At 28.0% G+C, this 288,358-nt stretch overlaps 4 protein-coding genes across 16 annotated transcripts; 2 read left to right on the top strand and 2 right to left on the bottom strand.

The window, feature by feature from the left end:
- Window positions 1-66,696: 66,696 nt before the first annotated feature.
- LOC129981742 (uncharacterized) lies at window positions 66,697-86,371 on the bottom strand. Of its 3 annotated transcripts, XM_056092712.1 has the most exons (17): window positions 86,009-86,371; window positions 85,804-85,928; window positions 84,576-84,663; window positions 80,802-80,888; window positions 78,236-78,344; window positions 77,572-77,719; window positions 77,059-77,125; window positions 76,709-76,740; window positions 74,379-74,469; window positions 73,844-74,033; window positions 72,875-72,953; window positions 71,094-71,257; window positions 70,110-70,319; window positions 68,937-69,034; window positions 68,536-68,717; window positions 67,317-67,449; window positions 66,697-67,005 (listed from the first exon to the last, which is right to left on the bottom strand). In XM_056092712.1, exons 1-17 carry the CDS (start codon window positions 86,012-86,014, stop codon window positions 66,823-66,825), a joined length of 1,992 nt encoding a protein of 663 aa, XP_055948687.1. In that variant the 5' UTR covers window positions 86,015-86,371; the 3' UTR covers window positions 66,697-66,822. The 3 variants fall into 3 exon arrangements, 2 of the variants coding, with proteins under 2 accessions (XP_055948687.1, XP_055948688.1); XR_008785353.1 differs by lacking the exon at window positions 66,697-67,005 and having other exon boundaries at window positions 68,536-68,704; XM_056092713.1 differs by lacking the exons at window positions 66,697-67,005; window positions 67,317-67,449 and having other exon boundaries at window positions 68,564-68,685.
- A 274-nt stretch (window positions 86,372-86,645) lies between these two features.
- LOC129981104 (general transcription and DNA repair factor IIH helicase subunit XPB-like) lies at window positions 86,646-104,840 on the top strand. Its single transcript, XM_056091778.1, has 20 exons — window positions 86,646-86,808; window positions 86,983-87,057; window positions 87,862-87,986; window positions 88,504-88,584; window positions 89,713-89,868; window positions 89,967-90,041; window positions 91,246-91,362; window positions 92,132-92,304; window positions 93,149-93,220; window positions 93,573-93,679; window positions 95,669-95,772; window positions 95,876-95,948; window positions 96,798-96,917; window positions 97,685-97,887; window positions 98,595-98,660; window positions 100,530-100,666; window positions 101,737-101,951; window positions 103,007-103,155; window positions 103,401-103,526; window positions 104,680-104,840. The coding sequence occupies exons 1-20, from the start codon at window positions 86,790-86,792 to the stop codon at window positions 104,797-104,799; spliced, it is 2,313 nt and encodes a 770-aa protein (XP_055947753.1). The 5' UTR covers window positions 86,646-86,789; the 3' UTR covers window positions 104,800-104,840.
- A 1,101-nt stretch (window positions 104,841-105,941) lies between these two features.
- Window positions 105,942-111,217, bottom strand: LOC129981105 (acyl-CoA-binding protein homolog). The gene is made up of 4 exons (XM_056091780.1): window positions 110,925-111,217; window positions 110,708-110,822; window positions 109,647-109,709; window positions 105,942-106,194 (listed from the first exon to the last, which is right to left on the bottom strand). Exons 1-4 carry the CDS (start codon window positions 110,937-110,939, stop codon window positions 106,118-106,120), a joined length of 270 nt encoding a protein of 89 aa, XP_055947755.1. The 5' UTR covers window positions 110,940-111,217; the 3' UTR covers window positions 105,942-106,117.
- Window positions 111,218-112,612: 1,395 nt separating this feature from the next.
- LOC129980952 (ecotropic viral integration site 5 ortholog-like) lies at window positions 112,613-286,358 on the top strand. 11 transcript variants are annotated; one of them, XM_056091470.1, is made up of 18 exons: window positions 112,613-112,919; window positions 140,101-140,151; window positions 217,861-218,223; window positions 270,136-270,346; window positions 271,610-271,909; window positions 273,152-273,277; window positions 273,841-273,984; window positions 274,282-274,371; window positions 275,037-275,134; window positions 276,422-276,482; window positions 277,169-277,222; window positions 277,713-277,880; window positions 278,321-278,467; window positions 279,654-279,803; window positions 280,803-280,922; window positions 281,157-281,252; window positions 281,877-281,972; window positions 283,926-286,358. In XM_056091470.1, exons 2-18 carry the CDS (start codon window positions 140,141-140,143, stop codon window positions 284,175-284,177), a joined length of 2,487 nt encoding a protein of 828 aa, XP_055947445.1. In that variant the 5' UTR covers window positions 112,613-112,919; window positions 140,101-140,140; the 3' UTR covers window positions 284,178-286,358. The 11 variants fall into 11 exon arrangements, with proteins under 11 accessions (XP_055947445.1, XP_055947447.1, XP_055947444.1 ...); XM_056091472.1 differs by lacking the exon at window positions 140,101-140,151 and having other exon boundaries at window positions 112,816-112,919; XM_056091469.1 differs by lacking the exons at window positions 112,613-112,919; window positions 140,101-140,151 and adding an exon at window positions 150,834-151,128.
- The last annotated feature ends 2,000 nt before the right edge of the window (window positions 286,359-288,358 follow it).

The raw sequence follows: 288,358 nt of genomic DNA, 5'->3' as shown, positions 1-288,358 counted from the left end.
TCTTTCTAATTTTGGTAACTAAATTGATTAAACATTGCGTTTTAATATTTTCATGAATGAACATTCTAAATGTATACTATCATTATAATAAATCTCATCCCGGTCACAGATTTTTATTCCTTTCCCTCCCCTTGTTAAACTTGTCCATGTTACCTTATTCTAAAATGTTCTCTGATTTCCTGATCCACCAACTCACCAATCCAAATCCATTTCTTACACATTTCCTAAAAAATTGCAGACATTACACTCGTCGTTCTCTCACAACAAGTGAAGCGATTCTTAACACCTACGCATTCCTTTCAACGATACTTAAGATTCTCTTTCCTTAATCGAAGCGTGTCAAAGAAATTCACGTATTCGTGGAAGAGTCTGACTCAAGTATCAGACTCTTCCTACCCCCCCCCCCTCCCTCAGTTACCATAGAGGAGAAAACTTCACACACTTTGCTCTTGTGATTGGATGAAAATATACGTATTTTGCTTTTGCCCCTGTATATGAATCTTAACTTCCCATTGAAACACACACACATATAAGTTTTTAAATTTTAAAAGTAAATGAACCTTTTGTGGAATGAAAATTCGTCAACAATCTTGAAATAACAGCTTCAAAAAATAATTTTCATCAAAAGTTTAATTAATAAGCCGAATAAAATGAACGATTCTCTGTCGCTAAATTAAATAAGAGATCACGAGTATATGAAATGAATGTTGTTAGCAAAAGTCTTCTAAGCTATTAATTAAAAAGAAATATTTTGTGTAAAATGTAAATTTGTTGTTATTCTACCATGGAACTGAGAATGCACAAAATTACCGACAGCTTCTAAGATGTTAAATAATACTCCGCTGATCTAAAATATCAATAACTTAAAACCAAATATATAAAGAAACAAAGATGATATAATTTGCATTATTTTATAGAAACTGATAGGATTTGCAGCTGCTTGTATGAGTACTGAACAACAGTTAGGCAATACACAATGAAATGTCGATAACGATTTACCTTAAACGAGTTTGTATTTTTAACAACTTGATACGTAAAGGTTTTTCATTTGATTTATATAACAATTGTCAGCAATAAAATGTTATTTATCTTAACATTAATTACAAATCGCATTAGCATGGTGCAAAATTGTTAAAGCATTAAATAAGAAAATTTATTCATTTGTAATAATAATAACTAAACATTGATAGAATTCACCGAAGCGGCTAAATGTTTACATTTAACAAATTATAAGTACTTCATTGATTTTAAGATAATACTTACCTGAAACTATTTGAACTTCAAATAATTTTCGCTTCCTATAATATTTAAAGAATATTAATTTTAATAGCACTTTAAATACTTGCATATGAAAATTGAAGAAATGTGAATACTCATTTTATGCAACATAATATGCAATTTATGTTATCATTAGTTTTTACATAACACATTTAGAAATTACATGTAAACACTTGGCTTCTAATAAGTATATAATAAATGTTAAACGTAGAAATAAAGATTTAACACAAGTTTGACATTATGTAAACGAAATTGGGGGAAAAAAACAGTATTTAAAAAATAAGTGTCATTTACAATTGCCTTATTAATATGTGCATTCTAAACAACAGCATAAGGTTTTGAATTCTTTGAAATATTGTAGAACTTTTTCTGTTACTTAACTTGATGACATAATAAATTATCATCTTTATATGAGGACTCTTAATAAAAAACATTTAATAATCAAATTTTTTTTCACATTTATTATAAAATATATTTTTGATGTTAATAAATTTTTAGATTTTATTTTCATTATCAAGTTATGAATAAAAACGTTTTTCAATTTTGTCTCTTAGCTTTGATCTTGGGGTTTTTTGTGAACTTTTAAGCCATTTTTAATATCAAAAAGTGCAGACTATTCTACCGATTCATCGGTATTTTTGCTGCGGTGTCCATCCCTACAGAAAATGATGTGCACAGAAACGAACCCGACGGACAAGTAACACCACCTGCCAGCGCCGCTGAGTTAAACGCTCCGTGCGAACGCGACCAACGCGCTTCTTGCTATCTGCCGCCGCCAATTATTTTTATAAATTTTATTTTTCTTACACATTCTGTTTCATTATTTCAAAATAAAAATCATTTTCGGTTTATATATTTGTTAATTTTATCTTTCAAGTGCTTATCCATATACTTCCATTTCTATCCCTATTGATAATGAAGCTGAATGTGTGTGTGCGTGCGTGTGTTGACGCACAACAGGCCAGACTGTCTAATTCCAACTTCGAAATTTGGAACATTTATACCTTGGAAGGTGGGAATGTGTACTTCAAAACGATTTTATAAAAAATTAAATTGGAATATTGATTAATTAAAATTTGAGCTGAAATTTGGCGTTTTCCACAATAGTTTTCGAAAATATTATTGCATAGAAAAAATTTTTACACTATTTAAATTTTTTTTTTAAATTCTTCTTTTTATTATACTTTTTTATTGTACCAGATGCACACAGTTTTTCCTGAATTTAGGTAACATTTTAAAATTATTTTTTAACTAATTTTCAACAATTGATTACATTTTTTTTTGTCATGAAATCCAAACCATTTTCGTCGTTTCACGAAGTATGTAATTGAGAAATATCGTATTCTAAATATGTAATTTTCTTCCATTCTTGGAAGCTGAAGAAAAAAGATTCTGTTTCTGTGTAGATTACAAGACCAATAAAAAAAGAAAGAAGGCAAACAGGGTTTTCTTTTTAACCCTATGTGCCCTGTCCGCCCGATATCGCCCCGTTCGACAGGGGCCTGACTCAGGCGCTGTGAGGCAGTTAAATGAGTTGAAATGAGTTTAAATGAGCGCTCGTCGAGAAGTACCTTTCACCTCTTAAACTCATTTAACCACCCCAAAGAGCCTCTCGAACGGGGCGATATGGCGGTTAGGGCTCATAGGGTTAATATCACTATGATGTTATGGGATTAGTCTCCATTAAAAAGGTTCATGTACACAATGAACATAAGCTTTAAACACAAGAACCTGAAATAATTAAAATAACACAGCTTTCATGGCTGATATGAAAGCTGTGTTATCTTGAACAAGAAGTTTTATCGAAGCAATTCAAATAAGTCTAAACATAACAAAACACCCTGGGTGAACCAGCTGATCGACAAAGGCGACTAGTTAAAAATGATTAGCAAAAATAAAGGAGCAATCATTGTGTACAGACTGTGTCAATTTTTATTTCATTGATAAAGCTCATGACTTTTAGGTACCTCATTACCAATCACTAGTCTCTTCCCTTCATTTTAAACTAATATAAAAAAATAAAGGATTAACAGATTCTCCAGATTCAGACAGATTTCTTCCATTTTATATATCCATTGTTCTTGCCACTCTCATGTTTAGATAACGAATCAGAACACTCTATGCTTATCGTACAAACACGATTTAAAACAGAAATTTCGTTTTGTATGATAAAATATAATTAAAGTTGATTGACATTGCTAAAAATAATATGATAGGAAAACAACTGGTCGTCGAAAGCGGTTGGCTAATTAGATCTTTCAAAAGCAAGGCGAATTTTATTTATAAGAAACCTAAATAAGCTTAACAAAATTCACCATAATTTTTTAAATATTCCTTAAACAAAGATAGTATGTTAAATATGATAACTATCTATTAATAACTAAGCAATAGAATGACTAGTAATAATCAATAACTCCTTTATGATTTCCACTGTTATCATGGAATTTTTATCATTTTCACTGTTAAAATTTCTTCTATGATTAAGGATTTTTTTTATTTAACCCTTTCTAGGGCCGTGGGAAGTATGCTTCCCACCAAATTTATCAATCTTTGTATGAATTTGTGTAGGTTGGTATCAGTTCTGACAAATATTTTTAGAAAGACAGGACGATGCTTCAGTTCTTTATCTCACACAAAATGATTAGTCTTGATTTGTTACTTAATTATTAATTAACCAAATTAATTAATGAATCAAATTAAATTTATCTAATAAGTTAAATGAATCCCTTTTCTTATTCTAATTTCAAGCCTAAAAATATTTTAACATAATATGACTAGAAAAAAATGGCCCTTTCAAGGCTTAAATGTGCGTTGCTTATTCACAAATAATGTGTGTGCATTTTACTATTATTATTAATTGAACTCAAACATTATAAACAGTAAACTCACACATGTATGGCCAAAATTTTTTATTAATAATTCCCACAGTGTTTAAAAAAAACTGTATTAAATAGTGTTAAAATATTTAATTATAAGATGTAACTTAAAAATATTCTAGCATTCAAAACTTCAAGAAAGTGTTTTTAATTTATTAAAATCAGTAATTAATTAACAATTACTCTAAATTTTTAAAATTTAAAGTAATTAATTATTGATTTTCAATTTTAATCAACAATTTAGTAATTGTTATTAGAGTGCATAAAAAACTAATTTTTAATTATTTTTATTATTATATATCAATTATTGATAAATAGTAATAAAAATTGGATATTAAGTAAAGATTAATTTTATATTAAGAAAAATCAATTGCTTAGTTATAATTCTTAGAATAATTTTTATAATGTTGATTCATTTGTAATAATTAACGAAATTATTTTAAGCAATATTGTGGATATATTAGTTACATGTGTTAACAGAAGTAATATAAAACATTTATTTGAATAAATTTCATTGACTTCACATAACCGCAAACGATATTAAATAATTAAAAAAATTCCTAATCTAACAACATTCAAAATATGAAAGAAAATAAATATTCACAGTGACTTTTTAAAATTTTTCTTTTTGAGAGGGGAAATTATTTTCATATAATTTAAACAAACAAAATGAGTTCATATATATATTTCCTTATATATATTTTTTGTAATACTTATTTTGTAATAATTTGTATTTTTTTTGTATTTTTGTATTTTTTTGTAATAATAATATAATGTTTCTACAATATATTGTTTTATTATTATTATTTTTGTGGAAAAAAAAGAAAAAAATATTCAATATTTATTAAATAGCTTTCGATTTCAAAGGAAACATTATCTTTAAAAAAAATAGAAATATTCATGTTTATTAAATATTTTCGATTTTACAGAAAATTTTGTCCTTAAAATGATTTGAAATGTTTAAATTATTTTTAAAAAGATAAAAACCTAGTCATTGAGTTACCATTCATAACATTGTTTTCAGAAGTAAAGAGAGTTTAGTTTCCCCTACAGATCGATACAAGGAAGAAACCATTTTGAATAAATTAAAATTTTAAAAAAATCAGAATTCCAGTTGTATAGATCTGACTTATGGTACTTCAAATTAATTATTAATTACCGTATTTTATAATACTTATCATGTTTGTTTTTAATACAGAATTGATGAACTAGTAAACAATCGTATTATTAATTAATTTTTTTTTTTTTGTTATTCTTATTAAAGCTGTAACGATTCTTAAATTTCAATAAATTGTAACCGAATCTCTTTATCATCAACTCTTCAAAACCTGACACTCAATTAAAGTTTAAAGTTGATATTTTCTATCACTTTAGTTATATTTATTTTGCTCAGATGTTCGGCTTTTATTCCTCCCACACAGATTTTCTTATTTTTCTGGAGCTTGGTTTTTTTCATCGCAACCATGAATGAAACCTTCAGTAAATTCCTCCAGAGGTCGCCACAAGTCCGCAAGATAAAATAACGATCGGTAGAGAGAGCTGAATGGATGACGTCACATCGAAACAGCTATTCCTTTATTGTACGTGTTTATCGTGTAAAATAAAAAAAGCACCACAAAAATTATTCAGCAAATTAGAAAGATAATTTTCATGGCTCCAGATAGAGAAACTAAAGATATCCTTTAAATGGTGTTAGAAGGAAAAATCTGGAAAAAATTAATCTAGAATTCCACAGTCTTAAAATAGTATCATCCTCAATGAATCAGAAGTAGAAAACATTCTGAATGGTGGAATAAAACCATTGAGTTTTCCGCTATTTTTCGTTCTTAGTAATTTAAAAATTCACTATAAATCCAATTTTCTATCAAAGGGAAATACCGTTTCTTTTTCTGAGAATAAAATTGAAATTTATCTTAAAAGATATTCTAAAATACCTTCAAAAGATTCTTGGATTTAATAGAAAACAAATTATAGAAATTCATTTCATGAAAAGGGGAAACCATTCTTATTTTCATTCTCAGATTTTAGAGTAATATCTTTTGGAAATATATGAAAATATTATTTTTCTTTTTCTATTTCTTCTATGTTTTTATATCTAAATTCCATTATAACATTTTTTCTTCGAGGAGAAAAAAAAAAAAAAAAAAAAAAAAAAAAGACTCCATGTTTTAGAAAAAAAAAAAAAAAAATACCAATAAGCTTAAAATTTTGCAAATGATTTCTGTTAATTTACTCCGAACATTATATTATGTTTATCTCTTTTACTTGAACATCAATTTTCACTCAGAAATTAAAATTTTCTTAATATATATATAAATTTTGGAAATTAATGTATTTACTTTTTCAAAAATCTACGGCGTATTTCTACAAGTAATTAAAAAAATTTAACGAATTCAATTAAAATATAAATTACATTGGAAACTATTACTGCGTAAAAGTTTTATTAAAATTTAATTAAAGTATTTAAAATTAGAATTTTATTATAAATAATTAGAAAGCATAATATTTTTTTGAAAATATTTCGCTTTCAAATCTATATATTTGAAAGAATATATAAACGGAAAGCATTTGAATCTTATCTATAAATTTATTTTTGTGTTTAATGTTCATTCGTAATAGAAATAATGCTTTAAATTTATACTTTTTCATATATTTTAAAATATGTGATTTGTTAATTTTTTGATTCTAAATGCAATAGCATCAGATATTTAATTTATCTTCTTAATCTTTTTCATGCATCTGCCTTTTGAGGATTTTCTTATTTCATATTTTCTTTAAGAACATTTATCCTTACAACAATATATAGTAACAAATTCTGTAGATTCTACGAATAACCATCAATAATGATTGGTTTCATTAGTTACATTTTCAAAAAAAAAAAAAAAATGTTTCATAAAAAATATTATACATGGTGTTTTGAGTAAATTGATTAGAGAATTAAGACATTTTCATAATATGTTTCCGAATTTAAACTTTAATACTTTATAAAATTTTAGATTAAACTGAATCTTTAATTATTCTATTATTTAATAGACAATTTCCACTATGTATCGTTACATTTTTTGTGTGAATTTGTATGAATTATTCATTTTTGATACTAAGTACATAAGAAATAGGAATTACTGTCTTTAGATGTGCATAAATTATGATATATCTACTAATGATAAATTACGTCGTGATTTGTATGTTATTTAAACATCATTTTTGACTTTTTTTCTTTATATTATTACTAAATTCAAAATAAACGGAACAAATCTATGTATACAATGCAATTGTTAACATTAGAGCTGTGTTACGTTGAATTAATACTTTCATGTACAATTATTACTGCTTTAAAATAATGAAATGTTCAATGTGAAAATATAGTTGAAGATTATTTATAGCTAATTATTTTGGAAGAAGCATTAGTAGCAATGAAATGTGTGTATATTATTTATTCTCTTTCGTTAACTAAACATAAAGGTAAAACTCTTTAAAATGTAAAGGTATAATTATTTTAGTTTCCAAATACCTAAAATTTTTTAATCTTATATTTTGTTTTTTATGTTTTCTTCATGTTCAGAAGCTATAGTATTGAACAGCGTAATGCAAAATAAAAATATTATCTAAAATAAGGCTGATGAACATGTTCATGCTTTTGAAATAATCTGAATATGGGTGAAAATTAAAATGAACAATTAGTTATTCAAAATATGTAAGCACGTACGCTAATACTTATAAAACGTCAGAGATATTATTAATTTATCCTTGTTCACTGCACTCAAATATCAAATCTATTAATGATAATAATAATAAAATTAAAAAAAAATGGAAACATTTTAACTAATTAGAATCAATTGCTTCAAATTTTATAAAATGTCTGTTTAGCATAATCCAAGTTTAATCTATCCTGTTTGTGTTTTTCTAACATTAGAAAACAATCAAGTAATCTATAATATAAATACTATTTCTGTAGAGTAGTGTGGTTTAATGTTGTTCTGTGTCGGTTTGAAATTTACGACATGAATTTAAATACAAAAAAAAAGATAAGTAGATCTTAAAAAATGTCTTGTTACAATTTACAAACTATCGAAATAATTAATAATTATAATTTATATTTTAAAATCAGATTCTATTAATAACTAGACTACTTTAAAAAATCAAAAAGATTTTAATTATTTCAATTGTTTAAAATTCCTAGAAATTTTTTTAACCCATTATTGAAATTCCAAGAACTGCGACAATTAAAACGCTAACTCCCACTAAATTCTGCCATGGTAACAAGACGCCGCAATTTATTCGACTGAAAATTCACCCACCCTCCTTCCCCACCTCCATTTTGCCACCCGATCTGCATGGAAGTAAACAAGCTGACGTACTCTTGACGTCAAACGCTGTTTCCAGCCAATCGGAATTCGCCTCTGCCTTCCCCAACCCTCCCTTCTCCTCTCCTTTCTCTCCGCAATTCACAACTCTGCTGAAAAGATAGCTGCCGTAAACCCAAAGATAAAAGGGCGGGAACGAAAAAGAACAAAAATAATTCTCTCCTCTTGAAGCTAAAAATAGCAGGAAGCCCCTGGAACAGACTCGAGTTCGATCTGAGGGCGGTTTGGCGGGGCCAATCAGATGCATCAGGAATGGAGGTCAGCTGTACTGTGAAATGTCGTCACTCTGACCTGGATTGACCTAATTCCGCCATTCATAAACGGAAGGTCTCCGATTCTCGTCTGCCCCCGCATCGTTTGGAGGGATGCCCTTAGTTTAGAATGGGATGTAGTCGCTTCGAGACAAATTCGAAGCGAATTAAAAGAAACCAGCTAAAAATCGATGTTTTGCAACTGAATGAATCCCAGTTCAAGAGACCTTGAAACTAAATCACTTTGGAACAAATTCGAAATAATTTCGTTAATCAGAATGTATTCGTTTTTTGTTTCCAGGTCCAGGGTGGTTGATGGCCAATGGTACTGAAGTTCTTAGATATGGAACTCTCTATTTAAAGATATGACCTTATTTAGTATCTTCAATAATAACGCCATTTTTGATAGCGTACAAATAAATAAAATATTTTTTTTTCTCATTTAACAATGTTGACATAACATGATGGTTTATTTATAAATTTTGAAAACATATATTTAAGAATATGGCATTAGCATATGATGTTATGTTTTAAAAATCCTTTCTACAAAAGCATTTCAATTCATATTTTATGCTCAGACTAGAATGTTTAGTAATGAACAAAATCCATTCGCATCTTTACCTTGCATACATAGAAGCTGAAGTGTGATGTTATGATATTAAAAGCTTAGAAATCTGAAATGATAATTATGGTTAAAAATAAAAATAATAAAGTTTAAATAGATTAAATCAATGCAACGAATAATATTAATGTATATTCGAAGACAAGATTAATTAATTACAAATTATATCTTTAGATATCATTATAATTTTATTCGAATACTTGAAACTGTTGATATACATTTATAAATACAACTTAGATACCATTACATATTCTAAATGATATAAAACACATCCTTTTCTTGATCACCCTCTCCTAAAAATTAGTGGCAAATAGCACCAATAATTAGCAAAAGTTTATGATTTTAATTTTAAAAGGTTGCTAATTGTAAAGAATTATAAAAACGAAACAAATTTTTTTTCAGGTTTATGAAATCTGTGCATAAATCTAAATATTATTTTATGGATATGTTATTTAGTTCATATAAAAAAAATTCCCTTTTAAGCAAATCAATATGCCTTATTAAAGAGAATCGACAATGGGTAATCAATAATACATTATTATTAAATGAATTGGTTCTTTTAACATTAAAACTATTTTTTTAATGTATTTTGTATACTCAGCTAACTAAAAGTGCAATACGATGTTGTAGAATATCATGTGATGTGATAACCTTTCTTTTTCACACCGTAAAATATATAGGATATTTTGCTTTTATTAATTTTAAAATATCTTTTTCCAAGATCAGCTTCGTTTGTCTCTTAAAAGCCCTGACTTTTATATAAATACTTGGAATTTTGTAGAATAATACATTATGTAAATTCTCTTAAGTACGTTTATAAAAAAGTGATGAGTGATGGCATTTTTTAAATCCTTCTGTTGTAAAAGAGTGTCTAAATTTCAAAGAATGAACTTCGTTTTGTGTGAAAGAGAATGTCGCTTCTCTATGAAATCCCTAATGGAAGCGATTGAAGCGCCCTCATGACCTACATTCAGGCAGCTGGTTTCATTCAGAAAAACAACTCTCTGTCTGCAACCAATTCACTTCAAAGATTGCTTTTAAAAATTGTCTGCATAGAACTTTTAGAAATAGCATTTAAGAAGGATTTGTTTATGTTAAGAAGTAATTTTCGCTGTTATTTAAAAATATACTTTAACGGTGCAGATAAATAAATAAAAATAATATACACAAAAAGAATGTACATATACAATAATAATAATAACGATAAAAATTGCACATATTTTAGCTTAAAGTTTTTTTTTTATTTTAATAATTTTAAAGGCCAGAATTTCAATTTTTATTCATTGCTAGAATAGTTCACTATCTAGAATAGTTTAAAATAAATTAAAAATTGCATTAATTATTAATTTAGCATTTTTACTTTTATTTAAAACAAACTATTTATTTGCTCGTAATATGCATGATTTGCTATTTTTTCCAAACACTATACATATTTATTTAAGTTTTCAAACTATTTATGATATCATTTAGCCTTTTATTTAAATATCGTTTTAATTTATTATTTTCAAACTTTCCATAGTAGTTGAAGGAGAAAAAATTGCACTTGCTGTGTTGCTCGTGAAATAAAAAAAACATGTGATTTTATTTTTCATATCATAAAAACAATAATCTGCAAGCGATTATCTTATTTGATTTCGTTCTGTTGCAGATGTCCGACTTCCGTTTGAAGGATAAAAGTTTTACATTTTAAAATATTGTTTAAAAATTAATTTTATGAGCAGTTTTGATGCATAAAGTAATGTAGAAGTTTGGCGAGTGAAATGCCACTTGTAGTATTCTTCTTGCACTGCAATCGCGAGTTCCATCCTGGTAATCGTACATTATAAAATACAATTAAAAATAGGGCGTTAATCTATATACTGTATAAATCAATTTTAGCGTAAGAATCAATAAAATGAAATTTTTAAACATGAATTTATCTATATCATATTTATTAGAGACATTAGGAAATCTAATTGGAAGATTTTCTTTATTGGCCAAATTAAGATTATAAACAATAATGTATAAACAAAAAATGAACACTTTTAGGAAAATGCTTCAGTTGCATTCACTTCGTATTACAGTGATACCTTTAATTTTATAGCATTTCGCCAGATGAAGTATAAAAAGTAAAAACTGTAAATCGAAATTGGCGAATAAATTGAAGGAAAAAAAAAAAAACATTTGTATTCCTTGTCATCGAATGATCTTTTTAAAGTTGAAGGAACCATCAATGAAATGCTATCAGAAATACAATCTAAATTCTAAATTTATTTTTCTACTTCAATATTGCGAGTAAAGAATAGTTATTTTTAATCATTAAAATTGTTTGTGAAATTGTTAATTTTTTTTTTATAATTTTGAGTTTAAAATAGTTAATAGAGAATGCATCTAAAAAATTCGACCGCTTCTCAATAATGGGTAAAAAGAATGCAATTTTGTGCATTTGTTTAAATTTCTATTTCCTTATTATTTTTCAAAAATTTTCTGTGGCATTTCTAACATAGCTAAAGAGAAAAAATGTAAGCCTATTGTATTTCCAGAGCTATGGATTCCTATACAGATTGAAAATTCTCAAGAAAATAGTGGACTTAAGATATAATTCATTTTAGCATGTGGCGGGGGGGGGGGGAAGAAAGAAACAAAATGGAGACTGTTGGAAAACACAATGTGATGTGGAACACTTGGAAACAAACATTTTCTTGAATGAATCCTCCATTTGATCACTGAATCATGGCGCCATCTAGGTGCACATTTTTGAAGCGTAAACTTCCAATATTTTTTCTTTTTGATTATTTGAAACGGTTTGATTAAATTTTAGAAAAGACTTATTCTAATAATTATTAAAAAAAACTATTTATAGGCATTCAGTCATCTTAAGAAAAATGCTTTAGTCTATTTTTAAAAATCTAAATCTCATACTGCAAATACAATAAACAACATACAGTTAGAAAATATTTACGAGTGGGTTCTTATCTATTATTGTGAAAGCAAAAATTTTTAACTTTAAAAATATTGTTTTAATGCAGAAATTTTCGTTTGGACATTTAAGTTCCATAAAAAATTGAAACATATGAAAGATAATTTTTTTGAATTAAAATTGAATTAATAAAAGGAAAATAGTTATGAAAAATTGAAAAATAATAAAATTATTGAAGTGCATAAAAATATAAGTAAAAGTAAACTTAAAATTTAAAAAAAATATTTCATTCAATAAGTAAAATATTATTAAGAATATATTAAAGATCAACTTTTATTTTGAATGAGTTTTGTGTGAAGTACTTTTATCTGTAAAAATTAGTTTATTGAAATAAGATTTTTATTAGGAAATAAATTTTAATCAAAAATTTTCTCTAATTAAAATTTTTATTTTCTTAGAAAATAAAAATTAAAAACATAAAATAGATTTTAAAAAATATAGATACTTTCCCCGACAAAAAAAGAAAAGAAAAAGAAAGGAAAACGCGCCTATAGCCTTGCTTTGCCTAATTCGAACTACTATAGCAAAGAAGATACATTTACAGAGTTTGAAGGCAAAAGCAACTTTGGAGTTTGAATGTCGGGCAGTGCTTATGCTAAAGAAACAACAGCAGACAACAACAAAAAAGGTGAATTTCGAAAATTATTAGATTATGTTATACATAATCATTATATATATAAGGGGAGGGATATGCGTTCAGAACTTAATCTTATATTGCACTGTGATTGATTCTGAATCATTATCATTTATATTTTGTTTGTACAAATGTTATTGAATAATTTTAATTGATTAATAAAATGTTTTATTTTTTTATTGGAAGAGCAAAAAGGACGTTTTTTCATAAGAGTAATTCAAATGAAATCAAACTTAAATTTAAGCCCAAAATAATTTTTCTGAATTTTCTCTCTGCATTTTTCATATTAATGTATAATGATAAGCATAATTTTTCTTGGAAAAATAATTGCAATGAAAAATGTAATTAAATGTTTGTAGTATTTTTTTTCACTCGGGATAATATTTAATAAATAACTTTCTGAAATTTCATTTTTATCACGATCTTTTTGTTGTTGTTTCATCAATATAAATAGATTTACAAACTCATAACAAACCAGTTTGAATATTATTAAATTTATCATCTTAAAAAAAAGAAATTTAGCCTTTTTATAGATTTTCAATAATAGATTACTGAATGGAATAAATGAATATTACTAAGTATTTAAATACATATATTCATTTCTGTATTAAGTAAATTAATAAGTTAAAAAATGCAAGATAGCTTCCTTTTGGATAAATTATTAGTTTAAATCGTCAAAAAGAAACTCACTGTAACGAACATCCATGAATCTATCTATGATATAAATAATTAAAATCAAGAAATCCGTCACTGTAAAATATTTATAAGGATTTTTAAGTTAAAAGTACAATTCATAAATACTTTTTATTATAAATGAATTATTATAAAATAATCTTACAGCAGCAGTATTTTTACAAAACATTGATCTTTAGTATAAGTATAATGCTGCGACTTCATAAGAAATCGCAGCATTAACTTGAGGGTACATAAGAATCTAGCTGCAACTGTTACTCATTTATTAGTTGACTAAAACCTTATAAACTGAATCGCATAGATTATATTTCTCCAATATTTAATTATTCTAAGCTAAATATTATTTTATGTTCATATACTCTAAAAATTAAAACGTTTGATACGTTTCTCCTCACTGTTACTTTTCGAACATATGAGACGCATAATCATAAATAATCTCTGAAACTGAAATACCGTGCAATTTTCATATACAATATATAAAGAAATATCATTAGTTCTAGCTGCCTTTGGCGACCAGATTTACCCCTGGGAATATTTGTTGTGTTCAAATTGAAATAAATCTGCTATGTGTAACTTGACGCCCATTATTTCCTCAGCAAAGAACTTTTAATCATTAAATTGTGCATGATATTTCAATGATCTTACACTTTTTCTGTTTATTGAGTACATGAGCCTCCTTCATGAAGTCAAATTTCACTATTTCAATCTCCATAAAAACTTAAGGACTCGGGTAATTTATCTTCTAATTGATTGCTGTGGTACATAGTATCGCAACTCTACTTTCTTAATCCTCATATAAAATGTGTATACAATGTGCAGATTCTTTCTTCCTTAACAATGAAAAAAAAAATCAGTGTCAGTGAAAATTATTAGATTTTCATTATAACAATGAAAACCATAATTCAACATTATATAAAAACTATTTTTAAAAAGTTGTCGTAACTCTAAAAAGAATCTGCAAGATAGTTAAATTGAACTGGTTAAAAAGACAATCTTAAATTTTTTTGAAGTAGTGTAGAAATCCGGTTTCTGAAATAACATTTCATTGAGTTATCGTAGAGGAATGACAAAATTTTATTTTTTAAATTGATCAAAATAAAAAAAAAATGTTTCGAGTTCCAAATTTTTATTTTTCAAAGAATTTTATAATAGATGTGGTTGCTTCAGAGCAAATAATATGTGTGCTTTACCGAGCGTACACAGGCATGCATTCTTTATTATTAGCAATCAGAGTTTATCGTTCATTAAATAATTTTAAACATTTTCTTCATTATCATACCAAAATAAATTAAATGTAAGAAGTTAAATAATTTAAATATTTAATGCAATTTCAGAAATATCTAAAGTTTATTATCTAAATTGCATAAATGTTGGGTGGTATTACCCTTAGTTCACAGTTAAATGCTTTCTTTGTTAATCAATAAATTTATATAATTTTTTCAATAAATGCAACGTTGCAAAAATATATCACTTCACACTTTTAGAAGATGCAATTACAGAATTTTTTGAATAAAAGACAGAGAAATGTATTCCAATAAAAATCAAGCCTTACATTGAAAAAAAAATCCTTTTTTTACGTTAGACAGAATTTGGAAAAGAAATTCCTTTTTTAGAATAACCAAAAGAACCTTTAGTATCATTTAGAAACAGAGTAATCGCGAAATTTTATGACACGAAAAATTGGAGACATTCTCAACTTCATGTTTCCCTCTTCGTACAATACAGAAAAGAATATAAGAGCAAAATTTCAGTCTTGTACAAATAATATCATAAGGTTATAAAAAATAACATCATAAGGTTATTAAAAAAAATCCGAAATAAATTTCAGTATTTTTCGAATTTAAATATGTAAAGTTTTTTTTAGGATGGAATAATTCTTACCTGCCCATTCGAACTTTTCATGATAATAGGTAAAAGAGAAAAGGAGGGTGCCAAAATTACATTCCAAGTTCACAGACAGCTTTCTAAAAACAACGCATTTTATTACTTCTTCGAATTCGGTGAATCCTCTCAAAGTTCAACAGGCGGTTGTCAAAGTTCCAGCCACACCATACGTCGAAACTTAAACTCACCTGATCACCCCTGCACATTCGATGCTCTTCCCGGGACACGCACCACCTATCCAGTTCACACTAGAGATCTGACAGTCCGGGTACCTTGCCGGATACCCCGGATGGGTCCTTTTAAACAACGTCTCGGTAGTTACTACCTCTGACCTTTCGCAACGAATTCCTCGCCCAAAAGGCGGGAAACGGACTTTCACTGCCTCTGTCGAAAGACTTCGCAGTTCTCACCAAACGATACAGAGCTAAACTCATCTACTAGATTTTTTTGAGGAGAAATGAGTATTTTTTTTCCTTTTTCTGTTAAAATTTTGATTGAAAGCCACCAATTAATCCAATTTATAAAGAGGAGTTTCAGAAAACAAATATTATTCTGTGGTTTGGACCACCCACCTGTGGATTTGTTACTTAAGATCGCATAGTGAGCGATTCGAAATAACACACTGGGAAAGTTTTGAAAACATTCGGATGAGAAAAACGGTAAGAGACGATCGATTGATTCAGTTACAATTTTCTTTTTTTAATTTTTCTTTCTATCAGACGATTCTTAAAAAGGAATTGGTAAATTTTTTTTACTTTATGTTAATCGAAAATGGTGTTGAGAATCGTTTGGTGAATCTTGTGAAACATTTTTGTGTTTGTTTATGATTTATTTATTGTTATGACTGATTTAATCTTTCGCATCATTAGAGTATCATCTTTTTTATATAAAAAGTTTATTCAAGTATAATAATTATTTAATATGATTTTTATGTATGCGTTTCCAGATACAAACATATGTTATTAAGTATTATTTAACTTAAATCATTTACTTAATGAATCTGCTATTTGTTTATTCTTCTATTGAATAATTATTAGTAACTTATTTTTATTTTATGTTGGGAAAAGACTCCAGAAAGATTCTTTCGGAGAAAATAATTAAACATAATTGACTGATTTATCTATATCAATTAAAAAAAAATTTCTGCCAGCAATTTTTTGACAATAGTGTAAAAATATTATATTCTGTATGAATTTATCAATCTGGTAATACTTTACAATTCCAATAAACCGCTTGAAAACTTATTAAACGAAATATTTTTGGATTTCAAGAAATAATCTTTGATTGTAACTCAGAAACATTGCATAAAATATAGATCAATATCTCAATCTATGAAAATTAAATCAATTGAAGGGAGTAAAACGCAATTCTATTGACGAGTTATTATGTACGATTTTTAAATAATAAAAATTTGATTATTTGTTGTTTATCTTTATGAAAACGTTGAAATTCATGATGAAGCGCAGTCCATTCAAATTATAAAATTCTTTAAAATACAAGTAGAATTTTTTTATAACTCTTATATTTTTCAATGTGAATTACATTATCATCAATTTGTCATATAAATAATTATCAGATTGTAATATTATCAATTTATAGTTTATAATATCTTCCTCAATCTTCAATTTAAAAATAAATCGCTGTGACGAATCTGAAATTTTCTTTTAAGAACTACAGCAAAAAAGGCACAGGCTAAGAATAATTAAGCCTGATTTTGAAACAAAAGAGCATTTTACTTGTCATAAACTACAGCAAAAAAGTCAAATGTTATGTTTAACAATTGAATAACTCTTTCAGGTGATATAAAAATTATTCGTTTTCAGTTTTTAAAATGCTTATTGTTTATGTCTCTATAAATTATTATCGAAACCACAGTCTATATATTTAAATATTTTCTGATGAAAAAAGGTTCAGATCATGTTTGCGAAGTTTGCAACGTTCTCACTCCAATACAGCATTTCATTTAAAACACTTTGTGAGGCAGTTTTCAAATGTAAAATAAACTAAAAAATTCCACCGTACAATGAAAATGCAGAGAAAAAATGGTAGCTTCATGAATTTTTTTACATAATTCATATACTAACTATATCATTAAAAAATCATTGAAAGTACCACCAAAAATGTAAATATTGCCAAAAAATCTTGGTTATTTTGTGCAAAAAATAAAGTGATTGGAATCAAATTTCAAAATTTTTAAAACTTGTGTCTTTGGCTTCAACTGGCATTTTTTTTTTTTTTTTTGAAATCGTAATAGTTCTAAACAAAATAATTTACTTTTATAATTTTCTTAAATTTTATAACACGTATTAGTCCACTTTTATCTATTTAATCTAATTTCTATATCTAATTTTTATCTAATTTCTTTGATCTAAAACATGAAATATTTAAAAGAATCTTTTTAGCCAAATAAAAAATAAAGTTTTATTTTTATCCTAATCGGAATTTCACTGTTGTTTTTTTCGATTAGTAAAAATACAACTTGAATAAATTCAAACAATTTCAAACGATTTTCACCAACTTATTTAAATATTTCCTTATTATTTTTTTATTGTTCATTGCAACTATTCCAGAACCGGTTTTTTTTTAAATAAAAAAGCTGTTATCCTCAATGTTCAGTTCTCTACAAAGGAGGGGGGGGGATTAGAATATTTAAAAAAAAGTCTTTTTTATTACTTTTATTGTTTGTTTATAGCGTAAACAAAAGTTTTTGTTTATGATTCTTACGATCTTTCATGTTCAAATCTTTTTTAGATGGTTGGTTGGTTTGATTTTTCTGGCACAAGAGCCCTGTTTGGCTATGCTGCGCCTTTAATTAGGTTCTTCTTTAGAAGAACCTAATTAAAGAAAGTCTCCTCTAATTGCATTCGTTTCAAATGAAGGGAGATCTATTTTCGCTGCCCAGTGAAGGATGATACTGACTGAGAAGTAATTCCAAACAAACATTGCCAGATTGAATTAGTCTATTACAACAACATGACTCAATTGAAGTTAAAAATTAATTTTCTTAATTACGTCTCATGCTTTTGTAACCGTAATTTGAGCTATTCAATTTTACATTTTTTGTATTTTTGGGACATTAAGCTTTTGAATTAAGTTAGTATCCATAATAAGTTTCGATTACAGCATAAATATATTAGTATTTATTACATTTAAGCAAAAATTTATCTAAAACTAATGAGTAAGAGGATAATGGAATATCTAAATATATGGGTCCTCTTTTTCTTATTTACACAAAGCCATTAAAAAGTACGCTGCAATATTCAATTTTGGAGCTATCAATTTTTGTATTTTTGCAACTTTAAGCTTTTGTATTTTGTAATTGACTCTAATATATTTCAATCATCGCATAAATATCATGATATAATATTTACTTGAAAATTTAATTAGGCTTTCTGGATAAAGGCTAATGGAAAATGTAAAAATAAAATTTTTTCTTTTATTTATAAATTTTGTTTACAAAAATCCATAAAATGCGTTTCTAATATTTTGCAAACAAACTATTTGACCAACAAAAATCCATAAATGGGCGCAATAATAATTTTGACAGCAATTCATTAAACCAAAGATTGTTGCACTTTTTGCTATCGTGATCTCTTTTGATTCGATGCACCTTCTTTGCGCCGAGTGCATTTGTATTACAGAAACAAAATATGTAAATTAGATATTAATTAAAGAGGAATAAAAAAAATTGCATTTCCTACAATCCTTTAGTATAATTAGTTGAAATTTTTTGAATTAAAATAATTTTTAATTACTTTAAATTCGTAATATTAATGCCTTTGATAAAAATTTGTTTATTAGTAGGGGGATTTTGTGCCATAAAAATTCATTTTTTTTAATTAGTTGAGATTAAAATAGAAAAAAATCTAAGAAATTGCTTTATAATAAGATATTTTTGACTTCCAATTTATATGAAGTTACATAGTAAAATGTTTTAATTAGAAAATAAACCCTACGGAGTAGAGCTTCTATCAAATTGTCTGGTATTAATGAAAGCAATTAAAAAAGTAAAAAAAAATAACTTAAAAAAAAGCGTAACCGAAGTCGCCAATCTTTTACATAAAGCTCGGATCACACAGTGCACACAAATCCAAGAATCTTTATGGTGATTTGTAAGAGATTATTTTCTGTGAATTTCATATTGCATGCTCTTCTTTTACAACTCTGACGGTAATGAAATTTTGTATAGTTCGGTTTTAGCGGATTAGAAAAAAATGTAAAGTTATTGACCCTTTTTCGTTCTGAAAGCTTCAAAATCCTATTTCTCCTATCCGTATTTTTTCTTGCTAAACAATTTTTTTGTGTAAGATTTATATTCCAATGAGTTTTATAGTCTATATTACAAGAAGTTTGATTTTAGTAATTCTGTTTACGACGCATTCAAATTAGAAAGTTAATTTATGGTCAGTTTATACAAAAAGCGATATACAAAGAGTAACGTTAAAATGCCTTTTCGTGAAGCCTGTCAAGTAGCAACGTTCTATTGGTAAGCAATAAAACTCCTTGCATGTTCTGACATGTAATTGTGACCCTATTAAAGTATCGAAATAGCTTTTCAAAACATTTCTTTTTTTATGCACTCAAATCTTCATTCTCAGTTGCTTCATTTCCACGCATGTGTTACAACTGATTGACAGAAATGCTCCTGTTACTTCACTTTGTTCTAAAAGGTTTTGATATTAATTTTGGAAAATATTTTTTAAAAAAAGAAATTGATAGGGAAGAAAATTCACATTAAATGGGTTGAAGATGGGCAATGTTTTGAAGAAGCATTTCTTTAAGTGCACTTCAAGTAATGTGCCATGAAAAGTATTTGAGTGAAGTTAAATCAAACCTTTAGTTTATCGGAAACAATGCAACTATAATTAATAAGGGAATGTTGAAAATATACCCTTTTTCTTTATCTATAATTAGAATGTATCATTTTTATTTATCTATAATTAGTCTATCTGATATATATTTTTTTCGCACCTGTACTTCCGCTCGAAGTAAGATTAGTCAAGAACGAAAAGAGGAAGTGTGAAAATATTTTGCGATTCTACCAAGAGAATAAGCGATTAACTGCAAAAAATTTCAATTCCTGCCTTAGTTAAACTTATGCATCTTATAATGGTCTTATATGAAACCCTGCATTTTAGTTAATGATCGCTCTTGCAAAGGTTATTTTGGAAAAGCCAAATAAATCTTTAGATTTAACTATAAATATATAGTATTTCAAAACTGCAAAATATGATTTTTCTCCCCAGAAAATTAGTCCTTTATTCCACGCGCCGTCTTCGATACTTAAATGTGACCTACTTTATAAATCCAGACTGCTTCAAGACGCATGCGCTTTAAGATATTACTCCATCCCTTCATCTTCCAGTTATCTTTTCCCCGAATAACAATGGTTGCGATAAAAGAAATGCGCGCCTTCACTGTGCAATTCAAACGCAGGTGAGGCGAACCGACTGGTTAGAGTGAACCGGTGACGTAAGAGAACCGATCGATTCGGAGTGCCCTTTGATATTTGCCTCAGCTTCACTGTGACCGTGCTAAAAATAGCATTCCGTTGCGCGGGTGGAGGGGGTAGGAAAATTTGAACTCCTGCATCCCCCTCGTACCTTGATGAACTCGTGTTTTCTCAATGGAGGTTGCAAAGATATGAATGCGAGGTAAAATTCATTCACGCAGTTCTGGGAGGGTGCAGCGCTCTTTTTTCTTTGCAAAATCTTCTAGGTTTCATCGGTTTTTTTCAATAGAATTTTGTTTTTCAGGTTTAAAATCTCTATTTAATATTAATTTGTTGCAGATTATTTTATAGTTTATTTATTTGTTTGACTGAAAAAGAAACTGCATGAATTTTAGTTTGCAAAGAATTTATGAAAGTATCTATGTTGGGTTATTACGAATCATAACAGGAATTTTAAAAGCATTTTCGTATTTTTGAGTGAAATCTTACAAATTGATGGATTTTGCTCATTTTTCGCTTATAGAGAATTTTTTTCTTTGCATAATAATTCATATTTATATGCACATTCAGAAATTATCTCAAAATCTAATTTTTAATCTCCTTCATGCCTAATTTTTCATTTTAATGCTATAGTAAGATATTTTAGTTTATTTTAATCATTTTTTTATGCCCAAAAGTAGTCAGTGCATCACAAGGCATGATTAATTTCATAAGATTGTGATTCGAATTAAAAAAAATAATCTTCTATTAAAATAGTAACCATGATTTGAAAAAAAAATAAGGAACTTTTAAGCACGCAGAAAACATTTTTTTTTTTTTTTTTCATTCTACAAAATTAATATTGCGATATAACTGATCAATGTTTTATAAGAATACTTATTTTGTATTTTATTTGGTGAACTATTAATTAACATTATTATGTGGGGGAGAAAAAATATCAGTTTCTACAATTTCTTTTTGTATTTATTAATTTTTTTCTTTTTCTGTTGGTGAATGAAAATGTTCTACATGAGAAAAAAAATACCTAAAACAAGGCAGTAAAAAATATATACAAGAAGTGCATGAAAGTAGTTTTCATTTTTTCAAGCACATTTCTAATGCATTCAATGTATCAATAAGCAGAGTATTCTTACACTATTAGATTATCCTGACGATCCGGTTGCGTTGCTGATAATCTTTTTAAAAAATATAAGAACTAATAAATTTCGTTTTTATTTTTTAACTGCATAAATTGTAATTAAATCAGAAAAATAATGATTCATTACTTCAGAAATTTTGAGCGAATATATAGTTATTTGCAAGTAATAGAGGCACTCTATGAAAAAAGGAAATTTCGAGTTGGTGTTGTCTGCGCATGTGCATTATGTTCCTTTAACTTGTATAACAAAACAAATGAGCATTAGTATACCAAATGTTACTTATGAAGATCTTGAGATTTTTAAAATTCACTTAACAAGTAATAAATGTATCTAAGGAAGATAAAGAAATTTATTGCATTAATGAATTAATTTTAAATGCATTCAAAGAGAGCCAGATTTAAACGAAATATAGTAATAAATAGGTAGTAAACAATTCAAACAAAATATGCGATGTTGTTTTGGATATAGTTTACTTCTTAGAGTGTTTTTTTAAACGAAATAATGTCTACTGGAATTTTGGCCTATTGCTTCCTTTTCTATTTTACTTATTTTAGCAAAGCATTTTCATATCAGCAGAATAACATCTTTACATCTGTGGCCAAACTGATCGCATTATTTTTTTCTTATCTAACAAGACAATGTGTATTGCTAAATACCTATACAGGTTTTATATGGAATATATCACCCATTAACAAGAATTTTACAATCAATTCGAAATCTTCATTTTCTCTTTAAATTAATATTGAAGATAATACAAGGAATCGAAAGCAAGTTTTATTTTTTGATATTCCAATACTTAAAAAAAGCCTTTTAACATACATCTGTAAAAAGTTTTTTTTTAAATGTTTCTACAATTGAGTGCCTGTAAAGAGGATAATGCATATAAATTTTTTTTCTTTAAAACTTTTAAATGCATAGAAATTTTTGTCTATGAATCATTTTGTCTAAAGAATTCAATGAATGCAAAGTAATAAATAAAATTAAGTAAAACTAAATTCCGGAAAAATTCTTATTGCTTTTTCCTTTTGTTAATGATAAAAAATCGGAAAATCATTAATAAAAAATATTAAAATTAGATTTTTTGCATTTCATATAAATATTTCTTTCGTGAAGCTCCCAAAATCACGATATTTAGTTACAGGACATGGCAGCATCTACATCAATTGATGGATTGCATTATTTCATTGCTGGATTCTGGTTTAAGTTAAAGGTTTGAAATTATTTCAATAAAGTTCAAACATAATTTTTTCGCATAATAATTGTGATCAGACATCCAATATTTCAATTTTTGCGAGTAAATCAAGCAAGAATTCATAGCAAACATGAGAGGATTGTTAAGCAATCCTCTTGTAATTTATTAATATTAGAGAGCAGAAGTCACAGCCTCTTAATATAAAATAATTTACTATTAATACGTATACCTACTCAAAATGAAGTTTTTCTGCTGGTTATTTTGCTAAAATAATCCTTCATAATCCAAAGCAGTAAAGCCATTTACATTTCAAAACTGTTTACAAAAGTATATAATATTTTGCACATCAGTTAACTGCAAATTGATTTCGCAGTTTTCATTCAATTCTGAAGCTAAATTTCCCCCCCCCCCCCTCATTTTATGGAATTATAATAAAAACTGGTAACAAATGTTAAATAAAAAAACTTATTTATTTGAAGAAGAATTTTCTAGATAATTTTCTAAAAACGTAAGAATTTTTTCTAGAAATTTTATGCAATTTTTCATGAAATATTGTCGAACGGATTCTGATTTTAGAATCCATGCGACAATATTTCATGTCGCATGGATTTTTTTTGGTTGAGGGATTATTCAGCATTTTATTTTGGAGCCTCTTTTAAGCAGAATTTTTTTCACTGCACCATAATTAAAATGAAGCATGAAAATGAATCGTTCATTAATTCAATTCAATTCAATTTCAACTGATTACTAAACTTGATTGAAATTTTTAATACCAAGAAGATTTCTTTATCATTTTGATTTACAGAAAGTGACGAACTGAAAGAAAAACACAAAAGTACTCATTACTGCAGAAAATGTCGCTTGCAGTTTTCGACCACAGTTTCATATTCTATTATAAATTAATACAAAGACATAAGACAAAGATTTGTTTTGAAAATTATTGAAATTTTAAACATGATATGAAAGAAAAAATTCATTCGAAAATAAAAATAAAAATTATGTGCATATATTTCTATCATTTTGAATTTCTTATTATTATGTGTGAGTCAATACCCACAGTTTCTAAAACATAGTTCTCTTCCATTTTAAATTAAAATTTTTTGCTACTTCTCGCTTAAAAGTTCGAAAAACAAAACCTCTGACATTAAATGTCAAAATACATTTTTTTGTCATTTCTATTTTTTATTTTTTTATCTTTTATGTTCTTTACGCTAATTTTCAATTCAAGGCCCAGCCTATGATGTTTTCAAAAAAGTCCGGGAATGGAGGGCGTTTCCTGTAAGTCGACGTCATTGCTCGGGGAGCTGACGTCATAGAAGAAATTTACCAAATAGAGACGGATCAAAACAAATTCTGTGTTTCAATGGCATTTCGGAATTACCAAAGGGCCATTGCCTATGAAAAATAAATATAATTCGCAAGGCTTCCACAGAAATTAAACTATTATAGACATTGCTCTTTAAATTATGCTCGAAAATATCTTGTTTTCCAGTAATAGCAAGTTACAAATTACTTTGCAAAAATCATTTCAGAAATTTTATGTGAATAATAAAATTATACATAGTAAAGCATTGCAAATAATAAAAAAATTTCAAAAAATCTATTATTAAAATATATGAAATAGTAGTGTCTAAATTAAACGAAATGCAATTTACTTTAGGATATTAGAAAAAAAATTTACAAGATCTTATAAAATATAAAATTATTGTAATTTTATTTTAAAATAATATGAACGATTGCTGATTTAATAATTTTCTTTTTTTTTTCCTTCTAAAAATAGTAATGCAAAGCAATATTTTTTCATTTTTTTTTTATTTTTTATAATTCCGCTTTTTTCAAAATTTGATTTTATTGTAAAATTAACTTTTTAAGAGAGAAATATCACGTAAGTCATGCAATTCATATTTCTTCAAATATTTTCTTCTTTTTTTTTTCTTTGAGCAAGATTAGCGTAAAAACAAAAATCTAAAAAAATCCATTTATTTTTGTAACGTATTTTTGCGACTTTCAAGCAATATTTGAAGTTGGAAATTTCCTTTCCAGTAAATATTTGTACCCCCAAAATTAGCTTTCTCCAGGAATAAGAAGAAATACATGTATTATGAAGCTAAATATATTTTTAAAGTTCGATAACATTCATGTTACATATTCAAATTATTATAAAAATAAGTAAAGACAATAATTTTTAAATTATAATCTTTGTGCCCAAGTCTTTGCAGCGGAAGCATGTAAAAGTGTACGCTATTAAAATTGTTTATAAAAATATAAATAATTACCACTATTTTTTAAGCTCATTAAAATATAAATAGGCACTGAAATCCAAACAAAACTCACATTATTTATAATTTATGCACAAAAATAACAAATGCACTAGCAATTTATGTGGACCTTATTTTATTTGTCGGGAATTATGCAGATTTCACAATACAAAGATTCAAGAAATGTATTTAATATGCACATCATTTTGATAAATTAGGAAAAAAAAGTAACTGTACAAAAAAAAAAAAAAATAACTTAATGCAAAAACTTTAAAATGCATCTTAGTTCATATTATATTTACTGTTACAACTTACCATTTCAAATCAACATTTGCAGAAATTACATCTAAGTGAAATCAATTTAAAGAAATGCAAACTTCATTTAAACATTAAAAAAGATCGGATACTATTTATTGCAAGTAAAATCAAGCAAGCACTACAAAATAATCATTCAAAAAATTACATAACAAAATGCAAAATATTTCATAAAAATTGGTAATTCTTTTTTTATCCTCACCTCTCATCCTGTGGTATATCCTCTTCGATAGTGCTTTGCTCTTGCGTTTTCTCCCCATCTTCTTTGCTGCAGTGGGGATAAGGCCACGTGGCCCCGGGGACCCCTTCCGGTTCGCCCGTCTTGAGGGGCCCTTTCTCTGGAACAACACCCCTCGCCCCCTCGCTCCCCCTCACCCCTCACGCCCCCACCTGCACTTTCACCAGTAGAAGGGCATGCATGTATTTCCCGATACTGCAAAAAATACGGCTCCTTGTGCATTCATGCTGGTGATGCCAAAAACAAGTGCACAGCCACTTGCAGGGCGGAGTATCCTTTGCTAGCAGGGCTCCCTCAATTTACAGGGTGTTCCGAACTTGAATTAGCTTTGGTCCGCTTAGAGCCTACAGGAGATGCAAACAACTGTTGGCCGGACCCGGACACATGGATATGAGCGCTCTGTGAATGACGTCAGTGTCGCCATGGCAACGGAGAGACGCAAGCTCCGTTCACCAAAAGATGGGTTTTGCAATGGAATAGTGAAGCTGGATTCTTCCTGCCTGCCTTTTCTGTAAATGCCGCCACCCGAAAAAAGTTTTATCAATGGCCGCTCACCTTCGCGTGTGGCTTCCGAAATTCCGCCGCACGTCATTGTTTAATGGCGCTTTTTTTTTGTCACCTTTCGGCATTCTTTATTTTGCCATAACGGGTTGCAATTGTATTAGGAGAAATTTTAAAAATTGTGCATTCAAGCAGATAAAAGCATCTTTTAGTAGAAAAATTTTTAAAAATAAAACTTTTTCATAATTTAAAGCAAAGGGATCAAATTTCAAAGATTTTTTTTCTTTCGTGAAATATTATTGCATTTGCAGTAAATTGCTGGCGATTTTAAAAATTTTGCTTCACGCAGGTAAAAACATCTTTTTATAGAAAAATTTTTAAGAATAAAATTATTTCACAATTTAGAGCAAAGGAATCATCATATAAATTCAGACGTTTTTTTTTTCTTCCGTTAAATATTATTGCATTTACAGTAAATTGAGGGAGATTTTAAAAATTTTGCGTTCATGCAGATAAAAACATTTTTTTGTAGAAAAATTTTTAAGAATAAAATTCTCTCACAATTTAGAACAAAGGAATCACCATATAAATTCAAACGGTTTTCTTTTTCTTTCGTTAAATATTATTGCATTTGCAGTAAATTCCGGGAGATTTTAAATATTTTGCGTTCACGCAGATAAAACATCTTTTTGTAGAAAATTTTTTAAGAATAAAATTCTTTTACAATTTAGAGCAAATGACTCAATCACCATGTAAATTCAAACGTTTTTTTCTTCCGTTAAATATTTCAGCATTTGCAGTAAATTGTAGGTCCACAATTAAAGACTTTTTATTATCAAGAAACATTAAGGCTGTAGGATGTTTTTTTAAACGATGTATATATATATCATTATTTAGATATCCATCGAAATATAGATAGATGCTTTATAGATTAGCGCATATTGCAATAAAAAGCTTATGAGCGGAGCAAAATGATGGTGAATAAAGATGTGTTATTTTTCCATGCAATGCATAATCATGTAAATTTATTCTTCTTTTAAATCAGGTTTTTATATTTATATAACTTTAATAGTCAGAGCCGGATTATTAAATCGGCAAAGTTTGCAATTGCTTACGGACCTCTCAATTTTAATGCGAGTACGATTCCCAAGAAATTTGTTTGCAGCATTTTCAGAGTAATTAAATTGTACTTTCATTGAATTTGTATTAATTACATTCATATAACTTTAATAGCAAATTCAAATTGTCTAATAGGTAAACTGTGCAATTGCCAGCGGTCCTCTCTTTTTTTTAAGGGGAACATGAGACTCAAGATATTTTTTTGAGACATTTTCACGAGTAATTTAATTTTGTACTTTCATTGAATTGATATTACTTATATTTATATAACATCTTTAAGCAGAGTCCAATTATCAAATACCAAAGTTTACAATTGCCTGCGGACTTCTCAGTTTTAAAGGGAACATGAACCTCAAGATTTTTTTGAGGTAATTTCGCGAGTAATTTAATTTTGTACTTTCATTGAATTTATAACCGTCCTTAATCCGAATTTATTTAAATTAAAATGAAGCATCGTTTAAATTTTGGGTCACTATTCAAATGAAAATTCTAATTTATTTTTATAAGTTTTATATAACATTGATTTATAGTTCAAAAACAAACATGAATGGTTTCCCCAAAACTTTAACGTGTTAACTCATCTCCAATCCTCAAATCGCATAAAATTGTGGGCCTTCGACAAGAATATAAGTGCCAGAAGTGCTCATATTTTTATTTTCAAATTTACACACATGCGAGTTATGGGCTTCTCAGTGCGAGTGTGTACGTAGAGAAAATTGCTACTTGTGAAATAAATGCATGGCGCTGGCAGACAATAATTATGAAATATCGATAGCTTGAATCTAACATTTCTGCTGAATGCAGAGAGGGATCTTTGGCCATATTTTTTTTCTAATTATTCATTGGCATGTGGTTAAAATACAAGCGTCATAAAAGAATATTTGCCTTTTGAATACCCTTTTTCATACAAACCGAAACCACAATTTGACATAAAACTATAGCTGTTATTTCAAGACTATACACCAAATTTTATATCAAATTCATTCATTCAGAGCATTGTATTTTCTAGATTTTGCTCTTGCATGTATGCGAAATTAGAGACCGACAGATGGTCAACCCTTTGAATGCTGATGAAAGTTTAATAAGAATAGACAATTTGGATGCTAAAACTATTGATCAAATTTTATTCTCCTTAATTATTATATTCATAAAGAAGTATACACATTCCAGATGCTGTAAAACAGTAACAAAGACATGAAATACGTTAGGGAATCTTAAGATAAATGTACTCTTAAAGTTTGTGTCTCGCCCTTGACAGATGTTATAAAGGTAATAGCATGTTTATCATGTGACTAGTGAGTCGAAATGGCGACGTCTGCAGTGGAGAAGACGTTTTTTAGCAAAACGGAAGTCTGCAATTTAGCAAAGCGGAATCCATAACTATTATGCAATGGCATTTTCTATCACAATTCGGAAAAGAAGTTCTAATTAGAAAATCTATCTATCAATTGCATGAAAAATTTAAAACTACGGGCTGTTTGTGCCCGAGGTAGACGACTGACTATGTCGCAAGAAGTTGTCATTCAATTAAACCCGGAAAAATTAACGCAGAGAGTGAAACGTGAAGTGCAGATTTCTCAACCCACCGTCTGGAGAATTTCGAGAAAGAAGCTGAAAATGATTCCATACAAACTGCAAGTATTGCAAAATCTGAATGATTTTGACAAACAAAGCGTTTTAAATTTTGTGCCATGTGCATTTTCATTTTGAAAATAATGATTTTGCAGATCACTTAGTTTTCATTCATGAAGCGACATTTCATGTCAATAAGAAGGTACGCAAGTACAAAATTCCCCTTTTGGGGAAGAGAGAATCAGAAATTTACAGTGCAACACATGCGAGATTCCATATAGGTAAATTTGTTCTTTTCAGTGTCTAGAAAGAAAGCATACGGGCTCTTCTAAGAGGTCACATATAGAACATAAGCGACTGTTACTAAAAAAAAAAGTGAAATATCCCCATAGAATTCTGTTACAGGCGACATATTATATCTTATTCTGTTCTTTATTTATAGGCATAGAAACGGTATACTTCTTCATGAATCACCCTGTATTCTTTGGTTTATCGGCTTTACATGCATTCAGGAGTTCAGATCGATCGACTGTCAGCCTTTCAAGGATTTAGTATCCAAACTGATGCAAATTTAGATGATAAATATATGTGTTAATTTTTATTTAATTAGTTCCTTTCGTTTTGAAGTAATCGTGTTACTTTGTATCCAAGCGGCCAGACAGATACACTTCTACAGAATGGATATCATTCAAGCTATAATAGAAATTTGCAAATTTTCACGACTCTATATAACAAATTTCATCAACCTAGTTCACAGACTGACATAAATAATTCCAAAAATGGGATGAAACAAGATTCATCAAAATCTCGAGTTTGAATTTTTTGACGATTACAATATTTTCTCTTTTATAATTCAAATACGAGAAGTAAAACTGTGGAAATTTGAAAATACTCAGTTTTATAACTACATAATATTTATATTGTACTAAAATTTAAATATTAATTTTAAATTAATTTTTTTTGTATTGCGATATACTGAAACCAAGTCTGTTAGAAGTGATCCACAATTTAATGTTCTAATATTTCATTTTATCAAAATTTACTACTTAAAACTGATTATGTAGAAATTAAATTAAGACCAATTATAAATAGAATCCAGAGACTTGCTTTAAAAGCCTCTTATGGGCCTAATACAGCACAGTCAATCGATTTACTTTTGTCTAATACAAGAATTACTCTTTTTATCATATTTACTAGAGGTTTTTGTTTGTTGAATTTATGATCTTTAAATAAAATTCCTTTTGTCCAGTTAAATGAATTTCAGAAAGAATTATGAACAACAGCAAATGAAATTGCTTATTGAGTTAAAAATCTTTGAATCATATGTGAATGTATTCAAAATTATAATTAACTCATTTAGAGTACTATTTTTATTATGATGTGAAGAAAATTTTTAAAAATGAATAGTTTTATTCAAAAATTATGATGATAAAAGATACAGAAAAAAGCATAATTTTATTTAATTATTACGTAGATAATTCGCTTTTATAGTGTCAATGCATTAATATCGTTAAAATACAGATTTAGAAATAATTAAAAACTTCTCTTTTGAAATTTACTTGAATACAGATCTATTCACAGGATGCAATCGATGGAAAACATTTTCTCTTCTTCCATTTCTATGCAAATGTGCTGATTATTCGAATCCTACTTGGTCTAGCATAGCATGCCAAGGATATTTGATAAAGAATGGCATTTATTAGGAAAAACAACCTTGAAATACCAAGTTATCACTTGATGAGCATTTTACCTTCCAAGAGAACTTTCAAGGGAAGTTGACCCAATTTTGAATTTCGCTAGGTGTGGAAAAGAAAATACCCAATCTGATAGCAGCTAGCAATTCTTTGCTAAATCACATAACATTTTAATTTTTGAATCAGGATTTGAACCGGTGGATAGAATACATAATGTTCTTCAGCCATCTTCCTGAACCAAGCCATTTCAAGCTTTCATCCCCATGATCATTGATCGACATGCAAATATAAATAGCTTTTGCCTTTTGCAATTCTTAAATCTTCAGCTTGCCACTTAACAATTTAAAAAATTCTGGTTTTGCATGGTTTATCCCTAATTAACAATAGAATTAACAGTACATTACAAAATTGAGCAAAAAATATTTAAAACATCAATACTTTTTAGTATAAAAATACTTTTTTTTTATAATTGCGAACTTTCCCAACTTTGAAAAATTGCTTATGGAAAAAGAAAGTTGAGGCAAAAAATTTAGTTATCGAATAATGCAAAGGGAAGAACTAGCTGTCCTATCTCTACCATTATAGAAGAGTCACTATTGGCAGATTCTTTCGTTAGTTGCTACACAATAGAGTATTTTCCCCCCCATCTCACAGGTCTTAAGATGTGTCAAAATACTGAAGACTTGATTTGAATCAGCATTAAAATAAGAACGCGAGATAAGAGGTATTTCCCATTTCGAATATCTTTCCTTCTTCAATATTATTTTGTTCCATTCCATTCATGAATTCTTCATTTACAATTATTTTTTCTGACATTCGATATACTTACCTAATCCTTTTTCTCTTACAATAGTTTGCAGAAATAAAAATTCTATCTAACTACATTTTGTTAATTTGTATTAAATTATTGGTGTACAAATCCTACTCTTATATATATATATATATATATAAAACTCTAAGAAGAAGACTTTTGATAAAAGCCAATTATTAAAAAATAAAGTTCATAAAATAAATAAATGATGCAGTCGGGTGGAGAGACGCGCGCTCCCCTCTTTTTTGATGGACATCAGACTGGTGCAGGGAAGTGCGCTTCATATTATAAAAATCAGGATTAGTTTAGTTTAGTTATATTAACGTCCCGTTGTAAAGCAACACTAGGGCTATTTTGGGACGGTCCTCGTCATTTTGAACCGCGGTCAGATGACGAGGCTGACACCTGTGCTGGCATCCCCCTCTCCACACCAGCGGGAGTGCGTTTGGCATGACGGATTTAACGTGCAACAGACCCCCTTACACGACGGTTCTTCAATGTAATCGGGTCTCGAACCTGAAACCCTACGGCTCACTAGCCGAGACCTTACCACCAGGCCACCGCGGCCTTATAACAACCACGAATGGATTTTTTTTTTTTTTTTAAATTTCCTCGTTTACTCACTAATAAATGTTTTTGTTTATTATTAACCAATGCTATTGGTGAACAATAGCTACAAAAACATATTTAAGGATTTAGATCTATCTATCTATGTATATGATAACTAAATCTTTGAATAGAATTTGGAATATGATTTGAATGAATTTTGGTTCTTTCATTAAATTTGTCGATTTCTATCGAATTTTGAACGAAGTCCATTAAAAGATGGCCTATCTGTACAGCTATCAGAATGCGAGTTAAAACAGCCGGTGTGATTATGATCCTTCCAAATTTTTTTTGACGATTAATCGCCCGGATGCGATTAATGCATAAGCAGCAGAACACAGAATACGTATTTCGACATCTTTTTCCAGACTAATTGAAAATAAAATTTGACAGAGAACTACATTCGTAGTCACTAAATCCCATGTAAAATTCCGTATGTTTAAGTCAATGCGTTTTAAAATAATCACGTTTATATAATTGTGAAAATGCGTGCCCGACAGATGGTCAGCTTCTTGTCATGCTTAATTCTAAATTTGTTAAGTGTTTCCGATTTAGATGTTAAATCTGTGTACCAAATTTTTTCCATCTAATTCTCGTTGTTTTGTTATTATCGTGTTAACTTACATCAGACAGATCATCTTTGAATAGACTTCGCTCAAAATTCGATAGAAACTTACAAATTTAATGAAAGGACCACATACCAAATTCCATCCGTCTATTCAAAGCGTTTTTAAGCTATTTTATTCACAGACAGACAGATATAAAAACATAAAGGCATTTTTCGGACTCATGCAGTAATGATTCGTCAAAGGGCATGGTTGGTGGGGCGTTGGATTTGCGTCCCTAGGGTTACGAGATCGAATCCCGTTGATCGAAGACTCCTCGTGTGTGGGGTGGCTGGCGCAAGTATAAAACTGTCGTGGTCACCAAATCCTCCAAAGAGTAATACCACTGAGGGTACTGGATCAGGGGTGATCGTTCTCTGATTCAGGTCTAAATTACTATCTGTGGATGAGTGAAATGCATGAATGAAGTCCGCCATGTAAAAAGGGTTTTGACATGTGTTGCTAAATTGTACTCTTGGCCCTAGATAGCGCTACTAAAAAAACAAGAGACGCACGCTTGGGGCTTAAAATCACTGACTTCTAAAGTCAGTGGGCTGTCTTTGAAAAGTGCCATTAGAAACAACAACAACAAGATTCGTCAAAATCTTGAGTTTGAATATTTTAATAAATATAATACTTTATCTTTGTTTGTTATTACTTCGAACAAAAAAAAAGTTTATTGAGAACAAAATTATCTTTTCCAGTAATGAATTTCTTTTCCTTTGTCTATCTTAAGTTCTACAAATAAGGGGAAAATATATCTAAATATTGAATCACTTTGCGTCTTATTGTAAACTAAAATTACAATAGATAAAACACAAGTTTATTAATGACAATTATCCCCAAAAATAAAAGCGGTAAACATCCTTAATATAATTGGTGCAATCTGAGCTCAAGCGCTGAGCGAAAGTTGTTCCGATAATATATTTCATCCAGGAATTATTTTGAAGCTTTCATACTGATGAGCTGAATCCTGCTTCATTAAACACTCAATTTAAGATTGTTTTTTTAGTAATGCTAAATTTTCCTACCATTAATGAGTTTCTATTTATTGGATGAACTTAAATGAGTTCCTCATCTTGTTGCATTTTCGTTTATTTAAACTTTTATCATACTATGGAAGAAGAGGTTACAGGAAATCTGGAAATAATCTCACCATCCTAATTATGGAAGTAATTCAGTTCTAAAAATGTATAGCTTCTAAAATTGTTTGGATTTTTTTAATTGAAAACTTCTAAATTTAATCAAATGTTTTGCTTTCATATTTACTTGCAGAAATATATACACATTTGGTTGTATGTTGAATTAGAGTTGTTGATAAAACTACAGATCTTTTTGCGCTCACTCAAAGTAAGAGATGAACATTTTTCAAAACTGTTATAAAATACTTATTTTTCTGAATGTTTTCATAAAATGTATTGGAAAATCAAGTTCCAATAAAATAAAAATGTATCAGTTAAAAGCCAAAAGTATCTTACAAATTTTGAGATATGCGGAGTTTTTTTTTTTTTTTTTTTTTTTTTTTTAAATCTAAAAAGAGAAATGAATCAAAATTCTTTTAGTTTTAATGTTTATTAAATAATTTAATGAAAATCTTGCGGATAACTAAGAAATGTACTACATAATTTCAGAGCCAAAAAAGCTGCACTTTATGAAGCATTAATACACATTCTTCACATTATGTAGCATTAAGAGCACTAAAGGACTTTTTAATGAACAGATTGCATTTTTATATTAGATATTGCAAATATCGATTCAGATATCGAGAAATTATTATACCAAATTTGAACAAAAAACATGCGTCAGTTTTTTTTCGTAAGGAGACTTTACCGACATTTAAAATTTGAAAGAATAGCGATTAAAGAGGCATTATACAAATATAAAATTGAATATAATTTCCCAAAGAATAAACTTAGTAACAATTTCAAAGAGTTTTAATACTTAAAAGAAGCGATCAGAAATTAAGAATAATGAATAAGAAAATATTCGATGTTTTTTCTCAAAAAATCGGTTTTTCAACGTAGTCACATATTTTAAATGCACTCTAATAATTAATTAGGTAAAATTCAGTTGAGAATATATCGTTTGAGAATTCTAAATTATCCACGTCAGTCCACGTAACTAGGGATTGCAATACCGGACCAAAATATCAATACCGGTATTCGGTATTTTTTAAATCTTAATACCGGGATACCGGTTTTAATACCGGTATTAGAAATTTTAGAAAAAGAAAAAAAAAAACAGGTGATTCTTTGTTTTATTTGCCAGTTTTGTTATAGAGTGTAAATGTCCCAAAAAATAATTTGTAACTTATAAATTATAACAGTATATAATCACAAAAAAGTAAAGAAACATCTTATTTATTTAAATCACAAAAAAAGTGTAAATATCACTATTCAGTCTGTGGTACTATTACAAAGTTTTGAAATGTGATCTTAAAAAACATAATGCATCAATTGTACTGTCATTAAGCCTGAAAAGTAATTTTATGTAAAAATTACCAGCTGTCGAAACCGCTCTTTCGGCATCTACGCTAGTTGGTGGTACTGTTAGCAATGCGCGATATACCTTTTCCAAGTATTTATCTTTAAATACCTTATCTTCAAATAAAATAAATCGATTTCTCGTCGGATGATTTTGGATATAGCTGATTTCTGTATTGTATTTTGGTTCGTTAAAATTTTTTTTACTTATCGCTAATTCTAATTTTTGTTCAAGAGACAATTCCTTTACAATATTTTCTTTCAGGGATAATCCATGTTTCGCTAATTTAGATTTAAGCAATTAATTAAGCCATTAATTAGCTAATTAATTTCGCCCATTAGGGAGACATAAAAACAAAAACATATACTATTTTGCTATGTTTCGCGATACCTGAACATATAGAGGAGACAATTTTAAAAATTTCTAGTAAATACCGAAAAACCGGTATTTAAACTTGTGAATACCGGTATTGGTAAAATTGTACAAATGGCTCGAAATACCGGTATTCGGTATCCCGGTATTGCAATCCCTACACGTAACTCAAAAACCAAGTAGCAAAAGTAAATGCATGTATTAATTTACCATGTCACTGGGGCAAGCACAGCATACTGGGTAAGCTACTGCCATCTAATATCTTATACGTCACTGTGCTGTGCTTATATACTCTCTAGTTTTCAAATTTTGGCTATTAAATTCGAAAAAAGAAGGACTATGGATTGTCATACAAAAAAGTTCTTTCAAATTTAATTTAGTTCTCTCTAGCTATAGAAAGCATGATTTATTTTTGGGACAAAAATTTATTTTTTGCCCTCCAGTGGTCATCAATGCTTAGTAAATGTAAATGGTGCTGAAAGCTGGTGCCATTTTTATTACTCCTGTATCAGTTTTGTCTTTAATTAATGGCATAAATGTACTCATGTCTCTATGGAACCTTATGGAGTCTCTGAGATTGGCGTTCAAGACAGCATCTATAAAGCACTACCCTCCCCCATCTTTTAACCACAAACGTTTCTCCATCACAGTGGCTAATATTATATATATATATATATATATGGGATAATCGGGAGTCTACTGTATATATATATACATATATACAGTAGACTCCCGATTATCAGCGGGAGGGTTATCATAGCCTGCCGCACAAAGTTTTTTTTTTTTTTTTTTGCTTCCAAGCAAAGAGAAAATGCTTCTAAAGCAAGAAGCAAACACAAATGACTGATTTCTTCAAAAAGGTGTAGTTTTACAGTTATGCTTTTGTAATTACATAATATATTACAGTATTAAAACAGTACATATGTATTAATTTTTTTGTTTATCCTTGACGCCTCTCGTAAGTACAAAGCACTTTTCTGTTTTCATTAACAAAATGCATTTTAGGTTAGTTTTGAGTGATATACTAAAATATTAAGCGTTAGTTAAACATTTCCTGCTCTTTATTTTACGTTTTATTATACATAAAACGATTTTTCAAAGTTGGAAGGACTGTTTTCTCTTTGCTATACCCGTTTTTAGCTTTTTTCGGATTATCCGCGATTTTTGTTATCCGCGGCGACCGCGCCACCCAATTCCGCGGATAATCGGGAGTGTACTGTATATATATATATATATATATATATATATATATATATATATATATATATATATATATATATATATATATGTGTGTGTGTGTGTGTGTGTGTGTGTGTGTGAGTTACATAAAAAAGTTCCGTAAACATTCAGTTTTATTCACTTTTTTATTAGTGGATAGCGAATCACTTGACCCCTGACGTTTCTTTCGCCATAATTATTCGAAATATTTAATGAAAATTATTATTATGTCGTAGTAAATACTTATATTACACTTGACGATGAAATGGTGACAAAAAAAGGAAGAATAAGCCTTTAATTGACATTAAAAGAACAGCAAATCAGTTTAAAAGAATATTATGTGTTAATTCTATTTTTAGATACACTGTGGCAACACACTAATGTATAGCATTCCGGCTTGGTTACCTTTTTTGAACCTTTCTTAATATTTTACCTTTTTATCTTTACACACACACACACACACACACACACACACACACACACACACACACACACACACACACACACACACATATATATATATATATATATATGTAATGATATTTTAAACTCTTGACTTCAATTTAATTAATTTCCAAGATTTTATCTTAATTTAGCTCATAGTAAGTTCATTCTAAAAATATTCTCTTATTTCGTGATCCAATTCCACTTTCTCTACTTAATTAATTCAAGATAAGCTTTATAAAATTGCTTAGTCAGCTAAACGCCGATACTTTCACACGCTCGGCGTGAAGGGGTAAAAATGTCCAGTAAGCACATTCTTTCTTAAAAGATCCCTGTGTTTCCCTTACATGTGATTGACATGTATCAGAAATCCCTATTAGACTCTTAATAATATATTAGCACTGTGAAGAAATATTTTCCCTATCAAAATCTAAGGTTATATAAGGCGAGGGATAATTTATTTCGCCCTTTTTTCCCCACTCTGGCTTTTGTCTGCGCTGTGGCGGACGTCTTGTCCGCGTTTCTGCTTGTAAATAATTATGCTTTCCGGATGGATTAAAAAGAATTTAAAAATGTAAAAAATCTCTTCACTGTCTTCAAACTGCATCCTGCTTTACCACAAATAATATTACACACACACACACACACACACACACACATATATATATATATATATATATATATATATATATATATATATATATATATATATATATATATATATATATATATATATATATATATATATATATATATATATATATATATATATATATATATATATATATATATATATATATATATATATATATATATATATATATATATATATATATTATGTGTGTATGAGAGAGGGGGGGGGTGAAGTAAGAAATTTATTTCACCATTAATCATTAAATCTGAAGACAGATATAGGTGCGAAATATGAATAAATTACCTTTCTTCTGTATTGTTATAATCGAGATGAATACATTTTTGCTTAAAGGATTTCATAGATGTGGATATTTATCAATTTTGTTTAATCATATCTGTCACAGAATGTGCCGTCTATCGGTCTGCACTACTACAAACACGTTGACACGAAAACTCAAAAATGCAACGACTTAAATATATGAAATTTGGTATATAATTTTGTCCTTAAAATAACAGATTTGTATCAAATTTTGATTTTTATCAGGGAATTCTCCTTGATTTCAATCAAAGATACCAAAAAACGCATATTATATATTTTCTTAATTTCATTACAAAACACGAAATGCCTTATAAATAGGACTTAGTCATTGTTTGTGAGGATCAGGAGGGATGCGTTGGGTGACTCGCTTACGTAATCAACCTTCCGCCTTGGTCCATTTTCATATTTTGAAAGTCTTAAGGAATCGAAACAATACTCATGGCCTTGATCAAACTTCGCTCATTTTAATGCGAGGAGGGCGAATAATATTTTTATTAGAAAGTATAACCCCTCCTCATGGGTAGACAAGAAATGGGAATAACCACCCTCTTCTGGAAAACAGGGTCATCTCTTTGGTTAGGTACAGCGAATGACTATCAATACCATGCCATTTTTTTCTATCACTTGTAACAGCAACAAACCTTAACACTTTAACTGTTTTATTTTCTTTACTATCTAATAGAATGACATCTATTTTGAGAATATTTTCTTATTTTGATTCAAATGGAAATCCATTGAATACTTGACTTATCTATGCATTCAAAGTAATTTTAATATTGAATTATAGTCGTTATGAATGGTTTATTTTTTGCTTACAACTATCAAAATTCGATAAATCGATGCACATATGGCACTCGGGCAAACAGTTAAACGGTTAATAATGTAACACATCTTATCCTGCTATTGCAGTTTTAACTTTATTTTATGACAATAGAAAAAGGTTCCCCTATTGCTAAATACTGAGACAGTGAGGAAAAAAATTAGTTTTCAAGCTTATTTAAAAACAAATAAAAAAAAAAGAATATATTTCTTAAAGTGTCATTGCAGTAGGTTCGATTATTTTTTCAAAATGAGTCGACTGATATTTGTGAAATGCAGACTTCTGAAAAGTCTGGAGCTAGGGACATCACATCTCTTTACCTTCACCCTTCGTTATTCGTTTACCTTCACCCTCTCTCTCTCTCTCTCTCTCTCTCTCTCTCTCTCTCTCTCTATATATATATATATATATATATATATATATATATATATATATATATATATATATATATATATATATGTAGAGAGTAAAGTGCGCAATTAGGAGAGATTTAAAAAAAAAAAATTAGTGAGAATTTAAATTATTCAAAAGTAAGCGAAATTTTGATGTTATGCTGCTATTACTTCAGCAATATTAGAACTTCAAAATTATTTTTATATCATCTAATATTTCAAAAAGATAGATAATCACCGGATATAATACCACTTTTCAGATAGCATCAATTTTTTTTTGCCTTACATTTTTTTCTAATTAATTAAAAAATATTTGAAGATGATTATATAGCATTATGTTTTATTACTGAAGTGAATCTCAAATCGTTTTCATTTTTGCTACAATATTTCATTCTGGCATTTTCCATTGTTGAAGATCAAAATGGGAATACTTGGGTTATTTTTTTCATTTGAATAAATTTTGTTATAATGCATGCATTCATTAAAACATACTTAGTATTCAAGTTTAATTTTACAATGAAGAAATGGCGAGAAATTTTTAAAGTAAACATCCAGTTTACATCCTTCGATACGATTGGATGTATTAAGATATAGACAGAAAGTTTGGGAATGAACAGAGAAATATAAAATTTATGAAGCAATATTATAATATCTGTTATGTAATATTAGCTCAATAATTTAGTCAATAGGGATTTAAATTTCTTATTAAAACAAAAATAACTCCATTCAACATGGAAATTTAGTAAGCTAGTTTTAATGCAGCATTTTGGTTAGTATTATGCTTATAAGAACCCAATTAAATTAAAACAATGTATCTTAGAGTGTATTTTTTCAATGTAAATGTTACTGCTTCGAAATATATTATAAGCTAATTATATGTATTTCAAAATTTTAAATTCAAGGAAATTTTTAAGCTGCAATTTAAAAAAAAATATTTTAATGCATCCAGTTGTTAAAAATATTTAATTTTGAATAACTATTTATTAATTTATTTGCTCCCACTTGGGGGCACCTCACAGATGAGAATGAAAAGCTTCCGGTATGGTGGTTGATTTTCACCACTCGGGTGAGGGTCGGCTACCTCCAATAGATGACGGGACTACTTCCCACGGGAGGGTTTGTACCGTGGCCGGTGATGGCCCTTAAGATTCCCTCTAGTGTTGCTCTCGTGGCGGTCCGGTCATTCATATATTTCCATGTCCGTTCTGGAGGGCCAGAGTAGCCGGTAACAGTTAAGATTATTTATTTGAAATAAGTACACTACAGATATTGATTCCATTTATAGAGTGCATTAATCAAAAACATACAAGGAACAAAAAAAATTAAAACACATATAAAAAAGGAACAGCAAAAAAATTAAAAATAACTAAGTTATAAACCATACATAAATAAAAATCCAAACAGCAGCAAGGGTCAGAAAGTAAACACACAAAAGCACAATACCAACACAGAAGCACGAATATATAAAATATAAAAAAAGTTGAGAAAAAATCGCCTTAAAAACACCTGGAATCCTTTGATGAATGTCAAGTTTCCAGAATCTTAGTATTAAAAGTCATAAAACTTATGCAATAATATAGTTATAATATACTTTTAATATAGTTAAATTTAGTATAAGCATTTGAAAAAGTACTCTGATTCCTAAAATATCTTACAGGCACAGCGAAGTTTATAAAATTCAAAATATCAATGCAATTAATAACTTTATATAAAAAAAGTACAAAGAAATATCTCGTCTACATCACAGACTAGACAAATTAAGCATATCATGTAGACAAGACGAACATATATCATGAGAGTAAAATAAATTTTTCTTTTAAAAAAAAGAAGGGGATTTATCCCGGCGAGTCAACTGGTTGCCAAAGACGGATAGTTAAATATAAATTAATACTTCTATATCATTTCGAAGCTAAATTAGAGAAATTTTGTTTGTCACTCATGGAAAAATTTCTTCTGCCACCTATAGTACTACATTTCATCTTTCCCCAATACAATGAGTAACATTTTTGTGTTATCATGATTTCGGGTTGGCATATTATAATTCTAAAAATGGTTTTTAAAGCCATTAACAGAAAATCGATAATTTAGGTTTATTAAAATCTAGAAATTGAATCTTTGGACAGTTACTATACTTCTTATTAACTTAAGACAAAGGAAAAAAAACACATTACTTTTATTAAACTAATTTTTTTTTTAATTCAGTGAAAGAGGTTACGTTTTATTAATATTTTAGCAGAATTAAATAATTAGTGTTTAAATATTCAGATTCTGCCAAATCCCAATGGAAAATAGAAGAGTTGCTGCGGGAAAAAAACATCCCATCCAGTTAAAAAATACCGAGAAAACCACAGATCACCAAGGAGCCCAGAACCGATAGTTAGCTCATTTATACTTAGACTGGCCGAGATTTCAAGCTCGGTTTCAGACTAAGACTTGGTTTCAGAGTGCCATCCATTTTAACCCCCTTTCCCCGAAGCTATTATCTTCATTCGTTTCTAAATTAGGGCTTTTAAGAAACAATTTTTTGCTATTCCTTAAAGTTGAAAAAAATTAAAATTTCTTCCTTGGTAAAAGAAAATTTATATGCGGGATTTCATGCGTTAGTGAGTGCTTTAATTGATAAATTAGATTACAAACATAAATTCTAGACATTCTGGATAATTTAGAATAGACATTATAAATAAATATACATTCTAGATAATTTTCTTAAAAAAGAATTCACTTCATATTTTCTTGAATACAATATTTAGCATAGTTCAATTTTTAAGTATCCCGACTGTGAAAGATATTTATAGGAAACTGAGATATAAATTGGTGCATTTTGAGAAATAAGTGTTTGTTATTAAATTATCTGTGATGGCATTAATCCACTAAATGAAATGTTAAACTAAAATTGAGTTATCCATGCTTTCTGATTTGCAAGTTCATCAATAATGCTATTTAAGTTAATTTCTAGAGATAAATTTTTCTCTATTGAAATTAAACCTAAATAATTCAATCTTATTTTTAAAGTCTTGAAATTTTTTAAGTAGTACTTAATTATTTTTATATAAGATAAATTTCTTTCGCCAGCTACACCTGCAAGATTAAATATATTCTTAAAATGACTTAAAGTTGGGAAAAAGTGAAATTAAATTATTCGCTTTAATAAATTTTAAAGTATTTAAAGATTAATAGTATCATTGTTAATGGTTTTGTATATCTTTAATTCATTATGAAAATCATCACCATCAAAAATTAAATGGACATTAGAAGCTTGTAAGAAAATATCCAAATCGAAAAAATATTTTTAAAAATCACTTTTGGATGTATATATTAATTTAGTGAGAAATTTAAATAATGTATTGTTTTCGTTTAAGAGATTAAACGTTTCTCAGAAGTAATTCAACATTTATAACTGTTAAGTAAACTTTAAATAATAATTTAAAATCTTGGGTCTGCTCACCAGCGCATTCCTAATAAAAAAGAAGAACCTTCTTACTGTGTTCTTTAAAATCATATTCTATGTTAACATCAAGATTAGATTGCGAATTATAGCATTTTATTTGATCACGTCCGGGTCACCAATGTGGCGAATTGGTAGGAGCGATGATAGAACCTGGGACCTTGTGTTTGCAGCCCAGTAACATGACCACGATACAAAAGCAATTGATCGGCTGTTAACTGGCTTATAAGCTTTCAGCACAAGACCTTAAAATTTGAGAAGGATATCATTCCATATTGTTACGGGAATCCAACATATATGTGTGTGAGATGCAAGAGACGTTTTATTCTCAGACAAAACAGGAAGCACATATAGCAAACACAGCTGAAACCTGAACAGAAATCAGCAATAACCGCACAATAAATCCTTGATTAAATAATATCTATAGCACAATAGCGCTCTGTGCATCCACTCACAACGCTAAAAATTTGAGAGACAATTGACCTCCTATAAGGCATTTTATAGCCTTCCAGCAATTTATGGAATTTTGGTGAAGGAACTCTGGATCTCGGCTACTAATATCGCCATACATTTTTCAGAATTCATTCTTCATTTTTATTGCTAAATTGTTCTCAAGATCGAAAGTCGTAGACCAGGAACCCATTTAGAATATCTGTAAATCACTCTTTTTTAACGCTGATACTAATGTTGCTGGAAAAGCAGTATTAAAAATTCATAACAATAACAAATTTAACAAATAAATGTAAAAGCGGATATGTTGCCAAGTAAAAAAATTGCCGCAACCTTTTATATCACTGGAATAATTTTTTATTAGTATGTTTAAACATTTTGTAATGGCCTTTAATTTCAAGCTTAGAGGCCTTTCACTGTACACTTCTACTTGGGTTTGCTAATAAGTTGTAAAATTTATTTTCTTTCTTTAGTTTTCAAGATATCTTAAAAAGAGTTGCAAAAAAGATTTCAATTTTTGGAAAATAGTAAAGTACTCCCACAAAAGTAATAACACTTGGTATAATAATTTCGAATGTGGTCGTAGCTGCATCATTGACCATGAAATTTAATGAATGAGATGCACAATAGTGTGGGCCGAAAATAAAATCCTTATGTGTCTTTTTTATTTTTTTTCCATGTCTCTATACCACGGAAAACTTGCAAATTGTTGAGAAATATAAAAAAGAAAATCAGTGGGAGTGGTTTTCCCAAAGCTTTCCCGCATACTCTGTAGTGAATAGCTTATAAGCCAATTAACAGCTACGCTACCCGAGCAATTGCTATTGTATCATGGTCATGTTACTGGGCTGTGAACCACAAGGTCCCAGGTTCTATCCTCGCTCGTTGTAAATCCCCCCAACTCTTTGATAAAAGTGTTCTCCTGAAGAGCATCTTGCATGGCATTGAAGTATAATAATAAAGGAAATATTGACCATTGTTCTGAATTTAGTATTTTTACTGAATTTATTATGTCATTCTTGGCGAGTTATTTGGCGATTAATCCCTGAAATGCAATTAAAAGTATCCGAAAACAGAATTTGGGTTTTAGAAGCGCTCTTCCCAACCAATTGAAATAAAAATTTGGCGCAAAACTACACTTGTAATCCCAAAACTTTGAACTAAATTTGATCCATTTGAATCATTGTGTTTACATATTTCTGAAAATGCAGAAATATATAAGCTCCTTGTTGGATTTGGCACAAAATTTGGTAGTCGCCTGTAATTAGGTATTCAATTTGTGTACCGAATTTTATTTATCTAGCTCTCTTCATTTTCTAGTTATCTTCTAACTTATATTTGAACAGCCAGACAAACAGACGGCTCTGAATGATATTTAGTCAAAATTTGATAGTAATCTACAAATTTGGTTTTAAACCTGTATACCAAATTTCGTCTGTCTAGCTCAAGGGTTTTTTGAGTTATCTTTGTCACAGACAGACAGGCGGACATTTTCCGAAAATGAATTTTTCGAACTGAGGGAGATATAAAATGTGGAGATTCGTCAAAATTTCGAGTTCGAAGCTTTTGACGATTTGTAATTCTTTCTCTATGCTTCGTATGTGAGAATGTAAAAATATATAAAATTGATAGTAATCTTCCGATTAGGACTAAAAAATGTAACAACTGCCAAAATAAACCTTTTTTTTTCATTAATTTTTAAAATTTTAAAAGTTTTTCTCCTCTGTTTATTATTGGCATTAAGAACTCAACTTTGTAACAGGAAAAAAAATTTTTTTTTCATTAAAATCGATTTACAATATCCGGTCACATATTCCTTTCAACGTAACCAAAAATTTATGAAATTACTTAAAATGCAAATTTTAATTTTTAATCAGTTTATAACTTTTATGCATCATTTTGTCGATTAATTATAATAATTAGATGTATATATTTAGCCTGCAGTTTACTTACTTTCTATTTAAATCTTACAAAAAATATGGAACTTCAATTATTGTTTTATTATTCGTATCATATTGCAAAATTAAGTTTCAAAATTAAAATATCATTTGTTGGCGAAGAATGAATAAAAAACATAGAATGATATATCGTTAAGAAATATTAAGATGCCATTAAGAAAACGCTATTAAAATACCTTTATGTGTTTTTAATTTTTTGTGTGATATTTTATCTCTTTTCCCACCCTTTTTTTACCCAATAATATTTCGAAATTAAAATTGCAGGCAATACCATCTTTCCCAACTCAACTCACATAAACTTTTTGCGATACTTTTGACCAGTGTTAACCTTTGGAATGTGAGACTTTGGGCACAAATATGTTGATAAAGACTCTTAAACAAATAAAAAAAATTACAATTTGAAGACAATTATATTTCATGGAAGGTGAAAGATCAAAATATCAATGTACGGATCGATTTTCCATTCAGAGAAAATTATGCATTTAACTGACTTTCAGCAAGCAAAAATTCTTGTAAAAAGATAAAAATGGTTCAGCATCATTCGGGTGTTGCAATATTAAAAATAATTATGATATGAAATTTCCGATTATTTTTCTCTTTATGACTAATTTACTTGTCATTAGAATTTTCTTACACTCAGTTCTCTTAAAAGTTCTCCAGTTGCTCTGGTCACACATCGTATTTTAAGTATGGGAGGAGGGACTGAATTGTATTTGTCTATAATTTGCAGTAATGTTTCAAGAAGGTAATGATTCTTTTTCCATATTTTAAGCATATGTTATGAGCTCCATGAAATATTTCCTGGTTTTAAAATTTAACAACGAGGATGTATATAATTTCAAAACAGGCTTTTGAAAAAAATCCTACTATTTATTTAAAAAAATTGAGATAAAATTTTGTATTTGAGCAGCAAACTTCAAAATGAACGCATATAATGAAAATTTCCGAATCTTTGATATGGAAATAAATCTATACATCTTAAAATCTAAATAGCTTCTGTATATATCCAGAAATCTACTTTGCATTTACATTACTATTTTCATTATATTACAACCTTTCTTAAACTAAAAATTTTACCGAATGCCCTGGTCAACATTGTGTTTTCAGTATGGGGGGGGGATTGAATTATATTTCCTCACAAAGTTTAAAATTTCCAATAATTTCTCGGGAATATTTGTTTCAATATTTTAAATACGTGTTTTTGTCTCTATGAAGTATTTCCTGGTTTTAATATTTATAAACAAGAGCGTAGACAATTTCAAAGGAGGCTTTAAAAAAATTTCCTCTATAAGCTTTTGTCAAGAAAAAAAGTTGTTAATATTTTGTAATTGAGAAAGGAAGTTCAAAATGAACGTATATAATAAAATGTCCCCGCTTTTTGACATGAAAAGAAATCTATACACCTTCAAATCTAAATAGTTTCAACACGTATCAGAATTTTACATTTACATTGCAATTTGCATTACCTTATAATTTTCCTTATACCCACGTCTCTTAAAAGTTTTCCAGTTTCCCTGATCAACATCGTATTTCAGTGGGGGAGGGGGGAGTGAAGGAATTATATTTGCTCACAAAGTCTATAATTTCCAATAACTTTTCAGGAAGGTAACGATTTGATTCAATATTTTAAATACGCTTTTTCGTTTCTGTGAAATATTTCCTGGGTATAATATTTAAGAACAAGGGCATAGACAATTTCAAAATAGGCTTTTCAAAACATTTTAATATCATATGATTTATTATTTATAATTTCTAACAATCTAGAGTGTGACAAAGTGTCGGATCGGGGATATGCAATTCTTCAAAACATATTTCAATTTAAATATTGAAATTATATTTTTGATTCATACCTGAGTGATTTTTAGCCGACAAAATTAGTTAAGTAAGTAATGATCGAATTATTTCTCGAGTGTCCATATATGAAAATTTCAAATATCATCTGGTGGAACATAGGAGCCATGCAAAGAAACATGGAAGTATTTGAACAGTTGAAATGTTTTCTTATTTCTTCTAAACACTTTATGGGTTTCAATTTTTTTAAACTTCTTGAAATGTTGTATAATTATATAAAAAATCACGGAAAAGAGATTTCTGAATACATATATAAGCTATTTAGATTTTAAGATGCATATATTTCTTTTCATATCAAAAATTGGAAAAAATTTATTATATGTTTACAAATTTATATATATTATATTTATATTTATATATATTATTATATTTCGAAGTTTCCTTCTTAAATACAAAATTTAATATCAATTTTAAAAAATGGTTAGAGTAACTAATACAAAATTAGAATGCTTTCGAGTTATTTTAAAACATATCGAACATTTAAATTATTAATTTTTATACAATTTATACCTATAATGCAGAAATAAATAAACATATTGCATTGAAATTTTACATTCTATATTTTATGATATTCTTCTTAAAACCTGCAAAATTTCAAACTGAGAAGTTGAAAACATTAAAAAATATTTTGTAGATCCATGGTCCTTGATACAAATAATTTTTTTTTTTTTTGACAAGGATTTCCAATAAGCGATTGTTAATTTTCTCTAGCCAAATAAAAGGACCGCTCTTACGTCATCATTTACTGACATGTTCTTTCAATTTTTTTTTCCTTTCTATGTTTTGTTCAAATTCAAAAGACCTGTCCGATCCAAAACTTTCACTGCTGACGAATTTTTAAAAGAACCAATTATATAGGATTGCGCTTCAGGGGAAGTTGAAACCATCTTTCAGAAAGAGCAAGTAGTTTTGAAGATTATCTTGAATCAGTTTTTAAAACATTTCAACATAGAATTTTGAAATACTCTTTTGAAATACTCTTTTTAAATACTCTTTTTTTTTCATCATGCATTTCCTACAAAAAGCGTTAATGTGTCATTCCCCTTTCAGAGGTATCCCACTGTAGTAAAGAAAATAATTACATTTCAACTTATATTGATAACGCGCATTATTTTGAGGTTTCTTCATTCCGCCAACTAATCCTTTGTATAATTATTCACCTAATACAAAGATTTGTTTATTGCTCTGAAAAATAAATATACAGAATTGTTTTAAGCCTAATTCCTTTGAAAAATTAATCTACATCTTTTTACCATTCTGTAGGCGTTTTAAACAATCAAAATTGAAAAATAAATAAATAAAACGTGAAAATGGTGCACCTTTTTGAATGGTGAGTGAGAAGCACCATCCGCGTGCAAAGGGTTAAAAAAAATTCCATTGAAGTCGTCATGAGATGAAAGTACTATTTCAAAATAAAAATTCTTATTTTGTACTGCTCGAAAAAAAATGAGTTGTTGTTTTTAATAAATCATTTAATTCGAAAATGAATTCATTCAATTTCAAAATTACTTTCCCGAGGTCGGGGGATTGAAAAAATATGAAACCCACTATATGTTGACACACACAAACACACACACAAAACCCGGTTTCATAAGTTTTGGAATAAGAATATTTTTAGCATTTCAAAATCTAGAGGAATAGAAAATTAAGATACAAACAGAAATTATGCTTGTGCAATAATTGCATGCCACTGCCGAACTTTAGGTTTAACAGTATGCCAATGGCGATCTTAGTCAATATACCATTTGATATCGTTGCCGATTAATTGCTGGCATGCGGTTAATATAAAAGTAACGAAATATTTCTAATGGGTATATTTTAATTCATTACTTTTTTCTCAATTCTTCAGAGTGAAACTATCATTACTTAATCAGTGCATGATTAAAAATGGAACATATTAGTAAAAGAATAGACTTACCAAATAGTCAGTGTTTAGAGCAACAAGGCAATTGCTTCCAAATGATGATCAAATTACAAAAATAGAGAAATTCAGAGCTTGAAACCATTTGATCACAAATATGAATCTGCGAGAAAAATAAAGATTTATCATAATTTTCCGAACAATATTTAGATTTTTCGCAGATTAAAACACACATTCCGTTTAAGCGCTCTTAATGATAATATTGCAATAACAAACATTTGAGATTGCAAAAACTTCTGATTCATGTACTGCGAGCTTGAGCTGCTATATTTCACAAGTTGTTAAGGTCTAATTTTTTGAAGCACGTCATCGACATTCAACAGGAAAAGACGAGTCCCGCGCAGGGCGGAAGGGGAGAAAAATTGTTGAGGGCGGAAGCCGCCGCCTTCGTATATGCATGCTCTGCAAGCCCGGCAGAACTGTGGCTGCAAGCAGTAGAAACACAAACAACAGAAGGATCTTCTTAAATCCACCCAACTATCAAAGGGACATTATTTCACCGGCAATTTTTTATTAAATGCTAATAAATTTAGGAAAGGAACTAATTTAAACAAAATGCAAGCCTTGGTGAAATACAAAGGAACTAATTTAACCCTTAGAATCCTGATTTTCCAAATTAATCCTTAACTGGAGACACGAATTACCTCACGTGGACGGTTGGTTGGTTGGCTGATTTATATTTTTTTGGCACAAGAGCCATCTTTGGTCAAACTGGGCCATCCATGTGGTAAAGCAGAGGTTAAATTTTCTTTAAAAATTGAGAATATGAATGATTGCATGAAAACAAAATAAAACAGTTAAATTACGGTGGAAATAGTAGCAAATGATTAAGTATTTAAAATTAAAAAAAATTAAAAGGTTTAAACACTTGAAGAATTTAAATGCATGGTAAAAATTTAATAACGTATAAAAATTTAAAAAGTTCTAAATTGTTTAATAATTTATAAAAAATTATGTAATATTCTCCCAATAAATCAATGAGAGTTAAGGGTGATGAGTGAAAAAACTGGTTACGATAAACATTAAAAGTAGGGCATTCGATTAAAATGTGATGAACTGTAAAATCTGTGCGACATGCAGGGCACATACGCGCTCTGTCACCGAAAGGAAGTTCACTGTCACCGAACAAAGTATGTCCTATACGAAGGCGAGTTAATATAAAGCCATTCCTACGCACAAGGAAAATTGGCCACAAGCTTATAAAAGGTTTAACGGAATGTAATTTATTGTTGGTGCGTAAATCCCATGTTTCTTGCCAGAGAGAAAATACTCGATAAACAACAGACTTCTTTGCATCACAATATGGCGTTCTGCGATTCGAGAAAGAAGTGGCAGAGACATGGAGTCAAAATGACTCTATTTTTATTTTTATTTTTCGTCTTTTGTAAACACTATACATTCTGGAAATGAAGTAGTTGCCGAAAATATTAATATAAAAAGTGTTAAATGTTAAAATATTAAATGTTGGAAAGATGTTATACGTAAAACCTAAACAATCTTTTGATGAGTATTTACTTTGCTTAGATATTATGGAATTACATTAATTTTAATAACTGTTAGAATTTAACAAACAAAAATGAAGAATACGATATTTTCAAATATTATTTTAAGAATATTTCTTTATTCTTCTTGCATTCTTCAAATTAAAAGCAGTTTCAAAGACATGGACTCAATGACTCCATAAATAACAACAAAAACTTTGAAAAAGAATAACTCGGTTATACGCACGTGTTCATACTTAGACTTTTGCCAATAAATCGATGAAAGAACAACTTGAAGGTACTGAGGAGATGATAATATTCAAGGACAAAATACCACTGATAATCAGAGCTAATGAACATAATTATGTTATAGTAAAAATAAGATATTCACTTACCTCAAAAGTATTTTTATTTTCTAGAAAAAAGAAAAGTGTCGAAGATTTATTCTGCTAAACTTTATCTAAAAATATGCCCCTCATTCAGTAAGGTGGGAAAAAAATGTCATATTAATGATTTTGGCAGCTGACATTTATTTTTTTTAATTTTGTTCAAAAGAACATTATACAGTGATAACGTATATACAACTAAATATTAAAAAAAAAAAAAACCCAATTGCAAGTGTACAATTTGATTTAAAAGTCCGGAATCAAATTTGAAACTAACGGCATTTGAAAGGGGGAAAAAATACAAACCGTAATATATGTGTGTGTGCGTGTAACAATATCTCTTAATATAATTTAAGAATTAATTAATTTCCTAATTTTTATCTTAATTTAACCCATATTTCCATTCCAAATGTTCTCTTATTTACTGATCCAAATCCACTTTTTATTTAATTACTTTTAACAAGCGCTCTAGAAAACTGTAAATTCAACAGATTCTCACGCTCCGAGTGAAGGGATAAATATTCTTAATGCTTTCATCATTCTTTTAAAGATATATAAATTTCCCTATCCTAAATCGACACGTGTCAAAGAAATCCCTATACAAATCTCATTACAAAAACCACCGAAAATTTCGGTCTCTTTTACTCTTGTATCGCGATGTAGACTGACGTATTTCTTGCCACTTATTCTTGTACATAAATTATGCCACCCGGGATGGCATAAAGCAAAATTTTCAAATTTTCAAAACCTTCTTTTATTTGACCACGCAGTTATTCAAAAATATATTTATATATATATATGTATATATATAAAACCTTATTAAAATTCTGATTTTCCAGAATTCCTGAAAAATCAGGCTTCAAAGAGGTTTTTAGTCAATAGGTCACAATTCACAATCCTGTCGATACCACCTCGTTTAGTGGTGACGGTGTGGTCGGCTGTACACAACAACAAGACAACTGTTGACGTTGATTATTCCAAAGCTCACACACTCTTTGGTAATGCGCGGAAACGTACCCATTGCTTTTTCACAAGAATACTTGTCATCTTTACCAAAAAAATCTTATCTGAATGAAACTTAAAAGCCCTCTGACCAGTGGGAATTTGGTAAAGTAAAATTGTATTCTTGTCTAGTATTGACATTTTCAAAGAAATGGTTCATCCATCTCCTTTAGTGAATTCTTGTCACATATAAATTCATTACTTCCATCTTGCCTTCAGTTTTAATTTGAGCGCACGATTCATTGAAATTAATGCCCAAATCATTTTTTTTTTTGCAGTTGTTGCTAGGTTGCTAATTCTTTCATTTCCAGGAAATTTTTGATCCAAAACAGTTCATTTTATATTAACATATTTCAAGTATTTGTTTGGAATAATTAATATGTTTCCTTTTCCCAGAATGATCTAACGAACATTCGTTCAAAGTCATGAATTATCAGAAATGAAAAGTTGATACTTGTAGCACAATAAGCTAACAAATTAAGTTTTGAAATAATAAAAATAATAATGCTTTGGTATTCAGTTATATTAACGTCCCGTTTTAAAGCAACACGAGAACTATTTCAAGGGTGACCTCGTGATTTTGAACCATTGTCAGACAACGAGAACGACACTTGAGCAGGCACCCCCTCTCCAAGATTCCACACCACATCAGTGAGAGGACGTTTGACCCCGATTTATTTAACGTGTATCATACCCACTTACACGACGCTTCTTCTGTGGAATCGTGTTTCGAGCCCTAAACACTCTGGTTCCGAAGCCGAGACTTTGCCACCAAGTCACCAGGGCTCTGAAAAATAGTGCTGCAGTCCTAATGAGAGAGATATGAATAGTATGAATTCTGGAATAGTAAATAGTGGATTTCTAGGTATTTTACTATTTCAATAATATTCATTCAGAGATAATTGATAAAAGTCGATCAATTCAGAGATAATTGATAAAAGTAGATCAATTCAGAGATAATTGATAAAGTTCCTATTGCCATTCTTCCCGCATAAAATTGTAGGCCTTGAATAAGGCCGCGAAAGCTTTGTATGGCATTGGCATGCAACAGTTACGAAATATAGTACCATATTAATACGTGAATTTAACACTATTACTGAATTTATCATACGAATTAGTTTTGAATGCCTTTTTTCAGACTGACTGCTACCAGAATTTTTCACGAATTACATTTGCAGTGATACGATCCCATATCAACTTTCATTGATTTAAATCATTGTGTTTATATGCATGCAAAAGTATACAGACGTCAATTCTTTGATAAATTTAGTTCAACATTTTTGAAGTATTTATATTTTAGGTACCAAACCTGTGGATTAAACTTTATCTATCTAGCTTTTTAGTTTTATAGTTATTGAAACTTACTTGTACTTGAACAGTTGAACTGACGTAATTCAAGATGGTTTTCGATCAAAATTCGATAGAATTTTACAAATGTGGTTTAAAGACTATACATCAAATTTCATTCATCAAATTCAAAGCATTTTTGAGTTTCATATTCACAGACGGATAGACAGAAATAATATCAAAAATGTAGAGATATTTTTCAACTCATGATGGTCTAAAATGTGGGGATTCGTCAAAAATCTCGAGTTAAAATTTTTGGGCTCTTACAATACATCTGTCTATTGGCATTTTACAAGACAAATCATTGTATGTGAAATTGCGAAGTCTAGTACAAATACACTAAAGAACAAAAAATGTATCACTGACAGCGAATTTTTGAAAATTTTGATTAAAATTTTAATTAATTTAAAATTAAGTAAATTTTGGAATTTTTTTTAGAAATAACTGAAAATATAAAAGCACACACAAAAAAAGATTTTCACGCTATCTTAAAATTTAAAAAAAAAAATCATTAATTTTATCGTTTCAACTGTCTTTAAATTACATTTCATTCTTTGTTAAAAAATGATTAAATCTCTGATTCGTTTTTCGGCCAAGATCATCTGTTCCTAATCATAAATGAGAAGTTTGTGTTTTCATAGCTAGTGAAGTAAGATTTGAAGTATTTTTACATTTATATTAATTTTGTTAACTGGCATATTTTTTTTGTGTATAAATAAATTACTTATTTAATCGTCAGAAATTCTAAACCTGTAAATATATATAGCTAGTCTTTTAATAAGAAAATAGCACTTTTATTATTTCAAGAGTAAAAATATTTTAGCTATTAAATTCTATTATTTATTTACATATTATTAATTTAAATTAAGAATACAGCTGAATGATGCAGTGCCCTTGATGCCATTAAAATCGTCTGTAATATGTTAGTGAAGTTCAGATATATCTTTTAGCCAAGAATTTCAATGTTTCATATTTCTTTTTAAAAATGATTGATGTGAAGATTTTTTTTCACGTATGTTACTATCGAGAAATTTTAGTTTTCGTTGTTTTTAGAATTATACTTAACATGCGATGTATTTCAACCCCGAATGAAGGATTTTGCAGCTATGCTATAACTCATAAATTTCAGGATATATTTAGCCATGCGTTAGAAGAAAAAAAAAATTGCTAAATTTAAGGTAAAATTATTTGCAGAAATCAATTTAATTCATGCTTAATTTATAATAGCAGAATTTATATTTATTAATTCTTCTTCTAAATTTAATATACGAAAAACATTTAACTCATTTTTATTATGTCTACGCATTAAAATTTATAGCAATCAATTTCATTCATGTATGCATAATGATCAGCAAAATTTCATTTTACAAATTTTTCTTTTTAATTTTATTACATGTAAAGACTTACATGTACTTTCAGAGTATTTTCATTCCTTATTACACAAAATGCACAACAACATTGTTACAATATCTTTATGGCATTCAAAAAATCGAAACAAAATTGTGGATATATCACACAATATCTTGTTCTGATGTAGAGTTAAGTATAAAAATTTAATTCAAATACAAAATCATTTTCTCTCTATAATGGAAGAAAATCATGCTCTAAATATTTGATGAAATACTAAAAAAGATTTGAATTTCATGATAACGACCTAATCTGTTGTTGAAAAATTAGGTAAAAAATATTTTTTTTTAAAAATTGATACAATTTAAAAAAATGCCGACTCTTAAGTTGGTAAAAAAAAAGTTTTTAAAATGGTATAAAAATCAATTTTAGGCAATTATATTTGTGGGGGTTATCGCGAAATAGCCAAACTTTTGCTTAATTTTTCATTAATTTGGCGATTTTGGAATTTTATGTATATCACTTAGCGTCAAAAATATATTTAATACGCTTGACAGTTTAGTTTCATTCTATATATATATATATATATATATATATATATATATATATATATATATATATATATATATATATATATATATATATATATATATATATATATATATATATATATATATATATATATATTAGTCAATACTGTGTGTCCTAGAAAGTGTGAATTCAATGCTTCTTTTCTTTACAACAAGCGCACAAATTTGAAATTCGTCTGTAAGTTGAAAGGAACATATTTCAAGCATTATATTTTTGTATCATAAGTATATATATAGTATAAGTATGTATATATATTTAGTATACATCAAGTATTATATTATTTCAAGCATTATATTTTTGCTTTGGTTTTCATATTATAATGAAATACCGAACAAATATATATAATTTAGTAGTAACCATTTATCACTTATTCAATCTTTAGTTTTTTATTGAAATGCTTTTTGTTGATCATTTTTATTGCTATACCCTTTTCTAAAAATATCAAATATTTTCAAAACAAAACATAATTTTAGTATAATTATACTGTTACACAATATTTGTGCATGTATACATAATTTATATAAATTTCAATAAAAATATTTGGCCATTAATGGGTTAAAAGTTTTAAAAAAAATCACTCCGAGTTGCCTATCTCCACCTTTCAAAATATATTTGTGACACATTAATATCTGCCGATTAAACTGTCAGTCATTCCTAAACAACATTTCCCGCCTCTATTATTAGTGGAGATAAACATTTTGTTTAATTTACATTTCAGATGCAAGTTTATTTTCGAAGTTGCTTATCCTTTTTGATAAAAGAATATAGAGTGAGTGCATTTTAATTCAGGATTTATTGTTCTCTTTCTAATTCTTTTGATAATTTTATTTTAAGATCAGTATTAGACCATTATTCTTTGAATTCCATAATACATCCTAATTTTTTGAAAGCAATCAGAATGCTGTATTGTTGATTGAAGATAAAATTTAAACCATGAATTTAAAATACCTCTGTGTAGGAAAGTTGTCTATGACTTTTTTCTAAAGTTCATACTATAAACTATGACAAAGTTTATTTGTAATATGACATCCTAATTAAATCAAATTTAATTCTTGGCAAACTAAAATAATTATTCAGTTATTTCACCTATTTTGCAATAAAACTGACATAAATGGATTAAAAAATCATAATAGTTTTGATTTAAAAGCATTAGTGGTTGGGAGCGAGAGCCGAGTGCATCGACTTTTAGCTCTTGCTGGCCATATATGGACGTTGTCTGATGATTTCTTCCTTTCTAGCTTGAGTAGAACTGCATAACCCAAGTATGCATATATAATAAGATATTATTTATATATATATACAATAATTTTTAAGACATAGCAAACAAGAAAGAGTTTGGTTATATATTTGCCAATTTCATACATTCGTGGAAGAAAAATTACCATAGTAATAAATCAACAGATGCTTATACTTATTTTTTTATGGCTTTTTATGTATGCGTGTGTATGCTCTATAGAGCAGGCAATTTGCCCTAGAGTTACGAAACTTGGCACATATGTACTTTTGAGGGTGGAAATGTGCACCTTAGAGAGATCATTTTGAAATTTAAATTTAAATTTTGATTAACTAAAAATCAAATGATATTTTGGACGCTTTTCGACAATCACTCCTGAAAATATTACAGTACAGCACAGATTTTATGCCTCATTTCAAAATTAAAAACTTGATAATACTATTAAAATAAAAATAATTAATTCTTTAAAATAATAAAACTTTCCTTTCTAATTTAATAGTCATGCAAGCTTTTCCTGAATTTTTGCATTTAAAAAAAATAAATATTTTGCTTAGTTTTCGATAGTCAATTACATTGTTGCATTGAAATTCAAACCGATTTCATAGTTTTATCAAATGCTTAATAGCATATTTTCTCCCATTGTTGAAAGCGAAGAAAGAAGGATTCTGCTCATTATCTGTGCAGTTTAAATGAAGAATATGACAATTACGTTTTGGGAGGCTTGAGATTAATAGGATGGTTCATGTACACGATAAATAGATAATTTATAAGGTTTTAAAATAACACACCTTTTATTTCCATCACAAATCGATGCTTAAAAATGTTTTCATGATAGATGAAGGAAACTATGTTCAAGGGATTTAATTGAAAGTAAATACAACCAGTATTCCCAGTGAAACAGCTGGTCTCCAAAGGCGGCTAGTATTACATAAGACAAAATAATATCATAAAATTCATAAGAAGTCTTTGAATAAGAGAAGTTAAGATATATTCTTCAAAAAAAAAAAAAAATGTTGTTTCTTTTGCAAAACAAGCGCAGGAAAATCTGTTTGATATTTTCTTACAAAACAAAATTACTACTAATTGAAAGTACTTTTTATCGAATCAAAAGTTCTTTCAAAAAATTACTGACATTAAAACAAGCAAAGTGCTTGAAAAAAAAGATTACAAACTATAAAGAAATCAAAATGTATTTTGAAAGACAATTAAGAGATTTTATTAAAACTTCAAATTATCTGATGAATATGAAGGTATTAATTAATGAGAAACAAAAATACAATTATAAATATTCAACTTCACTTTCAAATGCACAAGAGGTTTGCAATAGACAATAATGGTTTTCCAAGACAGATTAGATAGATGGACTGAATAAATGGCAGATTGATTAAAAAATCTTATTAGACTAATTTTTAAATAAATAATTTAAAAAATATAAAATTTTTGAATTATAAAATATTATGACTATAATTTATACACATACTGAATGAAATTTTCTGATTATGATATATCAAAAATCCTGTAAAATAATAATTTTTAATGTTATTTTTCATTTGAGATTCATTATTTCTTCAGAAGTTTTTTTTATATGTTCATATTTGTAACTAATAAAAAAAAATCATTGACTTATGGCTGATTTTCCAAAACTTTCATCACTTTAGTTACTTTATCTGATATACATTCAAAAAATTAAAAGCATATATTTTCATGAAATCATAAAAGCACAAAAATAAATCATCAATATGTTGATCGATTTATAAATGTGTTGAAATGTTAAATCACATCGATCAGTTATTAAAAAAAGGAAGCTCACGCAGTGGCACTTTTCCGCACAGGTGGTGGAGGCAGTCACTTCGTACTTGAAATTTGTTGGACCTCAAATTCTACTTCAACATATATCCAGAGCTGGCATTTTTTATGAAGTTCCCGAGTTCAAGAAACCATGCATGGTCCTAAATTTTGTTGCAAAGTAAAAATAAAAATAAAAAAATACAAATACGAACACATATTATTATTGCAATTTTATTTAATGCGTGGTTTCGTTTTGGCTATTAATTACTTCAAGAAAATTACAATTGTTTGCAATTTCTTTTTCGATGCTTAGTATAGTAAGAGCATTTAAGCGTTTTTCACACATGCTTGACCGAAAACAATTCTTTATTAATTTTAATTAGATGAAAGAGCGCTCAGCACTTACTATAATTACTGGCAATGTAAAGGAAAGCTTTAACACAATTAATACATTCAGAAATAAATCATTATAATTATTAATTAGTATTTACTTAAATACGTGTTAAGCCTTATTTACATCCCTTTTAAACCAAATCAAATCCCGTAGCAAAACAATTATTAGAATTAGGTTTACATCTACATTGTTATTATAAAACGTTGCAGAGTTTTTGGAATATTTTTCTAATTTACGTATTTCTAAAGATTTTACATCAGTGATTAATTTGAATTTTTAAAAAAATCTATCTTCTATCTGTACAATAACAGTTTCAGTTACAGAATTAAAAAATAACATCTAAATTCTTCATCCGGGTTTATAATTTCATCTTCTTCTGTTTCGAAATATAATTTTTCTTTTCGAATTCGTTTTTCAGGAAAATGTTCTGAAAGATTCAAATTATGTGCTATCGCTTTTGTTTCGTCTAACCCCCCCCCCCCCGAGTTAAATTTTGTTCTTAAATTTTGGATTTCAGTTTTAATTTTACAGACTAAATTAAAAGCCCAGTCGAGAACAATTGTTTTTGCTTGAAATAGTTTATTGATAATGCTAATTTTGGATAATATTGTAAGCCATGCTATTAAACATAAAATAAATTTCATTTCTTGTATTGAATACAACGCACTTTTAGTTTTGGATACCGCTGTATTATTCTCATTTGCCTCCATAAATTCTTCAAGGATATCATTACAAGTTAATTCAAACTGTATATGCACAGCTTTAACCGTATCTATTTTGGCTCTCAACGAGTGTCGTATAATAGTTGAAGAGTAATGTTTAAATGCTTTGTAGAATTCCCCCATCATTTTGTAGATACAGAAAATAAACAATAAAAACGTTGCAATATCCAAAACAAATTACAACATATATTGCTGGAAATGACATCACAAATTAATAAATTAAAAGAGTGTCATAGGCAAGCCATATAAATTGCATGAGGTTTTAGAGCAATTGTTCTAGGTTGTACACCTTTATATTTAACTTTCATGTTGCTACCGTTGTTGTATGCCTGACCACTACAATCCATAATACCTAAATCAAGCTCGCTTAAAATTTTCAATACAGATTTTTCTAGTCCTTCTCCAGTTACATCAGTTACTTCAATAAACCCTATAAATGACTCATTTATATTTAATCTTTTATCTTCAAAATTTACATACCTAATAAAAACTGAAGTTTGTTTTTCATGGGAAATATCAGAAGTAGAATCCATTTGGATACTGTAATATGTGGTTACTTTTGTATCGTCTTTAATTTTTTTAAAAACTTCATTTCCGAAAGCAGGAATAATTTGTTCTTGTGATGTATGAGCTAAATCATCCACAATTCTATTTTTGGAATTTTAGTAAGCACAGAGTCTTATTTACTTAATAATTCGATTGAACTAAAAAAAATGTCATTATTAGGCGTGCCTATTATTTCATGGTTTCCTTGAAGTGGAAAATTATTACATGCTGAAAATAGTATCACATTTGCAATTCTTTGAAATAATAATTAAAATTGTTCCGTTTCCTTATTTATATTAACGATTTGTTTTATCAATAGTCGAACTTAAATTGAGTCGTTTCAGTAATTCTTTCCAAGCAATAAATGAATTAAGTAACAAATAGAACACTCATGATCTTGAATTACAGTTGATAACTTTCTCCAGTGATTATAGACACTTATAAATCGTGTAGATTTTTCATTCCCCCTGGAAAATAATGTGTAGTAAAAACTAAATACTGCATCGCATTTTTGAATAAATCAACCGGCTATGAAGCTGCATTTCGCCATTTAGCACTTAAAAAAAAGTATTAAGTAATGGAAAATGATCTACCTTCAGCGTTCTTAGAAAAATCTCCTTTGTGTTGTGCAGGCCTGTTTTTACCACAAAACATTTTAAACTTATCAGTTATAATGTTTGTTCATAAACGTGAATCAGTTATATGCACTTGAGTTTGTTATTGTTATTTTCGACGTTATTTTCTGATTCAATCACATTTCTATAAACATATAGTTCTTCAAAGATTTTCACACTTTCTACACTTTTATTGCAAGATTATGTAGTTTGTAGGGAACTTACTTCGCCAGTTGTAGCTTGAATTGCAACTTCTGAAGTCGAAGCAATTTAATTGCCAGAATTACTTCGTAGACAAGAAAGCAGATATGCTTAGGATTTTTTGAAATTTAGCTTTTCTTCTTTTTTATTTTCTGCTAATTTTGTTTTGAAACCGAATCTTGATACCCAGAGGGATACTTCGGTGGTATGGACATGATTAGATCTAACAATATTAAACTTTTATAGTATGGATGATCAAAGTAGTAAATGCGATTTAACCTAAATGTAAATTTTATAGTATGGATTTTATAGTAAATGACCATACTTTATAACATGTTGCGCACTTGAATTGTAATATTCTGTAAACTTCCTATATTTCAAAATCCATCGATTGTTCCAGTTAAATTTCTTCTTTCCATCCCGTTTTTACTGTTCAGAACATTATTTAAGTTCTTGATCATGTTGGGGCAACCTCAATCGCGGGGTCCCGGTGCATAGTATCCGCCGCACCCCCCCCCCCCTCCCTCCCAGATGGCCGGCCATGCATCTATCGTAGTGCTATATCAACGGCAAATTTTTTTGATCATTACCTCCCCTTCGGTCTGATTCACAGAATTTTTTCCTTTTACTTTTTCTTAAATAAAGAAACAAAATGAATGAAAAAAAAAAAAGCCAAATGAAACTTGGCAGGAATAAGCCCCGACGGAAACACAGAGTAAACAAAGAACTTATTATTTCGTAAGCCATGGTATTCAGGTATATTCTAAGATATAAATATGACAAAAATACCCGATATTATTAAATCATCAATCTATAATTTAAAAAAATAAGGAAACAAATTAACCAGTCACCTGACTTCAACCACTGGTTCGATTTCATCAATTTCTATTTCATATAAAAGCTCATGATCCTAAAATAAGTCATCAATGATCGCCTATCTTCCCTACTGCCTCCTTTCAAAAATTAGTGCAAAACATTTTAAGGTCCCAGACCGATTACCTCAGGTTTTTTTCTCAACTTTGCAGGCATAACTATTGAATTCTTTGTTTCTAATGAAAGAATGCTTTAAAATGTTATTTTCATTCATTATAGTAAAATGTAGTTGATCGAGGTGACTGATGTGGTTAAATTAATTCTATTAATAACGTGGACGAACAGCTAGTGGCTGAAGGCGGCTAGCATCTTTTAAGTTAAAAAACATAAAGCAATATCTATCTTTAGTCTATCCATTGAAAGAAATTAATTTTGACTAATAATCATTTACATTAATCATTGAATTCTGGTGCTTTAGTTGCTTTTGTCAACATTTTTTTTTGTGCACTAGAAAAAAGTTGCTAAAATTGAGAATATTGTTTTTTATTTCTCCGAAAGTGTCATCGTCGCTCAAGCCGGGTACTTTTCGTTCTTATAACGTTAGATCAATTACATTAATAAAAATAGTATCGCAACATTCATTTTAATTTGTGAAAATATTCTGAATGCTGTAAATTACAAATGAAAACTAATTTTTTAAGTAAAAATTATATGGTTGCTTTTCATTTAGTTTTTTTCCAAATTAAAATCCAGCATGACGAATTTGTAACGCAAATTGATAGAAGTCGTTTTCTGTTCTAAAATAATCGAAAACTATTTGTGGAATATTGTGAGTCAATTGATCCGTTTATTTATTGAAACTAATGTTATCAAAATATTATATACAATTTCTCCCAATTAAAAGCAAGAAGTATTTGGATGCCTTTCAATGTTTGTAAAATTTTATTCTCATTTTTAAAAAAAAAAAAAATTTCTACCATATCAAACGCATAAATTTAATGCAATTCGATATGCACTTTTGTACCTCTCCCTAAGGTTGAATTTCTTATTTGGCATAGATATTTCTATTCTTTTCTTTTAAAAATGTATTCTTAGTTTTACTTTCTTTATCAGAAAATATGCTAGAATATGAAATATGGCATTTAATCTTTGGGTTATAAAGAAAATTGACAATGTTTATTTCAGCTCGAAGTTCAGAAAAAAATACAACATTTTCTCTTAGTAGTTCTCTGCTTGTAATAAAATTTATTATAATTCACAAAAAAAAATTCAGTTATTTATGAATTCAAACCATTTTTATTTCTTGTTTAACGATATATACAAAGAAAAAGTTTTGTAATCGTCAAAAAATGCGAACTCGAGCTTCTGACAAATCTCAATATTTCAGACTTCCCTGCGTCCATAAACTACAGTTTGGGAATTATTTCTGTTTATGTGAACTACAAGAGCTATAAGAATGAAATTTGGTACACAAATTTTGTGCAGATACTTATCGAATCTTGAATTAAATCCATTAAATAACTGGCCATCTCTTGGTCAGAACTTTTGCACCATGTTAACGTGATAACTTAAGAAAACACAACAATGTAAATAAATAAATATAATATGTGATTTTGATATTAAAATTGCAGATCTGTGTTGTTACATTTTAATTTCAATCGATTGAAAAAAAAAGAATTCATAATGCATATTTGATATTCTTCATTATGCAACGAAGCTGAAAACTCTCTTATGGGAGCGACTGAAAATAAAAATCTGAACACTTGTGGCGTTCACCATAAGTTCTTTTTTTTATATATATTTAAATAAAGGAAAAAAAAATGATATATTTATTAAGAATATTTTTTTTAAATTTTTGCTCTTATTTAATATAAAATTCAAATACTTGAAGTTTGTTATGTCCGTCCAATTGCAAAGGACGCGAAGAGCGGAAGAAATTATAATCACTTCATTCTTTTACGTTATTTATTTTAAGTTCAGAGTAAAACATAAAAATGGAGAGCAGCAAAATTTTGTATCTTATTTTTTATTTATTCGAAATCTGATCAATCCATGGCAAATAATGGGTGTGTGTGTGCACATGTATGTAATAATTTTTAATTAATCTATGTTCTTTCTAGTTCGGTTGTGCTGTGACTTCACTGCGTTGTTAATTTCTGAATTGTGTGGACTTTATTTTTTCAATATTATCAAAACAGTCTGCCGGCAAATTCCTTTCTAAAACTACATAAAATCAGAAAACTTTCTTATGGCCTCTCTTTTCTATTTTTTGCCTTCCCGTACATTATGACATGTCCACTAGGGGTTGGTTAAAAAATCTTGATAATGTATGAAAATTTAACTACTTCCTGGAATTTATGAAAAATAAAAATCTCTAGGAAACTAACTCCGCGACTGTTGCTTCTATTAATGCACCTATAGAATAATTCAATGGTGTACAGCCATTTAAAAAAGTGATGCAGTATTAAAATTGTGTGGATAAAAAGCATAATCTTTGTACAAATGAGGATAAATAAAAATTATAGATGTATTAAATAACCCATAGGAAGTGCCTTCAAATTATATAATACTAGAAAATAAGCGTGAAAAGGAAGTTAAAAACACAAATAAGTTTAGTTCATGTTGTTTTCTTGATATCAACAAAATTTACTAAGGAGGGACCTCAAAATATTTCAACGCCTGTGGAATCATTGTCAAAATCATCCCCTGTATAAAGTATAATGCACAGGATAGCAAGATGCCTAAATCTCTCACTCGAAACAAACTGGAGTTTCTCACAGCTCAGGTACAGTTCTCAATAAATTCTGCTTTAAAAGATATGAGAATAATTAATAGAAGGGAAGGAATAAAAATAGAATGACTTAAAAAGAAAAACAATTGAAAGAAAAATTCTTTATCAGAATGTATTTTGATGGCCAAGAATACAATTCCGGTTAAGGAGAAATAGGTAACCAAAAAATTATATCAGAAAAGTATATTTTTCAACATTCAGAACCAAAATCTATATATCTTAATAATTTCATTGCTATATTTGTAATTATAATATTTTTCAAAAATATTTTGATTTTTTCAAAGAAAAACCTCAGTTTTTCACAGTTATAATTTGTTGCTTATGGTGAAATAGGTTCTAAAAATAGCATCACAAGACATATTGTACTTTCAATGGGACAGGTAATAGCATTTATTTATTTTCTTATACAAATATATTAGAAGGATATTGTGGAGAAATTGGAAAAAAGGTAAGAATCTTACAAAATAATGCTTGTAAGGAGCTTTTAATAATTTTTTAAAAATATTGACCTATATAAACTTAATAAAATTCAAAGTTTTTTTTTTTTTTTTTTTTTTTTGTAAAATGCTCATAGGATCAATGGAAATGGAAATATTTCATGAAGCTTGTTATAATAGGTTCTTGGAAAAAGACATTCCAGATGGGTAAAGATAACAACAACAACAAAAATGAAATTATATGTTTCAACAAAATAACTTGTAATAGCATTTATTTATGTAAAAAAAAAAAAAAAAAAGATCCTTTGGAAAATGTTAGTTGACAGCCAAAAGTATGTGAGAAGCCTGAGCCTTTAAAGATTTTAAAATGTAGATAAATAAAAAAAATAATCTTTCCGAATTAATGATTCTTAATTTAAATTTCAATTAAATTAATTGCATTCTTAATTTGCATTCAGTTACATTTATTTACTTCGGCCTTCACTTACTGTCACTATTCAGAGTATCCTCTGATAATAAGCTTAAGCCAATAACTTTTGATGTTCTAATTGAAAGTGATAGTTTAATATTTCCACAAGATCACCAAATGGTTTTATTCACAGAAAATACTAAATTAAAATGCGAAAAATTAATGCTGGAAAAACAATATTCACCTTGATTTTTAAAGAAACAAAATTAATCTTTACCGACTAGTGTTATTCTAGATTTTTTTAAAAATCCATCTCCTACACTAATGACCCACGTTGCTACTTCAGCAATTAATTTGTCTCAAAACTTAAATTGATTATATTTGAATTTTCTATTTGATGTGAAAAACGCCATTTCATGATTGAAAATTATACATTTTTTTAATGCAGTTTGTATTTTAACATTGATTATATATATATATATCGAGTTTCAACGAAATACGACCACTGTAACGAGTTCCAATTAAGTCAGGCTAACAGCATCACTTGAATCATAACCATTTTCTATAAGAAATTTAGTAGTGGATTTTCTGTAGGACAGACCAAGAAACTGACTAAGGCTAAAAGGCTGGATAGGAATCGTAAGCAAATAAGATTAAATGTTTTTATTTTCCTAAGATTGTAAAAAAAATACAAATTCTTTGAACAATAAAATATTAGGATAATATTAACACTGTATCAATTGATCATACTCCTATATTTCATTACATTAGCTATTAGAACATTTGCTTCAATAATATTATATATAAGTATAAATATTCCCCATGGGATGGTATAAATAAAAACTACATATTCATAAAATTAAAAAAATTATTAACCTAAAATAAATCATTAATATGAAAAAATTTTGAACCTTAATTGCCTATTTTATTAAAAGAAGTATTTCATAATGTGCACTGCCTGGGGTTGAAAAATACCTGAACTCACTACAGAAGAGGCTATTATTTTTTTCTTCCAATCTTAAATCTAAAAATTTAAGAATTCTTAAATACATGCTCTTTCATGCATTTAATAGTTCAATCAATCTATCCTAAGACAAAATGTGCACACTTTCTCAAAGATAATTATAACTAGCCAGAACAGTGCCATGAACTGTGATGAACTCTAACTGGCCTGAGACTTGTGTTAAGTGTTTGTGAATATTTTAAGTTAAAGAAAGGCACAATAACAATGGAATTAAAAGTTTATTTTTCAAAGGCATTATAAAAATAATAGCAAATGAATAAACATTTTAATAAATAATGTAATATTAATAATTGTAAAAAATATATGTATGAGAAAAATAGATACATTATTGGTCTCTTAAATCAGTGCCATTACATGCTAGTAGTGGAAATTCAATAAAAATGTCCACTTCATTAAAATGTGTACCAAATGAAAAGCAGTTTCCACCTCCTCCGGTTACAATGAGTCTATTCTCGTAAACATAACAACAATGATTGCTCAGTATAAGAGGATATTCTGGAGAATCAATCTAAAAAACAAATAAAAGGTAAGAATGATATTAAAAACCTATGTAAATTGTGAAGTATTAATTAATAATTATCACTTAAACAAATACCATTTAAATGCACGTTATTTAATACTACGCAGTCATGCCATATGTGTTTTAATTTATCAAGATATATATTATATTTTAAAATTATATTATCAGGGAAGAAACAAATTTTATTTTGAAAAAATTTTGAAGTGTACATGACAAAGTTATTGATTTCTAATGCAGATAATTTTTTTTTAAATGTTTAATCTCATTTTCAAATTGAGATTTTAATAACAAAATATTACCTTAAGTTGAAATTCATAAGCAGTGTTGGTACATAAGTCTATCATTCCCACACTATGAGGACCATAAGAAAAACCACTTATTCCTCCAACTAAGAAAATGGCATTATTATGATAAACTGAAGAATGAGAATATCTGTAAAATACAAAGAAAATAGATAAAAATAATGATTTTAGATTGCTTAAGTAGCCTATTACAAAGGGTCTATCGAAATAAACACTATTAAGATATTCAGAATGCAGACCAAATTTGAATATTATAATGAATTATTAAAAAAATATATATCTATCTTAATAAATAGATTTTACATCATTTATACAATTAACTAAGCAATTTTTTACTATTAGAGAATAAGTTTTATGCTTTCTGTTCTAAAATAGACATAAGAGATCCTTACCTAATAAATATTAACTTAAACTAATGTTAATATATTAAATGTTTATTTTACAGCATTAAAATTTGTAGATTTTTTTCCAGGTATAATATATAAAGGAAAACCAACATCATCAAAAAAAGAAAATTATTTAAGTTTTCATCAATTTATTTAGACACTATTAAAGATAGAATTTTAGATATGGTTCAATATAATTGAAAATGATATTTTTATCATTTTGACATACATGCTCCTTTTAAAAACATATAACTAAAAATTAAATGAAATAATTTTTCTACTTTTTTAAAATTACTATTTATTACTTTTTGCCATAATTTCAATGTTTTTATTACACTTAATTATTTTATGGCTTTCATCCAAGAAAACTTTTTGATATTTCAATCATTGTATTTTCATTCTTTCAAGAAACTTAAATTTTTCAATGCTATATCTGAATATTCAACAACTATATCTTTTACTATAATTTTCTTTCTAAGTCTTTGTCTGAAATTTCTTGAAATCACTTTCAATTTATACATTCGGTTTCAAATCAGAATTTAAATTAAATAAAACTAATGAATTACTAGTAGAAGTTTTAAAATATTTTCCAACATTAAATTTAAATCTTCTGATGAAAATCATTTCATTTAAAAATTTCTTGATAGTAAATATTGATAGCTTATTTATCAATAAAATGGAAAATATGTAGCATAAATGAAATAAATAAAAAATAAATAAATGATTTCATTTATTCATTACTGAATGAAAAATATGAGTCATATTCATGATTAAAATGCAAATAGATATTGCACAATAATGGATATTTATAGAATAAAATATTATCTTACCTTGGTAATAATCCAGGCATATTTAATTGAGACCATGAGTAAGTTGCCACATCAAATACATGGACAGAATTAAGGATTCTTTCATCTTTTGATAATCCACCTGTTACAAAAACTTTCCTCTTATCTAAGCAAACAGCACTATGTGAATGCCTAGGAGATGGAATAATCCCTAAATGTGGAGACTAAGTGATGAAATAAAATAATTTCTTGATGTAAAACATGTAAATTATAGTTAATAAAAATATCAAAATAAAGGTGCCACAACAGAGATTTAAAAAAAAAAAATCAAAATTCTAAAGCGAACAAAATTTTACTTCAAATAAATAAATATTAACAATTATTATTCAGAACAATAAAATATTTTTTAAAGATAGTGCGAGAATGAAGAAGATAACACTAACTTCAGAAAAAGTCCAAGTCTTTGTATTTAGTATAAAGGATTCATTTGTAACAGCATTAGAACTTGTACGTCCACCAAAAACGAAAATGTGTTCTACTCCTGTAAATAAATAAATAAATAAATGTATACAAAACTTGGAATTTAATATCAAAGTTAACTAATATAAGCTAATGATTTTATCCATATCGAAAGGACTAAACTATGTGAAATTATATATGATAACTACACAACACTACAAGGAAATTAGATATTTAAAAAAATCATAAATTGTTTTAATATACTTCTTTGCATACAACATGCATACATCAGCTCTTTAATATAAAAAAATATTGACAGATGAAAATATATATCATTATAGATATATGAACTTTGATTGTGTCCATGAAATTATTACATATCTTCACCCTCCTCATTTCATTTATTCTTCAAAAAATGGCATAAGAACACTAATGCTATGTCTCTATTATATATCCTAAAAGTGGAACCCATGGAATCAATACCCTATTTGCCTCTTCCCATATTCATTATGTCATGGGAAACTAACAAACCAAGAAATAGTATGTATTATAATCTTCATGGATGAAGTACATGCATGGTTTTATAGATTTTGTCACCAACTTATTACTCATGACAGAATGTTTCCAGTCCACATAGATTAAACAGAAAATTTTCAAAAGTTAATTTGTTAATTTAAAAATCCATCCAAATAAAGATATTAGCTCCAACACGTTCTGTGACAGAAAGGGAACTGAGTCTATTTATATGGAAACATCATTAATATTTTTAATAGGCAATAAATAAATAAATGTGAAGTATTTATATATATATGTACAGTTAAAGTGAACATTAAAAAAGCATTCACAATGGGTCTAACTTGTAGAGAAATACATAAAGCATATATAACATTCCTAGCTCTTTTTACAGGTATTTAATACAAATCAAATGTTTGATATCATCTAAATTTTTTATTATTAGATAACTGAAAATAATTCCATTCAGAAATCATATTTAGCTGTTACAACACATATAAATTTTCATGGATGATGGTGAATAAATATAATAATTTACATAAAGGAAAACAATTGCGGCATCATAAAACATTAAGATATCAGTTGAACAGAATAAAAAAAGAATTATCCAGAAATTAATATAAATATTATCAAAGTAAACAAACCATCAATATCAATAACAGATTCAGAATGTCTCCATGTTGGTAATGGCATAAGAGCAACTGTTTCTGCTGAATATGATGCAGATTCTGGTTCTAGATTATCACAATGAATAGAAACAATGGAGTTAAAAATGCTAGCAGGTGAAGAACGACCTCCAATAACAACCAAAGTTCCATTACTTAATTTAGTCATGGAATGAAACATTCTTTTCCCTAAAAATAAAAATTCAACTGCTCTTTAAATATATATAAAAAAAATTACAGATCAATCATAAAATATCATTATTTTAAAGAGTTGCATTTTCTTTTATTTTGCACTGATGAAATATAAAATAATTTTTATTTCCAAAATTTAAAAAGTATTTTTCATTTACAAAGCATTTAAAAAAGTTATAACACTAAACAAACAAAAAATATTATGTTATATAATCTATGTTAAAAATATTATAGTGGCATTTAAATTAAAAATATTAAAAATATGTTATTGCAGGTAATAATATAAGGGTTTGAATAGATATATTAAACTACAAATATTTCATAATTAATCAACAAATATAAAAAAGTTTTTAAATCATTGAAAACGAAAAAAAAAAAAAAAAAGCATATACATATTATTAGTGTTTCCTGCTTTCTTTCATATGGTGTTTAATGTATTGATAAGCTATATACAAAATAACAATTAATAATAAAGAAATAATATTATGATTTAATTACAATGAAATTTTATTAAATTTTCAAAGAAGAGTTTCTAATAGAAGATTTTAATACCATGTGTATATTATTCCTTTCATGAAATTAAAACAACACATATAAAGAGCTTTTAAGTAATAGAATTGAAGTAGAAGTATAGTACGCCAAATATTCATTTTAAATTTAAACTAGAAAAAAAAAAAACATTACAAACTTTTTCCACTAAAATTTGAAACATAACTTGAACAGACTACCTTTTTCTTTAAAAATGTATGAAGTTATATTTTAGAACAATACCAAGTGTGTCTTGAGAACTTGAAGATTGTGCAGGGTAACTTCTTTTAGAAACAGTGTCATAGCAGGTTAAACCTTCTAATCTCTCATGCCTTTTCTTTAACTGTCCAAAACCACCTGATACTATTAGGTAACGAGACGACAATAAAGCAACCTGGTGACCAAATCTATGCAAAATTTATAAAAACAGAACTGATATTATAATTTGCAGATAATAATTAACAACTAACTATGACAATATTACTATTATTTTAGAAATATGGTGGCCACCAAGAGGTTATTACGTAGTCATAAACTTCATTAGTAGGAAATTAGACATTTACTTAAAGATGTAATTGCAGAATAAATAAATAAATAAAATCACTTCCAATAATATTGCTGTATATGAGTGAAGAATAATATATATTTCACAAAAATGGGTGAAAATTTAAATGCTTTAAAAGCACTTTCAAAATTTCTGATGCATGATCTTGTTTTGAAGTTTTTGGTGTTTGATCTAGATGACAGAATAAGTAAACAAAATTTTAACACTTGGATGAGGATTATGATATATTATTTACAAGCACATGTTCTATTTTTTTTCTATAGTTGTTTAAAAGCATTTCTTAAATTGTGATAAAACTATCTGCAGACAACTGAATTTTAACATTTCATTTTAAATTGCCGTAAATACCTCAAACAATCGTTCAAGCAATTATATTACGGTAAAATACTTATTTGTATGAATTGCTACCTGCATTCTTCTTTCACACATGCACACACAGAAAAAGAATGGTTTATCACACCAGTATGTACCATGATATCAATCATACTTGCAGAAAATTTGAACTACCATTTTGTTGAATTTTATCAATTTGCAGTGCATTAAACAGAATCAATTATATATGAATATGGTATTTACTTTTCATATTGAAAGTCAAAATCAACATTGCCTGTATGGGTATCAAAACATAACCTTTATGTTTATTATGAATATGCCTCATGCTTTGCATAAAAAGCACGAGATTCCAATTCTGAAGGCACATTTAAAAGAATTGTTTAATACTAAATTTTTAAGATGCTTTCTTAAATTTTAAGGTTATGGAAAGAAAAATCAACAACTTTTCATTGAATTGTAAAATTTTTAAGAAACTGCAGCTTTTTAATACTAATTTAATATATTTAAATCTCAATAATCAAAACATTCTATAAATGCATTTTGGAATTGAGAAAGTCAGCAGTTCTACTAAATTATTATAAAACAGATTCCACAAAAACAAATACAATAACTAATCTTTAAAGTAAAAAAACATATATTTTACATGTAAAATATTTATTTTATATTTAAAATATTAATTAATAATAATATTAATAATAATATAATAATATTATATAAATAATAATAATATAAAATTATATAATTATAATATATAATAATAATTATATTATATTAATAAATAATAATAATAATAATATTAAAATATTAAATTTTATATTGAAAATATTTATTTAAAAATATATTTTTTATATGTAAAGTATAAAAATATATATTTTATATAAAAGCTTTGAAAAAAATTAGAGAATATAAATTTATAAATACTCATACATCAAAAACATTGAAGAAAAGCTATCTAATCATTACACAAAAATAACATATTGGCACACTTTAAAATGACTAATCATTTCATACAAATATTCTGAAATAATACTAATTCATTGACAGAAAATTATTTCACAGTATTTGTGTTTTCAAATATTAAAAAAAAAAAGAAATAAAAATATTAAAAAGAAAAGTAGGAAATCACCTGTGCAATAAATGAGGAGACAATTCATATTTACAATTTATGGTGCCACAATTCATATCATCAAATATAAATGATGGACCTGGTTGAAAATAAGCATGCATTCAGAAGCATTAGTTATACAATACTTATAAAATGAAATAGTAAACTATTTTCTCTAAAATATCTTTGTTCAATGTGAGCATCTTATTATTTAGTTATAATTTATTATATAAAAACATCAACAAAATGATTTCTTACAAAATAGTATTTCATAGAATTTATAAAGAAAAAAGTTTCATGCATTAAGCTATATGCATCCTTACATAAAAATTAATTTGACATTTTCAATATAATATATAATTTTATAAATTTCTTGAGCTTACAAAATTTCAATATTTAAGACCTATTCAATTCATTTTGGTCATATTAATGTGACAATTAAATGAGGATTGGCTTGTTTATATTTCCTAACAATCTTATCTTGCTTTGAAACTATACAATGGATAACTCCATATAAATCTTTTAATTTTCAGCACAATTTATTAACCAAATATTTTATCCATTAGTATTTTTAATGATGCAAATATAACTAAGAAAATTTTTCAATTCTAAAATAATTTTTTTTAATGCAAGATGTACTGTTAACATTATTTCTCAAATAAAGAATTACAAACAACAAGATTGATGTATATAATCATACATAAATTCAGCTTATCTTACAGCAACTTATTTTTTTAAAAAAAAATCTGAATTATGATATGATGTCAAATGCATTTTAAAACTTAAAATCTTTCCAATTAAAAAAAAAAAATCTTTACAACAGCTTTATGAATCATACTCACCCCCCCCCATGAATTATTATGGAATATCTCAAAAATTGTTCATGGGAGACTCCCATATAATTGTTAATAATTGAATGACAAACAGTAGCTTGTTTTACATTTCTTCAGTTGCACTTAAATATTTATAGATAAAAAGGCTATTACTTACTTGTATTGCTTAAAACTTCAGGAATTGAAATAATGCCTTGGCAAGCCCATGTTAACACATAATGTCGACACTTTTCATGCCACATTTCAAATTCATCAAACAAATCTAAGGACTGAATTCTTAGCTTTTCTTCTTCAGAAAAATTCATATAGAAATCAAACATTGAAACAGTGGAGCATAATGGCCATCCCTATCAGTTTTAAAAATCAATAATTGAAATAATGTGAAACAGCAAAACCAATCTTTTATAATTAAATATTACTCATGCATTTATACTTAAATAAACTAAAATGCTTTTCTAAATTGCAAAATTTTAAAATATAATTCTATGAACTGATTTTCATAACTCCTGTCATCTGAAATAAATCTAAAAAATGCTTGAATATCAATCAAATAACAAGAGGCAGACTTTTGAATATTTTGAGAACAATATAAAATATATTTTAAAATTACTTTGTAAAAAAGTTTCTTCTACATTTGGATTTAGAAATAAAACATCCAGCAACATTTACCATTTAACTGACCAAATACATACCTGATCTTTAAATCTAGAACATATAACAGATGCATCCATTTTGGGATTAATGGATTTTAAAGGGCAACCAAGAGATTTAAAATGGTTTTTCCTGAAAGAGATAAAAACAAATTATCTAAGCAAAAAGTAATGGTATAACAAAAAAAAATTAATATTTTCAAGTAATTTTTAATTTCTAATTAAGACAGCATTTTAGAAATATACTGCAGTTATAATAGACATATTAAAGATGTTGTAGTAAATATATTGTGAAAGATATATTATGCAAAAGATAATCATGGAAAAAGATTATTTCTGAATAGCAAATCAACATACATATTATAGTTTAAAAATCATTGTATTTTTACAGTACAGAAGATGCAATGATAGCTTAAGAATTATTAGCACAGAAAATTGATAAGGAATTCCATTATTTACAAAAACTTATATGGATTATTTAATGACAAATAATCTCCACAACAAATAAAATTATTTTGTGATTTGGAATTCTAGTTACAAGAAGTACAAAGCATCTTTATCACAATTTTAAAATTATCCTTCTAATGGGAAAGAAAAAAATATGAAAGAATCTAAAACATTAGTGCAATAAAAAACAATACAATTTATTTTTTTAAGTGATATGAATTTAAAATAATTTTCATCAAAGATACAATTCACAGAATGAAAGAAATTATGACATAAATAACAGTAATAATATATTTAAGGGGGAAAAGCTAACCAAATGAAATAATAAATGGATCATAAAATCTCAAAGAAATATCTTGAAAATATATTGTGAGAAGATTTTGAAAGTTCATTGTTAAATTCATAATACTTTTGGGATCAAAACTCAACTTATCTCCATTCCAGCAATTGAATTTCTAAAGGACCAAATAAATGCAGACTTTTTTAACCATCATGAAATTTTATTTATACATTTTTCATACTTTAATATAATTACTGTTACTACCATAAATTTATCTAATTAAGCTTAGACATTTCAACTAACAAAATTATAATGTTGAAACATATATTATTAAGATCATAATCGCAAATTAAAAAAGAAACACAATTTTTCACACATTTCTGCTACCAAAGTACCAAGTTCTCAATTATTCAAGTATCTATAATATAACATACTTTTTAGACTATATATCTATAATATAACATACTTTTTAGACTATATATCTATAATATAACATACTTTTTACGAATATTTCAATACTATCAATCAATTTTTTTACAGAAAAGAATTAAATATATTATAAATTTATTTAATCATGATTGGAGAATTCTCCTATCAAAAATACCATTTTAAAATAATATTATTCCAATCACATTTAAAAATTTGAAACAAAGCTAATGTTTGTGAATGGTTTAACCATTATTATGAAATGCAATGTAAGGATTTTTTTTTTTAACATAAAAATATTGAAAAGAATACAATTAAATCAAAGAAATCTTTCTTTTCAGCTTTAAGATTGCTTGGGCCTCTATCAAATATCTATATATAGATATATTAAAAGCATTCTTGTTCAGATTTAAATATATATATACAAGAAAGTCTTTTAAAACTTCATCATAATTAAGTGAAATGTCATTTGACTCAAACATAAAACAATTTGAAATTTATATAGAAGAAAAAATAATAAAGAATAAAGTTTTGATAAATATTATCTATGATTAAATTATAGCAAGCTTTATTAAGAAATCATAATTAGGAAGATTTCTTTCAACAATTGTATCTATCAATGGTTCTCATGATATGATTTAAAAAAAATTTCAGTACATTATCGTATGAGCACAATAACCAGAGAAATTAATGTTGGATTTGAACTGGCAAGGGACATGCTATAAAAGTAAAATCTGATATGAGTCCACAGATGGTTTCACTAGCTTAAACAAGAAAGAAAAAGTTGAAAGAAATTGAAATGTTTCTTTCCTATAACTTACAAGTATACAGAAAGATAATTAAAATTAAAAGAATAATTGTCTCATAATAACAAACTTAAAAGTCTTTTTTAGATCTGTCATTTCATAGAAGCAATGTGTAAATAACTAAACTTGAATATAAAATCATTGCAATATACTTTTAAAATTTGTAATTATTTTATTAAAATTAATAAACTTTAATAAACTTTTTTTTAAATATTATAGTATCATATTATTAAAGATTATTAATTTTTATAATATAGTATCAGCTTCAAGATCCAAGTATGCATATTTAAATAGTATACCAGTCTTTAACAGAAACAAAAAGGAATTAGATTTTGCTTCTTATAATATATATATATAAGCACATTAAATTTTTTTTATTTATTTAAAATTTTGCAATATTAAAAACTACTTACATAACAATACTAAATCCAAGATCTTCATCAACCTATAAAAATAAATATTTCAATTCAAATAAGAAATATAGCTATTCATAAAACTGATATTAATAATACTTTTATGTAGAAAATGATAATAACATAACAATGCATACATTAGCTTTAAAAAATATGAAGGAGACAATTGCTCCTTATAAAAATCCATTACAAACTATTTATGCTTTTCATTAAAAAAACACTAAATTAATACACATTAGGAAATCTTTTTAAAAAATCTTTAATGAAATGATATAAGCAAGACTTTAATAAAAACAATTTCATAAGAAATAAAGAACAGGTAATTGAACGTATAAGGGTTTTCTAATCACCTGCTCATAGACTACAAACACAGAATTGGGAAAATTCACTTGAACCCATTCAATGAGAGCATTTGAGCTAAAATTAAAAGACAAAATTTACGAATGAATAAAAGAAATTATTTAATCAGCATAAAACTTTAACTGGAAAGACTATTTCTTAATAATTAATTTTAAAAATTTAAATATCTATATTTTCTTACTAATTCTTTTATTTATATATCCATTAAAGATGAGTAATTTCTACCTTTTTAAGAATTATTTCTATATTGTAATATTCTAATATTCTTTTACATGACTACAAGCTCAGATTAAATAAAAGTGAATATTTTAATAAAGGGGGGAAAAAGAGGGGGGACTTCAATTATTTAAAAAAAATAATCATAATAGAAATTAAACATAGAAAAAATCAGCTAACATTTAAAAAGCAAAACAGTTATGAAGTAAAGAAATATTTCTAAAAATCATAAAAACAATTGATTTTTACAATAATATCTTTCATTAAAACAGAAAATTCAAACAAACCTTTTAGGCTCCATGTATGTAACAGCACATTCAGAAAGAAATAAAGTAGGAACATTAAAATTTATTTCCAAGTCTTGAAAACAAAGTTTCAGTTCTTTACAATCTTGAAGATCTACACCTAGCATAATATAATCTTCACTTTTTGCCACTGGAAAAAAAAAAATCAAAAGTTTTATTTAGAGAATGGAACTTTAAATATTTTTAGAAATTTAAATAGAAAACAAAATTTACATAGTTTATTAAGGGAACATTAATTTCAGCTACAAAAAAATGAATTGTTTAATTCACAATTTTTATATATTAAAAAATATATAAAGATTTTATCCCTCTTTTAAGGGAGCCAAATAATAATGAATAGTTACAGCCAAAAGACATTTGTTACTTACAAATAAATTGTTCTGTTAAATTAATTAGATTGATACCATTTCATTCTGAGTTTTACAGCTTTTTGTGTGGAATTTAAATATAATTCCAAAACCAATGAATTTAAACACATACTTAAAATACTACAAATTCTATGCCATAAATGATTGGAACAAAAGTAATAACCCTTTATCGTATTTATTAAACAAAATGGAAGAAATAGTAATGAATCATAAATATAAATAAAATAATTAAAACTTGCATTAACTGTAATCTACAAATAATTCAAATTCACTCTCACCTATATTTTTATTTTTAAACACTTCATTGCTTTGAATATCTAAAGACTTTGAAAATTCTGAATTTTGAATATATTCCAATTTTCTTCGCATCACAGCTGGATAATCTATCTAAAATACAATTTTTAAAAAAACCCATAGTAATTAATCATTGTAGACATTTTTATGAATCTAATTCAAATTACTTATACATCTTAAAACAAAAATTAAGTAATAATATTAAAGAAGAAAATCAATCAATTTATGCAAAAAATTTTCATGTTTACAAAATGATAAATTTATTCAAGATAGTAATCTATGTTCTATTATGTGATCATAAAATATTAATATAAAATAAATATATTTTATATTTGTTATAACATCTACACTTTTGGAGAAGGTATATATTACCATATATTGCAATAATAATAATAAATAAGAGCAATTGTTTGTGTAAAATGTAAGACAGTAGTCATAAAGTTAAAATTGCATTTAATGCACATAAAAATAGAAAAAAAAATAAGCATCTCAAAGACAATACCTCCAAATTAATATAATATAATGATGTAAAAATAGAATAAATGGAAACAAAGCATACAATAAATTGAATTTTAAAGTTGAATAAAATAAATTAAAACATATTTTAAAATGTTATAATATTTTAATAATCACTTAATAAAAAAGATTCATATACATAAAATGTATACAACTTCATATAAATATTAAGATTTGCAATAAAGAAAAACATATTTTCAAAGTTCTCATATCCATTATATTAATAATTCTTTTTATTTGAAGAATTCTATTAAAAAAAAAACACAAATTATTTTTAGAGTTTCTCTTTCTTTTCTTTTTTTTTAATAAAATAATTTAGTTTCAGGTACCTAAGAAAACAAATTAATAAGAATATTCAACAATTATCTTTAAGTTATTACAATAACAGCTTATTCTGAAAACCTACGTATCTCTTTTGGACAATTGTACTCTGCAAAGAGATGAAGCAGTGAAAAGGAAAAGTACTTTCCTAGAATTTCTTGTTAAGCATATTTTCCTTTTAGCCATTCTTTTTTTATGTTAATCTTCAGTTAATCATGCAAATATATTTTAATTTCAAATCTGTATAATGTTTCAATATATAACAAGTAAAAAAATTTTTAAAAAATATTTCTATCATCATTTTTATTTTGGTAAAATAAAAGTCAAGTTCACTAGTGCACTTGCAATAAATTTCTCTATTTGCAAACACATAATATCTTTGTTAAATTAGCATTGCAAAATCGAATTTCTAGCTTAACCTATATTACTCTGAATAAAAAGTTAAGAACAAATAAACACAGTATATATATTAAAAAAAAAAAGTTTTTTTTTTTTAAATATTTTTGTCTTGATTATCAAATTTTTATACAGATTTTGTTTAGTAACATTTCCTTTAATATCATGTAAAAATAAGCATCTACACAATTTAAACTAGTATATATGATTTTCAATGTGCAAAAGAAGTAGGACATCTGCTAAAATTTTTTATTTGGTTGATTGTGCACAAGTAAAAGAATAATTAAAGTCAAGAAAAGTTATAAAAAATTATTTGTTAAAAATTGTGTTATGTTTTCCTTTCCAAAATGCTTAAAGGATCACCCTTAAATGATTTTCAAAAAAGCTAAATGTTTGTATATAAAAGTGATGGTAAAAATGTTAGAGAGATTGCTTGTATTCTGCATGTAATTTCAAATGTAATTTCTAAATTCATAAGAAATCAAGATAGAAATGAGAAGAGAAAGAAAACAGGTAGGCCTAAAAAATTAATGCCTCGTGATGAAAGAAAACTTGATAATCAGCTTAAAATGAGCAGTGGAAGTGTTGTCAAGGGTCGAAATCAAGAAGAATTCATTCATGTGTTAAAGCAAAGAATTTGCAAGTACATAAAAAGATTTGAAAAAATCACTGCAACAAAGACCAAAATAAATCTCATAACAAGCTAGTCTTGACTTAAAAATTTAATTCTCATTAAGCACGATAATATCAGAAAGGACTATTGTGTCAGAGTGGAGCCAATTAGAATATCTCACGGAACATTCAAAAGACCAGTATCAAAGCTTTGTAACTACCATTTGAACAAGACTAATTAAAGAACTATTCAGAATTTCACAATTTTTCTTTATATTTGTGCATTTGCACTTTGCAATACACTTCAATATTTATATTACAATTTCTTAAACATATGTAAATTTTGTTTGCATATTTTATGTCCTAAGTTTTTCATAACCTGTATATCAGTTGAAATATGTTATCACAAGATAGGCAGCATGTTTAGTAAGAAAACTATATCTTGATAGCAATTACCATTAGCACAAGATACAGATAAAAACTTGCAAACTTTTAGGAGAATGGCACACATGAAAACCAGAAAATATAACACCATTTTTATTAATATATAATATATTATGTATATAGTCCATTGAAAAAAAAAGAGGTCATGTTGTTAATGTATAATATGTCAATCCATCACAAACATTTATTAAATTGCATAATAAATAATTGTTTTATAAATGTTAAAAAGCAACTCATTTTTTAAATATTTTTATAAGTTACCTCAATATATTTACTATTTGCAGGGAATTGTTTTAGCTTTTTAAGCCTAAAGTAGGAAGAATCAAATCCAGCTCCCAGGGATACTATCTAAAAAAAAGAAAAATATGTAAACAATGTTTGAAATGATGAAAAATACATAATGTGCCTTTTTAAGTAACTCTTCCTTTAAAGAGCATTTTACTTAACTTCTGAAGAATTCTTCAAATTTTAAAATTTAAATATAGCTCCTTATATGTTTAAAAATATTCATCTCTAGTTTATACAGTGGGTAAAAAAAAATCTTTGCATAATGATAGTTTTTGAATAAATCCTTATAATATTTACAGAATTTCAGAATCGATAAAATAATTCATCCTAAAAATTATCAAGCTTTTTAATTAAAGAATAAATTTAAGAAACTGAAACACAGAGCATTATAAAATTAAATCACCATAAAAAAAATCTTTGTATGTTAATTTTTTTTTATATTATACCTATTCAAACGTTACACAGTAAAACAGTTTTTGATATTATATAAAACAACTACAAACTGCAGGCAATTATCAGTTATTTCAAATTTTTAAAGCATAATTCTGTAAAAATTCTAATAAGTAATTGCTTCAATTTTAATAAACTGGAAATTTGTAAATTAATACAGCAATTAATAATTTAGTGACACTGAATAATCAGGGCAGAAATTTGCAAATATTATCAAAAACAGATGTCACTTGTTCAGTAATCCATTATAAATAATTATAAAAGTTGGAAAAAAATTCAAAAATAAAACATAATTTTGAGTAGCTGGCTGTAAAATTTAAATACATCTATTTAAAATTTTATTTTACAGAAACATATATCATCAAAATATATAATAAAACAAAATATGTATGTATTTTTGCGTATCAAAAGGTGTTCATGAAAGCAAGATAATCATAATAAACAACCTCATTATCTTAACAAAAGTCTTTAAGAAAGATTTTAACAAATAATAAGGACAAATGCCTATGCTGCAAGTTTGAAATAAGTACTATATGCAATAAGAAAACAATCTTCTCTCCTTTCATCTTTCAAAAATGCAAATATTACTTCTTTGCACATTAAAATTAAGGAATAAATCATATAAACCATATGCATGCCTATAGCTTTTAATTTAAAATAAAAATCAAATGAAATATTCTTTAAAATGTCTTTGAAGGCACAGTTACTAATTACCTATAGCTTTTTATTTAAAATAACAATCAAATGAAATATTCTTTAGAATGTCTTTGAAGCACAATTACAATACTAAAAATGAGCACTTTTTATTGCTGGCTGATGTATGCAACTTATAAAAAATATACACTGGTGTGCAAAACTTAAGCAACAGGTGCTTTTATTACCATAACTCCATGAGAAATCATCTGAGAGACATGAAATTCAGAAATGAGAGACAGCATTTTGTACTTAAATGGTGGCGAAAGCATGGTTGCGCAAAAATGAATACAATGCATATAGTATGGAATCAAACAAAAAAGGCTTTATTGAATTCATAGTACCACTACACATGATTGTCTGTCCAAGAGGAAGAACAACAAGCAGATGTTCCTTAGTATGGAATATGCCCTCCCCTTACTGCAATGGTTGCTTCTCACCGTTTCTTCCTACTCAGCAGCAGAATGTCCAACAGTTTTTGAGGTAGGAGTGCCCATCAGCATTTGTTTCAGTTGTTGGGTGTTCCCTGGAGGAATAAATCATGCAGAAAGGTGTCGCCCCAAAGCATCCCACACATGTTCTATGGGATTTAAATCAGGGGAGAACGTTGACCAGTCCATTCGAGCAATATCTTCTCTTTCTAGTCACTTCTGAATGTCGGCAGTCCGGTGTGGCCGTGCATTGTCATCCATAAAAATGAAGTCTGATCCTATAGCACCTCGGAACAGACGCACATGGTGAAGGATCACCTCCTTACAATAGCGATCTCCAGTTACAGATTTTCTGTCAAAAATGTGGAGTTCAGTCCACCCGCTAAGTATAATGCCTCTCCAATGAACTCCAGGATCACTCTAGCGGTCTCTTTCCATGATGTTACTGGGTTGAAACCAGGTCCCGACATTTTTCTAAATCAAATGGCGTTGAGAATCACTTGTGGCACTGATACGATTCTCATCCGTAAAGAGAACACAACGCGATTGATGAGATGTCCAGTTATTGTGCTCCTTACACCATTCAAAACGATGCCACCAATGGTGAACTTTCAAAGGGATGCAGCGTTCAGGACGGTGGGCGAATAGGCCACCTTTGTGAAGGCGTTTGGCCACTGTAAACCGCAACACTTATCACCCTCCTTCTGTATACAGTTACGGAGCAGTAGAGCTTGCTGACTGCTATCGGTCTCTTTTCGCCTGCAGGATGATATATTGGTCATCCACTGCAGTTGTTTTCCTAGGGCTGCCACTACTAACCTTTCTAACAAATATACCTATGGTTTGGAAGACTTTAAAAGAGCGCGAAACAACAGTTTTGTTGATTCCGAACTCTTCTGTTACACTGGTCAAACTGCGCCCTTCTTCCAGCTTTCCGATCATTCTTCCACAAATGAAGCCATCCAGCTGATTTCTTCTAGCCCTATTTCACGCAAAAATTCACTTGCACTTACAGCGAATGTCTTTAATTGCGTTTCCGTCTTTCCGTTCTTTGTAGTCTTGAGCTGCGCGCCCCGACTGTACGCGCTTTGCGTACACTCACGTAGCCTATGTTGTTTTGTTCCTGACATTTTCATACGAATTACCTTTCTACTAAATTGTGTGTTCATTACTGATCGCAATAACCCTTTTTCTGAAATTGCTTGGTTACTTGCTTAAAATTTACATAGTTGCTTAAGTTTTGCACAACAGTGTATTTAATTTACTCCTGCCATTTTTTTTAAAAAAAGGAAATTTTGTTATGCACGAATATAATAATACTTGAATTTGTAGATGAAAAATGTGGCATGCAGAATGTAAAATGCACATTAGTCCAATGTTCTCAGTATTTCAGTTATGTAAATTATTATGAATCATTTTGATTACTTATAAGATAATGCTACAACTACTCTAACCATCTCTCATACTTAAGAATGAATATTCAAAAAGAAAAAGGCATATTCTGTATATGACAAAAATGTTAGACATCAGAAAAAAATAAAAAATAGCCTCCAGTTCTTTTTTTCTTTTTTTAAAGTTTACGTGACTTACATTTACAAAATTTAACATTCATAAATATTATCATCACAATTTTTAATACAAAAGTGAGCAGATGGGACTATACAAGAACTTATTATATAGTTCATTTCTTTTTTTTTTTCTTGCACAAAACATACCTTTCTTGCATTCATATAAAGTACTTTTCTGTATTTAAGTTATGTGTCGTTAAGTTCTGAGTATAGTTCTATGCATTAATTGATACAGATTAGAGCACAAATAATCAATTCCTTTTTCTTTTTTTCCTTGTTGGATTTATCATCTCTATTAAACATGATAAAACATACTGTTTAATATGCTCAAACTAGTTAAGTAAGTTATTGTTTTATATGCCATCTTATCATATTATAACACATTTTAATAAGAATCTGCATTTCAAGAATGTAAATAATTTTCTGAAATATCAATTATTGAAATATCAAAAGAAAAAATTCTATTTCACCTTTATCTTATTAATTATTGACATAAATTAATTGTCCGTTACAACACATCAAAACACTCTTTTGGTGTTTTCAAAAAGATTTATAGTATCTATACAATAAATAAATATGAATTAAAAAAAATAAATGAAATGAACCTGGGACTTTCCACAAGACAAGGAAGATACAGTAGCAAACCAAGAATTGAAAGCTGTTTCAATAGCTTTAAATCTGATGTAATAACCTCTAAACATTAAAAAAAAAAGTATTATTTTTAGAAATGCATTCTACTAAAAATCATCAATTAAAACAATGATAAAATGATGATTTACAATAATAATTATTATTTTTATTAATGAAGAGTTTGAGTAAGCAACTTTTCTGGATTCTTCTGATTTCAAATTTTATTCAGTATTTTTTCATTAACAACCATTTATATTTTCATTAATCATAACCCACAGGATAGTTAAAGTAGCCTTTGGGGAATGTCAAAGAATTCTAGATGGAAAAGCATACAAAATGTTTCAGAATATTTTCTTTTAGCTTTAAATTTAGAGCACATTTTCTTCTCTGTACTTTTATAATACAAAGTTCATTTTTCATTACAGCTACGGCTTTTTTGAAACATGGTGTAAGGTCTGATTCTTATCAATATGATTAAGCAAAAATTTATACTAAAGTTACGAGATATTCTTTCCTTTCATAAATGTAATTGATAAAATGATATTTAACAAAATTTTTCAGTGTCCAATGTGAAATGCTTGAAAGTATAGAAGGATAGGTTTATTTATCCCTAAATTGTGTTTATAATTTCCAATTTCAGATATTAAAGACATTAAAATATAAATGAGTGTAGGTATAATAAACAATATACAGGTATAATAAATAATACATGAAATAAAATATAGTGACATTTTAAGGAAACTTAGCATTTTTAGAGTTACTTCTAAAAAAACAAACCTCAAAATGAAGACTTTTACTACATAATTTATGCAGTGATTACATATAAGAGGTCAAATATTGAAATGACAACTATTTCAAATGATTGATTTAATTATAAAGAAAATTATTCAGCTTGAAAACTGTTTGATATCCGATTATTTCACTAAATTGAAGAAGAAATAATATAAATGAAAATACTTTTCAGATCAACCATTCTTTTATTTTTAAAATTATATGATACTTTTTTAAGGTAGTTTAATGAAAAGCCACTGCATGTTTAATTTAATCTAAATGTCCCATATATAAAATAGGAACAGATTTTAGATCAAATTAATTTTTTCATAATTATCAATTATTTTAGTACATTCAAGGTATAAAAATTAACAGCTTCTTTTAAAACACTTCCAGAAATCTTTAGAATGATCTATAAAATTTTAAACAAACCTATTAATAATAGGTGATCGTTTTTGTTCTTTGTCGACAAACATTTTTAACCATTTATCCTGGAAATAGCCTTTGTTTGCAGCTGATAATTTGCTAACTATACTACTATCATTAGTATTTTGTACCTGTAACAGAAATAAAAGTTATTTACATGCATTCTATATAATTAATTTATATCTGAAACATAAACTGTCAATTTACGAACCTGCATTTTAAATAGTGTAGAAGTACAATAGCAGAAAAGATAAACTATATTCAATTATTATATTTGTATATGAAAAGATGTAATTTCAAAGATTACATTTCAACTCGTTTAATCTTATATAAATAAGAAATTGCGCCATTGACACAGAATTAATATTTGTTAAAATGAAACGAAATGAAGGTGGCTATATTTAGGTAATTAAATTTAAAATTAAACTTTGCAGAAAAATTTTGATGAGTTTCCTAAGATTATAGATTACGGCATAAAATATGCTTTTGTTTTCTGCATTCGATATAATCTGTTGTCCGAATTTATTATAGCATCAACACATTTTCGCTCTCCACGATCCGCTTCTGCTCTTTATTTATTTACATTACAAAACTGTTGCCATATAGAAGAAAGCATTAATCATATCCACAAAGTTGCAAGACTTTTTCCTTTTTTTTAAAAAAAAATTTCAATTAAAGTATAAATTGATAAATGTAAATAAATAAAGTCTATGAGATTAATGAAAATTTTATTTTTTTCTTTTTAAACCATACATTCCGATAAAACTCATTAACAATTACATTGAGACGGAAATTAAATGCTAAGGATTAGAAGAACACTAGCTGTAAAATTTTAACTGTCATAAATTTTTGTTTTGAAACACACGATACAGCTTGCAGCTCACCGACAGATGAAAAGAGTAGTGTAAATTGTTAGCTCTGCTCTCCTCGTTTCTTCATGAATTTCATGCTTATTTAGAGAAAATAAACAGTTGTTAATTTTTTCTTAAAAAATGGGAAAGACTAGTAAAGGTATATATTAATAAGATTTGATTTTTAAATCGTTTCTTTTTGTAAAATTATTATTGAACTTGATTTTTAAGTGTTTGCATTGCTTGTGTTTTTTTAAAATTAAATATTGTTTTAGGTAGTATAAATTTTTACATATTATTCATTATATTTTGCATTCTTAATTTTGATTAACAGATTGGAAAAAAGGTAAAAAGAAATTTTCAAAAAGAGGATTTGAAGAAGAATTTGTGGATGAAGATACTGAAACTGGTAAATTGTTTTCATTTCCTTTAATTTGTTTTATGCATTTGATTTTTCCCCTCTTCTTCCCCTTCCCACTTATTTTTAGTGGAAGTTTCAAATGTTGCTTTTTATACATGTCAATATATCTAAATATAGTTTTAACTTTCTGAAGCATAAAGAGAACATTATTCAAATAAAAATTTTAAATTGGGTTTACAAAAAAAAAAAAAAAAAATGAAATTCAAATTATCGAATTTCTGATGATCAAATTAATATATTGCATTCATTTTTTGTGAGTATTCAATTTTACATTTAAAATTCTACTAAAATATATCAATCGCAGAAGTAACTCACCTCTCGTCCCACCCACCCCTAAAAAAAGAACGTTAATTTTTCAATATAAATCATTTTTAAGCACAAAAATTAGATTCAAAAAGGGGTAAAAAGGATGAAAAAAAATTATATTTTTCACTTATTAATGTCCTCAAAAATATAAACTTTGTTTAATGGTTTATTAAAGTAGGACACAAAATTACATAATGGTTTAGCATTAATGCTTATAGTTAGAGAAAGAATTAAAATGCCTGTGTCATTGGTACTTCATTTGTGCACTTTACTCTCTAAACATATGCCTTAGTAACCATTTAAACATTCTGATAACTACCTCTGGGATGTATTGTTTAAAAGTTAAAGAAACATTATTGACATTATAATTTATCGAGCACATAATAATTTTCATACATTTGAAATTTTTCCTGTGTTTTTCTTGCACGTAAAATTACCTAATATTTATTATTGTATTTCCTAACTATATATTTTACATATTGTTAGATATTATTCCTGCTGCTGCTGCACAACAAATTTCTGATGGAACTCAGGAAGATGAATTTGGAGCTAAAGATTATCGAAAACTTATGGAGCTTCGTCTTGATCATGAATCTCGACCAATTTGGGTGGTACGTTTCCTTTTATAACAAAACTAATTAATGTTATAATTATTTTAAAAAGTGAGTTTTTTAATATTTTATATTATAGAAGATAATTGAAATATATAACGGTTTTCCCCCCCTTTCAGTTCTGGTTTTTTAAAAAGAAAAATTGTCCAAGTTGAGTTTTGAAAGAAAAGTTGAAGTTTTAATAAATTAATCAGATATAGAAAATGAAAAAAGCCATTCTATAATTTCCTTTTATTCAATTATTAAGTTCATTTATATATTTTAGTTTGCGTTGTTTACTTTCAATGAACTAAAAATAGTTTTTAAATAAGTTTTAATATCATCTAATATTCTATTATAAAATGCATTTTTATAACATAATTTTTATTATTAATCTTCTGTATGTAAAAAAATTCAGATTATCCTTTAATGTCAGTTGTATGCGAAATTCCAAAGTTATCTAGGTCAAGTAATTATTTAGTTTCCTGTAAAAAATAACACAAACTTATGCTTAAGAATATTTGTTTTTTTTGTATAGGCACCAGATGGTCATATTTTCTTAGAAGCATTTTCACCTGTTTACAAACATGCTCATGATTTTCTCATTGCCATTTCTGAAGTAAGTCATACTTATAATTCAGTAATAAAATTCATATTATATTGCAAATACATTCTACAATTTTCCAGTAAATTCCATAAAAAAATTTTTGAAATGTTATATGAAATATTTTAATTACATTTCTTTGAGATCTAAATACAGTTATTTAATCTGATGAATATTTATGTGATTATAATTTGTACATGATTATATTTCCTTTGATTTCTGATTATGGTTATGATTTTTGATTTAAACATTAAACATTTATTAATGGTATGCTCGTTTTTTATTAGAAAGTAATTATTTGTCAAATTAATGATTCTCATTGTAAATTTTAACTTGTTTATTTTGATGTAAATGTTTTTTTAATACAAAATTATAAATTAAATTGTAACTTAAATGAGTGACAGCTCTTTTAGAGGTAATAGTTAAAAGCTATGTAGCATAGTAGTATCATCAGCAAATATTTTAACATATTGTGTTAGTTTCCAGCTCGCTGGTTCCTATGAGATGATGCTGAATATGCAGCGACTAACAAATCTCGTATAGAAATATTGATTGTGAAATGTTACTGCAATTACTTCTTGCCACATGGTTGAAATTTAGACTTTTCTTTTGTGGTTTGAAGCATGCAAAGTCAATTAATTTGTAGTTTTATGTAAACAAAATTATAAATAAATATTTAATAATAATAATAAATATTTAAATAAAATTTTTAAAATGTGCTGTTTTCAAAACATCTTTCTTAATTAAATTTGATTCTTTGATAAAAGAAAAATCTGATAATAAATTCATGTTATTCTTCATTACTTCAGTTTAATAAATAAAGATAAACCATAATATGGTTGATGAAATTTTGACCAAGACATATTTTGGAACCTTAAAGCTATGATAAGAGCTTCCAAAAATCAAATTTTCATCTGAAATATATATTTTTTTTCACAGAATATTAAATGCAATATTATCAGCATTAAAAATTGATATCTGTTTAAATCTATATTATACTGTTAAATACATAGATACATTCAGTGTTATTTCTGTGTGTACATAATGATACTCCATGCAATTTTCTATTTTTTGCAAACTTGTTATTCTTAATGTTAATATGAAAATTAAACAATTTATGCACATTTTGTTTTCTTCCTATAGCCTGTTTGCCGACCTGAACATATACATGAATACCGGTTAACTGCATATTCATTGTATGCTGCTGTTTCTGTAGGCCTGCAGACAAATGACATAATTGAATATTTAAAGCGATTAAGTAAAACTAGCATTCCTGATGGGATTGTTGAATTTATTAAGGTAATTTATTATTATATGATTCTCTAAATGAAATAGTTGTAAATATTTTTTGTTTTATTACATACTAATTAAAAATTTCTTCAAAATTTACTTTCTAGCTTTGTACTGTAAGTTATGGAAAGATCAAGCTTGTTTTAAAGCATAATCGATATTTTATTGAGAGTCCTTTTCCTGTAAGTATATGTCTTTTTTTTTAAGCCTCTATTACATCATATTTATAAAAGGTTTACTATAAGTATGTAAAACTAAATATTGAATAGTCAATAAACTGTTTGATATTGAACAGTAAAATAGTTTAATAACATAAATTTTTTTTTAGCAATGTTTAAAATGAGAATGCATTGATAAAAAATGCTTGAAATTTTTTCTATAGAATATTATCTGACTAAGTTATTATTTAGTGGATATAGGATATTAAGGTATTACTTGTTGTTTTAAGTACTGCATTATTATTTTTTATATTTTTGCATTAAGAAATTAATAACTTTTGAGTGTTAAACAATAAAATTGATTCAAAGCACCTAAAATTTTGAATTAAAAGCAAGTAAATATAACCAATATTTTGGTAATTTGTGCAATTTTTTAAAAGTGGACTGTTGAGCTTATTCTGTATTTTAAATCCTGTTTAACTGATGCAATGAATTTATATGTGTGATAGTTTTTTTTTTTTCTTCCTTCTATGAAAATTTTATTCTTAAATATTTGTAATATTTTATTTCCCTAATTAGAATAAGAAATGCACATTTTATTTATTTTTATTTAACTTTAAAAAAATGTACTGTAGGTATTGCAATAAGTAATATATTACTACAACTTATAATACATTCTGAAATTTTTTACCTACCATATAATTCTGAAATTTACTACTTTATTTCAACCAATATTTTGTTAGAAGCAGAAGCTGACAAAAAAAAAAAAAAAAAAAAACTTTTTAAAAATGTTTAATTTATATTTTAATTTGTTAATATTATTTTTTTATTAATTAAGTTAATATAGATTTTCCTTTATTTTTGATATTTGATTTTGTAAGATGAACAAAAAATCACAAATGAAATTAAAATAACTCAAGTGACACAAGGGAAGGAAGTTTAGGTTTCATTTATAAGCATAAAAAAAACTTAAATGTATATTTAAAACTACTTGTCACTAGAATTGTAGATTTTAAAAAATTTTGCCTTTATACTATGAGTAAAATTTATTTGTTGGAATTGCATAGAAATATTGTGACATTATATAATAAATTAAGCATTATTAAAAGAAATTGTAGAAACTTTCTAAGGAAATTGGTGATTTTTTAAATTTTATTTATGATATTAGAATTGCTCTTTTTTCTATTGCTGCTTTTAATTTTTTTTTTTTTTTGGCTTAATTTTCTAGGAGGTTTTACAAAAACTTCTAAAAGATCCTGTCATACAAGAATGTCGCTTAAAGCGAGATGCTGATGATGTTGGAAATTTAATAACAGGAAAAGACTCAACAAAAAATGCTCTTCAGGTATTATACATTTATTAATTAAGAAAGGGTTTATAGATTATTTTTGTTCCAAGAATGTAATCAAATACATTAATTTATTCATTCTTAGTTAATCCTTATAATAATAATAATAATAAAAAAAGAACATAGTAAGATTTTGATTAGTAATTTAAGAATTGTGTGTAGTATTTTCATTGTTAAATATTGATCATAAATATCTCGTCTATTTCTGCTTTATTAATATATTATATATGTATTCCTACAGAGCTTATCATTATATTTTTTTTAACCATTGAGTTATTTTTTAAATTCAGTTTAATAAATAGAAAATTTGATCTAATAAATTACAAGCAGAAATTTTTTGTACTATTTTCTAAAGATATGAATTGCAGCAATTATATGGTTATTCAGACTTGTATTTTGCCATAATTATTAAATAAAATGTTTTTTAGTTATTTAATTTAGCCTTAATTTCTTTCTGAATGTTTGCTTGGATTGTACATGATGGCTGTTTTAACAAGATAGTGAAAATTTTGAGGATGCTCAATTAAAAAACAGAGTAGCTTATGTAAACTATTATTAATTGGGCTCATAATGAATTTTATTAGCACAATAAATAGGAAAGCATATTTTTACACTTTATTACATACACACACACATATATATAATAAAAATTAGTATTTAATAAAATTTCTTATAATAATTTTTTTATATTTGAAACATGTATGAAAGCTTTATTTATGAATTTAATTTCTAATAAGTCTTTTTAATTATATGCTTGTTTTTAAAGTTGAATGGTAGTGCTAGTACCAGTGCAGATAAAACTCCTGAGAAAAGTGATACTGTTCCTGATGATATTGCTAATTTTTATGAGAAGTTAGAACATGAAGATGAAGAAAAGGAAGATATGCAAACTGTTGCTGTTGAAATAAATCAAGAAAAGATTGAAGTACTTCAAAAGAGGTTAAGATTATGTATTTATTTCAGTTTTAAAATCAAATATGTTGATTTTTTTTAATGTTTAAAGTTATTTAAATATTTGAGAAGCAATTCTCATTTATTCAAAAGTAATCAGATAATTATGCTTTTCTATTATAAATAATTTTTTTATCTGTATTGTAAATTTATCAGTTATGAGTACTTATCTTAATTACATAAATTAAAATGTAATAGAAAGCTTAATTTTTGTCTATTTATATTTGAAATAAATTCAAAATGATATATGCAGTGTCTTTCAGTTCATTATATGAATTTCAAAAAAAAGTAATTTTATGGATTTAATATAGTTTTTATTAAAATATTTCTAATATTATTATGATTTTTCTTTTTGCACATTTCAATCAAGTTATTCAGCTTAAAAAAATCTTGATATATAGCTGCAATAGATTTTTTTTATGCATATATCTATAAAAGTTTTTGCGATTGATGTTGTAGTTATTTTTCCCTCCCCCTTCTAATTTTGGGATCAAGAAATTGAAATCTAAATTTATAATATGATTTTTGATTTGCATTTCTTATGGAGTATGATAAATTTATTCTATACAGCTGTCTTTATACTTAGATTATTTCAATGTCATATAAGTTAAAATAATAAATTAAGATTTTATGGTATTACCAGCTAATACTGTTTAAGACAATGAAATTTTAATGCCAGTGCCCAGAATGGTAATACAAGAATATTCTTAATCACTTTATGGTAAGCAAAATTTGTGGGGAAAAAAATCCAAATATAAAGTTATCTATGTTTAAATAATTTATTTTAGTATCTCTGTCAATTGCTGAAATAATTGTGTAATTCTTTTCAAAGGTGCATTGAGTTGGAGTACCCTCTACTTGCAGAATATGATTTTAAAAATGATACAGTGAATCCTGATATTAAGTAAGCTTTGTTGTTAATTTGAATATTTGCATCTTCAACATATTTTTTTGTAACCATTTTCCTGTAGAATTTTAAATTCTGTTTTGTCATTTTATTATCAAAATTTACTAACAAAAATTATACTGTTAAAAAAAGCCTTATAATTCAGGAATTTTTTTCATAGGTGCTTGTTTTTCACATTGAGACAACATGCAGATAAATAACACATTATTTTGTATTTTCTCTGTCTTTGTAATTATCTTCCATTGAAATTTACTACACCATGCAAAATCATTTTAATATTATGTAAATAATTTGCTTAAAAAATTTTATTGGATGGAAATTTAATTTATTTCTGTTCATTTATTTAAAGCATGGATTTAAGACCACTGGCAATTTTAAGACCTTACCAGGAAAAGAGTTTAAGAAAAATGTTTGGAAATGGGAGAGCAAGATCAGGAATAATTGTCTTGCCGTGTGGTATTTAAAATAATTTTATTTTTTCTTAAACTTTATTAAAACCTTATATAATTTTGATAGATTAGATAATGATAGATTAATTTACAGAATGCTGAATGAATTTCATATTTCCTAATGAACAATTAAAATTTTTATTGATGAAGATTTTTTTTAGTAGAAATATTGTATTTAAAATGCTTTGTCAAAATTATTTTTTATGAACAATTTACATTTTATCAAAAATTAAATAGAATTAAAATTATTGTTACTTGTATTGGTTTAACTTGGCTTTTTGGCATAGGAATAAATATTATATTTGACTTATTTTAATTATTTAACCTGAAGCTGTGCTTAATTAGTAAAGTTGCAAGTAAGTAATTGCTTTTTATCTTATATATGTATTTATCAAGTCAAATCTGATTTCTTTAATTATTTTTTAATAGATTTTGGATATAATTTTGATCCAAATTATAATATAATATACTGTTACAAACCTGTAATGTTGCTTCCCAACACGGTTAGTTCTATCACCAGAAAGACCTATTTACAATAATCTGTATTGGATTATTGTAAATAGGTATCTAGGCCAGTAATCCCAGAGCTTGGCAATGATTTTAATGAATGAATTTAATGATCCATCTAACAAGAACCGAGATATGCCTGATTGACAAAGGAAGTTCTCTGCTTGCCTCCCGGGAACTACAAACGTCTCAATCGTAATCAGTCATCAACGGAATCATTGGAGTTGGAATCATGTAAAGAGCCTACGGCGATTAGTTGGATCAGTCTAGCAAAGAGCTCAAAGATTGCTTAATTGAGCTGTGTGCCGAGTCCTGTTGTTTATTGTAGAAGCAGCTTCGTGTCATGTGTGGAGTAGCCAATCATGTAGTGGTGAGATGAAGAGTTGGATACAGCTAAAGTGAGGAGACATTGGAGATTTGCAGATGTTTGGAGAGAACTTAAGTGTGTGAATTCTCTCCTTTTGCTGAATTCTGTCTGGCCACTTTGTGTGCTGTGGTTTCTACTGCTACTGATTACTACTTGTGGACTACTGTTTCTTTTAGTATGCTGCTATGTATTTCCTGTGTTCGTCTCAGCTGTATATTTGTCATCTTCGTGTTAATAAAAGTTATTATCTGTCACTGAAGGACTAGCAAATAAAAAAGAACCCCGACGGGAAAAGTAAATCCTTAAAATACAGAATATGATATATATTTAATTTTATTAAAACCAAAATTATATAATATTCAGTAAATTTAAACAAAATTTTGGAGAATTTATTTAGTCCAGGAATAGCATCACTACTTTGTTCTAGTAGTTAAATTGTAAATTAATTTTGCCAACCAAGATAATATAATGTCCCAATAAGGCAAAATTAATTCAAGATTAGATTTTGAATAATGAAGATAAAAAGTATGTAAGTGAGAGTACTTCTTACTGCCGATTATCTTTTTCCTTAATTTGCTTTAAGGAAATCATTAAGCAAAAGTTCTAAAAAAATAATAATTTTTTTAAAATAAAAATTGAATAATCTATTGAAGAACATTTGTGTAGTAAGATATATATATATATATAATAATTATTATTACTTTGGTAAGCACCAACTAATTATCAAAAAAAAAAAAAATTCTATCATTTATTAGGAAATTCTTAAAAAAAAAAAAAAAAATATTATTTAATCTGAAAATTTAAAAAGTAGGGAAAAAATTTATCCAAAAGTTAATATGTAAATGAATTATTTTGTGCCATTCAAAATAAGTAAGTCATTGGGATAAAAAAAATCTGACTAATTCATATTATAATTCATGCACTTCTTCCTCTTTACTTATTTTCATGTTATTCATGAATTGGGTTTGGGGGGGGGGAGTGAATATTAAAGCATGTTTTGAAATAAATTTAAAATATTTTATAGAAAAGTTAAAAATTTCAAAGAATTAGAATTGGATTTTTAAAACTTTCAGAAATTATGTTTCCTTTTGTTTTAATTATTTAAATGTTCTAATTATTTAGGTGCTGGAAAGTCTTTAGTTGGCGTGACTGCATGTTGTACAGTCAGAAAACGTTGTTTGGTTTTATGTAATTCTGGTGTTTCTGTAGAACAGTGGAAGACACAAGTAAGATAACATCATATTCTCTTTTAAAAATCGTGTATAAGCTTAAACTAAAATATTTGTTGTAAATTTTGAATTTAATAAATTTTTCACTTCTGTTTTTCAGTTTAAAATGTGGTCAACTGCAGATGATAGTATGATTTGTCGTTTTACTTCAGATGCTAAGGATAAACCAATGGGTATGCATTTAATTAAATATTTTGCAGTAAAATATTTCTTTACATATACATAAATGTTGTTTAAACTATGCTTATTAAGCCATTCAGCATTTCCAGTGAACTAGTTGATCACTTTAATATAATAATAGAACATAATATAATAGAAATATTTAAAAATGTTTTTGATCTGACATATTAATAATATTTATATTCCTGGTATAATTATGAATTGATATTTTAATTTTTTTCTGTTAACAGAAAAACATCTATTTCTCTGAATTTTAGTTGTTAATAATATTTTGACATAGTAGAAGTTAAAACTCTAATCCATTCATGGATTATTGCTTTGATCCTAATCAAAATTTATTTTATATTTGAAACCATAAGTTTAAATCATTTTTCAGCTATAAAGTTTGTGTTCTTGATCCTGCCATATAAGCTTTGATCCTCTTTGTTTTGTAAAATCAGCTGGTTTTTTTAAACTCGAAATTTTTCTAAAAATTTAAAAATCTATCCTTTGTATTCTAAGACCTCCCAGTCTAAAATCTCTTGTTCATCTGGAGTAATTGCAGAGAATAGATGAAAATATGTCTTCATCTCTGTATTATTTTACAAATATATTGTTTTAAAAAGGAATTAAAATTTTTTTTATCTCTGCTTAAATTTAGCTGATCTCTGAGCGTTTATTGATATTAATAAAGGCTATACTTGGTCAGAATATGTCTTTATTAAAACTAACAAAAACCTATAATTTTGCTAGATAAAAAAAACAAAAGAAGTACCCAATTGAAATTTAGTGATAGTTTTGTTAAGTGACCAAATTTTGTTTGATTTTGTAACATATTTTGTTAAACACTTCTTTTAATTTAGGTTGTGGCATTTGTATTACTACCTATTCTATGATAACCCATACTCAGAAAAGGTCTTGGGAAGCAGATCAAGTGATGAATTGGTTGAAAGAACAAGAGTGGGGTCTAATGCTTCTTGATGGTGAATTTAACCTCATTTCTGTATTTAATTAATTTCATTTTTGGTGATTCTTTTATTATTATTTTGTGCTTAACTTATGGAAATGATTATTTGCAATAAAATATTCTATATTCTACAACAATTCATAGTATGAAAATCCAACTCATGTTTCAAAATGAAAGTTTATAGTTTAAGTCACATAAGCAGAAAACTTTTTGTTTCATGGGATTTCTATCATTTCTGAAACTTTTAAATTTAAAGTGAAACATTTTAGATATTGAATTGCAGTAATAAAAAATATTTTGTATATTTCAAGTTGATTTAGTGAGACTGTTTATCAATATTCAGACTGTTCTTAATTTTAGTTTTCATTAACAATTGAAAAAATATGAATATAAGTTTTATACAGTTTGGTTTTTAATAGTTTATGGTAAAAGTTCAGGGAAAAAAACAAACCCTTTTATGAAATTTAAGAATCACATTTGAAATACAATTTGGTTAATACAATCGTATTTATACATCTGGAATGCAATATATTGTGAAAGATGATGGGGAAAAAATAGAAAATATTTCATTGCTAACTGATTCCAAAAGTGACTATTGTGCTTAAGATTACAATGAAAATTGATTTTCTTGATAATTCTTGTATATCTAGTAAGGCATCCTTTTCAAATGCAAAATATGATTTTTTAAAATAACATGATGCATTTATTTAATGAAGCTGTGTTTTATATTTGTTTGTTTGCAAGTTAGTTTCTTTAATGACTAATTTTTCTTTTGAATTTTAGAGGTACACACTATTCCAGCTAAGATGTTTAGACGTGTTTTAACTATTGTTCAAGCTCATTGTAAATTAGGACTTACTGCAACTTTGGTAAGAGAGGATGATAAAATTCAAGATCTGAATTTCTTAATTGGACCAAAATTATATGAAGCCAACTGGTTAGAACTTCAAAATGGTGGCTATATTGCAAAAGTGCAGTGTGCTGAGGTAAGCTTATTGATTTTTCAATGAATAAAAAAATAATAAAATTTCTTTATTATTTCTTTATCTTTATTCTTTCTTATTATAAAATTTTTTTATATAAAGAAACAAATTGTTCATTACATAATTCTTATTTTACAGTACCATTTTTTATATATATATAATAATTATATATTTAATTATGTGAATTGATTTTTTTAAATTCATGATATTGTTATTGAAAATTTTTTAATTAAATATCTAATCTTGCATTTCAGCTAGAATTCAGTATCTTTTGAAAAGTTATTAATGCCTTTGAAAGTTGAAAGTTAGCTGTGCTGATTGTTAATCCTTGTCATAATTGAAATTGATTACATTAATACAGTTAAAATAAATAAAGTAAAAATTGAAATTATCTTTGAGAATGTTTGTATGACTTTATGGTTTTTGTGCTGCTGTTAAACAATTAGTTTCATTTAGATTATTGAAATATGGGGTTTGCTCAGTTTTATATGTTATAGTTTTATATATTATATGAAGCCAACTGGTTAGAACTTCCCATTCAAAACCTTTATATGAATGGGAAATTCTTAATTTTTAGTTTTAGTGTAGAAATTTGATGCATTCTTATAAAGTATATATTGTGTTTGCACTTCTTGTACATCATAAATTACAGAATTTTGAAATTTTAATTTGAATTATTAAACAAGTGAATTTTGTTTTCTTTTATTCAGGTGTGGTGTCCAATGACACCAGAATTTTATCGGGAATATCTTATTGCGAAGGCAGCAAAGAAACTGGTATGTAAAGGATTATATTTTATTTCATATACTTGTTCTTTCTCACAAAGTAAAATTCTTAAGGAATGTTGAATATCTATGCAGTTAACATTCTTTTGCCACTTTTTTTAAATAATATTTTATAAAATTCTTTTCTCACCCCCCCCCCTCTTATCCATTTGAAAATATTGAATAAGCTATGTTGCTGAGGCTAGGTTGAATCAGACCTACATTTAAAATTTATAGAAAGGCATGTACACTAATTAATTGTAAAATGTATTTTCATATGAAAACTAATGTAAATGATGAATAAAGTGCAATGGAATTATATGTCTTAGGAAAGTACTATTTATTTTTCTTACAAGAATTTTTATTTTTCTGACTAAGGGCAGATCATACATTGCATTCTAATGTGACATTAAACAAGGATGGATCCCAATAGAATACACTATTGTTGCTGGGAAATACAGTAAATTTTTAAACATCTGAAAGAAGAAAAGTGTTTATTTGATGGTATGTAAGAAGAGAAATAATAATAATAATTTTAAAAAAAATAGCTTTGAAAGGACATAGGCAAGTATGTGAAAGGTGTCAATATGGGGTATGTCCATCATGGAATATGATGATACATTCTGTTTTCCATGCTATTATTTGCATTATATTATCCAACAGCTGGTTATGGCTTTATTTCCCATTCTTCTGTCAGTGCATTGATGGGATGATATCCCAAATATTTTCAGGGGGGGGGGGTGTAGAGAAGGTACAATAAATATAAAGCATTGTCTTAGAAAGAAAGGATATTCAACAATATGTTGTGTTATTTTCTATAAAATAAATTTGTTGACAGCAGCCAGAAAAGGCAAATATTAGGCAGTGGAACTTTATCAATATATCATTGGTCAGTCATAGTTTCAGTTATAATCATATATAGGAGTATATAGTCATTGATCATGATGCTGACCATGATATTGTAAATTGTCCACATATATTGTAAATATATCCATACCATAGTATTGTAAATTGGTCTCTTTTCTGGTTATTTCCTAGTTGATAAGCTGTATCATTCACATGCAAAGTCATTTGATATCTACAATCCAAATGACAAATCTATTTTCATTTGAGAATGGTATGCAAATGCAATATTGTCCCGTCCTGTGGCAGCTTTTATAACAGCATTGTAAGTGTAAGATATGGTACAGTCTGTTCCATGGAATACTCGCAACAGATCTGCAGTCCTCTTTCTCCCTATCTTCTTGCTATAGCTTTTTGAGAAATCCAGTGTTCTGTCGCATCAAGAAACTTATTTACCATTTTGAGAGGATAATGTACTAATAGGATAACTCTTGCAGACAAATATTTCGAATATGACTCCTCCCTCACTTGATGCTACACATTTACACTACTTTTAAATGTTTTCCTCGTATGTAAAACAATGCTATGTGTGATGTTAAGCAAAGTATCAACTTTCATGCCCCCCCCCTATCAAATAGTTAAATGCAAACTATGCAAATCATTGAAAAGATAGGCCAACAATTTCTACTTTATCATTTAAATCTTTCCTATAAAACTTTTACTTGGAACAGCATCTCTCCATTAGCATGGGATCCTTTAAATGTCAACACTATCTTGCAACAAATGAGCATAAATAAATTAAAGTTTACATCTCTTACCATATTCCATACTCATTCAAAAACATTTTGCTTTTCTTAATTTTGTGGTTGCTATATAAAATTTATTCATAACAAATTTAAAGAAATTTATTCATAACAATTTTCCAGCAGTATGTGTATTATATAAGATGAATAGAATTTTATCTTGTATTTGAATATAATTATTTACTTTATTAAAGATTTGATTATTTGTAAAATTTATATACTTTTACTATTTCAGCTTCTATTTGTAATGAATCCTAATAAATTCAGAGCTTGCCAATTTCTTATTCGATATCATGAAATAAGGAGTGATAAAGTCATTGTATTCTCAGACAATGTTTTTGCTTTGAAGCATTATGCTATTAAAATGAACAGGTAATTTTTATTAATTTATTTCTTTTTTATCAAAAAATAACTGTTTAAAAAGGTTGTTAATTTGTTGAATAGTTATATATAAAAAGCTTTTTGGAAATGATGTTCACTCCATTTTATATATTTTTTGAAAGAAAAGTACTAATAATGAAGCACACACTCTCTTTTTGAATGTCTTTGAATGACAAGTGTTGAAATTAATTGTATAATTTTAACATTTGTCTGCACATATAATAATTGTGTCTTTTGTTGTAACACTGATCAGCACATATAATGTATAATTTTGTCTTTTAATACTTGTATGTAGTTTCATTTTTTTTCAGAATTTTAAAGTTTTTTAAAAACAGATATGCTTAATAAATGATATGGAAATACATGTGATTTTCTTTAACTTCTATTGCCGTGTTTTTTAGTTACAATTGTATTTGTTAATGAGAAAAATACAAGTGGATTTTCTGTTCTAAAGCAATCATTGTTCTTTAAGTTTTAATCTTTGTGTTGGAGTGCAGGATATATGAAATTTGTCACTTTACTTGACAGTTATTGGGAATGTACAGTTTTTGCTTCTTAGTCTCATTCTAATTGTGCATTTTTTTAAAAAAAAATTATAATAATCATAGCAATTCTGAAAAATTTAATTTATTTTGTTATCTAATTTAATCATGCCTTAAAGCACATTGATTCTATTCTTTTATTTCAGTTACAATATTTTCCATTTTATACAGTAATTTTATTTGCATTTTTATTGTACTGAAAAATTCAAGTACTCAGTTAGTGATAAATATTGCTCACACGTGAAATAAAAATTAAAATATTTCTGTTTGGAAATTTTGTTATCATTTTTACTATATTTTCAGTTAAATTTTTAGAAGTATTTTTTTTTGGTTAATTTTAATATTTACGCCTATTTATACATGCCAATTAAATTTGTTTATTATATTTGTCAAGTTAAGTTTTAATACATTAAAAGTACAAATAGTTAATATTTATTTTTATATTCCTTGTTTTATTTCATTTCTACGAAATTATGAGCAAAAGGTTTTTAATGATAATTTGTCCATTTATTTTAATAGACCTTATATTTATGGCCCAACCTCTCAAGCTGAGAGAATGCAAATTCTTCAGAACTTCAAGTATAATCCCAAAGTCAATACCATATTTGTGTCTAAAGTTGCAGATACTTCCTTTGACTTGCCTGAAGCTAATGTTTTAATTCAAATATCCAGTCATGGTGGTTCAAGAAGACAAGAAGCTCAAAGACTTGGAAGAATTTTGAGAGCTAAAAAAGGTTTGCTATTTAGCAAAAAAAATTTTGAAACCCCATTGGACTCAAGTGATTAGAAAACATGAATGTAGAACTTGAAATCAGTGCAAGTTTCATTATTCTGATTATTAATTAATGTAATAATTTATCACTTTTTTATAATTAAGCTTTTTTATTAAAACTATATAAATTATTTAATAATCATTTGTCATAATTACAACTACTCATCAACTGATAATTTTCATTTAATAGTAGCATACCATATGAAATGAAGTGGAAATGAATGTAAATTTAATATTAAATGAATTATAAATATTTATCCATGTGAATAAAATGGTGATTTATTTTTCATCTATTAAAAATGTTATATGTTTCAAATGAAGAATATTTAGTAAAAGAATGAAAGACAGATAACGGGTTAACAAATAATAGGTTGACATCAGGAAAACACATAAGTTAAAGTCAAAGTATATCAACTATAAGCACACAAAAAATTACATTTTTGTCGACATTTATTTTATTGTTACTTTTCAATAGACCTTATATTTAAAACCTGTAAGCATATTTGAGCCATAAATTTTAAAAATTATTATAATTACGTGCATGATTTGGTTAAAACAAGATGATAATGTAACTATTTTTAATGGATAAGTTCTACATCGAGTGCTTCTAGTTAATTAAGTCATTTTAGTTTGTATCAGTTGATTGTATTTCTAAATTAGTTTTTGTTCTCAGTTTAACTTGTCTTTAACTGTATCCCTCTTTATGGCTATTCTTTATATTTCACAGAAATTTTTAAATATATATGTGAATTAGTATTATTTTAAACATATATTCTATCGAATTCTAAGTTTGATATTCTGTTTCTTATCGAATAACAATTTTAAAATTGCTTTGTATAAAAATTAGAAATTTACAAAATATTCTGGATTGAAGTATTAGTATTTTTTATAAAATCAATAGAAAGATACTACATATTTTAAAGTAAATTATTTCTGGATAATTTATCTATATATTTGCTCTATATTTTTTGTTATATTTATTTAAATTGAATATTCTTGCATAATTATCTGTTTTAGGTGCATTTTGTGAAGAGTACAATGCATTCTTCTATACTTTGGTTTCTCAAGATACAATGGAAATGCATTATTCAAGAAAGAGACAGCGATTTCTTGTTAATCAAGGTTATAGCTATAAAGTTATAACTAAACTGATGGGAATGGAAGAGGTAAAATTTCAAAATAAAGTATTGTATGCTTTTTGACTCATTATTAAGAAAATCATATTACTACAATATTTAAAGAAATTAATTTAATATAATCTTTAATGCCTAGACTTATTCATACATTTATAATTTCATAATACTTGAAAAAGAGATACAAATTTCAGACAAAAATATGGTATAGATCTGTAGAGCATTTATTGTTCTAATATTCATGCCTTAGTTTTTAATTTTAAACTTAATAATTGCAGCAAACAGATTTACTTTATAAAACTAAAGAGGAGCAAACTCAGCTGCTACAACAAGTACTAGCTGCAAATGATGCTGATGCTGAAGATGAAAAGATCCCAGCTGAATTTTCTGGTGGTAATCAAAAGGTAAGTTACAGAAGCTTGTCTAACCATAATATAATATTTACTTTAATTTTATAGATTTGGGTAGTATTATGATTTTTATTGCTATAACAATCTTTTTAATTATTAATTAAGCAAAAGTATTCTAATATAAACATACAATGTTATAAAATCCATAAAATTGCATTGAGCATTATATTGGTTAGCTTTTTATATTAATACATGCTTTAATCTCCATTTTTATAAGGAAAAAAAAAAGAGAGAGAATGTGTGTGTTGTTGATGTTCTTTAGGCTAAATTGTTTTGTCCAAATCTACCAAATGTGATCTAGATAAATTTTGAAGTGGTCAGTTGAATCATAAATCTGCTACTATGAACTAAAAAATTAACTATTGCTGTTTATTATTAAATTAACTATGCTTATTTTAGTAAAATTATAAATTTAGGATTTGTCTAGTTATTTTAGTGTAATATGATAATTATCATTCTAAGAATGTGTGAATAACAGGTTAAGAGTAATAGAAATAACCAATATTTAAAAAAAGTTCTGACAACCACCTATAAGTCTTTACAGTATTACTAACAAGCATTCATCATATTTAATGTCAAAACAATTTTTCCCCCATCAATTTTAGAATTATGACTTTTTAATATAAAGTAGAATTTCAAACTAAGACAAAATAAATGCCTCTACTATGCAATATTTTTTAAATTAAAGTAAAACATTATTATATGACATCTAATTTTTGCTTTATAAAATGCATTTTATCTATGCATTTTATAAAAAATTAATATTAAGCTATAGTATAAGGGCAGACCTTTGCTTTGGCGATCTTTGACACAAAATAAATAAATAGAACTATTTATCAGTTTTGAATACTGCTTTCATGGAAAGTAAATTTTCTTTCATACAAAATATCATTTATGAGACTTTGATATTATTACCAATTAGTATGCAGTTTTAGAAAATAGAAATTTATCATTGAGGTTATTAATTAAAAAAAGTTAATATAATTACCTTTACATTAACTTCAATGCAATACACTTAAAGTGCATAATTTATGTATGTCGAATTATAAAATATTATTCATAAGTTTTTTTTTTTTTTCCTATTTAGTGTCATTGCCATAACATAAAAAAAAAATGCATAATGTTAAGATAAATTTTGTATTTATAGGTATCGCGTCGTGTTGGCAGTATGAGTTCTTTGTCTGGTGCAGATGATGCTGTTTATATGGAATATAAATTGAAAAGAGAAGCTAACAGGCATCCATTATTTAAACGATTTCGAAAGTAATTGCTTATGTATATAACTGTAAATAAATTTTTTATTATGAACTTTTACAATGTTAATCAAAATTAGTTTAATACAAAAGGTCATTGAAATCAGAGAAATATTTTTATTTCTGAAGAAAAAAATAATGCAATTTAATAAACAAAATATAGATAAACGCATGCCTCTGTAAAATAGATTTCCTGTTTTTATATCCATGTCATTTATTAATAATCAACCGAGCAATTTTGTCGAATGCATTCAACTCTTTTCCTTAAATTTTAGAAATAATTCTTTCGAAACAACAAAAAGCAATTTTTACCTGATAAAATAAGGGTCCATTTCTCTAAGGAATGATCTAAAACAGATTCTGAATATCCTTTAAATGTAATCAGCAGCTATGCAGTTCATCATTCCTCTTACTATCAATTAAAATACCAATTATACTGTAACATTAGTATTTTTTCCCTTCAGATGTTGTTATCCAGAATTGAATAATAGAAATTCTTATTATCTCAAAATATTTTTTTAAAGTTATGAGTAGATTTTGAAAAAATATATTGTGTATGTATGGAAGGGGAAGCATAAGTTTTTTTTAATAGTTTCCATACTATCATGAAACTGCAACAAGCCTGACAAAATGAAGCACTCAATTCTTTATATAGTAGAATATTCGAATTAGGCATATACTAAAATAAGTTTCTTCAAAATTAAGAGAAAATTAATATTTCCTGCTCACTTATTTTACAACATACTTATAACAATATTTTTCGTTGTTTTAAAGATTGGACTTATACTTGCAAGTTTTTTGACAACATTTAATGTTTTTTATGCATATACTCCTGCTGTTATATAATTTATAAAATAAAGACAAATTGAATTTAAAATAACATGCTACAATATTTTAAACTGGAAGTGTGAATTATTAGTGCTTTATCAAGTCTTATTTTTGAGAATAGTTAAAAAAAAATAGCTTATTATTTTTGATATTTGTAGTTTTACTGATATGAATTATGATGTTTTAGAGATCTTAGTAACAATGGGCTCATAAATTTTTTTACCAAGAAATAAAACTGCAGAAATTGATTTGTTTAACTAGCATAAATATCAGTAAATATCAGCTATATGTAACTATGAATATTAAGAATAATTCTTGAACAAAAAAATAAGACTCAAAAGTTTTATCATAATTTAATTAACAAATGTGAAATACAGGAATAAATGAAATTTGAAAATGTAAAAAAATATGAAAATTTATTAAATTGTAAAAAGTGATTTAATCAACAACTATTTTAAATTAAAAAGAAAAACAACAGCTGAAAATTACAATAGAAAAATTTAACTAAGCCAATCCATAGATTTCAATAAGATGGCTCACTTTAGTAACATAAGCTTCTTTAGCTTCAGTTTGATCCATGCCTGCAAAATAAAAGGCCAATAAATTATTCAATCAACTTGAACAAGTTTCTATTAATTATATTATTTAAAAATTCCAATGGATTTAAAAGTAGAGTTTATGAAAAATAAAGTTTCTACTAACTTGCAGTTTAAGTTATTTCAAAGATAATATGCAACAGAATTAAAATCAAAAAAAGTACATATCACCAAATTAGGATTTAAAAATACAAATTTATGGTGACGAAGTAATATAATTAATGTTCACCCTATACTCAAAATTAAAATTGTTCTCAGTTTTGATGAAAGCATACAATTTTTAACTGCCAGATATATATATATATATATAATTTTTTAAAAAAAATTAACATTTGTTATTTTACAAAACAGTTTTCATACATTTTTTCCAACATTGGATAAAATTGAAAGATAAGAATTATATATTTTTTGAACTTTTAAATGCCTTGGAATTTAAGAACATGAGAGTAAATTATTATTTATAATAAAGGAATATACACAGTTTTATATTCATCTCAAAAAAGAGATTATCATTCATTCAGCTAAAACCATTTAAATTTTAACCAGCTACATATATTTTATCTTAAACAGAATACTATACAAATCACAACATTAATAGTTTATTTTAATCAAATTTTACAGACAATGCAGAGATTTCAAATATAATTGTGTTTTATTCTATATTTATAAAAATATAAGTTTTTAAAATCCAGCATTAGCTAATATATTGAAAATAAATATTAGTTATTTATATTAACAACTTTTAATATTATGCATCATGTTGATTTAACAAATTTTTCAATAAAGTTTAAATTCTTAAAACCCCAGATTGTTTTTCCTACTTGAACAATAATATATTTATAAAGGTGTAAATTTCTGTATATTGCTTCTTTTTATTTTATTCAACATTCCTTTTCTAACAAGAATTATAACATTTTAAATTTAATAGTTATATATGGGGTAGATTTCAATACTGTTGAAATATGCCTCCACATATTACAGAAGTATTAATTTCCTTTGAGTGAGACAATTAGCTTATTCAAGTATTAATTTCAGTTTATTCAAGTATTAATTTCCTTTGAGTGAGACAATTAGCTTATTCAAAGAAGTAACAAACCAGAAATAAGAAAACACGAGAACAAAAATCATGCAAGTAAGTAAAGATGGCGTACCTTTAAGAACAATTGTAAATTTTTATAGAATATATTATTCTGTATTATATTATAGATTAAAAGAAAATAAAACAGTTAATCTTGATGATCTCAGTAGGTATTTTAAACTGCTTTAACTCCAAGTATACAAGTTTCCATCACAGACAAAGAAAGTATGCTTTGCAATTACATGATTAAAAGTTCAAATATGAACAATGAACTGAGTAATAATCAAGTATAACAGCTTGCATATAATTATATAAAGTATCTGGAATGTACTGTTCCAAGTAGTTAGATGAACAAGAATAAATTGGGTAAGTGATTTTTTATAACTTCAAACAGTTTATCTCACAAATATCAGAAAACATTATCAAGAGCTACAATTTTTAAGACCAATTCATTTTTATGGTTTCAATGCAGATCATATAGATAAGCTTAACAAGACAGGGCTATTTTTTATATTTCAGTTACTGAAATGCACTAATGACTGCTATTACTAATGACTGCTTTTAGTAAGCATGACATTATGATAACTACTACATCATTATCAATGCAGTCCCTTCAGTATTTTCATTTTCTAGTTCAAAATTCCATGGTACACTGATGTTTGAGATACCAAAAGGAAACCGAGGCTTGAAAAAGTAGATGAAAAAAAAGAAGGGGGGGGGGGGAAGATAAATAATTGGTTCTCTATTTTAAAAGTTTTAAGACATATAAAAGAAGCACAAGGCATTCGAAAGAGAACAAGACAACTACTAATAGATAATCAAGAAAATCCTTTTACTCCTGATAACAGAAAAAAATTTCTCCATTCGCAGTGAAAAATCATGTTCATGCTTTTAAAACACTCTTTAGTCGGTCATTTTTTAATCTTATTTTTAAGATGAAAATTTTGTAAAGTCTAATGTTAAACTTGCTCATACACCCCATCAGTACTATAAGGTATCCTCTAGAATTGATTCACCTCTTGTTAGAAAAATGATAATTGCATGTCACTCTACAACAAGCAATGAAAATGATACTAACTTATTCAGCTGTACACCAGAACTAATATATAAATAAATATTAGCATAATATATAAGCTTATATATATATAAAATATAATAATAAATATTTAAGCATTTACATATATAAAATAGCAAATTAAAATTTTTAAATGAAATTCAAGAAAATCTAGCTATTGGAAGAAAATATAATAAGAAAATAATATAAAGATTTTAGAATTGAGATATTCATATTAGAAAAAAAAAATGATTTTGAATTTACATTTTAGTGAAAAGAATAAAGTTGTTTTTGCAGAATAAATGAAAAAAAAAAAAAAAAAAATTACTCAGTAAAACTCATGCAAAGGAAAGGAGATAATTGGATTTTTTCATTCCTCAATTTAATAGTTGTGTTAAAATATTATTTATAAATGAAAATGTCATCAGTTGAGTCAAAAGGGGTGACACTAAAATGAAACTTCCTCAACTATATGTAAATGTATCTATGTATATATATTTGTTTGCTCGCATTTCCCGGAAATTTTCCTTGCTTAATGATAAAATAATGAAGTTGGTTAATGATAAAATAATGAATTCCTCCCAATTTCTTCAAATTTTTAATGAATAAAGTTAACAAATAACATTTTGTTAGGTCATTCTATACATTCATTATATTTCAATAAAATTTCTGCCAATTTGATTTAAATATATATTCTTCATGGTTAGAGTAAATTTAAAAAAAAAAATCAGGTTTCATTTATAACACATAATCTGATCCCTTTTATTTGGTCAGAAACTTTATAAACTGGTTAGCTGTCTAAGATTATGTTATAACTAATGCAACTCCATATTAAAGTAATATATAAAAACACTCGGGATTATAAAAATAAAAAAAATGTTGAAATATCCTTTCATCTATGTCAATTGTTTTTAGAATTATGAATAAAGTCTGTAAAATTACTCTTTTATCTTATTTAACAAAAATTAAATAATTTGAAACTATCTCAAATATTAAGTGATATGGGCTGAGTAGTAAATTTTATGAGAGATGTAGTTCATATATCTATATAGTCTGCCTAATGTTGCGATTTAATTCCTTTGAATTTTCTAAAATTATGATTGCAATAACATAATTCTGCAAAATTATTTTAACATTTTCAAAAACTTAACATTCAATTTTAATTGTAAATTAAATATTAAAAGAATTATGTATACTATAATATATTGTAAATTTTCAATCAATATTTCTTTTTACCAAATTTAATTTTTAATTGCCTGAATATTCTAACATCTGTAAAAAAGTAAATAAAACAATATGTGTCACCTTTCTTTGCATTCCATGCATCCCACTTTGCTTTGCCCTTCAAATCAAACATTCCTGGACGTGCTAGAGTAAGAAGAAAAAGAAAAAAAATTCAGAATTGGAATGCTATTCATATATATATATATATACAAAATTTCACATTATTATAAAAATTAAATAGCAAAAATACAATAAAAGTTAATTTTTTAAAATAAATCATTAAGATCCGATGTATAAAGCAAAGTATTTGTTACCTCTTCAGATACAGGTTTTAAATAAAATTTCAAGCTTTTTATCAAAAAAGGCTCAAGAAATGAAAAAACACCAATTGAAAGGTATTTTAATAAAATCAAAATCAAGAAAAATAAATACATACTGAATAGCATGTAATCCAGATAAAAAAAACCTCCTCAAAATCTATTAACTAATAAATTTTAAAATTAATAAAATTTTAACATAGAAAATGCCTAATAATAATCTTGTAGGACAAATTTAATCTATAAAACTTTTAATAACTGACAACCAGGATATTGTTTTTAAAATTCAGGTTATTATAAGTAGAAAAAGAAAAGAGGAAATATATACAGAAAGTTATAGGTCTTTAAAAGGTTTTCCTTGTTTGTTCAGGCATTATTTCGAAATGTTGCCTAACATTTGCTTATTGAATCCCCTTAGATACAGATACCTGAAAGAGGCACTATTCTTTAAATATCATATCACACAGATACTCAAAACATGCACTATTAATTAAGTATAACAAAAATTTTAAGCAAAACACCTCTATGAGAAAAATTTACATTTTTGTATATTTATTCAAATATATCATTAAAATATTAAGCAAAAGACTACAAACAGAAAACTTCATATTTTGTATATTTATAGTCTTGCACATAAAGTTAATTCAAATTTTATCAGTTCAGCATATTTGAATATAAAAAATAGTTTATATTAATGTGATCTTTCATACTTTCAACTTTTTAAGTAGCACAAAAGTTTGAGAATCTTTTTAAACTAAAGATTTGCTAATCAGTAAAGAATAAATTCATTAAAAAAAAATAATAAATAAAGCACGCCTCACATACCGGTATTGCAGTCTCCCACAGTTGCTTGTTTGAAAAGAGCATATAATTCCAATAATTCTTCATCTGTAGGTTTAGACTTCAGTTTTTTGACATCTTCCGCAGCTTTGTCAAATTTCTGAAAGTAAAATTTCGAAATTTAAGACATAAAATACACTGGAATTTTGTAATATAATAATGTTTGTTATTACACAATGCTGTTGTTTCAATATAAATTTACCTCATCCAACGACATTTTAATGGAATATAAGCAGAATATCCAATTCACCGTAAATACCCTCTTCACAATTTAGGTAAACGTTGCAAATTTCAGAAATGCGACTAGGCCCTAGGCAAATTCTTCGATTTCAAAACTTCCTCAACGGTTGCCAAATTTTCCTTTACCGTAAATTTTCCTTATGACTTTATCAACACCCATGTTCAAGGTTCATTATACTGGTAAAGTTTTGCGATAATTTTTGATCAAACTACAATTATATTTCAAATTAATTTATCGAAATAATCAAATATCGAATATCAGGCTATAATAAACATAATAAAATTGCAAAGAGTGTTATATAAGAGATATTTTAAGGGGGGGGGGGATATCAATGCTTGAATAAAATTTAAGACAAAGTACATGAAGGACTTCACATAGCTATTTAAATGTTGTATAAAGTTTATATAAGAATACATTAAATTATGAACCATAATAGAAAGGAAATACATTAAAATAAATTAATGTCGCTCTGGAGCAGAAGAGATATTTTCCTGTATGACATTAAAGTCTTAACCTAAACTGCTTGATTAAAGAAATCAGGTTGTGTCATTTTATGAGCCAATATGACAAAAATGTACGTAAATTCTTTATTCTAATTATATATGAAAAGAGAGAGATATAGAGAGAAATTTTATCACAAAAAACGTCTGATTGTTATAAACAATCGGCTTTTTGTCTCCTTTGAAATCCTATACTTGCTTTCAACAGTTTATCCTTCTTTCTTTCTTTTTTTTTAAATGTTATTCATCTACAGGTATATGAAATTATTATTTATTTGTTTTCTTTTATTTTTCCGTATCAAAGCGAGAATATTTCCATTCAACTGACAAAAATGTTCATGAACAAGGTTCGAATCCTGGTTGTAACTCTTCTAAGTCTGTATTAACAATAAAACTTGTAAAAAGTCCTTTAATAGAAATAAATATGAAAGAAATCAAAAGAAAAAACTTTTTAGCAATCTTCTTTTCATGAGCAAAATATTCTTTTCTTGTTTATTAAATATTCTGTCTTTCTTCTTTTTCTTCAAACAAAAACCGAAACTAAAATCTGGAATTACACGAGTCATACTTTTAAGATTTATCAAACCTTCAAAACTTCTAATTTTAATTTATTGCAAGGCAAATTTAAAGGAAAAGTAGAACAAGATTTTAAATGAAATTTATATAAAAATTATAAAAATGCACGGTGAAAATGTTTTTAGAATTTTAAGCTTTTCTGAAAATGAATGAACTACATTCATATTATGCAGAAAAAAAATGAATGTAATTTCATCGAATCCACTTCAAAAAAAAAAAGATAATTTTAAGAGAAAAATTTACTTTTTTTTCTGTATTTTTATAAGATTAAAGATATTTCTTTTTAATGATCCTTACAACTTTTCACAAATTTTCAGTGCTTTTAATTTGTTTCAAATATGTCCACTAGATGGCAGATTAGTATGAACTAGTTGAATATGAAAAATGAATCGAATTCCATTAATTCAAATTTCATTTTTGGGGTGTTAAAAGAATTTTTAAAAATATATAATTTTTAAATTATTTTTGTTATATTTTATTTAAATCCGAAATGCAGTAGTTATTTTATTTTCCGTTTTTTTTTTTTTTTTTTACTTAACAATCTTCCTAAACCGATCGTTGGGTTGGAAGGGGTCATCGGAATTTGTGTCATTTTCGAATTTAAATCCAAAGATGACATTTCTTATAAAAACCTTTTCTTCTTGGAAAAATAAAGATTTCGTCATTTGTTTTCTTTAAAAATATTCCTTATGACACTTGGAAGAATGTTTGATAATTGTATGAACTATTAACTTAGTGAAAAGCTAGAAATGTGATTTTTTTTTTTTTTTTTGATTTGTGCATGTGTTTGTTTTTGTTGATACTGATATGTGAAGGAACTCGCCGTTGTTTGTTTACTTTCTATTATTAGCGATATAAATAAGAATTTGAATATTAGAAGGTAAGTACATGAAAAAATTGTTTTTTTTTTTTCAGATATTTTTCTATGAATGTTTAAGTAAAAACATAAATATATATTTAAAATTGAGTTATGAAGATTAATTTATTTTATTTAGAATTGTTTCATATCCTTTTTAAAATTAATCTTGTTTTATCCATTTTAATTTTCTTGGAGAGACCTCTACTATATCTGATTTTAGTGTTTAATTCCATATCAGAAAGGATATATGTGTGACAATGTCATTGAATATTATTAATTTCATATTTTCATACTCTTTTATTTTTGTTCTAATGGTTATCATTGGTAAATTGCATATATTTGCTTGTTTTTGAAAACTTGATTTCATATATTAATATGTGAAAGTGCATGTAGAAATTTTCATCTTCATATTGTTTCTAAGTAAATTGTAGTTAAATTCAACTAATATTAAATAATTCTCTGTTATATAACTTCAGTGGAGATTACACTAATAATTACTAAAAATTTCATATATGACTGAATTTTTTTGGTTATTATATACCTACTTATTTTCAGAAAATGCAAATTGTTCTTTGTCTTGTTTACTTATTAGATAAAAAAATTTTTGATAACATTGTAAACTAAAAATCAAAGAGACTTGTAGCTTAATCAAAATTTAGAATGTTAAGTAATAGAAAAAGATTTTTTAATGTTGCTTAGCTAAGTCTGAGGCTTACTAGTTTAGTATTATATTGATACTTTTGGCAGAGTATAAAATTTAAAGAATTGCCTTTTCTGATATTAAATTGTTAAATATATTTATTACAGATTTAGGATCTAATTGGTAACATTTCATTTATTGAAACTCTTCCTATTTACCACAATTTTTTTCAAAATCCAAAATAAGTTAAACAGTTATGCTTTTTTAAATCAAGAAAGTCAAGTGTTTATATGTGAAATGAATGTGAAATTACTAATTATTCTTGAGTTAATGCATTACTGAAATTTACTCTTGTTTGTTAATTTTCATTCAAATTTTGTAGATTGCATGAATTTTACATGCAACTTTATTATTTTTAATTAACTATGTTAACTTTATTACTTTTTTCTTTCATTTTGAAGTTTTTGAATTTTATATTAAGTTCTGTAATATTTTTAGCTCTATGCAAGCATAATTTTTACCATTTATATTTTATGTGCTATCAAACGAATTTTATATTAAAGTTGTAATATAAATATTCTTGTTGAGTCAAAATGAAGAAGTCTATAATATCAATATTTTTGTTTTTTGATGCAGTTTGAGTTAAGTTTTTTACATGCATTTTTCTCTTAGTCAATATTAAAAATACTGATTAAATTATGAATTTTTAAGCCATTTATTTTGATGAATCTTTATAGTTGTTATTAGTATATATTTATCTTCCAGTCATTTCAAAAAGTTACCATATAAAAGTTTACATCCTTCTCTACTTAATTACACTGTTGAATAGTCTATCATAAGTGGAGTTTAGTATACACTTTAGACACTAAATTTTAATTAAAATTTAGAAGAGCCTTCTAAAAGAGAATATAGAGGAATATTATCAGCATTTTTTTAATAAGAGCTATTCTGTGTAGAGTACGCTAATTATTTTCTTCAGCAAACATTTGGTATTATTTTTTTAAAATAAAATGAAGCAATATAAATTAACAAAACCAAAACATTAATTTGTTTTTAACTGAATTAATAATAAAAATTAAAATGTTCCTTTCATGATTTTAATAAACATATTAGAAATAGAGATTTTAAAATAAATTTTAACATTTAAAGCATTGTGTCATTCCATTATTATGAAGGATATACTGGTAATCTTATATAATCTTTGCTGATGTTATTCTTAATAATTTAGCATTGATATTTTAATATTATTACCCTATTTTTGCAATGTTTGTTTAATTTCCTTCAATGAAATAAAATTAGATCTTGCAAGTCAAGATGCTTATAACTTTTTGTTGATATTCAAATTTAAATTACATCTTCAAACTATTTCCAGGTCTTGTAATTTTTTTAGTGTTTCTGAAAGATTTATATACAATATAAATTTTTTAAGGAAGTGTTTATATATTCAGCAGTTTTTCTTAACATTTTAAAAAATTAATTTATATATACTTCTTTTCATATAATATTTCTTATAAACTACACAAAGTATACTTATATATATACATTAGTAATTTTCTCACTTTAATTAAATAATGGATTTTTTTAATTAGTTTTTGTTTAATAAATGCCATTATATTCATAGTGTTTATTATAATTTAAAAAAAGCTTGACTGAAGCCTACATGTTATATTTATTTCTTATTCTATATAGATCTTCCTTAAATTTTCTGTGCCATTCTAAATATGTTAAAGTAAAAGAGTTCTTTCTTTCTCAAATTCAACTTTTTTATAGACTGAAAGCATATTATGAACTGCTTTCAAAAATTAAAGAAATCGGTATTTTAAGACAGACTTTTGATACAGCTATTAGAATTTATGGACTTTTATAGCATTCTTCCTATAAAAACCATTATAATTGTACGAAAATAACTGTATGCTTTCATCATAACTGTAGAAAAATTATTATTATGTAGAAACAACATTGTATGTTTTTTTTTTTTTTTCCTTTTTATATTTCCTTATATCGTTTCCATGTTGAAAAGATGTGGGAGGAATATTGTTGAAAATTTTAGTATATTTATTGAAGTATTAAGGCAAATATTTCTATTTTCAGATATATCACTTTTTTAGTGATCCAATGTAATAAATAATATTAATAAGATGTATTTTTTTAATATATAATGACTATCTCAACTCCACACTTAAAAAATGTTATAGTCGCAAAAATTCGAATAGAATTTTTTTTTTTTTTTCAGATTTCACACGATTTGTAAACAAAAATAATTGAAAATATCGCTGTTTATTAGTTTCATTAAAATAATGAGTGTAATATAAATAACAAGATTTCATTGAATTTGGTTTCAGACGTCAAAATGTTTTTTATTCGTTTTTTTTATTATTATTTATTTCGTTCTATGACAGCAACATTTTTCTGATCTAAATAGAGTCATAGTTAGAAGATATTTAAGAGCGCTTTTATTTATTTATTGCTTTGCTTTTTATTGCTAATATGACTCTTATTTAGAAGAATAAGAGTGCGGAGATCTGTAGCAAATTAAAGTACATAATGATATCATTTTTGTGCGTTCATGATTTCTTCAATTCCTTTAAATTTTAATGCTTTCAAATTATGAATATATATAATTATTAATAGAAAAAAAGTTATTTATAGGTGTAGCGTAACAGATTTAAAATGTTTAAAGTATCCAAGATAACATTTTATTTGCGGTTGATCCAAAATTAAATTGAACAGTCAACAATCTTTAGGAATAGGAAACAATCTTTAATCAGTGCAGATAAAACTCGCGCGATTATTTTGCAGAAATGCCACACTATCAAAAATCTCCACCTTTTCAAAGAACTCTCCAAGGGTAAAGTAGTAAAGTATGTAAGCTTTTACTTGGATAGTGAACTTGTTTTTCATAGTCATGTCAAATACAAAATTTGGGAAGTTTTTGGACAAGGTGTACTAGTCATCCTTTTCACTGTAAGAAATTTTCCATTCTCCTTTCATAATAACGTGATCTTATACAATTAAGTTATCCGTTCCGTATTAACATATGCAGTCCACATCTTGAGACCAAAAATAAAAACACAGAAGAAAAAAAAAAAAAAAGATTAAAATTAGTCAAAATAAATTTCGCAGAATTGCCTTATTTTACTTTGTTGTTCACAACAAAATTATACACTAAAATCCGAAAATTAAAAAAAAAAAAAAAAGTTGTGCATCCAAAAAGTCTCAATAAAATCCTTTGTGTGTGTGTGTGTGTGTGTGTGTGTGTGTGTGTGTGTGTGTGTGTGTGTGTGTGTGTGTGTGTGTGTGTGTGTGTGTGTGTGTGTGTGTGTGTGTGTGTGTGTGTGTGTGTGTGTGTGTGTGTGTGTGTAAACTATGCTCAAAGTAGGATTATCATTATCATTATTTTTACCCTTTTTATTTTTCTTTAGGAAGTGACGTATAGGTATTAACCTTTTGTCACCATGCGCCCTCTAAACCTGGCGCTCAGGCTATCTATTCCCTTCACCCTTTGACCCTTCTGCTTGGCATCCTTTATTCTAAACGACCAATTGTTCAAGCCAACGCTTCGTATTAGCATTTGTCAAGTTTTTTTGTGCTTAGGTTTCTGAATCGAAGTTCTATACGCGTTGGTATTCGTTAAATATCAATCATTGCAAAATTAATAAAAAATTTTTTTCATTATACAAGATAATTTTGTATATCTGAAAGGCTGGCTTCTTAAAATTCTTTTTCATTTTAAAATTGATATGATGCATTATTTGCTAAATTTAGATTCACGAATCATTTTGCTGATATCATTTGAGTTATTGAAAAAGCGATGCGTAATTTAGAAGCACGATCAAAGTTATACGGTCTAAATAGGAAATTTAATATTTTGGTATGTTTATTTTGTTTAATTGTAATGATTTTTTTAATTAAATGGCATTTCGGTAATGAGACCTTATTTTTTAAAAATCTAGATTTTATTAAAAACTTAATTTAAAAGAACGAATTCATATTTCGCTGTTTTACGACTATAAAAAGTTTCATTTAACAGAATAATCATTATTTATCAATTAATACAGTATAGTAGAAAAGAAAATTTAAAAGAGATTCGAATTTTTAGTCTGATACAACATAGTACGAAAAGGCTTTAGAATTTGATTCGTCTAACATTATTTTGCTCTTAAAGTTGATCGTTAATCAGATAGCAGCGATAATAAGCACAAAAGAATGCATATAATATCCTTGCAACGTACACGCTGTAATTGAAACGATTAATAGCACTATCGTAAAATGTACTTGAAATATGTTTAAAACTTTATTAAATTCAGAGAAAAAATATTACTACTACTAATTGTAAATAAAATTAGTACAAATGAAAAGTTAATGCTTTTTAATTTTAAAATAGCATATCTCTTTCCTGTAATAATGTGCTTCGAAAATATTGAGAAAAAAAGTTAACATTTTGATTAATTTTTCATTAATGATTGAGCTAAAATTCTGTGAAACTATTTCTTAATGAATATTTACTACTCAAGGAATATCTACGTGCTAAATTTGGTAGCTCTAAGTCCATTCGCCTGCTTCATAAAGCGTTTTGAACCATCTTTGTGTCTTGTATGTCGCATGAAGGAATTTACAGATATTATGTCAGCTTTTAAACATTTTCATGTAATTAACAGAATTAAATTTTAGGGTTTTCTAGAACCAATACTTCTTCGTGAGCAGGTTATCTGGGTAATTTAAACTGTGTTTGACTTTTTGTTACTTTCAAAAATCATATGAGTTCTTAGATAAATTCATTGATTCAGCCACTAAATTGATATGTTCTCATTCCTTTTCTGTGTTTCTATAAATATAATTTGTTATGCTTCTTACGTGTCTTGAAAAATTCTCTGGATTAAAGTGGATTCATATGCATTAAAAGGAATTGCAATTTTACGATTTAAAAAATTACCATAAATCGATAGAATTAGATCAGGACAGTTTTGGATTAAATTTGAATGATGTTTAAGATTTTTTAATGTATTTATTTGAATAGCTTTTATATCTTGCTTCTCATCTTCGTGTCTCTGTGGTTAGTCAATACAACTTGACATATACTGTACTAAATATTTAAATATATTGATACACTTGAGCATAATTTAGTTCTAAACAAAAATCGATATTCCATTATAAAACTCTACTTCCTAAACGAAAGCATATATACATACATATATATTAACCTACCCCCCCCATCAGTAATATAAGCAATTTAGCTTCACATTTCAAATGCTTTGAGCTTAATCAACGTCTTATTTATTTTAGATGAATTTTATATTTTAGTAACTTTATGAAAAAGTGTATTTATTTATTACGAATCATGATTGCGCTGTATTCATATTTGTAAACAAAATTATTTAAGCACACACTACTGTAATCGCAAAGTAAATGAAATAGGAACAGATGAAAAGCAGGCCAATTATACTGGACAAAGTGGTTTTAATTTAATATTTTATAATTTATAGAATTAAAATTTTCTTATAAATTTAATTATTTACCAAATAGTTTAATAATATTTTTTTTCTTCGACTTCACTACAGCTTTTCACAGCTTAATGGGCCTAGGCAGTCAGAAATCTGCCATTTGATTGGATCTGCCATTCTATAACAGCTGCTTGAATTATCACCTCGTATATCCTAAGCTGGAATTAAAGTATTACAGACTGTGGAAATATGACATCTTTATGATAACGTTAACCGGAGAGCAATAAATTTCACTTTTTTTTTATCCTATCGGAACTGTGGACAGAAAATAGGTACTTTTTAAAAACAAATTTTATATTTTTGTCTTTTATTTTGGGGTTTTTAGATCAGAAAAATCAAAGGATGAAATCATGAACTCTTAAATTGGATGTTAAATCCTTATTATTAAAATTAAAATAGCTTTTTGAGTACATTGATCACATTTTCTCATTTTAAATTATTTAACGAATGAAATAAGACTAACTTTAGTATAACTGCAACATATAATTTTAAAAAAATCTGGTATTTTTAAAACATTATTTCTTTTTAGACTTAAATTTGCTGAATAAAAAGCACAACATTTAAAATATGATACCATGTATTTATCTCGGCTGTTTTGTTTGTAGGGATAACATATATGTACATTTTTGAACTTGAAATATCAATAATATTTGCTGTAAAATTATTTGCCTGTATAATCTCTTATACTTCGGTTTTTAAATTTCAGTAAATGCCCATAATCATTTCTTCCATAATCTGTTCTGTTATGAATAATTAGCTTTTATTAAGTTGTTTTGGTAAAAACGCGAACTTATATATAATAATTAAAGTACGGTAGTATGCTTCAGCAGTGATATATATACCTGGATTATTTGCTTGCTGAAATTTATTTAAATTTTAACTCTTTTCGGTTACTGAAATGCATTTTTTAATAAATACTAACAACAATTTAGTTTTTTTGTGTGTGTACCGTTGTTTTTAATAAAAAACAATGCTGCTATTTATCTGCACGTGAACAATAAATTGAGGGCAAGTGCCAAATCATTCTTAATGAATATTTCCCATTTCGAAGGAATCTAATATTTATGTATAAAAACATAGAAGAATTTTGATTCGTATCAGCTGTATCTGTGCCCCAAAATTGACGAGTCGTCATAAGTTTGTGTAATCTTTTATTAGCATGGCTTTTCGTTTTTTCTAAATCAACCAAAAGTATCAAATTAATTGCTCGATACGTAGGCTCTTTTTTTCTTTTTCTATCAATTATATTCTTATAATTCAAACGTGGTTTAAAATTCTCTTTTACATATCAGTTGCCCTTATGCGTCATGATAATATTCTGGAAAACATCAACTATGCATTGACTATATTGCCTTATCCTGCAATTTTTTTTAATCATGAAACGATCGAAAGTGATATTTAGACATTTCGAAATTCTACAATCATTTCATCAACTCTAAAATCATTAAAAGGGAATTCGTTTAAATTTATACTGCCTGTTACACTATAAGCATTTGAAAGCTCAGCAGTTGTTTGTCATTCTTTTTTGACATCTTCAAATAAAATCATTAACGTCAAAAGATTTTACCCAAAAAATTTCTTCCTATTAGATATGAATAAGACTGAATTTTAAACAAAAATATACGTAAAATAAAATTAGTTTTAAAAAATGAAGGAGCCAAAATAATTATCAAATTATGGATTTGGCTGAATTTTAAGAAAAAGCAGATACAAAATAATTGTTCTGTATCTTATTTATTTGATAAAATATAACTTTTAAAAGAAAAAAAAAATGAGCAGAAAGATTGATGGAAATTGGGAAAAATAGAAATACAATAACTTTCACTGGATGAAATATAAAACGTCTTCCTTTTCTTCGTAGCAAATATAATGCTTTTTAAAACACTTTATCTGCATGAAAAATTGCTTTTTTTTTTTTTTTTTTTGCATCTGGTGTTCCTCGAAGTCGATGAAATTGCTGCGTTGAAATGGAAAATGAACGGGAAAAGGATATGAACGAAAATATATTTTTTTTTTCTATCAGTCTTCCCCCATTTTTTTTTTTTTTTTTTTTTTTTTTTTTACGGTTCGAATAAATGATAGCTGTAGGATTTAAGAGAAAAGCTTTCTTTTTTATACATGTATTTGTTGCCAACGCATCGTGGGATGAATGCTAACGATTTCTTGCGCCAGGGATCTCATAAAACACTTTATAGTTTTTACTTTCATGTAGGGAAGGGGAAAAAAAACTGCTTAAAGTTATATAAACCACTTTTATTGTCACTGGATAATTTTTTTTTCTGGAGGGGATTTTCTTGAACTTCCATTTAGTGTTTTGAGTTAGCTTCTAAAAATTTCAAAGGGTCTTAATTTTTGTTTTTTTTTTTTTTGTTTTTGAATATTATTTCTGTGAATCAACTTGAATTTAAAGACTTAGAACTGTCTAAACACTAAATTTCTTTATTGATGTTAAGAGAAAATAAATCTAAAGATGATAAAAATAAGGATTTAAGAGAAAATAATCTTTAATAACTAATATATATTAAGTATTTAATAAATAACTTATCGAAATTTCAGATTTGTTTATGGTCAAATTTAATTCCTAAAAAAAAAAAAATGTTTATTAGTATAATTGCATGTTTGAGTAGTAAGTGTATCTATTGAGTAGATGTATTATTCGCGAACTTCTAATTTCATCGAGATCCTGCAATTGAAAATTTGTTCTTAATTTTGGTTTGAATATCATAATGTAACATCGTTTTATATCCTTTATCTAACAGCCCGATTAAATTTAAAGCAGCTTTATTTTCTGGCATAAATATTCAGTATTAAATCAAAATTTTCTGAATTAACCTTTTCAGTTAAGTGTTTTAACTTCGTGCTTGTTACTTTGGTGGTGATGGGGATTTTTTTCGATGTGATAAATTAGTAATTATAGAGAGTATTCAAGAGTTAATTCAGTTGAAGAAAAAAAGCCTGTTCAAAACCTGCCTAAGAATTTTTTTTTTTTTTCTTCCGTGGTGTTACAATACAGCGCTAATACGAGCAACTAGTATTTCAAATTATTTGATGAATTATGTAAATTTTGCGGACAGAGTATTAATTTCTATCGCAGTAAAACCATATTTCAATCAATGCAAACGAATTTCTAACATTCCTCGAACTTAAAACGATTATTATCGCAATTGCAACTAAAGCGAGGAGAAATGAATCCAAAGAATTATGATTAAAATTTTAATTTAGATAAGTGAACCGTTTCCTAGATGTGATAAATGTGAATAGATTTTCCCTTTGTTGTACATTAACAATTTCTAAATTAAAATAATGAATTTCGCAACAAATTTATTCTGGTTATACAAGGAAGGAATATTAAATCTGTTCGTTATTTCGATTGCTGTTGCCAATGCTTTAGGAAAAATATATGATGCGAAAGGCAGGAAAATGGAAGTTCCATTTATTGAAGTGATTAATTTGTTTGTATTTGTATTCCTAGATATATTGCCATTGAATACATTCGTTCTTTCGGAAAACGAATGCATTTGCTAAGAGGAAGAAAAGTATGAGACGGAAAGCGCGTCTCCGAGAAATCATAAGGTTGTATTTAATACAATTGAGTGAAAGGTGTTTTTTGTTGTTGTTGTTGTTATTGTTGCTTCCATTGCGGATACATTTTCGGTCGTATATTGCGAAGGAACCAATGACAGATTTTCAACTAGGCAGAGTATATAAATGCCTAGGGCTGCTAGAAAGAAAGGGGCTGTAATCAGGTCCATTAAATAACTTTATTTTTCTAATTTCTCAAATAAATAATTAAGAAAAAAACATATTCTATAAATTATAAAATATTAGAATAATATTTACATTTTAAGAAATATAATTTATCAAGTCTTTGTATGTTTCAGTGCTTTCATTTATTTGTTAAATATTTATAAACTTGAGTATCTGCTTCAATAATATAGTGTATAAACGAGGATGTTAGGTTGTTTGAAGTCATCACAGATAAATAAAAACAAATACATATTCACGAAGTTAATAAAATAAATCATTAACACGTTAAAAATGTGCTGAAAAGAGAAACTAAACTGACTTCTTATTAAAGAGCTGGTCTCTTAATGTGCACCTAAATCCACTCTGGATGGAGCGAAATGGAATTTAATCTACCACACTTTGATTCACTTTTGTCTTATTTGATAATAATTCATAATGACTTAACAGAAAAGACTCGTTGAATAACTCACGTCATGCCCGCCAACGCGTCAAAGTCAAACTATAACTTGAAGGAGTAAGCTACTCTACATTTTCCCACTTAATGATTTGTTATTAAAGAAAAAGAAGTTTTAATGCATTTTAAAAATAGAACTACTTGAGATATTTCATGCTAATTGTTTCCTGACCTAGGCCAATAAATGTAAAACGATTGTCTGATTTCCTTTCAATGTAAAATCTTTCTGGTGCAACCAAAAAGATTTTGTTTTATTGATTTTCATTAATAGTGGAAATATGTATCTATCCCGAACTTTAAAATACGAAAAAACGAAAGATCGCTGGAAGCAAAACAGAAAAAAGCTTTAAAAAAAAAAAAACAACTAAATTTTGAATATTGCTAATGAATGAATGGCTTTCAAATATAACAATTTTTATTTTAGTAACAAGAAAAATCCATCTTGTATATAAATATAAAAATGAATTTTCTCGATATAGATTTATTTTATCCTCACATTATTGTGTCTTTTTATTGTTGAAATGCAATTTTATAAATCATTATAAATGAGGGTATACGGAAAATAAAAAGGTTAAATTTCAAAATAAATTTAATGTTAAAATCATTACCTATTTCCTATTAAAATGCATTACTTATTATTCATTTTATAAGCTAAGTATTAGGTTATTCTGAATTAATTACGAAAGACAGAAATATAAGTAATATAAAAATGCATCACTTCACAATATAGTACTTAACATTCTATACGAATATAGCGGACGAGCAGTCACGAATTGAGATTGTATGTAAAACGGAAGTTTTTCTTAGATAAGCATTTTATATATTTTATTATTTACTTATATATATACACAATACTTACTTTTATTTACTTATATTTTTTATTTACTAATCTTTTATATAGCTTATTATATACTTATTTATTAAGAAAAAGAAATAATCATATACAAAAAAATTGATTTCTTTCTGCACCTTTTACTTGTTATTCTTCCACTTTTACTTTCGCCAATACAAAGAAAGAAGTATCGTATTCATTAAAAAAATACGAACTCGATTTTGATGAATTTTTCACGTTTCAAATACAGTCAACTCTCCTATAACGCGGTACTCTCAGAACGCGGTTTACATATAACGCGGAGCTGAAATTGCGACAGCCCTCCTATAACGCGGTACTCTTACAGCGCGGTTTCCGTTCAACAACGTCCCATCGGCTCTTTCCGTGCACCCAATGAAGGGTTTTAACTGGATATGTTTATATAAACATTCAAGCTTATCTCTTAGCCGTTTACGGCATCGGTTTTAGTCGTCTCAGAGCTCTTTCACAGTACGTCTCGTTGGTGACCCATTCTTTCTAAAATTTTGTCTGCACCGTCCATTCGTTTAGCTTTTTGCTGCTTAATTTGTGGTTTATAATTGGACAGCATTACACAATACTGTAAGTAATATTCTTCAATTGTTCTAATATAATAATAATAAAGTAATTATTCTTCAATTGTTCTAATATAATAATAATAAAGTAATTATTAACCCTAGATTTGCATCATGTCAAACACAAAAGAAACAAGGAAAGGATTAAAAAGAAAGTTTATATCGCTTTTCTTTTGTATTTATTGGTCTCCATATAACGCGGTACGAATGATGTGATTTGTACTCATTCTGAGTTTCTTATAGCGCGGTTTCCATACAACGCGGTAGACGGTTTCCATAGAACGTGCTACGAATTAGCCTGCTTTGTACGGTTAAATCCGAGTTTTCTTATAGCGCGGTTTCCATATAACGCGGTATACGCACTTACCGCGTTATAGGAGGATTGACTGTACCCCTGAGTCCGAAAAACACATTTTTGGAATTATACCTTCTTATATATTAGCGAGCATGATGAGGTAGGTAGACAGAACGATTCCAGTTTAAGCTAGATGGAATAGGGTGTCTAATCTTCAAACTTTGAACGAAATCCTTCCACACGGAAATATTTGTCTAAAAACAAGTGAAAACGAAATCTACAAAACTTAAAGAACTTTTCGGAGAGACCTCACTCTCTCTGATTTATTACTGTAAGCATGTTCAGATTGTTTGTACGGTTTGAAATTTTCCCCGTGTGCTCCGAGTTTTTGAATATAAATATTAAAATCTGTAATGATCATATTATAAATATGAAATTCCCGCGATTTTAAAGATCCAGCTGATGTTGGCTTTGCGTGCTTTCTTTTTTTATTCGGATGCACATTTGTGAAAATTCGCTTAAAATAAATCGTAAGCAATTGCTTGTTCATTGTATGATCTTCTTATCTCCAAGGAAGTGATGGTCGGGAATAAAGAGGAATGTGGTGACTCAGTAAAGAAGGGAGAAAAAAAAAAAAAAATAAGACAAACATGCCGAAGTCGTTCAACTTCCGTAATGAAATCCCAGGCTACCTGGGATTCCTAGTAGATTATGAACTTTTAAAACAGATTGAATTTTCGTGTGCTGATTTAAATCCAGAAAAATGTTTGTTTTTTCGATTCAATTTTACGGCCCCATCTGATGCCAGAATTTTTATTATAAATGACGGTTTTAATTTGTTACAGAGTGAACATTTTGAACTTCCTAATGTTTTATTCAAAAATCGGAAATTCCAGAAAAATATTTCCACGGAATTTCTCCTTAGCATATTGAATAAATATGTCTAGGAGATACTAATGATGTAAATTGTGTATTGCATATTTATTGAAAAGATGAATTATACCTTAGCATTTTTAAAATCGCAGAATTCTGAGTTCATTAACTTTATGTTTAAAAGCACCTTCTATCCTTATTTCAAATAATTAAAATTTGCTAAAAGTTCTGTCTTTTGTAAGGTGAATTGGATTTTGATTAATTATACTGATTGACTTTGGTGTTTAGATAACATGCTGTTAATTAAAGAAGTTTGGCTGGAAAGAGCTCTAACTAAAATTCTTTTTTTTTTTTAATTCATATATAGCGAATTCTTACTGAAATAATCATCAAATCTGTATGGTAAAACGTACATTACGGCATTCTAGTATTTTTGTATTGATTGTTGATTTAAATTGAGATCTGCAGTAGTCTAGTTTTAGAGTCTCGGCTTCAGGGCCTTAGGGCTCCATGTTCGAAATCCGATTAAGTTAGAGATCAAGGAAATCCGATTTAATTGTTGCGCTTCATTTCTGACTTTGTTGGTCAAATGTCATCTTACTTTTGGAGAAATTTCGTCGATGTGGGGTCTTACCAGCTCAGGTGTCGTCCTCGTTATCTGATAACGACTCAAAATTACGAAGTCCGTCCTAGAATGACCTTTATGTTGTTTTAAAACTGGATGCTCATATAATTAAATTGGACTGTTGTTTTAAATTGCAAAAGAAAAGTAATTTTCAGCAGGTGAGGAAACCCGTTAATGTTTTCTTTTCATTTAGTTTCATTAACTTTAATCATGAAATCATCTACTAAAGGAGGATAAGGTTTTAAAACAATGAAAATTGTTCCAATATTGTATCTACAGAATGCATTAATAGGGAAATTGATTAGATACGCATTAATAATTGATCACGCATCTTTGATATATTTGAAATAATTCATATGAAAGCACAGTCACCTGCTAAATGTAACTGCATCTATCTGTTCTTGTGTTATTCTGTGCCGTGCTATGTATGCTACAAGATAAGTTGCGATATCAAAATTTAATTGCCGCTGTGTATTAGATTTTGTATAACGTGATAAAAAGCAGACTTCATTTAATTAGATAATTTAATTAAGGTAATTTCATTTAAAATTATTTTTTAATCTTCTGTCATTTATGATTTGCGTGTATTTTTTGATGCTAAGCTATTACTTTATTTATGTCTCTTTATATTTTTCAGTGATGTCCTCTATTGTCGAATCGTTCTCTAATCATACCATTTTATAGGGATGTCTAAGGTCTTATAAATAAAATATTATTAGAAACTTGCTTTGTCTTTATGAATAAAATTCTCACTTGCAAGATTTGTCATGAAATTATTGATCTGATAATCATGTATATTGTTATGAATTTGAAGTATTGCTTCACTGAGCTTTAAGTTTCCTGGTAAGGAAGAAAATTTTACAGATATGATAATGGCATCTGAATGGATACCAATTCAATGACTTCCGGGCTTGATACAATTTTGGCGATAAAAATGAAGGATCCAAAATATTCGAGATCTTAGTAATTTTTCTATTAGGTGCGAAGATACGGTATCTTTCTAGAAGCTTCTTTGACTTGGCACAGAAAATATAAATAGCAAAATACAAAGCTGTTGTCGGTTAATCGCCTTAACAAGTCGGAAGACGTGAGCAGTTGAATTTAGCTCTAGTCTGAGCGCTTTGTGCTGTTACGGTTTTTATTACCGATTTGCTGCTTGTATATTGCTGTTTGCCACCTGTTATTACCTAGAAGAATAATTTCTTTATTTCCTATGTATTGTGTTTTTGTACAGAATAAAGCGTCTTTATCCTTTATTGAGCCTATTACACTTCTTCGCCATGTAACTCACGAATAAACTTTTACATTTTTTTATAACAATATTAAAAGAGACCATTAAATAACTGAAAAACATTTATCATAAAATTTTCTTTCACTCAGTTCTTTCTTATGATATTGTTCATGGTGATAGATATTTTTACATTCTAAATAAAAGCAATAATTTGATTTTTCAAAAACCTAAAAATCCGCTAATCTAAACTAGTCATTTCAAGAAAACCTACATAAAGTTTTGAATTTGAATTCATCTCATTATTTCGAATAAAACTTGGTCAGTTTCTCAGGTCGTTATCATCCGTATTTCTAAAATTCCTCGAAGAGCAATTGTCGCATATTAAGATGCATGGTCTGACATGATTGTTTATGCTCCACCTATTTCGAATTGGACTTAATAATTCTGGGAACTGTACCTCTTGTCGGTCGAGACGGTGAAGCATTTGAATGTCCTTATTGCATTTATACATATAATTATTATACGAAAATACTGGAGAGAGCTTTTAAAACTTAATGTTTGGTATTGTAAAGAGCGGGGGAAAAGAAACCCCATTGACTCATCATAAAATATTTTTTTTTCAAAAGATTGCACATTTTTTTTCCCGCATGAATTTTACGTCAAGATGCCTGGTGTAGGATAAAGAAGAGATTCAAACCTCTATTCCAAAACATTGGAGCATGGTTAATGTTTTAGCTTGATTCGTCTATCTTTTAATTTTAAAATTTACTTTTAGTAATTTAGCACTTTAGTATGGCATACAAAAATGTAATTAATATGGGGACAATGGTAACAATTAATACTAAACCAATAACCAATACTGAAACAATAAAAAGTAATATTATATAATATAAAAATATTTTTAAAAATTAGAGAAAAAAATTGTAAAATTGTAAATTATATTTTTTTAAATTGTTCTCACGGAAAAGCACATTTTTTTAATTTTAGAGTGGTATAAAATGATTGTTTTGTAATAATAAGCTTCATTATATGTTATTGAGAAAAAGCGTAACGATTTCGATTGTTTTTAAAAATTAAATTCTAATTAAAATTTCGAAACATTCTTTCATAATAATTTACTAATTCCCCTAAAAAAACTATGCGTTATATTTGATAGTTTTGTTGTGCATTTTGAATGATTTTTTGCTAGATATATGTTGCCGTATAACTTAATTTGCAATTAGTATATTGGTCTTTAAGCTTTATTATGTTTGCATTCCATCATTTATTTAATTCTCGTCTTTATGAATTTAAATATTAACGCATGAAGATCTTTAATATCTTTATGAAAATAATGATATTAATGAGGAATTTTTCAGAAAATAACGAATTTATGTTTGTGAAATCTAGTTATTAACACAAATCATGACTTGATTCAGTTAATCGAAACTCTTAAATATTCATCGATTAACTGAAGGTCGTTAATCGATGAATCTTTAAGAGTTTGATTAATGACATAACGCAACTTTTTCATTTAGAAAATCCAAAACACAATCGGCATCTCTGTTCCATAAGAATGTCTAAGTACTAGTAAATGTGATTTATGTTGTAGAAACCTGTTTCTTTCACTTTCTGAGAAGACTATTTTTTTATTTTACAAATGTTCATTATAAAAATATATTGTGACTTCTAAAATGTTATAAATAATATTGAATAGTGTTAGAAACATTAGGATACGATTAAATCTAATATTCTTTCAGTTCCTGTTTTTCTTTCGGTGCTTTGACCTTGAAAAGTGTCTATGAATGATGTTTAAATAATGTATTTTGACTCTTATTACTCATTCTTAAACCCTTCCTTGCATGTATACCACCTTTGCGTCGAACCGATGACATGCATCTGTTTAACTTGTCGTTGACCCTCTTATTAATGACCTTTCTTACTAAACTTTGCGTGTCTTTGGCTCTTCCATTTTGCTTCAGTGTGACGAGCTAATGTCAGTTTTGTTTTACACGTGAAAAAGTTATGCTACTTGAATATCAATTTGATTCTTAAGATGTTTTACATCTACTTTCTCTGTAATATTTGCTGACATTCTGTGTGCAGTTCATATTTGTCGACAAATGACATGCGCGAAAAGTTTTTATTTTATTCTCAATCGATTGTAAATCCTTCTGAAATAGGAATATTGTGCTGAAAGAATTTTTTTCTACCATTACAAACTATAGAAGATTAAATTTTGTATAATATGCCTTTATGATGACTATATTTAAAAGCAATGTTTATTTCATCTATAAATGCTGTATCGTTAAATTACCTTTAAGTTAAAATTCCGATTAATTTTTCCATGTAAGTAATTTTATTTGTGTTGTTAATTTTTCTTGTCTATTAAGCGGAATTTAAAATCTTTGCAATGGAGTCAGTTCAGCTTACATGACGTGAAGTGTTATCTCTTAACAGTTTAATTTCATGATCCATTGAACGTCTTGAAAAAGGAAATGCAATGACAGTGACAACTAATGTGTATTAAATTATTATAACTTAGATTTATCACTGACTTCATTAAAAAATATGCAAAATCTTCTGTCTTCCTTAACAGCTAAGCACAGAAGGTTATGACTTTACAATGAAATAAATATCCATGCAAATTGTGTGTAAAACACATTTTTATATCATTGTATAGGCGGTGTGACTGGGGGCTTGCTGGTTTGAGACCCGACTCCTGAAAAACCACCATCTAAATCTAAATCATCCTTTTAAATCTAAAAATTATTCTTGCATGTCTTCATAATAGAGTGTTAATATATGTAAATTACTTTATACCATTTTGAATTACATAATCAAATTGTAAAATCAGCAATTCAAGCTGTTCAATTAATTGGACTTTGTTGGTCTTTCGTTTTTTTCTGGAATTACAAGAGAGTAAGTCTTTTTCGAGTAATTTGTTTTTCCTCTATAATTGTTCCTAAATTGAAAAAGGAAAAAATATGTTTAAATTCTTCATTTTTAGCAGCAATTTTTATTATTAATTTACGAATTGCAATTTCAGTTATAATCATGACTTATTTGGTTGATTTTTTTATATTTTAAATTGATTAATTAAGGAAATCATTATATTTCTTCTTCTTTGATTAAAATGTATTCTCCTTGTTTGGTTTTCAAATGGTTTATTTTTAAAAATGATAATGTTGTAGTTTAGATTAATTGGAAAGATTAGGTATATGGATGAAAAATATAAAACATTTTTTGAGTATTGTGGTAATATAAAATGAGATATAATATGAAAAATTACAGTAATAGAACAGTGACTATTTTCTGGAATATGATTGTATCGTGTGGTCATTTCCATTTTTCAAAATATCTTTTTATAAAAGTTTTTAGACCATTTGTTCCTTTCATATCTCTCCACCATAAACTGCATACGAAACATACTGCCGAAATATTTCAAACTCTATAAACACTTTTTGTTTTGTTTTTAAATCTAATTTTGACAAGATATGACAGAAAATTCACTTTTTCCGAAGCTTTTTCTTTTTTGGAAATGACATTTCTTGCAGATATTTGACGCAATTATCGCCTTTAATTTTATTGGTATTTTTAATTAATTCTGCAGACGGTAATAAATAGAAGGTTAAGAGAAAAATCTGAATAATCTATTTTAATTAATCAATTTTCAAGCTTTTGAATAAAAGCGACTTTTTTTTCTATAAAAGGATTTCATTTCCTTTCGTCAAATATTCAATCAAATGATAAACAAAGAAAAGTGTGGGACGCAGTTTAATTGCAAGTCAAATATTTAAGTATAGAATAATCCTAAAGCAATCTATATCTTTGTTTTCTTTTTTTCATTTTGTGTGGTACTACAATTTTTATTTCTATTTAAACAAATTTTTCTTTGCTTTTGATTTATTTTTGATAGTTTTTTATGATATTTGTTGGCGTAGAAAGGGTTCAAGTTTTGGTGGGACTATTCATTATTTTTGAATTTATAAAATTAGTTGTAATTTGAAAATGAAGCTATTAGCCAAATATTAGAATGAGGCATTTCGTTAAAAAAATTATGGTGTACTAGAAAAAGGAAATATTTGGGTATATTTTTTGTTTTGATAATACTATTAATATATATAATTTATTACGGATACATGTAATAGATTTGAAAATAGGGTATTATATTTATGTGTCATATTATACTTTAATAGCAAATAAATGTTTTATTTGTGTAGATGTTCATTTAACCACTTAATATATTCTGAAATTGTCAAGAAAATCTCGGTGTGGTATGGAAGTTTGGAGAAGGGGGGGGGGGCAGTTCAGGTGTCATCCTCGTTATCTGACCGCGATTCAAAATTACGAGGTCCTTCCCAAAATAGCCCTAGTGTTGATCTAAAAAGAGACGTTCATAACACTAAAACTAAAAAGTGAAGAAAATCTTTTTACATCTGAAATACAGTTAATAATTTATTATTACATTTAATTGTTTTCTCATCACATGAGATATTCGTGCTCAATGACGTCTCGTCCAACCCCTGAATTTATTTTAAAAGCTTTATTTCCTCATTTTTAGCTTTATTTTATCTTTGTTCTTCATTTGGATATTTGGATATTTTTTCCACATTACTAGTCCGATAAACAAAACAAAAAAAAAAAAAAAATGGAAATAAGTACATTAATCAATGAATCAATAAATAGGCGATGTGCAAATTGAGGCTGCATGGAGACCAGGCCCAGAAAACATCAAAATTCGCTTACCACGCGATAGGTCTATAATAGTTGAAGACATTCGTCGAAAAAAAGACACGGCCATAATTTTCTTAAAATAAAATTAAAAATTTTGTTTTATTTAATGGTAAAACTGTTTTTAAGATTTGCTTTTTTTTTTTTTTTTTTGCGAAATTTTTTTTACATTTTTTATTTCTTTGTGAACTGTTAAGTGCCACTGTTCACATCTGATAAGGAAAACTGAGAAATAACTTCTAAAAATAGATAGGAATTTCGCATCTTTAATTCATACCGGCGCAATGAAATTAATAGAAGTTTTATATCATTAATGTTTTTTAGTAATAATCTATTCTAGCATATCATAAATGCCGCGAAGAAGATATGAAATAATTTTCTATCGGTTCACGTACAAAGTAATCGCATTTTCAATGAAGTACATTAGAACATGAAATCGTGCAACTTCAGATATCTTTCAGTTCATTGTTCACTTGTGAGTTAGTCTAAGTGACTTCTTTTGTCTGTCTTTTCTTTTTTCTTTAGATTTTTTTTTTTATTGCTTCATTGTCTTCTGAACATGGCACTTTCACTGGACTTTTGACTTGGGAAAGTTATAAAGTAAAGATTCTCTTTTTCCACTTAGTTTTTTTTCCTTCCTGTGTTCGTAATGCTTAATGTGACTTCCGTGGTCTTTTGGGGATCATGTGAAAGTCCATCAAATAATAAAAGGATTATTTGTCCACCAAAGGCATTGTCTGTCGGTGATCGACAAAAAGAAATTGATACTTTTTTTTTTCTTTTAGAGGTTTGATGGGTCAATAATGAAAGCAATGGAATTGACTCTGAGGTGAAAGTATGACTAAATCTTGAGTATTAAGTGAATAAATAAATATGGTCCACCCCCGACTGATTTTGGCATGGTTTGCCTTATTATGTATTGAATAGTAGATATATTTCATTATATTTAAAAATAACGAGCCAACTTCGGAAACCAAGAACATGATTTGCTTCTGACTTTAAAAAAAAAAGAAAATTTAATTGTAAAGTTTGAAGCCACAAATCTAATTGTTTTCACGTGTTTCTAAAAATGAGGCCAATGGTGATGTTATTAGGGCAATATCATTGAAAAAATGGAACTTATAAATAAAAATCTAAATTTTAACGTTTTTGAGAAAAAAACGTTAAAATTTCGATCAGTTTGTTGTTAAAAATAAATTTATTTAACTCCTTTTTTAGTGAGAAAGTACTCATTATTCAAGAAGCAACTATTTGTCAGAATTCAGTGACTCTAGATTCAACAGCCTGCTTTGTATAATGTTTTGCATCAAGCATATCGCAGTTTATAGATATATGCAGACTGTTAAAGTTATTATTCTAAAATAAATGTCTATTGTAATCAGATAAGCACCTGAAGTTCTGAGTAAGCATTTTAGCTTGTAACCAAGTAAATGGTATAATAGATTCTCACTTTTTAACTATTAGCATTTAATTTAAGAAAAATATATTTTTGTTTTTTTGTTTTTCCTTTCAAAATTGTTTAACTAGAAACAAACAGATTGAATTATTTGTGTTAGGTGTTGGTAACCTTGCCCCAAATAAATTTAACAGCTTATTATTTCTGCTTTAATTATCAACATTTTTCAATGTAAATTTTTATACTTTGTTCTAGTTGATTAATTTTTAGTATTTTATTTACCTATTGGAATTTTGCTTTGAATAAATGGTAGAATTTTATGTTAAAATGTAAGAATTTCGTACAGGTTTTTAATGTACTTGGCTCGTAGCAGTTTTTCTAAAAAGAGTAAGATTCTTTTCATCGCTTTGTGAATGTTAATAAATAAATAAGAAGAAAGAACTGATATTTGGCACCTTAATTTAACGTTGATGTCGACTGAATACATTTTTGGCACGGAATTTTCAGTGATTATGCATAAAAAAATTTGCTCTTTATTGACTGAGCTTTCATAGCTAATATTTGCTTGTACTTATTCATGGCCATCTACAATTTAATTTTGCTGCAGTGATTAGTAAATCAATGTACTTTATATTGTTAAAACGATCATCGCAAACTCTAAACCATTCGTTCTTGAAAAGGGACACATTTCCACGAAGTAAAGAAAAAATAAACTTACGGATTCTTTTAACTTGGAAATCTATTCAAGAGTGTGGGCGTAAATATTTAAATCAAAAGAAAGTTTATGTGATAATATTTATAGACTCGCTTATTTTGATTTTTGAGTTCGGTGAGATTTGTAAAATATTAATTAGATTTTAACTTATTAGATTGCAAAATATTAATTAGATTAGATTAAAAATCAGTCAAAATTTTGAAGTTTTTTTTATAGTTAATTCGGAGCATATAATCACTCTGGAAGATATTTTGCATTATTTTAAATTTAAAAAAAAAAAATGTTTTTCAGTGATAGTGTAGTTTTTTGAACGATTTTTTTTTCTCTATTTTAATTATTTTTCTAGAATATTTTTTGATCTATTTTACAGCTGTGCATTTTATAATAGATCAGTGTTTATACTAACCATTTAATATATGCACAATATATAATAATATCGTGCACATTGTAACGGCATTAGATAGATGCATTTGCATGTATATGTGTGAGCATATTATCATTGTTATAATAAAGAGTAAATTTTTAGAAAAATATAAAAGGTAAGAATCAATTCTAAATCAATATTATACTCGATGTTTCAGGCAAGTAGTTCCTGTTTATTTATTTAAATATATATTTAAGACCGAGTTCGCAAACATTTAAAGATCGTTTTATTGTTTTTATTTTTAGTAGTGTTGGTAATGTTATTTTAAAATAAGTGTGTGTGTTCTTTTGCTGGGATTTCTAATTAAATATAGTTCAGTATAGTTTGACGCTTAACAAAAATGGATTGGTGATAGCGAAATATTATCTCACGAATTCTTGACGTATTTAGATACTTTGCAGCCATTGTCAGTGCGTATTTTAAAATTCCTCTTTTAATAAGATGGTGAATTTAGTTTCAATTTTAGCATATTTTTAACATGCGCTAAAAATTGCAAATATTAAAACTGCTATGATTTACTTTGGATTAATATTTTTGATTTCGTTGAATTTGTGTTTGTTTTTATTTATTTATCATGACTCTAGATTGCATTCTCGTTTGCGCACAATATTATTTATTGAAGCAGATGTTCTGTTTTATGAATTTTATAATAACAAAGTAAATATAATGAAACATATAGAAAACTGACTAATTATATTTCATAAAATGTTAATATTATCCTTATATTTCATCATTTTTGGAATGCATTTTTTTAAATAAATATATTTATTTGCCAAGTGGGAAAATAAAGTTTTTAAATCGAGCTGCCTAGCGACCCTAGGCAGCTGCTTAAATGGAAACCTACCACTGTCTCAAATGCTGTAAATTAGTGACACGCCTATAACGCTTTGATTGTGTGAGCTAGTAACGCTAACCACACCTTATAATGTTACTGTAGGATGGTGCGCTGCCTGGGCCTCTCAGGTAAACCCACTATTGTGGATGACGTCAGGCAATTTGGTGACCTCGCATGATGCGTGAAATATAACTAGTTTTACAGCATATCCGCAGGAAATGCTTTCGTTTGTCCCGTCCGGACCTCTGGGATGGGTGAATGAATGAATGAAGTGGGTTTGCCAGTTTCGCACAGTATTTACTTTCTTTGTAAATAAATCGAATGTGGCATTCTGTGTGATTTTCAGGGACTAATGCTGAACATAATGCTTATGTTGCTGATCATAGTATGTCATTTAATTAACTTCCATCTGTTGCATGAGATTTATTCGTTGACTTTTTTTTTATTTATTTTTTTTTAATTCTTTTTTAACTCGCAGGTAATATTTCTAGAAATCTTCTTTCCTGTATACATCTGCATAATGGATTGGGATCCATCGATTTTTGCTTAAGAAGAAATTGCAATATAGCGAATTTTCATGCATTAGCTGTGATAAGTGAGATTCAGTAGGTTTATTCTATGAAAATGAAAAGCCCTTTTTAAATTCATTTTTTTTCCTTTGCTTTGGAATATGTAAATTAGTTTTAGTTAAACTGTGATAGTTAAATATTCATCCTTAAAAATTAAAATTTGGAGTTTGCGAATGCTGACGAAATATCGAAATTTTGCTAGCTGAAGATAATTAAAATCGATTTTGCTAGAATGTGCTGTTGTGAGTGAGTAACACATTCCTTCAAAAAAAAAAAAAAAGAAAGAAAGAAAAAAAGAAGAATTCGAATCTCTAATCTGATAATGTTTTAAGCATGATTCGTGTTTTTTATATATTATTTTTTTTATATTTTATCAGCATAAATTTTTGTTTGATTGTTGAAATATTCCAAGAGAGCATTTAATGCTTCATTTCTTAAATAAAATCTGTTGTTTTCGAAATTATTAAACGTGCTCATGCAAATCTTTCGTTGCAAGAAAAAAATTTAGAATGCATAAAACATTTAAATTATTCCAGAATCTTAAATTCCAATGATTCTTTAAATTGTTTTCCTCCTCCTTGCCCTCACTCTCTTCTCTACTTTTTCAAGATGAATAAAAGTGATTGAAAAGTCTTAAAAAAAGTAAAAATGTGCTAATACCTCATTTCCCATTTAAGATTTTCTTTTTCTTTTTTTCCCCTGCCTTAAGGAAAGTTCCTCGTGCGTTCTGCACGTTTACTGTTCATACTTCTATCTTTCCATCATGTTCTAATTTTAGAAGCCATTGAATTGCATTTACGAAACCGTAAAATGTTACGAGGATGAAATTACTGTTTAATGTTGCAATTTAAAAAGAAAAGTAAATGAATGATTTATGGATGGCATTTAGTGGAAAGGCAATTATTAGTTCCTGTGTGCATTAATTTAAAGCTGTTTACTTTTAAAAGAGGTTTAGAAAATTGTTTGAATAAAAAAAAATTAAGTATATATACATTTTGTATCCATGTATTTATCTAAATCTCTTTAAATTTCATTCTTAGATAAAAGTAATTTTAATGATGGTAATTTCCACACAGTTCAATATAGTTTAATTTTTAATGCCGATTATCATGCAAGAAAAATTTCGAAAGTGGTTAAAACTTTGTGTCAACTAACTCTATTTAAACTCCTATGTATTATTGTTTCATTTGTAAATTTTGCATAATATATGTATTGTTTGCCAACGTATTTTAAAACCCTCCGCGCTTTTGCGTATGTGTTAGGATGGGTTTAATTTATCAAAATAGGGATAACAGGATAGAGGAAAGGAGGGGAAGCTTACATCCATACTTATAATAAAGCTCGCGCGCGTGTGTGTGTGTGTTTTACCAGCTTTTCATAAACACAGAAATTTTATATTAAAGATTTTTCTTGCATTGAAAAGATTTTCGCAGACTGGCGACTGAAAATAAAATTTGAAACACATTCAAGAAATCCAGAAATCCCGACTTTTTTTAAAGCTATGAGAAATATGGATAATGCTTACGAGAAACCGACGATTCTTATCTTACAGAAATACTTAAGGCAGATTAAATAGCCCTAGTGTTGCTTCAAACGGGACGTTAATATAACCAAACCAAAACCAAACCAACTTAAGGCAGATTAGTGAAATCTTCCGCACAGATCCTGAAGTCTTTACCTACCTAACGGTCTATAAGCTCAAAACTCTCTAAAATGGCTAATGGACATACTGGGTCAATGGATTGAAACTTGAATAAATAATATAACTTTTTTTTTCCCCTGTTCTCGACATTTCTAAACTAAATTTTGCTGCATGCCAATTGATTAGTAATTTTATGTTTCAAAATTTTATGCGCGATATTTTGTTTTGTTACTAACTATTATTTTCAGCTGAGTTGAAGATGAAAGACTCCCTCATCTGGCTGTTTCCAAAGCCCTCCCCTCCCCCCCCCCCCTTCACATCAGCCAGTCAGTTTTCTCTCTATTTTACTTTCTCGTGTATGAAGAAAGTATTGTAATAGTCGGATTGTAACGAATCTCCTCTAGATTGTAACGAATCTCCTCGTTTCAAACCTCGCCGAGTCTGAGAAACATAGTTTTGGAGTCATACCTGTCTGTGTGTGAACATGATAATTCAGAAAATTCAAATGTAAAACGTCATAAGCATTAAACAGGCATGTTAGTATGGTCAATTGACTTTGGGAGGAAGAGTAGAAAAAGGTTTTGTTTATAAAAATTAACATCGTCTTCTGTTTTCTGAGATTTGATTCAGTAGCAATTGTACAAGTTGCGATTCTGGTTTTCCTCATTCCCTTTTACATCCTGTTAGATTCTATTATTATTTTCTCATGTGATGGGAAATTCCTGTTCTGGTATATATGTTTCGCAATTTTCCTACCTACATATACTCTGGATGCTTTTCTCAAAAAGTTCTCCAGGATAGAAATGTGGGCGAATCGACAGATAAAAAATTTTCTGTTTTATAACCAGAGGTTAGACTATTTCATTTGGTAATACAATAATTATATATAGTTCCTCTAATTTTGCAGAAAGATAAGTAAAAAATTGAAAACCGTTTCAAATTTCGTTCTCATGTAGACTGTAGAAAATAATTCCTGGAAACTTAAAACCAAAGCTTAATTAATGCAAGTTATTGAATGAAGAAATTACGATTTCTGCATGTTATAGGATGAAAGTTATTTTAATTTGCTAAAATTAATGTATACGAATTTTAAATTATACGAGGATTGTTTGGGGGATTGAACTCGTAACTTAAGTTTGCAATTAGATAGAGGCCACACCTGTGCAGGAATTCCACTCTTCCTACATCCTTACTGCATATGGAGGGGATAAAAATAATTTTACATATTATTTATTCACTAGCGGCTTTTTATAGCTATTTATTCGCCGAACATATTAATGTTATTTAATTTCACTGATATCTTTGATGCTTAATTTAATGTTCATAATTACCCAGTGTAGTATTTTTTAAGAATCAATTACGACATACATTAAAATAATATTATTTTAATAGCCTTACACTTGTATTGTTTATTGTGTTTATGAACCTTTGTTATGGAATTAAGTTTCGGGCAAAGCGGTATCAAAAATGTTAGTGTCCGGGTAATTTATCTCCTAATTGCCCGTTAGATTTTAGGTACTATATCTTTATCCCCCCCCCCCCTTTTATGCAGTTGAGGAGATAAAGAATAATATTTTTCTTCTTTAACTTTCAAGTTTGGAAGAACATCATCCTGTCAAATATTTGATGAAACAAAGAAATCTGTTTAATTTTTATTGCGTTAATGAAATGTATGATTGAAAATTATATATATAAAGAAACTTTTTTTAAAAAAATTTATCAAAATTCGGGGGGGGGGGGGCTGCTCAGCGTCTTAGAAGATAATGTTTGTGAAATTTTAAAATGGTTAAAAATTATCATGATTTCTTATAATATTTTTGAAATTTATTGTGATGAACATTATTTTCACTTCAGTTTTAATTTGTTAAAATTTTTTAAAAAAATGCTTCGAGTGGCACATTTTTATTCTCTCAGGTATATCATATCAAATTTGGTAATTCTAAGTCTGCCTAATCTTTAGAGGGGCAGTATATACGCACGATATCTCTTTTATTATTAGTAGAGATTGTGTGCAATATTTTGTTATTATTATTATTCGTATTTCGTAATTATAAAAAATGGTATATGTGCTCCTTTCCCCGTCAAAGGTTTCACTAATAGAAAATTATTTCCTTTAGTTTGTGACTACACAATTTGAGATTTCTGTGGAAGGTATGAATGATCAAAAGGTATGTTTTTACATCTTCTTTCACAAAGCTACAGGAAGAGCTTCATAAAATTAAACAATTTTCACTATAATTATAAAACATTACCATACAAAATACCAATTTTATATTTTTAAAATTAAATTTTGTTAAAATATGTCACTTTAATTTTTAGTACATTAATAGCGTGTTCAGGACAATTGATTGTAATGATACACGTCGTAACTTTCGCCTTGGTGTCCAATGCAATTGTTTTCTGTCAAAAAGAATTTTATTACTATTTATTAAAGAGAAATGTAAATGAAGTGAAATAGAGTAATACTGGCATTCAGTTCTGGAAATCTTCGTTTTTAATTTTTAGAGTTTTTAAATCTTAGAAATCTTTCGGTGAGTTGGTTTTCTCTCATTAAACTTTCTAACCATAGCAGCGGAGAAAAACTAATAAAACATTATTTAAGGTTTCAGTGTATTATAGGTTGCAATATTTCTTATAATATATAACGGAAATTGAAAACTATTGGCAATTTCTAATGAATAACAGATAATCGTTAGGTCAGCCCCTCCGCACTCTTTTTTAATGCGATGCCAACACCCTTTCTCTCCATTTTTGATTCTACGATTAGTAATTTCTTTGCTTAATCCACATCCATCCACTTATGACTATAAATATGAATAAGTTAATGAAAAATTTCTTTCTTCATTTTTAAAGCTGAAGGAAAGTTTCTTAGGATTTTTTTTTCATTACGTGAAGACATATTAATTTGATATTTCGAAAATTAAATAAACGATATCATTGATTGTTTTTTTAAATGTTTAACAATTGTTTTTTGTTATTTATATATATGTGGGAAAAGGCAACGACCAGCATTAATATTTGAAATATATTTATTAAGATTAAAGTACAAAGGACAAAACATTACTACATAGAACATAAAAGATACATGAGCGTGAGCTACACGTCTTGCAGTCTCACTGCCTAACTCTCGTCTGCCAATAATGGCGGGAAAGCATCACGTGATTAATGACGTGACGCAACATGGCCAGCATGGCGCCATACAGGATACGGGATCTGTCAGCGCTTCCCACATCGGCCATCATGACAGGATAGGCGACCTCGCCTTATGGTATACAGTACAATGAAGTAAATATATAAAACAAACAGCAAATACAGGAAAATAATTTGTAAAATTGAAATATTCACAAGATAAAACAAATAAAATAGTCATACCATCCGTGACAGCATAAGTATATAGCAATACAATAGCGTGCACTGGAAATATCGAATAACTAACTAAAAATAAAAATAATATTAGTGTTGAACATATAAAAATATAAAAACACAAAATAAACACAGAAAAAAAAATCAAAGTCTATATCGTCCAAATATACGCACACAAAAAGAAGGAAAATAGTTCTCTTTTTTCTTTAAGTAATGTTCAGTGTTTTCTTTTGAAACAAAATTTAAGTGATATGTTCTATATTGCTGGACCATGGTTTCATATATTCTGCACAAGTTGAAGTTTTTGATGGTCCATCGAAGAAATCACACTTTTCAACATCGTATGTGTCGTTTGCTTTAATTTTGATCACTTTATATGGTCCGAGAAATTTTTGTTTCAATTTCAGACCAGGGCCAAATTGAGTGCGCTTGATTGCGACGAGATCATTCAATTGAAATTTTTGAGCATGTTTCCTACGCAAATTGTAGGTACGGCGATTTTCTTCTTGGATTTTGAGGATTTGTGGTTTTGCATCTTTACGGAGTTCATCACGCTGTTGGAGAAATGCAGACTGGATCTCTTCGTTGACGATTTCGAGGATTTTTATATCATGCTCAGATTTCATTTTAGTTCCAAACAGAATTTCGAATGGAGTAGAATTGATACTTCGTTGAAATGTGAAATTAATAATTTGCTGAACGGAAGCAACATGGCTATACCATTTCTCAGGGTTTTCTATGGATAGCTTGGAGAGTACAGATATGATAGTAGAATTAAGTCTTTCTACCTGACCGTTTGATCTAGGAAGTCCAGCTGTAATAGCAATGTGGGTGATATGCTGATGTTCACAATATTCTTTGAATGACGTAGATGTGAAAGCGGTACCTCTGTCCGTAATAATCCTTGAAGGATTACCGAAAACTGATCTTTGGCATTCGAGCTTATTGAGAACTTCAGCGGTGTCGGTGGACTTGGTCGGGTAAAGCCACACAAACTTCGTAAAGGAATCGATGATCGCCAGAATATGCTTATATTTCTTAGAAGTGCTGGGAAGAGGACCCAAATGATCAATATGATATGTATGAAAGGGAGTATCGTCTTTGTCAAGTGGATGCAAAGTGCCATCTAATTTGCCACGTTTTCTGTTATTTAGAATGCATGTTACACAGTTGCGTATGCATCGTTCAATTTTCTCTTTCAAGTTCGGAATAAAGAATTCTTTGTTTAACATTTCCTGCGTGCGTTTTACTGCAAAATGGCCTCGTTCATGACAGGATTTAATAATGTTGGCCTGCATATCATCAGGTACGACAAATAAATCGATTCCGTCTAAGTTCTTATATAAAATGTTGTTTTTGACTATGTAGTTCTCGTAAGGTGCATTTTGAAGTAATGCTTTTATAGCTGTAATATGCTCATCTGTCTGTTGAGCTTTGAAAATTTGAAGATTGACACAGTCTTGAATGATCATGCAGCATGGGCTTCGGCTAAGAGCGTCGACATGAGTCATCTTTGAACCGGTTCGATGCTCTATTTCGTAGTCAAAATCCTGAAGGTATAATGCCCATCGCGAAATGCGGGAATTCATTTCTTTTTTATTTAACGTTTTGACGAATGCATTACAGTCAGTGATAATTTTAAAGTGTGATCCGAGGATGTAAATTCGGAATTTTTTAAGAGCTTCTACAATGGCGAGTACCTCCAGTTCATAGCTGGTGTATTTTCTTTCGCTGTCAGACGTTTTCTTGGACATATAATACACTGGATGGAATTTGTTATCATCTTTGGATTTTTGTAGTAGGACTGCCTTGATTAAAAATAGTTAAAACGGGTTTATCAGAAAGTAACTGTTTTAAGCGTAAAAACGCAATTTTTTGCTGAGCTTGAAATAGAAAGGGGCTGTCCTTACGAAGAAGATCACTAAGTGGTTTTGCTATAGTAGAGTATGAGGGAATAAATTTTCTAAAGTATCCCGTAAGACCTAGAAAACGTTGTACGTCTTTTGCATTTTTTAACTCAGGATAATTAAGAACGGCTTTAGTTTTGGAGGGTGAAGGGAGCAATTTGCCGTGTTCTACTACGTGACCCAAAAATTCAATCTGACTATGCAAAAATTGACATTTTTTAAAGTTTATATCTAGTCCATAATCGCGAGCTACTTTTAGAACAGTGTTAAGGCGTTCGAGAGCCTCAGATTCATTATTTGCTGGAATGACGATGTCATCCATATACGGGAGGACAATGCCTTTTGCAATAAGATCACGAAAAACGGCATTTATGTATCGCATAAAGACAGGAGGACATGAACTTAAACCGAATGGCATATAACGGAATTGAAATTGACCTGTATTTGTGACGAAACTGGTGTAACAACGACTTTTTTCTTTTACCGGCACATGAAAAAATCCGTTACGCAAATCGAGAGTACTGAAAATTTTAGCGTTTTGAAGACGATCTAAAATGTCATCAATTAATGGTAGTGGATAATGGTCTTTAACTAATTTACGATTTAATTTTCTATAATCTATACAGACTCTATGTTTTCCATCTTTCTTACGAACTACGACAACTTGACTAGCATAGGGTGAAGAACATGGTTCTATAATTCCATTTTTTAACCACTCGTCTATCTGCGCATTTACTATATCACGTTCGGCAAAGGGTAAACGTCGAGGAGAGTGGAAAATTGGCTCATCGTCAGTAAGCGTTATATCAAGTGCGATGTTCGTGGTTTTAGTTTTGTTAGGTTTATAGGCTAACAAAATCTGTTCAACCTCATTGCGAGTTTGTTTAGAAATATTCGGACCTATATCAAACGTGGGAGTTTCGGCAGAAATAGCCATTATAAAACTGTCAGTTTCAACAGGATCATCAGATTTAGAAATTTTGGAAAATACAACACCGTCAGGTTTAATTGTCAAATTAGCCTGATTTATTACGTCGCAACCTATTATTAGGTCATAAGTAGTACAATTATTAGGTACCACAGAAATAAAAACAGGAAAACTTTGTTTGTCAATAATAATTTCAGATTCAAAGGGACCTATTATTTTAGTTTGGGAAAAACCGAATCCAGTTAGTGTCATCTTGTTATTCGTCAACGGCGGCGATCCTAGTTTAATCCATGCAGAATGTTTGAGAAGTGTCGAAAAACTACCAGTATCGACTAATCCGGAAAGTGTATTATTAAGAATAACAACCTCTTTATGCATATTCGACGGAGAATGCAATAAATGTAAAGTGTTGACATTATCCCGTGGGGTAGAACTGTCATTCCGAGTAGTACGATGACAATCGGAAGATTTATGTCCGAAAAAATTACAAGAAAGACATTTAGGACCACGATTACGATTAGGGCAAGACTTTGCGATATGTCCAAAATCGTTACAGTTAAAACAACGCGTCTTACTGTTAGTCGGATTACTAAGATTCAATTTTGATTCTCTTTGTTGGACAGGGATTTTATGTATTGTATCACGTCTTTGGCCGTCATTAGCATATCTAGAATACGACATCTTTGAATTATTTGCGTTCATTGCACTTACGATAGTTTCGAAAATTCGTAATTTTTCTTTAAACTCAGAATAACATTGTGCACCGTAAAGAATAATTTTATCAGAAGGAAAACCCTGTATCCCATTTATTGTGTATTGAATAACAGAACATTCATCAATAAGGGTTTCAGACTGATTCGCAATTTCACGCATGGCAATAAAATATTGCATAAAAGTTTCATTCGAGCGCATTTTACGTCTTTCTAGTTGTTTATGTATTTCAATCGAAGTTACTTTATCGGAAAATTCATTAATGAATGCACTTTTAAAAGCATGATAGGAATTTAGATTTCTTTGAGAGAATAAAAAAGATTTAGCTGCGCCGGAAACTAATCTCTTTACAAAGATTAATTTTTGTTGTTCGCTTAAAGAAGGAAAAAGAGAAAAATTCTCTTCAACATCATAAAAAAAACTTTTAATCGAATAGGAATCATTTCTTGTGAAGTTTCTGCTACTACCACAGAGATCGCGTAATAAAAAACAAAACTGAAGGTTTATTTCATTCATCGTTTGTTTATTCGAGGGATAATTTTCGAGTGATTCCCTTTTGGCGCCAGTAATTAATGCCTGACTGTTATTTATTAATGTTTCGTCTGAAGTTACGGGGATGGGGAAGGAAGAATTATTACCCGTATTACTCATAGAGCTGTTATTAATAGATGAAGTTTCGGTTTGAGAAACCTTTTGAGGAGACAAAGGTTTTTCTTCTGTTTCCGATAAAAAACTAATATCTAGCGAGTTCTGAAATTCATTTAAATTTGTTAGGGCTTTAAAAATATTTTCACACAAATCATCTTTGTTACTTTCGTTTACTTCTAAATGTAATAAATCAGAAACGGAGATAAAATCAGATAAAGAAAAATTATTCAACAACTCTTGTTTATGTTTTTCTACATCTAAATTTTCAAATCTTTCAAAATTTCTCATTCTTTTTCGAGAAGAATGGTCAAAATTACTGTAACCTAACACAGAGTTAAGCAATTTTACTGAATTAGTTTTTGCATATTTAAGGGAGTTAGCGATTAATTGAATATCGCCTAGTTTTAAAGACATTGTAATGAATTAAAACAGAACTAATGCACATTCACTCGGGATTAAAATTTAAAGGGAGAATTAAATAAAGGGAGAATGAAAAATGTACTATAAATTACAAACTTGGGAAAAAATTGCGCCTACCTGGTTGGGAGCAGTCGAATTATTCACTCTTAAAAGTTCCTTTTTTTTAAAGCAGCCAGTATATGTCAGCACAGTTGCACAAGAACACGAAGTAATTGAACCTTTAACGTTTCCACTTGAATCATATCCATCCAAAACGTGCACTAACGTCCATTAAAATATCCACGGCAAAAATCCACTCTTATCAAAATTCTTAGCATCAATTTAACGTCTTAAATTGTACTAACGTCCACAGCTTTTCAACAATTTGGCGGGATTTGCTAGGGGTATTCACGAGAAAGGCCGAGCCCCCAAAAATGTGGGAAAAGGCAACGACCAGCATTAATATTTGAAATATATTTATTAAGATTAAAGTACAAAGGACAAAACATTACTACATAGAACATAAAAGATACATGAGCGTGAGCTACACGTCTTGCAGTCTCACTGCCTAACTCTCGTCTGCCAATAATGGCGGGAAAGCATCACGTGATTAATGACGTGACGCAACATGGCCAGCATGGCGCCATACAGGATACGGGATCTGTCAGCGCTTCCCACATATATATAATTTAAACTCAAACGTATATGGCACGGAAATCGAGCTTATTACTAATTGTCAAATTGCAACTGCCAAATATAAACAACACATTATATGAATTTCAGACTGCTTCATTCATTGAAAATTTTTATAGCTGTACTGAATCAAAGCCTTCACTTAGTTAATCAGTGGAGTTACAAAATTATTAGAAGTTAAAATATTATTAAATAATATTGGAAATGTTCTGGAGATAGTTCGTTTTGCCACCAAAGAGGACATTCATTCAGAGGTAAAAAGATATAAAATAAATCAATAGGCTTCAAACAAAAAGTTCAATCAAGTACAAAAATAGGCTTAGTCGCTGCCAGATAAGTAATCGTGGTAAAAGCTAAGATTAATGTACCGTTTCTCTCCAATCATGTTAAAATCGTGCCAATCATCCAAAAACTCTCTAAAAGTCTTCAATCGTGCGTTATATACCAGAAATGCTAACAAAAGGTTTTAAAACTTACAACAAAAAATTGTTGCGAATATATTTGGCGTGAAATCTCTTTAAAACGTTTCAGTTTTGGCGTCCGTATATTAAATCTAGCCCTAATTGCTAGGATTTGCCTACCGGAATAGGATACTCATATTTTTAAAGACAGTTATCTTATAAAAATGCTTTTTGTATTATCTTAAGACTAAAAAAATTACCTTTTTAATTATATCAATTTCATTTTCGTACAATTTTTCATTTAATTTTAATAATATATTTAATTCAATTTGATACACTATCTGAAATAATGTTTATATGGGATTCAAACTCTCGGTCAAAACATTCAAGCACATACTTTTGCCAATCATTCAATCCGAAGTAGGATTTTCCTTTCTGCTTTTATTTAATATTACACTTTGTTATTTGCCGTAAACTTCTTAAATTTAATTCGTGTGTTTTAGTCGTAACAAATTACAAAGTGAAATGTTTTTTTTTAAAGAAATGTATCCATAATTAAATTCATCTATAATTTAACAGCTTAGAGAGTCAGTAATCTAGGCGAACAAATGGGTCGACAAAGGCAGATAATATATAGATAAATCTGAGATAAAAAAAAATCATGTGATTTCTCTTTTGGAATTACCATTTGTTGCATTAATATATCAATGCACATTATATAGATACTACAATACACTTCTCCTTCTGTAAACATTACTAGAATTGCAAAAATATCTTTGTGTTCTTTGTCTGTCCCTTACTTTAATTATATTCTTCCAGATATTTCCATCCCAAATGCTCTTGCAAATAAATTACTGTGAAGCAGCGTTCATGTGGACAGAGTTTTTCCGGAAAAGAAACGCCACCCCATGATCATAGCCTCCCTAATTTTCATCCATTCTTCCGAATTTTCTGTATTTCATTATTCACTTATTCTCAATCCGGCGTTCCACTGGCCCTTTTCTCCGTCTTTACACTTCGTGGCTGTAATAAATTATTCATGCATCGAGCTCAAACTCACTGTTTATTTTATTCGTTTTTTCTCCATTCCCCATCCAATTTAGTCCAACGCCTTTTTCATCTCGCCCTTTGGTCAGCGGAGAAGATTTTCTTCTTTTATTAAAGCAGACTCTTCTTTCCGAAGTTTGCGATTTTTATGAGGACACCTATTTCCGAAGGAAATAAAGTGGCTAGGAGAGTGATAACGACGAGCCATCGTGAAATTGCTAGTGATTTTTTTTTATAAGTGTATTTTTATCATATGAACTTGATTGGGAACTTGATGTCTGAGGCTTTTAATGTGATGTGTTGTTTTAAGTATGTTATATAGCAATGGACCACTGAACTTAATGTCTTTTTTGTAAACAAAAACCAGTTATTTTTGAACTACCTAAAGATAGAGTGAAATAATCTTTTGATATGATATCCTGATATCAATTTGAAAGTGTTTGAATGGCGGTTCGAAGCGTTTGCACTCGTAATCAACTTATCCATTAACACTTTATTATTGCAAAAAAAATGCAATTAAAAAATTTGATACAATTTGCCTTTAATCAAATCCACATTTTTTTCTCCTTAAGATTTTTTAAAAAAAGGATAATGTTTATAGGTTGAAATACTGTCTGCAATTAGGAACATACATGATAAAAAAAATCGCACAAAAGGCTCTACATGCTAACTAAATTTGACTGAATTAATTTTTAAAAATTTATTTGTTTGCAGTTTGGTAGTGCGAAAATTTTAATCATATGATTAACTAAAAATTAATCATATTTTATCCTTTTTCCTTAGTATCTGTAAGGCTTATTTTTTTTATAAAAAATCATTTATATATCATTTTAAAATTTAAAAAGTTTTCAGTGATATTAATTTTATTTCCATACAATTTAATTGCACAATTTTAATTAATTTTTAAAGATATTTTTAAGTATATTTTACAACAATGCTTTTCGTTGTTTTGGCAACTGCATTTTAAAGCACGAGTGTTGCAACGATTAAATATGCTTTACGGGTGCATTTTATTGTTGCTACAGTTAAATTTAAAAAAATTAGCGAATCAGTTTTAAAACAAGATCATTTGAAATGCTTCATATTCGGCACTTCTTTAATTTATTTGCTTTTAGCATTTTAATAACGTAATTTACTATTATGATTTTCATGTGTTTTGGAATTGAATTATTCTAATTAATATGAATTGCTAACTGTTTGAAAGAAAAAAATTGTTTTCTAATTAAAAAATAACTAATTTCCTCACAAACGTGAATTTCGTAGAAGTTTAAAAATAAAAGATGCACGGCTAATTAAATTTGGATCGTATATATTTAATTTAATTAAGCACGTATTTGTTTAATTAAATTGAGAATGTATTTATTTAATCTATTTTGTACTTGGAAATTTACTAATTGCAGAATCTTGTTAAATAAAAAAAAAATTCTGATTCATGCTACTAGTAGAGAATTTTTATAATTTCATTAAGGAGAATAAAATGAATGTTTTATATACAATAAAAATTGCTAATGAATTTTTTTTTTGAAGTTTTCGTATTTTTTACCTTTTTTTTCTGCTAATAACATTATTTCATTTTATTTTATTTATTATCATTGTGCTTCACATTCTATAGAGTAATTTCATATGATTATTTGACTCCGCGAGGTCCTGTAACGTCCTTTCTGGAAGCTATACAAAAGTATTTAATTTCGTAAATCTAAATTTGAACCATTTTCAAATGACGAGAGCGATACTTAAGCAGGTAATCCCCTCCTCAAATTCCGCACCACAACAGCTGGAGAGCGATTTTACGACCGACGGATATTTAATTTAAAACTGACCACGTGCACAGTGAATGTTCGTTAAATAGAATCTCGTATCCGTGGGAATTGATTTAAATATTCATTATGATTAATTTTGTTGAAGCGATTTGATAATATTTGGATGATTTTTATATAGGTTGTCGCTGAAGTAAATTCTTTCAAGTATCATCTAATGTTTCTTATATTGTTTCCTAAGTGTCGTTAATCTAAAAGTAAATAATCAAATATCACCTACGGAAAAATGAACTTATTCTTGCGATAGCAAAGAAATACAGAATAATAAACACGCCAACAATTTTAAATGTAAATATAAATTTTCTAATCATAAAAATTAACTACTATTAAACATATATTATTAAAATCAAAATAGTTATTTGTTTTGGATCGCATTTTAGGAAAAGAATATCTCATACTTTATTCGTTCAAGCACTATTTAATTTTGATTACAATTTCGCATGCAGAAGTGAAAATATAATCAGTGGATGTCACTTCGATGAAAAAGTTTTTTGATCTTTTACTTCAAATACTGAGCTTGGTAGTCGGCACTGTAGCGTCTTAGGGTATAAAGCGTTCGATTATAAAGTCTTAAAACATATACTTTATTTATTTAATTCGAAAACTGCAGTTAAAAGTTAAACATTTTTCTGTTTATTTAATTTCTTATATAACTTAATGCTCATATCTTCCAGATGTCGCGAGCAAGTCTAGATGTGTCTCACGCTGTCTGTTTCACTTTGACTCGACCAGATGTCACGAGTCTTTAAAAATCTTATGAACCGGATGTGCTTTCTAACGCATAATTTCCGTTTTTATGCACACACTAAATGGATAAATATGCCTTCCAACCCAAGGCACCGTTATTAACGGACACTTTAAAGTGGGAGGTCCACTATTTGGCGACAATACCTGCTTTTGCTGCTGATCTGGCATCCGCTTTTATCGCCAAGCGGTGAAAGCAACCCTTTGCTCTCGATGCTGAGAACCGCATCCGCGTTGCCCTAAAAGATCTCCTACCTCCGCCAGTGGCATGTTTTGTGATGAAAACGAGACGAGGATGGCTTCTCAGATGTGAATGATGGGAGTGTAGGATAGGTTTAAATGCGTGTGTGCTCGTGATATGAATCTGGAACTTGGGGGTCGGCTATTTTTTTGCTTCCGCCAGCAAGCGCAAAAGTATTGGAATTTGTGGGACGAGAATTTTGAATAGTGTTTGATTACAGCATTGGATGGGATTAAGAGGACAGAGGTGAGATATGGTCGCATTATTTGTTTATAACTTTTATTTAAATAATTTAAGTGAAAAATCTATAATTAGAACTAGTAAGCTATAGTTAGAAGTAGTGAGTTGTAATTGCAACTACTACTAGATTTTATAGTGAGTAAACTATAGAGTTCTAGAAATGTAGATTGTAAAAGTAATGCAAAAAAAAAAAAAATCTATTATTTATATATATTGTAAAACTAGTTTATGTTTTTGTATATTAACTTACATAATAGAAAACATGCTTCATGTACATTGAGTATATATAGCTTTATTTAATGTTTTCAATTATGTTTGCCCGTTTGTAGGAAAACTTTAGATTTCTAGATTAGTGATGTAGATTTTTACTTTTCTCCATAATTATAAAAAAATGTTTTCTTATGGCAGATTTTGGAATAATTTGAGTTTTTAAATGTAGCTATTTTTTTAATATTTTGCTTAAAAAATTCTAATACTGGTTATAGATTAATCTTACCTCACTTAAAAATAACAAAATTGGATTGAGAATAGAATTTAAGAATTATAGAATTTAATTTATTTTACAGTAATTAAAATAGATTCGAAAAAGTTGCAAACATGTATCATGAGATTATGCTAATTAATGAACTTTAAGTTAAATCATTATTAGAGATTCAGAATTAAAAATAAATTTTGACGCTAGAGGTGTGTCATATTAACTTGTAATCTGTTTGTCTGTGGTTTTTAAATATTGCACTAAGAACTACTCCGAAAGTATTAAAAGGATAGTTGTTTAACTTCCTTAAAATTATTGCAGATTTCTAGAATTTAAAAAAAAAAAATCGTTTTTGCAACCTAATCTTATTTATGAGGAAAATTTTTTGAGCGAGATATTAATTCAAATACAAATTAATCTTGAAGTAGGTAATAAGAAAGAAAAAAAGAATTAATCCTTAAAAACTAAACCTTTATATAATATGCATGTTTTGAGTATACAAAAAATAGTTTCTACAAAAGTTCGTAGATTATATTTTAAAAATTTATTCTGAATTAAATATTTAGTTCAGAGTGCAATTTCTTATATTTTTTTAATTTAATAGGAGGACCTGTTTTAAAAAAAAAGTGTAATTCAGTACTATTTATGGAAATTCCTTATTCCATTATGTATATTGAAACAGCGACCTTGAATGAGGTAATCATAACACAAGACATCACGATTATGCATATAACCTTGATTATATGATTTTAACTGAGATTGAATTGTTTTCACTAGAAGCTATATGAGAATTATTGTGGATTCATCTCTCAGTTTTGCTTTGATAAGGCATTTGTTTACTGAAAAATAAATGTCAAAAAGAATTTTTATTGACAGAGAATTATATTTTATTATTAGCATAAATGTGCAAATAGAGGTCTGTTTAAATTAGCTCAAAATTAATTTATATTTTTTTTAACACAAAGCAATCAGAATAATAGGAAGTATGATTGTATGCGAAATTAGGAATTTACCAAGAATATTTATTTGAAAAAAATCTATGGTAACAATAGAAATTGAAATGTCAAATCTAAGTTGCTCTTTGCATTTTTTTTTTCAGGCTTTTCGATTTATAAGGTTTTATAATCATTTACAAATTGAGTAGAAATGCGCATGCACTAGTATTCAATTAAACATTTAAAATCAGTCAAAAATAAAAATTAGATTTTATGGGAGATTTTTAAGAAATTATACATTTTAATTTCTGCTAACTTTAAATTGTAGCTTCCATTGGAAGAGTTAGGGAGATGTCGATAAATGAAGTTTGAAGGTATTATAATAGGCATTTATTGGAAACAAATAAAAGAAAAAGTAGTGCATGGAAAATTTGAATTGATTTGAATTTTTTTCAATTATATATTTTCTCTATTGATTTTCTTTTTCTATATCGTATATCGCATTTCTTTAAATCAAAAAATTTGTTTAGTAGCATTCTTTCGTGATTACCGTGAAAAAGAAATCTCAGTTTCTTTCCTTTTCTTTTTTTTAAGTTAAAACTTAAATATTTAAGTTTTTTTTTTTCTGAATTCCTCCCTCCCCCCCCCCCCTATTTTAATCTTATTCCAATATACATTGTTGAATAAGCTGAATTATTTAATTCTAAACATTCCTTTGTGCATGAATTGCTGTCATTTTTTAGATAAGAAACTTACAATGCTTTACTTATTTATTTACTACAACGGATATCCCGCTGTGGTATGCTAACATAAGTCATCATTTGTTCTCGTTCTACACTATGAGTTCGGTTAATCTCTTCTTAATTGTAATGATAAGGCTTAGAGGTTTATATTGAAATAAACGGGAAGGCACATTTAATAGAAATATTGAATCAGGAAATGCTGACTTTGGCTTATGTCAGCATTTTATTAAACTGTATTACATCAAACAACCTTTGTAAGAATTTTAAAATTATACACTGTCATCCTGTTCTTTGAGGAGATAAGATGGTATCTTCTTCGAAGATTATCGATGTTCGATAAGATGCATTTATAGATTACATTTAATGTGACATTTTTCCATGTTTTTTTTTTTTGTTGTTGTTGTTGTTGTTGAAGTATTGAGATCTATTATGCTTATTATTGACTTTAATAATCGGAAGTCAACCATTATAGACTATTTCTTTTTAAATATTACATTAAAATAGCCAAGATCATTATATAAATCTGTAGTAATTTGTGTTTAAAGTAAAGCATTCAAGACTTATCCAAAAAAAATTAATTAATGTTTTAAAAGTGCACTTTTTTTTTTAACAAGTAATTCTTTAAAAGTGCTTCTTTAAAATGACCAGGTATTTGCTAATCGTAGCGAGAGAAAAAAATGATTGCATTAAAAATTTTTAATTTAATCAACAGCTTTGGAAATGAAGTAAAAAAAATAATAAGAGTAATTATAAAAGTATTATAATGTTTGTTGAAGCAATCTGTTTGATTTATCCTTATTTTTGTACATTATTTTAAATTATTATTTTAATTCAAGCTTAACTGAGAGAAAGCAATGCAAATAATGACATCGCATTGCTTCATTTTGGTACTGAATTATTTTTGCACTTTTATTAACTAGAAATTAGATTTAAATTGAATTTTATATTTTGTTTGCGGCTTTAACTCTCCGCATTTACGGCTTGATATCTTATTGACTGGACGAATTATTTATTTCAATATTTACTTTATGATAAATTTGCTCCCAAAAATAATGCGAATAACTAATAAATATACGACTAGCATCTGGTTTCTAAAGAAAGATTACGAATATATGTTAAACACCGACAATCATTAAAAAAACAAACAAGATATATGAGTTAAATTAATTTTTAGATTTCAAGAAACAAAAATAGGGAAAGAAATTTATTTATATTTTCTAAATACATATAATTTAAAAAAAAACGGGATTATCTGTTATAGCAAACTTAAAGAATAAACACGCTTTATAATTAACTTTTTTTTATCTTTTTAGACAAATTCTGAAATTCGATTATTTCTAGAAGAGTACATATTTCAATCTCCTTTCTGAATACCTTAATCAACAGAAGTCATGTTTATTTTTCGTTGAAAATTCACTTTTGTGAATAATTACATCTCAGAATAATTACATTTAATTCCCATTTCAGAGTTTAGAATTGATACATTTCGTTCTTTTACTAAAGGAAATTCTCAAGTAGGACTTCCTTTAAATATTCGAAATCTGATTATAATTACTGCCTTACTATCTGAAATATCTATTTGAATTTAATTCCTTTGAGATAGAACGTATTCTGATTGTACTGTTTAAGACTGTGTTATTATCTGAATATTTATTACTAACTAGCCGCTTTTGATGAATAGTTGATTCCTCAGAATATTTGTTGTTCTTAATTTTAATTTAATCTATTTTGTATGACTGGATGTTTATAATTTGATTTCAACAAAATATTTTTAAGCCTTAAATTATGATTCGCATTAAAGCCGTGCTTTAATAAACTTGTATATGTTCTCTTTATTGTGCAAATGAACTTTTCTATTGTAGTTATGTCCCATGACGTCGTAATGCCATTAAACATAGAATTTTTCAGATATTGTATTATCTAATTACACGTTATCTATCAACTTCTACTGCAACTACATGTAATCTCACGTAAATCATGTAATTAATAATCAGAATTGTTCTTTAGTTTTCAACAATGGAATAAAATCACGCGATCGGTTAAATATTTGAGGAAACAATGAAAGTGACTTCAATGTCTCATAAAAGCTTATTTCATTGCCACATAGAAATATATTGTCAAAAACTATGTACAAAATTATTATTTTTTAATTATCAAAATTCAAAAACGAATCAATGGATAACTAAATTATTGTCATTAAAATTAATTTTTTTGACTCTTAAGATGATACAAAAATCATTTTTATGCCATTTTCGGAAGTTATCGTGGAAGAACGACAAAATCCTGCATAATTTTTAATTATAGTAAATGCTATTTAAAACTTGTAAAAAATCATTCCGAGGTACACATTCCCTTCCTCTAAAATATTATGACGCCAGATTTGATAGCACCATGTTAAACAATCTGCTCTGTAAAACTCAACATATAAACAGATACACGCTCACACATACTTTGCTCTTTATTCTTCTTGAAGAAATGTTCCTTTTATAACTGCTCTTCCTTTTCCTGTCTTATCTTTGTCTTACTATTTGATATTTTCACCATAAAACCTATAAACATCTTTCTTTGAAATTTGCTGTGTATCATAATCTCTACCAATTTCATAAACATGGGAATTGCTATTTGTTTGCTTTGTTACGCCTTTCTCTTTGTTTAATAATTTTTAGACTGTTGTTTAGATTTTTGTTCATTTTCATTCACTTTAGTTGCCCTTAATTTCTAATGCTTACGAGACTTTTAGTTGAAAAACGAATGAAGGTGGAAGATTGTATCGTTAACCTCTTTATTCTTGTGGATTCATTATTTCTCTACCTACTTTGACATCGTGCCTTTTGTTAAAACCATAATATTTAGGCTTATTTTAAATTATCTGCAATTATATGGTACCACCTGTTATTATTTATGAAAGAAAAAGGATATGAGTAAATAAAAGAATTGTTTTTTATTTCTTAATGAACTATGTTTTTTAATATTGTAAAACTGATGACAGTTATAAAATTTTCTTTTAACTGTTACACACACACACACATGTAAAATATTTTCGTAGTTGCATGGCCGAATAGAAGAAACTTTTGAAATTTTTAACAAATTTATTTCATCACAAGAAGCATATTATGTACAAGGAAAGATACGTCAGTCCACATCGTTATATAAGAGTAGAAGAGACCGAAATTTGTTCCTTCACTTGTTTTACTGTGAGATTTTGATAGGGATTACTTTGACACCTGTCGTCTTAGAAAAGGGAAATTTAGGTATCTTTAAAAGGATATGCTAAGCATTAAGGATTTTTATCCCTTCACTCTGAGTGTGAGAACCTGCTGAATTTATAGTTTTCTAGAGCGCGTATTAAAAGTAAAAGAATAAAAAAAGTGGTACTGGAAATAGAACATTTTAGAATGAAGTTAATATGGGCTAAATTGGGATAAAAACTAGGAAATTAATTGCGATTCAAATTAGATTAAGAGATATCACCATACACACACACATACAAGAAAAAGACTCGTCAAAATATCTATCGCACATTTTAGAATTGATTTCATAATCTTCGCGGAAGACTAGCAGAATTATTAGATTATTATTTCTTAATGTATCTGTAAGGTGGTCTTACTTCATCGGAAAGTTTTATCCGAGAGAGTTTATCAAATATTTTCGTAATTAATATAGGAAAATGTGACAAACCACATTTTCTTTTTTTCTTTGCAATAAGATTTTCCATCTTTGGTTTTATTTAATTTTGCCTCAATCCTAACCGAGATCGCTAGTCATGCACATAACAAAAACCTTTTAAAAAATTTTATGCTGATATTTTTAACTAACTATGAAATGCCTCTTTTTCTGATGCAAATTATATCGTTACTTTTGCATGAAGAAGTAATGCGGCAAGTGTGTCGTAATTGAATGAATTTTAATGAATACTAATATCTTTCTTCTTTAAAGCTTGTTTTTCTTAGTAGAAATCAGGTCAAATTCAACTTTGCATGCATATTTCAGAATCGAGTTCAAAGAAAGTCAAGAATTTCTGAAATAATTAATAAGTTTCTTACACTAGCAAATCTGTTTCAATCTTTCCTTAATGTTTTGTAAGAAGAACTTGACTTTCGTTTGTTATTAAAATTTAATTTCATATGCTTCTGTCAAAAAAAAAAAAATGTTTCTTTCTTTCTTGCAAAAGTTTATGATTTTGTCTGGAAGTTATCATCTAAAATATAAATTTTTGCTTAAGAGATCATATTTTCAAGACTCGGGCCCAAAATAGAATTATTATTAATCTGAAGTATTAAATAATAATAATAATAAAAAAAACCCCAGATGTTTGACCCATTGTCGAACAATGGGCACTTTGAAGTTGATAATATTTAAAGAAATCAGAATCTATTTCAATGAATAATCTCAATTATGAATAACTATAATTGCTTTCATTATAAAAATTGAGAATGAAAATTCTTCGGATGTTCAAATGAAGCAAAGTTTATATTTCAAAATTTTTGATGTCACAATTTTAATTATATGTACTAAACTGGACTGTTTTATTCTCAAGTGCTATAAATTCGAGACATTTCATCGTTCAGGGAGAAAGAGCCTAGAATCGAAATTGCTCTGCTTATTTTATTAATGCTCATTTTCACTTTTAAGCGTACTGCTCTGGAAAGAGTCACTAAGCATAAGCATTTCCGACTTGTTTATTCTGTATAGCAAATACCGGAACGAGCGTTCCGGTCCATTTCGGAACTCAAAATTTGGTATTTCCGTTTTACTTCTTAATCGCTGCCCAACTAGAAGAATGTCTGCCAAGTTTTACTTTTATTAATTCCCATTCTGTATTAGCAATTTTTCCACTCCGGCGACAACTTCTCGTTAGAGTTTGTTGAACTCTTAACAACCTAGTAGCTGCGCGTTCTAAATCATTGCGGGAACGTCGCCCATTTCTTAAATCTTCCACACTTCGCTAATATTCTCATCTGCATATAACCTCTAAAATATGACCGACACTAGGTTATGCTGTTTAACCGAGAAAACTGACGACAAGTACTTGTCTGAATGAACTCTTTTTCGCTCTTTTCGTTAATTCAATTTGCATGAGAATAATGTCTTGTTGGTAGCTGGGTGTGACCAGACATTTTCCCCCTAGAGTCGTTAATATAATTAAATTCTTTTGAGGAGCGGTCGTAATATAATGGAACTTACTTAAGTTAAATTCTAGTTATTAAGTTAGGGGACAGAATTTTTTCATTGGTTATTTGATTTGGTTCAGTTTTAAATGATTCTCATATCTAAGTCATTATCGAAGGATTATTGGTTCAAATCCTGATATCGCTAAAGTTATTTGCACTGTACTTATGACTTTAATGTATATTGAATCTCATCTGATGTATCTTTTAACGATATCTTTCTACGATTTTCTTAAATGGATTATACACCGTCATTTTGACTCTAAAGCAAAGTGAATCTCATCTTATGTATTTTCAAACAATATTCTTGCACGGTTTCCTTGTATGAATCATGCACCATGTTTACGACCCTGTGCCTATCGAATCTCATCTGATGTATATTTTAACGATATTTTTGAATGGTTTCTTTATATGGATAGTGCACCTTCCTTTTGACTCTAAAGCAAATTTAATCTCTTCTTATGTATGTTTCAACGATATCTTTGCACGGTTTCCTTGTTTGAATCATACAGTTTGTTTTGACTCTGTGCCTATTAAATCTCATCTTATGTATATTTTAACGATATTTTTGAATGGTTTCTTTATATGGATAGTGCACCTTCCTTTTGACTCTAAAGCAAATTTAATCTCTTCTTATGTATGTTTCAACGATATCTTTGCACGGTTTCCTTGTTTGAATCATACAGTTTGTTTTGACTCTGTGCCTATTAAATCTCATCTTATGTATATTTTAACGATATTTTTGAATGGTTTCTTTATATGGATAGTGCACCTTCCTTTTGACTCTAAAGCAAATTTAATCTCTTCTTATGTATGTTTCAACGATATCTTTGCACGGTTTCCTTGTTTGAATCATACAGTTTGTTTTGACTCTGTGCCTATTAAATCTCATCTTATGTATATTTTAACGATATTTTTGAATGGTTTCTTTATATGGATAGTGCACCTTCCTTTTGACTCTAAAGCAAATTTAATCTCTTCTTATGTATGTTTCAACGATATCTTTGCACGGTTTCCTTGTTTGAATCATACAGTTTGTTTTGACTCTGTGCCTATTAAATCTCATCTTATGTATATTTTAACGATATTTTTGAATGGTTTCTTTATATGGATAGTGCACCTTCCTTTTGACTCTAAAGCAAATTTAATCTCTTCTTATGTATGTTTCAACGATATCTTTGCACGGTTTCCTTGTTTGAATCATACAGTTTGTTTTGACTCTGTGCCTATCGAATCTCATCTGATGTATATTTTAACGATATTTTTGAATGGTTTCTTTATATGGATAGTGCACCTTCCTTTTGACTCTAAAGCAAATTTAATCTCTTCTTATGTATGTTTCAACGATATCTTTGCACGGTTTCCTTGTTTGAATCATACAGTTTGTTTTGACTCTGTGCCTATTAAATCTCATCTTATGTATATTTTAACGATATTTTTGAATGGTTTCTTTATATGGATAGTGCACCTTCCTTTTGACTCTAAAGCAAATTTAATCTCTTCTTATGTATGTTTCAACGATATCTTTGCACGGTTTCCTTGTTTGAATCATGCAGTTTGTTTTGACTCTGTGCCTATTAAATCTCATCTTATGTATATTTCAAAGATATCTTTGAGCAGTTTCTTTATATGAATCATGCATAATACTTATGACTCTGCGCCTATAGAATCTCATCTTATGTATGTTTCAATGATATTTTTTCACGGTTTCTTTATATGGACTGTGTACCTTCCTTTTGACTCTAAAGCAAATTTAATCTCTTCTTATACATGTGTCAACGATATCTTTATACGGTTTCCTTAAATGACATTAAATTAATTATTAAATAATATCTCAGAACTGTTGAATTATATGACACCATAAATATAGTCTTTGCGATAAAATCTGATTTAAGAAATTGGGAAAATATAATCAGATTATAATTTTTTAAAATTATCATGTTGTTGCTATGAAGAAGGTGTTTGTGTGTATTACGATTTTTGAAGTAACCTTTATACAAATCACGTAGTATTGCTTTCATGATATACATATATAAAACGATTTATTTATGCTTTGTGGTTAATCTCATTGTGTACAGTAATTGGAACTGGTGAGGTATGGATTCCTGCGAATTTGAATAATAGTTTATGTATTGCAATATCAATTGACAATCATAATGTTAATAGTTCTTTCATAGTAAAAAAAAAAAAAAAGGCATTGAATTCGAGCTTTGGCCAACGATTTATTTGGTGAATTTACGGGTTCTTGCGAATTTGAATAATAGTTCATGCATCGCAATATCAATTGATCGTAATTGAAAATCAATACTACAATCAATCGGTAATAAATCATGGTGTATTCTCAAAGTAGGATGTTATCGCATAAATCAAGTTAAACAGTTTCCTCTTCCGAAATATCAATAATTCAAATAGACTAATTACTTCCGCCTGAATACGGATGTTTAGTATTAGAAACTCACCGTTTACATCTTTTGAATGGAAAACGCCACCACTCAAACATTCATATTCTAAAAAGACGTAAATACCCAGACTTCCGTTTTCAAACAAAACGTTTCACAAAAGTATTGTGAAAAATTTGGGTTTGCGATTAATTTAATTTTATATGTTTATACTTGCATAATATTATATGCGCGTTATTTAGAAATCAATGCATTGATCTACTTATTATTTTATTTTGTCATAGCTATGAATTATAAGCGTTTAAAAATAACAATAATTTGAAAGTAATGCCTGATGATCTTATATTTTAATACCAAGTAACAAAATGTGTCGCACATTGAAATTAAAAATAAATTGATAGTAAGTTTATCACTAAATCCAGTTTACATTAACTGAATAATTTATTGATAATTTTTTATTCGGAAACATTTGCTTATTTCCTTATTTTCAATAACATTCATCGTTTTACTTTACTGTTATTTAGAAACAAACCCAGTGTCGGATTTTCAATTAGGCAAACTAGGCAATTAAGTAGAGTAGCTAGGCTGATGAGGGGCCCCTGGCAAATGGATTAACCTTGTTACCAAATAAATAAATTTTAAATAAAAAGACTCTACAATTCCTTGAAATTATAATATATTAGAATCGGATCAGCACTTTGTCAAATATATTTAATTAGATACAGTCTGCTGCATTCTGTTCACTTAGCTTAATATTTAATATTCAGTAACACATGGTTTAATCCTTTAAAGGGCCATTTTTTTCTAGTCATGGTATGTTAAAATATTTTTTGATTGAGATTGATTTAAGTAGAGTTATTCATTTAGTTTATTAAATAAATTTATTTTGATTAATTAATTCATTTGGTTAATAAATAATTAAGTAACAAATCAAGACACTATAAATAATTAATATTAAAATCAAGATAATAAATAATTAAGATTTTGTGCGATATATGGAACTCAAACATCTAAATTTTAGTCTTATTGAAAAATTTTCAGAACCATAAATTTGTAAACCTGCATAAATTCATGCAAAGATTGATGAATTTGACGGGAAGCATATTTCCCATGGCTTTAGAAAAGGTTAATAATGCCTAATACAAACTTGGACGCCAAGCAGTCATAAGTCATAGTAAATAAATAAAAATATATAGATTTTTACAAAATTACTGAAATGAAAAAAAATAATAAGCATATTATTTAGGTTTAAAATGTGTTCAAAGATAAACCTAAATTAATAATAAAAAAAAAGCATCAGAATTTTCATTGCTTAGGGTCGCACAATATCTAAACCACCTCTGATCAAATTTTGTCTAATCTCAAAATAATCCATCTTATCAAATCTCCAAAGATGAACAAATTCATCTTTTTAGGAGGAATCTTTTTTCAGCCTTAGAAATTTATTTTATTTTTTTTTAAAAACAAAGGGGAGGTATATAAAGTAAGACGTATGTATATCATTATCTCTTTTAGCAATATTTTTTCCACAGTTCATTTTTACTCTTTAAAAGCTTCTCTATTAAATAAATAAATATTAATATGTTTAATTCATTACGCAAAGAGATTTTAAAAATTTAATACGTTTATTAATATTTTAGCAGTTTAATAACTACTTATTATTGACTCTTGCTGTTTTTGCACGCCGTGAGGCAATATATCATGCTACGGCGAGTAAAAAAAAAACAACAACAGCGCTTTTGAAAATAAAATAAATGTTTTGTTGATGATTTTAGCAATTAAAAATCAAAGAGATTATTGGAGTACAAAGTGCATTTTACTAACAAATCGATTTGAAGAAGAGAATAATCTAAAATATTCTTTTAAAAAAGGATTAGGAATGTTCCCCTTTTCAATTATGAGCGATAAAATCGTGAATAAAATGAATTTTTTTTTATTGTTATTGCGAATAGTTGGAATATAATTAACACGGCCGGATTCGTTGATCATAATTAAATATTTGCTTTGTCTCTGCTTAAATAAAAATCTCAAATTACTAGCTCCAAATAAATTTTTTTTAGCGGAGGAAAATGTAATTACTCCCTTTTTTTGAGCGATTGCTTGAAGCCATCCCTTTCGGTAATTTCTAGTTTGAATGACACGAAATGAAAATTTCTGATTATTTAACAATTTTATACTCAATAGAATGAGATGGAAGTTATAAACCTAAATGATTTTTTTGTTAATTTTTACACTGTTTATTGCGCTTTTATTTCAAGCTATCATAAACTATCAAAAAGTATTTTCTTTGAATAACGAAAAAAATTCTTTGGAAAAAATGTTGTTCTTTTTAATTTATTTTTATCTTTCGGCTTAAAACACTTTTGGGTGAAAATTAAAAATTATCAATAGTATTAAATATTCATAATTGGATTTTGATAATCCATTAATTTAATATTTATTCGATTTAAATTAACTTTTTTCATACACTTCGCAATCTTTCAAAACTCTTTCTTATACATGAATACCTTAGTCAGTTAAAAGTGCCAATGAAAATTATTATTTGAAAATTAATTTTTCTTGATTATTATGCTATAACTGCATAACTGGTATGTTTTTTTAACAATAATAATTAAAGATACTTCTTGCACGTCATTCATTTAATGTTTGCGCTGATGCATAATGTTAAAAGTTATGTAAGAAATCGCAAAATATTGTAAAGTTGTTTGCAAGCTTAAATGTTTAAAATATCCCTTATATTTTTTACAAAAACTGGGATATTTGAAATATTCCATTATTTTTTTATTAGAATGTGAGAAAATATTTTATTGAACATTTTTGCAATTTATTTTTATTTTTCTCTATTATAAAGCCATAGAATTGGGAAGTATTCTTTTATTTTATTTCCTTTTTTATAAGAAATACTTTATTTCTCTGAATGTCTGTATTCACAATAGTTGATGATTTAGAAAAAGGCTGTCAACAGAATTAGCGTTAAAAAGAATGTTTTTATACTCTTTCCAGTCTCTTAACCACCTCAATTATTTTTACTTTTTTTTTTTTTTTTTTGCTTTGTTTTTTGTTTTTTTGCTATGAATTTCATTTGGAAAAAAATTTCGAAATGTCGAGATTTTTGCATAAAAAAATATATCGATATTTTTTTTTTTTTTTTTTTTTTTTGTATAAGCTCATTTATTTGTAAAAGCAATAATAGGTAGTCAGAATATATTATGTTGCATTATACAAAGTATTTGCACATTTATGAATAATATTCATTATCTTTCGCGTTATCTTTAACTATGGTAATTTCTAAAGCTTAAATTATAAATGATCATGAATTATTTTTGCATAAAATGATCGTCTGTCAAGATCACTGCCTTCTCACAATGCAGACATTTTTTACTGGAATAAACATTTATAGTCTTCCTTCCACTTCTTAGCATTTTAAGGAAAAAAGTTTTGGTTTTGATGGCTAATAATACATATCATTTAACAATATTGTGCAATCAGCACATGGTCTAAAAACAAATTTGAAGATTGACCGTAATATTGATAAACTCTCCATTTTCTCCTGCAAAGCTTTAAAAATGTCTCCAAGCTCATTTGGGAATTTATACAACAAGGGAATAAATAATATTTCTAAGATATCTAATCATCTGTGAATCGGCAAATGATCTGAAGAAATTTGTGGCAATCTCTAAATAACGGGCAATATTGCAAATTCTGATGATTTTGTTTTTAGTTCCTACAATTATGCCTTTTGCATTTCATATACCTTTAATTATTTTTGTAATTCTTGAAATTCGTTTGCTTGGTTCTTTGTTTTTTGTTTTGAAAATTACTGCCCCTTCATCATTTCGGTTGATCTGCTATTCGCGAACTTGAACAAGTTTTTTCCGTAGTTGCTGATGTCTTTCGATCATAATATTACAACCATAATACGTATTTTGCATTTAAAAATAATTTTTCTTGCAAAATTTTGATCATGTGTCTTTAGACATGAAAATGTTTTCGATTTACTTTCACAATTAAAATTAATTCTGCTTCCCATTAGGAATATTTTCTTGGATGAAATTGGCGAACATAATTTTTTTCGTTGTTCATTTCAACTTTTTAAATAAAAGTTTACATTTTTATTTAAAAATATAGAAATTAACACTGCTAAATAATTGCTTTTTCGTGCTGAAGCTGTTTTAATTCGATTGAATTGATAGGAGACCAGTGAAAATGTTGCATGACGAACATGATAGCACTTTAAACATCCTAAAATTTTGATAACTCTTTAACAGATAACATTCAGAAATAAGAAATTTAAATAAGCCATGTACCTTGATTCGATTATAATTAATATTCTGTTATAAAGCAATTAAATGATTTTTCACGTGAAAATTGCCTAATTCCATTACCTTTATTATTCGTTTTTTACATAATTGCATCACTGTATTAAATAATTGAGATTTGACTGTAATTATTGTTATTAAAAAAATAAGATATAACGTTTAACATTTAAAATTTTACTTAATTTAATTGTAGAAGTTTTTATAATGTCTTTTTTCATTTTTATTTTATTTTTCGATGGTATTTCTCATTGATGCTTCCATTCTTAATTGCAGTTAACGTTATTTCTTTACTGATAATTTGTGAAAAGATCGAAAAACTTAACTTCCTATTTAAGAAAGGGGGAAAAAATAAGGTCATTTACTGTGTGTACTCGCTTAGTCCAAAATATTGTGTTACCCGATCCCATTCTGTAAGACAAGCGAGACCCTAGTAATATCATACGTAACATATGTAGGAAGAAAGAAAAGAAATGAAAAGACAAACCGGTCAGTGAATCAACCTGACGAACAAAGCGGTTAACCTGTCTGAGTCACCTGCATGCCAAGGATTTCGCCAAGTTCTTGCATGACTCATCAACCTTCGATCTCTTTTGAGGGTGAAAGTGTACGAAACAAAAGCAATATCCGAATGCGCTGAAGCTTTAAAAATCTATGCAATTGCTACATGTATCACGAAGAGGTATACTGTCAGAGGAAAAGAATTTCCATTTAATTAATATAACGATTCGTTTTTAGTTTTGGTAAATAATTGGCTATTAGCAAAAATAGTGAAACTTGGTTTCTGATTCAGGAAAAAGATTTATAGAGCTTATTATTCTTTTTATTGTATGTTAAAATGTTATTGGTGGAGAAATGTTTATCATACGTTTACATTTAATTTTGGAGAGTAATGAGGATTTGGAAATACTGTTTACACTGTTATGCGAAAATGTGATTGAAATGAAATGGGTTTGGTATTTAATTTTCATATATATTTTAGATTTTTCAGAAGTCCAACAAAAGCTTATTCAAATTTTTTTTAATAACATATATCTGCAATATTGCAAGATCATCTAATTATAAAAAAATTATACTAATGATAAATATTACAAATTATAATCCAGGAGCCTATTGTTTACCTCTTACCAAACTCACTGAAATTTATATACTGTGACTTGTTTCCCTTGTTCCTACTCGTTCTTCTGAACACGCTAGACTGGAAGAGTTGTCAGATTATTGATAGCTTATTATTGCTTCAATTTTATAGTAAATTTATTTAATAAAGATAAAATGGATAGAAAAAATAATATCGATTTTTTTTTTCGAAAATTTTAGGATTTTATATAACCTAGAAGAAAAATTCATTCATTCAGCTAAATTAATTAATCATCTTCCATAAAAGATCTGTCTTGCATATAGGCCTGACTGATATTTTTAGATAGGCATTTGAAGAAGAATGTATCATTTCAGGTTCCGTCCTTATCATCTGATCTTCTTTCAAAATTATGAGATATTTTTCAAAATTATTCGCATGTAGTTTTAAAACAGGACATTCACTTGATTAAATGGTTTTAAAAAAACCATGCAGTGTATTTGTGACTAAATGTAGTTCCAAAATCTAGTATTATTTTACATGTACAATATGTACCTTTTAATTGTGGCCACTGCAGTTAATTTCTAAACGGTTAGAAATATGCATGTGCTTTCAGTAGGGAAAAAAAAATCCTTTAAATGGCATAATTATATTTCATTTTCTTTGAATCTATAAATATAGCTGAAAAAAAATAATGAAGTATCAAATTTTAGATGATTTTCCATCTTATTAGAAAATTAATAAAGTATTCCTGATACTAACATTTTAGACAGAAAAAAAAATCATTGTTTTTGACGATTTTAGACAATATCAATGATTGCTTTGAAGAAAATTCGTCAGACAGCGGGTAACTCGTGTTGGAAATCGTCGTTGATTGGCTGAAAATAATGAGATTCGAAGCTTCATAACTCGGCTAATTTAAATAGTTTAGTTAAAAGTCATATTAGTTTAAATATGACTTTTGAACTGTCTAAAAATTTAGACTTCTTATATTTTTTTTAACATTTTATTTGTTAAGTTATGCGTACTTCCAATTGAGAAACTAGTCTAATCTTGATCGGCTTTGAAATTAAATATTGGAATGTGATTTGAGTGGATATTTTTGTAAAATGTTTTAAATATTGCATTACATCTAGTAATATAGAATTTTGCTCTGAAAATGAGTCACAAATATTCCATGTACTGTATGTAGTGCATGTTCAATATACGAATTAAAAATTGATGTATATGTCTTCATTTCATTGTGGCGTTATTACCTTAGAACTTCAGATTAAGGGAGAGAGGCCATAACTTTGTAAATTACAATACTTTCAAATTAAAATCTTGATCCAGACCTTAAAACATATTGCCTGTGTGGCATGTACTTTAAATTTGCTCTGAAACTAGAGTATTGAAGGAATTACTTTTATACTCATCCTTAATTTAGACTTCAAAAGATTCGAGAATTTCATTCCTTGATCTCTTAATCGTTAACTGATTCCCTTTTTCCAGCCCTTACATCTCATTATTGGGGATGGGTCTTCTGAAAGAGGACGATTTTATTTTTCGGCTTTTGCTGATGAAAGAACTTTTGTGTTGCTGCGGGGAGCGAAAATGACTTTACAATCAGGATAATTCTATCAAGTTTCTTTCAGAATCATTTTCTTTTCTTTGCTTCAAACTTTTGGAATGGAATTAGGGGCCATCTTCAATATGCATTCACCAAATTAATTTTTTCCTTCCCTTTTTTAGTAAAGAAAATATTCTTAAATCGTAAAACGTTTTACGTTTATTTAATGCCCACTGAGTGTGATTTTAAAGAAAGTAAGCCACTGTAATTTTTTAAAAATAGATTTTCAATTTTTAGAGTTTTTTTCTTCTTCTGTTTTAACAACAAGAAAGATAAAGGGTAAATGAAACGTTGAAACAGGTATTAGAAAAAGGGGGTGAAAGAAGGAGAATCTTGTTCATTTATTCGAAACATCATAGGATAATTTTTGAGGATTGATTCTCTTATTCTAGTTATTTTAAAATGTTCTCTTACTTATATTACAAAAAAAAAAAAAAAAAATCATTAAATATTTTTGTAACGCGCGTCTATATAAATGCCGTTATCATAACAATGAAAAATAATGTTATAAAATATATTTAAAATATTTTTAATAAAATTGCAGGGGAAAAAAATCAGAAATAAAATTATCACTTGAAAGGGGATTTTTTTAAATCTTAAAGTAATATAAATAAAGTTTTCGTACGGTAATATATACTGATGTTCAAGAGAGAAAACGTCAGGATGTTGATTAATTTTTACCTAAAAATCTAATTAAAATTTTGAAAACTCCTTTCTGCTTGAACTCCTACCCAAAGAGTAACCACCTGTCAAATTTGGTAAGTCCAATCTAGATCCCTTTAGAGCATTTCGCACGATTTTTAATCATGCATGACGCAATTTGCAGTTGTTTATCAATTTGTAAACATTATGTTAGTAAAATTAATAATGTGTGCTAAACTGAAAAGTTTGACTATACAATTTAAAGTTTTAAATATAAGCCTCTGTCTAGCAATCTTTCATAAGTCTAGTAAATTTGCCATTCTTTCTAACATCTAAAGCTTCGTTCAACACCAAAACAGTTAACGCATGAAAGGGAACGAATTTTCTTAATTGGCCGTGACAAAAACGCATTTAGAGTTAAAGCCTTTATCGATGTCGATTTCAACCTTGGATGCTTTAAAGCAAAAACCATCCATTTTCCTTAAGATGTGTAATTGGACAAAATGTTTTTATTTTATTATTATTATATAAAAAATAGAAAATTGAGAATTTATATAAAACTCTCATAAATGTGAAAATGAAAATATCTGTTGTTTTAATGTAACGTTTAAACTCGTATTTAAGTGTGAAAAGATAGTGGACGAACAGCGAGTTTGCAAAGATGGCTAGCTAATATATATTTTTAGAGATTTGTTGAAAAAAGCTTTGACATTTTACATGAAGTATTGATTCAAAGTGCGTTTTTTATGTATGAAGATAAAGTAAAAAATCATGAATGTTTTCACATAGTGTTATAATCATGTATTGATCTTAAATGTACTGTCATCTAGCATCTTATTTGATATTTGTTTTGCAGTAAGCTGTGATATCTTGTGCTTTTCTCACTATAGGATGTACGGTGTATTCGAAATGTAAATAGGCGCATTGTATTTTATCTCAGGTCTATGAGTAGACCCTATTCATTGGAGTTCAAACGTCATCATACTTATTTGTTAAATACATTAATTGATCAATTTTTTTTACTGTTTTTGTATTTATTCAAATAGGTAATTTATAAATTTAAGGAGTTTGAATAAATATGAAGTGTATCTAAATAGTGGACATCACATATCAAAATTCCATGATAGAAAATCTATATGTATCGAACTTTTTAGAGGGAATTTTAGATTTAGAAAAAAAAAAAAAAGCTTCTTGGTATCTAATAAAATTTTAATATATTTCGTATCCACAAAAATTCTCATATGAAAGAAAAAACTGTAAATAATGCAGTAAAAAAACATTCAATTATTTAATTCATGTCAAAAAATATACTATATTAAATAGGGGGAAAATTCTTTTGTTGATTTTTACTGCACTAGAAAACCTCGAAAGACCGGGATCGCTTACGAAAAGGAAATAAACACCTCTTAGTGATTCCTATATTATTATTAGATCTGTATAACGATTTTTTTTTCCTAAATTGGAGCGAAATTTTTACTTTAAATACTGTATAAATTTAGATTTCTTATAGTGAGTATTGCACTTAATTTGAAAACTTTAAAGTGTGAAAGGGGAATTCAGCTTAAAAAAAGACGTAAAAATCGGAATGAAAAATGAAGATGCAACATGAAAGTGTGAAGTTTCAACAAATGTTATATCTAGATTTTTAAAAAATATCTGTAATTTGTATATTACTTTAAGTAAATATTTTTGGTAATTCTTTTCAATTCTAAATTCTAAAAATCATCTATGCATACTTATTTTAATCAGAAAATGATGTAAAATTTGCGTTATATAGTTATGTATATTAATTGATAAAACAAACGATATATCTATATAACGATTTTTTTTCCATTAATCTTTAAATTCGATATAATATAAAGGTTATAGATTTGGTAGCATTCTATTTTAGAATGCTGCCAAATCTATATTTAGCTTAACCACTGATTTTTTTTCCTTTTTGCATTTACCAAATATATGTGGTAAATCTGTCTTCTGGTTTTATTTATTCCATGAAGTCGAAAAAATAGAGACCATTTTGATTTCAGTATGCTTCTTTGGGCTGGGCTGCTGAATATTTCACCCGTCCCTTCTACGAATGCATTTAAATAGCCACATTTCACAGTGGAAAAAAAATATCACTCTTTTCCTTTGCCTCAGGATATAGTTCTCATATATTTCAAATCGAATGCTTTCGTGGCATATTTTTTTTTATCAGAATCCATAATTCAGATTTGATTTCTTAAAGATATTTGAATCTAGTTCTTTCAATCTCTTTTGCTTGCTCCTTATCCTGGCTTTGGATAAGATGTGTTATTATTATAAACTAGCTGCCTTTGGCGACCAAATAGATTTTTTTCAGCAAAGTATTTTTAAACTTCAAAATGTGAGAAATTTTATTTTTGTTGTGTAGTTCTTTGTTTGCATGAATAATGGAATCGGGTTAAATTTTAAATTTGTGACTCTATCAAATTTTAATTGCACGCTATACAATGCTGTAACTTCTATTTCTTATGCTGTTATGTTTCTTATTTCTTGTTATGTTCTGTTGATTCTAATATTAAATTTGTGCACACATGTGGCATGTTTTATGTATTTCCAACTGCATGTTAACTTGATTGAAAAAAAAATGAACTAATAAAAAAAGTCAGTTAATACAATCATTTAGCATACCAGCCGTTTCCCGTAGCTTATTTAATATCTTAGTGAACTATATTTATAAATTTCTCAAAAAATTATGAGAAATGAAATCGGGAAACGTTAAATTTCCTGTAACATGAAAATTTTAGCTGAATTAATGCCATTAACAAGTCTGAATTTTTAAATAATAAGACTTATTAATTGTGCAATAATCTTTCAAATTTTTTACAGATAAATGCTAAAATTTCAGTTACTTTTAATCAATTAAAATTTCAAAATAAATAAATAAAATGCACGCCACGATGCACATTTTTATTCTCCAAAATATATTTGTATATGGTAGCTCTTAGTGAGATAGTCTGCCCTTTCAGTGACAATACATGAACGTATTTTCATTATAATTATTAGAGTCATGTAATGTATTCCACTTTGAGGCGTTTTTACTCATTTTAAAGCATCTTAAAAACAGACATCAAAATTGTCAGTTATTTTAATAGCATGTCACTTCATTATAATAACTGCATTCAGAATGTTGCGTCCTTTTTTCTGATCTTTTTATTGTTTGAGATTAAATAAATTGATGACATCACTGTGTTTTAGCTTCAGGGTCGAGTGAGCAACTACTTAAAATGCAAATACAGTGGGGTTCCTCACTTTCGTGCAATAACAATGTCAGATTTATATGCATTGGATTTTTATTCCATAAATATTTAATAGTGATAGAAATTTTATCAACAAAAAATTTTTTTATTGATATTAAACACAATCTTATTTTCCAATCGAAATTGACTTAAAAAATTTTTGATGTTTACATTTTTGCATGCCCATTTCAAATATTATTATTTCTCTGAATTATGTCTTGGAAAGGATTGAAATATCATATTTTTTTTTTTTTTTATGTAAATTACGTTGTTCCAAAAACAATTACCTTTCGACTTTTCATATTGTTTTTGTTAAAATTATTGCTCACTTTTTCTTACACTTTTGAAAGTATCTCTTTTCTTTTTGTAGTGTTCATAAAGATTTATTTAATAAAATGCCTAAATTTCAAGCCAAAAGCATCTTTAAAATTATTGATATATCTTTCCATTTAAAAACTAGCAATATTTTCTGTGCCAATTTCTCAAAAAGTCGAAATACAATAATATCGCCTCTCTTATGCTTTTCAAAATACCGGAGGAATAATGGTATGAAGGTTGGGAAAATATAAAGTTTCTTTGTTAAAAGAGTGTAAAAGTCTCACAAATTTACATTTTTTATGTCGTAGAGTGTTTAATTCATATTCTCGGTGCTTATTCCAAGTAAATACCCATTTCAAATGAACTGTAGATATTCTAGTAGCTTTGGACTAAAAGACGAGAGTTCTTGCACATTCAGCAGTTTATTTTCACATTTAAGATGAGGACGGCACATAAATAAAAGATAGAAAAATATGCCTGCAGTACAGTGCGACCATGAATACAGAATTCCTTTCTACAGCACAGTTGCCATTTACAATGAGACTAACCCAATGGCATCAGAAATAAAACTTGGCTGCTAGTTATAATAGTATAATATAAAATAATAACAAAATACACTGGGACAATACATAAAATATGATAACAGAAATTATTATTATATACAAATATTATCAAAACACAAACATATTCTATTTTGCTCAGTGGCAGATTTTAATATTTTACTGCCCTAGGCACCTCATTTAATGCCGGGTTTACATTCGGCCATTTATAAGATGGCCAGTAGGCAACGCATGCGTAGAAAGGCTGAAAAATGTTCTTCGGTCGATGGCAAGTACTTTTTCCTTATTGCGCATGCGTCTGTAGAATTTGGCGTGAAAAATTTTATCATTTATAGATTAATTTGACATTTTTTGCTCTTTGTTCTTTCTGATGCGTGTTTTTTTTTTCCTTCATTTTTTTTTCATATCTTTACTATAGTTTTCCAAATTTAGGTTTGCTGACCTTTTTTATTTTTTATTTTACCATGTTTCTTTGGGTGAATATTCATCTTTTAATACGATACGCATGCGGTAAAAAAGAAAAATTCAGGAACACCAAAATGGCAATTTATAGTCCACATGGTATACCTGAGTCTATCAAATGAAATTGTTGCAAACATAAATCCATCCCTTTCTGCGCATGCGTTGACTACTGGCCGTCTTATAACTAACTGGCCGACTGTAAACCCGCTATAGCTTTAACTTTTTTTGTATTAACTTTTTTTTTTTTTTTTTTTTTTTTGCGCAGTCATACCTTGTATATTTATTCAATTCCCGAAAGGAGAACCAAAATATATCAAGTCTTAACTCCGTGAACTGAAATGGCCAATCCAACTTGCCATGAACTATCTTAAACAAACTGACAATGACAAGCTGCACGACCAGAAATTATTGAGAATTGATGTTTTTTTATGAAAAAGAAACTTGTATGTTTTGACATCAATACCTCCTCTTAAAACTAAGGAAATTAAATTTCATGAGTAATATTGACTGAAAACAAATTGCAGTTCAACTTTACTTTCTACTTTGACAGAAAATCCTTTTCCCACCTTTTTAAAGTTCTCTCATTTTTATCGAAGGTTCATTCATGGTTACATTAAGGTAATGTAGTGAGTGTCCCTTGTCCCGTTAACCGCTAATTACGACATTTGTGGTTTTTGGTAATGATTACCCCCTCTTCCCTGGCTAATGGGGTGAAGCTGCCCTCTGGACCCAAATTGATCTCAGCCTTCCACTATCGATTTGTTTTTCGGTTGATAAGACACAATGGAGTCACCAGGGCTTTAATTACGCAATTAATTAATTCCTTTCGGCATTAGTGCGTCAGAAGTTTTCGTCAGGTGCCTCTGACATCTGTCTTCATTAGTCTTGTCTGGCGTCTGGACTTAAGGTTGCCGTTGAAAGAAAAGAAATCATATCCGGATATTGCGCCTTTATCCAGGTGACGTGTTTTAATTAAATTGCATATCCTGAAAAATTTGTTCCGAGTTTTATTAAGATTATTAATTTTAAAAAGGTGCTCTTTCTTAATAATGCCCCTGGAATTTCTAATATTATGATAACAGGAAAAAGTCTTATATTCATTGCCTGGCTATATATATATATGTATATATATAATAACAATGCAATCATATTTTAGCAGTTGTGTGGCCGAATAGGAGAAACTTGAAATTTTGAAACTCTTCGATTTATTTCATCATGGGAGGCATAAAATAAGTTGTAAGAAATACGTCTGTCTGCATCTCGACACAAGAACAGAAGAAACCAAAATTTTTCCTTCCGTAATTTTAGTATGAAATTTTGATAGGGATTTCTTTAACACGTGTTGATTTAGGATAGGAAATCTTAGGTATCTTTGAAAAAATGTTATTAGAATTAAGGAATTTTATCTACTCGGAGAGGGAGAAAATAATGAAATGAGCAGTTTTATAGAACGTGTAGAATCAATTTTTTTAAAAAAAGTAGGAATTGGATCAGGAAATAAGGATACATTTTAGAATGAAGTTAATATTGACTAAAATAAAATAAAAATTAAGAAATTAATTAGAATTTAAATTAGATTAAGTGATATCATTACATATATATAATATATTTACTTTCTCGTATATAAAAGAGGAAGTATTCTAATCGTCAAAATAATTTGATCTCAAAATTTTGGGTAATTTTTACGTTTTAGATCTCCTTGAGTCTGAACACCTCTTTTTTGGAATTTATCTATTTATATATCCTACAACTTAAACGCAAAAAGCTGAACGCTTGAAATTTGGTACGTTGACTTAATACTAAAATTTTATATTTTCATCACATTTTGAAAGAAATCCAGCAACGGAAAGTCTGACTGTCTCAATGTTCATGTGCATATGAAGACGATAACTTGGAAATGCAAAATTTAGATATATTAAATTTAGCATATGACTTCATAACCAAAGTTGTAGTTTCATATCAAATTTTGGATCATACTATCTACATAAGGATCTGCCGACCGGTCTGTTCTCGTGTATATAATTACGATAACTCACCAACACGTCACATATGAATGAAATTTGGTCTTTACGACTAAATATGTATACATGTTCAAAATTTAGACCTAATCGCTTGAAAAATAGATCCCCATAATATGTACTCGATTTCCTTCACTATATTCAGAATCACAAAATGCGACTTATTGTGTCAATGTACTTTAAATATGTGCTATGTCATCAGGACACGTGATTCATTGGCTGGCTTTGGTATTTTCTCTGTGATTCATTTCAGAGATACAAATCGTTAGAAGGAGAAATGAACAGAATTCGTTTCTTTGTGGATAGCATTTGAGAAAGTCGATGGAAAAACATCCTCCTTATTTCGGTCATTCCAATTCCGGTCTTTTTCTATTTTATATTAACTTTCACTATTTTATTATTTATATTAACTATTATTTAACTATTTTGTACTGCTTCTGTTATTCGCAGTTCTTCAGCAGTGAAAAAATAATTCTTTAAAAAATATTTTATCAAAAATAGTAAAGCGTTATCTATTAACATTTCACTTCTTTATCCGTTGTGCCCAATTTATTTGGATTCAGAAAATGAATATTTCGTTTGTATTCAAATCGCGTTGGAGCAAAATGCATTTCTTACAAAAGAAAACCCATGAAAATAGTTTTTTACTGGTGCATTTCTGACAGTAATGTTTAAAAAAATTGGTGAATATAGGATTCTCAATTTGATTTTCATTTTATTTGAGAAACCATTTTTTAATTTTTCGATCCAGTTCATTTTTTCCCCATTACAAGCATGAAGGAAAAAGAAGAAAAAAGAACAGGTTTGTGGAATATTTCATTTTTTTTTCACTGTAATTAAAAAAAAATTCATTGTAAGCAAAATGTATATAAAGTTTTAATAGGAAAAATAAGAAAGAAATGCAAACGAGCTCTAAAAGAAAAATGCGCGTTCATAAATAGATTGCTAGATTTTATGCTAAATTTTAGATTTTGATCCGATTTCTGCTCCGGTCTTGTTAAAATTAGAGTAATTACAATCAATTACTCACCTCTTTGTTATGCTATTCAATTTCAGATTAGAAGAATTTCTAATAAAAGAAATATATGTAAATAACGTTCCATCTCGATGAGAAGATGATATTTTTTTTTATTGGTACATATATTTTCTGCATTATAAATATCGACTACTGAACTGCTTTAGGGTAACAAATTAACAGAATATTTTAGCTTCAACTTAAAATATTTGTTCCTTCTATCACTTTGAAATCTTTAGATCAGGATTAACGTTTCAAGTGGACAAGAATTTCGGAGTTTGAATCTAACTCATATATTTGTCCTTTGCTTTGATCTAGCTTGAAACTGCCCCTGTCCTGTTTGGTGTTGGTGTTATTTGTTTCATTCTTCCAGAATTTCGGATTCAGGAAAGTGCATGATTTTGACAATTTTGTATGTTTTTGAATTAGAAACAACAGCTTTTACAAAGAATTGTAAAGAGTCGTATTAAATTTAATTAGCTTATCATTTAACGATATAGATAGTCATAAATGGATTAATGAAAGGTAAGGATAATCATATATTCATAATAGTCTGATAATTTTAATGCATTGCAGAAGAATTGTTTTTATTTTTAATTCGGTTTTAATCTACGTTGAGTCGTTTTTTGTACCAATGGTTGGTATTTCTTAAACTGCCTATTCGCTGCAATGATGCCAAATAAATCTTAGTACTCGACACTCAAACAGATCATTAATATGAAAACCTGTAAAATTGGCAAGATGTCGAAGGGAAAATTAGATATGCAGTCTGTTTTAGTTTCTATCTTTCCATTTGGAATGGACGTTCAATGAATGAGGGTGTGAAGAGAGAGACTTGGTTTGCATGAAGGAGTGAGTGGTGGGCTTGCAATGTTCTCTCTAGCAAGTTGTTCATTGGAGGCATTGAGATGCCAGCACTCCACTGATGTAGCTAGAGAAATCATGAATGTTTAAGTTTTTAAAAAATTAATGAGGTTGTTCCGGAATTAAATTCTGCGAACCATCTAATACATATATCAAAATATTATCAGTGAGTTCAAAAGAACATGTCTATGATGATACTCTTATTTGCTGTACTACCATGAATGTTATCGACTCCTCAGTATTCAATAAGCATCCTGCCAATTCAGTTGCCCTTAACCCCAATAAAATGTTTATTCGAAAGAAAGCTATCTTCGCCATTGATTAGAGGCTGTTCCAGTTCCTCTTAACTAGATGGGTAATTTCCTTTCCCCTTGCCTTAATCTGAATGCTGTGAGTTCTGATTATCAGCTCTTTACCGACCATTGTTTTTCCCTTTGCTTCATCCGGAACGGAAATTCTAAGTAATATAATTCGTCAATCGGAACTACGTATTACTGCATTGGGGTTGTCATTCGCCACTCATCCGTGTGGGAGGTGCTTTCTATTTCCTTTATTTGGCGTTTATTGTTGTTGTTTTTCTCATGAAATGCTGCGGATGGTATGATTTGTATATTTGATTGTTCCGTATGATGAGTCATTGGTTCCGTATGATGAGGAGTTGTTATTTCCTTCCAAATGTTTTGAGTGGAAGCTATTTATAAATGGAGAAAGAAAAACAAGTAAATATATATGTTTTTATTTAGTAATCTGTATGATTTAAAAATTTATTTCTAGCTGCTCGGATTATAGCATGACCTTGATGAATTGAACTAAATTGGTTGAGAAATACGTTTGCTGAGGGTGGAAAATATATGAAATGGAGAACCTGGCGCGGAAAATGATAGGTGTTGTAAAAAAAATGATTGATTTAAACTCAGCTCAGTTTTTCCTATATCCATAATTGGTATATCTTCAATCTCATGTTATGAAGGAGCGAAACTCGGCCAAATCTGTCCAACTTCTCAAAATATATTCGTCTAATACTATATAGTTTTAACGTTTCATTCCATCAACTCATCAAATTCAGGATATACACCAGTGATTGCTGGAATATAATATCCTTCATCCCAAAAACTGAAAAGAAAATCTCATTTATCTATAAAAAAATTAAAAGATGTATTTATTATTGTTCTGCTGTTTGTTTACCATTTTGAAATTTGAACTTCTAATCTAATTGGCTTCAATGCCGTCATATTTCAAATGAAATTTTTTTTTAATTATAATTTTTAAACGAATGAAGTTATATAATTATTTTTAGAATTTTATAAACTTCATCTTAACAGTCTGGTGCACGTTAAGTTTGGAGAGGGGGTGCCAGCTCAGGTGCGTCTTCGTCCTATGAATATGGTTCAAAATTACGAGGTCCGTCCCAAAACTGCCCTGGTGTTGTTTTAAAAAACGAGACATTAACTGATTTGAACACGCTTTATCATCTTAACATTTTTTAATACTTGTCTTCATAATAATAATTCCAGACTTGTATAATTATTATTACTTATCTAAAATTATTATTATCATTTATTTTAAAGGAAATTTAAATATTTTCTTTGTGAATAGTTAGATCAGTTTATAAAATTAACAGCTTTTCATAAACACATAAATTTTATATTAAATATTTTTCTTGCATTGAAGACATTTTAAAGATCTTCGCAGCTACTTTTAAAGATCTTCAACTATCACGGAAAGATGCGCGAAATACTTTTTTTTTATTATTATTATTAAGACAGAATTTGACTAAAATATGCTAATAAGATCTTTAAATAATGGCTGAATTTTAGAATTAGAATAATTATTATATAAATTTAATAAGCAATTGTTGCTTCGATTGAAAAGCACGTTTTTTATTCCAATGTAAATGAAACTTACTTAAGAATTGACGCTACGCATTTAAAAAAAAATTCCTTAATGCATAAAAACGTTAAAAAAGAATTCTGTAAGGGAATTGGGCCGAAAACAAAGTATTCTACTTTTATACTAAACGCTTCCCTTAAAACAGAAAAGAAATCGCTTTTTAATTATTTGAACTCTGGGAAATCGTAAAACCATGTCGCTGCTTGGGGTGATTAAGATCGGTCTTTAATAGTCATTTCTGTCTTTTAGTGAAAAGTTGTCTAGCAAAGCATGTGCTTTAGTCACCCAATTTCCTCGATATCTGCAAATAAAAGGGCTTAGTGTGCAGTTCATTGAAACGATCTGGAAGTACCGCGGCCAGGGAGCTTCCTTTTAACGAGAATGGTTTTTGTTATTGAGTTTTCTGACTTCTTTTTTACTCCGTTGTCTCTACTCCTTTCTCCAATATTGGTAAATGTCCGCCATTCCATTTCATCCACAGTATGGAGACTTTTCCTTTGACCGTAGTGAGTTCAGAAAACTTTCTTGATTAAGAAATTCTTTTCGCTCTCAATAGGGTCTTCGACCAGACTGGTTTTTATTGAGGCGGAATTGGCGTTCTGTTTTGAAGACAGCCCACACTCTCAGAAATCTTCGACCTTATTGTAAGACGTGGGTTTTGAATGTAGGTGTCCATATCCGAAACCTGCTTGATTTCTTTTTTTGAAAATTTCATGAACTGCCTGTTAACTAAATACAATTTAATGCTCATGTACTTGTTCAGATTGTTTATTAGAATGTTATTCAATGTCGCTTCTGTAGATAAACAATATAAGTCCGGTAAGATGTTTGTTTCTTAAGATTTGAGAGTAAAAGGACTTTGCGCGGAATTTGTAGATTTTTATTAGCGAAATCGAGAAAGTCCGGTGTCCCAATATAATATTATAATTACAAAGAGAAGAGAGTTAAATGAATAAAATTTAGTATTTTGCATCTAAAATTAGTCTAGGCGTTCACCATCTGTCGGTCTGTACTTTCATAAGCAGATATTCATAATCTTTAAATATACACATGATATGAATAACTTAAATTAATAATTAATTAATAATTAATACACACAAAAATGAAATAACTTAAAAATGCGAAATATAATATGTGATTTTGTGACTACAATTGTAATTCTGTATCAAAATTTGGTTTCAACTAGTAAAAAAAAAACGCATTTAAAAAATTAGATTTTCATTTACCATTAACCGCATATCAGAAATTATTTGCCCAAAAAATTCGCTAAGGATCTCATGATAGATTCATTAAAACTGTAAAATTCATCCAAAAGTATATATTTTATAACTATTTTTCGTCAACGCTATGCAAGGTAGTCGCGGTCTTATCTAAGATCCGTAATTTTATGTGGGAGGCATGAAGATAACGCTTTCATTAGAGAGTATGCGACAAAGTTTTAGAAGACCGCTCCTTCTGGTTTTTGCATACATTCGTTTGCGAATATGTTTAGGCTAATTTTCTTCTTTTTTTATTACTTATAATAATAATTCTATGCAATTTCAGAAAAGTACGCGTTTTCTTAGCAGTCTGGAATAAGTTCGATAATTATCTAATTTTAGATCCAATATTAGTTGAATAAATAATCAGTATGTTTGTGATAGGCATACCATAAGGTCATAATCGTTTAAGTCAATGTTTCATTAATTTACCCTCAAGATTTAAGCAGAATTTGTTCAACACACGTGGCAAACATGCACGTAAAGTAAAATAATATTTTTTTCTCGAATTTACAAAACTTGTTCTCCTTTTTTTTTTGGTGAGAAACATGCATTTGTGCTTTAACCCCATTTTAGTAAATCACAACCTTTATTTAATGCTGCTGGGTTTTTTTTTTTTTTTCCGTCCCTTTGGAAAATAAGATAACATTTTTCTGACATGACGTAACCTAAAAGAGAAAAACACGTAATGCTCGGTTGATTGTCATAGCAACCGTATTGAATTTTCGCTTTGTTTCTGGAAATGTGTTTGCGATTTTCTTGTTGCTAAATGGTAATCACATGTTTGTATAATCCTTGAATTTGCTGTGAAGCTGCAATCCTTGAAAAAAAATTCCAAATATTTATGAAGTACGCTGTTTGTAAGACTTAGATGTATTCAACTGTATAAAAATTGATCCATTCCTTTTAGAATGAAAAACTACTCTCCTTCGTGCATTAATGCTTGCCAGCCGTGATATTGTTTCAGTAATGTTATCATCGTTTGCCATTCGAAATACTCATTGAAAATATTATTACGAACTTGTTCGCGCGAAATATTGGCTTTCCTAGTGGTTAAAACTATTGATACGGAGTGCATTTATTTAAAATTGTACTTTGTTATTCTTTCAACTTAAGAAAGAAAGAAAGAGAGAGAGAGAGAGAAAAAGGTAATGAAAAGATAATTGGAATGAAATCAATCTACTGCAAATTACTGCCCGTGCTAATTAAAGAGAGATATATATATAACATATTCTTCCAGGTATTAAGCTAACAAAAAAAAAACGATTTTAGAATTAATTTCAATTTATTTTTCCACGGATGGGCATGATTTGCACGCGGTGATAACCGGTGGTTAAAATGTGGCTGTTTACAGTGGGACATAAGATAAAAAATGTGAGTTTTTCCCTCAGTACTTTTTACTGAGAGATTCTTATAGGGATTTCTTTGACATGTCGATTCAGAAAAGGGTATCTTTAGAAGGAATACCGTTGGTGTTAGGGATTTTTAAAGCACATATTAAAAGAAATTAAATGAAAAAAGGGGGTATGTGTCTTGAAATAAGAGACAACTTTACAGTAAAGTAGTATAAGCTAATTTAAGATTAAAAAAATTAGTGATTAATTAGGATTCAAATTAAATTAAGAGATTTCATATCCTAAAAACGCAGTTTTTCACCGGAATCGCAATCATAAACATTAAACTAATTCTTAAGAAGTTAAATGCAATCAATATTTTCAGTGAATCGCCAAAGGCGTCAAATGTTATATATTTCGAAAAAGTATTTTGTATGAAGTCTGGCTGCATTACAGGATTGTCGCAATATTTTTGTAATTAGTTATTTTCTTAATGCGAATTTATTTTGGCTGTGATCTATGTATTTACATTCTTGGTAGTAATGATGTGCTTGATGTTAAAATTTTATGTTTAGTAAAATTCTCAAAAAAAAAAAAAAATGTACTTGTATTTCTTTATTATTTTAAATTATGTCCAAATACAGTAATAATTTTTGAAGTTTGATTTGTGTTTTTTTTAACCAAAAATCATTAAATCAATATTATACTTCTTTTTCTTCAGATGAAGAAACATAATTTATAAAATGCTTGCTTTCGAGTCATCAGCAAAAAATTGTTTTGAAAACGAATGAATAATGGCTTTATCAATATATAAGAACTATGTTTTTTCAACTGTTATGATTCTGATGCACCTATAATTATTTTCTGAAATCGATAATATTTTCTTTATGTTGTGTACGATAATAAAACTTCACAAAAAATAGTCACTAAATATTTGTATGCAATTAATAATACTGAGTTGTATTAAATTCAAATTTCAAAATTATTTTCCGAACTTCGAAGAAAGAAAATAATTAGTTATTAGTGATTTGTATGCAATCGATACTGCTGAATTGTGCTAAACTCAAATTCCTGCCTTAATTAACTGAATTGCCTTAATGAACTGAAATTAACAATTAGGTTTTTACGAACTATTACTTAACTTGATTATTCTTTGTTTCTGAAATTGGAATTTTATAATCGATTTTTGATTATCTGAAATACTGCATACTCATGCATTCTCAATGACGGTACACTGTTTTAATATTTTTAGATTTTACTTATCATTTAATAGATTAATTTAATTTTTATTTTATATGTACTTAGCGCCACCTGGTAATGGATTTTTGGGGAATCGATTTTAAGAATCCATACCATTTATAATTATAGAGTACAAATTTAGAATTAAAGAGACAAATAATTAGAATAAAAATTTTCTATTTTGTGTATTTATAAAAAATCATTTTTACTATCTTGCAATTAGTAATTATTTGCTTTCATTTCTCGCTTCTTTGAATAATTGCTATATAGTGATATCGCTTTATTTTCTTGAATGAATCGTTACATGCTTACGTGAATAATTTGAAATGCCTTATGGAATATGAGATAAGCAAACAGGTCTCCTTTTTGAGATACCGTCACCACTAATCGGGTCAAGGCTAGATACCTCCTACGGCACTTTGTTTCATTTATGATTTCATCTTTGCGCGTGAAGACTGATTTTGCATCTTTTTTTCAGGGTCAATTATCTCGATCCCGTTAGCTCTTACAGTTCGCAGTTACCTTACCACTTCCCATAATCGATAATAATGTTTATCGATGACATACTTTCACACTAGCACGATCTTACTTACCGATTCATCGTTTGTGTTTTATTGATCCCATTTTTAAGAGTCACTCTGTTCTCCACCTGTGTGACATTTGATGTAGGTTTCTCTCTGTGCCAATCCAAAATTTTCACTCGCCGTTTTTAGCTGTGATGTCGCATGCTCTCGAATTGGGAACGAAGAGAGCAACAGCCATCGCTTTCTTTCTTTCTTATTCTTTTTACTGTACGAGAAGTATTTTGCTTTTAAATTGGATATGGAAAATCATCGAAAGAATTAGATGTGGTTATAGTTAGCAATTCTTGTCAAAATGGAATAAAACTTGATTAAAATTGATATAATTTTCACCTTATTTCAGTTGCAATCCTACGAGAGTGTTTGGAAAGGAATATATATTTGCGCATGCGATATAAATCAAATTTGTTACACAGATACAATTTTAGAATTATATCATCTTGAAGAGAATATTAAAATGTGATATCGCAACGACAGCGTACACTTTAATAACTTGCAATTAGATATTGGAAAACATGCAATGACGGATTTCAAAATAGGTAGACTAGGCTTTGAGCCGCTAGGCTGAAATGTGGCCTCAAGTAGATCGATTAAAAAGCTTTATTTTCTTAGTTGCGAAATAAGTTAATAAATAAAATACCAATTCTAAGAATGGTAAAATATTAAGATAAATTTAACACTTTATCAAATATAATTAGTGAAGCTCATACACCGAACATCGGATTCAATAATATTTGTATTCATGTATGGATGCTGGAATCATAATAGATAAATAAAAAGTGTACTCACAAAATTAATAAAGTAAAAAAAAGTATTAATCTAAAATATATTATTAATGTATTAAAAATATGCCGAAATATGAAACTCATTTCATCATCATATTAAAAGTGGGACCTCATTATGTTTACTGTCTAAGGCCGTAAAATACCTTAGTCCACCAGTGATATTTATCATGTGACTATGACGTCATGTGAAATATTGTATTAAAATTATGAATTTCTTGGTTCCTACCACGTTTTTTGACAAATCATTCAAATAGGGGTATGATAAAAACTGAAATAACGATAATACTTACCTGTTCAGGCTGCAGTTATGTATTTATTATTTGACAATTTTATTTTTATAAAATAAATTATCTAATTTTGTAGTACATTTTTATTAAAATTAGAAGCTAATTGAGATTATTAAGAATATAAAATGAGCTGGTAATCAGTATTTTAGTGGATTTATTTAACTGAAATTATAGGTTTCCGTTCAAAGTTTTTATCCTTGAAATATTATTTCGATTCTTTATCTCTCTGTAAAAATCTCTGTAACTAAAAAATTTTTATTGTTTAAAATCCTTGGCCAATATTCAAGAATATTCATGATTTTAAAATTTTTAAGTTGCAGTGTAAGCAATTATGTAAAGATATGCTATGATATTGAGTTACATAATTTCGTATTAGTAAATGATTTGAATTATTATAATAATTAAATAAATTGAATTAGATTATAATTTCGATTTTATCAATATGTTTTAATTTTTATCAGTTGCTTATAAAAATAAAAACGTCTTTATCAACAACGCAATCAAATGATGCAGACATGAAAGCCTAAAAGACTTTACTGGCATCAATTTATGTTATCGAAAATGTTGATAAATGCTTTAACTCTTTCTAAAATGTATGCGTGCGCTTTAATGACTTTGGTTCGAAAAGTCCGGCCTTTCCATAATAATGTGTGTAATTTAATTTGGCCTTTAATTCCACCTCACACAATTCTGTCTCACTGGCGTTCATTGTCTGCTTCCCTGGAATAAATCTGCCGCTTTGGCTGCTTACGGAATTAAAGGGTAGTGACAAGGAATTAACTTTGCTGTACTTAACAGTTTTATCACATTATGTGGAACGAAGTCAAGAAAAATAAATTTCTGTTCTGGTTAAAAATAGCGTCTGATGGTGATGAAGTTCTTCTGGTGAAAGAGGAAAGCAACAGTCATATTAATAGTTTTGCTAATAAAAATAATAATAACTTCCTTCCTGTTGAATGTATGAAAAGATGACATCTGTAACTATGGCATTCTCCAAAACCAGGAAGAAATAACATAACGATATTTTATTTATTATAGTGACAGGGTAACAAATGAGTTTTAATTGAAATAATCTTGAGATTTTCACTAATCTCCATTTTTAGATCTCTTCGTGTCCGAAAAACACATTTTTGAAATTATGTGTCACTGTCTGTGAGCACCAGAACTTAAAAATGCTTTAAATTAGATAATGTGTTTTTAATGCCTAATTTGTAGATTATTTTTATCAGATTTCAAACGAAATCCATCGAAATAAAATCTGTTTGTTTGTTGTATGCATGTGATATCTCAAAAACTCTGATAACTAGATGGATAAAATTTGGGACATAGTGTTGTGTTATCATCAAAAATTTAGTAGTATATAAAATTTTGGGCTAAATACATTAAAGGTGTAACTGTCAGTATATATATATTCACGTGTATGTGAATACGATAATTTTACATTTAAAATGACATAATAAATTTTATTGATCTAAAGATGCTGCGTCAAAAACGCAGTGCCTTAGGTTAATAAACTATGTGATTCTTTTTTACATTGAAATTGTATATCTGTATCACATGTTGGACCCAACTGGACAAATGGAAGGTTTCCATAAGGCGTATTCAATTCATTTGTTATATAAAGCTCCATACTGCTCTGCATGCAAAAATCTTGAGGAAAGCGGGCTTTATGTCTTGCGGATGTCGCCATGAGCTTCGAAAGTTTGTGGTTTCTCTTTCCATCCCTTGCAATATGTTCTGGGGGGGGGATGCAGAGGAGGGTAGAAAGAAAGTTGGAATAAAGGTGCTGTATTTAAACATAACCGAAAGTCGAGATGGAGACATTCTGGCTGCTTTTTATAAACAGCATACTAATGAAAATATTATTTAAGGCATTGTTGACAACCCTGTTAAATTACTATGAAAGTTTAAAATAGTCGATAAGAATACTATCTATGTTATACAGTATCCCAAATAAAAAATTTCTTAATAAGCATTCATTGTTTAAAATGTAATGCTCTCACTCACATTATTTATGTAAAAATCTCAAAATGAAGCACGTGCTGTCTTGATCATATCGATGAATAGGGTTTATTTCATAAATTTATTAAAGAATAGTTTACATTCTTGTTAAATTGAAGTCTCAAAAGTCAATAAAGGTTCTGTATAGATAGCATAATATTTCAGTATAGTGGTTTTTCATAATAGATATTTATTATTGTTCCTTTATTATCATCATATCGACTTGCCACCTTTCAGTCTTTTACGAAATATAGGCATCTTTCTGTTGTAGAAATTTTTTTTGTTGGTGTTTATAAATTAAACTTTTTTTAATTGGTTTGCCATTAAAAGAAATCATAAATTTTTAGATAAAATTTATCCGTTATTGAATGTGATTCAACTATTTATAATTGGGGCATCAACCTAAACCTTTGTATCACCATCATGCAAAAATTGGAGTATAATTTCCATATATTATATTATTTCGAGTGAATTTTTTGTTTAAAATGTCTGTATATTATTATAAGAAAGGTAATAGTTTTTTTTTTTTTTTTTTTTTTTTACTATTTTGATGTTTCTAACCATGTAGGAGAATCATCTTATTCTTGCTTGAAGCATAAATATCTAACTTTATCAAGATAAAGTGTAAGCCGTTATCGAATTTGATACTTTAAACGTTTTCGTGAGTTCAAGATTTTTAAATTTTCAAACTCAATAGGGGATTTAAAGATCTCACCATTTTTCTTCAGACGTCCGGAACAGCTGTTTCATCCATCTTTATCATAAATTTTCCCAAGATTCATTTTGATGCTGCCCTTTTATCTCTCTGTACTGAGATTGCGAATGACTGTAATACCCTACCTTCTTATTCATTCTCTTGAAAAGCACGAAATCTGTTTAGATTTATTGCGATTGTGATCCGAATGGTTTCAGCCCATAACAATAACCTTTAACTTGACTATCTCTAACACCGTTTATTAAAATTTCGTGAAGCAGTACCGGGTTGCATCTAGACTGATATTGTATTACCAGTCCTAGATAACGCTCACAATATAGCTGCACGTTCCGATCTATTTCTTTACTGTAACGGTCGGTCTAGTTAGATTGTTAGGTTAATAACGTTAGTCTTGTAACTATTTATATATTTTTCGATAGCATGTCAAGTGAAATAAGGCAATAGCATTCAAATATTTGTTTCAAGATTCCAACAGATTTATAGGGCATTCGAGCCTCATTCTTTCTGATTATATATGTGATGAAATACTGTGAACTGAATGTATATTGTATAATTTTAAAGGATTAAACTAATTTCCAATGTCTTTGACTAAAGCACGGAAGTTGCAGCTGTTTATGTATAATAACTAACTGATAGTTTAAATTAAATAGTTTAAATTCTTGAAGCATGAGATGATCTTTTTATTTTAATGAAGTGTAAATAAAATAAAACGAGTTAAGTTGGATTCTAAGCAACTTTTAATCTGTTTCTTCAAACTGATGGACCTGACTGGAGACTATATCGTTCTAAAGATAGCCGCCAATCAGACAAGCTAATCTGTTTTTGCAAAAATAAACTAAATAAACTACCAAAACAATTTTAAAGTTGCACTTTTGTGATGTAAACGTTAACAAAGTACACTATGAAATGTGATTTTATAATGTTAATTCATTACTTGCATGCAATCCTTCTCCTTATTCTTTTATCCTTAGTAATATCCTTATAGCTTATCCATTCTTGAATTTTATCCTCGACAAAATTACGGTTAAACTAACTCTATTTTTATTGGTCTTTTATGATTCTTGGCTTTTTTTATGATTTTATTTCTGAATTATTTCTGGGTCTTATCTGATTTGTTTTTTAAATTGGGGATTTTAATATCAGAATATCTATGCATATTATTTTATCGTCTTATGCTCCTATATGTAATGCATCTCTATATGAAGTCTCGATTCTACCATACTTTCTGGTTTTATTCATTCGATATCTTAACTTAGTGAACCTGCACAGAATGGCTCTTTTTTCTGTCATTTTCTTCTTTCCTAATGTTATTTCTTCTTAATTTTATTTCATTTTTGAACAAAAAGAAATGTTTTTCCTCTTCCTAAGCATATTTCATTCTTTCGTAGTTTTTGTTACTCATGATGCATCCACCATTCCTTTCCTTTTTATAGTAGGCTGCGTTAGGATTGTAAAATAAGCCGGTTTTTTCGAATTTGTCAAAAAAATAAAATAAATGCAGTACCTTTCTTAATCTGATTGGTGTTAGCCGATCTGTTCGTTGTGCCGTTTCATATTAAATTCTTTTGTAGCAAACCTTTTTAACGTCCGGTTTAAATCATTTTGCTATTTTTTTCTCTTAAAAATTCCTTATCATAAAGCATAATTTATGCCTCGAAATGAAAGTGAACTTAAAGCTAAAATACTTGTACACATAAAGAACAGTATACTAAGTAAGGAGTAAAAATATATGTAACGAAAAAAAAAAAAAGGTTTTAAATTGATACCTGCCGGCAAGTGTTTATTTCTTACTCTCATTTGTTTGTGAAAACGATGTTTGTTTTGTAAAATTGCTCACCGTATTATCTCAATATACTATGATTATTTGTATGCCATTTGCTAATGAATCCCTTCTTGAAATAGTTCTCTTACCTTCTAATTAATTAGACGATACATTGGATATTGCATATTGATAATTAGGCATACTATTATTCTGTTTCATGTTCAGAGTTGAAAATTCTTTAGATTGTCTAATATGTTCACTCATTTTAATCAAACTAGTTACCATCAATGACTTAATGACAGCTTTCTTTTCCAAATAGTCGAACTTACCTGTAAGAGGATACTAATATTTAAATCGAAGTAAACCTACTACTACCCTACTAAGTAGATTTATTCTAATGATTAGCCTATAGTTTTCATATAAAAAGCGATTATTAAAAAAAAACAAGCATTAAACTGCAACATTCTATTTGCTATTGCCTTTCCAAACGCTATTCTTCCAAAATTTCGCATCATCATCTAACAAAAAGAAACGCTTCTCCCCTGAAAAGCGGATTTCATCCTTTTTATTCGTGGCTTTTGTGGATTTCTCGAGATACACACACACACACCATCATCATCTCCGGTCATACAGCACGCGCCACGTATCCCCATTAGGGCAGTAAAGTGAGCCTTTGGTGCATCAGTAAAAGGGAACAAATGGTTTCGTACCTGTACATCACCCGAGTGCCGGTCATTCTTTGTCATGCAACCTATATGTTGTTTTAAAAGTTCCTGTTCAGCCCTTTACTCCTTCCTCGAAAACCTTTTTTCCTCGTTATTTATTCATGATTCACTGCGTCCTTTCTTCAACCCAAAGGAAATTCGGAAAAAGTTCTTTTATCAAAGAACTATCAGTTTTCTGGGGCGGATTCTTTTCAATTTATGCGCAAAATCAAACTGCGAATCCATCTTATTCTTCCTATTTGAGAATCCTAGAGCGTTGAATTTAAGGTAGGATGCTCTTTGAAATGAAAATGCGTGCTATGCTGATTTGTCTGCATTTTCTGTCCTCTACTTGGAATTTTAGTGTGCCTTTAAATTTATTTTTGTTACAGTGGGTTTATACATGATTCTTGTGATTATTCAATATAAAATGAGTTCATTTATTCTTGATATTATTTTGCAGTAGATTATTGCCCCAAAGCATTTTATAATTTATTATAGTCTTTAATTTTTTATTCGTAAATTCGAACAATAATCCCCATGTTCTTTTATATCGATTTCTCTTACGGTATTGATTTTGGACTTGCTGACAATTAACTATTTGCCTTCGCATTGTATTTAATTATTTAAAATATTTTTTATAAATATAGCCGTAATATCTCTTTATATATTCAAGAAAGCAGTGAATTTGTGTGAAAACATTCAATTAAAAAAAAAACTTTAAAAAATGCATCTTTATCCAGCTTTGCAGTCTAGAATTATTAATATTTTTTTATTTTCAGATATAGATAATTCGCTTATAATTTCCTTTATATAATTACTCATATCATATAGTATTTTTCTTAAATTTTAATAATAATGTTTACAATATTTAAGAGGAAAGAGGTGATCTTTCCTTTGATTGATGTCATGAATAGTGTTAGCGCCTCGAAATTATTTTTACATTTCTAACATACAGATATATGTCTTACTTTGAATACGGGTATATAATTGTTAAAAATTTGCTTTCTTAGGAATATTAATAATTAAAACAACAGCTGTGAAAGAAATTATTTATATGATTTTTGAACCTTTATTTTTTTATTATCTTGTATAAGATAAATCTTTATTAAATATTAAAATCTGCAAATAATTATAATTTTTCATCGAAGTTTTTAAATTCTTCTATTTCTGATTAGAAATGTTTTGTATACGGAATTTGTATCATTATTTCGAAACCTTTTTCAATTTCATCCGAAGATAGTGGTATTCACTAAATAATGGCAAAAAAAAAATGACGTTAGAGTAATCAATTGTTCGAAATTTTATATTAAGATCATTATTTTGTACGTTATTGAAAATTCATTAGCATAAAAAAAGACATATTGGAAGTTCGGAAGAATATATCTAATTGATTTTTTTATAATAATTGTTTTTGATAAATACTAATATATCATGCTTTTTTTTAGAGGGGAAATATTTTTGAAAGGTAGAACTATCGGATCATTATTGTTGACTAAGTTGAAATTATCCGGGCTTTAAAAATTTAAATGATTTCAAAAATATTTTTTTTTATTAATTTTGTTTCGAATCTATTTTAATTTTGTACAGAGTGTATTATAGTATCTAATGTAAATCAATTATTTGTAATTTATATGTAAATCAATTTTTTATGACATTTGATATTCATAATGAAAAGAAGATTCTTTTGATAAAGAATCTTCTTTTTTTTAATGTTTTGTGTATTTTTTTATTTAAAAAAATTTTCAATTATTTTTTTTTATTGTGAGCGGGAGAGGTAATACTAATGAACATTTATGTTTGTTTTTTTTATATTGTAAAAAATAATCTGCTTCATAATTTCAGTTTTCTAATTTCTGTTATTTTTATCCTTCCCTTTTTTAACTGTAAGGCACTTAGTCTATTTTTTGTGTACAAAGATTTTAAAAAAGTTACAATGTAATTCATTGTAGAATTATAATAAGCATTTAATGCTAGAGATGTCAGTTGTAATAGCGTGATAAAGTAATTTGCTCTACATCAAATTACATTTTCCTCAAGCCTTCTGACAACAAAATGAATAATTTTTCACTTGTATTTTAAGCTGCTCATTGTGCAAAATTTATTTTTGAACTCTTATAATTCAGGTCTATCCCAAACCAAACGTGAATATCGCGAATCTGATTTGTCAAATGATGCCAGAGCTCAAAATTGCAGATTTTATTTCATTTGGCTTCCACAAAAGCAAGCCGGAAATGAACGAACTAGGTTACTTCGCATACGTTTTTGAAGCATCGTGTATTTCTACGTTCAGTGACTACTCAAAGCAACATAACGTGCAAGCGATGGCGTTACTGATGGAATGTCGTAATAAACGCTTTTAGCGCGTCTTAGCAGCGCAGGGAAAAGTTGCACGAAATTAAGCAACTCTAGTTTTAAATAAGAAGCATCATGCCAATCACCGTTCTTTAAGAAGTTTAATATCTGGGAAACCGAGCTTCGCTTGGCAGTTTTTTCGGGGAAAACATTTAGATACGAATCATATACTGACTACATATGAATATTTTTCAATCTTACGTACATATGAACAGGTTATTAAAATAAAAAATATATATATGAATGTACTTTGTTTAACATGTTATTCGAAACAATCTACTGTATTCATTTTATAGTTTATCTATCATTAATTATATTTTAGAATTTACACTCAGTTTCACCATGGTGAAATTGGGTCCGAGATGGCGCTATATGACATTGTCAGCATTAGAGCAGATAGAAAACTTTTCTAATAGTTATGTATAAATTTTTTTTTAATGTGTCTTTTTGTAAAATTGCGGGGTTTTTCAGGATATACATAAACTCAAAAAGCAAAACCTTATCTAAATATAGAATTTGATCCGACTCATTAGAGCCGTTTCCAAGTTAAACGAAATAAACATATATACAATAACTAATCGTTTACAATTATAAGATTTATATATATAATTTGCTTTTAAATACATTGTTACTAAGTATATTAGGGTCTATTTCATGCGGCTTATTGATGAGTCACATATTGTTTGTCAACGGATTCTAAAACCTTCCACGCTTTCGCGCATGCGTTAGGATGGGTTTAATTCGTCAAAATAGGGATGAGAGGAATGATGTTTACATTTAAAATGATGAAAGGAAATGATGTTTACATTTAAAAATAAAGTAAACTCGGATTAAACGTGGAAATAAAATAAATAAATTTTGAATTAAAATAAAGCAATACGACCAAAAGCGACATGACACTCACATATATGTGAAAAAAAAATTTAACGAAGTAGTATCTAATAGGCCGAAAATCAAGGTCAAATAATCCTGGAAATGCGCTCATCATTCCGAATCTCACCCCTTAGTGAGATAGAATCATCAAAAAGTGGTAGTCTCATGATATTGAAACGAGCAGTAGTTGTCTCTGTAATTCAGATATCAATGAGTATTTATAATTGTGCCCATTTGCACTATTCACGAGATTTTTTTATCCCTAAGCATTCATCCCTTTTTTTTATGTCTATATAATCCAGCAACAAGTGCATAATTAACTTCCTAATTGTTTAATTTTCCGAATGCGCGAAAATATTTAAAAATAAATTTCATAATTTAATGCTATAATTTCCTATTTTGTTTTTATGCAAGTTTTTATAAGAATTCAATGATTTCTTTCCCTATAGTATCTACTTCGCATTATTATGAGCTGATTTTATTTGAATACACTCATTAAGTTCTTGTCAGATGACAAATTAATGATGTCCGGAAACAATCAGTTCAAAGAAAAGAGAATGGAATCTAACAAAACTTGAGATAAAATTTTCATTTCCAAAGTTTGTTTGTATGTACGTCTATCTGGCTGTTCTTTGTAAACTTTTAAGATATTTCAATCCATTGTTTGTGGCTTTTTCAAATCGTTCAGTTGGCCTGAAGCCAAATAGGGTGAGAGTCACTGCGTGTCATTTACAGAAATAGCTTGTCAGTTTTAACTGAGCTTTGCATGCTTTTAGTTTGCTGTTTTGGGTTTTTTGTATACATTGTTAAATAGTCGCAATTGCGACATTGTTATGAATGAGGTTGTTATTAATGGAGGTATTTTCCTCTGTAGTTATTAATGAGTTGCTGTTGAATTGAATTGCATTGGTTAATTGAAATAGAAGGACAGTGAAAGGATCAATTGTGTCTTATCAGGTAAAAAGACTTCATAAATTACTTTTTAAAGTGATTAAACGTGTCTGCATATATCATTGAATACATTTAATGATGAATATTTATTAAGCATGCTCTGATACAATTCTTTTGCAGTTATCTGCTATATTATATTTTGAAATATTTTATTTTTACATCCGCTTTTCTATTACTTGCTTCAATTATTAACTACAAAAACAAAGTTTCAGAAAAGTTTTTTTTAATAATTGATATTTATTCTGTTATTTTATGATGCCTTTAAAGTATATTTTTAATTATTTAACCCTTTCTAGGGCCGTGGGAAGTATGCTTCCCACCAAATTCATCAATCTTTGTATGAAATTATGTAGGTTGGCATAAGTTCTGACAGATTTTTTTTAATAAGTCAGAAACTTAGATGCTTCAGTTCTTTATCTCAGACAAAATGATGCGTCTTGATTTGTTACTTAATTATTAATTAACCAAATTAATTTTATCTAATAAGCTAAATGAATCCCTTTTCTTATTCTAATGTCAAGCCTAAAAATATTTTAACATAATATGACTAGAAAAAAATGGCCCTTTAATGGGTTAACATTAAAATAATTAACTATGTTTTGTCTGTACTATGTAGGTGTTAGTTTAATGACTTTGAAAAGAGAACCAGCAGGTTTTCATGTGATGTAATGTCTTTTTAAATTCATTTATGAGCATTTGGGAGTGTCTCGCTTTATCGGCCTTTTAATCTTTTCTGAGAAAGACTTAATCACGGGGTGAAATCATAATGTCTCATTATTCAGTGTCATAATACTTTAAATATTCAGTCTTTTGTTCATTACGATATTTTGATATTTTATTTTAATATTTTAATGATCGATCATTTGAAAATCGCGAATAAATCGAAATTGTAATACTCCAATCTGTATTTCATTGCAAATAGATAGATAGTAACTATAATAAATCTTTACGAATCAGTATCATGTACTTTTTTTCAAGTAAGGTTTAATTTTTTAATTAAAAGAATTCTTCTTATATGGCAAGTTTATTTGTTAATAACTCTTTAATGGCTGTTACATGATCATCATTTACTCTCTGTTTTAGTATATTGTATGCTATTTTGTTCTTGTTTGGAAGTAGATCTATTTCTTTCAATCCGAAACAAATACTTTTTTTTCTTTTTTTTTTACCATTTCATCGATTTTTTTATTTTATTGAAATTCTTTAAGAATATAATGAATTATTTAATGAATTATATAAATTGATATATGTAAACATATTTTAGCAGATGTGCGTCCGAATAAAAGAAACTTTTGAAATTTTAAAACTTTGAATTATTTCACCTCAGGAGGTATAGTATACGTACAAAGAGTAAGTGGTAAGAGATACGTCAGTCTACATCGCGGCATAAGAGCAGGAGAGACAGAAATTTTTCCCTTCGATTATTTTACTATGAAATTTCGATAGGGATTTCTGTGGCACATGTCGATTTAGGTAAGGGAATTTTATGTATCTTTAAAAGAATGTTGTAAGCATTAAGGATTTTTATCCCTCCACTCGGAGTCTGGGAAATGCTGAGACTAGCAAACTTATAGAATGCATGTAAAATTAATTAAATAAAAGGTGGTGAAACAGGAAATAAGAGAATATTTTAAAGTTAATATGGGCTAAATTAGGATAAAAATTAAAGATAATATTAAGAAATGAATTAAGATTTAAATTAGAGTAAGAGATGTCAATTACACATATATAATTTACTCAAGAATTCACCTAGTTACATCCTGAAATATTAAAAATTGGTTATAATGGTTATATAATTTCAATTCTTGCAAATTTTCAACTTTGCAAAATTTTCCTGGTATGTTCACGGCCTGATGTTATCTGATCGTGTAAAACTAAAATTCAAATCCACGTGTTTGGAGATTCTTCCCCATTTCTTGATTTCGTGCTGATTGAATGCTTTGTAAAATGAAGGTTAGCCATCTTTTCTGTTTTCCGTTTAGAAAATTTTTTGGACCAAAAAAACTGAACAAAAAGTAAAAAAATAATGATAAATAAACTTATAGAAAAAAAAAAAGATCACATCTTTTAATATTCTGAATGAAGATGAGTGTAAAAAAAATTCCAAACGATTATGTCCTGCTGCCACAACCTATAGACAAAATACTCATACTCTTTCGAGTTAATCGGTTCGATGAACAAGTCTACCAAATTCTTTTATTCTATCTTCCAAATGAAACGTCACCTTTTGTATGAAACCAACCGAGCGCTTAACCAAGCGTGGGGTATTTTCTGTTTCTTTTAGAGCATAACTGACGGTGCAGGAAAAAACAAGTTCCACTGTGAAAGCATGGGGAAACTTTCACTTGGGTTTTGTGCTGGTTATTTTGCGCTGTGCTGGCGCAAAACGATTGATTACCTCAAATGCTATCTGTGAAAGAACCTATTCTGTCGGTCATCTCATGCTTTATTTTTGAATCCCTGTGGTCTTCTTTATCGTCAGTCGTGTTTTCTATCTTGATGTTCGTCTGACGAAAATGACGTGGAATATTTTCATCTGTAAACACCATCTTTCGGTGATGTGGTATTTTTGAACAGCGAAAGTTCGATGAGTGCCAAAACACGAGGGATTTTGGATTATTTTAAGGTTGGCACAATAGGGAACTCTATAAAAGTTAGGTAAGAAAAAAATATACTCATAAAAAAAGAGTCTTATTTAAGATGAAATGTAATTTGTGTTTTGTGAAGAAAAATTATATCCTAATTATCTTCTTTTGTTTTTATCTGGGTAATGTTTTCAAAATCTGTAAACAGCATTTAGACAATAGGTAGATAAAAATAGAAGTGATATCGGATTCGTGTATACTTTGATTTCTTCCGACGTAGTTCATTTCATCAAGTATAGTCTAATAATTGCTGGTGTATTTGAAGAATGTAACGAATATTCATTGAAAGGAATGATCAGTTATTTATGTATAAATATATATATTATAATCCTTGAATGATATAGCATTATAAAATTTAATTGTCGATTTTAAATAAAATTTCTGGTAAGTACATTAAAAGTCTCTTTAATATTATCTTATTATTATACCTCCAGTCACATATCAACAAAATTTTCACATTAAGGAATTTCTAATTTTAATCCAAGTGTTCATTTCTCATTGAAGTAAATGATGTATATTATGAGAATATAGCTGTTATTTGTAATATTGATGTATTTTTATATTACTGTTGAACTTTTTTGTTGTTGTTGCTACTTTTGAAATACTTTGGACTCGTTTTTGAACTCTACAGAAATTGTCAGATTTAATTATTTATCTTTCAAATATTTTAATTTTATTTTCGGTTACAGTTAAAAAATAATCTGATAAATGATTCTCTACTTTAAATTGAATTCGATAAGAGTGATCTTCTGAATATTAAATCCTTAGAAAGGAATTTTATAAATTTATTTCTCCCTTAGAGTACTTTAAAAAAAATTTCAATCAAATTTCTAAGAGGTATGATAATAAATATTTTAAAATCTTACATAGCAGTGCTTATAGGTTATGAAGCATTGACCTATTTTGACCTATTTCGATCAATATTTCGACCTAAATTTATAGTAAAATCAATGACTATAGTGGAGTCAATTCATGTGATGACACAGTCACATGTTAAACATAACTGCAAATCGTCTTATATACTTTTGAAACATTTCTTTCTGCTGGATGTGCAATGGATTTCAAAGTTAAGTTTAGAATGAACATTTGCCAAGTGCGTTGTGAGCATTAATTGATTTACAATTCTCTTGTATTCTTTAGCAAACTAAGAGTTTTATCAAAGTAGCACAGATTTTTACAAATTGTCCTAAAAATATTTTCATTGTTTTATTTTTTTCTGTTGGAGGTGTGTGTGTGTGGGGGGGGGGAGAGACGATTACGGATGTGAAATTTTTTAAGTGTAAAATAGTAGGAACATCTAACTCAAGTTATGAAGGTTTACAACTATTTTACAGGGAGTAGATTTAATCTCTCGTAATATATATTACAAAATAATATATGTTATATTTAATATAAATATTTATAAATATACTTATAGTTGTAAGTTATAAATTGAGTTATTGTTTTCTGTGCTCAAATTTCTATCAACAAGGATCTTTTCATTACAAAATTCATTCGGTGTCTTAAATTGTGATTGCATTATATTTAACTAAATATTTTATTGCTTCTACGATTGGTCTCTTTTTCCAATTTTGTTTTAATGTCTGGGTTTTTTTTTTTTTTTGGTTTTTTTTATTCTTAATAATTTTAATAATGTATGTGCGAATATATTATTTCAAGCGTCTAATTTTATAAGTAAAAGTTCGAAAGAAAATCGTATTAGGTGAAATGAACAATTACTGTTTCGGAACATTATTCTCTGTAAATCTAATGATTAACTGTCATCACTGAAAATAAACTCTCACATTTTATTTAATGTGTTTCCTTATTTGTTCCCAGAAAATCGTTTTGTTCCGTTTCAGTGGAACGAAAATAGGCCTATCAGGAAGTTTTTTACGACTAAGGATAACATAAATTTTCACTTAAATTGGCAGATATTTTCTTTCTTTTACTGGTTATTTGCTGACCATATATAGTTTTAGAGATAAAATTTCAATTCCTGGTTTTGTCTGCATGTCCGATGTGATTGTGAATATTAGCATCGTATTTAGATTATAATTTTTGTATTCTTATATATGTGCGCTGAAAAAAAGTTATAAATTAATTTTTTGTTATTGTTTTTGTTGCGCATCATTTTGTAATCTTTCTAATGCACAATCCATCCTTTTCCCACTAATACTTTGACAACTAAATTAAATATAATGTCAAGACATTGACAAAGACATGATATTGTTGAATAATATATTTTATTATTTGTTAAGGAAAAACTTCATTACTGGTTTAAACTAGTTTGTAATTCAATACTAAATTATACTATTTTATAATTGTCTTCTGGATACATGATTGAATTCTGAAGCAAAAACAAATTTAAAGTATTTTGCATATGTTTTATTACTAGTATTAGGAATGTTTTTTTTTAATATTAACTTTTGTTTGATTAAATTGAAAACGACTTTTTGCCAATGTCGTAACTTAAAATTAATTTATGCAACTATTATATACAAAATACAACTATTTATATTTGCTATTATACTATTTTATAATTGTCTTCTGGATTATATTGCTATTTATATTTGCTAAATTATACTATTTTATAATTGTCTTCTGGATACATGATTGAATTCTGAAGCAAAAACAAATTTAAAGTATTTTGCATATGTTTTATTACTAGTATTAGGAATGTTTTTTTTAATATTAACTTTTGTTTGATTAAATTGAAAACGACTTTTTGCCAATGTCGTAACTTAAAATTAATTTATGCAACTATTATATACAAAATACAACTATTTATATTTGCGTCTTAACTTTATTTTGTAATATATTTTTAGGATTTATAATTTTTTTTCTGTGCTCAAAATGCTCAGATTCTTTTAAATAAATGTTATAAATGTTTAGATTTTTTAAAATTTTTTATTCATTTATTATATATTTGTGGACGTATTTCTTATTACCAGATTAAAAGTTTCATTTTAGTCTCTTAAAAAAAGCTTTTAATGTTTATCTAAAAATCTTCATTTTCACTTCAGATAATACATTAACAAAATTATTTTAATCCATTATGATAGTAGAGAAAATTCAAATATTTGAATTACTCCATGCTTTCATTTTGAAAGTGATATCACAGATCAAAATACCTTAACTTCTCTTCTTTTTCAAAATTTATGATTTTTAAACTAAGATATCGATATAATTTGCACTTTTAAAATGATTTTGCAATAAATAAATAAATGATCAAAACTGATTTTAAATTATGATCATACTTTTGTTGTTATTCTATCAGCGTCTGATAGTCTTATTTAAAATAGAAAATCGAAATTCAAGTTTCTCTTCCTGATACCTGAAACTTCAGTTTATATAATTATATTTTTTGACCATGGAATGCTTTTGAAGATTTTAAAGCAGCGCCGTCATTTCGAATTTGAAAAAACTTACTCCTTAACTGTCATATGGCTTGAAAGTAATTTATTTATAGTCGCTCATGAATGGCAGGCTTTCTTGGAGAATGCCTTTAAAACAGGTTAGAAAAACAGTCTATTGTTCATATCCAAAGTCAAGGGGTTAGTAAACTAGTAAAACTTACGACGCCCCATTTCATTAAGTTCGTCCTCGTTTTATATTTCCTCGTCGTAGTGTGAAGTGTACTTGGCTGTTGATCATGACCCAGTAAAGAGCTATTAGGAACTTGAACCCTCATCGGAAAGATGCCTTTGATTAAGAGTGTCATCAGAAGGGCTATTTCTTTCCTCTCTCTGCCTTATGTTCTTGCCAGTACATTACTGTGTAACGAGCAACTCTGTTATTTAATATAAAAATAGTACAGCGATCAAACGCGATAATCCTTTTTATTAGGCGTTGATATTTGGAGCTATCTTGCTTATTATAAATTATTCTTCACGTGATGCTGTGGCAGAGGATTGTATTTTGTGTTGCAGTGGAAAATGGACTTGACGTCCCACCGTAGTCTAAAATAAGTTAATTTTGGAGTTGATACTATATTATGCAATAGGAATAAGAAAATCTTGAGAGATATTTTTTCTGGCTTAACCTTTTGCTCTTCCTTTAATACATGATTTTATGTAACATGATCTTTTAATGAGGCTTCGGTCAATTCAGTAAACTAAATAGTCTATAGTTTACTAGCGATAAAAATTTTGCTGCATTGCCTTTGTTTAATTTTTAGTAAAAATTATTTAATTATAAAGGTGTAAATGTTAAATGAAGTATAAAGTATTGCCATGTTTTATTATATTAATTTATGTATTAAATATGTGATTGCATTTTTGTATTAAATAAATATATAGAATACAATATAAAGGTCTTTTTATAATAAAAGGCTTGATATTAATCATGTATTTGATTAGAGCTAGTGAAAGCTGATTTGCAAATTCTTATTTAAAAAAGCATCGATTTGCAAAATTGCAAAGCTTTTATCAGAAAATCGTTTTTGATTCCTCCGTGATTCTTTTATTAGTCCGTCTCTCTTATTTTATAGTTAGGTATAAAATATGCTAGCTCATATTTCTAGTTACGATTTTCATAGTGCGCCAAATTACTCAAGGCTTAATAATGGCACAGCGATGAAGGAAAGGGAAGGGGGGGGGCAAGGAAGCTATTGATGCCTCAGGAGCCAATCTTCGGGAATGGCATGGGGTCAAAAAAAATTTTGCGTTTATATGATTTATTAAAGTGATATATCATAGAAGGATGGAAATACAGTGGCATGCCCCGAGCATATATTTACTGAGCACGTATTCATTTGTTAAACCACTGCTAGCGATTTGGGGCGAAAGTATATTTCGCTTTGGGCCTCACAAAATCTCGTTACGTCATCAAACCCTGGGAGTTTAAATTCTTTTTAAGATGACTCTGACAATCGGAAATTCATATTTCGTTATTCTAAATTTAAAGCCCAATTGCTCTTTAGATTCGCCGAGTATATGTACCCAGTACACATTAAATCGCGTTAAGGGTCAAATAACTTGCATTTAGTGTAGTATCAAAATTTGAAGTGGGATGGTTGCTCAGGTGTTGTTCTCTTCACCTTTTCATTGTTTAAAATTTCGAAGGCATCCTAAAATAGATAACATATTAGCACAGAAAGGGCAATTAATGTGAAAGAGTTAACTGAAATTAGTCTCACCTAAAAAATTATTTTATTAAATAAACCCAGCGAGTTGGCCTTGAAAATCATTTTGAAGGATGTCGGATTCAATAATTTGAAATATAGTTTTAAGATTTATCGAATTTTATTAAAACTATTTTACATCAAACTTTAATTAATATATCAAATTTTGCTGATCTGTGCAAAAAGTAAATAAGCATTGAAATTCATATGTTTATCTTAATGCTTCAAATATTTCGCGAAAGCTCTATTTATCTAAAATTGTTTATTTTGTTAGAATTTCGTGGTTTGAAAAAAAAAGGCGTCATGACCTAGTAGATAATTATTTTCCTAATTGGTTGTGCTTATTGAATAATTTTCACATTTTTATATATCATCCATTCAATACTGCAGTCTGTGCATGATAGTTCTGATAGCCTTACTGTTTAAACTGAGAAACATCATTTGGCATGGATACTTGATCTTCATCAGAATTCCGATATTTTTTCGCCAAGTATGCAGCTGAAATAATTTAATACCACGATAGATAAATGAAGTTATAACAGTTCTTGAGGAAATAACATTACAACGCTCATTCAACGTGAAAACCGCAGTTCCTGTTCATGCTACAGTTATTTCAGTCATCAATTCAAATTCCGCAATAAGCGAGAGTTTAATGTGCGCATTGCTAGAATTCATTAAATGCATCATGATCTCAATATTTTTTTCATTTAATTGTTGTAAAAGATTGTAAAAATGATGTCAGCTGCTTCTCAGAGGTCACTCCTGTCAGATAATGGCTTCAGAGCGGTGATGTTTCTACAAATTTAAATATACATTTATTGTGTGAAAATTTCCCATTTACTTCGTTCTAGAACCTGCAGTGATTTTAAAATAAATTTATTTGAAGATTTAAAAAAAAAAAACAAAAAAACACTGCTCATATTTATGTACTTCTGACGAAATTTTTTTATATCACTTGATGAAGTAATTCGTTGTAACTTCTCATTATTCTGCATTGATGGAATTAATTTATGTGATGCCGTATTCTTGTGACTATCATAATTGTGTATTGAGTAACATTAAATTAATATCTTCGCTGTGATGTGTCGTCACATTAGTTTTTATCTTAAAAGATGTGCAGCCAATTTAGATATTAAATTGACGTAGCGCATTTTACTGTTCGTTTCAATATCCTGAGACGACTAGTTTTCGACGATTCTATCTGATTAAGGGGTGAGACGCGGAAGGATGAGCACATTTCCGGAATTCTTCGTCATTCTTTGACCTTGCTTTCCTCCAAGTTAGATACTTTTTCCTTCACATTTTTTTTCACGTATATATAAGTATCGTGCCGATTCTGACTATGTTATTTTATTTTAATTTAGTTCGCGAATAATTCGAGTTTATTTTTTGTTAATTGTAAATGTCTCCTCGTTTCATTTTTCCTATATATATATATATATACTACTTGTGTATGAATCGATTCTGTTGTATTTTACTGGGGTTTCCCACCCCCACCCCCCATCTTTTTTACTATGAGATTCTTAGAAAGTTCTTGTTTCATACTTAAGCATTGACCATCTTGTACATATGCGGAGAAACCTTGCTGGAAGAAATATTCTTTTCTGCCAAATAGTTAGCAAAGAAACCAGCAGGAATAGTCTACTCAATATTTTCTCACACAGACTCTAATAAATTTGTCGTGTCAGAGAACGCCTTACATGGATGGCACTGACTTACAATATTAAAGAGATGCTAACTTTTGGCGTTATATTAGCATTTTTATGAAATCTATCATGTGATACTTGGCGAGTTATTTGGCGATTAATCCCTAGCATACGATTAATAATATCCAAAAATCGAATTTGCATTTTAGATATGTTTTTCTCAACTGATTGAAACAAAAAATTTGACACAGAACTACACTTGTAGTCACAAAATAACGTAACAAATTTGTTATGTTTAAGTCATTGCGTTTTTCAATTATCGCGTTTACTTATTTCTAGAAGTATAGACCGACAGACAGTCAAATACTAGTTGGATTTGGCTCAAAATTCCACAGGTGTCTACACTAAAGATGTTAAATCTATATACCGAATCTTATCTATCTAGCTCTCGTCATTTGTAGTATCGTGCTAACTTATATTCGAACAGCCGGACAGACAAACTTTCGCTGAACGGGTTTTACTCAAAATGGATAGAAATCTGCAAATTTGGTATAAAGACCGTATATCTAATTTCAACCGTCTAGCTCAAAACGTTTTTAAGTTATCTTTGTCACAGAAAGAATGATATAAGAAAGTAATAAGTCATACAAGAAAGAAAGAATTAGTAAATAAAAGACTTCGGGGCTGATGTTTTCCACTGTTATTAACTAAATTAATTATTTTGTTAGATTTACTCCTTAGGAGAAGCCGCTTTTGCTTTTTATAGAAATAATACAATATCGTATTTTTGACCTAACATAATTTATCATTGAAAATTTATATATATATGCCATTTCTTTTATCGGCTGTCTGACTACAATATGGCAGCAAACAGATATAACGAATTACATTGTCGTTTCAAAGGGGTCATTTTTTGCTGCTTATGTCCCCCGTCATTCGATAATGAACTTCTATTTACAGGGGAATTATACTGTGCTTGTAACTTTGACCTCCTAAGACGCCTGAATTTTTTCCCCGCTTTTGAAGATTAAAGAAAAGTCATCGCGTTTCATTCTTTTTGGTGAAAGCGTTTTTTAATTAAAAAATGTTGGCTGACATCCAAGAAATATTTTATCATCGCCCTAGAAAATGTCATCGTAATCCTTTAAAGAATATGTTTTTGCTTTTATCTATTTCATTTCCACGGCGTGTTAATGGTTTCACATTGTTGGAGGTCTGTTTTTAACTTTTTTTTAACGTAGTTTATTTGAGGAATGTTGAACAAAATCTATTTTTTCCCCTCTTCGTTGATAATGTTCACGAGATTTTTTTTTTTTTAAATTTAAGTAGTCGAATTTTAAAGATCCCAGAAAATAGTATTATTCCCAGGGACATAATAACAAGGGATTAAGGGGACCCAGAGCAACAAATGATGATGGGTTAAATTTCTGTGTTGTTTCTTTCAACTTTCAACTATATATTTTGTTATGATTGATCAGTTTCTAAATAATTAAAATAGCTTTATACATTTTAAACAAATGAGGAAAAAAATTGATAAATGTGTCGTCGATGTGTGCTTCTAAGCAATATTTTTATTTCTTATAATTCTGATAGGGCCAAAAAGAATATGATATAACTAGCCTGTAAAAAGAAAAAGTACTTTTTGAAAGTTATTTTAAACTTGACTGATTTTTACTTTCTCGTATACGTTGCATAGAGAAAATATAACAATCGTCAAAACAATTCCAAATCGAGATTTTTATGAATCTTCATGTTTTAGACCCCCATCCCCTGAGTTCGAAAAGCACATTTTTAGTGAATTTTCGTCTATTTATCTGTGACAAAGATGATTCAAAAACGCTTTGAACTAAACGGTTGAAATTTGGTATACGGTCTCTGCTGTCACATTTCTATCAAATTTAGTGTAAAAATATATTCAGTGGAGGTCCGTCTTTCCAAATGTTCAAATATAAGTTAACACAATAACCACAGAACGAAGAGAGCCAGTAGATAAGATTCGATATGTAGATTTAACTCTGTAATGTAAGCACTTGTCGAATATTAAGCTTAAATCTATTAAGTGATTGACAGTCTGTCGGTCTGTACTTTCAGAAAAACATGTAAACGCGATAACCCAAAAAGGCCTGTGACTTAGATGTGTCGAATTTGGTATTTGATTTTGTGACTACAAGTGCAGCTTTGTGTCAGATTGTTGTTTTAATCGTTTGAGAAAAAAGTGTCTAAAGCACTCATTCGATTTTTGGATGCTATTAAGCGAATGCCAGGGATTAATCGCTAAACATCTCGCCAAGGATCATGCAATAGATTCAGTAAAATTGCTAAATTCACGCCAAAAGTTATATTGTACGCCAATGCCCTGCAAAGCCTTCTCTGGCATGACAAGTGTATTAAAGAAAGTTTAGGGAAGACCACTGTCAACTGGCTTAAAATGACATGACAGGTATACAAGGGCCCATGTGGTAGTTACAGCCTTGATTTCATGAACACATGCATATTCATTTATTATTGTTGTTGTTGTTGTTATTATTTGCATTTTCAATCATAATGTAAACATTTTTTTATCCTTGATGAATTCTCAAAAAATGAGAAATTATTAGTGATAAATAGTCATTTTTAAATATCATTAATGAAGTAATGAGATGAAATAAAATATTATCCTTGTGATTTTAAATTTTAACTTGAAAATAGTACAAGGAAACAAACTGTTGATTTTTTTAAGGATTTTTTTAAATTTGTATTCTAAAATTCAATTCAATTTAAATTTTTGTAATAATTAGTAGTATAATATTTAAATAGTTTTTAGAAATTGAATGCCAATGCCGTATAAGAAATAATATAATAAAATGAAATCCGTTCATTTGTAAACTGTTTTGTTTGTTATTGGTAACTGGAATCTGCTGCTGTTTTCCGCAGTCAAACTTTATTTGATTTCATAACTAATAGAATAAATAATGCAGCATCAAGAAATTAGTTTTTAGAAGATACTGAATTAAACATTCCATAAATGTATTGTAAATATGAACAAGAAAGTTATATATGTACTTTGAGGTACATATACAATTACATATAATGGGCTTTTAGAACTTTTAAACGTAAGATTGGTTTGGTAATAATTACGCTATTTAATTCTTGAAAAATTGATTTTATACTCTGGTTTATTTTTATTTGATATTTAATCTAATTCCATGTCCTGCCGCGCATAAATGATACTGCATTATAATAGATGATAATGCACTGTTAGCTAATTACATTAGCTTCTTAGTTAAAAGGAAGAAAGAAAATCCTTTGTATGTACTATATAGAATTATACTTTTTTTATTTCTGAATAAAAATTTATAATCATTCAAATCAGACGAATTTCAAATTATTTTTTTAAGAAAGTAGTTTTATTTGAACGGAAGTGGTCCGATATCGTATTAGCCTTTAACTGCCACTACTTCTATTTGGGGATTTTGGAATTTTACCTGAACTGTTCGGTGCCAAAAATAGATTTAATACCTCTGACAGTTTAGTTTCATTCTATATATATATCAGTAAATATTGTGTGTAACAGAAAGTATATACTCTGTGTTTCGTTTCTTTATAACAAGTGAAAAAATTTGAAATTCGTCAGTACGTTGAAGGGAGCAGAATTCTCATATTACAGGCATTATATTTTTGCTTTGGTTTTCATATTATAATGAAATATCATGCATAAATATGTAATTTAAAGATTGTAGTAATTTATTGGGTATTTTTACTTAATTGGTATTTTCTTTTTAACTGAAATAATTTTATTCATTATTTTAAAACGATACTTTTTTTAAAATATCAAATATTTTCAAAGCAAAAGATAATTTGAATGTAATTATACTGTTACATAACTTTTTGTGCATATATATAATTTTACTTCCAAAATTTTTAAAGGAATTTGGTAATCAATGTGCAGTGTAGACATATTATTGAAAAATTTTGAAAGGGCACAACATTTTTGCATATTGTTACGTAATTTCAATATTTGAATTCAAATGAAACGTATCATTTTGTTACTGATTCAAATCAGCAAATTCTTTGAACGTTCAAAACAAAGAAGAGATATTGGAAATTATAGGTCAAAAGAATAATTCAATTCTTTGCATTCACCGTTCTATTAGAATTTCAAATAGATCTGATATCTTTTGAGGATGTATTTTCCGAAGCATATCTAATTTAATGGGATTTAAATATTATGTGTAATAAATACATTTCCATCAGACTTTTATTACTTGGTTTTTGTTTAAAATTTTTTCTGATATTAGAATTACAAAATAGGGAAAGTGCTGTGTTTAATCTTTTTATGTACTTATTATTTTGAAAAGATTTTGTTACTTCCTATTTTTTCATTACTTGAATTTTTATTTATGGATCAAGATTAGAACGCGATTGTTCAATACATAATTGAACGATTAGGATATATTGATAGGAGGCATTTAAATGTATCATAGCAGTTATTCTATTAATTTTCCTTGTATTTTTTAGCATTAAAATGATTGATTACAATCTGTAATGGCTATGATGTTTTAACACCAGGTATTCATTTGTTAAAAAACACTTCTTGACGGAAACATTTCAAAATTGCATTGATATTCGAAGCGATTTTTCTGCTTTCTGAAATATCCAAATTTCTTGCTGCCAATATTAATTTATTTCTTAGATATCATTTATATTTTTTTCTATTTATATATGTCACCTTTGTAGATAGTATTTGAATTTGGATATTATTTTAATTTTGATTAAGGAATTCTTTTTTACTTTCTCGTAATGATGCATAGAGAAAATACTCAAATAATTAAAAACGAAGAAGGTTCAGACCTCTCTGAGTTCAAAAAACATATTTTTGGCCTTATGTTTTTTTAATACGATTAATACAAAATCGTATTGAGTTATATGCATGAAATTTAGTATATAGACTTTATAGAACAAATCTTGAAGGAAATCTGGCTCTGTACTTTTGTATGCGTGTAGATACAATAACTCATAAATGCAAGGACTTAAATCAATGAAATTTGGTATGTGATCATTTATTTGACTGTTGGGTCAAATTTTGGTTTCAAATGATAAAAAAAGCGTTCAAAATGCATTTTAGACGATATATTTAGTTAAAATGCTAATTTCATAATAAAGGTCTGTGTTTTATAGCTTAAGTTCGTCAATTCATGCAAGAGATTTGTTCATCTTATCCATGTCCATATTTTTATCTAAGGGGTGGGTGAGGCGGATAACACCTTTATTGGAGATTATGCAAGAAAGTTTCGAAGAGACTACTTCAACTAGATTGAATTACAAGTATTAATTCATTAAATGAGGCGATAGCATGTCAGATTTTTGAGTTTCTTTGCAAAATTTGTAAATTTAAATTGTATATATGTAGCTATTAATTTTAGACAAGAATCGTTTGGACATGTTCAAATATCTGAGGTTCCTTTCCCTTTCTTGTGCAATTGGAAACAGTGTCTGAAATAAAATGTGTTATCTAATTAAGTCATTAAATAAACTCATAACATAGGGGATTAAATATGATTAGTTTCACTAGTTGAAGGTAATGAAAATTTTTTGCTCTTTTCGATCGTTTTTTAATTAATTTAATCTTAATTGAATTATTATCTCATTATTTCAGTTTCAATTTGTCGAAAAATAAATATGATAATTCAATTTTCTTAATTTAAAAGCTTTTATTTTTTTGAAAAGACTTATTCTACAGAATGAAAGAAATTAGACTTAGGAATAAAATCGGACTGATTTTCTTAATTTAATTATAGGTGCATTATCTATTTTCTTTCTGAAGTGGAAAAACTTATTTAGTAGTGATACCGTGATTGTTTTTCTTTTTTACATGAAAATGTTTGTAGGCTAGAATATTATACCTGAATGTGACGTGTACCATAAATAAAATAATAAATAAATTATTCATTGAGCGCATAGCTACCAAATTTGACACGTAGTCACTTTTTGGCCAGCAGATACTTCATAAAGCAGAGTTCTCTTTTTTTCCCCTTCAAAGTTTAGACTTTCAATTTAAAAATAATCTAAATGCTGAATTTTTTTTCCTTCAATAACTTTGAAGCATGTTATCACACAAAGATAATTTCTACATTGTTTTAAAATTTTTTTAAAAAAAGTTTTAGTCATTTTTTTTCACTTTTAATAAATTAAAAAAAAATATTTTGAAGTATATTTTGCAGTATGTTATAATGATTTAGTCACTGCATTTTATATACGCGTGTGTAGTGACGATATCAAATACATTTTCTCTGTATATGTTATCGCTATTATATATATAAAAAAAGTAAATTGCAAAATTTACTAAAAGTAAATTTTTAAAATGAACTGAAGAATTGACGAATCAAGCCTAAAACATTGTATCATGCTACGAAGGTTTCGACAAATGGTTGAAATCTCGTTTTTTCTTCTAATTTTCGAAACTGGCACCTAACCTGCTTCGTTTAGCATAACGCAAAGTATACAAACGCAAACGCCCCCCCCCCTTTCCTTTGGCTCTAATTCAGCTTACTCAGTATGGTTTAAAATGAGGTAAAAGCGATTCCTCCCCCCCCCTCCTCTGTTTTAATCAGCGTCTGCGCTCTATATGTCTAAAACAGCTGTTCGGCTCTTGTTTGTTGATATTTTTTTTAAGTTACTCGTCTGGAAGATTAAAACGAAATAATTTGATCGCTAAACAGTATAGTTTAACTGATTTTTCACAATAAGCAAATATTTAACTTGATATCGTGCGTTCAGATGCATGTTGTAGGCTATTTATATACCGCTGAAATGTCATTTCTTTGTTTATGTATGTAGAAATATCTCAGATTACTTATTACTTTGGAATTTTGTATCACTTGTTTATAATATAGAATGCATATTTTTGTTATTTGAGAAACTTACGTATTATTTTGATGAATATAAGTAGCAACCGTATGCGTAATGGTTGCTAAGCGGTGCTTATTGAAATCTTGATGCCTCTTTTCTTTTATTTTATTTAAATATTTATTAAGTGGATTTTTATTAATTATAAAAAAAAATTCGAATTTTTAAAAAAATTTCATTTTTTATAATTTGATTTTTTTTTTTTTTTTTTTTTTTTTTTGTTTAGTATTGATGGTAAAATTTAAATTATGCTTCAACCTTAAATTACGGTTTGCTCTCTTTTTATTCTTTTGTCTGCATAAAATTTTTTTTTAATGTCTCTCTTTTTCTCTCTCGTTTTCTGTGTTGAAATTTCGAAATTATTATATACTTGTATGCATATAATATTTTCTAATTAATCTACCCTGTAAAAATAATTTTGTATTGCAAATTTTTTTTTTCAAAAATTATATACATTCAGAATATTTTTTTCACGTCCTTTCTCTTTACTGCTTTCTACCTTCCTAGTCGATTCACTACGCCGCTCTCATCATGGCTTGGGCAAAGAAATCGTGACAAAAGATCAAAATTGGACTATTTTCTTGAAATTTTGAAGAATAAAAATCCTTGAAGAACTTCAGGATCCTATTACATATAATTCATATACTGATGGGAAAAGTTGCCCGAGAATCATCACCATATTTATTTGTGATGAATTATGAGTGATACAAATGGGCCTATATCTAAGCCCTGACGATTTCCCAAAATCTTTCTGCTAAACATTATCTACAAGTAATAGCATTTTTAAATTCTAACATAATCATGGAAAAAAATAGCTTTAAAGTATTGTAAATGTTATGATAAAATTATGAATTATGTCTTCCAATTTATTAAGAAAACATACTTGCTAAATAATATATATAATAAAATAAAATTTCATAGTAATAACTGACATTTCTATTTAATAAACTTTACGAAATGTCTTTTGGCAAAATTCTAGTTACGGTTACATTTGCTGAGATTGCATTGAATATTAAACACAGAATTGCTGAATTTATTTCGTTAAGAACTATATGCCACCTTTCGCCTTTTTTCTTTATGCTATAAATACATAAAACATCATCTTTTTTACTTCCTTTCTTCCAGGCATTAAATGATAAGAAATAATAAATAGAAACTTCACTGCAACGGCATTCATAAGTAGGGAATTGCTGGAGGCTGAGAAATGTTTCATTATTTACTACCTTTTCCAATTTTCGTAAATCTGCTTACTAATGCTCGTTTTCTGCACTCTTCTCGGATTTTCCAGAATACTTTATATTCTGCGAAAAGACGTTTCCATTTGCTTTTATTTTCTAACTGCCTCATTTCAAATAAATTCCAAATCTTTGGAAATAATGCTCAAAAAATGGAAGATAAGGGATAAAAAATTTGGTCATTTTCGGAACTGTTTCAGTAAGAAAATACATATATTACTGAATAGAAAGTGGTATTGCTTTCGTTGTTGATTAAATTCGGTTTTGGTGGTATAAATATCATATATATAAAAATAAATACGAGCGATAACTATATACATTTATCAAATATTTTTTAAATGTTTAATGCACGAAGATAGGAATAAAATTTTACACAAAAAAAGGAGCCCGTTCCCTTTATTGAATTTACTTGAATAATATTCAATAAAAATAGATTGTTTACATTGGATTTGTATTTTTATTTTATCTGTTCAGTACATTTTTTTTTAGTTCTTGACGTCGAAAATGTAGGTCGTTTGGACCATTTCCGAAATATTTTTTTATCCGTATTTTCTTTATCGAATTGTATCGTTTCTATTAGTTTAAGATTGTTACATTGTAACTAATGCTCATAAATTTTAATTTAATGTGCTTCCTTTGTCTTCAATAAATGAGGATTGGAATGTTATTTTTACTGTGTACTGTATTTATTTTTCGTTGCTATTTTTCTTCTTCTCTCCATCCTCCTTCCAAAAATGAATAGTATAGGTTTAATTTTTTCTCTCTCTCTCTATCTCTCTTATAATTTAACTATTTTGCTTTTCCGATTTTTTTTTCTCTTTCATTATTGTACAATCTGCATTTTTAAATTTCTGAATTAGTCAGGTTTAGACTGTGAATTGCAGTTTTTATAATAGCATTTCAAATCCTTGTATAAAAACTTATAGAAAAATGCATTTCAAATCCTTGTATCATGTAAATAACTCGATTTTGAAATCGGTACCTATTTTCTGATTGATAATGATCATTGCTCCTTGTACCTAATGTCTTTAATTCTTTCACTGATATTATATTAATTTTAATTCAGGTATTTATCTAACGAATTTTAGATGTCTACTTTCCTTCTAAATTTAACATATTATCATTTAATATATCTTTTACGATCGTTAAAATGTATATTAAATCAGTTAAATAATATTATTATTCGATTCATTTGAAATTCTTCTTCGATATTGATTTGAAGATAAATGAGTTGTTCTTTCGTCTTCTAATTGTATTAAAAATCTCAATAATGTCATGGTAACATGTTAAATAATTTACATCCACTTAAATTTCATTTATTGTTCTTAAAAGAAATTCCGCACATGTGAAATTAAATTTTGCTGCATTCTCTTGTCTTTCCAAAAGAATCCATTAAGATATTTGATTAGCTGTTTGTCTCAGATTTTCCTGATATAGTTAATAGAAGATTTACTCGTATGATTTAAAAGAACATTAAAAACGCGTTTTTATTAGGATCAAGAACAATTAAACTAATGCATTGCATTTAAAATTAATTCATTTTCCGTGGGAAAATGTTCGTAACGGTGATTGTTAATTTTATTATATTTTTATAGAATACGCTCTCGTTTAAAACTTATCTGGGGAAAAAATGATAAACTTATTAGGGCAAATAGGAACTGCTCTATATTTCAAATAAAATTACAAATTAATGACAAAATACTTTAAAAATATTATTAATCCTATTAACATCAGATATTGCACGGTATCTCTACGATGCTCTTGGATATTCTGAATATGCCGGCCAATATAGTAAAAACATTGTAAAAGTGTTGGTGGCATTTTAAGCCAATGGGAGTATTAAAATTATATGGCATAACCAGTATTTTAATTAATATAATATATATCGATTAATAATATTTAATCGATTAACAATATGTAATATATATAATTAATATAACATATATCGGCATAACAAGTATTTTAATTAATATAATATATATCTATTAATAATATTTAATCGATCAACGATATATAACATATTTCGATTAATGTAACATATATAAAACATATATCAGCATAACAAGTATCGATTTGCTGGACAAATTTTAGCTGATTTCGAATGTAACAATATAAAATTTGTAACCAGCGTTAACTTCCTCTGTAACTTCTGTTTAATCTGTTTTATTTTAACGATGAGGAAAACAAATTATTAAATATTTTTTGAAGAACAAGAATTGTTCTTTTTAAAACCAATTTTGAAATCTTTCAACTGGACTCGAACCTATAAAAACTCAAATGAATTCATTTTATTTATCACTTTAAACGGTCATTCAACTCGCATGGTGATATCTTTTCGTTTTAAATGATTCTTCAAATCCTTGGAAGTATTTTTAACCCTAAGGATAAGAAGTCTTTCCAATTTTTAGCATTTGAAAATCATTCCGACGATTTTTTTTATTTATTTATTTTATTGTATTTCTTTTAAACTTCCACATTTTAGATAGAGCTGATTTTACGAATTCTATTCTTTTATTTATTTGAACAATTTATTTCACACAGATAGCAGAAATCGGGGCACTTTTTTTTTTTGTCCTTGACAGCGACACGACGTCGTTCTGTAAATAGTTTAGTAAATAGCTTTCGTCTAGCCTTAGGGTCTAGATTTAAAATGAGAACTTCAAGCCACTTACTGAAGGGTTCGGAAACTTCTTTAAGTTTGATTTTTTTTAATACTTTTTTATGAAGCTTACTTGACTGCTCAAAAGAAATATTTGAACTTCTAGTAGATATATGTACCGTTTGGGAATTAAGTTTAAAATGGGAAGAAGGGGAACTAGATCAACAGATTTTAAAGGGCAAAAAATAAATCTTTATAGAGAGATAAAATTTAAATATTGAAATTTTTTTTGATTTTTTTTTTAAATGTTTATGCGAAGTACTAAAGAGAACTCCGTGTATTCTTAAGATACTTTTTTTTATAAACATCAAGCGAGTTTTAAAAGTAGTTTTATTTATTCTGATTAAATGATGCTTGAAAAAATACTTTTATAAATTGATTTTTTATCATTTAAATGTGACTTTTAGCAGACTGTTGCTTAATAAAATCTAATAAAGGTGCCGTAGAACAGTTATAAGCATTCATGTTTATTTCATATATTAAACAATCGTACAATTTTTTTCCAAAGTTCAATTCAATGCCGTGCATCCTTAAAAGATTTTCCCGTCACAATTATAAAATAATAATGGATTTTAATGTCAAGCAATCCCTATAAAATTATCTAAAACCGAGAAAAAAATATGAAACATCATTCATAAGTAATTAAATATAAATCCATTCCAATAAAATAACCATGGTTATAAATTTCTTTCAAGAATAATAGAAATCAAATTCTTTATGAATGATACTGTAATTCATACCGGGTGTTCTGAAATAGACTGATGATTTTCAAAAATGCAAAACATGAAAACGGTGAAAGTTTTAAAAAAAAAATTCATGTGGGACTGGGCATAAATTTTCCCTCCCGCTGTTTTTGGTTTTAACTCAAAAAATTATCGATAGATGGCGTATTCCTGTTATGCATTTTTGAAAATCATCAGTTTATTTCAGGACACCCTGTATATTTCTCTTAGCACTCTCTTTACTTTTCCACTAATTTCAACAAAACAAAAAATTCAGACCGGACAAAGGAAATAATTTTTTATTGTATTAATAAATATGATTATGTAGAGCGAAATCAAATGTTAAAAGTTTGCTTGCTGATGAGTGTTAAAACGCTTTTGAAATCTAATATATGAACAATGTCCGAGGAAGTAATGTGGCGCGAAAACTAATAATTACTTTAAATAATGATTTCTTGGAATGGAATGGGAAAAGGAAAAAAGTGAGAAAACTGATATTTCTTCAGCAATAACAATATTTTAAAATTTTTGTATTGTCGAGTTTAGCTTGCCGTAAATATTACATGCAATACTTCTTTTTTTTTTTTTATTTCGAATGTGATTGGAAAGAAAATACCTAATACTTGAATGTGTTTTTAACTTTTATTCGTTATCTTTATTAACTATTTTAATTAGTCGGAGTCTCTTCATTTTCCACTAGGATAACTCATAATATATAAAATCAAAAGGAACTGACGAATAACATTGACAATTATTTACGATTCTGCAAACTAGGAAACAAAAAACGTAAAAATATTCCAAAAAAATAATAAAAATGAAGAATTATTGTAAAAATTAATTACAGTACAAACATGTTTTATTAAATGACTCAATTAGTAATCCAGCAAGTTTCCCCTTTTTTTTTGAAATATATATTTCTTCGTTTAACGAATCATTTTAAAAAATGAACAGCATTTCAAATAATGTTTATGAAATGGTTGAACAAATAGTAGATTATCTTTCAAGTGATTTCTCTCAATAGCGTCGTATTTGCATTTTCGAAGCTGAAAAATTTATTGTTCAATATAAAAAGGAAGTGTTCGTTTCCACCCCTCTGAAATAACAAAGACACTCATCATTAATGTAGAATAAATATTTTTGATTATTTTCGTTGGATTGTTGATGTTCTTGATAGTTTTTCAGTCTCTTGAATATTGATTTTTTTTTCCTCATTAATATTCAGTACTCATTAAAGATCAGTCAGTTTTGAAATCTTTATTTTGTTGGTATGTATTATTTTTGGATTGTGCAATAATACATACAAATGCATACATCTACTTACTCTAATAAAAATGCATTAAATTTTATGTTATTTAATTATGTAGTCATGAATTTTAATTTCTATGTTTTAAGATATCTCCAAAGTTAATTAGTGTATAAATTTTTCGAATATTATGCATAGCTCATTTTTTATTGTGTTCGTATCTGTCTTGTTTAAACAACGGCGTTAAGTAAACTTATGCAACAAATATTTTTGACGCAGGAAACGGGATGTAGTAGTTAAACCACAGAGTCTCTAGCCTTTGCCCAGAGAGTTAAATTTGTTTTATTACATGTATGTTGAATTATTGCTTCTTAATTCAATGTTGTAAATATAGGCTCTCACTTTGTAAAATTTTAAATTATTACAAGTATTCCTTATTCAGATGCTTTTGTGTTGTTGTTGTTGAAGAAGAAGTTAAATTTCTAAGGGCAAATATTTATTAGTTAGAAGTATTTAATGCATAGAATTATCAGACTCGTCATTTTAATCGCATTCATTTATTTTGAAATTAAAAGGAATGTTTGTAGAAATGCGCGATTACTTTTTTTAAGTATAATTTTTCGTATGAACAATTTTGGTGTGTTTTATTATGTAGAAATTTTTATATTGAACTACGTTGCTATTTTTCACCTATTAACTGGGTAATTAACTTATATTCAATCCGTTTTGCATTGAAATATTTCGTCATACCCAGTTAACTGGTTAACCATTATTACCAATTCACCATTCTGAGATCATTCGTATTAAAATTTGAGCATTTGACTTTCGAATTTGTGTAATCCGTAGTAAGTTTCAGAATCTGTATGTATTTAAAATGTGGTAAAGTTAGTTATAAAAATGGTGTGCAGAAATCCTAGTTTCTCATTCTAAATGTGTTTTGCCTTCATTTGCCATCTGAAATTCATTCTATATAAAAAAAATGTTAAGGTATTAATAGTTTTTAGATAAAATTATTCAAATTAATTCTTTGCACTCAGGAGATGTCTTTCACTCACCATTCAAGACGATGCATCATTTTAAAGTTTTATTTATGTATTTTACAATTTTGATTGTTTAAAATACCTACAGAACGGTGAAAAGATGTAAATTAATTGTTCGGGGAAATGAAACTTGAAACTGTTATATATATTTCGGGACAATAAACAAGCTCTTATATTAGTTGAATAATTTTGCATCGAATTACTTTTCCGAGTGCAAAGAGTTAATTGTTTGATGATCGATGAGTTTTATTTATTTCTTTAATTAATTTTGATAGTTTAAAATACATGCAGGGTAGTAAGAAGATGTAAATTAATTAAATGGGACAATTTAACTTAAAACAATTGTGCAAAGGGTTCATAAGATTATGTTTGTTGAATTTTATTATGGATTTGAACTTTAAATACAATTAACAGGCAATGAATAAATCTTTCTCATTGTGTTTTTGATTTTATATTTCATTAAATTGACTCAACAGATTTTTTTTACACTTTTTTTCCTCTGCAATAAAAATGTTGCTCACTTATTTTATTGCAAGCAGTTTAAAAGTCAAATTTATTAAAATTGCTTTCAGATATGATTTATTCAATTATAGAGACGGAATAAAGAAACATATACTATAATAATTAAACTTTACACTCGGATGGTGCCTCTCACTCGCCATTTAAGACGGTGAATCATTTTAACGCTTTATTTATTTATTTTACAATTTTGATTGTTAAAAATACTTACAGAACTGTGAAAAGATGTAAATTAATTTTTCAAGGAAATTAAACTTGAAGCAATTATATATGTATTTATTTTTCGGGACAATAAACAAGCCCTTATATTGGGTGAATAATTTTGCATCGAATTACTTTTCGAGTACAAATGGTTGATTGATCAGATACTGAATTTTAACCTGTCTTTTCAAATTTTGTTACATCTGACAAATTTTAACGCTGTCTCTTAACTTTTTATTTCCAGCGATTCCGCGAGCTTACCAGAACCCGCTGTTTCCACTGGTCATGATGACGGAAATGACTCCTGGTCAAAAGCATCGCCGCCGCGGACAGAAAACGTCCACTTCTGCGAACAGAAACCTTCGCTGATGGCCACCACCTCACCGGTCGCCATGACATCGGAGCCTGTTCCCGCTTTGTTCACTCCTCTGCCCATCCCCCCCGATGGCAGCAGCACGTCCACCCTCTCCACTTCATCCACGTCCTCAGGAGCAGAGGATAACTTGTCCTTGGGAGGAGGGGAGTGCAAGATCCTTCTATCCCCTTCGGGAACCCCTTGCTCCAAAGAAGACATGGAGCTTTTGGCTAGGCTGGAGTTCCAGAACAAGTGAGTGATGATTTTGAAACAGCTCTCGTGAAGCTGTAGGGCTCAGAATTTAATCTAGAGGGCTCTCTTTGCAATTTTGGACGTGGACCAAGAAAAGCTGTTCTATACCTTGTATAGACAAGATGTTTGGTTGCATGTATTAGAAGCGCTGGTTTCAGCTGATAGAGGAAAAGCTTACCAATCACAAGAGAATTTACTTCTGCAATTTTTGTGTAGAAGTTTTAAAATACTATTTCGGAAAGTTAAAAAGCATATTTTTGCTGGCTTTTTTAATGTATATCATACGGGAGGATTTTTATAAAAAAAAAAAAAAAAATAAGAGGCATTTTTAAAATAATAGGGAAAATATACGATTTTCAGTTACTTCGCAAAATGCAAACACAGTTGAATAAAATTAATGTATATTTTCTAGGTTAGTTTTTCTGTATTTCTTTAAGGCACATGTTGGTATGCAAAAGTAAAATCATAATATAAATGATTAAAAATGCTGTAATAAGGAATTTTATTACAATAAGGATGAATTAAACACGTTAATTTCTATTCGACATGCTAGTCATCGTAAAGCTTTAAATATTAAATTTTCAAGTTATTTATCTAAGCCGTTGGAAATTTGAGTGATAATTATATAGACAGCAGCTTATTTGCAAATGTGTCCCCAAGATATTGAAAATGTGTCCCCAAGAAGTAACCATTATATATAATATGTAAACATATATTTAAACTCCGTTTATTTCATGACGAGGCGTTTTATGAACAAGAAGCGATGATAAAACTTCTTCTCTCTTTTGTACTTTTTTTGTACATCGCATTACAAGTATAAAAGAGAGCTAAATTTTTCCCTTCAGTGATTTTGCATTGAGACTTTGATAGGGATTTCTTTGACACATTTTGATATAGGAAAGAAAATCTTGCGTATCTTTAAAAGAATGTCGCAAGCATAAGGAATTTTTATCCCTTCACTTGGAGCGTGAGAATATGTTATTCATCACTTTTCCAAAGCGCGTGTAGAATTAATTAAATGAAAAAGTGGGAATTGGATCAGGAAATAAGAAAATATTTTAGAATGATGTTAATATGCATGAAATTAAAATAAAAATCTGGAAATTAATTAGTTTTTAGATTAAGAGATACCATTATATATATATATATATATATATATATATATATATATATATATATATATATATATATATACATAATATAATATAATATCTCTGTGTGTGTGTGTGTGTGGATCTTTATTAAAAAACCCAAAGACAAAGCTTTCTGCTCCAAAATATATTTATTCATATATTCCCCTTCACTTTCCATCTGCAATGTTAAGATAAAACTAAAGTAAAGGGATTTTTTATTTGCAATCTCAAATGAGTAAACAGTCGCGCCGTTTGTTATAGTTATATTAAATTCTTGTTCCGACGGTTTATAATATTGTTTTCCGGATTCAACATCAGTCACGTAACTTTAAATAAATCAGATTTGAATAAAATGCAACATGAGTCACGTAGCTTTAAATAAATCAGATTTGAATAAAATACAAAGAATCATTTCAGGATATGATATGACTGACGGATTTTCATCTGTTCAAATATTTAAGCAGCTACAGAATAATATTAAACAGGAATCCTTAAAATAGGCAGCGAATTAATATCTATGGCACAGCTTCCCATTTTTATTAAATATTTAATAACCTGTCTCATTTACTAAACTAATTTTTATGTTATGAATTTGAAAGTAGATTTGAATCTTCAATGGACTTTTCAATTCGAGGTTGAATTGGTTAACTGTGTATCAGATTTGATCGCAAAGCCTTTGTTTCCCAGTACAAATTTCCAACTTATCGTTTGCTTCCTTCTTATATTATTGTAATGTTTCCGAAGGTTTCTCGGGTCATCTTCGTCTGGTCTTTCATCTTTTTTCAACTAGTGACTTTCAATATCTAATCTTTTAATCCTATACATTATATTGTCTGCGAGGAGCTATGCTCTGTCAATCAACCAGAATATAACGTACATGTAACTTGACATTACACTTCTGAAAAATGAATCTTCTTTTTTTAAGAAGATTTACATTATTCCGCAGACAGAAATTTTATTTTGCTTTCAACTAAGTATAAGTCTAATTTTTGTTTAACCTTACTAATGTAATTTAATTTTAAAGTTAAGAATTATCCAAAAAATTTAGTTCCGCTGGAGTACATCTGAAGCTTATAAGAGCCTTTCATAATTGTCAGCTGTGAAAGATGAAATTCTTTATAACATCAGTCCCAGTTTAAATTTACAAAAGTTCCTCATATATCATTGAAAATCGTATCAAAATTTTTTAAAGCCTTTTTCCTCTTTAATGCTAATACAACATTTAATTCGCATTCTAAGCATACATTCATACACATTCTAAAGAATTGATTTTTATAAAAATGAATACTCGTTAAGGACGTAAAGAAGGAGAACCCGACATATCGGTACTTTTATTATCTATATTATAATAAGTCATTTCTCAGATTTCGAAGATCGAAGCGAAATTGGTCTAGTTCAATCAGCAACCTTTCATCTTATTAGTTTTATGAAAATTGAAAAGAATTTGTATTGGCACTATTTATTTTAATGGAAATTTATAACTGTTAGGACTTATTTGCAATTGAATTTATTCGTATAATGCTGCGGCAGTAACTCTTATCATCCGATATTCAATGGCATGTGGTTTCAAGTTCTACTTCTGACTTCATGCCCTTTTACATCCTACAATATACGCAATTGTTTCCGAGATTAAATGATACATTTTACGTACATTCCGTAAGCAGAAATTGATATAATTTAATCAAATTTTGCATTTCGCGGCATTTTTCTTCCTGTTACATGCATTCTTGTTTCTGAAATTTAATGAAGCATATTATGTGCATTCCATGAGCAAAATTGGCTTCATTTTATCGAATCTTTATATTCCGTCGGCTTTATCTTCTGCAAGATACAGAATTCTTGAGGAAAATAAAGAATGCATTTGGATTACATCCAGAGAGTTGGAATTGATTTCACCACGTTTTGTATTTGCAAACTGCGTAAAGTTTAAAGCTCTGATAAGTGATATTTCTTGTAAGTCACTTTTCGTCTGAAAACCAGAATGTGTACATTCCAATAGTTATGCATTGGAATAGCATTTTTCAAGCTAACTATTTTTTTTAGATAATATTTATCATCAGTATTAGTATGATTTTCATATTATTATGAAATGAATTGTACTGTTTCCTTTTGCTGACTTCGCATATTACAAGAAGAATGTTAATGTCGAAACCTCACGATTTTGAATGAATATTCCTTCCCCTGATATTTCCTTCACTAAACATTGGTGAACCTAGTTTTCATTTTTATGAATTTCGACTTGTTATATCTAGTACCAGGGAGACCAAGCTTCGCTCGATAGTTTTTTTTGTAAAATCGTGTTTTTTCGGAGAAAATATTTAGATAAGGCAATGCTACTTGTACGGCAAGTTGATTGGTTAACACAATAATTGCATTGTTGCTATTAGATCTGAGCTGAACGTATTCGTATTCGGATAATGTCATATAGTGGCATCTGACCAAATTTTAAGGTACCTGTAAATTATCATCCTTTGAGCCACCACAAACATTTGAGATGGCGCTATGTCAAATTGTCAAAATGAGAGCAGATTAAAAAAAAAAAAAAAAAAAAAAAGACTCAAATAGTTAGTGACAAAAAAAAGTTTTTTTTTTTTTTTTCTGTGTGTATAAAATTGCGTTTTTTTTTAAGGAAAGACATATAGATAAACTTAAAATCTAACCTTATATTTTCTAACCTTAACCTTATTTAAATATAAAATTTGACTTAAATCGTTAGAGCCGTTTTTAAACAAAATAAATTTATATACACACAAGAATTGCTCGTTTAAAATTATAAGACCTTTTAATTAAAATACGATTAAAAACATTTCAATACTTTTGTGGTAATTATTTAAACATTCCTATATCAACAATTGTATCTAATCTTAGACTTGTTGTCTTCTACTCAAAGTAGAACTATTTTATTTGAAGAAAGAAATCAAATTCCTTGGAACTACCTCTTCAACGAGTATGCATTTTAACTTATAAATTTTGTGGTTTCAACCAAAAAAGAAAAAAAAAAGGGATTGATGGGATCCTGTGCGTTTCCTATTAACGCAACCATTCTTCCATTATTTCCCCTCATTTCCATTATTCATGAATTCAGATACTAATTTATCAATGCTCGCAACCAGTGGCAGTAAATTCAAATTTAATCTTTTTACAGTATCAGTTTTATCCTTCGAAACTGTAATTAAAAGGTCTTGTTAGATAAGCAAAATTCAAAATTTTCTTGTCCTTTAAGATTAGATTTCAATTCAGCAGCTACTCCCTTGATTTAAATATTCAAATCTGTTACGTATTATGCAGAAAAGGAGAAACCAGCAAAAGACTGTGTTCTGAATGATATCAAAAATGAATCAATGATTTTTAATAATAAAGAATTTTATCTCTTTCCTTATTCTCTTTCTCTTTCGGTTCTTTTTGAAAAATAATCTTTCATTTCATCACATGAGTTGGGGAAAATAGGAATATTTTTGCATATCTATGAGCATACGATTTGAATCAGAGCCTATTATTTATGTATCTTCTGGTTTTACGAGATAACTTGAAATGTGCCGAGATTTTTATCACGATGAATCTGATTTTGAGATAATAATAAATGAAAGATGTGTAGAAAAGTTTATTTTTGCATTAATAAATTTTTATTGATATAACTTCGATGAAAATTTAGAAATTCATAATTCATGTGTTATTTTCCCATTCCTTAATATTGTATATACCCTCCCCCCCATCACCATCATTTCCTTGTCCAGTACTGTATTTCGAGAAAAAACGTCTATCTATTAACAGATAAATGGAAATGTATCCGTAATTGTTATTATAGTGAGTTCAATTTACAAATTTAATATAAAATATAAGCTTTCTAAAATAATTAAAACCAATGGTAGTGGTCTCCTAAAAATTTGCTCGCATACTCTCTAATAAAGGATATCAGAGAATGCCTTGCTTGGCACTGGCAAACAATAATTACGAAATATTAACTTTTGGCATTTTTGTTAAATCCATCGTGTCTACTTTAGCGAGTTATTTGGCGTTTAATCCTGGCATACGGTTAATAACATCCGAAATCGAATTTATGATTTAGATGTGTTTTTCCCAACAAATTAAAAACGAAATTTGAGGAAAAACTACTATTGTAGTTAAAAAATCCCGCACCAAATTTAATATATTTAACCCATTGCGTTTTTTAGTTATCACATTTATATGTTCCTGGAAGTTCAGACCAACAGATGGCTCAACCCCTCAATGGATTTGATTAAAAGTTTAATGGGTGTCTACACTATAGATGCTAAATCTGTGTACCAAATCTTATCTACCTAGTTCACTTCATTTTTTAGTTATCTTGTTAAATTACATTCGAATAGCAGGATAGAAATACTTCCTCTGAACGGAGTTTGTTCAACATTTGTTTCAAATAGTTTGAATTACTCTGAAAAAAAAAAAAAACATAATAATTACCTCTGGTTAATAGACTGACGATGTCAGGTTTGAGTTACTGATTTATATATATAATTTAGAGGTCACATAACATAGAATTATTTGGATAGCTAATTTTTAAAATTCTTAAAGCAATATCTAAAATTCGAGGTTTTCTTATAATGGAAGTGAAAATTATACCTTGCGGTTATTCGTATTGAAAAATCAATAAACCGTGAAAATTCCTCGATCTTCCTCTTTGCTAACATTTTTTATATATAGTCAGCTTCACTAGAAAATCGTGAAGGTACAAAAATCAAGTTTAATATCCGTATTAGGAAAGATATTTCTTCTTATGTATTTTCTTTTAGATAAGGAATTGGATCCTAAAGCAACTTTAATTCTGTTTAGTGAACCATAAAATCTTAAGCAATAAAATCGGTAGTTTTTAGTTTTGGAGAATACACCTCTAGAAGGACCTAATAGTCAATGACCTCTCCTTGTTAAGATTATCAGTAATAAAGGATAGATTATATATATAAATATTAATACTAAAGCTTTGGTAACCATTTGATTAGTTATGAATATTAGTTGTTTTTAATTGCAATTAAATCTTTTGTACATCATTTGATCTTCATTTGTCCCTCCACAATGTATTTTTAAGTATTAAATTGTGATAAACATTAAAACCTGTTATTTTGATAGTCATGCGGTGTTTTTTGTCTAAATAAACGTTCTTGATGAAATCGAATCCTATGACATCAAGTGCCACAAAAGAAATATATCTGTCTGAGCAATCGATCTTCTTCTAGTTGCGCATTGTCTTTTGTGGGACTGAAACTGCATTTTATTATTGCATGTAAACGGAGCAAATGATAAATAAAATTTCTCCGCCATGGCTTTTAGCAATAGAATGTCGTGCGATTAAATATTGCTGAAACATTGAAAAGGATTTAAACTGCATTATATTGATAAAATTTATTGTTGAAAGACGTGAAAAAAAAATTGATATTATTAAAAAGACAATTTCTTGATTTTTTAAGTAGTATAAATATGTTTGGAAGTTATCCTGAAGAAGTGTTGAAATCTCTTGTAGTTTTTAATAAACCGGAATTTTAAGAAAAGAAATTGCTCCGAGCTGCACATTCCTATCCTCCAGAGATTGTTTGTGCCAAATTCGACCGCTCTCGGTCAAATGGTTCGGCTTGTACAACATTTTGTGGCAAATATGCGCATACAAAGTCTTTCTTATTATTAAATGAGATATAAAGTGGAAAATTTTGCATATAAATGCAATTTGTGAATAGATTATTAACTAGAATAGAATTAATAGAATTATTACTTTTTAACATCTGATTATTGCTTAAATTTCTTCAATATTTCCAGAACAGGCTTATTCTTTTATATTCCATGGAAAACCATAACACTACATTGTAGTATCATTGATTAAATTTTGAAGAAATTTCTTAGATTTATTTAAATTAAGAATGGATTACCATTATTTATTAAAACCAAAAATAGTAGATTTGCATAAATTGTGATATTTTTAATTTTTCTCGCTATAATGTTTTTACTATTTTAAATTGTAGCATAAGACTAATAAAATTGTTATGCAGCAAATAATAAGTAAGTCGTTTTTAAAACAAATACGAAAAAGTATAGTTTTGACAACTTTGAATTGTCTGCAAGTAGAAGAAATGAAAGAATCTGTCACAGAATTTGCTCCTCTGCTTTCGATTCGTTTCAAAAAAAATGTCAACCAACTGTCAGCAACAATAACAAACGATACTTTTTCATGTCATTTTGGACATTTTTCTTCTTTTTTTATGCGTTGAATCGATTCTTTTATTGTTATTTTATAGAAGCTATAAACTGCATTTAGAAGATTATTTTAGTTTTCAAATGCTAATAAATAAATGAAATTAGATAAAGTAGATCCAAAATTTTGATAATATAGATTTCCTGCCTTTTTTTTAACCCTTTGGGTATAGATTTATTTGAAAAAAAAAATCTTGCGTTTTTGAGCAGATTTAATTTGTTGATACGCGAAATAGTATATAAAGGGTGTAGATTTTGTGATATATTTCATTTATTTGAGCCTTATGATATACTTAATAATTAGAATTGTAAAGAAAACTCTTCTTACAACTAATACCAATCACCCTTGCCATGAATAAGAATGTGCATGTTTAGTTTTATCTTAGTTGGAATGATGAATTAGAGTCTCCATGCATAATTTAGGCAAAACTAGTGCATGACGAGTCTCTATCGTCAAATGAACCCAAGAGATTAATTACTTTTGTCGTGAAATAAACTGTCCTTATTTCAGTGGTTTGTGTAATTTAAAGTTATATGTTTTTTTTAATCCAAAATGTGAGCTCTATGATAAAATAATTGCTTTAAATTTAATTTAAGTTTTAATAAAATGAATAATTCTTCCGTATTAATTATATATTAATTATTATTAAGATTAATAAATAAGAACTTATACTACTTTAACCATAAATATATTTTATAATATGTTTGACAGTATTTATTTTTTAGAGAATTTTAAATGAAATTGAATTTTTCTGATTGTTTTAAATGAAAAATTTTATAAAGAACTGAAAGTGTAATTTTCTCTCAATGTTAATTAAAAAAGCATTTGTAATTTTTTTTTTAATGTTTAGGGGAAAAAAGAAATTTTATGTACCAAGAAATTTACGCTTAATTGCTTTATAAAGAATAATTTTTATTTGTGAGGTTTTATTCTTTAAAGTCTATGTTCTTGTTAATTGTTATTTTAGAATAGAAATAAAAAATGTTTTAATAAAAGATATAAATTTTAGAAGAATTTTCTTCTTCTTCTTTTTTTTTTTTTTTTTTCAACGTTTAATGAAAAATACATATTTTACTGTGGTTTACTACATTGCACTTTTATATCTTATTCATAGCACTATTAGTTCAAATATACTTTATTATACTTTTACTTTTATTCATTTATATATTTTATTCTTTCCAAAAAACAAAAATGTTGTTATGAAAATGAATTTTCGAAATTAAATTAGTTCTTATTCTAAAAATATTAAGCACACGTAGGATATACCATTTGATACTTTATCAACTTGCGTATTAAAGGAGACAAAAGGGAGAAGGGTTGAGGCCTTGTCAAAAAGAAAGGGAAATGTTTATGCCTTGCGAGTAGCTGCTACGTTAGATTGATACTTCCTAAGTGTAATCCTTTTTTCATGAAAATAAATAAATAAAATCATGTGCTTGTCTTCCTCTGAAAAAACGAAAAGTTTGCAATACTGTCTTGTTTGATATGAAAATTTTTTATATATTACCTTATAAAATTGAATTTATGAGTTACAATGTTTTCTATCGCAAATTTATTTATAAGCCGGATAAGCTCTCTGCTTTAACTTTTCCATTTTACGAGCAAATGGCTTTTGAAAATTTATTAGAAGATAAAACTTTCTGGTTCCTATCGCTTCTCATATTACACCAATACATCACTGCTGTTGATCAAAATTTTATTTCCGAATAATGGCATGCATGTTTGAAACAGAATGAGTGATACATTATTTGGTAGAAACTATCGATTGGAAAAAATTAAATTAGAATTTTTCATTGAAAAACAAATATATCACGAGTTTCAGCTTTAACAACTTTATTTTCTTTCTTCTTTAAAGAAAAGCTAAGTGTTTATGTTCTTATTATTAATTTATAAGCATATTTAATTTTATTTTTTAGTATATAGTATCAAATTACACATGCTTAATTTTTTTGTATAAGTTTATTCAATATCCCCAAATAATTAATTATTCCTTATAGGAATATGAAACTCATATGATTTGAATTTACTTTTCATATGCATATTATACTTTTTAGGCAAAAAATAATGCAATTTCATTAATATTAAAGAAATTTTTAGTATTTTTAATCTAATACATATATGTAATGATATTTCTTAATTTAATTTAAATTGTAATTAATTTCCAAATTGTTATCTCAAATTAGCTCATATTAACTTTATTCTAAAATGTTCTCTTATTTCCTAATCCAATTTCCATTTTTTTAAAAATTTAATTATCTCTTCACGCTCCAAGTGAAGGGATAAAAATCTTTAATGTTTACTCCATTCTTTTAAAGATACCTAAATTTCCTTAACCTTAGACTACATGTGTCAAAGAAATCTCTATATGTCTCTCATTATAAAATCAACGAGAGAAAAATTTCGGTCTCTTTCGCTCTTCTGCTCTTGTGTCGCGATGTTGACTGACATATTGCTTAAGGGTTTTTATTCTGTACATATTATGCCTCCCTTCTATTATGAAATAAATCAAAGTTATAAAATTTCAAAAATTTCTTTTTCTATTCGGCCAAACAACTGCTAAAACATGTTTTACATATATAGTGTATGATGATCAATATATGATCATCGTAGACTTATGTATTAAGTTAATAATTAAAGCTTTAGCAAGACAAAACAGAAATCCTGTTGCCTAGTTAAATGGAAATTGTTTACTCTCGCGAGCTCATTTTTAAGTATTGGTATGGTTAGTTTCAATCATATTCTTGATTCTTCTTTGTCTGTTTTGATGGTCAAATTCCCTTCTGAAACCTGCCCTTAACGAATAACTGGAAATTCGCATGAAGTACGAGCAAAATAATAGTAATTTTAAAATATTTTAGGCAAATTTTCTAGAAAAGGCTTTTAAATATTATTTATCTCAAAACTTATTTGGAGTTTCTCAGTTTATGATAATTTTTGAAACATTCATCAATGCAGGTGTTCTAATCTAATCTTTCCTGGTATTTGTAAACTGTCTTCCTGTACAAACAATACATCGACTATATGAACAGTAAACAGAAAATTTATTTCTAAATAATAAATATTCTATTTTCTGTGCCCTTGAATTACAAATTGCTGATTAATAGCGTTGATTATTTCCAAATAAATAAGAAAACCTAATTCAGTTAAAATAATTTTTTCAATAAAAAGTCACATTTCGTCAAAAAATAAAGCGACAAGTTTGTGATATAGAAGCTGCGACAATCGTTTGCAAATATTTAAGTGTAGATTAATTTTTACATTTTTGTAGTAAGTAAACTATGATTATGAATGTATTTTTGAAATAGTAGTCTCTTTTCCTTTTATTTTACTTCAAAATGTTTTAATTATAATCAATTTCTTTGAAAAACCCATTTTCATAAACGCTTATGCTATATTCCTAGAGAGAGATTGATTGTTTATATGATTCAATTTGCCACTATTGCCAGCGCCAATAAGCGAATGTTTTTGTTATTATAATTTTCGGAACCTGAAAACGAAACTTTTTAAAATTTTATTGCTTACTTTGATCCGTATTTAATCCAATCTTATGGGAAACAATTTGAAGCACTCACAGACACACACACAAATAAACACATGGCATGTTTTTAAAGTGCATTCTATTATATTCCCTTCGTGCGTGAATGACAATGCTTGGAAATCTGTTCCTTTTATAATGGTTTCAGAAATAATTCGCTCTTATCAACTACGATATTTTTTAATGATTCTTTTTCCCAAAATTTGTTTGAACTTTTAAAAAAAGATTTGCGTAGGAAACAAATTTAATGGATATTTTGTTTTCGTTTATTTATCAGTGATTGCGGGAACTTAAAAATGAAGGTTATTTATTGGAGATTTTGTTTCAAATAAAAGATGTTTTTTTTTAACTCGCTGTTTTATTATCGGATTTGTAATTAAAAGGATTTGTTTCACTATCTTAAAAATTTTTTTAATCAATTTAAACTTTTGAAAAACATATGTTTAACGGGGAATCGGAAAATGAATTTTTTAAATAAAGATTATACTTAAAAATAATATTGAATTAATATTTTTTAATAATTAATTTAAGTTTGCTTTTACATCGTGATTGTTTTTATTGGATTTCGCAAGTATAATTCTTTGTAATTGTGGACGGATCATGCGTTATTTAATTGAATGCATTGTTTTTTGGACATACATCATTTAATTCCAACTAGCTAAAATGTTCATTCATTGCAAATACCTAGAAGATTTGCTATGACGCCATTAAATCTCTAGCCTTCCAATATGTCAGAGACACGAGGGAGGAGACAAAGCCATAGCAGATTTAGTGTTAAGGATGCACTGCGTGAAGGCCTGCACCCCAAAATGTATATTGGCAAATGTAAATGTATATTTCAAATTCTTTCTATATAAATTTTCGGATTTCCTACATTTAATTTTTTTTAATTTCCTGAACGCTATTTTTCAAATCATAAGGTTTACGTTTTATTGAAAGTTTATTATAAATTCTTTTTAGATCTTATTGAATTTGTGTTTTGAATGATTTGATGTTTAATAATAACTGTTGAATATGTTTATTCAGAATGTAAAATGTCAATTTTGGTATCAAAGTCTGCAAACATTTAGAAGACATCTGGGAATTTCATTTGTTTGAACGCAAAAGATTTTTATTTACTTGACAAGTAAACGTATTGAAGCTGGACAGTTCTTTAAGTGTGTCCTTGGCGTGTTTCCTTATTAATTATTCCAATTGAAGCATCTACTTTTCTGGGGGGGGGGGGTCTAATAAACATTAATCATGCCGCAATATGGCGGAAATTGTGATAAATGTCGAATTTCTTCTCATTGTGTGGCCTTCTAGATTTTGACATATTACTTCCGTTTAACAAAAAGACGACAAAACGGTATTTAACACGAAACCTTTTATATTGCCATGAACGTGAACTTTCTTTTGTTTGACGCCATGACCCATTTTATTTCACACCGTGGAAAAGGAAAATTCCATCATATTTTTCCCACTACAGATCGAAATATTTTTTCCTTCTTATCAAAACAGACACAGAAAAGACTCTCGTCAGCGTTTGTGCATTCACCGTTTGCGAAGAATATAGAATAGTGCGCACGTAATGGATTGGCTGGTTCAGCTGAACCCGCCCCCGCGGCCTGAATCAACCATGCGTAGCCAAACAAAAATAATACCATGCAAAAATAATGAACTAAACCATGAAAAAATCGGTGAAAATCCGTGAAAAAACTGCTCCAGCCAGAGCTGCAAAAATGCCTTCCATTTTATCCGTCACACTCAACTGTACTCAGTTCCATTTCCGTATTTGTCTTATCTACTAGTGTCAGTCCGTGATGCCAGCGATGGCTTCTTAGTTTCTCCCGAGTCTAAATCATTCCTGTTTGCAGCAGAAGCTCCCCTCCAGTTTTTCCTCGCTCTCCGGAATAATTACTTGTCACCCTTTTTTCCTGGATCGATGCCGGATTTTGCGCTTCTATTTCCGATTCGATGAACCATAATCCAATCGAGAAGCCAGCCTTGACTTAGATGAGTCAGAACCGACGACAATATGGGGATCTCTGCTGTACGGATGAAGAGATGGAGAGGTGACGTATGAGTTAATTTGTCTAAATGTTGTGGCGTCCGTTTTGTCTGCTCGAGTTGTTGACTCTGTCACACATGTTAGTAGTAATTACTGAGTTGTGATGTGTAAGGAATGCGGTAACGTTATGTGAGTGGATAGTGCCTAAATGCTTTACATTCGTATTTGTTTTTAAAAGATGTAATGTGGAGGAGAAACAGTCCTTTTTAGAAGAATGTTCAAGTATGTATAATATGGTGTTAAATCTCTCCGTATTTATGTGTTTTATTATATATATTTTTAAATAATAATAATTCTGTGTTCTGCAATCTTCCAGTGACAAAATAATGATAAATTAAACTGGGATATAAAATAAATCAGAAAAAGAATTCTAAACCTTTTGTCTGATTTTTTTATTGTATGTTAATAACTCAATGATTTCTGAAATGCTACTTTCATAAATGATTTTTTAATAAATGAAGTATCGTTTATGGTACACAAATCTTTTAATTATGTCGTCTAATAGCAAATTATTAAAATTTTCCTTATGCTTCACTTTCTACTGAAAGTTACTTTGCATACACCCAATGAACCGAATCCTTCTTTTGAAAAAATCAAGAAAAAATAAATCTTAGAGTATTTTTTTTTTTTTGTGTGTGTGTGTGTGTGTGTATGGTGCATAATGACAAAATATAAATATACTGAGCTCAATTTAAAAAAAATATATGTTTCTAAAATGGTCATTCTAAAAGAAAATTAGACAGTTAAATAAATAATTTGGATTGATCAAAACGAGTATTTATATTTTAAAAGGAATAATTTATATATTTATTAGATATTCAATAATAAAAATTCATTTCCAAATTCAATTTATGTTGCCTTCTGTCTAGTTTTATGATTGAATATTGAATTGGTTTTCAAAGCACCATTCCGAGATGCTTGCTCTATATTTCAATTATAATGTAAAGCTGGTCTCGAAAAGCAAGGTAATTAAAAGTTGTATATATCTTTTTTTAAAAGAAGTAAATCAAGACAAACTCGCTTCCTGTGTTTAAATTCGTAATGCTTTTACCTTACTAACATTTTTTTTAATTATCGTTTTTACTATCTGTTTCTACATTTATTAGTTATAATTATAATTTAATAATCAAGTTGTTTTGTTCCAATTGATTCCCGCAATATTTTATTGCATATTTTATTGATATAGTATGCAATTCAAGAAACGCCTACTGGTAGTGATATTATTCACATTAAAGTTATCTGCCAGCTGTTTTCTTCATCAGTTACGCGTTACGTTCATCCATATTTTTATTGATATAGCTTAAATAAATGCTTGTTCCTCCCGAAAGCAACGTGCTACTGGAAATTGTATGTTTATAAAGCTGATTCTACAACATATCTAATCTTTTCTAGGTTGTTATCATATCTATAGATGTAAAGTCGGTGAAAACAGAAACTACAAACTAAGAGATATAATAGGTAGATATCCACATGTCTGCACGTTGACAAAGTTAATCTGTATCTGGTTCACTTAGATGGGCTAAACACTGGATGAACTTTAATGACCTTTTATTTTTGAAATTTGTGGAATTCTAAAGAAAATAATCGGAGTCTCTCTCCATTCAATTTTTTCTTAAAATAGGCATTTGTTGGAAATCGTCAAGTTTTCTTTTCTTCCTTCTTTGTGTTCTACATTTGGATATTAACTAAAATAACTCGCTTGTGTTGTTTGTGAAAGAAGTTATAAATTGCTGTCAGCGGTTTGATGTTTATCAAAAATCTGAGGAAAACTAACAGATGCGAAATGAATCTTCGAAGTAGAAAGTATGTCAAAATTTATTGTTTATAAGAAGTTTAAAATTTTGATTTTCTTTAAATTTTATAAATGTCATATGCACTCTCTTTTGTAAATAAAGAATAAAAATAAAGGCGATGTTTTAAAAGACATAAAAGAATATTCTTATTTCTAATTCATGATTTAAGGATTAAGTATGAAATGAAAAATTAAAAAATATCATTTATTAGAAATTGAAATGAATGATCAAGTTTCCGTTAGTTTTTAATTAACTAGTTAATCGCCAGTTTTTCTCTTTCTTTCTTTTTGTGAGGAACTTTTGTGTAGTTTCACATTGTTTCTGTTTATAACTAATCCGTTGTTTTCTTCAGAGAGAGGTATATATTTCAAAATATAATTCAAAAAGATTAAGAAAATAAAAAAGCACCTTGTAAAATCTTTTATTTTAGAAATATTTAATATACATAAATTTATCTTTGGATTTTTATGGCAATTGTTAGTTTCATTGCCCTATTCTACTTATAATAGTAACGAATAGAGACATTTTACGTGTTTAAGCAATGCATATTATGAATCCTAATAGTTGTTAAATTTAATTTCGCATTTCAATGCATTTTTAACTTAATCAGCATGTTAATGATTTCATTTAAAGTATTTTTTTTTTATTTTAGTGACTTTGTGAAATTATATGTTTTTATTTATTTATTTTAAATATTGTATCATGGATAAGGTGACTAAAATAGTAAAATTCTTGTAAAATTACCCACAATTTTTAGTTAACAATGTTTCTACTTTATGCATAAACATTCGACTATGACAAATAATTATAACGAAGTAAAAAAAAAAAAAATCTTGATGAGAACTAAATCTAGAACTTGAATTTAGAATTAAAAATTTATAACTTGAAGAACCTGTCTAGTGGAATCTAGCATAGCTGCTTAATAAAGAACTAATAAATTATAAAAATAATTACTTTAATTAATTATTCTAAAAGTTTTTATATGCCCTCACTGTAATCGTGAGATTTTATAATTGAAAAAATTTGCATTGTTTGCAAGTTTATGCATCTGACAATTAGATCAATAATATTTTTTATCGATCTGTTTACGGCCCTCTACAGTCTAACGTCCTTAGGTTAGTCCTTAATTGAAAATCTGCATCTGGCTCAAATCCGAAATTATTATAGTTCACATTTGTGTTGGAATTAATAATAATTTATATCGATGAAAATTATAATGCTTGTACATAAAAAAATTAATTTATATTTATCTACGTATAAATTATATATTATCAGTTATTTGTGGAAATTTTTCTTGCGCTTTATTCCTTTCCCTATATCCTGAAATGCATGCATCAAGATTTCATGTTTTTTTAGCCAGTAGTTTTCTCTTTGCAGTGCTGCTCTGAAGACTGCTAATTTATTTCAAACCATCTTATACATTTTTATATGAATCTATGAATCCACTTTAAATTTAAACTGTTACATTGAACAATCCTATTGATCTTGATAACTTAAAACTTGTTCTTTTCTAAATACGCTTTCATCGAAAGAAAAAAAAAATGAAGATTTATGGAAGAGTTCCATTAAATTTTTATTTTCCTTTGCGGATGCATTTACTGGTCGAGCGCTTTCAGACTGATGCCCACACCATAAATTGCGCCGTCAGCTTAAAACTAATCTTCATCTTTCTTCCATCGTCTACACGTAATCACTTATCCTGCTTCGCAACAATTCGATTAGGGAGAGAGAACCCGGGCTTTCTTGCCAAATCTCCTACGGGCTGCGCTTATCGTAGAAACAAAAGCGAGTTTTTATTTTTCAATTTATACTCGGCATTGCAGAGTCTGCTTATTATTATTATTTTGCTGTCGTTTTGCGCGAAGTTTTAAAGTAATCCTATAGAGAGAAAGGAGGGCGCTTTGTTTTACTTCAATTTATTTTCGGATTCGTTCTGGTGGATGACTGATTATATATTTATATGGAGTAAAAAAATTTTAAAAAATATATATATTTGTGGGGTTTAAAGTGATCACAAATAGTGAAGGGGGGATCTCCTCCATCACCTTTTTTTATATTATTTTTATACTGATTATACACCCATTGGTTTGTTTCTATATTGGTTTATTTTTTTTTCTTTTTATGCATTTTTTTCCCATTTCGTGAAGAAATTTTGATTTATGTCTTATTTTTTTTCTAACTAGTTGATAGTAGCTTGATTTTGTTTTCATCTAAAATACATGTTAGAATGCGATATTGCTCTGTTGTGTGTAAGTATTTTTCAAACTAGAAAATGATTTATACGCTGTTGTTCTAAATCCAAGCACTTGTCTAATTTAGCTGTAAATGTACAAAAAATAAATTTATGGAATATGAAATTCAAAGCAACAATGTAATACTTCTCAGATGAAAAAAAGTTTAGTAGGGGAGAATGCATAGGGTGCATACATTAATGAACAAAATAGAAAAGGTTTTATTGCCAGAATATAGGTGGTAAAATGCAATGTCTGAACTAGTAGGAGAACAACAAATGCTCTAGTTAGGAATATGCCTTCCCCTGCACTGGCTGCGTGGCACTGTCTGCACATGCTCATAATATTATCTACAATCCTTGAGGCAAGAGGCCCATTGCTTAATGTACATCTGTATGTCTATTGATATCCGAAGAATATGATTGTGCTGCAGACGTCTCCCTCCATTGCATCTCAACTATATTCAATCATATTTAAATCAGGAGAAAACTGCCGACATTCCATTCAAAGTATATCTTCATTGTTCAGACGCTTCTGAAGTGCAAGGGGTTTTTATAGTCATTCGTTATTGCCCATAAATACAAAGTCTGGACCTGTGATACCTCGAAACTGTGATACCTAGCTGATAGAGGATAATTTCAGCTAGGTATCACAGTTTCAAGCACACCAGACCACCTTAACGGTTTCTTTCTCTGATGAAAACTTGTCTGCACTTCTCTTTATATCAACTGCAATCGTTTGTGAAATTTAAACAATTCTTATCGGTGAAGAGGACAAGACACCATTAAAAAGATGTTCAGACTTTGTGTTCGCTGCATCATTGTAAGCGGTGCCGCCGATGATCTGCTGGCATCGGCAGCATCTGGCCATAGTAAATCGGGAGACTTGTCTAGTTATCTACGTAAGTGTTAAACAGTCTTGTCGGCTATCTGGTTTCGTTCTCTTTTCGTCATCGTGATATATCTGCTATCTCTTACCGTTGTTTTCCTTGGCCGTCCGCTATCAACCTATCTTACAGCTGTGCGTATGTTTTGGAACGCTTTCCAAACGCATGAAATAATACCTTTTCTAATTCCAACCTCATCGACAATACTTTTGAAAATTTGGCCTTCTTCCAATCTTCTGATTATTTTACCTTATGTGAAAGCATCTAAATGATTTTTTGTCATCACTTTGAACTATCTATATCACTTGCAACGAATACTAAGAATGCAACTTTCCTCCTTTGTAAGCTTTCGTGAACTGCGCACGTTTTGTGTGTGATCGTGTCACCTGTAACATTAGGGTTCTGATATTTGCATATGCCTTACCTTTCAGCTAAATTGACTTTTCGTTGTAATAATCGCAAACAGCCGTTTTCTACAATTTCGAAATTGTATGATGGAAAGTTACTTTATAGCCTAAGTTTTGAAAGCATTAGTGAAATATAGTATGAATTAGCATAGCATATCTTGTCAATTATTTTGCTATTATCTTTGTATATGTTAGAGTATTCTTATATAGAAAAGGGGGAGTGAAGGAGGTCTCGTCGCTTTATTATCATTTTTACATCTTGTTTTGATTCCATATGTTTTCCTTTCTTTTTTATTTGTTTTCCTTATAGAACCAACAAACCTAAGTGTAATATAATATATAATAATTTTTTCGTTACACAATTTTACATTATGTTAAAAAATTATGGCTGATTTAATTTTTCCAGCTAATTAATCATGGCGGAGTAATATTTAGTTTCTATATAGATCCAGGTTTTATTGGAATATTATTTCTTTCGTTACTAATGGAAAGAGTTAACAATCATCACAAAATAAAATACAGATGCTTTAAGATTGTTTAAAAATGGTTGAGTTAAGGTAGGTGACTACGTAAAAAGTCGATTTTTTGTAAAAACTATTAATTCATTTTTAATTTAATATTCTTAACGTCAAAGGTTTCTTTATAAAACCGCTGGAATTTTGCTTCTATGTCTATTTTTTGGTAGTTACACTGATTTTTAGCTTTGCGTTTTCATACGTTTTAATGCTATTTTACATTTTTAGATGCTATTTTTTCAAATATAGAATAATAGAATTTCTTTACGAAAATTCTCAATAAATTAAAATCTAATTCATATTTATTGTTCAAATTTAGTATGATAGTTTCTCAATAAGCTTTGAAGTTCCTGAACTAGAGAATAAGTAATCTATTATTAGAAATATTTTATCGTTTATTTTAACGTTTCACAATGTGAAAAAAATTGACAATTTCGTGTTATTTATCAGTCGAACGCCAATATTTAAAGCCTATATTAAATATTGAAATTAATGGATGGATTTGCTTATTTTTTACCTCGGCAACTAGATAAAATATTCCTTAAGCTATCCGCAATTTTTTAAGCAAATCCTCTAATGAACTCCTAAACTAGAAGATTTTTACTTTTTATTTCTTTTTATCCAAAAAATGCATTTTTTCCCCCAGTTTTTTTTAAAAAAATGTTTGGCACTAACTGCTACATTTGGTTTTATAGATGTTTTTTAAATCTTTTTTATACGAATATTAAGAAATGTAACGCTTTCCGAACGTAGTCGCATATGAAATTGTTTCTTATTTCATTTTAATTTTCTCAATATTTTAAAGTTATCTATATGTTCGAAGATGCTTGAAGGATGGAGTGATACTTCTTTTATTTTATTATTTTTCTCGTCTTATTCTGTTTCTTTGCGAGTTTCTTCTTATTTCTGAAGATATTATTAGATTTCTTTTAGTAATTTTTTTTTCATTAGAATAATCACTAAATAATTATATTAATTTTTTTAGACTTGCGTTGAAACAAAACATTATTTCCTTCGTTTCTAATAATAAAGGAGGTAAGGTAGAGAGTTTGTTGCATATATTCCTAAAAAATAAAAGTATGCTACTGAATTTTTTTTTTTTTGTTGTTGTCATCTTTGCTAAGTTTTATGCTAAACCGATGTAAAGAAGAGATTCGGTTCCATTACTTCTTTTGTGTTTATTTGCGTTTATGTGCTTCCAATTTTCTATTCTTTTTTGTTCTTATACAAAAAGAATTTCTAATCAAACCAAACCAATCTGTTTTCTTCTGTGAATAGTTTTCAAATTGCATTAACGACTTATTATTAATTCGGTTTCATAAGCAAGGTTACCTTGGAGTAGTAATGATTTATTTCTTTATAAATGTAAATTTGAACGGAATATTATTTCCACACTTCTAATTAAAAAAAATAAACATTTAAGAAATAGAGTACTAAGCTTGCGGCTATTTAAAAACTCGGACTGAAATTGAAGCGGAAGAATTTAAATATTTTTCTATAATTGTAAGTTGTTGCGCTTTAAAGATATTAAAAATAAACATCAGAAAAGCTCTCATCGTTTGTGAGCATGTACTGAATGTAATTTTTTTCCTGGATGGAGATTATTAGAGACTACATTTTATTAAATTTCATAATCATCCTAAGATGCTTGTATTCAATGTCGGTCATAATCCCATAATCTTCTTTTCATGAATATTAATAATCTAAAAACTTTTAAAATTAACAGTGTAGAAGCGGCGTTTTAAAAGGACCCATATCTGTCTCCGTGGACTCCAAATCTTTTCTGTCTGATTAAATTTTATGGATTAGGTGGTTTTTTTTTTTAAATGTTATTACTTTTCCATTTTTAAAGTAATATCTGCTTTTGTAATCTCTTTTTCCCCTTTATGTTGATAATGCTGTTAAACCCCTAGTAATTGCTTTTGAGCCTTCTTCCTTTCCCGTTTGCTTTTATATATAAGAGAAAAAAAAAACTTTTAATATCTCCTACTTTGTAATTTAAGAAATGGTGCACAAAAAATTTCTTTTTTATATATTTGTTCTTGATTCAAACATATTTGAGTAAATTTTCATTTAAATGTTATTTATGAACAGAAAAATAGACTTTAATAAATAATTTAGCCTATTAAAATGTATTGCATATTTTATTAACTTTTTTGGTGTATTTAGTTTTTCAAATTCTTAACATTTTAGATGAATTATTCATCCGTTAACCATTATGTTGTAAGATAAAGAGTTTATTTTATTTGCTTTCATTTATGGTTTTATTTCATATTTTATTCTTTATTTCATTTTTTCTAGCTAAGAGATTTTATTATATTTTATTTTATAAAAGAAAAAAATTCTTAAAATGCTGTATTATGTATAGTAAATAGGAAAATAATACTTATAGTAATTATTTAATAGAATAAGTGGAATTTATATATATATATATATATATATATATATATATATATATATATATATATATATATATATATAATGTACATTAATAATTTAAAATACTCATAGGAATTTTATACATTCATGACAATTTGTTATCTCTAAAAATTACTTGACATTACATTTGAACGAGCATGCAATGTTACTGTGTTTGTTTCTAAACAATAACTTATTGATTGAGTATTGTAATCATTCATATCAATTTATTATCTTGAAAAACTACATTAGACCAATTTTACGAATACCTATTGACTTTTCTGTAAACATCCTTCGTAATTTTTCATTTTGTTTCCATTATTACAGTTACTGGCAATGAACTTTGGTATTGTAATACAATAGTGTCTATAAAGATTTTGGCACTGTTATTGTTAAAAGGAAATGTCGTGGAAGTGTTTATTTATTGGCTGGCAATTTCCATTCAAAATCTACTATCAAAATACTTTAATAAGCGATTCAGATCATAGATAGTTGATAGTGTAATCAGAGTTGGCAACTTTTCTGATATTTCCAAAAATGTATTCATCAATTCACTAACGTTCTGTTCTGAACTTACACATCTGCCACGTGTCTGTGACTTTTCTCTAGTGTAATGGCATTTTCGTAACGGCCCGCTCTGCTCCACATCTTTCATGACCAGTCACACATGACGTGCTCTGTGAAATTTCTCGTGGAGGAGCAAAAAAATAAAGAAAGAAGAAACAAACCGAGAGGCGACTGCATTGTCGTTCCACTTAACAGCCGGAAGAATAAGGTCTTATGGGTTAGATACTTTGCCAAAAAGCGGAAATGTCCTTGATTGCCCTTACTGTAAAAGAATATTTAAGGCTAAAGTCAAAATGGTAGTGGGTGTTAAGAATGTGCATGACCTTGGAAGATATCTTATTCTATTCGGTGCACTTTCTCTGTGCCTCTGAAAATTAAATTGTGCTGCCTTTGTGAGAGTTGTGGAGATCATTTGCTGCCTTTCTTGAAAGTCCTTGCCGGCTTTCAAAAAGCAAGTCGTTATCTCAGTGAATAGTTAAATGGAAGTTGTTACTTGCATTAACAAATCAAATTTATCTTTTCTGGTAGTACAATTTTCTACAATGCAAATGTCCGTTAGTATGTTCAAATTGTTTAAATTTAGTATTGAGCAATCAAATTCAGCATCACGAAGATAGTTGGTATATTTAACACCCTTCCCCTTAAGAAATCGCAAAAAAGTGTTAAAATACTTAATGGTTCTTATAAATTTGTTTTGAGGAATCAGAAATAAATGACTTCACATTATTTCCTTAAATTTTTGAGCACAGAAAAGTAGTAATATGCATAATTATACATGCCTGAGTGTAATGTTTTCTTTTAATGCTTAAAAAATAAAGATATAGTTAAAGATTTGTTATAATTTCTAAAATTTAATTCAAAAGTTTTACTTTTATAATTATAATTAATTTTAACAAGAATATGAAAACGATATTTACTTCAGATTTGCATTTATATGTCGCAACTGATCAGCCAAATTTTAATATGTAAGGCTTTTAATACATATTTTTTTATCAGTTACTAAGCTTTCCAGTCCTAAGGAAGTGCGATAAAAACCAACATAATTGTTCTCCCATCGACTTTTTCATATACGTTGCGTTTTGTATATACTTTCATAGTAGCTTGATTGAAAAGATCCAGTTATTTATTTTGGACAAGATCATATCATTTTATCATAAAATTTTATTGCATATCTCCAATTTTGCCATCACAATAGCATACTAAATTTAATCTTTTGTGATTGTTTCGTTTTCTAGTTATCTATTTGCAGATAAAGAGACTGACATATAGGCAAGCAAAATTCAAACAATTCGATGTTCGGGCCCAGGGAGGGTTGAAACATAGATTTAACAACAACAACAAAGTAATTAAAAAAAACTACGATTACGATACTTTTTCTTTGTTTTATGTCCTATACGAAAAAATAAATAAATAGAAGCAAAAAAAATAAAAAAAATCGCAACCTTTTTTTTTAATTACTTGATTTTATTAAGTATGCTTAGATTGGTAAGGAACAGAACAAAATCATTGCTTGTTCGAACATCTTGCATAGAGAACATGAAATCTCATATTCCGTGTTTGTGTACATACTGAGGAATAATACAAAAAGATATTCATCTTATACTGTTGTCTTAATCTTCTGTGTATAGCTAACTAGCTACATGAGTGTTTTCTCCTTAACATACATTACTCTTCTATAGTTCTTACTGCTCAACTTATACACACTTTCTTTATACCTGTAACTATTGCATTTCATGCACATTTTATATGTATGTCATATATATATATACTATACAAATATTATATTCTTATCAAAAACAGTATGCATTATTTTTAAAAACCTGTTTTTATTTTATGTGCATGAATATGATAAATTAATGATGGGTTTTTTTCGTTATTGTTTTCAACATTTCGACTGTAAAATATTTTTTAAATTGTTATTATTGTCGGAGTGAGAAAGATAATTTTGCTTTTCTACGTGTTTGCAATGTTACGTTATCAATCATTTTCGATTATAATATAGATAAATATCTATAGGAACAAACACGCGCTCTCTTTAATTAAGGGAAACGCATACATTTCTTATCAAACGATAAACTTTTATTACTGAATAATTGGATATATCGTTTTACGAAACAATTTTACTGTGTTTTTGTTTAGTCATTTATCATCAGTTCTATCTTTATTCGTATAATCGTTTGACAGTTCACTTTTTTTAATCCGTGAGTTTGCACTTTTATCTATTTAGATGATGTAATCTATCTTGGGCTTTGTTTGTCATTTTTATTCAACTAAATGTATATAATTTTGAGATATAAATATGTATGTAATATTTTTATACGGTAGAAACATCTTTAAATTACTTTCTTTAAAATTGATTATGAGTTGAAAATATAAATAAGGGACATTTGGGAAATTAGAAAAATCATTTAAATGGCTATATTTTTTTTCATTATATCGATATACATTTTATTCTATAATCATTTATTTTTTCACAAAGAAACAAAGAATTGTAATAGAAAGACGTTCTAAAGGATGGTTAAAGAGCATTTCGTATCATCTTTTGTTTTCATCCAATGAATTATCATAAAACAACAAACTTCAAAAATATAGCTTTTCTCTGTTTAGTCTCGTTCAGTGGTATATGGAAAAGAGCGGGTGACAAGCCTAATATAAAAGTAGAAAAATATTCTTCTGTTCGAGTTGGGTTCAGTTTTATCTAGTATTAACAAATTTGAGTTCTAAGATTATAAAATCCTTTCTCTAACATTGAGAAAATATTATATTTTGTTTTTTATATTTTTTAAAAACTAAGCCTACATAATCCAACGGCAGCTCCTTTCATTTATTTAACTTAATTAGTTGTGTCGTACAGTCTTATCTACTTGGAACAAGGGGAAGTTTGACAAAGCTGTCGTATTACGGCTTGAAGTGCAGCATTCTAACAAGATTTAAAATAATCGGCTTCTCACATCCAATTGTTCACTGCTAAATTTTGTGAGCGAAGGTGGGTTTTCTTTTTCCTTGACGTTAATTCCGCTGAATGACAGTGTGGCTAATTAAATGTAAACAGATGGTGACTAACACCCTTATTTGAAATTTATGTTTGAAAACGGTTCTATTGAAATTTATGTTTGAAAACGGTTCTATTGAAATTTATGTTTGAAAACAAATCAAAATATGATATTTCATATTAATCACATTAAATTCAATCAGGTTGTTTGAAATTTTCGCTCATTCTTAACCGTCAAGTTTTGAAAACTTTAACCTGATGAATTAAAAAATGATGATAAATAAGCCATCAAATCAATTCATAAAACTTTGATTAATCGTCCTTCTGAACAAAGACTTAGGACACAATTATCTTATCCTGACAAAAAAAGGAATAGTAGTTGATAAAGAAATGATTGGAGTTGATGGAATACGCAAAACGGCCACGAGCGATCACATCAACTGGACATGATAATACATGTTCGTATGTGCATACGAACATGTATTATCCACTTTTTAATCTATAAGCATCACAAGAGGAGGCACCTTACTGCCGTTTAAACTTAAATTGTATTTAAACTTACCACGGATTAGATTTATACTTTGGGGTATTTAACCTAGTGTTATGATATATCCTAAAGTCACTGTAAAGAATAGTACAAAAAATATTTTTAGTGCAACAAAAATTGTAGAAATTTAAAGAACAGGGTAAAGCGCATCCGACATCAAAAATTAATTAAATCAATGAAAGTAATGATTCGGAAAATGTTCTGAATATAAGAAATATATTAAAATCTTTTGATAAGAAGTTCAAAGATATCAAAAATCAAATGAGTTTTGTTTCGTGTCGGAGGAATTTAATTTCCAGTAAAAAGCGAAATTTATTCTTAAATGATCTGATAAAAATTATTTTAAATAAATATTTGTTTTATATAAAGATTCTTTAAATCACATTATATTAATTACTTACTCGTCTTATAAATTTTTTTCTGAAATTTTAAATTATTTAAAAATTTGTTAATATTAGATAGTTCAGAAGTATTTTCGTTATCATGGTAGTTTATATATATATATGTATTAAAAAAATCGGCCTCATATTACTCTCACATAAAGGGACAAAAGTCTTCAAATAATAAAAGAGGGATTATCCATCTATTATAAATTGTGACAAACATCCGAAACCAGAGCGTTAGATTTATGGGAACTAATTATAAAATCGCATATAAAAAATTTAGATCTGATTTCTTACTGTCGTTCTTATTTAAAATTCATTTTTATTGTATAAAAGGCAGTTAATAAATTCTTTTGGAAAGTATAAATTTTTAGCCAATTTACTCATCGTTTTTGGCTTTTAGGGGTTATTCTTTCCTTTTCAATTCAACAGAATATAGCAGTTTCTTTCTTGTCAATGGCAGGCATCTACAAGCTTTATCGTGTTTATTTCTTGGCACAGTCAGCTGTCCTCTTCATGTCTTCACTATGTTTTGTTACGCCATTCCGATTCCCCGCTTTTGTCATGGAGCTGCCAGAGAAAGGATATGTTGATATTAAATTATCATACGCCCTGTCCCATTGATTCGCTGGAAGATAATAGTTGATTTAACGTAGAAAATTTGTTGTTCATTACAGAACCGCTAAGAAAGGCGATAAAATAGTCCTTTCAGAATCAAGATTATGGTGAAATGTAATGAAAAATATGACAAAATCCAGTGGTAACAAAAATTATAAAGGGGAAGAGGCCAGTTAATATAAAAGCTCATTGTAAAGAGCATGGATTAAAACTCTATGTGGATGTATAATTAATTACTTGTATGAATTTTTAGCAAAGTTTTCTCCACTTATCAATAAAGTATTTGTATGGGTCATTTTTGATTGATGGCATGATAAAAGTTTGAAAGTATAGGTTGCTGCTTTTATTCCAAACTTAATATAATTCAGTTTTACTCTTCCAAAACTCCTATTAAAATAATTTTTGATTTCTTTTAACTTTATAATAATAACTTGGTTTATTTAACTTAATAATAAATTGGTAACAACTACTAATAATTTGTAATTTTGTTTTTCTTTCTTGTTACCTGTTAACTCATTTTCTGATTTTTTCAACGATCGCGTTTAAAAACAATAAAATTATGAAACTGCCTCTTTTTAATTTGTATTCATTCTCTTTAATTTCTATTGCTTGCTATTTTGCTATGATTATAACCCTTTTCTTACCATCTCCGGATTTGACTGTATCCATTTGATTACTTGCATGTGCGACTGCTAGATATAGACGACATCTACTCGATGACGGATATGTCTACCAGGGCCGTCTCTAGCCAGCTTCAGCGCGATATCACTTGATTGCTGATCTCGTGATATAGGATATTTTGTTTGTGTATGGGCACGTTTAATGCTCTGATGGTGTTCACCATCGTTTGTTTCGTTCTGCGTTTCTTTTACCCCATAAAATAATCAACATAACCATTTGAAGGGTATTGGACAAGAATCATTATTCAATAGGGTGCTTAGTAGTGAAGTGGGCATTCAAACTTTCAATGGAGAATATTTAACCTACGTGTAATATGCATTTTTACATACAATATACATATAACGAAATGCATATTGTATATATATTGTATGCATGTTATATATTGTAATTAATACATTTGCGTATGCATATTGTAATTACATACAATATGCATACATGTAATGTGCACTTTCCGGATGGGTGCTACCTTCAGTAACAAACCAGTGTAACTGACTGTTGTAACCAAAGGGTTACAACAGTCTATTATAAACCATTTAATGCGCTTAGCATGCGGTAATAGTTTAAAAGCTCCAAAATATCGAAGCGTTCATGTCTTTAAAAAAAAAAAGATGCGAACACAAAAAAAGCATGTAAATTTTAGATTGATTCTTTTAACATCATCATATCTAACAGATGTATTTTTCAGTGCAAAGATGAGACTAATATCCGAGTTCTCCGAAACGTTCTAATGAAGGTGATTCGTGAGCTAAACATTAAATCCATCGCACTAATTTTATGATGAAATACATTGCATATTTTTGCTCGAGGGAAAATGTTGTGACGCCATAGCATAGCGTAGGGTAATGTGCAGTTAGTTTAATTGCACAATTATATTTGCCATGTGTGCCAAAAAGATATTTTGCCTTTGATGCCACAATGTTTATCTGATTCTGAGTAATTTTTTTTTTTTTTAATTTCTCTTATACATAGTATAGAGAAAGTATAGTAATCGTCAAAAATATATTAAAATCGCCACATTTTAGACCTCCTTGAGTTCGAAAAACGCATTTTTGGAAATTGTCAATCCGTCTGTCTGTCTGTGATAAAGATGATTTAAAAGCGCTTTGATCTAGAGGAATGAAATTTGGTATGTCTTTATACCAAATTTGTAGATTTCCGTCAAATATTGAGCAAAATCCGCAAACGCGATAATTCAGAGTCGTAACGACTTAAATATATCAAATATGATATGTGATTTTGTGACTATAAGTACTGTATTGTTCAGTATTATTGTTCCAATCGGTTGGGAAAAACATGCTTAAAATCCAAATTCGATTTTTCGATGCTATTAACTGTATCCTAGGGAATAACTCAGCCAAAGATGACACGCTATATCCACTAAAAATGCTCAATTCACGTCAAAGATTAATATTTCGTAACTATTGTACGCCATTGTCATGTAGAGCGTTCTCTAACCTTACAAGTTTATCAGAGATTATGCGAGAAAGTTGACGGCACTTCTCAAGCTGATTTCTTTTTGATATTTGTTTATGGGAATTTTCTTGGTGTTTGAAATGTATTAACTTATTTCGTCTGTAAATTATGTTTTTGCTCTTTAAAAAAATTTAAAATTTCTTAGCAATAACTACTGTGCTGAAACAACCTTTTTTTCACGTATTCATTTTTTCCCGCGGGAACTTTCTTTTGTTTCTTTTTTCTCTGCTATTGGCCATTCGGAGCCGGTAAGTGGTACACCTCACCACTTGCTTCGAAGGAGCTTGGGGTGGAGAAACTTGAATAGACTTTCTTTTGTATTTTATTGTGGGGAACAGTGACTCATAGTGCCTAGGAGAGGGGCAGTTTTTACCTGAATGCTTATTGGTCAGGTGCTATGCTCGGCACCTGTATTGGTCTTAGGGGAAGGTCGCGCGTCTTTTGCATATTGAAGGACGCTTAGTATTAGTCTTTTATCATTGCAGGTGCCACACTTCTATTTTGAAATTTTTATTTCCAAAGTGAAATTATTCCTATAATATGAGTTCACTTCGAAGTTCATTTCGGCGTGCGAAACGGATGATGTATGATTACAGCTTTTTTACCCAGTCTGAGTAAGTATAATTGTCAGATCTATAACTTTTTTCAAAATACTGTTTTAGTTGTAGATCCTTTTTTCAACATTGTGCTTAAGAAGATATGGAAGTATTTCATTTTTATTAACTACACTGATAGAATTTATCTGAAGGTGTTACGGGGCATGTGCCTCATATATAAATGTAAAACTAAAGATTTTATGTCCTCATGCCACGAAAATCACAGTATAACAGTGACTCAACAAATCTCAAGCACATAGTAAGACTCTTAGGTTGATTTATGCTTGAAGAATTTTAAAATAAAATTATATGAACTGATTTTTGCTGTCAGATATTTTGAACTATTTTTGATTTTTAAATTGATAGAATTATTGTAATGATTTACTTAAGGCTAATAATTAGCTTTATTGTAAGGAATACTAAAATAATTAAGATTTATCGGCTGGCAATTTTTATTATTTATTTTATACTTTTTTAATTTTAATAATGGATCGAAATGAAAAGATGTTACTAAAAAATAATGAGTATTACATCATTAAAAGCTCTCGATATTTTTACATATACAAATGAATTCAAAAATGTCTTTGTTGTTTCTAATTCATTTCTAGTGGATCAATTTGGTCACATGATTAATCCTTACGCGCCCTTATCAAAAAAATGCGTCGACACCAAAAATTTGATTTCTGTTTGGAAAAAAAATAATTTTTTCCATTTTTATTGCTTTTTTCCAAAATTACAGAAGAGAATATCTTTTGGTATATGATTATAAAAAAAATATATGTATATATACTTTTCCTTTTAGTAAAATTTTGTAAATGTTTTTATCTAGCATCTTCAAATGATGAAATAGAAATGCGACTAATTAGAGTTTCATTAAAATTACATTTGCATAAACTTTGCTTATTTTCTAACTTAAATCTTTATTATCTTTATTTAGCCTCTTTTCTTCGAGATATAATATTGTTCATGCAGTGAATGAATTTGAATTTTATGCAATCTGAAGTTTTTGTTTTAATTCTCATATATTTATTTCTGTCATGAAATAAGTATATGAGAGTTTTTATTGATTTTCTTTGTATTTATTGAATTTCTGTTATGCATTGCTAAATTAGTTTTATACAAATAATCCTTGACATTGATTTCAGCGAAGCTTTTTCATGTATTTCAATTATTATCCTAATTTAATTTTAAAAGTTACTTGATTTTTGCATGTCATAAAGTTTTGAATGCTAGATAAATCAGTCATATTCGCATTAGAACTTTTTAATGAATACATAATTTTTCAGTCCTGAAGCATTTAAATGTGCCTTTATTTTTACTGAATTTCTGGTTTAATGCATATATATATATATATATAATATTGAAAACCCGAAATCAGTCAGAACGTGAAATAACTACATAAAACGCGTTTTAACTAACAACACTAGGATGAATTGGTTTTATATATGTTTGACTGATTTGTTAGATAATATTATTTGTATATATCCCAAATTATCGTAAACTATACTTACGTTCTTTCCTCAAACAGTGCTTTACTATCAGTGAAAAAAAAAATACTTTATTTGGATATTGTTTAACAGAGTACCTATATTTCGACAAGCCAAACTACTGTGACACAAAATTGCAAAGAAAACCATTTTACATATTAAACATCTCTTTGAAGAATTATCTTTATATATATATATATATATATATATATATATATATATATATATATATATATATATATATATATATATATATATATATATATATATATATAAAGAATCAGTGGACGTTCTACAGCTCCTTTTCTTGCTACTGTTCTCAGCGAAATTTCTTAACAAAAAAATCGGTTGTCCCTAGCGCTGTTAGTTAGAAACGCGTTTTCCCTAGTTAATTCGGGTTCTCCCTAGCGGTGTTAGTTAAAACGCATTTTACCTAGTTAATTTGTGCTTTGATTGATTTCGAGTTTTCACTGTAACATCTATATATAGTATAAGATGAAGTCTCCTGAAAGCGTCTGTATGTTGGAAAGAGAAAAACTCGAGAAATACTTAACTGATATTGGAAATATTTGTACCATTTTATAGGGCATTTATTGGAAAAGGTTTTAGTGTATTGAAGCCATATCAAAATAAAAAAGTAGTTTTATAATTGAGAGTTTAATTATTTTCCTACTACAATTCGCGCATACGTAAAACAGCAATATCTGTGCTTTGCACTCATCCGCGTTCGAAGTAACTGTCTTTCTTTAAATCACACTGCCATTGAATTATAGAGACAGATTGAACGTTTTAAAGCTAATTTTTCCTGTTCGATGTTATGCCTGTGCGGGTACTGCTAGTATATAATAAATTCAAATTATTAATGTTTCTAAAAATTAATTCTTTTTCTCTCTACTTGAATTCATACTTAAAAAAACCACTTCAACTTATGAATAGGACATCTCATCCTCTTGGGTTCTATGAAGTCTTACCTAAACTAACTGAAGTACAAGCAATTTATTTTAGTTTTAGTTCTAGTTTCATTTTCGAAATGGAGAATCTCCGTTTTGAAGTGTTAAAAAGTTGCTAACTTCTTCTTTAACTCTCTTATATGCTTTAAAATTTATTAGTGAGGTGCGTTTGGCGTTTCTCTCTAATTGCCATGATTCGGACTCACTAAAAATAGTATCTGGACAGTAAATTCTTTCTAAACTTATTAGCTGCAGGTTTAATTATAGCTTTTCATCAAGGCTACATTTAAAAAAAAAATAACTCTACAGTTCAGTTTCGCTTTTTTATTATTAAATACGTGTGTAAATATTCCATGACCGTCAATTTTGGCCAAATTTAGATATCTGTTGAAGATATATGCAACGTATTCATTCTTTCGCTAAGACCTCAATAACGTAATTCACTGGGCAGTGAATGAAGTCTTAAATGACATAGGGTACTTCTAAATGCATTCATTATTTTCTTGCGGTGAGCATTGTTCTTTTCGATTGTACATTGTATTTCTCGTAGGGGGAAAAAAATGAAACCATTAAGGTTATTTACGTGACGCTATGGCACATATAAAAATCTCATATAAACCTGTTGTTTAACTTTGGACATGGAACGTCTGTTATCTCTTCTGCGCATCTGAACTTTCTTCTGGAGAGTGAAGAAATGGATTCATTTGTAATGCTCCCGAGGGTTTCCAAAATATCTAACCTTTTGAAGTTGATTTATACTTGATGTTACTTCAAATTGTAAAATCCTACCTTAAATATATGTTTAAATAGTCAACAATTTAATGAAATTGATATTAAAGGTCATTTCTGAAGATGCCTGCTGACCAGTTGTGCTAAATTCGATTAGAAATAGATATTAATGGGCCTAGAATGTTATATTTTAGGTTTAATCAATTGCTTTTATTTTATTGAAAAAATAATTGTGTGAAGTGTAATATATTATTTTTACTTTTATTATAATTAAATATTATAGTTTAGATTAAAACAGAGGTTAAAAAATTGGAAGGAATGCAAAACACATTAGTAACGTCTTTAATAACAATTCTGTTGTAATTATTATTGACTTAATAACTATTCGTCTTTCAATTAAAATTGGATTTTGATTACTACTATTAATATTATTGATTCGGATTTTATTTTATTTTCTTATATTTCGTTTGTATCGTACAAATGTTAAGGCTATGGCAATAATAAGCTTTGTATTTCGCATGGAAATGCTCGTAAAGGTAACAGAAAAAAATACAATTGATTTTCAAATTAATATGTGATGTGATGTGATATGTGATTAATATGTGATATTAATATGAAGAATGTGACGATTAAATGCTTGAAATATAATTATCTTTGAAACATTATGTTCTAATCTGTAAATGAAAAAAGTCGAGTGAAATAGAAATCACCTATAAATGCTTATTGTTTGCCAACGGATTCTAAAACACTACGCGCTTTTGCGTATGCGTGAGGATGGGCTTAATTTGACATAATAGGGGTGAGAGGAGAGATGAAAGAAGGGATGTTTACATTTATTAGTAATTAAATTCTGGAAATGCGCACATTTCTTCCGCGTCTCACACTTTAGTGAGAAAGAATCGTCTAAAAGTGGTCGTCTCAGGATACTGAAACAAATAGAAATTCGTTTTACTTAGCTGTAAACAACTGATATTATAAGGTCATGAAACGCAATATTATTTTAGAAAATCCTTTATCTTTTATACCTCTTCACAAATGAATTCAAATTCTTTTATGTAAAAAAAAGTTTGAAAGTCCTTCACCTGATCTTTATTTCTATTAATTTTTCCTAAACGTTGATGTTTTCTTGCGAAAATAAAAATTCGCCCACATACCTAACACCTCTTCTCGTATGCTAAAGACACCTACGGAAGAAAAAAGAGTGTTTGGAGATTTCATTAAAGTTTCTAAGCACATGGTGTTGTGCACTTGTAAACTGCACAGTCTATGTTATCTCGTCCTTCATGAATACATAATATTGTAATCGTATCATCTTGTAACTTTCGTTCTTTTTATCTTCGAGTTAAATGTCCTTCGCTGTCCGCCTTAAATGAATATGTGTTATGTTTTCTTATACTTTCATTTGTCCAAATATTTCTTGAAGTTTTTTTCATGGTAACATAGTTATCAACAATCATTTGCTATAATTCTATTAATCAACTTTATTTCATTGTTCTTAGAATCGAACCATTACTTAATATCTTTTCATAAACGGTGCCGTATATCTCGTTGTACTTTTTTTATAGTAGTTGCTGGTAATAAATTTTTAAAAAGTCCCAAGTTTTTTAATTTCTGAAACTATTCGTGGTCTTTAAGCAAAGTAGAAGGATATTGATGTCAACAAATATAAATTTCGATTTCTGTTATTTCTATTAAACTTGTATTATTTGCCTTATCTTTGCCCAAACGTTTCTGTCTTGTGCCATTTGAAACCTGTTCGACCTGTATTGATAGTTGCCACTTATATGATCCTATTATTTAGTTACATTACATTTAATCATACATGACGTTATCTTCTCCATGACTTCAAATTTCTATCGACTGTGAATTTGTGCAGTCCATGTAAGTGCCATGACCAAAATTGGTTTTTTATGTTCGGAAATCTAATCTTTCCAGGATGATCCCCCCCCCCCTCTTTTTCTTCTGTGTTAATTTTTAATCATTTTCAGGTGTGTCTTATCTGTAACTTTAACTACTACCTGCATCGACTGTGATTGGTCAATAGATTGCTGTAATGATTCTAATGACTCTTTAAAATGTATTAATATCTGCTTCAGTTCAAATGTTTGGAAAACAAACGTGCAAACCTTACTCATTTTTAATACAAAAAAAATCACTAACAAGCTAGTTACATTTCCGTCAACATCGAATCCAGTAGTTCGATTTCAAAGAACGAATAACCCATAAAAGCTTTTTTCAATTCTGAACCAAAATGCTTTTTAATGATTCAAATGTAGATAACTATTTGCGAACAGAGGCTTTTACGCTTCGGACACGCTAATAATGATTGCAAATTCCGGTTACTCCCAACAATATATTTTTGCTTCATTTTTGCTGCTCAAGGCAATGGATTAAATAGAAGGCTTTAGAAAGTATAAACAGGGACAAGGCACTCAAATGTGAGTGATGGGCTAGGTGTTTAATAACTTCAAACTATGTCCTAGAATCACTACTTCATTGTGAGGAATCCTCGGCACTAGCAAATAAAGATAAGTAAAGGATTGATATCCCGGAAATCCATAGACCCTTTCACTTTAAAGCTAAATCTGATGGAGATATTAATAATAAACTTAACGCTTTCCGTCTGACTATTTACGCTTTCTATGCCAGTGATTATAAATCAAGTAAACAATACCTCTAAAGTCTTGAAAGGAAACAATATACCACTTTCGAAAAGCCTCTTAAAATCCGTTGCAAGTAAAATGATGGAACTGCACTTCAGTAAGCTACTGATGACACCTCATATATTCGCTTATCAGACCATTTTCTTTGAAAGTCAATAAATTTCTTTACAGCGAGTGAAGACTTACTCGTTTCCAAGTAACCCCTATCGCACTATAGTAATCAATGAATGAAGCTTGTTCTTTCATAATTTTGAGGTAATATGTTGGGAGAATATTACTGTAATGTCTACTTTGTCAAAATTATTAATGATGGTACTGAGCACTTTTAAAAAAGTATTTATTTTATGCTATAAAAAATAAAAATGGGTGAAAAAAGTTTAGAATAATTATCGTATTAAGAAATGTTTTAATCAAATTTAAAATTATTATTTATATTTATCAATGTTTTTTTATTGTTCTGTTATTTAGATAAACTAATTTGGTTCTTGTTTGTTGACATTGCTATTCACAGAATGTGGTTGAAATAAAATTAATTCGCCAGAACTACTATTAATTGTTCTATTTAGAGTTAAATTACATTTCCCTTCTATCCAGTTAGACTTTCTTATAAAAACAAATTTCAAATTACTTTAAAGCTCCTTTTACATGGTGGCACATAATATTTAACTTGTTATTAGTAAATAATTCATAGAAACAATATACTTCATCACAGTTTGAAACAAATTCAAACAGTTTCGACTGCGAACAACGAACACTTTTTCCAAAAATTTTGTATTCCGATAGAAATTAATTACCCCATGAAATAAATACTATAAGAAGCAAAAAGTGTGCAAGATTTGTTAACTGAATCTTACCGCTGTTTTCAGAAGTTAATTGACGAAAATGAGGTACCTAAGGTTTACAAATAGCACCAGTGAGTTGGTTTGGCGAGCAGAAAATATCTCAAATCAAAAAGAAGAAATATGAACTTCTGTACAGCCAAAAAAGATTTCTGGAACGAGATTCAGAAATTGAATACATTTTTCTCTGTTCTGCATAGTTGATTTTTGTTCTTCGAATTTTGTTTTTTGAAGTTTTTTATTTAAAAAAGAAAAATCTCATTGAAGTAGCAAGAGCTATGCTTGAAAAATTCATTATTGTTATTGCATATAAATAAACAAATTATAAACATAACTATAATGTATGAAAGGATCCATGACTAGTTAATTCAATTTCTTAAAATAGAGACAAAAGAAATGAATAAATGGAAAATCTATGGGGAATCGATCCTGTAACGAATGTGACCTTTGAACGGACTGAGTTTAATCCCCCACTATGCTTTTTTTCCCCCTCTACGCAATAAATAATAACTTTCTATAACAAGCTTACTTTCTCCTTTTCAAAAACATTCAATATGTACTTTATATTTTTTACAACTTTCGCTGTCGCGTGTTTTCTATTTCCTTCCATTGTCCGTCACAAAGAAGGGGAAACCATGCAAAAGAATTCCAGCTATTATGTTTTCTGTCTGTATTTGGCGTCACAACAGGAGATGGGGCGTTTGTAAACCCCGCCGGACGCGGCGGGAGACCTTAACCTTTTTCCTTTTTTTAATTGTCGTGTACGTCAGTGAACTTTATGGACAGTATAAGATGAAAATGCCTGTCTGTCGTAGAAACTTTTACGACTACATGATGTTTTTTAGTTGATTAGGAAGGTTGGATTTTGTCTGGCTACTTTGAGGAAATTGATAGATATTTTTTATGCCTTGATATTTTGATTTTAAAGATAAATTTGCAGTATAGTTTATTGATAACTGTGGCAAATTAAATGACCGTTGTGAAATTCATTGCTGTTGCAGAATTTCTCTAGTTAAGGACAATCGGTCTCCAAAAGCATTTCAGATTATGAACACCTGTGAAAAATCGTTACATTCGTTTAAGGATTTCCCGTTGAATAAACATAAGAATTTTTTTTTTTAAACTAGGGTTATTGTATTAAATTATTTGCAAAAATTCCCGATGAAAAAAGAAAAATCATCGCTATGAGATAAATTGTTTTATCTTCCGAATCCATTAGTCAACATTTCATAGAAGTTTATTATATATCTGTAATGAAAAAATCGTGCATGGAGCATTATTTTTCAACAAAATAATTTCCGTAATTGATCATCTGCTGCATCATCTTGCACTTAAATTCTGTTAGTTGTTAGGTTGATTTATTAGTGTTCTATATATTTCAAATTCTTATAGAAAAATCCTTTTTTTTTTATTAAATACTTCATAGATTTTAAATTTTTTTTAAATCTTTTTATCCAAATGGTGCATAGAGATGCATTAACATTTGAAAATATCTGCAATGAAAAAATCCAGACGGCAGAATCAGAGAAAGCGCATAAAAAATTATCTAGAGTTACTTAGACTTTTTTTTTTGTTCGATGGAATCTCTGAACTTTGTATAGAAAATACAGATTAAAAAAAGTACTATTACAATATTTTCCTATGCTTTTTTTTTTTTTTTAGATTATATAAAAATGAACCAGGTTAGACTTATTTGGTTTGCACTACTTTTAACGAATTTAAGCTTATTTAAAAGGTTTTTTAAAAAAAATGGTGCCTAACCCTTATAAATATGTTTGCCAAGCATTGTTTGTATATTATCGAAATGTGAGTTGTATTACAAGACAGGCTGAATTATTATAATGATGATTTTCTGGTCTTTTTGTTTTTTGCTCTTTTTTTAATTATAAAATATGAGTTTATTTTTATTTTTTTTAATTTATAGAAAGGATTATTCTTTTCAAGGTATTTTGGAAAAAATGTGTTGATGTCTTCAAAAAATCAATGAATTAAAATTTTTGCCGAACTGAATTTACTTCACATTAATTTAGTTCGAAAAACCAATAAAGCAAGGGAGGTTTTATTTTAGAAGTTGCCCCTATTTTTGATGATACTGTTGTTCAACCATGATGAAAAATGTGTATTTTTGCAAACTTTTCTAATTCTGTACTTTCTTAGAACTTGGAACAAATTTTATTTCATTTGAAAAAATGTTCTTATCTTTTTATCCTTGAACTGAGATTTGTTATAAAAGTGAATCTATATTTATTTTATATTGGTAATTATTAACCTTGTGCAGGCCATGAGAAACTCGAAAGTTTTTATGTCATATATTTGTCAAACTGATATTTCAATCTTTTTAATTTACCTAGCTATAATTTGTAAATACAAAATTAAGCCCAATTTAAATGATTTAATTTAATTCTTGCATTCTCGATTTTACAAACTTTTCAATGTACTCAATGGGTCTGGAATTAATAATTTATATAACATATGTACTTTTATTCATTGTCACTAATTTTCTTTTAGATAGGAACTATTTCATTTCCACTGTTTTTTAAAAGTGCATATTCGAATGCTAAATATATTGTCGGTCTTTCACAATCACTCATCGCCACGCTAATAAAGTAAATAGAAATCTGCGCCAATCCGTTGTTTTAGCTTATCCTTTTGGGCCGTTCATTCACGAGCACACAACGCCAGTTTCACTTCCCTTCCCTTGTACAACATCTTTCTAGATTACACTGCGTGCACATGGTGAATATTCAACCCTTCCACTTTATGCAATTCTAAAGGGTTTTGCATTGACGATCAGTTTTGGTGTGCCATTCCTCCATGGAGTAGGGCCGTGGTGGCCTGGTGGTAAGATCTCGGCTTCAGAACCAGAAGGTTTTCGGTTCGAGACCCGATTCCACCGAAGAACCGTCGTGTAAGCGAGTCTAGTGGATGTTAAATCCATCGGGCTAAACGTCCTCCCGCTGGTGTGGTGTGGAAGTTTGAAGGGAGCAACGCAGGTGTCATTCTTGTCATCAGACCGCGGTTCAAAATTACGAGGTCCATTCCAAAATCGCCCTAGTGTTGCTTAAAAACGAGACGTTAATGTAACTTAACTATAAAAAAAATTTCTTCCGTGGTGTAACTGATTGACTATCTTTGAAAGTATAGTTATTAAACGTGTTAAAAATAATTATGCTTTATTTTTTCGTAACTATTACTATTATTTTTCATTTTACTTATCTGCATTTCAATTGTCATCTTGAGATAATCAAAAAATTTTAATGATTTTTCACGGTAGGAAGACCTTAACGATGAAGCCAATCACCATAAGTAAAAACGAAAAAAACATAATTACATAATTTTTCCCACTGAATTGTTCCTTTTAAATGGTTCTTGCTCCCAAGATTTTCTTCACCTCTTAGAAAAGTAATTATTCTTAAAAGAATGTGCTCACAATAGAAGCCATGTTAAACTTGGGAAGTTATTCACTAATTAGTGAATAGGGATGCTTCTTCCTCCTTGAATACCGATAACTATTAACAATGGAGGTTTTCCCTCTCTTCGGTAGAGAAACCATCTATTATCAGAGAGGTTAATACCTCTCTTCCATTCAATTGAGCAGAAGACTTGAAAAGATTCTCGTTTAGAGTGAGAGCATTTATTCTCCTAATTAGACCCCTCATTTAGTGAATGGAGGCTTTAAGAGTATTGCTCTTTTTTTTTTTTAATATAACGGGCTAATAATAAACTAAATTTTATGGTGAAATGCAGTGTTTATTTTCGTATTAGTAATATTGAGAAAAGTATAGTAATAGTCAAAAAATTCGAGCTCGACACTTTGGCGAATCTCCACGTTTAAAACTTTCTTGAATTCGTGAAACACATTTTTGGAAAATGTCCGTCCGGCTATCTGTTTGTGACAAAGATAACTTAGAAACGATTTGAGCTAGATGAATGAAATTTGATATGTCATTGCACCAAATTCTGAGTAAAATCCGCTCCCTGAAAATCTGTCTGTCTGGCTTACTGTTCGAATATAAATTTGCACTATAACTACCAAACGAAGAGAGCTAGATAAATGAAATTCGGTGCACAGATTTTAACATCTATAGTGGAGACACCTTTCAAATTTTGAGCCAAATCCAATTAGTGGTTGACTGTCTGTTCATCTGTACTTTCAGAAACATATAAACGCGATAACTCAAAAACGCAAAGAGTTAAATATATCAAATTTGGTATGGGATTTTATGACTACAAGTGTAGCTTTTTCACAGATTTTTGTTTCGATCAAAAAGCACCTAAAATACAGATTCGACTTTCTAATGTTATTTACCGCATGCTAGAGCTTAATAGCTAAGGATGACACGATAGATTCATTAAAAATGTTAAATTCATGTCAAAAATTGATATTTCGTTACTATTGTACACCAGTGGCATGCTTGAGTTAGTGATACTTTGATGTTTGACAGTGTGAAAAGGATGATGCCGATATAACACGCTTATTAGGGATTATGCGATAAAGTTTTGTGGAATGCATTCCGGCTGGTTTTAATAGATACAACTCAAGTTTTTTACCTGATTAAATCATTTGACATTTAAACTTTGATTTGTGAAATCTTTTGTATTTTTGTATAGAAAAAACATAATTTTGCATAGATAAAATGAAGTTTGCTGTTGGAGAAATGCTGCTCTCTAATTATAAGACGGATGCAAACTATCTGTTTCTGTCGAGGCTTGACGATATGAAAAAGAGGATTCAGGTTTATGTGTTGCCTAGATCATCTCTACCTACATTTCAATGTTATGAAATACCCATGAAAATAACACTTATGCAATTTCAAAATGGCGGCAGTAATCTTCCTAAACCATAGTAAATTGCTTTTTGTTTGGGAAATCAGTCCGGTGGATTCATGAATTTTGCTCCCTGCAAATTATTTTTAGAATTTCCTACATTTTTTAAGTTCTTACAGTACACTTAGCTGTAAAATATGTTTTACTAAACGAGAATCTATACTTTTCTTCATGTTTTGTTTAATTTATAAAAAAAAAAAAAAAATGCTTTATGTATGTAAATTAATTCAAAAAATTGTTAGACGAAAATCAAAAAAAGATAATAATATAAAAGTAAAGAATTTACAGGAAAAGGAGAGAGAGAAAAAAAAATGAAGTAAAAGAAATTAATGAATTTAAAAAATTAATCAGTTTTTCCATACACATATATTATAAAGTTAAACCTTGAAATACAAGAATATAATTGTTTCCATGATTTGTTTCTCTAGAGTTAGTAAACAAAAATTACTTGCTGAATGTGGCATTGAAAATATTTTGCCACGCATTACAGCGGAAGTCGTCATTGCCATCAAAAGTCACCGACTGCAGTTCATTGACTGATTCTTTTCCCTGTTTTCCGCCTCCTGATCCGCAGGGAATGATGCTCTGACCCGACACATACAGTAGTTATCTATGAAAGGACTGCTAGTTTTCTAAAGGGAAGGAATTACTTTTTTTTTTCTTACAGTCCATTGGTGAAGTTTTTGTCTTGCATCAGTAAGCTACCTTTGGCCGTGAAGGCTTTTGTCGGTATTCTCAAACATCAAGTTGGCAATTTTATGTTCGGGATGTTGATAGTTGATTTATGCTGTCGTTAAATATTTGATAGTGGTGTTTTTTTTTTCCCTTTCAATTTTCCAATGTGTGATGTTAATTTTTTTTTTTTTAAATTGAGGAATCTTATAGAGAAGAAAAAATTAATATTGTCTCTCTTTTCTTGTTGATTTATAGAAAAAAAAATTGCCTTGCATTTTATGGAGTTAGTTCACTCTCACATGATAAACATCAAGTTAAAAGTACCTGTTTAATTCAATAATGCGCAGCGCATCTACTTATGGTGGATAAACGGACATATATAACGACTCATATATTCAGTTAGATATTAGATGGCACTAATAAGGGTCATCTTGTAGTTTGGTGTCTCTTGTATCGATTCTATTATTCCTTAGCTTTTTTTCTTATGCCGCGTAGTCCGTTACGATCTTCTTATCATCTCTCTCTATAAAATATTAAGATATGTGAAGGTTAAAAAAAAATAAAGAGTAATTTTTCTTTTACCGATGTCTACGATCGGCAATAACTTTGGTTTCAGAGCATAATTGGTAACTTCCTCATTGTTAAAGCATAACATCATAATCTGCTTTTACATTCGTATAAAACAATTTTTCCCTTATAAATTTCTTATAATATGTGGAGAAGAGAACAGAATTCCATGAAGATTTGGATGAAATGGTTTCATATCTAAGCTTTTAGAACTGTGAGCATTTTATATTATCTTTTTAAGTATATTTTAATTTTGAAGAGTATAGACTGGAGTAATGATGATACTCGAAGGAGCAATTAGTTTTGTTTATAAAACTCCTTATATAATAAATAACACATTCCCTCAATTCGGGTATTTTTTAACCAATGGATAGAGTTTCATTTTTGTCTTTATTTATGTGTAGTATTAATTGTTAGTTGCCTTTTATGCTCTTTATAATTTTGAACTTGTGCTTAAAGATCTGAACATCTTTGGCAAATTGTTATCTTCTGTTTATCACTTAAAAGGAATTATTTCATTGTGATAGTTGACCATTTTAGGTTACGAGGAATATGTTTTTAACTAATGTGTTATATAAATAATTCGTTAATGGGCAGCCAAAGTTTTAGTCCAATCGTGTGTTTTATTTTATTTCTAATGATTAAACTATTAATTTATTTCCATTCTTTCTCTTTTATTTATACTGTCACGAATTTTGAAATTAAACATTTTTGGTTGCTTCGGTTTTCTTACAGGTATTTTTAAAAAATTATTTAAAACATGTATTTAAAAAAAAATTCTTGCATGTATTATTCGCAAAACCAGCTGCATTTTACTTTGGATTTGCACTTTTTCATTTGCTAGTGACGAGACATTGATGAATCGTATTTTTTTTTAATCGTCATGCATGATTGCTTCATAAATAAGGTCTTTAATATTTTATCAAGAATAAAAATGTTAAATCATCAAAATGGTGATTGTTCGAAAAGCATCATGCTTCATATTTACTGGTCAATGATTTCTTGATGGAAGTATTTTTTTTTTGAAAAGCGTTCAAGCTTATTTCTTTGCTAAGAAGATATAAGATTGCGAACACCTACTTAGAAATTCATGAATCGAAATCTCTTGATGTTTAGTATGATAGAACTGATCGATTCGAAAGTAAGCCGCACGATCGAAAGCAAACAGCAAATGTAGAGCACAGCAGTTAAACAAAAACCCATCGATCATTTAATTACCTGATATTTATTCACTCTTAGCCTATTTTCATTTTCATGGAAGTTGCTCCAAATCAGGCAGACTACTTACGATGCTGTTTGTTTTTACTGGCTTTTCGTTTTTATGTTTCGCCACGTGACAGCTGAAACAAAAAAATAAGTGTAATTAGTGAATAAAATAGGGTTTCGAATAAAAAAGGTCACTGGGCAATACCTCTGCTCTGCACTGAACTGAACTGCCTTATATCCTTGCAAACTGACTACGTCAATGAAAGGTGGACCACACTTTCCAGCAATTAGCTGGAGGACATGTCTTTCATTTAACGGTTTTTTCAGTTCAGGCGAACTGATTGACCTACTCGATTGAGATTGTACTTTGTTTATTGCATTTTTTTTCCCCCATCATCTTTGACACTATCATTTTACATTTTCAAGGCTATAAGAAGTCAGTGCACTTTCTTAAGCCTTGAAGTTTCGTTTGATTTTTTTAATGAATATAATAAGGTTATTTATTGTTAATTGTATCTCTTTGAAAATTCCAATGCTAGTTCAGAATATTCGGATAAAGAAATTTCATTGAATTGTTGTAGAAATTATGGAAAGAAGTTCAAATATTTTGTGATGTAAATACCTCTAAGTATAAGTTTTGCTCGATTTGCCGTGAGCCACATAATCAAAAGATATTTTTTTTTTAAATAAAGGATTTATATGAACGTTTATAATATGAACATTTATCATGTCATCCATGTCGCTTGATGTTCAAATATGTGTTCGCTACAGAGAAAACATTATGTATCTTCGAAACTCGTGTCATTTTTTTCATACTGGCGTTAACTATAATGGGATAAGCAGTGTCGTGGAACTTGATTACCGAAGAACTCAAATTGTAGAATCAATTAGTTACATTTAAGAGAAGAATTGCACTTTTTAAATACTTATCTTCTTCAAATTCTTTAAAACTAAAATGATTCTAATCAAGTATAGGAAAATATATAGGATATAGACCTTTTGACAATATGGGAATCAATTCAAGCTATATTTCTCATAAATGAATAAATAAAATAAAAAAATAATTTGATGTTGCACAGATATGATGATATCAAAAACAAATCTGTGAAAAGAATGTTCTAGATTTGTGTTTCGATAATAGAAGGAAAAGGGAGAATATATTTAACCATCCTCTGATTTGTTTTAGAAAGGGAAAAGAAAATTTGTTAATTAGCTACACAAAATTTAGTAATTCAATTAAATCTGGTTGACATTTTGAAAATAATACATTTTCAATTACAATTGAACCAGTTGAGTGCTGAAGATGGCGTTATCATGTTAATGTAAAACTGCGTTTGAACTAATATGATCTAGTGTTAAAAAATGTGTTTAAACTAATATATTATATATTAAATTACTAATATATTAAGTAACTTTCGTACTTAACCCTACCTGGCATACATTTGAAGATGAGAGAATATATGGATTTCATTTTTTTAAGAGTCCTATTTTAATATTTGAACCTTACCATCATTTTATAAATGTTTCGCATCTGTTGAAAATGAGGCGTTAACCTAACAAATAAGACCAATCTTTGAGCTTTCCCTGAAAATGTTGACCACTTTTTCGTTTTAAATCTCTTCTTCTTTTAAACTCTTTGATTCGAAATTAAAATATTTGGATGAAATGTACTTGCAGTCAAAATGTTCATATTAAATTATTTTAAACCTCCATATGCCCTCACAATGTCCATTGTGCCTTATTGAACCAAGCAAGACTTTCAGTGTGAATCAAACCGCATTAAATTTCTCTCTGCACTTGAAGCACTTTCGCGGCGATCCTTGCGGCATATCCCGTGACCGAAATTCCTGAGTGTAGCAAAACGTGGATTTAGTCTCTGGGTAGTATTGCGTTACGACAAAGAGGCTTTTGTATGATGAGAATGTTAAGGGATACTGCAGCTGACCTCGCATATTTACCTTATATTCCCTGTTTGCGATAAATTTTTTGGCTGCTTTGTCGGAATAGCAAATGTTATCTTAAGCAGCATGTGTTGAAAAATCTGTTTAGTAAGTTGTTTAGATAAGGTGATTTCTTTTTTGTGGAATCTTTTTTCTATTATCTGTTGATGTATAGCGAGTCATCATTCATCATCAAGTTTCCCGCCGTACAAATAAAGAGTTCAAAGATCTTATTACCTCGTAGATTTGAGACAGCAAAATTTTTATCATGGTAAATTTTTTTAGTGATAGTATACTGATAGAAGGAAAAGTGACGTTAAATTGCATGCTGAAATATAACCTACCAATTATTCTGCTCAAAATAAACTCAAATAAATCGGTTTTGTTTTCTTCCCGCTCTCCTTTCTTCCATGCGTGGCAGTGATGGCCTAGTGGTAAGGTCTCGGCTTTGGAACCAGAAGGTTTTCGGTTCGATACCTGATTCCACCGATGAACTGTAGTGTAAGCGAGTCTGGTGCACGTTAAATCCGTTAATGCTAATACCTTTCCACTGGTATGATGTGGAAGCTTGGAGAGGGGGTGCCAGCTCAGATGTTGTCCTCGTCATCTGACCGTGGTTCAAAGTTATGGGGTCCGTCTCAAAATAGTCCTAGTGTTGCTTTAAAAGAACAGGACGTTAATATAACTAAACTAAACTAAAATTATTCTATGTGAAGATGCGAGATTCAGAGAATTAGCTACAATCAAAATAACTGTAAATCAATGCTATTTTTCCTTTATGTTCGATGCACAATAGAATCTGGCAAAATGCATCATATTTCAAGATATATTCTGTAATCTCTTTAGTGACTATGAGATTCACTTGTTCGTTGTGTTTTTAAAGATTTTTTTTAATGAAATTATAAATTCATAAGCAAACCAAAATATATTGTATGAAAATTCCGAAGAGTTAGTGTATTATATCTGCCTCACTGAATTGTAGTCAACATAAAATTAATACTGTAGCCGCTTTTGTAATATTAACCATAATAGACTGATGATGTCAGAGGCAGCGTCCTCTGATGCCTTGTGGCGCTATAACTCATTTCAGGTCAGGCGATATCATGTGTTACATGCTTTCATCCATGCTCTTATATATATTTAAAATTATTCTAAACTTACATATGTAAATTATCTGTCTATCTGTAACATAACCTGTAAATAAATACTTGTTACATTGATTTGGACTTTTTACTGAACTCCTTAACGACCCCACAATACTAACGCCATAGTTTAAAAAAAAATTAACTTTAAAAAAATTCGCAAATGAAATTATTATGTACAAAAAAATAGTATCATTTCGAGAGAAAAAAAAAATCGACCGCATTTCTCTTAAATATCATTTGGAAGATCGCCTGATAATAATTTTAGGAGAACAATGCCGAGTAATATTTCAACGAATGTTTCCTCGCCTGGTTTATTATCTTCTCGCATCGCTAGAATTTTCGGGCTACTAAACACTCCATCACAAAAGATCCCGAGCATCATTTCCAAGAGCCTCCTAATACATACTCTGGTTGGTAATATGAATTGTTAAAGCCCAGCCATGATTCCTTTATTTGCATTTACGTCACGTATCCGAATAGAAAAGGATTCTACCTCTCCCCTTTTCATCCAATTCTTTTCTTGGGCTATTCAGAAGGAAATCATATAATATTCATTGGCGGGTGAAAGAGGCGTTGTAATAGTTGCCATGGTAACTCTCCCTCCCGCTAGTAATCGGTTTTGTCGGTGAAAATTCCGGTGCCTCTGGCAGCAGCACTTTTGCAGAAGACAGCCATGAAATCAGACATCATTTAGTTTAGAGTGACCCTGGAGCTAAGCCGTGACCCACTATTAGGCGTTGCTCTCTTGAGAGTTTTTATTTTTATAAATTTGTTTGCTGCTTGCGATGTGAATGGGCCTTTTACTCCTTAACATCCACTTGTGTGCTGCGCAAGTTCGAAAGTGCAACTGTTGTCTTACATCTCTCTAAGTAGCGGGTTATTTTTCAATCGAACTCTCCCTTTTTCGCTGCAGTATGTGTTTTGATTAGTTGGAACGAAGACTTCGTAGAAGAAAGACTGTGTTCAGATCTTAGCCGGCGTTATTAAATTCTTATAAAGAACAAACGGCACTTGTGGTGTTGACAGCAAGCGGTATATTGATATTTTTTATCTTTGCCTTTTGCATTTAACATAGCTACAGTTGGAGTATCTAGTAGTCATTAAATGTAAAATATGCTGATTTATTGTATTATCTTAAAATAATACGTAAATCCTACAGAATTCTCTAAAGTAAACCAGTATATGCCCTAATAGGAAGCATACACTTCTGAAGAACTTGTTCTAGAAAAACTATTCAAATTTGTGTTTATACTTTTGTTGTGAAGAAGTTCTTGCGTTTTGAACTTTTCATTATAAAAACTAACTCAAATAGCGTGTATTGAAGCGTTGACAGTTTTCGTGCTGTTAAAAAAAGATTGTCCAAATTGAAGAGTAAGAAAAAAACGCATACAAATGCAGAAGCAAACAGTTTCTGAAAATGAAAAAGCGTATCGAACCGTCTTTTATATTCAGTAATTTATCAAAGTAGAGTTGCACTTACTGACCTTATTTAATATTGACGAGCAGAATTTTTTTTATCCCAAGACTGGCATAAGTCGATAAATGGCTTTCCATATATCTTAGTGGCTGCCTTTTTCATGCTACAGTAGTGATGGATTGAAAGCTGTCTGTGTACCAGAAGCTTAAAGTATCCTTTATTTATAGATATCGAACCTGAATGTTTTCTGTTTCATGAACGTTTTTATTAAGGTTGGCACGGGCAACAGTACTACGTTTGCATTATTTTCAAGTGTTAGAACAGTCACGTATCTTTGCATGCTAGATTAGCTTAGTTTATATGCTAAGTTTTCTAAAAGTCGAGACTCATTGTCAACATGTCTAAGTTGGAATAAGAAATTGTGAATTTATAATGGTTGTAGATTATGAAGAACCAGATACTTTTGACGAACATTGTATACGTTCGCGATCAGTGTCAGTGCAATGTGATGATAGTATTTTGTCATGGGATGAGAATGTGGCGAGATCCAGAAGTTCTTCGCTTTCAAGTTCTATATGGGAATGGGGGAGAAGGTAAGAAAATTGAATCCGAATTCTTTTTTAGCCTTAATCTATTTGTTATTATTCTTGGATGTATTATTTTTTTTAAAAACATATTGTTTAAATTTTTCTTAAATTTAGATTTACATCAGCAGTATGTCAATGTGGCTAATGATTTTTAAAGCAATTTTTTCCATTTTAATTGCGTGAAGCATTATAAGAATAACTTGCATAATTAGTTCGTTTCGATTGAAAATTCGATAACTTTTAAAAACTTATCGTATGAAATTAGTTAGGCTAAAATTGTTTATTATTAAGACGCTGGGCATTGCTTGCTGATTGTAAGTTAATACAAATTACTCGCATGATTTTTTTTTTTTTTTTTTTTTCGAATTTGTTTAGACTTTATTCTTTCTTGAAATAGGCATTCTTAAATGTTTTTAAGGAAAGTTATAATAAAGTTTTATTTTATTCACAACTCTGAAACCAATTGCTTTTTTAATTAAGAATTGATGTTAAATGAAATAATCAACTACGAGTTTTTAAAGTTACCTAGGAATCGCCACATAGTATTTCAGATTTCAAAAATATGTTTATATTGTCAGATACAGACATCGCAGTTGGCATCCTAATTTGAAATTTCTTTCTAGTTAGAAATAATATCAAATAACATCGTAAACCATCATTCATATTATAATATAACAATAATTTCTCCCATAAGATAATGATATATTGAAATCTGAATGCAAGATATGCACTTTTACTGCTTTATATGTTTGACATTTTGCTTAAATTAATCGCAAATATTGAATATAACTGAGAATCAAGTTTTATTTATTTATCTTGTATCATCAATTATATAATGAATGCGTAGAATTATTGATCATTTTTATTGTATATGTCAGTAAAAAATATTAAGATTCTTGCAAAATCTATATGATAATAAAGTATTATTTGTTCTTTTTACTCTTTTCAACTGCGAATTCTAATGGATTCTCCGCAGCGATTTCCTATATTTGGAATATTACTCTTTATAATACATATTAAATATGCATTGAATCCATCATTATAATCCATTGTCTCCTTTTTAATACAACTAATTTAATTTTTTTTAAATGTACTGGAGATCTCATAATTTTAAATATATATAAAAAGTGGAAGGAATTTAATTTGCAATTTCAGGTTATTGGCTCTTTTAATTCATTACTGATTCGGATGAAGAAAGCGTTTTAAAAAAATGCCCTTTCAAATATAACTTATCAACGAACATTAAATATTTTTTTTAAAAAAAAAAGCATTTCTGTTCCTTAACTTGATCTTCTCTTAAAAATTGAATGATTCAAAAATTGCTATGTGTTTATCATTATTTATCGACTTATCCTCTGATGACATTGTAAATGAATGATAATTTTTCTACAGGGAAAAGAAATCTTTCTTTAAAGCTTTGTCGAAAAGTTTATTTAGAAAGACCCGTAACTATTGACAGAAGCGGCTTCTTCTTAATTATTAAAGTATTAGCATTGTTCATCATCTGTAGCAAAGTCAAATATTTATCTGGATTTTCTTCGGTCAAATTTCTTTTGCATTTTTTATATTTCCATTCTATATCTTTTTATATAGTATCTGTACTGGCAGATATTCGGACAATACTTTCAAAGCTTAAATTGTGGTAACTCACGTGATTATGTTGACAAAAAATAATACTTTGAGGCAAATCACGTGATTTTCAATCTTCATCGTGTAATTAGTTATTTAGTGGTTGTTTTTATTATATTTATAAATTAACCATGACTTCTTGTGGATAAAATTGATTAGAAAAAAATAACTCACTTTCAAAAACGAAACAGAATTAAATTTCATTCAATCGTATGAAAGAAAATAATCTTTCTGTGAGACCTTTTCGTAATATTGCCCTCATATTTCAAATTAAAGGTAGCGGAAATATTGATAAAAATGGATGTTCATATTTTATTAAGGAATTAATTATCTGAAATGCGTTTGAAAAAAACGTGTGAATTCTTACTTTATAATATACATATCCAACTAAAAGCGTCTTAACATATTTATACTTGCGTAAAATTATACTAGGATTATTCGAATTTTCTACGTATTTTTGTAAGATTGTAAATATAATGTAGTTTTGTATGTATTTTTAAGTATTCCTAAGTTTGTCGAGAAAAAGGAATGTCTCGCTGTTCTTAAGATGTGCGTGTATTATATTAAATTGCCTCATAAAGAACATCATATGCGATTTTATTTTTATGTATTTTCTCTGTACATAAAAGTCACGCAATGCGTTTTCTTTTTTGAAAACGGTACCATAGTTACCTGAATAATCCGTTCAAAGCAATTGCCACGAAATCGATTAAATCAGTGTGATGGAGAAATCATGTCATTTTTATTAAGGGAATGGGGAATTCATATACCTGTTTCTCCTCTTGTTCTAAAACTTTTACTTAATACAAAATATAATTAATTAGAACTTGGTATAAAAAATGAATTTGTGCAATTAATTCCCTCCCCCCTTTTTTTTAATGAATGAGAAATGTTTTATGGTGAAATTAATGTAACATTATTAGAATGTGTGGAATGTATGTTTATTAGTTTTGGCATCTGTGGGAAAATATATAATCAAAATATCAGGAAAAATATCAGACTTCCCTGAATCCGAAAAGCACATTTTTGGAATTATGTCTGTCTGTCTGTGAACACGATAATTCAGAAATGCTTTGAATTAGACGGATGAAATGTGAAGTATGATTTTCACTCCAAATTTGTTGATTTTTATCGAGTTTTGAACGGAATCCATTCAAAGGAATTCTGGCTGTTTGAATATAATTTAACAGGATAATTACAAATTGAAGAGAACTAGATGGATGCAATTTGGTACACAGATTTAACATTTTAAGTGTAGATATGTATTGAATTTTGAACCATATCTGTCGAAGTGCTGACCGCTTATCTGTCCGCCTTTACTTTCATAAGAATGTAAAAGCGACAAAAAAAAAAAAAATAAATAAAAATAAAAATAAACTACAATGATTTTTAATATATAAAATTTTGTACGTAATTTTGTGACTGCGGTTGTAGTTCTGTGTGAAATATTGGTTTCAATTGGTTCGAAAAGAAATGTCCAAAATATATATTTATTTTTTACTGTGCGTGTATGTATTAACCGCGTCCCAACAATTAGTCTTTAAAAAAATCACTAAAGATAGCAAACTTATAAGCCGTTTTGTAATTATTTTTCACCAGTAGTATGTGGTTAATTAGGCGCAAGTATATTTATCAGAGGATATACGAAAACATTTTGGGAAAACCTCTCTCGTTAGTTGATCTCTACATGTGCATAAACCAGACATTCAAACTTATGAAGGATTCGATCCACAATTTGTTTTGTATTTACAATTCTGATAACAAAATTCCATCCATCTAGCTCAATTCGTTTTTAAATTGCAGCGTTCACAAGCAAACTGATAGATAGGCAAACTTCTAATAAACGTATATTGTTCAAAACTTAATACACATGCTTAGTTTTAGTTTTTTTTTTAATCACATACCAAATTTCACTTTTCTAGCCTAATTTTATTGTTGATTGGGCTTTTAGACTGACAAATTCAGAAAAAAAAATTATAAGACCTAGAGAAATCTAAAACTGGAAAGATTCTTCTAATCTTGATGTCGAATTTTTTGGAAATTTTAATACTTATTATACTTTGAGAAAATATAAAGCAATGAATTAAAATAAAACACATCTTATTTTAGATCAACAACGAAGATATTTTCCAGGTTATTGATTTTATTTCCAGCATGAAATATTTTCGTTATTTCCATTTTTATAACGATAATTTTTCCTATTTTTTAGACTTCTGGAATCGGATGCGAAGTCCTTGAACTCCCTTGCATCTGGGCATTCTAGGAAGTCGTCTAGCACTAGCTTGGTCTCAGTAGCTTCAGTTGACAGTAAACAAAGTGCTAACACTGAAGAAGACAAAGAAGAAGATGTGTGGCAAGTTTGGGGATCAGTTGTCAATGAATGGGAGACATATTTCAAGAAGAAAAATTCTTTTGTCAAGGTATACATCATTTGTATCTAACTTCCGTAATGTACAGTTGCTCGAAAATGAAATTGATAAATAGAGAGAAAGAACGTAATAGATGAACCATATCAAACATTAAAAAATAATGTAGTTATTAATGGATTTTATTCCGTTTTAATCATTGTCTTGCTTAAGGTTGAACATAATTGAAATATTTTTTTGAACGTATGGTTAGAATTCTTTGTTACAAAATATACTGGAAGTGTGGAAAATAGTTACAAAATATACTGGAAGTTCTAATTGTGCACTGTTAGCTAATTTCTAAACAAAGACAGTTGAATATTTTCAACTGGAAAATACTTTAAATGGCACAAAAAATTATATTTAATGTTATTTGAGTGAATTATTTGAAAAAAAAATCGGGAAGTTAAATTTCTTTTGCAATCATCCGTCGTATTTGTCATATTTGGTGAAATACCTTCGGTACCATTAGTATAGACCATATCACTGGCTGCCTGGAGAAATATATCCATCAAAGCTTGTTCAAGACGGCCGTTGATTGGCTTAAAAATCAAAGCTTCATAATTCGGACAGTTTTAATCATAGATGTGCAACTTTTTTCTCCTCTAAAATGTTAGTACGGCATGAATACTTTATTAAAGATGAGTATTACGGCCAAAAACTGTTTAAAAATTTAAATTTCCTAATTTTTTCAATATAATACTCTACGTCCTTTTAAGCATTGTTTTTCACTGGAAATATTTGCTTCCAGCGACTTAGAAAATATTTTGTGTTTGGCTTTCATTAGACAGAACACCTTATATATTTTAAATAATTTATTCATGATTCTAATTTGCTGCTTTGATATTCTCTGAATTATAGCTAAATTTCCCTTGTTAGAAAAAAAAAACTCTTTTATTATTTCTGATTCAATTGTAACAATTTATTTCTCTATGCTTATTCAAAATAAGGTTAAAAAATAGTAATAAAATCACTTTCAGTTTATCATTGGAGCATATTGGATGAATGTAAGTCCACCATTGCCACGAATAGTGAGTTTAATTATAAAAAGAATGACCAAAATTCTATTTATATTGTTCTGTTATTTTATATTAGTATAATATCTTAGAAAGAAAAATTTTCTCAAAATTATCTCAAAAGAAAAATTTTCTCAAAATTATCTCAAAAGAAAAATTTTCTTTTGAGTTCAATGAAGCTTGTGCGAATATCAATTGCAGGTTTAATATTATTTTCATTAATTATTTTTTTAAAAAAAATATTTTCTCTATTTCTTTTCAGGATTTGGTTCGACGAGGAATTCCAAATCATATAAGAAATATTGTGTGGCAGCTTTTGTGCAATGCGCAAAATTGTCCAGCTCGTGAACTGTACACTGACTATCTGAAAAGTACATCTCCTTGTGAGAAAGTTATTCTCAGGGACATAGCGCGAACGTACCCAGAACATGAATTCTTTCGTGAGAAGGATGGGCCAGGACAAGAAAGTTTGTTTAATGTGATGAAAGCTTATTCTTTGCATGACAGAGAAGTTGGCTATTGTCAAGGCAGTGCATTTATCGTTGGACTGTTACTCCTACAAGTTAGTATTTATTAAATTATCCGCTTTTGCCGACCAGCGGACTCGCTGGAATTATTGATTGTGTTTAGTTGAAATCTAGTATGCATAATTTGATGTTTAGGATTCCTTTAATAAATATTTTTAAGCACCAAATTGTGCTACAATTTCAAGACATGTTGCTTTAATATTCTTACACCTGTTGTGTTCATTTTGCATATGAGCCTTGCTAATAGAGCCGAGTCCCATTAATTCATTGTGCTATTATAAACTTTAGTCCCTATATAATCTATCTTCTAATTGCATATTGCCTTTTGCAATAGTGTTATTTCACTTTTTGGTGCTTCATATAAATGCAGTGGATAAACACAATTCCTCTTTAGCTGTCAACATTGAAACAAAATTATAGGATTAAATATTTAATGAAAAAAGTAAATTGGTTTCAATTTCATTTCAACCATTGAAATATTTTGTTGAAAATTACGTAAAAAAAATATATATATATTTTAAATAACTGCTAAATTGATATCAGTTTTTTTAAATGTTACATTTTTGTAATAATATTCCTCAGAATTATCACAGGAAAATGCCAAAAGCTTGTATAAATTTTAATGAATTAAAATTTCTTGAAACTCGCTCAGAGATATGCATTCTCCTTCTCCAAAGCATATCTGTGCCAAATTTCATTACTCCGTCAAACTATTTGGCTTGTAGATCACAATACACACACATTTTCTTTTATTATTAGCAGAGATTTCACAGTTATTGTGAAAGAATGAGTCTTGCAAATTAAATCAGCAGAATTTGTTCTTTGTATGAATTACAAAGTTCAGTATTAAAGTTCTGATATTTTATGAAAAGATTTATTTTGTGAATAATATTTCTGAAAAATTCTTTCAAAATCAACATTTTATTACTTTGCTCAGACTTAATGTTAATATTAATATAAATCATTTACTTTAACATTTTAGTCTTTTCTCTATTGTAAGTTTTAATTTGATATTTTCTTATTAAATTTTATTTTCTTTAACTTTTAAGAGAAATTTTAACTGTCCATCTATAAATTCTATTGTTCTAACTTTCAAGCCGAACAACATGAAATGGATATTTTATGAAACTTAATTTTATTGATAATAGTAACCCAATTAGATTTTCTTTTAAAACCACTATTTTGAAATTAAAATGTTAATATTTTCATTTTATTATATAAATATTTTTTGTTTATTTTGATACAAATAATAAGAAACCACATTTCCCTCTATTTAGATGCCAGAAGAAGATGCTTTTAGTGTGATGGTAAGATTAATGGAAGATTACAGGCTGAGGGAAATGTATAAACCCAGTATGGCTGAATTAGGTCTTTGTATGTATCAGCTGGAATGCATTGTTCAGGTATATTTCAATTTTATGGTGTAATATTTTGATTATTAAGATCATATGCAATTTATGCTAGTTTTTTTTTTATTTATAGTTATTTAATGACTTATTGTTATTTAATGTAAGCATATTTCATTAATTTCATAAAAAAAAAACTCAATAAAAAGAAAGCAAATGCCATCAGGCATTGTTGCATCCATCCTCCCTCTCCATCTTTAAAATATATTTCTTAATCAATTTTTATTCGGAAATTTATTTTTTTAATACAGAAATTTAAGAATTTTTTTCTATAAAAAGATGATCAAATACATCAGCTAATTAATTTTTTATCCTTATATTTTTCAATTTTTATAATTGCAGCTTTTTGTAGCTTTCCATTAGGATTCAAAATTATATTTATCTTGCTTTAAATTTTCAATAGCTCAGATATCTCAATTGGCCATGTTAAAATAAGCCTGCTTAGTATTATTTGAAATTAATTTTTTGACATTTTGCTTGTTTTGATGCAATGATAATAAATTTATTTTATAATAATTTTTCCACTTATTGCTACTATTATAAATTGTTTCTTTCTCTAGGAGCAAATTCCTGAACTTCACATGCATTTTCAAACTCAGAGTTTTCATACGTCCATGTATGCTTCGTCCTGGTTTTTGACTTTGTTTACTTCGTCCCTTTCATTGCATTTAGCTTGCAGAGTAATGGATCTCTTTCTGTCCGAGGTAATTTTATATTTTTTATAAACTGTATCAATGACTCTGTATATGAATTTGAAAGCAAAACTAAGTATTTATCTGTATTTTATTCATAATAATTCCATAAAAAATGTGCATTAAAAATAAAGGTATTCTATTTTAAATCCTTTGTATTTAGATGTAAATCTCAGTTGTATATTGTCTAAATTTTTAGTGTGTAAAAAAATAATTCTAATAGTAGGCTTGTATTGACTTGTTTGAAAGCATCTGTTACTAATAAAGTTAAAAGGCTTTTTTAATTTTATATGTTTTTCTTTAATCTAGGGAATGGAGATGATTTTTCGTATAGGTATGGCCATTTTACAGTATTGCAAAGAAGATTTGTTACAGCATGACATGGAGGGAATGCTTAGGGTTGGTGTTTTTGCTACTTTTTAGTAGTTTGAAAGAAAAAAACATAGATAATTTTAAATAATAATTTATTACAGCTTATAAGTTTTTTAGAAATAAAAACTTATTCAAAAAATTTATTAAGATCATATTTGCAACTCTTTTTTTGTGTGAGTAACTAATATGTATATTTGATGATGAAACAATTTCTAATGCTCATTCTTTTTTCTAATTATGTATCTATATAATATTTATGTTGATTAATACAGAAATTACACTTTTACACACTGCTTATCTAATGATTTCTTTCATTTTCAATTTCTTTTATACTTAATTATTTTGTTTTCCACTGCAAAACATTCATTTCAAACATTCATTCAACAAGTTTCATTTCTCTTCTAGATGTTCACTTAAATAATGTTTTAAAAACTCTCAGCTTATAACAAATTGTATAATTAGCTTATATGTTTGAACTATTTATAACATTAAAATTAGAATAAGAGCAATTATAATCATAGTTAATGTGACAAAAAATACCTCTATGTTTAACAGAATTATTTTAAATGACACCATTTTTAATTTATAAATGCTAAAATTATACAATTTTAACTATGTTATACACAAAATTCAATGTATTTTTTGAACCTTTTTTTTCTTTAATCAAAAACAAATTTTATATCTTTTTTTAGTATTTCCAAAAAGAAATGCCAGCCAAATGTGAAGCCGATCCAGATTATTTAATTGGTTTAGCCATGCAGGTGAAATATAGCTCCAAAAAGATGAAAAAGTAAGTGTGTTATATTTTCCATGTATAGTAAAGTGTGCTGTAGATTATAGCCTTATGCATAAAAATATTCCTTAAAATGGGGGAGAAATTTATAGTAGTTGAGTTTTTTTTTTCCTGCAAATATATTTTTTTAAATATTTATGTTGTATGATTTAATGAAATTTTTCTTTGTGCATTGCATCCACATGCATATTTTAAAAATCCTATTTTGCTTTTGCATAGTTTTGCAGTACTTATTGACAGACCATACTCCTCTGTATAGTTTTGCAGTGCTAGTTCTTTTTAAATTCACTGAATTATTTATCAATGTTTTAATGTAATGTATTTTTCATTGCATCAAATCATATTATTCTAAGCTATTTTGTCTTTTGTAAAATCTCTGCCTTTTTTTCATTGCTATTTAATTATATTTGTTAGATGCTTGATTTAGGAGAATTAAAGCTTTTTGTAATCTTATTGGCAAAAAAATTTTCACAAATCTAAGAATTATTAAATTTAAACTCCGAAATTTATCTTTATTTGTGAGCAAGATAATGAGACACACTTAAAATATAAAATGTTGTGTAATTTATTTTATCACCAATCCTATTTTTATATAGTGTAGTTAAAATTTATGTATGTTAATTATAAATGTATAGGAAAATAATATTACATGGTGTTTTAAAATTTTAGAATAGCAATTGTAAATGTGTTTTTAATGGTTGAGAATTTATTTTCCTGTATTCTATGTTTCAATAGAAAACAAATGTATGCTTTTTTACATACTGAAAATTTACTAAATAGCTCTTATTTTTTTCTTCTATACGAAATTTAACTGAAATCTATGAAACATAAGTTATGCAGCCGAAGAATTTAAAAGAAGAGTAAAATGAAAGTCAATCTATCCGAAATGGACATGTAAATAATTAATCAGACAATTGAGCAAGAACCTGTTCACACAAAATAAAATAAATCCATTTGACAAAACTTTTTTGCATATATCTTAATATATATAACTAAATATAAAAGAAAAATAAATGTATAGGAATAATATGAAAAAATAAATAAGAAGATATATAAGTAAACTAAAAAAAAAATGGATGATAAAAAAGATAAAAATTAAAAATTATGTCAAGAAGGAAAAACGGAAAAAATGATAAGGATATGAAAATAAATAAATAAGATAGTAAAAGAGTGATAAGAGAAATTTACCATGAAAGAAAAGTTCAGTATATGAAATCAACAAAAGAAGATTTGACATACATTCTGCTTTAATCTTCATATAAATATTGGTCTTTCTACTTGCAGATTAGAAAAGGATTATACTTCTTACAAAGCCAAGGAGCAGGAAGAAATGATTGAGCTTAGAGTGAGTTTGAAATCTTACTTACCATGTTCATATTAATTTTTCTGTTTAAAATTTTAATAATTTTTATGTATTCATTTTTAATTCTTTTTATTTATGGTCTGTGATGATTTTTTATAACATGATAGTATGTATTCAGTATTCAGAAAGATTATTTGTAAAACTGTATTTATTAATAATATTTAATACGGTGGATTGTAACATAATTTCTGTTAGTTAAATGTGTTTTATTTATTCAGAAATTGCATTCAAAAATTGATTTTTTTATTAAAAAGTGAATGAAGAATTTTTGGGATTATCATTTTATGATTAATTTTTTGTAATTATAATAATTTTAAGCAATTTTTAATTATATATTGATTGATAAATGATACATTGTTTATTCTTATCATTCCGTGATATTAATTCTTGTTACCTTTACACAATTTCTGTGTTTTGTAATAATTATATCATTTTTATGATAATTTAATGCTTAGTCTGTTAAAAAAAATTTTTATTTACCTTATATTATAATTTATCACTGTATAAGTAAACAAAGATTAATTTACTTTTTCTTCTTTAATTAAAAGTAAAATATCTTTGAGATGTTAAGTTACTATAAACAAAATGCTTCTTTATTTTTATAATTAAAGAAAAGTTAATGTTAATTGTTGCTACTTGATAGTTACCTTGATATTAATATTTTTCAGAGACTTCGAACAGAGAATAAGTTGCTGAAACAGAGAATAGAAAATTTGGAACTGGTATGATTTTCTTTTTTTAGGAAATTTGTTTCTCTGGGAAATATTTTTATTTTAGATCTTGCATCATCTCATAAAAATTGCATCTTTACATCAAGGAATATTTGCTATGTTATGCATACTTTCGATATTATGCATTTATCATTATATAATTACAAAGCACTTTCATAATCAAATATTACAACAAAAAAATGATGTGAAAAATTTTAAATGTTTCATAATATTGCTCATAATTTTTTTTTTTTTCCTTTAAGAAACTTATGTTTTATTCATTTTAAATTTTGTTCAAAATTTGATTTAAGAAACACTAATTCTTGATGTTTAAATTAACACTAAATTTTTTTATGAGCTGGGAAGATATGAGAGCTCAGATCTAAATTCTGGAAAATTTCCTTATTTTTGCATTGTTTTCTGGTTTCTTATAAATTAAATGAATGGTTTTTATTACGTAAACAGTTATATCATTGTTTTATTGTGTCTATGCTTATTTCAGGAAAGTGCATCGCTGGCCGATCGCCTTGTCCAAGGTCAGGTTACTAGAGCACAGGAGGCAGAAGATAGTTATGCTTTGAGAAGAGAACTTGCATCCTTGAAACAGACTCAATTGCTCCTGGAACAGGAATTGGAAGCAGCAAAGAGAAAAATTAAGGAGCTTGATGATGTTAGTATATTACCTCTTGTTGCAAATAAATTAGTTCTGTTTACTGTCTTTGTAACTTTGTATGCTCCAGGATTTTTATATATAATATATTACTAAAATACATTGTTTTGCAATTATTTATGCTTTTATATCAATATTAATAATGAATTCTGTACCTATACATATTTCTTCTTAATTTTAAAAAACATGTTATCCACTGAAAAGGAATTTTTCTTAACAAATTTATTCCTAAGAAAAACGAAATTTCTCTTAATCATGTAGTATATTTTAAAACATTGGAATTTAAAGTAGATAATGGAAATGAAGTGAAAAGAAAAAGACTACATATTTACTGGAGTATTTTTAAAATATAAATGAACTGGTGCTGATATGATTTTAGTATTATTTTGTTTAACTTAAAATGATCATTATTGAAATAATGCAATAATTTAATATTTCAGGCTAATTCTCAACACAATTCATTGGATAATCAAACTGAGGATTTAATACAATCGATGCATCAAGAATTAATATCTGTGAAGCTAAGGGAAGCCACTAAAGAAGATGCTATGCAAGATCTTTTGCATAGGATAAAAGAGTTAGAAGCGGTATGTTTATTTACATTTGATTAGGGTTTGAAATTAAAATGTAAGATTTGTTGATTGAAATCATGTTTTCCTGATATCTGGCAATTTTAAAAGTAAAATAGTTCATTGTTAATATATTGTCTCACTGAAACAGATTCAAGAGTAGAGAATAAAATACTTAGTGTGAAATTTTTTCTAAGGTTTATGGACATTTTCATTTTAGTTATTTATGTCATTTTTAACTAAATTAAATCTAAAAAAAATAAAATCATTTCTGTAAAAAAGTTTAAAATGAATAAATTGCTAAAAAAAAAATAGTTGAAACTATTTTTAAAGTGTCTGCTGCTTCTTTCCTTATATCTAAGCTAAACCTGCTTTAAGGTATTATGGCAATTGTTTTTTAAAAGAAATATCTCCTTTGAAAATACGAGGATGTTATCGAGCATTTAAATCTTTTTCATATGAATATTCAGAAATAAACAGAAAATTGTTAAAAAGATTGCTTAGTTTGAAAAATACTCGTTGAATGAATCTAGCTTAATAATGAAATAAAACTATCATGTCTCAATCAATCAATATTCATTTTTCTTTTATTTCCTAGCAATATGGGAGTTTTTTTTTTTCAATCGAAAGAAGTGACAATATTCTTCAGTTAGTTATTTTTTTATGCTGTTATGAATGCTTATACAGCTGTCTGTCACTTTATTTCAATAATGTGCTCAAAATATTCACATTTTGCCTCATATGATATGACTAAAATGTTTACTGATATGAATTGAAAGGTAATAACTTCCATTGTACTGCAAAATGGCATGATTTTTGTAACATTCATATTTATATGTCACATAATAATGCATTCAATTTTGTATAGCCTCAATTTTTTTAAAATTTTATATTTTAAAGAAATAGCTAACTTGTCCATTGATTGTTTTTATTTTGTTTTAATCTTTATTTCTTATTGTACATGAATATGTTAAATGTATACTAAATTCTAATTATTATTATATTAATTATATCTATTCATTCTAGTGTTCTTACTAGTCCTGATTTTTAAACATGAATACCCAACAAAATGAATATTTTTCACATTATTAAATAAATATTATTAGAGTTAAGTGATCGAAGTTTATTTGCTTATGTAATTTCAACTAGAAGAAATTTAATTATTACACTTTGATGTAATAAAAGATTTTTTTTTCTATTGTAGGTCAATCAATGTCTCAAAGAAGCATATCCTGAAAATACAATTATTCTGATTCAAGAGGAACTTATAGCTGTTAAGCTCAGAGAGTCTGAAGCTCAACAGCATATCAAAGAACTCTTGCAAAAAATAAATGATTTGCAATCTCAACTTGTGGTTAGTGTTCCTCTTTTTATATTTTTAAATTTTTTTATTTATATATAAACACAATTGTTCATAAGTATTCACTTTAAATCGAATTTTGTTGATTTTTTTTCTGTCAAAAACAGTTGAATCTTTATCAGACATATAAATAAATAGCTTTATCAGAAAATAACAGCTCAGTTTGTAAATGGAAAAATTTTGGCAGTGATTATTAGTTGCTTTCACTATGCTACACTTTTAGGATTATCGTTTTTATTGTTTAAACATGCCTGCCAAACTTTACATACATTTTTTTTCTATTTATATCTCATTATTTTAGTGTTTGTTTCATTCTTGTAATGAGTTATGCTGGATGTTATCATGCTTATTTTAAATGTTAGTCATTCACTTTTTGGAAGACTTTTTATGAAAACATATTCAGTTATATCTATAATGAAACGCCAAATAGCATTTTGCACATATTAGTAAGAAATGTTTACAAATGAATTTTATATAAATTATGTAACATTTGGATTTGCTATTTTTAAAATCATATTGATTTCTTTATTATATGATCTTTTTTCCTCACTCTTTCAATCTACATATAAAATTTAAAGAAAAATTCAACAACAATTAAATGCTTGTAATTTCATCTGTTATCTAAAAAATATTAGAATTATAAATATTCAATGCAAGTATTGTGAAATAAATAAAGTTAAATATTAGAAATGTAAGTGTTGGTAATAATAAAAATTTTATTACTCTTGCATTGAATTTAAACTGAAAACATTATGATTGTTTTTTAGAATGATTGATTAGCCATTTAAAAATTAACAATATTCCAAAACACTATTATGTATTACCATTCTTTTAAATTTTTATTTTAGTGACAAAATGCTGTGTAAATTAGATAAATGTTCTCTATTGCAAACTTTTTAATAAATTTTATTGCTTGATTCCTTATAATGTCAAAAATATTTAGTGTTACTGAATTTCATACATTTTGTTGATAATAAATTTAATTATTTTAAGAAATATGTTGGAAATTCTGCTGCAAATCAGATCAATGAAGAACTCAAGAACTCCGAAGTGTCTCAAAGAAAAGGCAATGTTGCAGAGCTTCAGCAAAGAGTTGCTTATTTAGAGAAAAGGGTATCCATCATTACATTCATATTTCTAATGTTTTTAATGTGTTTGTATTACTTTAATTTTTATTTTCTCAAATTTTAATGAGCAATATTGGCAATACAAAGTATAAGTAGGAATTTATAACTAATTTATAATGAAAGCAACTCATTTTTCCACTTTCTAGAGGAAAAAAAAAATTATGAAAAGCTGGCTTGTTTGTTTTTTAAATAACCTTGTTTTATTGTCATTCTTTTTTAGCTTAATGAAAGTGAATTAAGAAATATGAAAATGGAGCTTGAACATAAAAATATTGTTTCTAATTATAAAAAGAAGATTTCCCTTCTTGAAAACCAGGTTAGTATTTGCATTATTCAGTATCCTCAAACTAATCATACAATCCTTTTTATTTCATTTTATTTAGGCATCAGTATTAGTTCTTATTTTTCAAAAATAGTTTACCTTTCCTTTTCTACAGCTCATTTGTTGCTTCAAACTAATCAGCCTATTGTTAAAATAATAATTATGTGCCTTCTAATTTAAGTAGCAGCTTTCTGTCTTTATATACTGCTTGTTTGAAGCAATAAGCATGTATTTTCATCCCAAGGAATTATTTTTTTTATTATTATGATTTATTTTTCATATTGCTTAGTTTCACATTTTCATAGCATTTGACAACAGGTATTTTCTCTCTAATGAATTATGGGTTCCCAGAATGGAGAAGACATTTTCTTAGTTATTATTATTGTAATTATTTTACATGATTAAATTAAGATTCTAAATTATTTCTGTGTTATAATATAAACTGAATTTTCAAACATTAAATGATATTTTTAAACCCTTAAGTATTCGTAATTTATTGCATGCCTTTTATAGATTTTAATAATGGAAAGTAATTGTTTGAATTGCTTGATTTATTTATTGTTTTTTAATTAAATCATTGAGAACTTTTTTTTAATATTAATATTTTGTTTCTGTTAGGTTAAAGAATTGGCAGACACTAATCAAGCTCAAATTGCTGCTGAAAATGAGGATGTAAAAATATTGTGCAAAAGAGTGACTGAACTTCAAGTCAAAGTAAGTTTTTTTGGTTTATCATAACAATTTTCATTTTCTATTCCATGAAATTTTGGAAGTTTTATTTCTTGAGTTATATTTTTAAATGAAAGCTCATAAAACAAATTTTTAACTTACATGTTTAACTTTTTGGGCCTAAAAGGCATATACCTCTTGGAGACCTGACTTCATTCTCTGTTGGATAAATAAATTCTGCTTTTACATATGTAATTGCAGAAAAAAAATATTTTTACACTAAAATTTCAATTATGCAAAACTCATGTCAAAAGGGTTAAACGTAGGAGTTCATCTTTTACATGAAAAACTTTGTAAGCATTGCTATTATACAAGTACTTAACCTGTTACAAAATATCTGTATTTGTTTATTATTGATATTGGCAAAACTGAAAAATAATTCACAAATAAGCAAATAGTATTTTCATGATTTAGAATTAATTAGATTATTCAAAAAAATTGAGATTAAAAATGGATGATTTGAGAAAATTGACAGTATTTGATATTATCTTTTAATATACAACACCAGCCAACATTTTTTTTTTTTTTTAAATTTAATACCAGATTTTTACTTTTAGGATTTTTTTTTCTGTATGATGGATTGGTTTCAAATATATATAAAAAAAGTTTCTACATATCACCTCTATGTTTTAAGATTTATTATACCTAAATTATAAATTAATTAAAACTTTAAAGACTAAATTATTTCTTAAACAAATGTCATATGAAAAAAAGGGGGGGGGAGAATTTTAGTATTTGTTCTCAGACAGGAAAAGTCTTATGGTGAATTAAAATTTTTTTTAAAAAAGTGCATTATGAGATTATAGTTTTGGCCATACAGAAGATTAAATTACATGAGGATGATGGGTAAATTGATAGACTTAAAAATGGTTAACTATTTATTCCTTTGATCAGCAAGGAAATCACATGAAATATTCTTGTTTCTTGTGCTTATATTATAACTGAATCAAACTGTAAGATAGGTTAAGGAAAAAGTTACTTACAAGAGAACATGAGCTCTGGTGAAAGAAATGTCATTTTTGAATCTTGTTATTGGGACAGAATTTTCTTGCAATTGCTGTATATAAAACAATAGTTAATGAGCTAATTTTATGAAAACTTTTTATCAGGACCACTTTTGGTTTGCATACTTATTATAAAGAGCTGTTTCTCTTATTTAAATTGAGAAAAAGCTGGAATTTTTTATGATCCTCAAAACAGACAAGTTCAAAATGAACTATCTTGCATGCATTCGATTAATGATATGCGGCAAAGTGTAGATTTCATTTCTGTCAAGAAAATCTGATTGACCACCAAAACAAATTAATTGTATAAAAGATAAGATTATAATAAAGTCACAAATTCTCACAGATGTCCAGATAATTTTTCTGCAAATCATGGCAGTACTAAGGAAGTGCATAGTATATTATTTTATCAAAGCATAAATGTATTGGAGGACCAACATCAAGGGAGGGATACTCATGTAATGGCAAATTATTGTATGAATCTGCAAAGAAACTGCATAAATAAAATGCACTAAAAAATGCCAAACAAAAAAGCTTTTGGAATACTTTCTTTTGCTTTTATTTGATTTTTTACATTTTTAATTACATTATTTTAGATTGACAGTAGGCTATTTAAAAGTATTGTTATATTTTTTCAATATATTATATTGTTTTTATATAATTTATTGAGGAAAAGTACATTTAATTTAATTTCCAATTTAATGTATTATCTTAAATAATACTGCTATTGTATCTTACAAACAAGGCTAATGGACAAAAATTAAATCAAGTTAGTTTGTTTCTAGCACATGGAAACACAGTTAAAAAGTATCCATCAATGAAATGTATGTTGGTTTTTGTACTTAAAAGATATTGTTAAAATACATAAATTTATTGATAAGAATTGCATTAATAAACCACATTCCAAAACCAATTCTTCTATCTTCTTCCTCAGCTTGCAGAACAGAGGGAATTGAATAAAAAATTAACTGGTATGATGGAAAATGGGGATGCTGATGCTAATCACAATACAGACAAAAGTTTCAAACACATTAGCCACTTTCTGGAAACCCTGAAACAGAGCCGCAACAACCTGTCTGGTGATGAGGGGAATTTCGAACAAGTGTACAAGTTCCGCCTCTCCCCAAAGGACATTCATCCTCCGAGTACTTTGGAAATGCTCAAAAACAAGGTGAATGCCCAGTGAATGTCTTCCTCAATGGACATTATTCCAAGCCTATGGAGTGGACATCTGAAGCTATCATGACATATCAGTTGTCCATGTTTTGTTACTTTTAGTGGAGGTACCAATTACACTTCATAGGTTATGTGTGATGTTTAGATTGCTAATGTACTTCAAACTTGTAGTGCATTGTGTTGACAACTTTGTAAAATTTTCACTGCATAGTTGAAACAAAAAATAACAAAAGGTCTGTTGAAAGAGAAGTGGATCGTACTCTTCATAAAGGTGCACAATCAATTTTTTAAAACTAGCCGTCCACAAGGCAAAATAAAACAATGAATTTCAATTGTGTAACTGGGTTAATTGTCAAAGACAACAACTTTTATGTATTTGTGTTTCTTTCTAACTTGTGGAATTTTCCACTATATCGAATTTTCAACCCAATGAAGGTTTAGGATTAAGTATACCTCAGGAGTCTCATAAACAAAAAGCAATAGTATTATTTACTCCCTCATATTGTTAATGAGTACAGAAACACAAAACATTTCCAATCCATTGATTTTACAGTTTTTTTTACATACTGTATAAATGTTAGATCTATTTCAGTAATAAATACTATTGAATTTTTCTTACTAATTTTGAATGCAAAAAATTTTTAATGTAATTTTAACAAGAATTTTGTACCAATCTTTAATTCTATGTAATTAATCATTTAAAATATGATGAGTTAATACTTATTCCCTTTAACAACACAAATGAATAATAAAACTACATGAAACTAATATTCTAACTTAATTAATAACTGCAAATGAAGATTGATACATTTCGTGTTTTACAAAACTAATCCTTATCCAACTTTTATGCAGTGATTAATCAAAAACAGTTGATTTTTCTGAAAAATTAATGCTGCATTTGACAAAATTTAATTTCCAGGAGATAATTAAAAATTAAAATTCTCTCAAGATACTTTAATGCATTTAATATATTTTTTAAATAAAAACTGTAATGTCCACTAAATGTGATTTTGTTACATTAGCAAATTTTAAATTATGCTGCGTGGTTCCATTCATTGTGATTTTTACATCACTTTTATTGATATTTTTTTGGTGTTAACTTGATCAATGTGCCTGTGCTAGTCAATGAATGAATTTTGCTTCTGTAAATATCTTTACATTTTAACACATTTTTTTGCATGATTTAGCTTAGTGTTTTGCTATTATGTGCTTAATTGCTTGAATGGCTTACTGCTTAATCCGTCTATGTGTGATCTAACTAGCATCGTTTTTTAAAATAATTTTCAGTGTCTACACAATGTTGAATCTTAAATGCACTTCATTGAATACACTCACCAGAAGAAAAAAATTACTTGGTATACGATTTGTTTAAAACATAAATTATATTTTAAGTTAATTTAAATCGAAAAATTAAAAAAAAAAAAGAAATTTATTGAAAATATGTTTACAAAAATTATTTTGTATATATGAGTTGTATAAAGTTTGTGTTATGTTCTGTAATTTGTATATGTTTTTAACATACTGTCTTCTCTTGTAATATGAGTTTATGGTTTTTTAGATCTATAAAATACTACAAAATGTGATATTTCATGTTCCAAGTTAATATTAATGTTACATAAAAGTTTTTTTTTTTTTTTGTAATGTTTGAGATTTTTTTTATGTTTAAATCTTTATTATGATTTCAAAAGAACTTTCCTTTTTTTATATTAAATAATACATAAAATGTATAATTGTTAAATGTATTTCTATAAAAAAGGTATACATTATTTCCAAATAATACAATGTATAAAATGCTATTTGTTGATGCTGAATGTTGTGCTGTGAACGAGGTGCTATACAAGTTTTACTGAATGGTGCAAGTATTGTTTAATTTGGAAATTAAAAGTTTATAAAATAACTGTTACAAAATATTCAGATTTGCCAAATATGTAAAGATAATCACATGTCAATGAACAAAATTGAGATTAGTTTGCTACTATCATATCCATTGCTATAAAAAATTTAGTTTGATAGAAATTTGTGACTATTATTTCACTAAATAGTGTAATAACATGAGCAGCAAGAAGCTGTAATTTCTTAACTTATCCTGTATACCTGATCCAGCACTCTATTATTTATGAGGCCGGATTTACTACTTGGTACATTTTATGTAAATAGTGTAATGTTTTATTAAATTTGAGTTAAAATTAAATTGTTTTCACATTCTTCATTACAGAAACTTCACACATACACATAAACTGATTTTTAAGTTTTCATGTTTTATTATTTTTTAAAAATCTAGCCTGGTATTATTTAACAATGAATTGTATAATCAAGTATGTTAGACCACAGGCGACAACAAAAATTTTCCAATAGGCGTAGAAGTGTATGTACAAAAAAAGCCACTCGGGTCAAATACTAAAGCAGTACCCCCTCCCCTCCTCTCTTTAAATTGCAATCTTCATATTCCATCCACTTTTGCCCCCTCCCCTCAAAAAAGCATCATGGTGAAGAGAGAAAGAGTTAAAATTAAACCTAACTATTTATAAAAATTTGTTTGAAAAATATAGCATAGCAGCCAATGTATACATCTAATTTAATCAACATTAATTAACCTACTTTTAAGAATTAAATAATACTGTAATTATAAGTGCAATTGTTAACAAAAAAGATAGTTAAAATATGTAAAAACATTTGAAGTCTTTTTACAACATATTGACGGATAAATTGAAATTTACACTCTATGTTATTCGTTCAGAGGGGTTTCCAAGAATATCAACACAATTAAAAAATTCTACAGAAATAATTGTTTGAATTTTTTATTAAAGTCCTTTTTAAGTGGTTGAAAGAATTAATATATCGAACAATTCCCGATCAGTTTTAACAAAACTTTATTACAATTTTTGAAATGATTTTAAAACATTTTAATGATATATCACTATGGTGCTTTTTAGATTAAACTTCCATCAGCAGTTATCTTTACTATTAAAAGCAAAAATGTACGTCTGTAATCTGTGCATTTGTTGGTCCATTACAGGCTAAAGTATTTGACTTAATTTCATCAAACATGATTCATATGTGCTGTAAGTGGTGAGAAGTTGGACTTTTCGAAACTTGAATTAGACTTTTGGACTTTTCGAAACTTGAATTAGACTTTTGGACTTTTCGAAATTAACAAAATTCCAATTGTCTTGATGTTAATTTCAAAAAATATTATTACACAAAAATATTTGTTACACCATTTAAAATTTTAAAGAAGTCATTTTCTCAAAGATATATGTAATTTCATAATTTTTCTCCAGTTTTAACAAATTTTTAAAGATATTTCTAGATGTAATTTGTATTTTTAATTTTCACTGTTGAATCAAACCTATTTCATCATTTCATTACATTAATACAGTTGATAGGTTGAACTAGTTGTAATTTTAAATTTCTATACAATTTGGGTTTATAAATGGGCAAATACTAAAATTTATATTAGTTTACAAATATGAACGGTTTATTTCATTTGAATAATGAAATAGCATATTATACTGTGTAATTTTGCAGTCTGTCTGTGTTTGCTTTGCCTGCATTTTCAAAGACTAATATTAAATATTGGGAAAGATTATTACTAAACTATATTTCATGAATGATTTACAAATTAAAATTTATGGGCAGTCATTAAAAAAATTCCAATTTCATGATTCATTCTTAAATGAGGTTTACAAACAGAAATGTATCAATTTAATCCCATAAATTTAAATTTATATAAATATATATTTGCTTTGAGTGACAATTGAGAAATTTTTTTTTAATAAAAAACAAAATATAAATCTGAATTTAATTTTTTAAGTGTTATGATATTTAAAAATTGAAGAATGTAGAAATCCAATTCAAGAGCATACTTTTAAAAATGATTAATGCTTATTTCAATTATCAAATTAGAGTCAGCAGTTAGTAACATAAAATTTACACAGATTATTTTGTATTCTTTTTATTTTAATATTTAGTTGAAGATTTTACAAGGATAATTTTTTGCATGGATCTTTGAAATAAGCTATTATTAATGAAAATATGCTACAGGAATTTGGAAACATTTTCTCATCAAATTAAATTTAAGGGAAAAAATTCAAAAATGTATCCTCTAGTATTATTACAATTTTTCCGAGTGAAGCCAGTTCACAAGAAATTAAATTTAAGAACATAACTCAGCAATTGATGCCGTTATCA

Source organism: Argiope bruennichi, chromosome 8 (genome assembly GCF_947563725.1).
Source record: "Argiope bruennichi chromosome 8, qqArgBrue1.1, whole genome shotgun sequence".
In the NCBI taxonomy this organism is placed as follows: Eukaryota; Metazoa; Arthropoda; class Arachnida; order Araneae; family Araneidae; genus Argiope; species Argiope bruennichi.
The sequence above is the reverse complement of the archived record's forward strand: the minus strand, read 5'-3'. Positions and strand labels throughout refer to the sequence as shown.

Excerpts from the sequence above, each read along its gene's own strand:
- LOC129981104 (XM_056091778.1), top strand. Across the intron at positions 87,987-88,503 it reads AATCTCGACCAATTTGGGTG|GCACCAGATGGTCATATTTT; the intron begins GTACGTTTCCTT and ends TTTTTTGTATAG. Across the intron at positions 91,363-92,131 it reads CAACAAAAAATGCTCTTCAG|TTGAATGGTAGTGCTAGTAC; the intron begins GTATTATACATT and ends TTGTTTTTAAAG.
- LOC129980952 (XM_056091468.1), top strand. The coding sequence starts at position 196,305 with ATGAGTGCCAAAACACGAGGGATTTTGGATTATTTTAAGGTTGGCACA. Across the intron at positions 274,372-275,036 it reads ACATGGAGGGAATGCTTAGG|TATTTCCAAAAAGAAATGCC; the intron begins GTTGGTGTTTTT and ends ATCTTTTTTTAG. Across the intron at positions 281,973-283,925 it reads TGACTGAACTTCAAGTCAAA|CTTGCAGAACAGAGGGAATT; the intron begins GTAAGTTTTTTT and ends CTTCTTCCTCAG.
- LOC129981742 (XM_056092712.1), bottom strand. Across the intron at positions 77,720-78,235 it reads GTTTAAAAATAAAAATATAG|TGGCAAAAAGTGAAGATTAT; the intron begins GTGAGAGTGAAT and ends TTTTTTTTCCAG. Across the intron at positions 72,954-73,843 it reads TGAAGTTTTAAGCAATACAA|GTCCATCATTTATATTTGAT; the intron begins GTAAGTAATAGC and ends ATTTTCAACCAG.
- LOC129981105 (XM_056091780.1), bottom strand. Across the intron at positions 109,710-110,707 it reads TGTGGGAGACTGCAATACCG|CACGTCCAGGAATGTTTGAT; the intron begins GTATGTGAGGCG and ends TTCTTACTCTAG. Across the intron at positions 106,195-109,646 it reads TGCATGGAATGCAAAGAAAG|GCATGGATCAAACTGAAGCT; the intron begins GTGACACATATT and ends TTTATTTTGCAG.